A 247,365-nucleotide genomic window follows, 5' to 3' on the forward strand; every position below is an offset into this window, starting at 1 on the left:
CAGTAAATATAACTTTCTTCCAAAAATCCATTCCTTTCTGTAAATGTGCCTTAGCAAAATCCAGGTGAAGTTGACGATTCTTGGCTGAAATAAATGGCTTTTTGCGTGCTGTTCTACTTTTAAAGCCGCTATCATGCAAAACGTTTATTACTGTTCTTGATGAAACAGTAATATTCGAACATCTTGCAAGGTATTCGGCTAGTTTTGGGGCACTTATTTTTGGATCTTTGTGGACTTCTTTAAGGACACTACTGACATCGCATCTTGAAAGCTTCTTCGGCCTTCCAGATCTTGGCTTGTTTTCGGTACTGTTGGTTTTTTTATAGTTTTTGACAATAGTTTGCACTGTAGAGCGACTTAATTTTCCTATTTCAGCAATTTTCCCGTAAGATTTGTTTTCTTTTCGAAGAATAACCACCAAATTTCGAACTGATTGCTGAATTTCTTTTCTACTTGCCATTTTTAAAGTTAAAACGTGTTTTACAAATCGCTTTCTGAATTTAAATAATTGTAATGTTTGACAGATAAAGCAAATCAAGAAAACTAACGGGTTTTTTCCCTTTAAGTTCTTCATTTTCCAATGTATTTTAAGAGTTGCTAAAGCTGTATGTAGATTTTTTTCCCACCGATTTTTATGTTTATCGCCAATAGTTTATAAGTTACCACTATTTTCAAACTTTTTTTCTTCCAACATTCTTAACTATTAATGTCGTAAACATTCACATCAAAATTGTGTTGAATATTATCACTAGTTCTCTAGAAGTTGAAAATAGTCGGGTATATGTAGAGTTTTTTCCTTAGCTGTACATTTTACTCTGCTATCGTTTTTTTTTTGAAAATCAATTACTCCACTTCAGTTTCGCCTTTTCAACCACTTGCCCAAAAGTGATATTATTTCGAAATGTCATAAAATCATAGACAATTTTTTTGCGTTTCATTATTCCTAAATATATATTTGATGGATTAAAATAGTTTGAATTGTTTTATAATACTTAATTTGGAAATAAACGTTAATTAAACTGCAATACCATATATGGGTCCATATGTGGTAAAGGGTTAAAAAAGCGTGCGATCATTATTTCTCAGCATTTCAAAAAACATTCTCAAGCAAGAATTAAATTTCCAAATTTCGTATGTCACGTTTTCATATTTCAATTGTCATCAAGTCATTTACGCTGATCAAAATAGAAATAAATCGAATTACCAGCCATTACATGCGCATAAAAAATTTTCGCACTCTAAAGATACTCCGAAGAGTAAGAAAGTGGGAATGCATAATTAAATCAATTAAACAAAAAGGTGCGGCAAGTACAAGGGCGCACTGGCGTTATTTGCATACAAATACGTGAAATTACATTTGCATATCCATGTTCAACACGCACATACACGCAGACCAACAATTCCACATAAGTAGTTGGGATAAACCCGAAAATAGTGCATTTGACGCGGCGCATGCGCAAACATTCAGGAGCGCATATGTGTATGTGTAAGTTCATACATATGTCTATATATGTAAATATAGTATGCAAATATTCGATGAACTAAATTAGCATAACAGTGGCACAAGTCAAAAATGTGCCATTTTCAAAATACTTACACCGTACAACCACTGAGTATCCCAAATCGACAGGCGTCACAATGACGTCGAAACTCGATCAAATAAAGGTCAGATGCGAATATTATGCAAATTAGTTGAGAGCTCGTTCAGTTTTTGCTTTGCTGTTTATGAGTACACTCGTACACTCGCACATGGCACACACCTACCCACCTGGGGAGTCTTCTCTGGCTTACGCTCACAAAAATGGCGTCGAGTCGTGTAAGATTAACGATTTACGCGCTTTGCGAAACATTTTGTAACGTATTTTTTGCATTGTTTATAATTATTTGGTGCATTCGACGTCGTTTTGTGACAGTTGGCGAATTTCGCTTCACTTCTGAATGATTTATGATCATTTACGAATTTTAGAGATTTTGTTTGTAATTATAATTTTTTTTTTCCTTTTGCAAAGTAAATGGCGTGAAAGTTCAGCTTTATTTGTGCCGAAAATCATTAATTTCATACAAAATTTCTTCATGATGATGTGGGATATGTGTTAAAGGAAGCATCTTTTTCTTGTCGATCGATTGGTGTGATGACGATTTTTAGTGGCGCCCCAAGCGTGATGTGTTGACAGAGGTTGGCGAAAATGATTAATCGATTGCAATGCCAAGAAGTTGAAGTGGTTGAGACGTGAGAAAATGTAGTTGCATAGTTTTGAAAGTAAAAAATAAAAATTAAGTGCAAAACAAGAACGTAATCAGAGAATTGGAAGACTTTCAGAGTGAAGCGAAAATATGGTGTAGGTTTTAGGGGAATTTATCAGTGATTGATACATACATATATACATTTAGAAACACGTTTGCGCATACCTACGTACGGTATGTTAAAGTGAAAAGTGGGTCATTGTCTGGTTCCCTATTAAATCACATATAATTTTGAGACTGCAAGCTATTTCGCGCTCATCACATCCCCGCAAAAAGCCACGATTCGCTTTGCGCTTTTACAATGTTGGGAAATATGATATTACAAACTTGAATTATTATTTACGCGGTATGCCCGGATATATTCCATGTCAATTTGGTTTTTGCTCCTAACCACATTTACTCAAAATTTCTAAAGCAACCCAGTGTTTTGCTAATAGAGCCAATTTGTCAAGAGGGAACCATAATGGAAAGCTGCTTACTAAGCAAACCTTTTATCATTGAATCATGGATAAGTCTGAACTATTAAATCTATGGCAATATCCAGAGACGCTCTCCGATGTAAACTCGCCGCTTATAGCGCACCAATTGAACAGGTCCTTTAAATTAAACTAAACGCTAATAACCAGCAACGAAGACATAAAAAAAGAATCGAAAACCCAAGTTACTAAAGCGGCTGCCATATCAGGAGATTTAAAAGATATAGTCTGGCGTAATAAATATTGGGTTGGCAACTAAGTAATTGCGGATTTTTTTAGAAAATCAAAGACAATTTTTGCATGGAACTAAATAACTTTATTCCGTAATGTATTTCCCATTTTGATCAATGACCTTTTGCCATCTTTCAGGCAGCATCATAATCCCACGCTCATAAAATTTTGATTTTTATTAGCAAAAAACTGAATCAGATACGATTTGACATCGTCATCATTATTGCAATTTTTACCATTCAAGAAGCTTTGTAAAGATCGAAACCAAAAGTAATCAGATGGTGCAAGGTCAGCACTGTAATGGTGGATGTGGCAAAACATCTCAATCAAGCTCCAATAATTTTTGACGAGTGGCCAAAGATGTGTGTGGCCAATACTTTTTCGATTTGTCAATTCGGGTCGCTTTTCTTCAACTGCATTGTTTAATTTCGTTAGTTGTTCGATGTAGACATCAGAATTGATCGTTCGGTTGGGTGATAAAAGTTCAAAGTAGATAATTCCTTTGTAGTCCCACCAAACTAAAAAAAAATCTTCTTTTAATGAATATCATTACGTTTCTTTATCAAATTGCAGCTATTAATGCGATGCGTTAAATGCGTTTCTTTCAATAAGGAACCCATGCATCGAGTTTCTGAACATAGCCAAGTTGTTTTAAGTGATTTTCAATGCATGTATGTGATACATGAAGCTTCTCTGCAATCTCACGTGTTGTACTGTGATGATCCGAATCGATTATTCCTTTGATTAGTACGTCAACTTCAACTCGACGACCAGAGTGTTTTTCATCTTTGAGTGAAAAATCTCCAGAACGAAATTTGGCAAACCAATTTTAACACTGCCGTTCTTTTAAGGCTTCGTCACCATAAACAGCATATAACTTTTTATGAACTTGCGATGCGGTTTTCCTTTGCGGAAGTAAAAAAGCAAAATATGACGAAAATGTTCCTTTGGATTTTCCATTTTTCAACAAACGCCAAACGAAAACTAGGCAACCGATCAAAAAACCTTTTTTACCGATTGGCAGCTGAATTGCCAACTATCAAATAACAAAATGTGTTTTACATTTGTACTATGTACGTCTGCAAACCTAAAAATGCCATCTATGAGTGAAATCCTCAATTACTTAGTTGCCAACCCAATATATGCGTACAAAAAAGTAAAACGTAAAGCACACGTATCTATAAAACGTGCGTGCAACCAATACTAGCCTTTGCTTCAGAAGCGAGAGCTGATACAACAGCAACACAACAACAAGCAACAACTGTTGAAATGCATACACCTAGAGGCTTCGCCGAGCAAACTCTGTATAATAGGAAAACGAATGCCGAGATGCATGAGGTTTGTCAAATCGAGGATATCAACAAATTCACCAAAAAAAAAAGAAAACAATGGCTAAATCATGTTGAAAGGATGCACTCTTACAGAATAGCCAAAGTTATGAAAGCTAAACTAAATGTTGTAAGGTCACAAGGACGACCACCCAGTAGGTCGAACGAATGCGGGACATCGAGCTCGAAAGATGATTTCACCTAACAGAAAACGCAGCAAAAAATCAATTTTTAAACTACTTTTAGTAAAAAAAATCTTTTTAAAACCTACTTTTAGTAAAAAAAATAAAAAAAAATTTTAATTTGCTCCGATTTGTATCGGGTGTTTTTAGCTGCATGGACTATCGATAACTAGGGTTTGACTGCTGAGAATGACAAACAATGACAGTAAGGTTTAGCAAGTCATTATGAATCGTTTAACGCCAAAACAATGCTTCCAAACTAAGAAAATTTATTAAAAAAAAAATAAATCTGTTCGCGAAGTTCATAGAGCGAAGTGTTGAAAAAGGCGCTGAAATGTCGATTCGTTGTCGTTTCCATAATTGTCGTTCCGTGGTCGTTCGTTCTTATGTACCTATAAAATACAGCTCGTGCAAGCATTGAAGCCAAATGACCATCGCTTGCGTCGCATTTTTGCTGGTTGAGCTCATTTAGATTTATTTTCAGATTTACTATAAAAAGGAGTCAAAATTAGACTACTCACGAAATTATATATCAGATTATAATAAAGAAATGCATTCCAACAATTTTTCTGTTCTATGTTATCATTTTCAATCCTCAAGCTCTTAAAAAACACCCTTCATAAATTTAAATTTTGTTTTGAAAACGTTATGTCAATTCTGTAAATAATTTATCAAACTTTAAAATAGTTTTCCTTTATTTGTTTCAAAATTTTCATAATTTTACTTCACTTGTTTAAAAGTTGCGCTGTACTATATACCACGCCCACAATAAGGGAGTATCTGCCAAATGTTAATTTTTTTGTAATCCTATACATGCGTATATTTGCCTTTCGAAGTTCGTCACAGGTACTCGTACTAAGTGCAAATAAATGTGAAAAAGTTCTACGCCTAAAACTTACTCAAAAAAAAAAAAGAATTTTAAGCATCTAATTTTAATACCGTCATCGCATCGGTCTTTCCTTTTAATAACATTTTATCCAACTTTACTTTTAGATTGCTCAATACTTGTAATGTAAATAGATGGCTGTCTAAGACTTATTTGCTCCACGAAAATTTATTTTTACAAAACTATTTACATGCATATACATATACATACATACATATTTTTCAACATTTCATTCCATAAAACTCCACAGCGCTCATAACAAAACCAAGTTCCAATTCATACTTCTTCCAGCCATTTCTTTATTATGAATCATATTCTCAACTCAAAATCAATACTAAGAAATCTGCATTCGTTTCTACAATTTCGAGTGCCGCTCTCTAAGGGTTGATTGCGAAAATTCGTGTGCTCAAATGTCCAAAACTGCTATTCTTTCAACGTACAAGATACCGTCCGCCAGCTGATCATCGACACTGACTACCCCTTTTTTCGCATACTCATACGCTACGAAACTGTTTATAAATATACCCAAAAAATCAACAAAAAGATAAAATAAAATTAATGATCGCCCAAAAAATCGTTAAAGAGGATCTCTAGCTTGCACCAAAGAGTAGAAAACGAAACACTTATTACCTGTGCTGGCAAGCAGCTAAAGGATTACGTACGTACGGATGCGAGTTGCGTATTCAAGGTGGTAGGAGCGACGGCTGCTGCAGCTAACCTTTTGCGCAAAAGGCAATGACATTCGGCAGCAGAAATGTTCAGTATCAGCGAAAAAAAGCCTCTAAACAAAGATAAAAGAAATTGTGCAAGACATGAATGACATCGGCGAGAAAGAGGAAAAGGGGTGTAGCGACGAGTATCTAATATCACTGCAGGGCGTCATTAATTTTAATATTGTCATTAGTTAAGAAAATATTCGGATGTGCAAGGATGAAAAAGGATTGAAAAGTACCCAAAAAGCGCGTGAGAAAATATGCTCTTTAATGACAAAAAAATTTGAAATTCGAGAATTCTAAATGCTGCGCATTATTTTGCAAAAATGTTGAGGAAAGTAGAAGTTTAAGCAGACTCGCGTTGGCATATCAAATGATTTGGACGATCATCATCAATCACGGGAGGGCTGATGGCAAGGAGATAGACGAAGAAGTGAATGTTTTGGAGCCTAATGTATTTTTGCTCAGAAATATGATAAATTATTGAATATGTTTTTTATGAAATGCACAGATAATTACCTAAGCAAAGTTAATGGATGCCTGATAAATTCTTGAAGGCCGTAAAAATGTCCACAATATTTTTCAAAAATAGAATACAAGGGAACTAACAAAAAAATTTAGTGCATTAAAAATCTAAGAAGTATTTTGTGATTTCCTACCTGATATTAATTTTTGAAAGTACTTTTTTGTAGATAACTAAGGGAATTCAGTAATTTTCTCTGCACGTATGTTCGATTACAAAAATTTACGAAGATTAAATTTGCACTCATAATAAGCTGAACTGGATAAAAGTAAGGTATTGTAATAGTTATAAAAACTTGAAATAAATATTTGTGACGAAAATTATATAGGGTGTTTTTAAGCTTGCATGAGAACTGTTGATATCGATAACTATGGCTTGACTGCTGAGAATGACAAAAACTGTTGACATTTCTGTTCAGTAAGGTTTGGCGAGTCATTATGAATCGTTTAACGCCAAAACAACGCTTCCAAACTGGGAAAATTTAAATTAAATCTGTTTGCGAAGTTCATAGAGCGAAGTGTCAAAGAAGGCGCCAAAATGTCGTTTCGACGTAGTTCTCAACTTGTTGGCCTTTGTCCTTCGACTATGTGGAAAATTTTAAGATTCTTGACTAACGTGTCTATAAAATACAGCTCGTGAAAGAATTAAAGCCAAATGACCATCGTTTGTGTCGCAATTTTGATGATTGGGCTCATCTAGATTTATTATTCAGCTTTATTGAAAAAAGTAATAGAAAAATATTGGACTGATCAAATGGACCATGTAACTCGCGGTGGTGTAGCCGCGGTGGACGTATAACGGATTACATATTTAAAAACTAAATGACAAGAAATTATCGGGTTGGTGTCGAAATTCTGTATGTACAAAATTTTAAAAACAAAATTCTGCTTTTTAAAATTCTGTATTACAAAATTCTGTATTAAAATATAATGTTAACAATGTTAAAGAGGTAATGTAATTATTTAATTTATTATTATTATTATTTTTTATTACAATATTATTCCAGATATTAAATAAAAAATAATAATAATAATAATTTTTTCTTCAGTTTCGATAGAATCCACAGTATTTTTGCGTAGAACTCCTTTTTTCCTTTCATATGTATATTTATGGAATAAATGTTTATTTTGTTACTTCTTGTATGACGAAAATCACAAAACTTGAATAAAGCAGAATGTTTCGCATTAAACATGCAGAATTTTGAAAAAGCAGAATTTTAGAAAGCAGAATTTTAAAAAGCAGAATTTTAAAAAAGCAGAATTTTTTTTGCAATTTACAGAATTTTGTCACCCAGAATTTTGTAATACAGAATAATGACACGCTCCCGAAATTATCTACCGGATTATAAAAAATTAATTTTAACCACATTTCTGTTTTGTGCTTACATTATCATTTTACGTTATCAAGCGCTTAAAAAAATACCCTATGCAAAAGTATTTAATATGAAGAATAATATATTTAACAAAATAGGAATTTTTTACTCAAACTGAATAGCAAAAATTAATTCCAAAGTGTTTAAAAAATACAATAACAATTGGGAAAAGTATTTGTCAATTAAGGAGCAACTAAACTATTGTAATTTAAATATCAAACCAAATGTTCATAACAAGACTTAAAAAGACAAGGATGCCACTTATTTAAAATATGGAAAATAAATAAATCTCTGAGGCTGCTAGCGAACAGTACCGAATGCTTTCAAATGTATAAAAAATTGGTAATAATTTACAAAAAAATAGACTTCAACTAAATATTGAGAAATGTTCGCATGTGCCATTTTGTCAGTCTAAGCTTTCCATCTCTTCCTCATATTTTATAAAGAACTCGCGTCTAAATACCCTTAATGCAGTTTTTGATTTGGAAGTAGTCTTTGTTTCCACTTATTAGTTGCTTAGTTATTTGAATTTTGTCATCGCTTGCCTTCATTCGGCGTTTTGTTTCCGATTTTATGGATCCATACACTTTAAAGTTACTGTTCACCTCGCTCGTACGGTCTAAACATTTCATCAGTGCCACATCAATAGACTTGAATGCGTTCAAAAGAAAGTTCTTTGTTTTGCACTCACATCATTGAACTTCACTGATCGGATTACTTCATACAACGCAAGGTGTGTCTTATTAAATTTCAGATCGTTGTAAAGTATCGTTGCTTTGTTTTCGATATTATAAATAGGACAGTTGACTCTCTTTTACTCTTGAAGTGCATTAATTTTCACAGCATCATCATCATTAGGCAGCGCTCAGATCGGGGTGAGCTTTAGCTTCATCAACTAGTCTTCTCCAAGTTACGCAGTTCAAGGCAGCAGACCACCAGTATTTCATTTTCTTATACCTCAAAAATCTTCGTCCTAACTGTTTATGCCTCGAATGCTCTTTTGATCAAAATATTGAAAGAGTTTAATCAGATTTCAAGTTCTTTGGCTTTGGCTTTCGATATACCGCTATCTAAATATAATTTAAAATTATGACTCAATAAATTTTTCTAATAGTTGCGAAATATGTACAGATTGTTGTTAAAATTCTGTTAATTCTATGTAGTCTGTAAGAAACCTTGTATTTGTAGATTTATTAAATGAATAAATAAATTTATAAATAAGATTTGTTCCGAAATCTCTACCTCTGCCAGACAACTCCAAAACGATTCGTTTTCAGATTTCAAATTAGCGAATTCCGTTTTTGTCTACATTTGCTAAGCTTATGAATAAACGACTTCAATGGATCATTAGTGAAATCAAGTGGAATTGAACGGACTCCAAGTCCAGTTCTTTGGGTGTTGCGACTATTTTGTCTTCCTGTGCTGGTTCAGTTACTTATTTTCCTATGGATATTTTATTAAAAGTACGCCGACTATTGCTTTCGCCACCAACTTTTTTTCAAATGAATTTTTTATTGAAAATAATAGACTTCCCCTTTAAATATTGTTCGCAAAATAGTTTAAAAGACTTCCACAGTAGCCAATTCTGGCGACCTAATGTTTCAAAACATTTTCACGAGTTCCAATACTATCTATCAATATCTCACCAATGGCAACTTCAATTTAATTTTCAAAGTCTTAAATTTTGCCTGGATGGTTGACGTGACATTTACCTTCAACGGTCATGCAAGCATAAGAGTCAAATGGAGTCAAATCGGAGCCTCTAGCCAGCCGAATCACTTCATCGTTTATTCCATTTATTTGATTTTTGAGGATTTTCAATATTTTCAAACTTTTTTCAAGTTAAAAGCGAGCCATTTTGTAAATATATAAGCATAAACTTAGAACTGCCAAATTAAAAAAATCGATAGTTCAAATTCCAAACCCTATATGGGCCACCCTTTGAGAAAATATTTAATTCGTCAATTAAATAATTTTATGTTGATTTAAATCCCAGGGAATGCAATAGTTCTAATAATTCTTATGTCTTCTTCTTCCAGTTGAACACACCAATTGAAGCCAAGTTTTTCTCCACCTGATATTTCCAACGCAGGGGAGGCCTTCCTCTTCTTCTGCTACCATCAGCTGGTACCGCATCGAATACTTTCAGAACCGGAGCGTTTGTATCCATTTGGGCGACATTACCAGCCAACGAAGCCGCTGGATCATTATTCACTGCGCTATGTGTATGTAGTCGTAAAGCTCATACAACTCATTATTCCACCGCCTACGATACTCGCCGTTATCAATGTGCAAAAGGTTCAAACATCTTCCGCAGAATCTTTCTCTCAAACACTTGAAGGAACACTTGACGAGGCGCCTCATAGCTTCTTATTGTTTTGTTTAATATATTCTTGTTAATACACAGATATTTTCAATATATTTATTTCCTTAAACCATCGCTGCATAATACGAATGCAACATTAAAAACAAAAAAATTAAAAATATGTACAGTCGCCGCACACAAGTTTTTTCTGTTCACATTTTCTAACGACTTTAAGCCGATTCTCGATTAGCATAATTTTTGGCGAACTACCTTATCCTCCCCGCAAGCTCACCTTACAGTCAGCGCAACCACCGCATAGACGCGGCTATGAAGTATGCACCACTTTCATATCAACGCGCACAGTGTTATGCAAATGAGACCTGCCATGAAAAACGGCTACGAAATCAGCTACCAGGCATGCGCACAGCTTCAGAGTGCTGCAACGCGCAACGCACGCAGTTTATGCTAATTTATGCAAATTCGAGAATAAAATCGATTTGATGGCACACAGTTCGATTTGACTTACACTTTGATTTCATTGATTTTTATTTTTGTTTTTATTTTTCATTTTTTTTTTCATTTCAAACATGCCTTATACATGTCCTTCCTGTGCTTGTTTGTCATTTTCTCTTGTCGTGTTCGTTCTCTTTTCCTTCATATATGCCTTTTCCAGTGAAATGAGCGGCACAAATTTATCGAATGAAACAGTTTTGAAGTGGGGTTTCCAATTGTACTACTAATTGAGTTACAAGCGAACGGGCGCATCAAGCTCAGGACTCACTATTGTTAGTACTTAACGAATATGACATTCGTACGCGGTGGAGTCACTTTCATTTAGTTAACATCGTCGACCTTTGAGGAAGTATTGATTTCACAGCGAAACATTTCACTGCATTCCAACTTTTCATTTGCATTTCAGTCTTCATTTTTGATTTCCTTTTTACTGGCATTTTGAATTGAACATAATCGCAATAAAGCCTGAAATCAGCATAAAAATAGCGAAATACAAAGGCCATTGTGCCGTCTATGACAGTTGAGAGTTTTGATTTGTCGAATCAAGTTCCCAGCTACGAGCAGAAGCAAATATTTTCAAATGCATTACTTCAAATTTCCATATTTATCGCAGAGAAAGGCGGAAAGTACAAGCACACGTACAAATACTGATTTTCGCTTTATACAATAGAATTTTATATCTATGGACATTCTCGTATTATTCCACAAACTCACAAGACTAACTATGCGAAATATCTCTGTCGAAGAGTAGGTCCGCCGTAGGCGCGTATGCGGTTTAATGGCTACCCAGCAAAACCTGCGTGACCGAAACTCTAACACAATTACACTTTTTTGTATGCTACAAACACATATGCACTCATATTTGTTTGAAAATCGACTTTTTTTTTTTGATTCTCCGTCACCTTTGGAAAATGTGTAAGCAGTAAGCAAACTACATTCATATATTTTTTCTCATTTTTGCATCAATAGAAAAAAAAAACAAAAAAAAAAAACGGCAAGTGGCTGGCAAAGCAATAAGTCGAAAAGATATCTTTTCTCTCTTTTTGATATCAAAGTAGGCCGAGAATCAAATTGTCAACCTTTGGCAAATGTGTAAGCAGTAAGCAAACTTCATTCATATATTTTTCCTCATTTTTGCATCAGTCAAAGTAAACAAACGCCGTAGCCGAATGGGTTGGTGCGTGACTACTATTCAGAATTCACAGAGAGATCGTCAGTTCGAATCTCGGTGAAAGCGAAATTATTAAAATCATTTTTCTAATAGCGGTCGCCCATCAGCAGGCAATGGCAAAACACCGAGTGTATTTCTGCCATGAAAAAAATCTCCTTATAAACATATCATAAAACAAAATAAAATAAGTGTGTGAAAAAAAATTTTTTTTTTTGTGATTCGAACCAAGGATTTTGGATCGGAAGCCCACATTGCTAGCCGCTCGGCTATCGCGCTATGCTGCCGGCGCTGGCCTAAAAGTTATTTTGTTCGTCGCTACGTTTATATGAAACTGGCACTGGCAAACGAATCCATATGTATGAAAGGGATAGAAAATCAAACGTACACAAAGTTTTTGGCACGATTTTCCCAACGCTTTTAACAACGTGATTGTAAAGAGGCGTGGTTAGTGACCGTTTAACGGCCACGCGTGGCGGTTATGTGATCGGTAACGTGACCGCCCCTCTTCTTGCTGGATAGTCATTCGGGAAACGTGCGTTCAATTTCAATGTCACTCATAAAGCATACAATAGGAAAAACAAAAACTAACCGCTACTCTACAGGGAGTAGCATATGTCTTCCAATGCTTAACTCGGAAACTCCCTATGGATATATAATACATGCACGAGAAATGAGTCGTCTCTATGACAGGCTGGGAGCGAACCCATCAAAGGAGAAAAAAAGCTACAGAGCGTCTTCAATCCATGTAAGAATTGCAAGAAAGATGGGATCTATCAGTCAACGGGCGTTGGACCCATAGGCTTATACCTGAAATTGCATCATGGGTGGCCAGGAAACACGGCGGCGTTGATTTTTATTCAACGCAGCTAATTAGCGGACACGGATGTTTTCGGCTGTCAGACAACCCCTACTGTCCGAACTGCTCCAACACGATCGAAGATGCAGAGCAAGTTATTTTTCAATGTACCTATTTTCGAGATGAGAGTCAAACGCTGGAGGGGCTACTTGAACACCTGTTGCAGGTGAACAATCTAATACCAGCTATGTGTGCATCAAACAATAACCGGAATGCTGTAAAGACATATGCAGCCTCCGATACGCGGAGTGTACGGCTGAAAAGTAGGATCTCATAGTAAGGAGAACGATATCAGACGGAAAAGCGGAGCAATGGGAGAGGACCCTGGACACAGGAACCAATTATGGTCAATAGACATAAACGCGACATAGATACCGACATAAGAAGACGACCCTGTAGCGTGAAGCTGGCTACAAATATCATTGACCCAGACGTGGTGAATAGAACTGGTCTACTTCATGGATGCCGTTCTAGGTCCTCCCGAAGCAATACAGAAATTAGTTCTAAAGAAAGGAGTCTCCCCAGAAAAGGAGGAGGGATTGTTTTAGTGGCCACACCACTCAACGCAGTAGACGACGGCCGCTGTAAGTGCAAAGGTATTTTGAACACTACCTCTCCCACCAACAAAAAAAGTGTTGAACAAAAAAGTATAATTCCTAGTCTATAAGGATCCCATATCCCAGTCTATGAGGATCCCAGTCTACGAGGTATAGATATTAAAAAGGAGACAAGCGCTGCTAAAGAAGAAATACACATGCGACAAAAGCTAACACCGCCGCTTTTGTAAGCAAATCAATGCAGCATTAAAGGCGCTATAGGCAGATTGATTTATCGTTCAACCAGCTTTTCAACCAAAGCTGCTTTACAGGAAGACTTGAATGCTCTGAATGATTGGGCTCTGCAAAACAAACCATATCTTAATACTATCTACTAGGCTTCCGTATGGGTTGGTGTGTGACTATCAATCCAGAGTGCGTAGGTTCGAGTCTCGGTGCATGAAACATGAAACAGCAAAACGATAGAAAAAGTTGTTTCTAGTAGCGATCGCCCCTCGGCAGGCAATGGCAAACAACGCGCCAATTATTTTGTTTTTTTTTTCTGAATACCTTTTTTTGTTAAGTCCATGAGCCACCTTTCCTTAACTTATTATGCTTCAGTCGTGGTCTTGGTCTTAATTTTGACTTATATTTACCGTTCGTTATCCATATTAACACTATTATTCCAAAAGCATATGCTAACCTAGCTTTTTTACGACGCTGTGCTGGTGATTTTAAAATTTTAATTCTTTTGCTCAAAATGTTTACGGTAAACATTTTTTTTGCATTTTTTTTTAAAACAACCCTCTCTCAGATTTGTTTTTTGTTTTAATAATTCTTAAGTAAATTATCTTTGGTTAGTTTCAACATTTACTTTCTTGTTCTTATATTTCTTAGGATAAAATATTCTTAAAAAAAATTTATTTGGAAAAAGATTTTATTTTTTTATGAGAAAATTTTTATGGAACTTTTTTCCTAAAAAAAAATTCTCTCAGGTTCCTTTCTTATTTTTTTTCATTATTAGCTCAGACTATGCACAGTATTTCTTCACAATTTCACGGTGGGAATATTCATAGTTACATATATTCAAATACGTACAGCGGCGAAGCAGTGAAAAATCAGTGAAAAATACTGCTCTAGCGTAGGCCCATTTACAAATCGATTGAAGCGTCGCTACGTACATTAGTGAGCAGAAAAAGGCCTATGAGAGACTTATTTTTTCTACTCAATCCTTTATTTGTTACATTTTTTATATTTATTTTTATATTTATTATCATATTATTGCATATACTTATCACACGCCTGTACTATCCATTAACCCAAATAAATACATACATACATTACTATTACTATGTACGTACATGCACCGTAACTTAAGCGTAAAAAATATTCATTACATTACCCTAATGAAGCACCTTTGCAAGCACTTTCCCAGGCTACTTAATTTGCAGTATCGCATATCACGACCAAATTTGAAAATTGCAAATTCCAAAACATTAATAAAAGTGCATGGTAGCGAATGCATTTATCAACACTCCTGCACTTGGGCGCTTGATCTGCACAAGAATGGCCAGCGATGCGGATTAATATGCCTAACCTAATGAATTTTCCGCAAACGTATAACCACCAAAACTGGCGGCCTGCTAATGAAATCACAAAAAAATTCGCATACCGTTAAAATATATGCAAGAAAAAAATTCCCAGCAATTGTAATGCAGAATTTTTTTTGCATTACAAAGATTTTCAATTAAATTTTTGAGCAAGGCAGCAAAAAAAGTAGTAAAAGACGATCGTGAAAGGGTGAAAGAAAAGGGTTAAGGGACGATGAAGCATGCGAAAGGATGCAATTTTATTTTGCATGAGTGAAAAACCCTTTTCCGCTGCAAGACGTTGCACACATACATACATAACACATTGCGTGCTTTACTTTTCTTATTGCTTCAAATGCATCTTACAACCCCAGTCGCGCAATTTCCTTTTCATTTCACAAACAACAACTTTTGCTAAGCAACAACTACTTCTGCTTGCCGATTTTGTCAACCTCTTTCCCTGCACTTTCACCTTATTTTGGTTATTCTTTTCAATGTGTTTTTTTTTCCTGTCTCTGGAGAAACTCAATGCGTTTTCCACGTGCAACAATTGCAAGTTTGCAATTGTATCAAATTTCGCGCCAATACAGTATTTATAAAATCATTTTTTTGTACTGAACTTTAAAGGCAAAAAAAAAACAATTTTTTAAGTTTCCATTTACATTTTTTTATAGCCGATTTTTCAATCAATTATTGTACTATTAGAAATATACGCCGGCTTCCGCTTAGTTGTCGGAAGAAAGGATTTCCTTCGTAAAAGAAAAGTAATAGTTTATTTTAAAAATTTCATTTTTCATGCCACGCATTTTCTCCCTATCTGAAATTTGAGAAGTTGCTAATGAATATTGGTTGTTACACTTGCAATTTTGGCGCCTCACCACTCGCACTATTGAAGCCACAATTAGGTTGAAAATTTGGTGAAGGAAATGCGAAATGTTCACATGGTTACGATGCTGGCGAATATGTATCGTTTTCACGTTCTTGGCCTTGAAGGCTTTATTAAAATCAGGCAGTGAAAATGATAAAATTGGGCATTTAATGGGCGCTCCCATCCAACAGATTGAGTAATTAATATACCAGTACTCCCAGGTTGGTATTAAGCTACCTCACTAAGGTTGGACATCTACACTAGGATGGGCGGTCTTTCAAAATATTTTTATATTATTCAGAGCACTTTTTAGATATGTAGCTTCTGCTCAAATATGAACGAGACTGATTTAATAAAACACAAACGGTTAATTATTGTTCAATTTTTATTTTATCTCCTTCAAAGTAATCACCATTGGAGGCGATACACATATGCCAACGTTTTTTCCAATCATCATAGCATTTTTGGAAGGCCGATTTCTGTATGGATTTCAGTTCCTTCTTCGAATTCTCTTTTATGACTTCAATTGTCTCAAAATGTTTTCCACGGAGCGGCAACTTGAGCTTGAGAAACAGGAAAAAGTCACATGGAGCCATATCAGGCGAATACGGTGCTTGCGGAACGATATTAACATTATTTTTGTTCAAATAATCGCGAACAAGACGTGATGTGTGAGCTGGTGCATTATCGTGATGCAAGAACCATGACTTGTTGTCCCACAATTTCTTCCTTTTAAGACAAATGTTCTCTCGCAAATGCTTTAAAACGTCTAAATAATATTCAGCGTTAACCGATCGACCTCGCGGAAGCAACTCCGAGTGCACCACACCTTCGTAATCGAAAAAAACTGTCAGCATAACCTTAATTTTTAAGCGACTTTGGCGTGGTTTTTTGGGTTGATGTACGGCCCTCTTTGAACGATTTGTACCACTGGAAAACACGTGCACGCGATAGAGCAGAGTCCCCATAGGTTGTCTGCAACATTTTTAAGGCGTCTGAAGCCGAAATTTTGTTGGAATAACAAAATTTCAAACAAATTCTTTGTTCAACTTGAATTTCCATCGTTAAATTCGAAAAACACACTCGAGCTTGACTCGTTTACAGTAGCACAGAAAACAAACTATGTGACATATCACGCTGAAATTTGCCATGTAAGCTTATAACAGTCCTACCATCCAACAAAAAATTTATTTTTGCCATATGTCATCCGCGGACCGTTTTATTGATACCGTCTCGTTCATATTTGAGCAGAAGCTATGTGAGGTTACTCAAAAAACTACAAAATATAGAATATTCAGCCAAACGAATGGTTGGAAAATCAAACTCGTACTTTTAGATACCACACAGAGTAAAACAGAGAGGAAATAAGAAAGGGTGATATGATGACCGAACGATGATGGAATTACATTAGCGTTAACCGCTTCAGACCCAGACGGCCGCCGACCCGCTTGGGGTGGTGCGGACTAGCATTCGGAGGTGCACGGGCTCGAATCTGCGTGCATGAAACCCCAAATAATAGAAAAAGCAGCAGCGGTTGCCCCTCGGCCAGCAATAGCAAACCTTGCTACCCGTATTTGTCCCATGAAAAAGCTCCTCATAAAAAATATCGACCATTCGGAGTCGCCTTAAAACTGTACGTCCCTTCATTTGTGGAAAAACGTCAAGACACACACCAAAAGGAGAAGGAGTTCGGGCAAACACCTAATAAAGGGTGTACGCGCCAATTATATTTACAAATATATGTAAACGCTTCAAGCTACTGATGAATTTCATCATGTTGTGATATCTGAACATGTTATATCGGCAAGTGTAGCCAAAAAGTGAGAGCCAAGATGCCTGATTCTCAGACCGGTTCGAGTAAGACAGCCGAATACAACGTGATGAAATGATTCCAACTCATTCTCCAAATAGCTGTTGCCGAAGCAACTCGAGGCAATCCATGTCTCACCATATAGATACCTAACGGAGAGTATCCGATACGGACACCTACAAAATTTCGCGGAGAATCCAGCTCAAGGGTTTCCTGTCTAGCTAGCTCAATCGGCCAACAGTTTTTCGCTATGTATTGTGACCAGTAATGTGATGTCTGACAATTCTCAAAAGCAGTTAGATAGGAAAATCTTCTTACTTTAAGAAGGACCGAAACAATTAACCCAATTTCACACTTCTCTTGTGAGATCTCTTTATAAAGCTTTGAAATTTGACCACTAATAACTTTGAAATTAATATTCAGATATTTCTTCCAACGACCAACGAGCAACCACATATCTGCTCTATTTAACTATGACTTATTGAGTTTAAGCTGTCAATAATTGCAACTCTGGAGGATGACCAGCTATGGTCAGAGAATGATTCTGGTCCAATAAACTCGTTTGCCAATCCTCTTCTTGCATTCTATCTCTTAGTAGTCGGGTACCCAGCACAGAATACTCGTAGTATCAAACCAAAAACTGAAGAGTTTCAAAGTACTCTTTAACGAGCTGGAAGTAAACGTCCAATTGGAGAAGCTTTGGCTGGCCCCTTGGTTATCTAAAAATTCAACTATAAATGCGCCCTTTTAACATTTATCGAAATAGATAAAGGAACACTGTGCATTTATTATTTATTTATTTGTTGAACTGAATAAAAAGGAATAGGATAGAAAAAGTATGTATGTGAAGTATAAAGCATCAGAAGGGTCAAAAGGCAATCTCTCGAAAATATTGAGGTATAGTCCCATTTTCAGTATATAATCACTAACCCATATCCGGAGCGTGTTTCTCTCGAAATTCAGATTGGTATAGAAATTCCTTCGACTGCCATACCCGGATGGGCTTGTGCGTGAGTACCATTCGGAATTCAAGTTCAAATCCTGGTGGAAAACCAAAGTGAAGAAAAAGTTTTTTCTAATAGCGGCCGCCCCTCGGCAGGCAATGGCGAACCTCCGAGTGTAGTTCTGTCATGATAAAAGCTACTAATAAAAACCATCTGTGGTTCGAAGTCGACTTGAAACTGTAGGCCCCTCCATTTGTGGAACAACATCAAGACGGATGGCACAAATAGGAGAAGGAGCTCGGCCAAACACCCAAAAAGGGTGTACGCGCCAATTATATACTATATATTATATATATTAGGCCGGGTCGATTTATGGGGAGGCAAAAAAATCGCCCATTTGCTCTGTGAAAATCATATTCTAGGGATCAAAATAAGAAACTTTGCCGAAGGAACCATACCTCTAAAACGAATTCTGATGTCCTCCAATTTGGGTCGAACTTTTTAGTTTCTTTTCTCATGTAAAGGCCAAAAATGGTGATATTTTGAAATGATTGTATGGGGAACGCCCCAGGGGAGTTTCAGGGGGTGTGCCACTGGCATGGGTGGATCGGCCGTCCAAAGTTAGTGGGGGTCGGTCATACATTTGGACTCGATTGGAGCACTCTAAATGGGTCAAAGTGGGATTTTTCGTTCGACCCAAATTGGGGGACATCAGAATTCGTTTTAGAGGTATGGTTCCTTCGGCAAAGTTTCTTATTTTGATCCCTAGAATACGATTTTCACAGAGCAATGAGCGATTTTTAAATCGACCCGCCCTAATATATATATATATATATATATATATATATATATATATAATTATATAGAAACTTCGTGTAAAGAGGCGATCAATCTTAGCATTTAATCTTCACCAAGTGGATCAAAAAGACTTTCTCGTCAATTCTGGAGTTAATATCGTGCAGAGGGAGACCGGGTTCGCGTGCCTGCGCCAAGTTCCCATTGGATCTACCTTGTTCGCTTTTCCTTTCTCTCGCGAAGTCGAATAAAACTAAAGGTAATAAGCAGCCGGGCTGCTCGTCTGTTCGTACGTAGTTTAAGGGTTAGTATAGGGTGCGTCCCACCACGAATTTTTCACTAATTTGGATGGCAGCTGTAGTAATTATCTGCTCTTGGCTCATCAACCACATGATTTGGCTGAAGCCATCTAGCCACATCACTACTTTTGGTCTCAGTTTTATTTATTTCTAAGCGTAGCGAGCATTTGAGATGATCTCATTTCAATTCATTTTTATAATCTTAAAAATGTGTTGTCCAAATAATTTTATCTCAAATTCATCTTAAAAAAGAATATCTGTTGTGACACAATCAAAAGAAAGAATTGCCAACTCTTCTATTTACATTCATAAATTCACATAACCAGCTGCTTTTTCGTTGAAAAATTGCGCACCGGCCGGAGATACGCACGCATTTGTCCCAAATCACATTTATAGAGAAAAAACCACGATGCGAAAATAAAAGCAGTTCACGTAACTACACCAACAAAACGGAAAGAAAAATATTAACAAGAATCCTTTAAGCAGCAAGCACGTCGTTGTCGTTTACAACGCCAACCTGAAAAGGATTACGTAATGGCATTTCCAATTGAAGAATAGAATGAATGCAATAGAAAAAACTTTGTAAATTAAATGAAAAAAGTATATAAAATGAGGATCTTGTTATTTTTACAAGCCAGTACGTGCGCATCCAACAATAAAAAGGAACACAACACAAAGCGAGTAAAATCAAAAACGTAGTATTTTCCTAACAGAACGCAATACTGCTCCTATTGTAATAACCCCAAAAACGAGGGTGGAAAAAAAGATATAGAAATAATGGCATAGTTTTTTTTTTGTTTTGAGATTTTCAACAGCAAAAATTTCTTAAGCGCCAATACTCATGAACTCAACTGCGCAATGGCAGTAAAGGCAGCAGCAGCCAAAATCGAAGTGGTATTAAATGTAGCAGCGAGATTTGCTTCAAGGGCTGTTTTCATTGCTGGTAAATCAAGCGTACAACGCCAACGCCATTATTAGGAAACGATCATTGTGACCTGATTAAGCATATATGTACTTACATTCATCAGTGCATACATATGGAGTCCCATAGTGATTTTTATTTTTTATTTCGAAAACAATCTTGAGGTTTTTTTCAATGAAGGATATCATACACAGCTATTTTAAAAAGTAAAAATGAGTGGGTTAATATTTTGGGTTAAATTTGAGAGAGAAATTTAAGTCATAAATTGTGTAAAGTTAAACAAAACCCTTGGCTGCTTGTGTTAGATGATGTGGGATTTATTGTTAGGAGAAACTTTTTAGAACTCTGAGCTAGCAAATAAAGAGAGTACTTAGGGTGCCTTCATATGAATCAGTGGCTCAAGCTATCCATAGTCATGCATGCGGCCGCCTAAACTGCGATTAGACTAAAAGGTGCGAGCTTTAGACTTAGTATAACTTACGGGCACTCCAAAATTCTTAGAAACTGAATCCTCCTTTATCGACATATCCTTAAGGAAGGAATGGACATGGCATAACATCCGAAAGTAGGATCTAGTAAGGAAATAAAATTGCCGATGAATTGGCCTAATGCGGATCAGTGGTTACCCCTCAGGGACTAGAACCAATTATCGGAATCAGTTCTACGGGTATCATGCAATTTACATAAAGAACGATAGTCCAGTCTAGAGCATTGCAGAACTGCAACATGTTTTGTGACAAGCCCGTACAGAAAGCTGTCGAACTTTCTTCTAAAACTTGGAAGAAAAGACGTTCGATTGATGGTCAGTATTATTACATTGAAATCATTGAGGACCCGATTAACCTGTCTTGCTTAGAGGAGCCGGATAACACTGAACATTTTCTTTGTGAGTGTCCTGCATTCGCTAAAGCAAAGCCACGAATTTGGGTTCCGATGTCATGAGAATGAGTAAAATTCGTTCTCTCGAATTGGAGGATATTTTCAGATTTGCCAAAGAATCCATAAAATTCTTACAGGACTAGCTATCTCTATTCTATCATATCTCTTTCACTCTGTCACTTCCCTCCTTGACTACCAACCCTTTTACTTTCCAAAGTTTCGAATATAAGTACAATGGGCTTTTTAGTCTGAGTGTTTTAGGAGTTACCATTCCCTCGGAGCTTCTTGGTTCACATTTTTCAAATTTCTAGGTAAACTGGACAACTTTTTTGGCAATACCTAACTAGCAGGCGCTTGAAGCCTGTTGAAAGCACCAGTTGCTATATTGGGTAGGGACAGTGCTAATCTTCCCTGTATAATTATAATTTTAGTACATATAATATTTTCTTTCAAAGGTGTGACTTTTTTCATGCGCTTCAAATATTTGGAACCAAGTATCAGTGAAACTACTCCTGGAGGGTTGAAATTTGCATGAAAACATTAGTAGTCGAGTCATCTGCGAGGATCTTCCCGTTAAATTTAAATTTAGGCTTCCGTATCACTGCAATGTTTTTTTAATGAAAGTAGTTGTTATTAGGGAAGCATTCTAATATTTGCCTAGTCTTGTACCCTTTGAGGAGAAAAACTGAAACTGCGGTAATTAAGTCCCTATTCTCACAGATGATGAAATTGAAATTAGGCGATCGCATCTGAATTCTACGTTATTTATCCTATATGAATATCAAGCCACAAGCACATTTCAGGATAAAAAACTGGTAAAGCAGAAAACCGGTAAGGTGGTTTCTGCATGCAAAGGGAATGTAGGGATCCCATTAGACCACCTGTGGTCTGCTTTGTATAGGTTGACCTCAAATCAACTCAGGAAGCGATAACAATGGCTTGCACGGTCGTAAGATTCATTTATACGCACGTGGGTCAGAGTCGCTTGTGGAAACTTCTAATGCTAACAAATCTGTAAATCTCGATAACAGTGAGTATTTTAACCCAACATTATTAGATAGGTTTCCATGCGTTAACATCCAACATAACTCCAAACCCACTTCGAGTTAGCTTACTGGAGCTCTCAGGTTGAGATATTAGAAATTTTTCATTATTTTCATTTGTTTCATTCCAGTTCCATTATTATTATTTGATTTCTAATTCGTAATCGCTGACTTTTAAATAACTCTCTAACGCTTTTACTCACATTTAGTTTAATGTTAACCCAATGAAAGGTTCAAAGTCACCGCTTAGTTCAGTCTTACTCGCATTCTTCAGAAAGACCATCTAACCTAACTTAACTAAACCTATCTGGCGAAGCAATAAAGCGGGCCGCCGCTTGCCTGCGAAGTTCCATAAACCTTATACAGCACTTGCCTCTCGAGCCCCACAAGTATTGGTTCAATCTATTGTTTCTTAGTCATTCAAGGTATTCACAATATAATAAACCTTTTAAAACTATCAGCGATTTTTCTCGTCGGGACCAGACTTTGATGCTTTCGCTGTGAAACGCTATTCTATCTTAGATTTCAACGCGAATATTAAAGGAAATCGCAACTTTAATATGACGAGTTAGGCGTTAAAAGTAGACAATTCGCAATCTCGAAAAACCCTTAAAATCAACAAAGAATATAGTGTGTTATAATACTCTTTTCACAAATAGTTTCAGAGCTCTTGAGTTAAGCAACTAAGTAGCTGTTTTCTAACACATTTGCTTTACGTAATCAAAAATAGTTGAATATCCAGGTAAAGCAGTTCTCGCCGGTGCCACTTTTTGGATTATCAAGAAAATCATCTAATTTATACTTACCCATTTACCAAATCACCATTCGTCACATTCGTATAAATTTCCATCTCAATTCCCATATTGACCCCATATGACCTCCAGCTCCCTAAGACTGTCAACACAAACGATCGTCCACACACCTCAGCACTTTGGTTTTCTGAATAAATAATCGTATTAATTGCATTATTAGTGCAATTTTGAAGACAACACAGAGCAGAGAATAGAAAATAAAGCCAACCGAAAATGGTAGTAACAAAAGAAAGATAGAAGAATAGCCGAAATGTGGAAAAAATAACAACTCAATAAAGGAAGAAAAAATTTAAATGTGAGAAAAAGATAATTTTCATACGATAAGGCAGACTATCCTCAAATGCCCGTTGGGCGAATCGACGCTGCAATTTCAACTCCCCTTAAAAATTATATAAAAAATTGGTTTTTTTCTACTTAAATGCACCAAAAAAATTTGTATTTGACCCGCTCAAGCGACCCAAACGAGGCTGCTCAGGTAAATACCATAATAAATTTTACTTTAAGTCGTCGCTTCACACATCTCATCTGATGCGCTGTGTCTGTGTTTTTTCGCCTCACTCAATCTTCACGATTCGCACGATCAGCATTTAACCTAAATGGATTTTGACCTCTGCACATTCGCACACAATTCGCATGCACACGCACACACACATATTTACTTCTTACTACTTCGAATGTCTTGCAGGGAGGATTGTAAGGACGACTGGCTTCGTTAAGCTGTGGCAAAAGTGTCTTCACGGTTGATTTGCTTCGATTTCACTTAAGGAGAATTTTTTTGGCTCTGATACCAAGAGATTGGCCCTACAACATTATCATTTCAATAAATGCTTGCTTTTAGGCAGGGGGTTCGTCGGCAAAAATTTAATTATCTTTCTGTGTGTCAGTTGATCATCGTCGCTCTTGCTGATTTTGATAGCAATCATTTTGCAAAATCTGTCCAAACAAATATTCATCAAATACATTCTTTTGTCACTATTTATTTAGGCCATAAAGTAAACTTTTCACTGCGAAATGCATAGATGAGAAAAGTTTTGCGAGATATTTTGTTGTAATTACTCTTCGATGATCGTAGATGAAATTAAAATTGGCATTTCAAATGTGTAGATTGTTTTAGGATTTTTTTAGGCCGTTAAGAACATAAGTACAATGACATTTTGATGGTACGAGTGTATGAATTAGAAGTATTTTTATATAGTTTTAAATGGTAAAATATTTAAAGTTATATCTATATTAAAGTAAATGGTGATCATTTTGAATTTCTAAAATGTTGTGTTTTCTAGAAACATCACTAATTAATAAGAAAAAACTCGTTACATAAATTTTAATACTAATTTGAATTTGTAACTTATGGTACGACCAACTACACAATAGCACTTTATTTTTCTGTGAGAATCTATGGTCCAAACCTAGTGCATTTTAGGCTGAAATTTAATCTGTGCGAGAATAAATCATATGAGAAGCAACAAGATTGCGTACATAGCTACATACTCGGACAGTCAGACTGCAGATGTTCTGAAATTTGTCCGCAAGAAAAATTCTTATCCTGAGGCAGGAAACATCGAGGTTAAATAGAAACTGATGTTCATTATTTAAGGTAGCAGTACCAGTCAATAGAACTAGTACTAACTACCTCTAAAGCAGGTAGTAGGACACAAAAGATCTTTTAGGTCGAAGTGTCGGCCATTGGTTACGGTTGGTCGATTGGTTGGTTTAAATGGTGATTAATCCAGAATCCAACCAGCGCTTCCGCACCATTTTGTTGCCCCATCCTCGCTACCAACATGTTTAACGGTTATTTACAACATGACTATATCCAGTCTGTGCGGTTTAAAACCCTCATTAAGTTGTTGACGTCTAACCCCGACAGTTGTTTGAGACTCTCGAACAGTGGTTTTCCCATGGAGACATTCTCTCCTTCCATAAGGCAGAGCATTCGTAGAAGAAATGGGAAATTGTTTTTTCTTTAGCTGGGTGTTTACAACTGTGACAGCGTAAGTTGTGAGGGATGCCCATTTTGGCTGTTTGTTCTAAAAGCCAGTTATGACTGCCGTGAGCCTCCAAGCGTCCCAGTCCTTTCATGTTTATCAATAACTAGCAAACCCGGCCCCCTTCGCTGGGCACACTAAAATATAATAGATATGGTTTAGAACAGAAAATATATGATTTTCATATTATTTATTTCTTTATTCTTTATTCAAGCGCTTTGGCATAAACAATATTTTTTGTTTTTCTATTTGTTTTTGAGTAAATATAAAATATAAATTGAAAATCAGGAAAAAAGAAGATTGTTTTTAAATTTCAAATCAACGCCTATGAATAAACAATCGTCTTTTTTCCTGATCATCCATGAATTTTTCGTTTCAATTTATATGTTTTAATAAGCATTGGAGCTTTTTTAACCATTATCCATTTATATTTTTCAAAAAAAAAAACGAAAAAAAATTTTTTTTCCACGAACACATAATTTCATTCGGATTTCACATTAAATTCTCAAATTTCGTAAGAAATTATTCACTGTTCCAAAATCCACTCCAAAAAAATTCACAAACAATTTTTACATGTTGCACTTACGTTTTTTCCTTATGACATCCAAATCAGAAAGAAATATTGACACATTGTAACTCACACTGTCAATTTGACAGTTCAGTTCTGCCCCAAGCGTTAAAAAAGTAAGCGACATTATGGCTGGTTCAAAAGAACGCTGTACCCGTTGCCAGTGCTCCGAATTACAACTAAACTTTACGAAACCCATTTTCAATACTTACTTAACATTGTGCATAAGTTTGGTTTAATTCGGTGCAAAGACACGGCGGGTCCACGTTTTGGCATATATTTCGAGACCCTAGTCATCAATAGGTATGAAAATTACCCCGTATTAAAGCACTTATCAACAGCTTTCATTTGATATCCATATTGTACAAACACATTCTAGGGTCCACGTTTTGGTCTCTATCTCGAGACCCTAGTCACGGAGCGGATGGAAATACTCTGAACTAAAGCATTCACCAACAGCTTCCATTTGATACCCATATTGTACATACACATCCGAAGGTTACCCGGGTCCACGTTTTGACCTATATCTCGAGCCCTATTTCCAAAATAAAATATAATCCATGTTACTCGCGGATGATGTAGCTTTCGAATAGTGAAAGAATTTTTAAAATCGGTCCAGTAGTTTTTGAGCCTATTCATTACAACCAAACAAACAAACAAACAAAGTTTTCCTCTTTATAATATTAGTATAGATAACGTTTGTTTGAAGTTGTAGGTATACCATAACGTTCTGCTAAGTTTTCATGACATCTGGTCTCGCCATCTGCCATCCGCGATTCGTAGTTATTTTGGGGATTTTGACTGCAGCCAGTAGTGGGCCATTGGGTAAACTGCAGATACAAATTATTATTATTTTATTTCGCCAGAAATATGGTATTTCGGACATTTCATAATGCAAAATCTACTCGAACCTTTCCAAATTAATATAAACATTTTTTTTTTTCAAATTTCATTCGTCCCTCTATCGATATTTTAGTTTTCTGTATTAATTAAAAAAAAATTGTCTAATAATTGATAAAAGAATACTACATTACTGAGATGAAAAATACGGTTTCAGCCCATTTTTTCACAGCATTTTTAACAACATGCGCAATGGGTTCAAATTTCATACTATTACAAAGCCACCAAATAACTACAGAACGCGTGAGTGGATGACTTTAAAATTTAAGTAAATTGAGCGGCCATATCAGTGTGAACTATTAATTTTTGTGATGAAGGGGTGGTGATATCACAAAACAACCAAACTCGCAAAACAGCAGCAACGCTTGCGAAAAAAGGCGTGCAAAATTTGAAGGCAGCTGAACACTGCTGAAATAAATGCCAAAGTGTGTGCGAGTGTGCGTAAGTGAAGTGTGCATTGGACGAGGCTGGACGTGCACACAAATTGCACAATTTATTTACTAAGCAACATATTTTTCCAATATCATTTTTTGATACACGAATTGTCTATAGCGCTTATCATGACATGACACTCAACCCTTTTAGACACGCCGCCGCCACCTCATGGCACTATAAATGTATCTCATCCAGCCGCGCGGTCAACCCCTTTGCTGCCATTATCACTATTCACTGCTATTCTCTCACAAAAGAAACTAAATTTCTGTTGTAGTTATTTTTGTTCAAATTTAAAATAAAATTGTACTTTTTAAACAACTGTTATTGCTGTTTTCATTGGCAAAAATAAGCGAGTGCCTGAGTGAATGAATGATTGAATGCATGAGGGATGCTGCAAGACAATGGCAACCAAACAGAATAGGAAGAGTTGAGAGCGGTAAGCGGAAGCATTATATACATATATGTATGTATATGTATGCACATACATACATAGATAGGTGGGCTATGAAAAAAACGTTACGTTCCAAGCGCTGAACTGGACCTGATGCCATGGCGATGATCGCGCGCTCTAACAGATGGGAGTTAACGCGATTTTCTGCCAACTCACTGTGTGGCGCATAGCATCGGCAGAGAGGTGTTACGGAAGTAGCGATAAATTTGTACAAACGTTTGCTAGCAGCTGGGCAAAGAAAGACTTAAAGAAGAGTTTGTATGTCGAAAGGATTAGGAAGGCAATATTGCTATATAGTTAAGGCAGTAAAGATGCTGTTAAATGTGACGTGAAATATTGATTGAAAAAGCGGTAGAAGGATACTGGCGATTCACAAAAAAATGATTTCTAATCACCGAGAAATTAAAAAGAAAAAATCTTTAAAAACTCATTTGAAAGAAACCAAAGTCGAATTTGGCTTCATAAAAATCAACCCCCAAATAAAATGAGGATGCAACAATAGATATTGCAACGCAAAATAGCAGCAGCAGCAACAGAAACAACTACAACCACAACTACAACTACAACTCATACTAAAGCCACTCACGACAATAGCACAGTCAAAACAATAAGTGACAGAAAAAATAAAAACAGTGACCACTCGGCCAAGCACGTTCCACTGGCATAGGAAACGTGCCAGCGTTGGCTCTGAATTGCGGTCATCCAAAAGTGAATTCAAGGCAAAGCAAAGCCAAAATGTCTACACACAAATATCAGTACAGAACAAAAGGATGTCCATACTACTCGCACAACAAAAGCAACCAGTCAATGCACCTCGCCGAAGTTGCGCCCAACAACTGGTCAGTTTACTTTGCTGTGGTCAATTTAATGCATTCATACAAACTTACATACATACAATGGATAGTTTGCCGCACACTATGCGCGCATGCTCGTTTATCCTTGCACTTACTTTCGTATGCCCTCGTGAATGTATTTTGAAAGGATGTGCGCGCGTGCCAAACTGGCCGAACGTGTTTGCTCCACTTAAATTATCAGCTTTGTTTTGGTTGTGATTTTTGGGAATTTACTATGCAATTTCAGGTTTTGAGCTGATTTAGATTTAAGGTGCTTTGTGTCTTTTAGGTGCAATAATTGTCCAAATATCCGGGTTTTAATCTGTTAGAATGCGGATATTGCGGTGGTGGATTTGCGAGTGTGCAATCAATTAATTGATTTTAGTCTTCATACCAATTCTGAGAGGCCAGTAATCACCTTATTTAAATATATCTAAGCGCTTCAGTTCTGCAGCTATCCTCCCACATATTAGATCGAAGAAATCACATGATTTAGTATCAATGGGCCCCGAATATTTGCTGGTGTTCTAAATTCACGCAGATGAACTACTTTTTTGACAACCAAAACGACAAAGAAATAGTATGAACTGGTCTTCATTTATTTCGCTTCCAGCAAAACATAAAAGGTACTGTATAGCAAAATAGCGTTAAATCAAACTGTGGGGAATTTATATACACACGCCGAAAAAAGTATTGGCACAGTACTACCTAAAACATTTAAAAGATTATAACAGTAAATAGCTTTGATAAAAACAAAACATACTTTCATCTTTAACTTTCAAGTAACTCGTTTAAGTAAAAAAAAAAATCTTAAACTCGTAATATATTTTTCAGCGAAAAAAGTATTGGCACAGAGTCTATTTGGTAATGAAGAAACCAGTTTTTGGGTAATATTCGATTCAATTTTCAGCCTTCTTCCTTTATATTATTATTGCTTTCAGTTGTTCTTTGTTGGAAACACGTTTTTCGTATACGTTTTTCCAGCCCATAGATGCTCGATGATGTCTGTTTAGTGCATGCGGAGTATTGTACAAGATCCATTCCTTCACAATATGAGCTGTATGTTTCGGATCACTGTCCTGTTGGAAGTAAGGTCCAACCTTTAAGCGCTGCATTTTAAATTTTGCTTCAAATATTCAAGTACACTATTTTGTCCATTACTCCATCAATGAACCCCACCGTCACCGCGTTACACTGTTGCTTTCATGTTATTTTTTTAAACTCCGTATTTGGTTTTCGCCATACTAGAATACAACCATCACTTCAATATATGTTAAATTTGCTTTCATCAGAAGAAAACGTATCATTCCAGAAATCAGGATTTTTATGGATATATGGTTTTATGAAATCAAATCTTCTCTGCTGGTTTATTTTGCTTATGTATGGCTTTTTCCTCGGAACTCTTGCGCTGTATCCAGCTCTTCCCAAAGTATTATATTTTGCACTGTTCTGGGGGCTACCTCGACGACAAAGCATTCCTTAAGCTCGGCTGCAATATCAGATAAAGAAGTTTTCGGTGATTTTTGAAAATTTTTATTGCGTGGGGCTCTGCTTTTCCCGTCAATTTTCTAGGTCGACCCGATCTCTTGCGCTTTTCCGAATTTTGTTTGCCTTTAAGTAATTTTAAAACACTTCTCAAAGTATACCTCTTTTATTAACAATTTTTCCGATTTCGGAGAGTAATTTTCCATCAGAACAGAGTTTAATGGGTAGACCATTTTCATGCGCATGTTAAAATAACTAATGAAGCAAACTGGCAACTGTCAATTAATGTGAAATGGTTTGACAATTGATACATGGCGCTATCTTGTTACTTCGAAAATGATAGCACGGTTGTTTTTAAAGCCACTATCGCAAAATCACATATAGTATGTCAACACTTTTTTCCCAAAATATCGGATTTTTTTAATAAATGAAATAACGATAAGTTGTTTCGGTGAGTGTAGCTTAGAAGCATGAAATCATCTGACGATGCTGATTTCCCAATGTACCGAAACATGTTCACTGGACGATTTATGAATCTTAGAAATGATGAGCACCTTCAACAAAAATGGGAGGCCTCCTAATGTGATGGAAAGACGAATACGAAAGAGACTTGTGTTCATTTAGTATCTCTAGCCAGCGTGAGAAAGCTAGAGAGAAAAATCACTTGCTGGTTGCGGTCGCCCCTCGGCAGGCAATGGCAAAGCCTCCGGGTGTATTTTTGCCATGAAAAAGCTCCTCATAAAAATATCTGCCGTTCGGAGTCGGCTTGAAACTGTAGGTTCCTCCATTTATGGAACAACATCAAGACGCACGCCACATACAGGAGGGAGAGCTCGGCCAAACACCCAAAAAGGGTGTACGCGCCAATTATATATATAATATATATATATATATATAATATAATATAATAAAATATATATATATAATCTGGTTAGAAAAAGCGTATGAAAGCAGAAATCAATTTACAAAGGTAGGAAAAAGTTGAATCAATCATTTAGGCGTACTCGTATTAAGAGGTCTATCTCTGGAGTCGATAATTTTAGAAAAACCGCCAAGCTTTAGGAAACTAGCAAAGGGCCAAGCCGGTCGCCAGACAAGCAGGCTTACTATGGAGGAAAACTTTAGCTCCAGACATAACTCAACGAAAGAACTGAGGGACGTTGTGTCATGCCACAAGCTTTAAAACAGGATTAGTAGTTTGCGGTGGAGTGAAAAGTCGCCAGATTTGTTATTTTGGGGCAGGCAGATTCTTCAGCATCCGATTTGCTGACGAATACAGATTCTAAGATAAGAATGGAGATGAGTAGTATTTTCGGACGAGATAGTTCACTCCGAGTTTGAATGGGCAGAGAATGAATACAAGTAAGTTTTGGTTACCTCTAGGAAGAAAAGTGCAGTTGTTTATTGCCCAGTAGAATAGCGCAGAGGACTGTAATAGAGAATAATTTTAAAACCGAGGCAAATTCGTACTTAGTAAAGAATATTTTGGGTTATACTATTGTCCTAAGTTCAAATATTTTTTTATTCTAGCGCCTTAGGATGCACTATATTTTTGTTTACCATTTTTGGTAAAAATAAACACATTTTTTGGACTTCCCACTCGAGTGCAGACGACAGTAAACTGGCCATGAAAGTAAAGTAGTTTTCATAAAAGAAATAATCTGGCTTTCTTATATGCAATATAAACCTTATACCAATTTATTACATTTTACCCTTTTTTCCTAGGTACCCAACTCAAATCCCGAATTAAATCGGGTCATAAATACAATTTTTAGGAATATCTTTACTACTGCGCCACTTAGCGGGACTATGCTTTTACAGCAATGTATCCAGGAGTGTTTACCGGACCAGCAATCGGACAAACAAGCATAAGGAACTTTTTCGTGGCAGAAATACACTCGGAGGTTTGCCTTTCGCTTCCAAGGGCGACCGCTATTAGAAAACCGTTTTCTTTCATTTCAGTGTTTCATACCCACAACGCATTTCGAACCAAGGACTACCAAATGGTAGTTATACGCTACTCATTCGGCTCCAACGCACGCAATTCTTAGTCAGTTTACTTTACTTTTAGGTCATCTTAGAACGATGTAGCGATTTCCCTATACGCCGCTTTTATTCAATAGGTAAAAATTATTCCTCAATATTTTTAACAATGAAAAGTTTTTTTGTATCAACACAGAGCAGTTTTTGTGTATTAGCCTAACAAATGATCCATATTTCGGTATTGTAAATAATTCAGGGCACAATGAATATTGCACAATGAAACTTGTGAGCTTCTTACTAAATATTGCCTCTTTAACTACTGGCATATACCGAAATAATAGTGGTTTTCTATATAATAAAAATTCAAGTTTTTTTGTAAGAAAATTTATTTCAAAGCCATAAAATTATGCTATTAAAACATATTCTATAGTTGCTATTATTCTGAACCCTTTAAGCTACTACAAGTACATATGTAAGGATGCGCATCCATACATATGTATATGAAAAATAAAGCAAAAAATTCAATGCTAAGAAAGGAACTGAAATAAATGCACCAAGAAAAAGTAACAGAAAACGCCTCAACAACCGATCAACAATCAGCATTCGATCAGTGGAAGCTGTTAGAAGAGACAGTGTGCGGCAGTTGCGAATCAATCAATAGCTAAAGCCGCAGCAGCGTCATTACGCTATTCGAGGTGGAACCCTTTCGCACAAGAAAAATGTGTAGAAGCTTGCTTTTCTGTTTTTTGTTTTGTTTTTTTTTTTTGCTGTGTGCGCGTAACCCAATCTTTCCATCGATCACTTTTGCGCAAACATAACATATAACACTTACATAAACACATATACATACATACATACATATGTAATATGCGCCTGCAAGTACGTACGGGAAGAAGCGCACCTTGACGTAAAATTGAAGAAAAAATTCCCACAGCTTCGCGCTAATCACGATATTTATCGCAAAATGCTTTGTGTGTCCCTCTCAATTCCTGCTTCTTCATCCTTTGCCAAAAAATGCAACTGCAAAAGCAAAAGTACTCGTATGCATACACACGCATGCACTGTTGCGACATAAGCAACACATTTTCGCATTTTATTTATTCGCTTGAAATTTAAGAGCCGATCAAATATCGACGAGCGCAAAGACAGCGAGCCAGACAGACGCTCGGTCGGTTGGTTTAAAAGGACGCAGTGCGCGATCAACACACATACTTATATATTTATTTTATAAGTGTGTATGTGCGTACAGGTATCAAAGGGTGCAAAAGTCGGCAAACAATGCAGAAATGCATGCTGAAATAAAATACAACACAAAACATTTCATAATCAGGGAGCAAAAAAAAAATAGAAAAACAAAAACGTTTGTAAACTCTGTGCTTTTGCAGAGATACGAGCGATTGTTATAAATAGTGAAGCGGGCAAAAAGGATCAATTCAGATCAGTTCAATATGTCACGTCTTATGATGTCATTTGCCAAAGGATTCCATATACAATTTCTTCTTATCCTTTTGCAAGAAAAAATCCGCAAAATAATTTGGAAAAAACTTCCTTGCCCTTCAGCTCTCTGCACTCTGAACCCTCATGCACACACACACACACACACACAAATGCGAATAGCCCAGCATTCGTCTGGATTTTCACTACGATCAATCGAAGATACTCATCGCATTTTTTTCTGCTTCTTCACAGTAAATTTCATTCAAAGGTGAAATGCAAACAAATGCCGTGCAGAAAGGTTATTTTCTTTTTTTTCTAGTTGTTTTATTATTTCAGCCCGCTGGTCTAAAAAAGGGATCACAACCCTTACACAACCCCCTGCGTGAACTTTTCATTTCGTTTCTAATGATTTTTACCTCAAAATGTTTTGTATTTTTGCGCAAGGAAATCAGAAACGCTGCAAAAGCTGCAACAACATTCGCAGAAAAAGCAATAAACTGAAAAGATTATCAAATGGAGGATCAAAGATCGGGCCATTGGTTGCGTTTATGTACCATGCATTTCTTGTAGCTTTTCTTCTGTTTTCTATGCTATGCAATTTCATAATAGGTGCTCAATTCACCCGTAAAGACATCTTTGCCACAAATCAAAATTGCCATGGAGGACCTCTAAACCAAACAGCCAGAGGTCGAGAAAGAAAAAGGAGTTTTGAGCAGTGTGATTTTTTGTAGATTTTCAAATGAGCTCACGACTTTTGGAACGAAGTGTCTAAGAATAAATAAAATGCATTGACTTGGCGTAATTGGGAATTGCCTCAAGTAAAAACATTTCTCTCCATTCATATGGAATCTTAGTTAAAGTCGAGCGTGGTGAATTTCACTTGTATCTTATTGATTGGGTTGATTACGGTTTTAGCGACGTTTTTCAGACTTCAATATACATAAGTCTTTTTAACTTTATCTTTAAAATGCAGGATAGAAAGTGATCGTTGGCCGTGTATGAGTGAAGGTAGCTCTCATTTGCAAATTTCTGGTACCTACAGTTCAATTAGGCGGACATGGCCGCCGAAATTGAATATATTTTCATAGTAGTTCAACTGTAATCCTAATTTGCGTTATGCGATTACATTGAGGAAGCTTTTAGAAATGATTTTCGGTCGCGTTGTTTTTCTCCACTTACAGAGGTGCCTAGACCACTTCCGAAGTTCTATGTCAGCATTTGAGTTTTAGAAGTTGTCAGTGAAATGTATGAAACTTTGACAGTATCCTCACCATCTTCTCAAAAAAAATTCTATTCTCTTTGGAAATTTGCCTTTTAATTGAGAACAAAATTAGATTAATGGATTAAAAAATAAGTGGCAACGCCATTGAAGAAATAATTTATATTGAAATGTTCCCCATCTTAATTTGCGCGTTACCCACATCCAAATACTTAATGCATCTGTACTATTATTTACCTTTTGCGCTTTAACAGTTAAGTCTGAATGTCATACTCAAATAAGTTTAATTAAAGCTTTATTCTTTGATTTGAGCTCATACCCCAACCGCTAATTAAATTTTGTTATCAATTAAAATTTTGCTTTAAAATGGGATGGCAACATTTTTTATAAATATTATTGGATTTTTTATTAATGCTTGTTTAAGAACCTTTCATTTGATATCTATACTTCTATACTAATATTATAAAGAGGAAAACTTTGTTTGTTTGTTTGTTTGTTTGGTTGTAATGAATAGGCTCAAAAACTACTGGACCGATTTTAAAAATTCTTTCACCATTCGAAAGCTACATCATCCAGGAGTAACATGGATTCTATTTTATTTTGGAAATAGGGTTTGAGATATAGGTCAAAACGTGGACCCGGGTAACCTTCGGATGTGTATGTACAATTTGGGTATCAAATGAAAGCTGTTGGTGAATGCTTTAGTCCAGAGTATTTTTCATGCCACTCCGCGACTAGGGTCTCGAGATAGAGACCAAAACGTGGACCCTAGAATGTGTTTGTACAATATGGATATCAAATGAAAGCTGTTGATAAGTGCTTTAATACGGTGTAATTTTCATACCTATTGATGACTAGGGTCTCGAAATATATGCCAAAACGTGGACCCGCCGTGTCTTTGAACCGAATTAAACCAAACTTACACACATTGTTAAGTAGGTATTGGAGATGATTTCCGTATAATTTGAATACCTATTGGTAGATAGGGTTTCGAGATATAGGTCAAAACGTGGACCCGGGTAACCTTCGGATGTGTATGTACAATATGGGTATTAAATGAAAGCTGTTGGTGAATGCTTTATTACAGAGTATTTTTCATGCCGCTCCGTGACTGGGGTCTCGAGATATAGGTCAAAACGTGGACCCGTGTAACCTTTGGTTGTGTATGTACAATATGGGTATCAAATGAAAGCTGTTGATAAGTGCTTTAATACGGGGTAATTTTCATACCTATTGATGAATAGGGTCTCGAAATATATGCCAAAACGTGGACCCGCCGTGTCTTTGCACCGAATTAAACCAAACTTACGCACATTGTTAAGTAAATATTGAAAATGGGTTTCGTAAAGTTTGGTTGTAATTCGGAGCACTGGCAACGGGTACAGCGTTCTTTTGAACCAGCCATAATGTCGCTTACTTTTTTAACGCTTGGGGCGGAACTGAACTGTCAAATTGACAGTGTGAGTTACAATGTGTCAATATTTCTTTCTGATTTGGATGCCATAAGGAAAAAACGTAAGTGCAACATGTAAAAATTGTTTGTGAATTTTTTTGGAGTGGATTTTGGAACATATCTATTCTATTTTAGTGTGCCCAGCGAAGGGGGCCGGGTTTGCTAGTCTATAAATATATCATAATATTCAACTAGAATGTGTGATGTAGTGCTTTGTTTACCATTAAATACGGGTGGCAACGCTATCACAAAAATTGGTTTTGGAATTTCCTTAAAAATATTTGCCTTGATACCCATGTTGTAATATTTGTCTATTTTTATAAACTACTTTTTTAATATAAAAAGGTGGCAACACCCAGCTAAAAATATTAGTTCAATAAAGCTTGCTAAAGCACCCTTCATTTGATACCTATATCATAATATTCAACTGGAATGCGTGACTAATTGCTTGTTTTGCAATCAAATACGGGTGGCAACGCTATCACAAAATTGGTTTTGGGGTAGAATTTGCTTAAAAATACTTGCCTTGATACCCATGCTGTAATATTTGTCTATTTTTATAAACAACTTTTTTTAATATAAAAAGGTGGCAACACCCAGCTAAAAATATTAGTTTAATAAAGCTTGCTTCACCTTTCATATAATAATATTCAACTGGTATGCGTGACTAATTGCTTGTTTTGCAATAAAATTCAGGTGGCAACGCTAGCAGATTTTTCTTAAAAATATTTGCCTAATACCCATCCTGTAATATCGGGCGTTTTTTAAAAGCTTGAGAACTTTAAATGATTACACAAAACAGAAATATTGTTGTATTGATTTTTTTTATTATCTACATATATTCTGGAAGATAATTTCATGGCGTTTAATACTTGTCTAATTATTAGTCTTTTCGGAAACCTTCCGACGGTGTAAAAAAATGTTAAAAAGTTGATTGACGCTCTTTCGAAGAAACTCCCTACGCTTTAAAATATTCTGATATGTAGAGATTACTTTATTTGTATAAAGTAAAAAGAATGTCACTAGACATACTTTTCGCTGTTATTATTTTAAAAAGTTCTTTTTACATTCAAACAGGTTTAGATTATATTAGGGGCGAGCGTTTAAACCATTAAATCTGCAACCGATTATCTTTTTCTAAATCTAGCTTCTTTAACCAACACATCTGATATATGAGCTTTGCTCAGCGATGCTATTTTATGAACTTTAAAGATGTGATCATAAATTTGTTTGAAACACACAAATTAAATATATGTATGTAAATAACCAAAATTTAACTCTAAAAGCGTAAAGGGTTAATTGGATAAAAATGTGCACATATGTAAATATAGAAAAAATAGAAATGCGCTTACTTTTGTCAGTGTTTCACTATAAAACCACACGGCATTTTCTAATTATAAATAAGAAGAAAAAAATACTTTTCACATTGTTGTTGCTGTCGCATCGCGTTAAACACCTTTCACTCCACTAATACGATAGAGAAAAATTAAAAATTCAATGCACGACATATGAGGGTTAATTTCTCTATTTCACTGACATGTTAGTAAGCATGTATGTGTGTGTGAAAGGCAATCTTAGAATGACCTAATCACCTAGCAAATCATTCAACCAACAAACCAGTCACTCACTCACTTACCAAACCAACAAGCAGGGCAACCAAGCAACTAACCAACCATACGCGGATGTTGCAACAACAACAACAGCACAATGATACCACGGATAACAACAATGCCGCCCGTGACAGCAACTAAAACAAATGCTATGACCAAAGTTCAGAATAATTTCGAGCTGCATTTGAAAATGTGCGAAGTTGACCTTAGAATAACGCAACCCTGCAAGAGCAATCACAATAACAAAAACAAATATGTATAGCAAGAGTACATACACAAAAAGTTGTAACAATTTGAGAGGCAGCGTCCAGGCCAACTGTGCTTGTCCTTAATGCATGCAAATTTACAACGCAGCAACTACATAGAGACCAAACGAAAAACAAAAAACAAGAAAAGGTGCTTTTGGGTTCAACCCTTTTGCGCTGGACTGCACAGCCCGCTTCATTTAGAAGCATCCTTTCGACCATCCATATTTCCAGCCGTCCATTTATCCATCCCCCTGGGTAGTTTATCATTATTGTCGGGAAAATTGCAATCATTGCCCATGGCAGAGGCATAAACGTACACACAGCCGCAGTAGTGGAGCAAAATATCTGCAAGGTAGCGGAAGCAGCGGAAGTTACGCAGGCGCAATGCTTCATTTATTCATTCGGTGACCAAATCAAAATTTTAATCTGGACCGCGTCACGTCAACATCCAAGCTTTATTATTTTTCCACTTTTATTATTTTGTGCCTATTTTGGTTGTTGCTTGCCTTTGTTCCTTCGCTAATGCATAGTTAGATGGTATACTCGTAGGAAGGTCTGTTAAAGTCCGGCAGCACAAAACTGGTTTTTAATTTCCACCTTTTATGTTTATTTTTTTTCTTTTGTGATGTTGTTGCATTTATTAAATCGGAAGCTAAAATTTGTGCAGTGAATGCACGGCGAGAAAAAATGTTGGAAAAATTGGCGCTACACTGAGGACAGTTATTTACATGGAATCTTATCCTCTCTTAAATAGTGATGTGAGAGATCTGGAGCTATGAAGGAAGGGTTTTAGCACTGCAACTTGAAAGATCAGTTCTGCATCCTTCATGGGCTCTGAGCTCAACTTTCTCAATAAATTTTAGCACTTGTCCTATTTTATTGAGTTTTAATTCACCCTCTGAGAAAATATGTGTACTGAGATGTTTGTCCCGCTTTTGCATCAGTGCTGGGCACGTCAGCAGATGTGTGGCGGTTGCATCTTCCTACCTACAGAACCTGTCATTTCCATTGAATTATATTCCCAGGTTCTAAAATTATTCTTATTTAATTCCATACAATCTTTAAATCGGTTTAGACTAAAGCTACCTCTGATTGATCGATAAGTCCGATAGATTGTCCCAGTACGAACTTCTTTGTCTTTCATCTACTTCCTGAATGAGAGACGAAAAGTTACCTTTTCCTACACCATAAAATGGATCCAAGCCTATAAATGGGGAGGTCGTCAAATTCCTGGCTAATTTATCTTCCATTTCCCTCCCGGTAATTCCTATATGCCTTGGAATGCTTAGGATACGAACCTGGTTTTTCTGACCTCCGAAGATTATAAAGCGTTCCAGCGCCACTTTTCATGGAATCTGGGAAAAGTTGAAAACCTTGTTTGCTGTCTGAGTTTTCTACTCCATGTTTATACCTCCTGACTTGATCTCTTCTGACATCACTTGAAAGATTAAAAAACACTATTTATAAGTACCACTGCTATGTCAGGAAGAGCTGGTAGTATGATTTGGAATATGAGTCAAATTAAGCTTATATTCAATGTTAAAACAAATTCTATTCACCCACGTCTGGGTTCATCGCATTTTTACCCAGCTTTCAAAGCTCGCCTTCTTGTGTCTCTGTCTGTGAGGCTTCGCTTTGACTCGACTGACTTCACTGTCTCGAGGTATATCTTTTTTCCGTAGTGCATCCTTGATGTAAGTCTTTCTGCGTTCCAGCTATCCTCGCGTTCGAGCATTTTGCTGATTATGTAGATCAGCGCGATGTCGCCAATCTGCTTCCTCAGAGCATCTCTTTCCGCGAGCCATATATCACAACTAAAAAACGTGTGTTCAGCGTCATCGCTCGGCGCTTCGCAGTATATACACCTGGAATCGCTTACCTTGCCCATGCGGTGTAGGTATCTCCTAAATACTTGAATACTAAAACTCTTTTTAAGTATGACAATTTGAGCTTGATGACTATAGAGAATCTGTATATTAGCGACCGACTGCTAATCTTTGTTGAAATCATCACTGATTACATTTCGTAGAGACTACATCTAATTCTGTTTTTACACGGTAGATTGGTTCCAGAAAATACCGTGTAAAAAAGACATTTATCGTATGCAAAAATAGGTGATTGGTTCCTAATCTCTAAAACCTATTAAAATTAGTGAAAAACAAGGAATTTTTAAGAACACGTATTCATGTTTATTTAATCAAATCACATATAAAATATTTATTTTCACAAGCATAGCTATTAAAGATAAAAAAGATATGCACTCTAATCTTAAAAATAATATGAATGAAATTTATGGCAAGTTCAAGAACTAAAAATAATTATGTTAAACAGCTATGTTGTTAACCAAAAGAATAGGTTATTTAATTTTTAAGGTAAAAAAATCAAAAAAAAAAAGTGATAATCATAAATACAGGAACATAAATTTAATTGCTGTCATCATCAGTTACTCGCATTCACTTGCTTCGAACGCTTATACAATCACTACATCGCTGGAATAATTTTGAACTGGACTTTCGCTTGCTCGTTCAGCATCTACATTTTTAACAATGAACTCTGTTATGAGCCGTTGGTCGCCAATTCCTGCTACCTCTTTGGATAATTTCTTGTAACGAGCCATACATACAAGAATTCAGCTTACGTTGAAATTGTGCAGCTCTTTCGACATTCGGATCATTTGTGATGAAATGGTGTCCTAATTTATTTGCAAGTTGAAGTCCTTCTTGAATTAAATTTGCAGTAATTTTACAGGTTCTTCACTATCACTGCTTTCTATAGAATCAGCATTCTGTGAGGCAAAATCTAATATGTTTTCGCGAAGAACTTTATCAATCATCAGTTTATCAATGTCATCGAATACCAAGTCGTCAGAACCCTCCCCACCAACTGCGTATGCCAAATCAATTATATTGGGATATTCTTTTGTATTTGGATCCACAGGATTTTTACCTTTTACACATTCTGGCCAAACTGCTCTCCAACATCCGTTTAAGGTTGATGGTCGTAATTCTGGCAATGCTAAAGCAGCATGTTTAACGCAATCTTTAATAGAAAACTTTTTCCAAGCATCAATTACTGTAAGAGTTTTATCCTTATCCAAAGTGTCCAAAATGTACTGAAATGTTCTTTTGATGTAGTAAGTTTTAAATGCTGCGATAATTCCTTGGTCCAGTGGTTGTATTAGGGATGTGGTATTCGGTGGCAGGAACAAAACTTGCCATTTTCGTGTTCGAACCGAGGATGCCCGGGTGCATTATCTACCAACAGAAGAACTTTAAATTCTAAGCCTTTTTTATTTATATATTTTCTAGTTTCTGGTACAAAATATTTAATGAACCATTCTGTAACTTAACTGTAGTTGTCACCCATGCTTTTTTATTGCCCATCCAATGAACCGGCATTGTACCAAAATCGATACCTTTCATTGCTCGAGGCTAAAGTGCACGATTGATAAGCAGGGGCTTTAACATCCGATCTCCAGAGGCGTTACTGCAAAATAAAAATGTAACTTGATATCTTTCAACTTTAAAAACATCAGCGCTTTTTTGCGATTTGGCCACATAGGCATGTTCTTCTCGGCTTTTTTTCCAAAAAAGATCAGTTTCGTCGGCATTAAAAACCTGATCTGGACTGTATGCACTATCGGTTATTATTTTTTAAAGTTTTAGTGGAAACTCTTTGGCGGCTTCTGATCTCCAGAAGCAATCTCGCCCTTGATTTTTATGTTATGAAGCGCAAGCCTTTGGAGAAATCCCGTTAACCATCCTGTGCTTGCAGAAAATACGTAGCTTTTCTCATGAGTTCATTGTATGGATGTGGACGGTTGTTCGTCTTTTATCATTTTATAAAACCTCAATGCTTGCTGTTTGATATAGTGTCCGTCTACGGTCTAATTGAAGTTTCTTTTTTTTTATAGTTCTTATTGTGGCTTCATTTAAACCGAACATTTTGCCAAGAAATATTCAGCCTTCTCCATTTCGAAGGCAATCTAAAATTTCAAATTCGATTTAGTTTTGTATTTGACATTTTCTTTTAGGGACACATAAAATATTTAACAAAATTAAAAAATATAAATAACTGAATAAACATAAAATAGTTTTTGGCTTACCTTTTATCTTAATGCGTTAAATTTAATGTAACGTTGGAAAAACAAATTTGCCAATAAAAAATTTATTTACCAAACATCTAAATGCATTGATAATTCACAAAATATTAACACATTTCAATTGCTCTGACCAGTAAATTTGCTTGTATGCAAAAAGGGGGAGTCCCCCTAAATTTGTGATATGAACATATTTCACAAAAATTAAATTTGACACAAAAAAATGTAAGCACAAAAAATTTTAAATCGTCCTAAATGGAATAAAATCCTGTAAAAAATTTACAAATATTTTATTTGCAAACCGTGTAAAAACAGAATTAGGCGTATACTAAACTTTCCTTCCTATAAACTTAGTTCCAATATTCGAACATATTCTGCCGAGCTGGAATTTTAATTACGGGCTATCCAATCTTCGATTTCATTTTTACTGGAGCAGACAATGTACTCCTACATCTCTTTAAAAAAGGATTTTGCAAACTGTAAGATTTGGAGTAAATCTATTCACGATTTGTTTGAAGTTAGGTAAAATATTTTTGGTGGATGAATCTTGAGAAAAAAACCCTGATCTACTACAGGTGAGCTCGAAATTATTGCTTAAAATTTTCTTTTTACCCTTAAGAAATACTGTACTAAGGGTGGTTTAAAAAATATAATTAATTCCACTGGTTTTTAGTAATTCTGTATGTTAATCGTTGAAACGAGTTTTCTCTTTTGTTTGCATTTTGCAAGCGTTTGCAAAAAATTAGGTATATCAAATTCCAAGCCGTTATCCCAATACTATCACTGGCGCGTGCCAAAAATTTACACCAACACGATCTTATAAATAGAAATTAGCGATTACGAACAACCCTTTCGCGTGCCTAGGGAAAAAAAACTGGCCAAAGCCAATACTGACCACTCGACTGACCGCTCAACTGGCGGATTATGTATTGTTCCACCCTTCGAACATGGAATCCTCTCATTGTTTACCTTGTCTGTGCTATTTAACGGTTACGCGTGGAATTGTTTACATTACTTACATACATACATGCATATGTACACAGGCGCGAGGGTCCTTCAACAAGTCCTCAGAAAAATATAGAAAAAAAAATATTTTTAATAAATTTTTATTATTACTTAACATTATCTCGTTTTAGCTTTTTTCACTTTTCCCCACTCTTTCAAACCGTCTAAAATGAAAGATTTCGAGAAGTCTTCAAAATAGATTCTTCTCCACAGCCATTTTTTAAGTTTGGAAATAAAAAGTCACAAGTATGAGCCCAGATAAAGGACAAACCCCTGAAACTTTCTACAGATTTTGGAATTTCTTTCAACAATTCTAAAAAAAAATACTTGGCCCGTGCACTTCTGTTAGGTTTTTGGCCAAGCTCTTCCTCCTTTATGTAGCTTCGTGAGTCCTGATGTTATTCCACAAATGGAGGGAGCTACAAGACCTACAAACTTCGATTTTATTTATTCAAAATGGTTCCCTCTTTCCTCGACTCACTGTTTTGCGCGATCTAAACGCTTTTCAAAAGAGTGTTTCAGCTCATTGACCGGATGTCGGTACAAGCCTTTTGGATGGCCTCTACAAACAAAAAACGTTTTCCTTTCATGGTCAAATGCAATTTTCCAAACAGGTAGAGTCACAGGGAGCCATACGGTAAGTGAATACGGTAAGTGATTGATGGTTAAAATACGTTTTCTAGTCAAAAATCAGTCACAAGAGTGGATCGATGAGATGGTGCGTTATCATGCAATAAGCGCCAGGCTCTTCCGTCGCGGTATTCAGCGCGAATCCGAGGAATGCGATGTAACAAACCCTTCAAAATGCCAAGATAGAAGATTGCATTGACGGTTTGGCCCGTTTGAACGAACTCCTTTGAAATCGTAAAAACAAATAAGCATCGACTTAATGTTTTACTTCTCCAAATGCGATTTTTTGGGTGGTGCTGGTATGGGCCTTCCATTCGGCACTTTGACGCTTAGTTTCAGATTTATATTGGAAACAATACGTCTCATCACCAGCTACAATGTTGTAAAGGAAGTTTTCGTCTTTTCTCGCCTCTTTAATGAGTTAATTGTTGAATGTTGAATTCTGAGCAATTTTTGGTCGTCAGTTAACTTGTGCGGAATGAAACCTGCACAGACCTTTCGTAAGCCCAAATGATCAGTGAAAATGTGACATTGGGACATACGGGACGTTCATTGTGATTTATATCCTCACAACCATCTCTGAAACGTGAAAACCAGTCATGAACTCTGGCACAAGATAGACAATCAGCGCCATACATTTTTTTCATCAATTCAAATGTTTCGGTAAACGTTTTACCGATTTTGAAACAAAATTGAATATTAGCTCTTTATTCGAAACTCATTTTTGTACCGATGGCACAAAATGTTAAAACTAACTAGTTAACCTAAAATTGTTTTCAGAAATGCACCGAGGCATTATATTAAAAAAAACCAACTAGGCAAATGAAGGTACTTCATATACGAAAACCTGAAAACCAGTGATAAAACTATTTTCTTTTTCAATTCATACACTTTTTCGAGACATTTCTCTTAATCATTTTATTAACAAAGTATACTCGTATGGCTATGTAAATATACTCGTCCTATCTGCTCTGTTAAAATTGCAAAGAACCTCTTTGAATCGTTCGAATCCAAGCAGAGTTTTAGGCAAAGCGATCCGTTCGCCTGTCTTCCATCTGCAGCTAGAAAGCGTAATGGGTACTGCACACATATAACAAAAAATATGGTTGGCTTCTATCAGGGCTGTCAATGCAGCTTTTATCAATTCAGAGAAAGCGGTAAAAGCGATAGTTCTAGCAGGCAAAATTCTATACCTCCTTGTAACACAGAACAAGTCAAAATCCACGTTGTAGCCAACCTGAAGATCAAACGAAAATCAAAAAATAATATTATAAAGGGTGTTTTTTTTAGAGGTTAGGTTTTCAAGATGAAATAAAACGTATATAATTTAATGTTATGGCCAAGAATTTAGCTTTATTATAAAGATAAGGGTTTGCCATTATGTTTTAAAAATGATTTCGGGCAAGTGGCCGCCGCGGCTGCCTCGAATAAATTCCAGCCGAGAGGCCCAATTTTCGACCACTTTTTGCAGCAATTGGGGCCGTATATCAACAATAACGCGCCGAATATTCTCTTCCAAGACGTCAATCGTCTCGGGCTTATCTGCGTAGACAAGCGACTTCACATAGCCCCACAAGAAATAGTCCAGCGGTGTTATATCGCACGATCTTGGAGGCCACGCCACAGGTCCACGGCGCGAGATAATGCGCTCACCAAAAGTTTCCTTCAATAAATCGATTGTTGCATTGGCTGTATGGCATGTAGCGCCGTCTTGTTGGAACCAAAGGTCGTCCACATCAACATCGTCCAATTCAGGCACGAAAAAGTCATTAATCATGGCTCTATAGCGCTCTCCATTGACTGTAACATTATGGCCGGCTCCATTTTTAAAGAAATATGGACCAATGATTCCCTCTGCCCATAGAGCACACCAAACAGTGTCTTTTTGAGGATGTAACGGCGTCTCAGCAATGGCTTGTGGATTATGTTCACTCCAAATGCGACAATTTTGCTTATTGACATACCCATTCAACCAAAAGTGAGCTTCATCGCTGAACAAAATTTTCTTCGATGCGTCGCGCGAACCGAACCATTATTTTCGAAATAAATTTGCACGATTTGCAAACGTTGTTCAGGTGTAAGTATATTCATTATGAAATGGCAAACCAAACTGAGCATAAATCAAGTGACAGCTGTCAAAAAGACCATCTACGAAAAAAGTAGTGCCAACTTGAAAACCTAACCTCTAAAAAAAACAATTTCGATAGGCAATTGAAAAGCAAAATCCTCTCTCGGCGAACAAAATATTGCTCTATACGTCTTCCAAACCAAACTCTATGGCTCTGTCTGAATGCTTGACAGCTACCGAAGACAGATAGAATAATGAACTACGAGTTTTAAATGTAAATTGTGAAATTCATAAAAAATACGACTACTGGTATGGAAAAGCAAAGGAGCCTCAAGATATTGGAAGGGCCAAAGAAATATTTAGAGTAATTTGCAAAGGAGAGACTAAGAGGAGGACCAAAGCAAAGCCTTGTGGCTCGGTGGCTGATAGGCTCTTATTCGAAAAGTTTGATACGATGCCGTGACGCAGTTATCATGCTTTACTTGAGCTGCGCGACGAGCTGTGAGTAGGTGGATTCATTGCGCTTGTTAGCTCACACTGGTGTGCCGCTAATCAACTTCTGATGAAAGGGAACTCTTGGAAAGAGTCGCTCTTGCTGAGAAGAGGTTGTTGATCCGATATGGTGGAGCAGTCGTGGTACATTGTGCAAACTTATTTTCACGACACATACATAGCAAGTATAAATAAATAAATAGAAAAGGCAGTTGCGCCCTTCTGTCACCATTCTCGACGCGGTCAAAAGCTACTAGGCTCTAGCAGCAATGGAATGGACAAACCTGGGTTTTCTTCAACACTTTCGGCTATAACAGGAATATATATATATATATAATATATAAAAATCAATTTTTTTTTTTTGCATGTTATTGTACTAAAACATTTCAAAAATACCGTGTTAAAATTTTAAGCCAATCCGAGCAAAACTTTTTAAGTTATAGAGCATAAAGCCGAGCCGCCTCAAACATTTGCCGAGACGCAGCAGTTGCGCGCGTAGTCCGTTACAAACTTTAAACGCGGTTATCTCGAACCTTTTTTTTTAAGTGCGTAGTCATTGGCATTTGAAAACTACTCAACCGATCCTTTTGAAATTTTGCACACATATTTTACATATAAAAAACCTCCCCCCAACGTTTTTTTTCGCCATTTTTTTTTATATTAAGGTGGTTTTACACCTACAAAATGGCGGCATTTTTTCGTCAAAAATCACTTTTTACTTCAAACGACTACCAAATGGCTGAAAATGAAAATAAATCGTCAAAATAAACGTTGGGGGGAAGTTTAACTCATACTTTAACTAAATTATTCGATTTTTTTGATTTCAGATGATTCTACGCTGAGATATGCTGACTACTGCAAACTGTATTTTTGAAAAGACGTCTACGTAAATGTGCTCTCATTCGCTTATTTTGCAATATTTTTACATGAAAATTTTATCAAATATTCTTGAAATGTTACTTTATAATATGCAACTTTTAATAAACTGACTTGAACCGTTTCGCTACAATAAATTCATGAAAAAAGTGTTTTTTTTTTAGCGTTTATCCCTTACCACCCTCTGTGTGATGGTGTTAGAGACCAGCCATGTTTCGCTTCCGTACAACAAGACGGACTTCACACATGAGCCGAATATTCGTAGTTTAATGCGCCTGGAGATTTGTGAACTCCCCCATACTGTATGCATTCGCCTGAATGCCGCCCTTGTTATTTGATTTGTAACAACATAAAACCATAAGAAGCGAGATAAACACACATTCATACATAAGTATCCATATGTAATTGTATACCTATATGTATACCTATACCTACAAGTATACGTATGCCTATATACAAATAATTAAATATACCAAAGAAGTGAAACAAATTGAAAAACCCCTAAATCCAAAATTTCTCGATCGATTAAATGAATTGGTTGCGAATGCGATTGATCGCCTTAGATGTAAAAATCAGCCTCCATACTCGCATTTTGTTACGCCGACGGTAACGGTGATTTGCATATTTTTTATCGTTTAACGGGATTACTCTGCTCGCGTGTGCCATGCCGAAAGAAAGGTAGTGTAACCTTTTAGAGAAGGCGTGGCAGAATTGTGGGAAATTTGCATAACATTTTTTTCCAAGCGTTAATAAAATTCGATAATGTGCATAAATAACTGCTTGCGGTAAGTTTTTCAATAATCTATCAGCATGCATGTATTACCGGACGACAGTAAAAGTTATCAAGGAATAATTTCATATGAACATGAAACTATTTCATATAGTAATGCTGCATACTCAATTCCTCAATTCCTTATCAATTAAAATTTTTAAAGGGATTTAGTTTCAATGGATTAAGTTTTCGAAAAATGTTCGGAACACTTATAGGTACTGATTTTATGGCATTAGTATGGATATCAAACGAAAGAGGATACACCCAGCTATTAAGAAAAATGGTTCTCTATGTTTCGCCAGGACAAATGTGGTCCTTTGAAATCCACGATACACCCAATGATATACATTTTTTTTCTAATAGCAGTCGCTTTTTGGCAGGCAATGGCAAGCCGCCAAGAATTTTTTTGGCATGAAAAAGCCCCTCATAAAAACCAACTGCCGTTTGGATGTGGCATAAAATTGTTGATACCTCCTTCCTTGTGGAAAAATGTCAAGGAGGAGGAGCTCGGCCCAACACCCGATAAAGGGTATAAGGACAATTTTATATATGTATATTAGTTTTGGGAAAAATAAGTCCATTATTTTTATTTATTATTTTGAGTAAATAATTTAAAACTGTTTTATGATCGATGTTTAACATTCCGGTCAACTTCGATTATTTCTATGATTTTCTCGGCATTTTCTTTAACATCAAAAATACCTGAACGGAATCGACGACGTAATTACCTGTTAAAAAATCGGCACCATAAACACCAATTCTCAATTTCAGCGGCCTGACTTGCATTTTCGCCTTTATCAAAGAAAAACTGTAAAGTGTACCGATTTCTGTATTTCTTTTTCCTGGATAACAAAAAAGTTTATTTTCATCGCACGGTGTGATATTATTGCACATTTTTTAACTGAGATACTTTTGCAAATTGTTTCTATAGTATTTGCTTTAATGGGGCGTAAAACAGTTGATGTAATTACTGATGATGTGATGTCAAGTCACATGCTAAGATATTATATGCTAATGGGTTAAGCCATATGCCGGCGGTTTGCACTTAGCTATCAAGCCTAAAATATTATATACCTATATACAGTACAATCGTGATAGTCCGACATTTCTTAATCCGACACGTTCGGTAATCCGACAACCTCATAACGTCTATGGATGCAATTGGCATTATTTTATTTTGATCAGTCGTAGCAGAGCAGCAGTGTTTTGTTTCCCGGTCATTAAATTTGAACGACGCCAGTTCTCTCGCGATTTCTGACGGTGTTGATGTGATTTTTTTCTGTCTTTTCGTGTCGTTATTTTCTGATTTGGTTTTACTTAGTGATGGCATCGACGTCAAATAAACGTAAACATAAATACAACACTTACGCTGAATGATAAATGGGCCATAATTCAGCGATACGAGCGTGGTGAAACACCTCTTTACCTAAGTGGGATCTACGGAGTCGGGCGAGCTACTATATATGACATAGTGAAGCGCAAAGATAAAATTGAAAAGTTCATCAAATCTGTCGTAAGTCAATCGGGAAACCGAAAAACTTTAAAAAGTGGTGAATTCCCAGAAGTTGAAGAAGCATTACATGTCTGGTTTCAACAACAAAGTAATAGGAACACACCAATATCAGGTGAAATTTTAAAAGAAAAGGCGAAATTTTTTTATGATAAAAAAAATTATAAAATTTTTAAGAAGGATGATTCCCGTGCTAGTGACGGCTGGCTTGACAATTTTAAACCCCGTTTCGGCATACGATTTCTCCAAGTGAGTGGTGAAAAGCTTTCTGTGGACGAATCACAAATCGAAAATTTTAAAGCCAAACTCAGAGAAAAAATTTTAGAAGTTGGCCTTACTCCTGACCAGGTCTATAATGCAGATGAGACAGGTTTAAATTGGCGTCAACTGCCGACCAAAACCTTTGTTACACATGGTGAAGTCGGCGCATCCTGTCGAAAGCTCAGAAAAGAACGCTTAACTTTAATGCCCTGCACAAATGCCTCAGGCAGGCATAAATTGAAACTTTTAGCTGTAGGGAAATTCAAAAGGCCGCGTTCTTTTAAAAATTTTAAATTAAAAACCCTCCCTGTTGTTTACAAATCTCTAAGCCGAGCATGGGTTTCAGGTGAAGTTTTTAAAGAGTGGTACACCGAAAATTTTGTTCCTGCAGTTAAAGAATTTTGACGTGATAAAATCTTATAATTCGATTTAACAGGCTGCACTCACGAAAAAATGTGTCGTTACCTTGCTCATTAGTGTTACCTTGCTCATTGCCGTTACCTTGGAACGAACGACAAAGCAAACAAAGCAAACGAACGGCAACGTTCGACATCTTGCTCTCTCCTACTTAAGTGAGCGTAATGTGTATGTATATGCGCATATGTACATATATAAATTCACGTATTTGTATTTGCATATGCCTTCTTATTGATTATTATTAATTTGATTTACTTGAAGAATTTAAAATAAAACCAAGTTTGTTAATAGTACCTGTTGTTTTAATGTTATTATTATTTTTGGACGTGATAACGTCTTATAATTCTATGTAGCCGGCTGCACGCACTAAAAAATGCATCGTTATCTTGCTCATGCGTCGTTACCTTGCTTGAACAGCATGTTATGTTATGTTATGTTATGTTATGTTATGTTATGTTATGTTATGTTATGTTATGTTATGTTATGTTATGATATGTTATGTTATGTTATGTTATGTTATGTTATGTTATGTTATGTTATGTTATGTTATGTTATGTTATGTTATGTTATGTTATGTTATGTTATGTTATGTTATGTTATGTTATGTTATGTTATGTTATGTTATGTTATGTTATGTTATGTTATGTTATGTTATGTTATGTTATGTTATGTTATGTTATGTTATGTTATGTTATGTTATGTTATGTTATGTTATGTTATGTTATGTTATGTTATGTTATGTTATGTTATGTTATGTTATGTTATGTTATGTTATGTTATGTTATGTTATGTTATGTTATGTTATGTTATGTAACATATGTTATGTTATGTTATGTTATGTAACATATGTTATGTTATGTTATGTAACATATGTTATGTTATGTTATGTTATGTTATGTTATGTTATGTTATGTTATGTAACATATGTTATGTTATGTTATGTAACATATGTTATGTTATGTTATGTTATGTTATGTTATGTTATGTTATGTTATGTTATGTTATGTTATGTTATGTTATGTTATGTTATGTTATGTTATGTTATGTTATGTTATGTTATGTTATGTTATGTTATGTTATGTTATGTTATGTTATGTTATGTTATGTTATGTTATGTTATGTTATGCTCTGCTTTTATTGGATAATGCACCAGGGCACCCGATCGATGATGAAGAAAACGTGAAAGTAAAAAATCGAGATGGGTACATCGAGATCGTGTTTCTACCAAAAAACACTACTGCCTTGATACAGCCCCTCGATCAGAATGTAATAAAAGCCATGAAAATGCACTATAAAAAACGATTATTAATGGATATAGTGAGTGACGCATAAAGTGACATTTCAGAGGCTTTGAAAAGGTTTTATATTAAAAATGCAGCGCTAAATTCAGCCTATGCTTGGGATCAAGTATCAACTTCCAACATTGTTAAATCGTGGAAAAACGTTTGGCCAGACAATCCTTTATTAGAACAGTTACCAGATAATCAGGATGAAACTGACGAACAGTTTTTAGATTCTCTGTCTATGGTTTGTTCCTAACAAAATGTCAAGTTTAGTTCGAATGAGGGACTACCGCGTGAAGACTTAGAAAAATGGTTGTTGGAGGCAGATCTTAATGCCGATTTCACCGATGACGAGATAATTGAAGAATTCACGGCAGCTCAAAATGACCCGGAAGATGCAGGCCGCACAAATGACGAGGTTGAAGTGTCTTCGACGCAATTCACTGTCAGCAGTGACGAGGCCACTTTGGCTGCTACGCTGGTCACAAGAGCATGGTGTTGATATGGAAACTGTACTCCAGCTTAAGAAGGTCCAAGAAAAAGTGATTGCTGAGTCTTAATATATAAAAGAAAAAAACAAAAAAGTATTCTCGATTACATATGTTAAGTAGCTCATTTCGCTTTCGTAATTCATATTTTGTGTTTCAACGTAAGCTGGTTTTTCCATATCGTCCCCTTAGTATTAAAATAGCCTATAAATTTTTTGATGTTTTGAGAAAATGAATTTCAAACTTTTTGTCGAAAGTAGCTCGCACTCAAATCTCGTTAAGTCTGTAAATATTTATTATTTTTTGACTGACGTTTTGACCCACTTTGTGGAACTAGAATTTGACAAAATTTTGACCACATATAAAATCGACGATGGAGAATCCAAAAATTCAATAAAAAAATAATAGCCTCTGAGCACATAGGCTATTGTTATACTAAGGGGAAGATATGTATTTACAATAATGTATATACTTACGTTCATGTTTTATATTAACTGCATATGTATTAAAAAACTAAAAATTTTGCCTGTAATTATTTTCTTAAAGTTTAGTAGTTACGTTTTTTGTTCCCCCACTAAAAGAGATATTAATAAAAAGATTATTTTTGCATTATGCATTTTGATCATAATTTTCGAATTAACATTGATTAAATGGAACCTTCGGTAGTCCGGAATATTTGGTAATCCGACAACGAGTCGGCAGAAATACACTCGGAGGTTTGCCATTACCTGCCGAGGGGCGACCGCTATTAGAAAAATGTTTTTCTTAATTTTGGTGCTTCACCGAGATTCGAACCTACGTTCTCTCTGTGAATTCCGAATGGTAGTCACGCACCAACCCATTTGGCTAGGATGACCCAAGTGGGGAGGATGAATTTTCATGGGTTAATCACCAAAACCGAAAGTGAGCAGTCTTTGATGAATTGCAATTGCAGACAACTCGGATAAGCGAAATGGAAAATCAGAACACGGTAGCATGGCATTAAGTAAAATAATAACACTAATGAGATATTAGGGATATGAGATAAAGGAGAATATCTAAAAGATCGATTCATGTTTTCAAAATCTTACCGTTCTCTAAACTTAGTCCCGATGGAATATAGTTTTCTGGTGACTAAACGACAAAACTTTGTGTTTTCTGTCCGTCTTTGAAATAATACACCTCTAAAAATTAAATGTATAAAAAAGAACTTGCACTTCAGAAATTAATTGCTTCGTTGCTTTGCCGAATATTGCTGAATGTACTCAAATAATTTCTCATTCTTTAACTCCAATTAATCTCTGCCTCTATTACTACCATAACTTTTTTATATTTCCTGCTACAACTTCAACTTCATTACTACTACTGCTTTTTTATTACTATATATTAATAGCGATATTTTAGATGGCTTGTTAACTGTTTATTGAATGTGGGAGTCTCCCTTATTTGCATGACAATTTTCACAGAGGCTCACTTAATATTAAACCTGAAAGGCTTTGGCATTATTTAAACGAACTAAAGAACACTAAATAATATTTAGTGAATACCTTTTATTAATTTAAAGCACTTTATTGCGTATTTTTTACAATTTTTGCTCAATCTTCAACAGGACAGAAAAAGTAAAAATGTAAGCTACGAATGTCGTCACAGCTATCAGCTGCTGTTTGTTTACAAATAACTGTCGCAAAGTGACGTGATCTTCAATAAATCGTGCATGATTTAAATCCTATTAAGCAAAGTGTTTAATATTTTAGGAAAGTAATGTTTACTCGCAGCAAAGACGTCATCGCCTGTCAAAATCGCGAAAAATAAAGTAATGGTTTTTGAAAGGCGTCACCTTCTATATTTTGTGTACTGTGAAATTACGTCTAGTGTTGCAAAGTAAAAAAACGAAATCCTTGTGAATGCGGCTCTCGAAAGTACTCGAGAATTTAAAAAAAAAATCAAACCGCTGAAAAACAAATAAAACAAAGCAATATATATAATAAATATATTTCTCAATGATTTTTCATTGTTGCTTCTTTGCTTTCGTTTTTCGTACGTACATGTCACAAATAGGCGACATATTTTGGCAGATGGCACTGCAGCTGTGGGAATAACTACAATACAAGGTGGCGCAAAATTAATCAACTTTTTTTTGAATAACTTTTTTAATAAATAAAATATAATATTAAAAAAAATAATATAAACTAAAAACTATTTTGAATGATGGAAATCTTTCTTTAGAATTATATTGCTTGTATGTTTGTATACTGCAGCTGCCTAATTCACAAGTGTCTAATATTTTTGACATACGACACCATTTGCAAAAATTATAAATCTCCCGATAAGGAATAACTTTTCGCTATACGCGTGTTCGAATGTTATTTTGCAGGCGAATCTACTAAAAGTGGTATCGGAAAATGAGCGGATTTGTTTTTTTTTTCCTTCGCCGTCTCCATGTAACTGTCAGAACAGAAAGAAACAAGGCGAATTCATTCATTGTATTCTACTTTGCCAATACTCTGACATCACAATCAAATGCACACAACATTGTTGTTGGTCTAGGGTCAGCACCTTTAATGAATGCGCCTTGGTTGCAACAGAATATAGCTATATAAAATAATCGATTTAAGGCAATCTTCAAATGTCGCCTAATATTTTAGTAATTCCAGAAAAGCTATTGAATCTATTGATTGCAATTTCTGTAGTAGTTTTAAACGTTCCACTATTTGTACTGAGTATAGCTGTAAAAACATTGAAATGCAACACTCTTTTGCTTTTGTGCATCTATTGTGAACGATCATTACAAAAAGAAGAGGTTATTTAAAAACATGTTTATTTCAACCAATTCATTAAATGGATATATCTCTCGAAGTTACACAAAGAAACCATTTCGAGGCACAAAAAATTGCCAAAAAGAAAAAACTTACGAATGACATCGATGACAATGGAAGTGAAATCAAAAAATCAAAATTACAGATTGAGCAGAGCGCCCCTGAAAAAAACGCAGTAACAGCTGGAAGTGGTTGCAGTAAAACGTTGACAAACGTGCGTGATTGCGAAGCGGGAACAAAAGTAAAACCAACCAAACCATTCGCTCATCAAAGTCCTAAGAAACGGTTGCAATTAAACACTGTTTCCCCGAGCGGTTCTCCACAAAAGCAAGCAAAAGAGAAATTTATTTACGGCAACTATAATCAGTATTATGGGTATCGAAATAAGGGCCGCGAATGTCGTGATATACGTCTGGAAATGTTCATGTCACGGTCAGAGCTTTTCCAAGACAAAAGAGTAATTGATATTGGTTGTAATAGCGGACTTATAACTATGGAAGTGGCAAAGCGACTTGCGGTTAAAAGCATTGTTGGCTTAGACATAGATCGCGCGCTTATCAGTCAGGCGAACAAGACGTTAGTACGGCAAAAGAAAGCGCTACCTTTAGAAAATGAGGCACGTCGTCTACATAAGTTTCCCTACAATGTAAGCTTTGTGCATGGCAACTATGTGTTGCGAGATGATGTTTTGCTTGAGATTGAACATGAACAATTTGACGTGATACTCTGCCTGTCGATAACAAAGTGGATACATTTGAATTTTGGAGATGCAGGCTTGAAACAAGCATTTCGGCGCATGTACTTGCAACTTCGAAGTGGCGGCAAACTTGTACTAGAAGCGCAACCTTACGATAACTATGGGCGTCGGAAGAAAATGAATGTGAGTAATGTGAAAGATAAAATGAGCTTTAAAAATCTACATGGAATTCTATTTTTCAGGATACCATAAATGCTCATTATAAGGCAATGACGTTCTTTCCCAAACATTTCACTGATTATCTACTTTCTGCAGAAGTGGGTTTTGAAGGCGTCGAATTGATGGGTGTACCTGAAAACTGTGAGGAGGGCTTTAAACGGCCAATACAGTTATTTCATAAAAAATAACGGTCATCTCACCAGTTACTGTGATAATGTTACTATAACTATAATATTTGAGTTTAATAGGCATGAATGATAAATATTATATTTGCTTACAAAAAATTATAAGCAGTACAAATATTTCGATAGATAAAAAAAGTTGATTTGAAATCCAATTTCCACAGACTAACGACTAATTTGTAGTAGATAAATCTTCATAAAATATATTGTTTTCAGTAATGGCATTATTTCAATTTGAAGTTTATTGCGATTTACGTTTCTTGTTCGGCGTATTAGGCGGGGATTCTATCTTTTCTAGCACTTTTGGTAGGTGTTGCCCTAACAATTCTTCACCACTTGTTGAAAAATTACTTTCGATCCATATTGAGCGGAGCATTGTCATGATGACACCCATACGTTTGTCTGCTGGTAAGCCGCGTTCCTTGAGCATGCTGCCACTGAGTGGAAAGCGTGGTGTTTGCCATGCCTTTAGATTCTTGTAAAGTTCTGTCTGGTTTGTATATTTCAGCAACTCTTCAACAAACTCACGTTTAGCATATGGTTGCAAGCAAAGTCGTTGATAATCACGCAGCGTAATAAAATCCACTCCCACCTATAGAATTTAATAAGTAAATATTATATGTACATATCATTTGTTTCCGTAATTACCTTTTTCCGATTCTGTGTGATGAATAGCGCCAAATCACGTTCATGTGCTGACAATTTGAGTCGCTGATGCAACTGCATAGCATCCTCAGGCGTATGCAGCAATGCACACATATATAATATCGGTAATTGAGCGGAAGAATAATTTGCCAAATCAGAGTAGAGCCGTTTAAACTCATCAATGTTAGGCTCAGCTGGCAACCCGCAATAGGGCGCAAAACCACATGCAATCATTTCTTGTACCAACTCACAACCGAAATTTCCTATCACAATCTTTTGCAATTCCGCCCATATACGCTCGCCGCTAATGCGCGCCAACCCATCAACATTTTCACGGATTGCTTTTAAAGTTTCAACATCATGTTTAGAGGGTTCGCGTGCTATACGACCATAGAAACGAAAGTAACGTAAAATACGCAAATAATCTTCTTTAATGCGCACATCTGCATCGCCAACAAATACGACGCGCCGCTGTTGCAAATCATCATAACCATAAAAGTAGTCGTATAGTGTGCCATCAAAGCCGAGAAACATGGAATTTATAGTAAGATCGCGCCTATTCGCATCCAACTGCCAGTCGGTTGTAAATTGTACCTAAATAATAAGATAATATAAAAAACAAAATATTAGCATATACTCTTTAATTAAATACACATCACTTACTTCAGCATGTCGGCCATCGGTGCGTACATCAATACGTAATGTGGTCACCTCGAAATTCTCCTTATTGTTTATGCGAGGTGTTATCGTGCCATGTTTCTCACCCTTCGCGTTAATCATGCGCACCTCTTCTTTGGTAAACATTTCTTTCATCTGATCTGGTGTTGCTGTAGTGGCTAAATCGATGTCTTTTGGTTTTATTCCCATTACAATATCGCGCACTGCACCGCCTGCAATGCGTAGCTCATAATTATACCGCTTGAAAATGTCGATCAATGCTCGCAGTTCATCTGTGAAAATGCTGTGGAATTCACTAGTATCTATTTTTTTAAAAGCTGGATTGGAGCGCATTTTAGATGGAACCCCAAGCTGTTTCAAAATTGGCTGCGATGCAGATGAATGGAGTGATGGTTTTTGTGAAGTTTCTGCTGTATGATTCACTGACGTCATATGCCTTGCTATGTTTATACTGAAAGTTCTAGTCAAATTCCTTTTATCCGTTATATGCGTTTGACAAACTCTAGCAAAAATACTCAACGTCTTTCTCATTACTTCTAATATAAAGAAAATATTGTTTGAACTGCATGAGGAAGTAAAATGTTTTGATATGCAATTTTGTTGTTGCAAGCTGAGAAAACAGCTGTTTTGTCAGCGCCGTAACTTTTATAAATATGTAAATCAGCCATGAGTTATAAAGGGATTACTAGTCACGTCGTAAAAACGTAACAGAGCTACCTAATCCTATCTACATACATACCCGTACGCACGGCAGTCGGTTCTATGTAACTTGTCACTTGGGCATTATTCCTCGTATATGTATGTATGGGGAATTTTTATGCTGTTACAACAAGAACATCTATATACTTCGTAGCTGAAAAATCATCACTAATTTGTGCGATTATTTTTTTAAATTAATTTTAAACACTTTTGGAAGATTACAAATTTGCAATTCCTATTATAAATTCTAACTGACTTCGGATTATTACCTGTCGTTACATGCAATTCCGCCGGTTTAATAACATTTGAATAGATTTTGATAAGTACGTAGTACATATAAGCAAAGTGAATAATCATGTATGAGGAATTTTATGCACGTTTCCACGATAGTGGGTTCTACGTTACCGAAACGACCCGGATTTATATCCGGCCAAGGACTGCCACTCCAGCAGCATTCACCGTATGTAAGTATGGGGAATGTTTATGCTGCTACAACACCAACAACAACAGGAATTTTATGTAAATATGTGTTAATGGAACAACTTCCAGACGCACACCACAAATAGGAGGAGGGGCTCAGCCAAACACCTAACAGAAATTATTTATTTTATTTATTTATTTATATTATGGAATCAATTATAAGTACTTGTGCATGTCGGCAACATATGTATGTATGTTAATAATTTTAATATGTAATTTTATCCGCTTTAACACGAGGACCATACACTATGTAAATACTAACTCAACAACCCAGACGCGTCCCGTAATAGTGCAGTTACTCCCAAATGCAAAATTCGTACAAAAATGAAGAACACAATTTATAAGTTTTCCGACTGCCCTTGATTTGTATGCCTATGGATCTTGTCTATGAAACAATTTTAAGTTGATGAACTTGGTTGTCCAGTTCGACATGTAGGTGTGTTGTTGTTGTTGTAGCAGCATAAACATTCCCCATTCTTACATACGGGGAATGCTGTTGGAGTGGCAATCCTTGGCCGGATATGAATCCGTGTCGTTTCGGTAACGTAGAACCGACTGCCGTGGAAACGACATGTAGGTGTGTGAACTAGCATGGATAGGCGCTAACCCCTCTGACTAACTGCACTATTTGGTGTATTTTGTTTCTTAACTTTTTTAGTTGATTTGGAAAACCAAACTGACGCACAGCTGATTCGTCCAACAGCTGCTGAAGTCGACAGCAACAAAAATAAACCGCAACTGCTGCAATGACACTAATTCCACTATTGACACGTTCCAGCAACCTTTCTCTGCGTTTGCTGTGTACGTTATCGCCCACATTCCTAATCTCCGGACCTTCACAAATACACAAATTGGTGCCAAGCTCGTTGCAATACTCGAATATGACTAGTGAACGCAAAAGTGTGTATGTTACACGTCCCGATGTTGCGCCAGTAGGCTTAGAATTGTTGAAGGCGGAGTAAGTAAGATTCTGCATAAAATATTAGCAAAATATAATGAATTGTTAGCCTATAAATAATAATAATAACAAAATAATTTGGTAACAGGTGTAACGTTAGCAATTGGTCACAACCGCTACCGGTGCCACGCCAAGAACTACTGCGCCAAGTGGTTGGCAAGGACGCAATCTACTGTGCTTTAACTGATAAAATAGATGCAGAAGTCATTGAAAGTGCTGGCCCACAGTTGAAGTGTATAGCCACGATATCGGTGGGTTATGAGCATATCGATTTGGGTGAGTGCAAAAAACGCGGCATACGCGTCGGCTATACACCAGATGTGCTCACTGACGCAACAGCCGAGTTAACTGTAGCCCTATTGCTAGCCACCAGTCGACGTTTGTTCGAAGCCAACAAAGAAGTCTACAATGGCGGCTGGAAATCGTGGGCGCCCAACTGGATGTGTGGTCAGGGGCTTAAAGGCGCGCGGGTAGGTCTATACGGATTCGGGCGCATCGGTCAGGAGATTGCGGCGCGCTTGGTACCATTCAAACCCAGCTTGCTGACATACACAACGCGCACTGAACGAGTAGCTGAAGCAGCCAAAGTAAATGCACAACGCGTTAGCTTCGACGAAATGTTATGCGAATCTGATTTTATAGTTGTATGTTGCGCGTTCACACCGGAGACGAAAGAAATTTTTAACGCGGCTGCATTCGGTAAAATGAAACCAAATGCGATTTTCATCAACACTGCACGCGGTGGCGTGGTGGATCAGCTTGCGTTATATGCTGCACTAAAAGAACGCCGCATACTGGCCGCAGGTTTAGACGTAACTACGCCGGAGCCGCTACCGCTGGATGATCCACTACTTAAATTGGAAAACGTTGTCATATTACCACACATTGGAAGCGCTGATGTAAATACGCGCATGGAAATGTCACGTATAACTGCCTTAAACATTTTGGCCGGTTTGAAAAGTGAGAAGATGGTAGCCGAGGTGTCAATGTGAAAGACCAAACACTTTTATTAAGGAGTTAAGAATTGTTACAGTTGAAACAAGTTATAAGCGGTTCTAAATATTTATAAGACGTTTAGAAACTTCGAATTAAAAAAAACGCAATAATATAAATATATGTATGTGTATTTATGTATATTGAGGGTGTCTAATCTTCGCCTGGTGGCAGCGGTTGTGCAGTAGTGGAGAGAATAGGTGTACCAATGCCGCCAAGTGTAGGGATAGGAGCTGGAACTGGCGCTGGAACCGGTGCAATAGGTATCGTTGCAATAACACCAATTTCTGATGGGTCTTCAATTTCCTTTTTAATTTGATCTACGCTAATGTAACCGCCACTCTCATCCTAGAATAAAATGAGATAATTAAGAAAAACTAATATCAGACTTAACTTGAAACTAAACGCAAACAAATTATGAATTCGGATGAGAAATTCTTTTGCATGCGTAAGCAACTTTTTAACATTCAAATTACAGTAATTGACAGCAATTTTTAGGCAGTCATATAAATAATAGGTATGTTCATGAATTCATATAAATAATAGGTCTGTTCATGAAGCTAATTATTTGTAAAAATTGTTACAATTACAAATTGGTGTTCAGGTATCAAAAAAACTTGGAGGGGAAAGTGACAGAGCAAAACGACATTTCTTTTTGAGGGGAAGTTTCAAGTTTTTACTGGATACATTTTTACTTGTAGGAATTTGCAAAGTAAATATGAACACGAATTCAAATTTGCGAATTGAGTCAATGTTCTAAATTTAAATAAAAATTCTGATTATAGTGGCGAATGTAAGTAAATATATCTTAGATAAAATTTATAGTTTATTTGAAGTCATAAGTTAAATAGGAATCGGCCAGTGATATAGAAATTCTGAACCACAACCTCCAGTCACCGCTGCTACAGTTCGCGAAATACAAATCGAAAACATTGAAGGTATATTTGAGATTTATGCTTATACTTCTTGGTTATTAACTAATTTGGAGTTATATGTATGTATATACTCATACACACATGCACAGACGGAAGCAAGAAAAATATGAAGAAAGGTGTGTTTTTCACAACAACATAATTGCTAATGAAATGTTCCTCATCTGACAGCGATGATGAAATGGAACAATTTATAGTGGACAAAATTAAATCTTGTGATGCTAAGCTCGTTGCTTTGTATTTTATTTGCGTTATTTCTTTTTAAACTTAACACGAGGTAGTTCAACTAAAAAAATTTACTTTTTGTTGCTGGACATGAACGCAACATGTACTTTTTTGATATTTTTCTTTTAGAGAGCGGATATTTGGAAATAAAGTTACTGGATTATTTTTACATAAACAGACCTACCTAAAATTCAAATGATTATATTATATTTGAATTTTATACTCTTGTTCAGTTTAAAATTTACTAATAAAACTTAAAATAAAATACTGAAATCATGTAATTCCAACCACTACTCACCGTTATAAATACGTCGACTGTCTTGCCAGAAATTATATCCAGCAATTGAGGTGTTATGCCACTCATTGGTTCTTCCTGAATACTCTGCGCATATTCAAACAATGGTTGCCTTAAATCGGGGCACTGCTCCAAAGCACCTACAAGTTGCTGATTTGGTAAATGCAGCAATACAGGCAGTGACTGCGGCTTTAAGCGTTGACAGCATTTGAGAAAACCTTCCCAAATCACTTTTTGCCGCCATACTTGCTTCAATATGAGGCGTTGCAGCAGATTTAGTACGAAATTCGTTAAGCGTGGATAAAGTGTTATACTTTGGATTATGGTACGCATGAGTAGTGTAGGTATAGGTACTACTTCGACCAGCTGCTGCAATACACCAATTAGCACTTCTTGTGTGAAAACGTCTTTCTCAGCCAAACATATTGAAGTGGCTTTAACTACAGCTTTTAAATCGCAAACATTCGTATCCATGGTATGTAAAGCGACGAGTATATCGGTAGGTGTGGCAGCCATCGTTTGATTAGCGAATTCAGCGCCAATGCCAAGCAAGCGATTGAACACCTCCTTAACGACGATTTGATTTAGTTTCAGTAGCTTTGGTAGAGAATTCAAAACTTCCTGGCGCGTGAGACCGCTGAGTACAGGTATTAACACACGAACGTCTCTGATTTTATTCGCATAGAGCTCACGTACACGTTGTACCAATTCTGGATTGGGGGTGGCCACACGCTCGGTAAGCAGATGAATAATGCGTATGACGAGCGTTTCGGTGCCTTTGGGGCAGTCTTCTATAAATTTAAGCAATGTGGGATCTTCGGCGCCCATTTTCTTTATTGTTGGATCGATGGAGCGTAGTATAGTTCGTTTCAGGTCGGCTCCAGTGCAAGTGTAAATATTGCAAAGTTTATCAAGGAAAGCTGAAATAAAGGAGGAATCATTAAACAAATAAGACGCCCGAATCAAGATTAATACCAAATAAATAAATGATGCATTATCAACAACTAGTTGGTAGTAAGTAAACTTTCAATTACTTAATTCATTAATAAATCAATTCAGTGCTTTGCCACAGTACATAAAAAATTGAAATCACATCGTCAAATCTCTACTCACTTTTTGGCTTATAAGGTAATAGTGTCAGCATCGGTGTCATGCACGTCTTGACCGTTTCCTCTTTCCAGCCCGCTTCGGCCTCTGGTCGCCCATACTCTTCTGTGAAAATGCCGGGAGGTGGCACTTCTTTTTCCAGATGCGAGGCCCATTCCAAAGCGAATTCTTCAATTCGATTCGGCAACACTTTGTGTACATGATACAGAGTAACGATATGATCCAGTGCTCGCTCTCGCAAATCGGTACGTTCATGTACAGAAAACATTATAAGCACTCTTATCAGTTTATTCTTTCGCGGTGGCCGCATAACAGCCAAATCTTTTAACAAATCCATTCCAGGATTAACAAACTCCTCGGAGAAGCACATTTCCACAAGCTGATTAAGCGCATCGTCCGGCAGCAATGGTGCTTCCAGAAAGATACGGCGCATTAATATAATTTTATCCTTCAATTCGCATGTTTCGCGCACTCCTCTAATCAGTTGGCTCAAGAGCTCGTTGTAAGCATAGTCGGGTCGATTTTCCGACTTTACGTAGGAGTGTCGGGTGAAACCCTGCAGTAGACAATACTCTTCATATAACCACGAAAAGGCCAAATCAATGCGCTGTTTCACATCGAGCATAATAAAATCGAAAATGAAGTAGCGCACTTTGTCAGGAAATGTTGCAGCCATAACGGTTAGTATTTTACGGCGCTTTGCAGACACTCCGCCCACAATGCACTGCCGTTCCGATTGTAAAACGTGCTTTACAGCCTCCAAAAGAAACTTCTCTTTAACTGGACGTGAAAATTGTTTGGTTACCTCTTGTAACTTGAGTGTCTTGGCGCGCAACTTCATACGCTCTATCAGCTCTTGTTCTCCTTTCACACGTTCCATGTTTTCACGCAATTTCTTCGTTGCTTCGTCTTTTCTCATTTGATCTTCGTCAATTGGTTGTTCACTTAATAATAAAAGTATATTTACTTGAAAATATTCATAATCGTTATCTTGTAGGTCATTACCTTTCTTTGGTGTCCATGGTTTCCATCCGTCGTGGTCGCAGTGGAGTCTCCTTGCTAAAGGCTGCGGCACCTGGGCCAATTTTTTGCGTTGTCATCTGCTCGCCGAGAAATTTTGCTATCTTTGTTACTTGCTGCTGTATGGACATATCGCGAATGGGTGCATATTCATTTAAGAAATGAGCTGGCACTTCGTCGGGCAACTTTGGTAAAAACTCAACTACTAAATTGACTACCACATCAGTAGCTCGCAATTGTTCAGCCAAGAACTTTTCATTTACACGCAGGCAGCGCTGACGCTGTTTCTCTAACTCTTCTTCGTCAACTTCCATCTCAATCTCTTTTGCAATTTCATCGTCTACACCGGATTTAGCTCTGCGCTCCTGTTGCCTATTTATGGAATCAAGACGCATTTTCTTATTAAGACTACTTGTGGCGCCCTCTAATATGCGTTTTTGTCGTCGCGTTTGCTCCTGCTTATCCATCTTCGGTACCGCGCGTTGTATTTCACCCTGTGATGCACCCAAATCTAGTAACATATGGCGTATCGATGCCTGATATTCGTATGAGCCACGATTTTTAAGCAGCGCCATTAATTGCATTTTCAAACTTTTACGTACGGAACTAGCCTGCGAATCAGTGAGCGTAGGGGGTAGATTTGAATTGAGTTGCTTGAAGGCATCCACAACAGGGCCCATAAGACTTGGACGCAATTTTGCTATTGTGCAAAGACTGCCAGTGCAAGTGATAAGATTCACAGAAGAAATGTGTGTAGCCGCGTGAAATTTCAACAAAATATCGAAAATATTCAGCGCTTCCTCCTCCAACTTCTGCCGTTTCACTAATCTAAAATTTATAGGTACATCTTCGAGCGAAAAATCATTATCTTTCTTTTGACTGTCTTCATCTGGATAGCTTTGCAGCACTACAACGCCTTCCAGAAATTTAATGGCATTGGTACGAATGCCATCGTTCTCGTTGTCAATTAGATCCAAGATTTGAGCCTTTACCAAACTTAGTACACTCCAAGCTTGTTCAGCGCTGTCCGATATTTCTCCTGTGGCACAAATCCACTGTAGGCCATTTTTATATATGCTGCCGCATGCTTGTATGACGCGCTTAATCACTTGAGGCGACCGGTCGCGTAGAAGCATTGAAATAACGCTTATCACTTGTGGTAACAACTCCACCTTGACTTTACTGAAATAAATATTCTCAATCTCATTTTTGTTTAACTTTAGGCACCAGAAAACTCACCATATTTGCTCAATGAAGCACACGACTTGCTTTCGCACATCTGCATTTGCATCATGCGCTAGCGAGAGTATATGTTCCGAAAATTCTTCCAACAGCTCCACACATGAGCCCAGAATAGTTTCCTGCACCTTAACCAACAAATCGCATTTGGTCATAGATTCAGCGGTGGGCACCTCATTTAGCCATTCGATTACCTGAGAGATAAAAAACTAAACTTTCGACAACATTCCTCTTTAGCCATACTAGCTTACCTTGCTGCGTGCATTCGCAGTTTTTTCATCTGTGAAAAGGTTTACTGCTTCGCCTAGAAATTGGCTGCGTCCTAAAAGCCCCTCCATATATTCTATTTGTTTCAGAAACACAAATACTTATGCGAATTCTGCCGAAAATTTTAAGCAGACGTACAAATCAAAAACTTTTAACAAATAGACTGAATGCCATAAATAATTGAATGCTGTGCACACTCACCGACATAAACTCAGTCCGCTGTGAGTGTGTTTGTGTTTAGTTGTATCTACACAATGTTGCCATTCCTATTTTTGCTTACACACTTTTTCACACATCCGCGTTATCAGTTTGAATTTTTCATTATTTAATAAACCAAAGCCAAAATCCAACAAATCCAAATAGTCTATTTATCTTTAATTAACATTATTCAACATTATTTTTAAGTTATTTTAACAAAAATTAAAATTTTTCTAAGTTTATTTTGTAAATGATTTCGAAATGTACTGTCTGGCAACACTGTATGGTGAGAGAGCAATCAGCTGCACGGTTCTACGGGAATTTCCCATACTTTTTGGAATACAGGGTTGCAGATACAAACCGAAAGTAATTTAGTGCAGTGGTTCTCAAGTCCTTTGTGTGTCTTTACCTAATTCTATATCTACAATGACAAACGTTTATAACTTGTAACTTATGTTAAAGGTATTTATATAAATCCTTAAATATCCCACAAACTACGTTAATCTCGCAAACTGATTACTGTCTTTATTTGCTTGAACATCTTGCTTGCGTTCTGCTGTCAATTAATCAAGTAATAATATGTTCACATATAAATAGGTGAACTACTTTTTCGCGCTTAACTCAAAATCCGTAATTTAAAAAGCGCGATTTCCCATACAAAATTTCTCTCCCAAAATCTGAGATTATAAAATAATCCCAGATAATAACGATACTTATTGACATACAACCCAGTGTTTTATGTGTTATCGATAATTATTATTACGAATGTAAGGAAAAACATCAACATAAAAACTAAATGAAATGAATGCCGGCAAAGAAAACAGGTCTGTTAACATAATTCTAATAACATTTTTGTTAAATATTATTAATTATGGATTCATTTTACAGAGAAAAGCGTGTATCCAAAAACGTTTTGTCCTCTTGTTACTAATTATGAAATGTAACATAGAATATCCCATGCGCGTTGCTGCCATAAATGTTTGCAACCTTAGTAAATGTCGCATACGGATTTCCTCGAACTGTTTATTATTAGCAGCCAATTGCGCAATTAAATTAGCTATTCCTTCTCCTTGTATTTTCTTCATTTCGTTAATAATAAATAATAAATAAGAAACCAAAAACACCGAAGTATTCCACCAAAATAATTTCTATGAAGAAAACCCTCTCAAAGCAGTATTGACAGTTGATTGTCAATTTTGCAGGTAATCTGCCCTATGTGAACGGGTAAATTAATTTTTGGTGGATTTATAGGTGATTAATGCATATGTGAACGTATTATAAGCCAGGGCTTCAAGCAGGTGAAGGCCGGCAGTAAGAATAGACAGAAAACAAATTTATAATAGGCTTTCATATAACCATATTATCTTTTTTTTCTAACTTAATTATAGATTCACACATAATTAGATTATCTACTTCTTCGAGCTTATCTCCCAATCCACAATTAAAAAGCGAGATTACCCATTCAAAATTTTTCTCCCGAAATTCGAGATTATAAAATAATCACGGCTATTATAAAATAATAATGATTATAAATATATATATATTATTTTGCTACAACAATAACTGTATGCAGATGATTTAAAACTGTTTAATAATTGCTGTCAATACAACAAGATTTAAAGACAGACTATCAATCAAACAATCTAGTCAAAATCTCAGAATGTTCTATGTTATATATAAAGAGGAACTCTTCATTTACTTTATCAAATGTTATTTCTAATCTTAAAGAGTGATGGTATTTGACATTGGATATTCGGCATTGACATTGGCATTATAAGAAATATTTAAGATACCCTTTACAAGAAAAATGTTGTATAATTCCCTAGATAATTCTAAGGTCGAATACGCATATCCGATTTCTAATTTACGCTTTCATTCAATTGAATTTGGTTTTTTGTTTTTTGCAAATCGAATATTATTTATAGTATATATATATTATTTATAGTAGTATAGGGTTATTCAATAGGTGCGCTTCAACTTTTTTCCGATAGGGAGGGCGAACGACGCAATATTTTTTATTTTTCGCTTGTCATTTGTAAACTTCATTAGTATACATTTCATCATGGAACGCTACACACTTGAGCAACGATTGCAAATCGTCCAAATTTTTTATGAAAATAATCGTTCTGTTGCTGCTACTTTAAGAGCATTACGGCCATTTTACGGTTCATTTAACAAGCCGTCCCGTTTTGGGGTTATGTGAAGTCATTGGTCTACAGTAACAAGCCGGCGACGATTTGTGAGTTCATAGCCAATATTGAACGCGAAATTGCTGGAATTTCGGCCGATTTATGCAAAAGAGTGGTCGAAAATTGGGTTCAACGATTGGATTTCGTAAAACGTGCACGCGGTGGTCATGCAAAAGAAATCGAATTTTATACTTAAATGTATATGTTCAAACTCGATAATAAAAAAAAAATTAGTTAAAAAAGTCAAACCGTTTGTGTTTTATTCAAAAAAGTTCAAAAGTTGAAGCGCTCTTACTGAAAAACTCTATATTTTGTTATTTGCATGCTGTTACTTGTAAAGAAACCATCAGTTGATTTTTTAATTATTCTTGTTCATATAACACAATCCACATTATCAAAATCCACAAATTCAAATGGTAAACAATTAAAATCCAGACAAAGTAGTTAATTACCGTAAATTTATAAATTGATATATATTTCAAACTATTTTCGAAAATATTTAGTTTAAAAAATTACTCTAATATGCGGCCAACTATCTGCCCTTATATTAAACTCACAAGTGTTGGCCACACTGATTGTCACTGTCAGTCATCGATTGCTGTCAATGTATCCAGAAAAAAACTCGGTGCCGTGAAGAAAGAATTCTATGTGCAAATTGCTTGGAACTGGCAGAATTTGCACAAGAATTTGCAAGTAACAATTATTACCGCAAGCCGGTTGCATTTATATGGGAAAGCTAGTCAAATTGGCTTGAGAAGCACATATTGTGCACAAGAAATCGAGTGGAAACGACATATATCGTGAGACAGAAGGTGAAAAACGTTCCAAAGGAGGGCACCACAAAAGGAAGGCAAAAGAAAAAATCAACGAGAAACGATTTAAAAGCGAACACAAATAAAAGATACGCCTTAAAACAACAAGGAAACTAATCAACTGACTAACCGACCAATCTATTAAACAACCAAACGACCGAACGAGAGTAAAAGATAAAATACGAGTAAAACGATTGAACGTGAAATAAGAACAAATACAAATAAAAGTCATTTTAGACAAACAGCGGCAGCAACCGCAATAACAACAGCAGACGCTGAAGCAGCACTCGCGCCCTGCACACACGCGCTCCAATGTCAAGCGGCCAAGCAAACTTCGGTGGCGACAGCAATGGGGCAGGCGGCGGCAGTGGTGGCGGTGGTGGAGTGGGGAATACAGCAGCACAAGCGGCGTCACAACCGCAACAACAACAACAATCGCAACAGCAACAACAGCCACCACCACAAATTATGGGCGCTTCATCGACTACCGTCGTCGCAGATACAGTCAATATGGCAGCAGATTCGTCACCGCGTGAGTCAGGTGACGATTCAGAGGACGAAAGTGAAATCCTTGAGGAGTCACCATGTGGGCGATGGTTGAAAAGACGCGAAGAAGTTGATCAACGTGATGTGCCCGGTATCGATTGTGTTCATCTGGCTATGGACACCGAAGAGGGCGTGGAAGTTGTTTGGAATGAGGTGCAATATGCCAACTTGCAGGAGCTTAAGTCGCAGGAAGAAAAAATGCGTCAAGTGTTCGATAATCTAATGCAATTAGATCATCAGAACATTGTCAAGTTCCATCGCTATTGGACAGATACGCAGAATACAGAAAGACCACGCGTCATATTCATTACGGAATACATGTCGTCGGGGTCACTGAAACAGTTCCTCAAACGCACTAAACGTAATGCCAAACGGTTACCATTGGAAGCGTGGCGCCGCTGGTGCACACAGATTCTGTCCGCGCTTAGCTACTTGCATTCCTGCACACCGCCTGTCATACACGGCAATCTCACCTGTGATAGCATTTTCATACAGCATAATGGTCTGGTGAAAATCGGTGCCGTTGTGCCCGATGCGGTACACTACAATATGCGCCTGCATCATCGCAGCGATCAAAACGAAACGCATCACTTCATGGCACCCGAATATGGTGCTGCCGAGCAGTTGACTGCCGCCGTCGACCTTTATGCTTTCGGCATGTGCGCACTGGAAATGGCTGCATTAGAAATCCAACCCAGCGGCAGTGAAACGACGACCATCAATGAGGAGACGATATTGCGCACCATTAATAGTCTGGAGCATGATTTACAGCGCGATCTAATATTTAAATGCTTACGCCGGAATCCAGCAGAGCGCCCAAGCGCAAATGATTTGCTATTTCACCCATTACTATTTGAGGTAAATTACTGGCTTAAGGGTAGTATACTATACATATATATTTAAGTAGACGAGATTAACGCGTGTTAAATTAGCGCCATAGTTAAATCAGTGCAATTTAATGCAGGCTGTTGTAGCAATAAAAAAATTATTAAATGCTGCTAGAATGTCTACTCTGGGCCTTATAGAAATCTATCTAATATTAGATTATAAACATCATTTTTGAACGAAGCAAAAAAAAACGTAAAATTTGTCCAGGTTCTTTGTGTGTGTTTCTTCTCGAGCAAGGCCAATCAAATAGTGCATCGATATTTAACACCTGTGTACACCATACTCTATCTTTATCATTTTATTACCAATTATATCTCTCAATTATTGACTAACACTAAAAAACCCCTTAAGGAAAATTTAAAATTTCAATATTAATCGAAAAATACTTTTCGTGTTCGCTTTCATTTTTGTATCTCGGTTGCAGGTGCACTCACTGAAACTGCTGGCCGCTCACTGTCTGGTGTTCGCACCCAAAAATCGGATAATGTTTTCGGAAACTGTCATAGACGCCATGATGCAGCGCTATAACCGGCCCGAAGTGATCATGGCCCGGGTGTCATGTGGAGGGGAGGAGAAGGACTATCGCCTCTCAGACGTGCCTACAGCAGATAAGCTGGAGAAATTCGTGGAGGACGTCAAATATGGTGTGTATCCGTTGACCGCACTGGGTGGCAAGAAACCGCCACACTTTCGTTCACGTGCAGCATCCCCAGAACGTGCCGACTCAGTTAAGTCTGCTACGCCTGAACCAGTTGACATCGAGTCACGTCGCATTGTGAATATGATGTGTAGTGTTAAGAAATTGAAAGATGACAGTAGTGATATTGCCATGACGATACTGTTACGTATGGACGACAAGATGAACAGGCAATTGACATGTCAGGTGACGGAAGCGGATTCGGCCTCCGATCTCACCAATGAACTGGTGCGCCTGGGTTTCGTGCATATCGATGACCAAGACAAAATACAAACGCTGTTAGAGGAGACGCTTCGGGGCAGCTTTGCTGCGAACACCGGCGGCGTCTGCCCTTTCGAGCAGGGTGCACAAGCGCTGACATTTAGTGCCACTGTCAACGAGCATATGCCGGGCGGTATCGGTGTGAGTATTTGTGCCGGTGGTGCAGGTGGGGCCGCCGCCGCTGGTAGCTTTGGTACAATTGGAATGGCTAGTGGCGCCATTTCCAATACTGAAGGCCTCAATATGAACGTGAATTCCAATGTGCCTGGAAATGTTGGCGTAAAGCCGGCAACGGCAGCGACTTTGGCGGCACTCAATCAGATGGAGCGCAATTGGTCTGTAGCTGATACGGATCCTAATGCCGTATTAGGAAACGCAAATTTGCAAGCGACAAATATGGGTGCACAAATGGCTGCCACAATGTACAATATGCAACAACAGCAACAACAATTGCAAGAGCAACAACAATTGCAAGCGCAGCATCAAGTACAGTCGATGCCACCTCAGCCGCAAATGCAGATACCCTTACAGCAGCAGCAGCAGCAGGTGCTACCCACATCGCCACCAACAGCTGTCACACTGCCACCATTTCCAGTGCATACACCACAACAAATATTGCAAGAGCAATTGCAGCAGCAAATCGATGGGCCGGCAGTGTCTTTAACTGGCACGATAAATAGCATAAGTACACCCCAACAACACTATTCAAACGCCCAACATCAAATTATTCACTCTTCCAATCCAACCGAACTAACTGAAATTATGACAGCTGCCACGTCACCATCTACTGTAACCGCCACAAACGCCTCGAACTCCTCAGCCTCCTCTACTATTAATTAATAGTATTTATGCTATATTGATATTCATAAAACTGAAGTTGTAGAAGAAAAAATAGAGTTATGGAAGATAGCGAGAAATTTATATTTTTAAATTGCAAACTAGAGCTTGGGCACCACTCAGTTGTGACGGTTAGCCCTTTGCGTTATCAAGTCAGTCAGACAATTTTTTTTTTATTTTACGAGTATAATGATTATGAATATTTTTTATATAGTCTACAAAAAAAAATAATGTTTTTAATTATATTTCGAAAAGAGATAAAATAAAATTCAAAAACTAAAATTTAAAAATGCTAAAGATATAAGCAAAAAGTAAAGACAAAGTGCAACATGTGCAAAAAATAAAGTTTTTAAATAGAGTTTAGCTATAAATTGTATAAGAAGGCTTCCAGCAGCGTTGGTGCATGCGTAGCGACTATTTGAGCAGATATTTCGGCACAGGTGGCCCGAGAAAAAGTATTTAACGAAAAAGTTGTTTGTATCTTATGCTTAGCAGCAGCAGCGCGAAGTATAACAGATTAGCAATAGCAAATGATATACGTACACAGGTGTTCTTGTAAAGGGCCAACAACACACCATGCATTAGTGGACATTGGTGAAAGAAAATGCATTGCTCGCGTTCAATGCTGCTTGACGCAGTATAATGGCAACCGCGATGTAGACGTGTGTTTGTTGGGCGTTGAATGTGGCCACAATGGCGTTGAAAGGTCTTGTGTTCCAACTATTCAATGCAATTAATATGCAAAGGAGACGTGCAGGCGATAGCTTAATAAATGTATTTATTATATTTGAACTTTTAAATACACTGCAAAAATAAAAACAGCATGAAGAATAATGTTTACTACTTACAAACACAAAAAAATTACATGCATGCATACAAGACAACATACAAGACTCGCATACTACATTCATATATATTTACATACGTACATAAACACAAACAATATTGCAAAAACTCGTACATGCAACACAGTATCCAAATATAATTGTGCATTAAAATGCCCGCGCAAGCGAACTTAAATAAATCAATAATAATCAATGAAATGCTTCATCCATAATACAATATAATGAAAAAAAAAACAAACAAACAGAGCAAGTAAATAAACGAATGCAATTTTCATTTAATGAAAATCAATGCATCAGAAAAAAGCATTTTTGAAGTGTTTTTATTTACTGACAACCGTGTTTAGGAAAATCGCAGTTAATTTGAATGACATGCAAATTTACGTACTGTTGTGCGAGCATTTTTTATGCTGTTGTTGTAGCAGTATAAACATCCCCATACATGTACGGGGAATGGGCAGATATAAATCCGGGTCGTTCCGGTTACGCAAAACCGACTGTCGTGGGAACGAGCTTTTTATTTTTAATTCAGTTATCTAATTCAGTGCTTTAATTAACATGCCAATTAAAAAGCAAGTACAATAAAAAAACAGCGCCATTTGCACAACTATTTTTAACCTCAACGTTTTAAAGCAAATCCAGAGTTGCTTTCCAAATAACTTCTAAACTAAAACATATTGTCTATATGAACAACATAATGGAATGTATAACAAATATTTGATTGTTTAATTAGTTGCAGCGGACTTTTCATTTATTTTTCGATTATACCAATGGAGTATTTGCTTCAACCAAATACAATACACAGCAACAGTAAACAGCTGCTACATACGTATGCTTATTTTTATTTTATTATTTTTACTTTTAACTTTTTTCTATACTTTAATTAAAAACAATATATTTGTCTGCATTTTTCCTCTCTAAAGCACATTTATGAAATACAATTAATGCATCACATTAGTAATTTTTTTTTTTCTTTTTTTTTAAATAACTTTGGAATATATGCATGTGTGGAAAAAAAATTATTTTCATTTATTCTGCTGCGGCCTTTAGAAATTCAGGCGGCTGTTCAACATCCGCTGCCAATTTAGTTTTCTTTACAGGTGGCTCTTCTGTCTCCGTTCCAGATTCTGGTAATTCGATTTTTTCCAACTCGTCAGCCAATACATTATTTTTTTTAACTTGTTCTCCCTCTTTTATTTCAAGCTCTTCCGCCACAGTTTTAATATGCTTTCGCACAGCTTTTCGTTCGTCATATTCATCTAGTAACTTACTTCCCTCGAACAAAACAAAAGGCAATGTCACTCGCTGATAATAGTCCGGCATTAATTCTATATTACTGATAACCGTATCTAACATATGCGATTTTTCACACCAAATACCTGGCGCATCTCCACGCACCGGATTAATATGTAAGTGTAGATGATAGAATGATGGTTGATAGTGGAAATATATACGCAATTGTGAATCACACAATCCGTAACGTTTCTCCATAGTTCTAGCTATACCATCACGCAGATTGTACAAAAGTGGCAGATGAGTGCTATTGAGATCACGTAAAGATTTGATGTCATGCTTGTGAACAATGGCTAGCAAATAAAGTGTCTCCAAAGTTTTGCCATCCCACTTCAAATCGGGTAAAAGCACGAACCCTGTTTCGGGATCTGAATCTTCATATACTATGCGTTCAGTTTCTTGACGATGTTCCAGTATGTTATATACCCACTAAGAAAATATAATCGAAATCAATTAAAATGCAAGAGTATATATTAATCATGATACCATATTTTAAATAAACGCTTACGTCTAAACTAAAATGGCTGCTCGTGATATAAGGCAACGTTAGTTGCTCATATAATTCTGGAGTTTCAGTAATCAAGTATTTTTGAGTTATTGAGTATTTCTCAATATGTTTCTCCGTGGCTGGATATACCACAGTCGTTTTTATTGCTGCAAGTAAGAGAGAAAAGCGATATAAAATGGGAAGAAGATTGGATTTGAACTTTTACCATTCAATTCGGCATTGGGCACGCATTGAAAGCTGCCATAAATATTATTAATGAATTCTGTCTGCACCTGCAATGCATCACTAAATATTCTAGGAGCTTCATCCGCAATCTGTTCACGCGCTGTTTGTACATCACGTTCTTTGAACGCTTGTTTCTCAAGCAGCACAACGGCTACGTCAGTAGCGGAGACGTCGGGAAACGTGCCAAGCAGCTGCATGGAATTCAAAGCTTTTTAGTCGCAAGTATTTATTAAATATTTAATTTTTCAAGTTACCGCTATTGTTTTCCGCAACGTGTTATTTTGCAATATTCGTGTTAGCTTAAATGTTGATAATTCATAGGTTGGAAGTGACACCTCTTTCTTTGGTGTATTCTCTGCGGGATCTTCAACGGCAGCAGCGCTATTTTGGACCTTAGTTGATTTTTCAACACCTTTAACCGATAATTCTTCAACGGTTGCTTTTGCAGTATTCAATTCTGTATTTTCTGACATTGTTTAATAATTTTTATAGTGCAATTTAGGAACAACAAAAATATTGAAGATTACCGGCAAAATAGGCAAAAGTGTGTGAATACTTTTCCTTCAAATTGTTTTTATTCACGATAGTGTCGAGTGGTAGGGTTGCATGCAGCATCAATTTCATTTGGAGTTAAGGCAATAAGCAAGCATTTCATGCATTCGCATAAAAATATAACCAAACATTTATTAAAAATTAGTTTTTTGATCCCAGTTGAACTTGTTAAGCTTTCTACAGGAATATGCAACAAAATTTATAAAATTTATCGCTAATTATGGTTTTATCTAAGTTTGAAATGCACCTCGTTAAATCTGTCTTTATCATCCACATACATTGTGGCATAAAAGTCATCACCCTATCGGAAAACGCTGTAATGCTATGTACTGTTCATGCATTTCTGGAGTAAACATATACAAAATAAAGGTCAAGCCAGGTATTGCTGTGCTCTTTAGGAGCTTGGAATAATTGTTTCGATTTTATATTTGTTGTTGTTGTTGTAGCAGCATAAACATTCTCCATACAATTACGTGGGCTGCCACTGGAGCGACAGTCCTTGGGCGGATATAAATTCGGGTCGTTCCGATAATGTAGATCCGACTGCCGTGGAAACGGAGAATAATTGTTTATGCCCCTTTTGTTGGCGCATATTTCCCGGCCGTCCTTCACGAATTGGGCATACACTACAACGTTTAGCCTTTTAACTTGAAGAATGTAGAACAACATGGACCGGAAAAATTGTCCGGTGTAACCATTCCATACTTTTTAATGGGGTTTTTTGAAGTCATGAGTCTATGCTAACAAGCCTCAGACTTTTGAAGTAATAAAAGTGAATACTCGTTAAAAAGGGCTCGTATGGTCATCAATTCTGACGGTGGTGAATTGGCCGATATCATTCTTTCGCCTTGATGACAAACAACTAAGACATTAATACCCATAATCCAAAATGCGGACCAAAGCTTTTCATTTATAAAAAATATCACAACCAAGAAATATCACATAACAACTTTTGCGCCACCTTGTACATTAAAAACACATTTAGGTTTGTATATATATATATGTGTATTGTAATTTATAATTTCCACTTTATAATAGTATCAATATTTTATATGTATAGTAGGTATGATAATAATAATAAACCGAACTGTTAGGCAAATCACCGATGAGTTAGAGCGTGCACTCATTTCAATGCTTTTAGCTTTCAACTTTATTTGTATGTAGCGCTGTGTATGAATACTTTTTGTGTTAATAATGTACTTATATACTTCATGTAAAAAAAAAAAAAAAAATAAAGTGACATAAGCTTTCAACTTTTGTAATATTTTAGTGCATTTCGGTAAGCGAAACGAACAGTCTTAATTGCTAGAGTAAGAGCGTCACTAAAGTAACTAGTTTATCTGTTGTTTTCTTTTTTGCTCAGAGGCAAAACAATTCTAAACAACAATGCCAGTGGAGGGTTTTGCACCCAAAATATCCGACAACTTTTGTTGATACGACGCCAAAGCGTTCGCGTCGGTTATACCACGCGCCTTGCACGATAATTGCAGTGCATTCAGGTATTGCATTTCGGTGAACTGAGCGCCTTTCTCAACAATGTTGGTAAGAATGTCCTGTGTATGAAAGAGGCGGCGTTAATAATATATAAGAGTTAAAGGAGAGTGGTAAACTTACATCCGGTTCCATGCACAGTAGCTCGTAAAAATTCTTCGCTTGATCCAGCGCCACTTCACGTGATGCAGTAATATTACTTAGCGTTTGCTGTAATGCCAGCGAATTCCGACACATGCGTGTTACCGTGGCTTGGTCGATGTGTTCCAGATAGTTGGAGGCTTGTATGAGTATGCGGGCGGCCAAGTGTGCTAAACCTTCGAAAATGTACTAAACATGGCAAAAAGAAATTAGTCATTTTTCGAAATATTTTATCTGCTTTTCAAAACATACTCTCGTCTTTCGTGGATGCAATGTTGCACTGAATGCCTCATCCATCTCTGCTAAACGTTTTGTTAGCATCTGTACCTGACGATCGGGTTCTAGAATGTCATCGTCCTTGACACTCATGAAATTGTTGACTTTGGTGGCGGATTTAGTGCGCAAGTAGTGGAAGCATTGAACCCGCACCTATAAACATGTTGAAATATTTTAAATTAACAATTACAGTTTATGTATGCAGATTAAATTAGTTTAGGCGGTCTGCTCTTAAAGTGTTTACTCTGTGGACACAGATGGCCAGAAAAAATGTCCCTAATCCTATCGCTACATGTCATTCTCCCTAACAAGGCTGTTGTCTCTGAAGAAGTGCGCCCTCAGAAAGGTGGAAACATTTACGGGCTCCTCCAGAAAACAGAGTGCCGAACCTAACGAACCCCGGTCATGTGAACAATGGGCATGAAATGTTAGATTAGATTTTCTACGAGGTTTGCCGTACGACCTCATGGTCTTTTGCACCCTCTACCCATCATATATATACCTCATCCAGATCTAGTTACCTTATTAAAATCATGTGCCTTTCTTCTAGTTGCAGTTGGCCGAGATGTCTCAACCTTCTCCCCGCTTTAGCGCTACATTTAGGGGAAGATGCATTGGATTCTCCAGAGATTGGTTGCAGAAACGACAAGAATCAGTGAACCATATCCCGATCATGTGCAGATGATTATTTGCAGGGACTTGTGAGAATGCCCGTGAGCATTCTCAGTTTATCTTTGGGGAGGGCTATGAGTATTTTAATCCACTTTTGGTTGTACCCTCCCAATAAGGATTACGCTTGGCGTAGCCCAATAGTTTGGTGCCAGCAAACTTCCCTTAGCCCTAGCTCTTCACTCCTAAGCTTCTCCTGGTTGGTGTGTTGTGCCATGGCAAGGAAAGTTTCGGGACCGCAGCCTCTCTCGCCAATGCATCCGCTATTTCGTTCCCAGTTATAGCACTGTATCCTCGGACCCAAATTAAACGGATTATGTGTTCCTAGTAAATTCAGTTTCTCGATACACTTCAGAACCAGTGAGGACTTAATCTCACAGCATGACAGAGCCTTGAGTGGACAGTTAATTTCGAGTTTTCTTTAAAAAAAACCGGAGTGATTTGAATGTGTGTAAGCTTTCCTCTTGTGATTTTCTAGATGTCTTAAATTCTGATTTTTGTATTAGATCGATGCTTTTAACCAACCTCTAAATGTAACACCAGCAGACATGTATTGGCCAGTTCATCGAACTCCAGCGCTAAATTTGTCAACACTTTAATGGTGCCATCCTTGATTGCGGCCGCATGTGTAGCGGTACACTCAGACGTAATGACATTAAGACCATTCACCAACGGTTTCCGCAGCTCATTGGCAAACTCTGACACGCGTCCAGAGAACCATTCCATGCTCTCCTGCAGCACAGCCAGCTCTTTCAGCACACTAATATCCGCTAAAATTTCCTGCTGGGTAATGCCACCTTCACCCAAGTTACTGGTAAGCATTTCAGCTTCACGTATATTACGTTGCTGCACTTGCAGTGGACTCTCTTCTTCCGATGGTTCGAAGTTGTTACGTTGAAGCTTTTTGCCATGCTTTCCACGCTGACTGGAGGACTTTAGATCGGTCCAATTAGGAAGTGTTCTGTGAAGTAAATGTAAAACATAACTCAAATGCAACTGAAAAGTAAAATAAATATTACGAGTACTAACTTTAAAAATCTACTTATGTCGTCATCCTTCAGCCAAGCTACACTGTAGATGCGCTTGTCTTCCGAATCAGGCTGCACAACACCTCTATATGCGGACTGTGATATCTCGCGGTATGTCTTTAGCAGCGCGCACACCATTTTCAACAACTCATCCGAATAGCACGGCAGTTCCTGTATAAGTGTTTTGGTCTCTTGCAGACGCCGTTCTACCATGGCTGTGGACTGTAGCAGAGGGCGTGATAGACCCATGACCTTCATCTCTTCTGGCGTGATAATCGTCCGCCAAGCATCCTGATTTTTCGATAATGATTCGATGGTTAATTGTAAATTACGATTGTGGCCTTTCGATAGGAACGTATCCTTAATATAATTATCAATGAAATCGTGTAGACTACAGGGTTGACTATGGAAAAGAAAAAGGTAAAATAATTGATGTGCTTACATTTAAAATACCAATTAGTTTACCCCGGCTTGCACTTCATGAACCCTTCAATTTCTTGTATGTAAACCATAAGTGGCAAATAGATTTTTGTTATCACATTCTGGTCGGCTTTACATATCAGCACCTTTTCGCGCTGTGGTTTGGGATGCGCAAAATAACCACTACCATTGCCGCTGCCACCGCCTCCAATTGCAGTAACGGTCAGATTATCATCTGCCGAGACGTCAGAGGCGTTACGTCGATGCTCCTTGACTGAGGCATTACCAACGGAAACTGTGGGTGCGACGCTCTCTTGCGGTGGTATATGCGCTGATTTGTCGAATTTGAAGAGCGACTTTTTGTTGCTGTAAAAATTAATTGCCTTTAATAAAATATAGAGTGCTATGCCTGGAAAGGAGTTTTATATACTACATACAATTTTTTGGGCTTATTTACTACTAATTAGCGATATTTGGACTTCGGTTAAATGTATAAGACTATTGAATACTAACCAACGCACAGCAATATGAATGCGGTGCCTTCGAATATTTAAATATTTGACAGTTACACATAAATTAAATTAGATTAAGAAAGATAATTAAAATACAAATAGTGAAAACATATAAATTAATTAATTAATACATTTCAGCTAAAGAATCTTTGGCATGAAATCCACGCGAATTGAAACATTTGCAGTATGTGCATACATATTTATTTAAGAAAAATTTGTTTTGGAAAGTTTTGAAGAATTTTTTAAATTAAACTTATAAACTTTGAATTATGTATATTAAATTTTATTGTCAATATTTGTAAAATTTTGTAACTCAATGTTTATTTTCACGTTACCTGGGAACTTTTCGACGCAGAAAATACGAATTTATATTGTTAGTGGGCTCAGCAAACGCCGACTGTGTTGCGTCGTCGCCGGAAGCATTTTGTATATCCAAATAATCGGTTAACAGCAATTGTAGCTATAGAGATATTAATATCGAATTAGTATGAAACAATTGCACAGATGCTGTAATTCAGTTCCGAGTGAATTTCTTTGCAATTGCCAGAAAATTTCACTCGGCAGTGAATTACAGAACATTTAACAATCCCATCCAACTTACCACCGACTGTGCTTGCGCCCAAAAATCCGTTAAATCATATGGCTGTGGTCCAACTACCGCATACTTTTGTCCCACCGCCAAATAGTTTTTTAACAGCAGTGCGTGAGTCTTAGCTATCGCCTTGAACTGTTTAAATATAACTTCGAGCAGCGTTAGCAACGGATTGTCGCGTTCATTGGTACTGAAATTCAGCGTCATTAACTGATACGTTGTCTGCCGCACCACTTCAAGCAATTGGGTTTGTATTTGTACGCGTAATACCTCCAATGAGTCGGGCACTTTACCCAGCATGCCGAAACATTCGACGATAATTGAAATAAAGTAAGTCATACTTAATTCGGGATCTACTAAATCTGCGTCATCGATTACTTCGGACTTCTCAAGATCAAAACCTTGCGCCATTTCTATAAGCGCTTTACGCACACGCGTATTTGCTTCGATGCGATCAGTGGAGCGTCGTGCACCAATGCCACGAGTGAAACTTGCATTCAGACGGCTGGAATTATTACGTTGAAATATGGAGAATGCCTCTGCGGCGGAGTTTTTGTAGATTTGTGTTACTAGCTCTTCATGTAGTCGTTGATAGAGTTGTTGTCGTCGTGATTGTAAATCGACACGCAAGTCGGCCAATCCTTCGACGCCACTAAGCGGGCCTTGTATAGTTGCTAGCGCATCGGTGAGTGATTTACTTGCATGCAAATATTGGCGTTTGGCCGTATAGCTGACAACACGTTGAGGCACTTTGCGCAATTCGTTGCTGGAAAGCAGTAACAATAAATAATTGAGTTTATGTGCCAAAGAATTTTTGGAAGACTTACATTTGTTCTAACATTTCTAGCACATATTTATGCTGCACCGCATCTGTCCACATCTTCTTCAACTCTTCACGACGGCATTGTAGCAAATGCTTGCAGGCACCTAGATTTTCCTTTACCCCATGTATGCGTTCACGACTCGCTGTAATCTCCGTTGACACTTGGCTGAATAGGGGCAAAACTTGTGTCAATTGCTGATCATGGCGTGATACCAACTCGTTCAGACGCTGATCGGAACGTTTGAATTCCTTTTCAATCTTAAGCTTTTCTTGTTGTCGCTCTTCTGTTGTCTCGCTAAAGCCCAGCGATTTGATGACGTTGACAAGGAAACCACAGCCGGACTATGTTAGCAAAGGAAAAAATAGGATAAGAAATGCTAAGATTAAAAGAAAACGCCCTTTATTTTATTGAAAGCGGCTTGCGAATTCAACAAGAAAATTATCTTTTGACAACTGTGATGATGACAACAGTCAGCCACCTTCTCTCCCCTAACGTGAATTTGTAACTTTCACAGTCCTCTCTGGCATAATTAGCAAGATGGAAATTTTCTTAGTTTCATTTGTAACACTTCTTTAATCTTTCATTTGATATTTTTTAATAATTATATGTAAGTTTTATCAATAATTACCTCATCTTTTCCATATTTAACTCCGCGCGGAGGTTTTGTAGGTGGTAGTTCGTTCATTTTTCATTTCACTACTGCTGTCATTTTGTGGTTGTTGTTGCTACGACGACAGCATGTCGCATTTATACGTTGCCATTGTGGTCAAATTTTTAGAAATCTTATATTCACGGTATAAGAAAGAACGGCATATCACGGTACAGAGCTAAAATTTACAGGATGAATATTTTTTGTTTACGAACCTTTCATTATCATTATTTTTAAGTACAATAAACTACATTTTTGTTTAAATATTTTTCCGGTGTAATTTTGTTTTTTTGTGTCTGCCATTATTTCTAGTAAGGTGCCCCAATTAATTTTATATTTATTAATTAAGAAAAAGATTCATACAAATTTTAGTAAGTAGGAAATTAAGCGTTCGTATGGTCAAGAAATATTGTACCTTATAACACTAAAGCGCGTTTGCAAATTGATATGTTTTAAATTCAAATTCAAGAATAAGATAAAATGGCATATAAAGACAAAAAACTTTAAGCTACCCTTCTATAGAAACCCCGTCTTCTATCATAACTCGGCTAGGAAAACGAAAAAAAGATCTAATTTTTGTGTGGTGAAATTCTTAGCGAAAAAGGCCGGGAAATTTATCTTCGTGTTCTTTAACCAGAACATAAATGGGTTTGGAAGTTTTCGGCACTCAAAAAAGGATTCAAAAGATCGTTTTTTAGTGGTAGTTTAACTGTGCTGAATTTGTTAAACTTTCTTCAAGTCTGCAAAATTTGGCGTTTTAACTTATTTACCTTCAAAGCATATTTAAAATAAAACCGTCCCAATTGGCCGAATTGGTTACAGTTTCTTGTATGACGGAATCAAATTGGAACCTAATTTAGCGCATATCTTATGAGTCTAAATAATGGAATGCGCCGGGGACTACCTTACTTTCTTATCTTCGTACGATCCAGTATATTTAATTTAGATCTCATTAATTTATTTACGATGAAATTTTCTCACCCGAGATTTGTCAAGGGAGTAGATCCGAATTACAACTTCTTGTATTTAAAAAAAGAAATGCATCCCAGTCCATAAATACTTTTACCGCTTCATCTTATGCCGTTGCCAAAAATGAAAATATGTACATACTTCCAACGTTTTAGATGTACGGACGCTTGAAACTACTAACATCGACCGGGATTAGTACAAATCTTTTTGCACCGAAAGTTTTTCTTCTTTTATGGAAAAGTAAAGAGAGCAGAAACGTGTTCGTTTGTAGACCTGGAAATGCCTTTCTTCTTCTTAATTGGCGCGATAACCGCTTACGCGACTTTGGCTGAGATTAACAAAGCGCGCCAGTCGTTTCTTTTTCGTGCTAACCGGCGCCAATTGGACACACCAAGTGAAGCCAAGTCCTTCTCCACCTGATCTTTCCAACGCAGAGGAGGCCTTCCTCTTCCTCTGCTACCACCAGCTGGTACCGGATCGAATACTTTCAAAGCCGGAGCGTTTGTATCCATTCGGACGACATGACCCAGCCAACGAAGCCGCTGGATCTTTATTTGCTGCGCTATGTCTATGTCGTCGTAAAGCTCATACAGCTCATCGTTCCATCGTCTGCGATATTCGCCGTTGCCAACGTGCAAAGGTCCAAAAATCTTACGCAGAATCTTTCTCTCGAACACTCCAAGCGTCGCTTCATCGGATGTTGTCATCGTCCAAGCTTCTGCGCCATACGTTAGGATGGACATGATGAGAGTCTTGCCGAGTGTTTGTTCGTCGAGAGAGGACTTTACTGCTCAATTGCCTACTTAGTCCAAAGTAGCACTTGTTGGCAAGAGAGATTCGAAATGCCTTTAGATAATATATATTATGAAAAATATCGACGGCTCTGTTCCGAATTAATATCTCAAAATAATGAGCTTGGATTGGAATTATGCTGAGTCTATAACCTATATAGCTGAGCTGGGAGAGATTGAACAAGTAAAGAGAGAGAGAGATTAAACAATTTAGAGGCATCGGATTTTCAATTGAAATAAAACAACGAAAATTCAAATTGATTGGGCAATCTTTATTATTCTTTTGTAGACCCATTCATCACATTTAAATGACTCGCTGGAGGACTTTGGTCGGTATCTCGTGAATAACTTTAGAAATGTTGGCTTCCAATGCCTCAATCGAAAGTCCAAATAAAAGTCCAAAGGTGTGATATCACACGATCTTGGTAGCTAATCCACTAATCCGAGACGAGAGATAATTTGCTCAGCGAAACTACGACGCAGCCGTCTTGTTGGAACCAAATGTTGTAGAAATCACGAGCTTCAATTTCCGGCATCCAAAAGTCGTTTATCATGGCGCGATAGTGTTCGCCATTCACTGTTTAATTGGCGCCAGCCTCGTCTTTGAAGAAATATGGGCGATGTGGACTCTTTCAGTGTTCATGTTATGGCTGTTTTTCAAAGGCTTCGAGTTGCTCTGCAGCCCAAATATGGCAATTTTGCTAAAAGACGTAGCCAGTAAAGCAAAAATGGGCCTCCTCGCTGCGCAAAGTTGGTTTGAGCGCGCGATGAACACTTTTCACAGAGTGCCGATTTTCGTAATACAATTTTACGATTTGTAAACATTGTTGAGGCGTAAATCTTTCCATAACGAAATGTCAATGAATACCGAAAAAAATGTATTTACTTTGACGGTAGCCCCATGTGATCTGTCAAATAACCTTATTGGAAAAAGTACCTCCAATCTGATCACCCTTTGCTACTGGTACCCGAGGCTGACCTCAAGACGAAGTACTAGCAATATCCCTCTGCTTTGGACGCTGGTAATAAAAGAACTTCTGTAAAAAGTATATGCTTCAAGATTTAATGAATTTGCCTACATTAGCGGCCTAATTCATGATATGTTATTGACGCTAAATCTAATTGTCAACTAAAAGGCTCCACTAAAATTCATAGCTTACAGTGGTTACTAACAACACTACAAAGGCTTTACATGCTTCCTAGAGACGTCTGAGTAAAACACGGGGAATATTACCCAGACTGAGATATGGTCCATACAATACGCTGATAAAATCGGTGATTGCATGCGCGGCACTGATGGGGAGGGTCCAGGGCTAAACAAATAGGCTTTGGTGCCATTTTTGGTAATTTTCATAGTTTGATTTGTATGGGAGTACTAGAGCAGTAATATTTGGACTAGGATTCCAAGAAATTGCTACACATTCAAAAATATTTCAGTCGATATTTTCGCAATTGCAATTTGCGTCCGCGTACGTCTGCGTAGAAGAAAATGTGAAATGAGAATAAATATGATATTGGATATTCAAGCTTCGCCTTAGACTCAGGCAAACAAATTTCGAGAATTATCGGAATTTTTTTTTGTTTGGAATTGGGAACCTATAAGCACGTAATGTTGAAATGGATTCAGGGAGAGAAGGGTGGAAGGCAATGAATGGGTTGGTTGCCTCGCAAAACGTTAGCCCCTTTTTTCGTAGTATCCAAGCGATAAACAGCAGAACATTTTAGAAAATGGCAAAAATAACATCTTTGCGCACACTGTCGTAGTCCAAGGCTCATATCTCCTTTCTAGGAAGGTATCGGAACTACTTCTAAAACTCAACAGGGAGAGGAACTCTTTTAGCGACCCGCCAAGGTTTTGTAGGTTAAGAAAACATCTTTTTAAGATGGGAATTTACAAACTTTCGGACTGACTGATACTTTTGTGAGCTATCTACGTATTAGAAGTCAGAGGCTCATGCAAATATTTGAAGCTAATGCTTAAGGGGTTAGATACAGTTGGAATTTTCAAAAAATCGTTTTTCTTCGACTTCGTCGCTAAGTACTGTCGTTCACTCCGGTGGACGAGCGTCTCGCAATAAATCGCATCAAAGCCCGTTTTTTTTAAATTTCGTTAATTAGCGCCTACTCCCCGACGGAAGAGAAGGACGATGCGGCCAAAGATTCTTTCTATGAGCGCTTGGAACGTTCCTATGGGCGCTGCTCCCGCCACGACATAAAAATCGTGCTTGGCGACTTCAACGCCAGGTTGGACAAGGAGGGAATTTTTGGTCCCACAGTCGGAAAATTCAGCCTGCACAATGAAACATCTGGTAACGGACAGAGGCTGATCAACTTCGCCGGGGCCCGAAACATGGTAGTCTGCAGCACCAGATTCCAGCATAAGAAAATACACCAAGCAACGTGGCTGTCTCCTGATCGCGAAACCAAATCGATCATGTTGTGATAGATGGACGACACGCTTCCAGTATTTTAGATGTACGTACGATCCGAGGACCCAACATCGACTCGGATCATTACCTTGTTGCAGCCAGACTACGTACACGCCTCTGTGCAGCGAAAAGCGTACATCTAACTACGTAAAGAATGTTCGACATCGAAAAGCTGCAATCACAACATACAGCCAGAAGATTCGCCACTCGACTCTAACTCCTGCTCTCAAAGAGTACTGCCCAAAAAACCGGCATGCACTGGCAATGGAGCAACATTTCTCGTTCTTTACGTACCGCCGCCGAAGAAGAAATCGGATTCCGGCGAGCCCGAAAAAACAGTTGGTACGACGAGGAGTGTCATGCTGCCGTCGAAAGAAAAGATGCTGCCTATAGAGCCACGTTGCGATCGGGTGCAACGCGAGCCATGTGGAATCGCTACAGAGAGGCCGAAATACTTGAGTGCGAGGAGCTTGAGATGCTGGCCAATAGGAACAACGCCCGAAAATTCTACCAGAAAGTTCGGCGGGTTACAGAAGGTTTCAAGACCGGGGCGTTTTCCTGTAAGAACAAAGACGGTGATCTGGTGACCAACATCCAGAGCATTCTTCAATTATGGAGGGAACACTTTTCGAACCTACTAAATAGTGACAGCTACGCATGTCACAGAGAATGTGAAGATCCCGATACCCCAATCGTTAACGACGGAATTGATGTTCCGCTACCCGACCATGACGAGGTGAGAATAGCGATAACGCGTCTAAAGAACAATAAAGCCGCGGGCACCGACGGACTGCCGGCTGAGCTATTCAAACATGGCGGCGAGGAGCTAGTAAGGGGCATGCATCAGCTTTTATGCAAAATATGGTCGGATGAAAGCATGCCTGCCGATTGGAATTTAAGGGTGCTCTGCCCAATCCATAAGAAGGGGGATCCTGCAATTTGTGCCAATTACCGCGGGACTAGTCTTCTAAATATCGCCTATACGGTTCTAGCGAGCATATTGTGTGAAAGGCTGAAGCCCACCGTCAACCAACTAATTGGACCTTATCAATGTGGCTTTAGACCTGGAAAGTCTACCATCGACCAAATATTCACAATACACCAAATCTTGGAAAAGACCCATGAAAGGAGAATCGACACACACCATCTTTTCGTCGACTTCAAAGCTGCATTCAACAGTACGCAAAGGAGTTACTTGTATGCCACGATGTCTGAATTTGGTATCCCCGCAAAACTAATACGGCTATGCAAGATGACGTTGCTTAACACCAGCAGCGCCGTCAGAATTGGGAAGGACCTCTCCGAGCCGTTTGAAACAAAACGAGGTTTCAGACAGGGTGACTCGCTGTCATGTGACTTCTTTTACATGATGTTGGAGAGCATCGTACGAGCCACAGAACTTAATCGCTCAGGCACAATTTTTTTTAAGAGCGTACAATTGAACCTCCTGTCATCAAACAAACAGTCGGCGCACTCGCGTATCTGCACCCACGTCATAGTTATGATTTAGAGGTTGTAAAGGACTTGGTATACTTAGGAATCAGCATTTACACCGATAACAATGCCAGCCTTGAAATCCAACGTAGAATCTCTCTTGCCAACAAGTGTTACTTTGGACTGAGTAGCCAATTTGTAGTAAAGTCCTCTCTCGACGAACAAAACTAACACTCTACAAGACTTGCATCATGTCCGTCCTAACGTATGGCGCACAAGCGTGGACGATGACAACATCCGATGAAGCGACACTTGGAGTGTTTTCGAGAAAGATTCTGCGTAAGATTTTTGGACCTTTGCACGTTGGCAACGGCGAATATCGCAGGCCAGCTGGTGGTAGTAGAGGAAGAGGAAGGCCTCCTCTGCGTTGGATAGATCAGGTGGAGAAGGACTTGGCTTTACTTGGTGTGTTCAATCGGCGCCGGTTAGCACGAGAAAGAAACGACTGGCGCGCTTTGTTGAACTCGGCCAAAATCGCGTAAGCGGTTATCGCGTCAATTAAGAAGAAGAAGACATATATGTAAGAATACACACAGAACATTTAATAACGTTCCGGTGAATATTTTCGAAGTTACACGAAAAATTTGAAAAGGTGTTTCAGAGTGCTGGAAAGTACAAGGCCGGAGCGGCAGCACGTTTTTCTCAAAATGGTGTTTTCAAAGTCGGTGACCAACATTACTCGAAAACGGCTAAACCGATTAGTCTCAAATTTTAAGGCGAGCTTCCTTGATATATTTTTTAGTAATTAATCCAAGATTTTTTCTCACCTATAAATATTTTTTTTTAAACAATTTAAGGGGTTAGGGGTAGTCAGAATTTTCAAAAAATCGATTTTTTTTTGCATTTTCTTAAAGTATAATGTTTTAAAAATATTGTGTAAAAATTTGAAGTGAATCCGACAAATACTTTTCAAGTTATTCAACAATTAACAAAGGGCGCTCGGCCGCTCCGGAGCCGATAGCAAAACTTTAAATGCGTTTTTCTCAAAACTATGTTTTTCAAACTGGTGAACACTGTAACTTAAAAACCGCTACGTAGATTTCAATAAAATTTATACAGCTTTTGAAAAACATAAAAAACTTGTGCCTGATCGAAGGATTTTTTTTTTTCAAAAATTTCGATTTTTTTTTAACATTTAACTGTTGGTTTTTTCTTCTAAAATCTGGAAAAAATTTTCTGAGGCCGCCATTTTGTTCATTTTGAATTCGATCAGGCACAAGATTATCTATTAATAAAACTAATTTTTCTTGTCCGATTGGTTTTAGATGAATCTGCAAGGACTTGTGATGTTCACCGCAAGGGACTTCTGGAGAAACGGGCTTCACACAAACAGCGATAACTTTTGCAATTATTAATTTTTTTTTTTGAAATTTTGGTGAAGTCAAGTTAAAACATGGTGTTTTTATGCTATGTTTTTATTTTTGTTAAATAAATTAATTAAGTAGCAAAAAAAAATTCGTGAAAATCATCATTTTTTCGGGCCTCTGACTACCCCTAACCCCTTAAGGCCGAAATTTTGGTCAAAAATCGATTTTTTTGTTTTGAGAAACGACCATTTCGTTAAAAAAATTTATTTTGCTTATTCCTTCGATTAATTACTAGATTTAACATTTCTTTAACGAAATCTGTGTGATTTTTTAATTTCAGAGGATCCAGTTCAGGGACATGGTGGTCACCGCAAAACGTCTTTTTTAAGATGAGCTCCCGGAGATCAACTGTAGCTTCTTTTCAAATAAATATTTTTACTAAATTAAGTCTTAAAATACAGTTAAAAGTTAACATAATATGCATACAAATTTTTGGATAAAAAAATTTAAAAGTTTTCTCAGAAAGAATTCGCTTTTTTCGGTTTTCTAACTGTATATAACCCCTTAATAAAGTATTCAATTTTCTAAAGAGCGGAAGGCTAGAAATATCTTTTTGTAAAGCTCAGCTAAACATACCCAGTATAATAAAACGCAATGATTTAAGGTTTCTTATAAACTTCATCTAAACAATTTAATTTTTACTTTTGCTAGTTTTTCATTACACAATTTGATTTTGCATTTTACTCTTTTAACAGTTATAGTTGACTTTGCAATATTGTTTTAAAGTAATATAATTTCGTGACATTGCGTGAATATATATGATTATATTCTTAACTTGATCATAAGCGCTAATAAAACTTTGCTAAATAATGTTGACATTACAATACATACATCCATGATAAAATTACTTTTGGAAGGTAGTTCCATCACATATTCTCAGCCGCTTTATTAATTATTTGAAGGAAACTATGTTTCGTGTTACCACTTACTCATAAGAAAACTCGTCATTTTGACGTTTCAATATAAATAAACGGAAGTAGAACAATTAAAATCGCGAGAAAAGCTTCCCATACAAAAACAATAGCGACTAAAAATCTTAAGTCTGATTATTCATATCGAAAATTTCGAAGTTAGTTCTTCAAAAGTGGTTCAATATTTTAGCTTAACGAACTTGGCTCAAAATCTAAGCACGGTCGCAAAGTGGCTCTTCAATAGTAAGGTCGTGTAGACCGATTCATTAGATCAAAATGCACAAAAAGAAATATAGTGAAGTTCTTGTTTTAATGAAACTGCAGTAAGTATAAAAAAAGTCACTAAATAAAATAAAGTTCGATGAATAAATGTAAAAGGAATCACATTCAAGTCATACTGAAAGAAAATATAAAAAAAAAGTTGAAAAGATAAAAAGAATAAAAAAAAAACGAATATCACAAATGGAACTTCTTGACAAAATAATCGATTTAAATAAAGAAAAGTTAACATAATTCAACAACTAATTATGTGTATATACAAAAAGAATAAGACTAAAATAAGCATAAAAACCATTAAAAGTTATCGTACGGCCTAGTTCAGTGCCTTGGGAAAACTGAAATAACTCACAGTTAAATTAAGTTAAAAAAACTTGAAAACTAAATAAAAATATGTTAACAAATAAAAGAAAGTTTAATAAATAAATGACAACTCTGCGCTTGACTCATCAAATGCTTGAAGGTTTTAGGCAGGCCTTGCGCCACGTCGCATCGCGTTTTACTATACCTCCAAATTCAATAAACGAGCTTAGGAAGAAATAAGCAAGATAAATCTTACTACGAATTTCGATATAACTTGACGTTATAGGTATGTAGCTTTGTTGTGCCGACCATCTTAGTCAAAACCCAACATCTAAGTCTCATAAGCAAATGATGAAATAACTAAACATTCATTTATAATAAATGTTGTTATATAATCTTCTTTTTTTTTGTTTGCCGCGATAACTGCTGAAGTGATTTTGGGCAAGGTTTTTTTCTTTGGTCTGTTATATAATAACGTCGGAGTCACAAAATGGCTCACCGATTAGAAAGCCGCGTAGACCTATCGGCTACAATAACAATAAACAACTGCATAAACATACAAGCCAATCTGTCTAAAGAAACAGCAACGAATTAAAAAATTCTAATAATAACAAAAAAATTCCGCGGAAATTACTTCCAAGGTAACATAAAAACATACGCAAAATCAAACGACATAATTTAAAAAGAAGACGATAGATATCATAAAAAAGCTTGAAGTTGCCTTAATAACGGTAATCTGTACAGTATAATTTTACGTCAAAATACAATTTGATTTCACAAACGGTGGAATACCCTGGCGTTTTGTGGATTTTCATCGCGTCATTTTATTTAACATTCAAAAAAAAAAAAAAAAATAATAATATAATATCCTCGGAAATTTAATATATTTTTATCTAATTCTTGAAAAATAATTACCCCAATATTTTACATTGCAACTTCCATTAGTAATTTTCTACTGGCATTGGGCAATAAGAATGCAGTGTATTTTTGGTAATAGTTAATTTACGAAAATCTCGTCATTTACTAACGAAACTTCAGTAATCTGTGTATTTTTGCCATATATACAAATTGGCCATTATACAAATTTACATTTCTGGCTTTAAAAAAAAAGGGCTTTCAAAAATTAACGTTCACAAACTTAACCGTTTTGAGTTTTTGGCTTAGCTCCTCCTCCCCTTTGTGGCGTGCGTCTTGATGTTTTTCACAAATTTTACAGTTTTAAGTCGACTCCGAACGGCAGATACTTTTTAAGGAGCTTTGTAATGGCAGCAATACACTCGGAGGTTTGCCATTGCTTGCGAGGGGCGACCGCTATTAGAAAAAAACTGTTTGGTATTTCGTGCCCGGGGCTTCGAGCCTGGTAGTTAAGCATCAATTCATTCGACTACGGCTGCCGAAGCAATAGCTTATTTAAGGATAATGGAACTACCTTTAAAAAAAAAATTTAAATAATTTTTTTCGTTTGCTTGCATGTAATTGTATTTAATAAAAATGTGGAGTAAACTTTTATATGATTCAAATTGCGTTCGAAATTATACTCATAAAAATATTTATTTGTTTTTAAGTTGCTGCTAACTCCTGAATTTTCGCTTAATAATTTTTTTTTATAAAAGTGAAAATTCTTTATAATTTGCAATGTGTGGTTGGACTTTGTTTAAGCTTTTAATGTAAATTTTCAAGGTTATATTTTCATTTGTGTTTTACTGCGTTTTTGACTACATTTAAGCATACAACGATTTGTGTTTTAGAACATTTTGCCACTACATTTTTAAGGCTACTGAAATTGCTAAATAACGTCCTCGTGCATATACATGTGTTTATATGTTTTTATGTAAGTATTTTTAGCTAAACATTTTTTTTGTGTTATAGTAAATCTTCTTTTTACTTAATTCTGTTTGAAACTACGCACTATTTGAATTTGGTGTTCATTTAAAAATTCTCCAAAGTATTCAAGTAAAATATGTCTGTGCATGTAAATGCTTTTAAAAGTTCTGGATATAATTTGAACTAAAAAGAGTTCCTTAGATAATTTCGGTGTACGAATACTTGATTTGGCAATTTGAAGGTACTGCTTTACGTTAACCGATTCGGAGGTATTTCATAGTTGATACTTTCTAAGTTCTTCGTTTGATTCTTTTTGGAAGATATGTTAGTTTTTTTCGTTGTAGGTGGGTTTGGTTATGCTTGGAGTGCGAGAAACGAAAAATTCTTCTTTCAAATACTTTATTTCAATCATATTTATGTTTGTATGTTCAATGCCATTTGATGATGCGATTTATGTATTCATGACAGTTGTGTGTTGAGTGCAAAAACTCGATTTGGTTTTCTTCTTTGTTGTCATCCAGCTTTTCAAATGATGTCTCGCAGCACTTTTTACTACTCGCGCTTGAAACTGAGTATACGTACTGGCTTACTGGTGTGCAGTTCTTCCAAGTCATTCAAATATTTTCACTATTTTTAAGCATTTTCGAAGAAATTGTACATGACTGACACATATTTTGTATGTAAATATGCGTTCTTATGCATACATACATATGTATGGGTAAATGTATATATGTATGTATAAATTGTAAGCAATCTTTTTGTAATTTTGAGACTTAAATTTGGCAATATTTAATTTCATATTAGCTTATTAAGAGTATTTCATTTTTAAATTACCGTTAGTATTTATGAAACAAATTTATCGTTGATTTTTTCATTATTTAATAAGAATAATTAGTTTTCAAGCAAAAATTGTATTTTCGGACGCTTTTATATTTACTCACACATAACAAGCTTACCAAAAAATTTGTAACTATAACTAGCATGCTCAAAAATGTTTCATATATGTATGTAGTATAGCTATATATTTAAATATCAATTTATCATTAATTTGTTGCATATTTGCCCGGTTTAGCAAAAAATAATAATATTAATAGTTTTTCTATTTGCTTTTTTTTTAATTTTTAGATTTATTTCTTTGGTGACTCGTTGTTGATAATACTCAATCGGCGTATATTCGGCTTGTCGTAATCCTCCATTGATACTCCTCGTGAAAGCTTTCGCGAGCCATTTTGTCCATCTGCAGAGCCGCCCGAACTGCTGGAGTAAGCACGTCCGCGATCAACGCCAGGCATAACGACAGAAGTTAAAATGCCTTGACCTTTGCAGAAGAGCAAAATCGATTGAGCCACTTTGGCGGGCTGCAAATGAAAAAAAGGAAATATAGACATTAATTTAAATTTTAAAATAAAATAGTTTATTTAAATATTAGTTTGGGAAAAAAGAAATCCACTATTTTTGTTTAAACATTTTGTGTAAATAGTTTAAAATTGTTTTAATGTCGATCTTTAGCTCCTGGGCGGTATTACGACTACTAACATACCGGTCAACTTCGATTATTTCAGTGATTTTGTCGACATCATTGACATTTTCTTTAACATAAAAACCAAAATTGCACGTAATTAGCTGTTACAGTATCGGCACCATAAACACTATTTACAATTTCTGCGGCCTGGCTTGCATTTTCGCCTTTATCAAAGAAAAACTGTAAAATGTACCGAATACCGAATTTTCTCTTTGTTGACTTCCATTATTGGCACCCTGTAACTCACAACTGAATGGAACAAACAAAAAACAGCAAAAGAATTTTTTTAGAATTTAGAAGAATTTAGCATAAACTTTTAATCGATTGATTCATACTTTACGAAATATCGATCACTGCAGCTATCCACCGGGAAAATGGATTTCTTTTCCCCCAAACTAATATTTCTCTATTAATTATGAAACATGAAATGGAATGAGAACACAGGTCGACATTGTTTTTATGCGAAACAAGATTATGATGTATTTTTTTGCGTTGAACACCATTATTGTGCCTCAACTGGATGCTCACCACCCCACGGCTTTTAAAAAAATCGGGGGAAAATCCATGGAATCGTGTTTTTGGGTATTTTTACTCCTACTTTTCTCATAAACATGACAGTTCTAGAAAATTTAATCTAGGATTAATTTGAATCTTACATTATTTGTGGGTAATGCAAGTTCCAAAAACAAACAAAAAAAAAAAAAAACAGGTTTGTATTAACCCTTTACCTTTTTATGTCGCGTATACTCGGCAAAGCGAAACGAAAATTTTTCGAGTATACGTGTCGTGAAGATAAAAAAATCCCATTCGTATTATTATTCAACGAATCAACTGTAATTTTTCCCCCGAAGAAGTTTGTATTAAGCTGAAATAACAATTGCTGGGGATGTACCGTTACAAAACAGTTTTATCAAATAAAACAACATTTCGTGTGCATTTTTCAATTAATTTGCGATGAATAAATATATATTTTTTCTAAAAATCAATACGCAACGTTTGATTTAACATTTACTCTGTTATATTCTCGTCTGTTTGTACTCGTCATCGCTGGAAAATAATTAAGCAGGCAGAAAAAGTGTTTCCAAACAAAATTAAACAGTTAAAAGGTTAAACAGTTAAAAGGTTAAGTGAGGTTAACCCTGTAAGGTCCAGAAATTACGATTTAATTCCAAACTTTTAAACTAAGTTGAGCTAAGCTCTCTCTCTCTCTCTCTCTCTATGCTCCGACTAGGAGCGATAATATATGCAGAGAGATATTTTTTTATAATAGCTATTTAGTTCTTCTTAAAAATTTCATCTAAAATTATATATTTTATTGTCAAATAATAAAAATTAAACAAAAGCTCTCAAAAATTAGTTCTCGTAGGTTTTTCGGGCCGCTATTGGTTTTTTAAAATTCATAATGACGGTAACCAGTGACTCCGAAACTCTCAGAGAGTTCAATGTGATGACCGCCATCTTTTTTCATACTCACCGCATCAGCTAAGACATCGCCCGCTCGTTCTATTTTTAAAATGGTGACTTTCTCCTTTTCAACATCTTTGTGCAACTAAAAATTTAATAGAACCAATAAAAGCACAAAACTTAAAATTATTAGCTGTGCATTTTTTTCATTTCTAGTTTACCTTCTCAACCATAGAGGCATAGGGGCTTAGCATGCCTGTAATTAAAATTACATCAATCTTGCAACCCTTCAATGTGAGATCCTTGCGGCTGTAGCATGCACATTTTATGAATATTGTAGAAAATGTAAAAAGAAGAATCCGTCGATTATTATTATGTTTATTGTAAAATTGTTTATTTAGTGTAAATTAACCAAAATGCATTACCTCATAAAAGCCTTTACGTAGAGTCCCACATTTTTGCTATTCAAAGTGCTGTGCAAACGTTTTTGATATTCGGTGACAATTTTTTCCTTATCCGGATTATCACCAAGCAATTGCTATATGCGTACGTATGTACAGTTTTAAGCAAAGTTTTTTACGGCAAAGTATTTGTTTTTGTGGTGTATGAGATAGATCAGAGATACGAGTAGGCAATGTGATGAAATATTCCAATCATTGGCGATGGAGAATGTGTGAAAATGATATAAATGTAGAATTTTATGTTTAAAAATTTTGAAACGTACGAGTTTATGTGTACATGTGTGGGTGAGAAGATTTTGACTATAAAAAGGTAATGGTTTCAATAACAAAATAAGGGAACTGGTAGCATATTTTTATATGTATATGTATGTGAGCGCAAATGTGAGATACATTTCAAGAACAATGAAATAGGAAATAATTATTTCTAAGTTCGTGGGAAATTGTAGAATTAAAGTTTTTATACTCAATGCGTCAGCATAGTTTGCACTCTGTTCTTTGAGTTTTGCTGAAACCAAAATCGTGGATACCGAGATAAGGGTCAGAGAACGTAAATTCGCGTTCTCTGTAAGGGTTTATACAGAGTGCCACACATACTCAAAAATATAATATTTTTTTATTGCTTTGTCTGTTTTTTGTTATTACGCCAATATTAAAGCATCGCTGAACGAAATGAGAGTCTTAATGTTGCGAATTCAAGGTGGCATAAAATTAATCAATTAATCGAAAAATGTATAAAATAAAAAATAAATAATTGGCGCATACACTTCTGTTAGGTGTTTGGCCGAGCTCCTCCTCCTATTTGTGGTGTGCGTCTTGATGTTGTTCGACAAATGGAGGGACCTACAGTTTCAAGCCGACTCCGAACGGCAGATATTTTTATGAGGAGCTTTTTCATGGCAGAAATACACTCGGAGGTTTGCCATTGCCTGCCGAGGGGCGACCGCTATTAGAAAAATTTTTTTATTAATTTTGCTTTCACCGAGATTCGAACCAACGACCTCTCTGTGAATCCCGAATGGTAATCACGCACCAACCCATTCGGCTACGGCGGTCGGCGGTATACTTTTTGCAAATAGCTTCGTATGTAAATCATATTTGACAAATGGGAACTAGACAGCTGGAGCATACAAATGGACAAGCAACGGAGCGTGTAAAAGTCAAAATAAAGATTTCCATCACTCAATATAAATTTTTTTTTTAATTTAGAAAAAATTTTATTCAAAATCAAAATTAGATGATTAATTTTCTGCCACTTTTTATTATCCTTTGCAAAAATGGAGAATTCTACTGTTGTCTACCGTCTTCGAACTACAGATGATCTTTAAGGAACATTTCATGGCAGAAAAACACTAGAAGGTTTGTTATTATCTACCTGCCATTAGAAAAAAATGTATATCATTTGATATTTGATGGATCCATACATTCTATATGAAATTGAAGAAAAAAAAAGTCCGATATTTATTTATACTTTTGTTGGGGTGTGGTGAACTCTCTCACTGCGAAAACCTCTAAAAAAGTTGGTGACACTCGCAGCCTGTATCAAAACTTGCGAAGAGCATTCAACTCACAATAAACCAATTGGTATAAAAACAAATCAAACTGGTAAGATTTTTGTTTTGTGAGGTAAATTTACTTTGTGCGCTTGGGTAGATGCCAGAAGAATCCGTTTTCGATTTAAATGTTTTTTGGGAATCGCCAACATTACGGCTTTGTACAAAATTTCGGATGCAATTTAATAAATTTGTATTTATGCATTGAGTACAAAGTCTTCAATTAAGCACAAAATAGAAAATGTTTCAAGAATAAAACTAAATTGGGCGCTATGAAAGCAAGAATTTTAATGAAAGAATTATGAATGAAGTTTTGGAGATTTTATATTTTGTTTCAAATATCATAATTTGGACTGTGAGGGTTCATTAAAATGTGAGTGAACCAAACACACGAAGTTTAACAAATTTTGAATTTAATGGATTGTGAAAGTCATTAATATACATAGGTAAATATGTTTGTATAAGTCATAAGTGAATTTAAAAAAATGAAAGATGTGCCATACAACAATTACTTATACAAGCACGATAATGAATAATCGATAAGTTAGGAATCCAAATGGAAGAAAATAAATTTGTAAAATTGTAAAATGCAAGTTGTGTGGATTCACTCCATATTGCTGTGTGTTAAGCCAAAATTTTTGATAAATACCTGGAACTGAAGCAAAATGTAAAAGAAAATAAATTGCAAAATTTATCAACATTTTCAAACACTACACGAAACATTTTTACAAACAAAACATCATTTTGTAACTGGGTTATAATAGGGTTACAATTCGACTAACAAAATTGAGCGTTGCACTACGCTAAATATAACAAAAAATATATATATGTATTTACAATATATATCATAACTAAATTACAAAGTAAAAGCACGACTACAAGCAACAAAGCTAATCAGGCAAGTGCAAGTACATAGTAAAGCAAATTTGAAACCTTACTTTAGGGGTGTCCTAATTTTTTATTTCTCACTTTTAATTCTTAAAATATTTATTACCTTCCTTAACCCTTTCAAAGGCTAGACAAGAAGTAATATTGAATAACTTTTGTTTCAGCGGCTCGGTTAGTAAAGCTGATTTTACTGGTTAGACGAGAAAACTGCTGTAATTGTCTAAATTCGTGCCAAACTTTACAATATACATAGTCTTTATAAAAGGTGATCAATTTAGAGATATCGGATTTTAAATTGAAATAAAATAACGAAAATTTAAATTGATTGGGCAATCTTTATTACTTTCGTGTAGAACCAGTCATGACACTTATTTTTTTAAAAACTGTAAACACCAATTTTGAATGACTCGCTGGAGGACTTCAGTCGGTATCTCGTCAATAACTTTAGTAATCTTGGCTTCCAATGCTTCAAACGAAGCTGGTTTATCTACAAAGCTTTCAGACTTTACATACCCCCACAAATAAAAGTCCAAAGGTGTGATATCACCCGATCTTGGTGGCCAATCCACTGGTCCGAGACGAGAAATAAATTGCTTACCGAAACGACGACGCAGTAAATCCATTATTTCATGGGCTGTATGGCAAGTAGCGTCGTTTTTTTTGGAACCAAATGTTGTGGAAATCACGGCTTTAATTTCGGGTATCAAAAAGTCGTTTGTCGCCAGTCTCGCCTTTGAAGAAATATGGGCCGATGATTCCCTCAGCCCATAAGGCGTGCCAACGGTCGCTTTCAATGGATGTAATGGCTTCGGGTTGCTTTTGTTGAGGCGTAAGTCTTTCCATGATGAAATGTCAATGAATACTGGAAATGCCAACAATGCAATTCCATCGCTATATCTTTTACCACAATCTACCTACAACTTTAAAATTATTTGTAATTTTGTTATTCGTCATAGACTCGTAGTATCAACTAGAAATTCCAAGTAAAGTATTTCTTTCAACGAAGAGGAAGCAAAACTTTAAAGTCCTCGTCTTTATACCCTGTGATACACATTCAGGCGCATGAGTTTGGCCGATCACAATATCGCGATGGCGTGGGTTTTAGACTCTTTAAGAGAAATATTTTGATCAAGATCTACAGATTTGATTATTAGTGATAGGTTAGGTGAGTGAAGTGGTTGTCCTTCGACGCACCAAGGTTAATTAGAGGTCTCTTGTTATACTACCGGAACTATCCTTAGTCTACTTCTTTAGTCTACGTCTTTAAAAAGCTGGATATACTAGCTAGTTTAAGATTCGCAACATCCGCAATGTTAGGCATGTCTTCCTATTAGACAAAATGTTCCATTGTTCCATGTTCCATTTGGGCCACGCTTGCCTACTGATAGCGCAGGTGTTTAACTGTTTCCAATTGGAATTTGGAATTTATAAGCGATGGTGAGTACCGAACATGATGAAATGATGAGTTAATTATGAGTTATTAATTTTCTTGTGAGAAATAGAAATAGAGAAATATTTACTCCGACAACGAAGCAGCAATAAGAGCCCTCGGGTCAGTAACCGTACATTCGAAACTGGTCAGGGAATGCCTGGCCTCACTTTTAACTGCGTCCGAATTCTTTGACATAAGCCTCATCTGGATTTTTGGTCACAGCGACATTACGGGAAACTGTGAGGCTGATGAGCTGGCCAGACAACGGACATGTTAGGTGGTTTCCCCGCGAAGGGAGAGAATTGGGATCCCCCTGACTACCTGCTAAAAATGTAAGGTCGCGAAATCCTTCTGGCCACGTGTGGATCGGGGGCGCTCGGGCAAGCCTCTGAGGTTGACAAAATATCAGCTCTCGAATCTCGTGGGTTTTCTCACAGGGCCCTATGCGCGAGGAATGTATGCTGTGAGACTTGGAATTACCTCGAGCCCTTTTTGCGTTGGATGTATGGAGGATGAGATAGAATTATCTCAACGCCTTCTTAGCTGCCGTGCTCTGGGGTGTTAAGTTCCAGGCATCTTGGATCTTACTTCTTTGCCACGCCTGCTGGTATAGTTGGCGTTGACAATAAAAATCTGATGAATTTCATCAGCAGTACTAAGCGGTTGACGCAAACTCAGCAGAGTCATCGTTCATAATCCACACACTCTAAACCCATCCTCCTAACCATCCCATCACCACATCTCCCCGTCCTCTCCTTTCATTCCATCGGTTTTCTCTTTCATCTCACCTCCTTCAAAGGGCGAATCCGTTTATCTTCGTCCAAGTGTGCTCATTCCTTGGGCAACCATTCCAACCTAACCTAACAAGGTTAGTTGTGAGCAGGCCCGACGAGAGGGGGGGATCGGGTACTTTTCCCCCGGGCCCGGAGTTTTCAGAGGGGCCCGGACTCGAGGGTAATTCCAAGAAATTTCCTGCTTGAAAAAATATAGTAAATAATACTTCTACCAGAGTTCCGTCACAGACTTTTTTTGGTGTCACCATATCGAATGTTATGGAAAAATCAGAACTTCAGACAGTGTCGGAAGAAATCTCAATTGAGATGTGTCACTTGAAGAGTGTGTACAAGGCGAATTTTACTGGAAATTCGGAATGTTGTATGCCTCCGTTCGATCGACATGTTGAATGCCATCACAGTTAAAAACTTGGATACTCTGTTCCCGAACATCTGCATTGCTTTGCGAATATTCTGCACCCTGCCAGTATCGGTTGCCGGAGCCGAAAGATCGTTCAGCGCTTTATCAAGGATCAAAGACTATCATCGCTCTTGTTCAACTCAGAGTCGAGTAACAGGATTGGCAACTTTGTATTTGGAATCTGAGTTAGCAAGGAAACTCGACTTCGATGATATTATAAGAGCTTTTGCCTCAGCTAAAGCAAGAAAAGCAAAATTCTAAGCATCGAGGCAGTCAATTTCAAATATTTGTAAGGCTCACTAAATGATTAAAAAATTTTAACTTTTTTCAGCTGCGTTTTTTATTTCAGATCTGCTGAAGAGTTTTCTAAAATTCATTTTAATCAATATTTCATAATTAATTCTATCACAAATTTTATCAATGAGTTTTTCAATGTTTAAATGTTATATCACTATAACATAATACGCATTTTGATAAATAAAAAAAAATTGAAGGGGCCCGCATCTCAAGTTTCCCCCGGGGCCCGAATACTCTCTCCACGGCCCTGGTTGTGAGAAATCGACGTTACTCAGTTCATGCCACTCTAGCACCCTCCTCTGCATTGAAATGGCCAAATAAAGTCTTGGACTTGTTGCACCAACGACTTATCATTAGCATTTCATTAAGTTTCCCATAAACCAACAAATTATCACCAACTTGATAAGTGAAAGTGAATGAACTGAGTATTGATAAGTGATAAATCACTGGAAGTCATTTATAAGCACTGTGTAAAAAAAATTGGAAATGCCAAGCAAGCGTATAAACGATAAGTTATGCAAATTATCAAAATTTATTAGCTTTTCGTAAAGTATCAATCTACACAGAAAACAAAATTATTAAAGCTCAACTAAATAAGTTGCCTCTGAGTGGACTTACATATACTCCCTATTAGCAGAAGATAAACTGAGTGATTGTGCCGTCTTCAGGACTTCAGCCATCAGTACAAAAAAAAAAATTGAAAATGAAGTTGCTTATAAAAATGCATATGGCACATTCTTAGCCTTCCCTTTCCATTGATAAACGCTAATCAATTTGGATAAGGACATTACTGGAAAAGTTTTTACTTGCAAAGCAAAAAAATTGTCGGTGCACTGTTTATGAAAGCAACTTATCCAAATTGCTTGTTAAATGTTAATTTTTTTTATAAGTTTGTTTTTGATAAGTGTATAATGCAACAGTTATCAACTTTACGTTTCGAAAAAAATATAAAATATACCTATCCAAAAATTATAAAGTTATGATAGTGATGTATCGTTTGCGTCATAGTGTCCTTGTCTCTTTTGGTGTTATACCTGTTAAGCGTTAGTTTTTATGCGATATAGCTGGTGTTGTGACTAAATTTCTACTCTGATGCGCCTTCATTGAATAGAAGTAAAAAATGTTAAAGGTATTGTTGAGTGGCGAAGGAAAACAGCGATTTGCGTGCAGTATCTTTAAACGTTTACTCAAATGTTTCTGCTAAATCTTCACTTCTCAAATGTTAATTAGAAAATATACAAAATTCAATTTATTGGTTTACTTAAACTTGTGTTTGCGCTTGCAGGGTTGTGAGACCTTCGCCGTCAACGGCCCAGGTGAAGAGAAATCTCTTGAAGTGTGCAAGAGCGCACCGAACTGTAAAAGCAAATGGCGTTTAGCAAAGACAAAGACCTGCCTACAAAAATGATTCACAAATAGTAATTTTGAATTAAGAAAACCCTCTTGCCTTAAGAGGTAGATAAAAGGACACCCCTACTAGATTTATACGAGTAATACATATAACTTTAGTTAATAAATAAATGAATCTACATATATATTATATTTATAGAAAACTAAGCTGTTAATTTAATATGATTTTTTAAGACCATTTGCCAGTTTTTGCACTTAAATGTTTTTTTAAAAAATTCAGAAAAAATTCTTGTAAAAAGAGAATTAGGTGAAAACTGAAAACAATATTAAAAAAGTCTTTTTAAAGTTCATTTAAGAATTTATTTCGTGCTTACACAATTTAATTCATTAAATATATTATAAGAAATAAATTATTAAACGGCGAGAGCAAAATCTACCGAGTCTCAGAGACTTTTCCTGAGACTAATTTAAACGGAAAAATCTCACTCTATTTGCTCTATGCGATTCAAGGAAAATTCATAAAATATTGAAATCGTGTGAAAACAAAACAGTTCGTGTAAAAATATTTTTTCTTTTTAACTCGTATTAAATCAATTACGTGTAAAAAATTTCGTGAAAAAAGAGATTAGGTGTAATTTAATTGCCAAGATTTTCTAACAAAGGTGGTATATTTCACCGTGTGACAGTAAACGTTATCTAGGTAAAATTTTATGTGAACGTGAAACTATGGATTTTAATTAGTAATGCTGCATATTCAGTTTTTAATTTTTTCAGCAATTTGATTTTTTAAAGAACTTTAAAGCTTCAAAGGATATTATTACACCATATTTGTCCTGGAAAAAAGTGTATAAATATTACGTAACATCATGGAGTGTATATAAATATTTAAAACACTTTTTTTATTTAATATTAAATTGATTAGAATGAAAAACAAAATTTTTCAGTAGTTTCACCTGCATTCGAACTTTTACCTGAATAACACAAAACAAAAATAATTGTATCGCATGGTGTTAGAGGATTTTACGTTATGTAGAAGGAGCTGCATGGTTTTATAGCAAAGCATGAAATTGGAAACTTTAACATTAAAGCGTCTTCAAAGTAAAAATGTGTTGTGCTTCATAGACAAACTTGGTTATAGCAACAATCGATGACTGGTTTATGTTGAAAGGATAATAATACTATTTTGATATTATTTATATGCTTTTGCTATACCTCCATAACCTGTTGGATGTCGCATAATATTAATAAATCAATGCATGATTATTATATTTCAATATTCATTACGTTGACCGCAGGCATAGTTTTTGTTTTTATATATTATTTATATTTCATTTGTGAAAAAGAAAAAAGTTAAAAAAAGTTACTTGACCATTATAAACAATGTTTTGTTACTATACAAATTTACACACATTACTAGCACACAATTTAGTTCAGTTCTGATGGCTTTCCTATTTCAAAACCAAAAATACAAAAAAAACCTCACACCAAAACAATTTTTCAAATAATTTAGCGATCAGGTATCTTGAAAACACACACTAAGAAGTGCATTACTCAAAAACAATTACACATACACACACACAGAAATATAAAAATGCATACTAAAGTTGCATTGCATACTTACATGTCCAAATTTATGATACATTAAAAAGCTCTCAGCCGATTGTGCGATGTCATCGCTTTTCCATTGAATAAGCTACGATTTAAAAAAATTATAATATAAAAAAATATAAACTTTACCCGTTATAGATTGCTTCAGTGTACTCAACTATGCACTCACCTTGGTTTTGAATGATTGCAAAACACTGGCTGCGCTTCCGGTGGCATTAATCAACACCAAGCCGAGCACTCGTGACGGATGGGCCAAGCCGAAACGAGCCAAAACATTGGCTCCAGCACCTTCACCCAGACCAATTACATACTTGACGTGTAGAAAATCCAAAACGGTTATTAGATCCTCGCCAAGTGTTTGCAATGAAGGGAATTGGAAGCTTTAAAAAAATATATATTTTGGTGTTAGATTTTTTCGTTATGTGAATGCGAAAGATATTGTGTTTTTTAATATGCATACAAATTCAATTTGTAAATATGTATTAGGGTCCACATTTCAATGTCGTTAGTCGTTTGAACTACCATTGATCTCGTTTTTGCCCGCTACTATTGTTTGTTCTCTCTTCTTAAATATACACATATATTGTATACGGAGCTTCAACTTGGTGATTTGTATATAATTACATAACTAATATTGCATATAAATAAACAGTATACTAAAGCGAGAAGTGAACATCTTGCCCACTATGAATAACATGATGACCCGGAAAAGAGCAGAGAAGTTATAGTCCGGGAGCCAGCGGTCGATTTTGGAGTTCGTTTTTATACCGTTAAATTCTTGACTATACTTGTGATTTAGCTTTCATGAATAACGAAAGTGAACGTCAGCTGGCGCACCCACGGTGGGTGTGATTGTGGGAGGGTACAAAACGTGTCGAAAAAAAATTTCTACCAATTCATTTCATACCGGCTGAAATTTTGTTCATGTATTGTTCACATTTAATATAGTAGAATAAAAAAAATAATCAGCTGCGCGGTAGAGGGGGGGAAGCACGTCAGCTGAACAGGTGAACTTGTAAAAAAAATAGTAAAACTACTTTATACCGATTGAAATTTGTTTACATAATTTTGGACACATATGAAAATATAATAGCGATGGTCAGCTGCGTTTATAGCGGTGGGAAGACCGTCAGCGAAGCATTGAAAATTCCGCGCGCCGCCGAGATGTATGAACGCAATGATACATTCTTGCTGCGGCTGACGGTTTTCCCACCGCTATGAACGCAGCTGACCATCATTATTTTATTTTCATATGTGTCCAAAATTATGTAAAAAAATTTCAATCCGCGTAAAGTAGTTTTACTTTTTAATTTATTTTACAAGTTCGCCTGTTCAGTTAATGTATTTTGCCCCCTCTACGGCGCAGCTGATTATTTTTTCATTCTACTAAGTGTCATCAATCAAAAAAAAAAATTTCAGCCGGTATTAAATGAGTTGTTAAAATTTTTTTTTCGACACGTTTCGCAGCATCACACGCACGTACCCACCGCTACTGGACCAGCTGACGGTTGGTTTAGTCATCCATTGGATGGCGTCTGCCTTCAGTATTAAAATCAGTCGGCATGAAATGGTGAGGTCAAAGTGACCCCTGGCGCCCGGACTATTAACACCATGCCGACTATGAATAACATGAAGTTAATATCTCGTCAACGTGAATAACATGGTAAAGGTGTTAATCGAAGTTTCACTATAGCAGCTCGGCTTATTCGGATGATGTATTTCCACATATGTATATAAGGCGTTTTTCAATAGGTGCGCTTCAATTTTTTTCCGATAGGGAGGGCGAACGATGCAATATTTTTTATTTTTCGCTTGTCATTTGTAAACTTCATTAGCATACATTTAATCATGGAACGCTACACACTTGAGCAACGATTGCAAATCGTGCAAATTTTTTATGAAAATAATCGTGCAAATTTTTTATGAAAATTTAAAAATTTTCCAAAAAATCATCTTCAGTGATGAAGCTCACTTTTGGCTCAATGGCTTTGTGAACAAGCAAAATATGCGTTACTGGGCAGAAAGCAATCCACACGTGATTCATGAGGCACCGTTGCATCCCGAAAAAATCACTGTTTGGTGCGGTTTACATGCCGGCGGCGTAATTGGCCCATATTTTTTCGTTGACGACAACGATCGCCACTTTACTGTGAATGGAAATCGATACCGCGACATGATAAACGATTATTTTTGGCCGCAATTGAATGGTATGGACTTAGACGACATGTGGTTTCAACAGGACGGGTCCACAATCGACACAGCACACGCTACAATTGATTTGTTGAAGAGTAAGTTCGATGAGCGCATTATTTCCAGAAATGGACCGGTCGAATGGCCGCCGCGCTCGTGTGATTTGACGCCTCTAGACTATTTTCTTTGGGGTTATGTGAAGTCATTGGTCTACAGTAACAAGCCGGCGACGATTTGTGAGCTCAGAGCCAATATTGAACGCGAAATTGCTGGAATTTCGGCCGATTTATGCAAAAGAGTGGTCGAAAATTGGGTTCAACGATTGGACTTCGTAAAACGCGCATGCGGTGGTCATGTAAAAGAAATCGAATTTCATACTTAAATGTATATGTTCAAACTCGATAATAAAAAAAAAATTAGTTAAAAAAGTCAAACCGTTTGTGTTTTATTAAAAAAAAAGTTGAAGCGCTCATACTGAAAAACGCTTTATATGCGGCCAGCGTGTACAAAATTTCATTGGTTATGTAGAAGTAAGACGACCCGATATTTATGTTTGAACGATGGTAATTATACCAACTTTTCATAGTGACAAAAGATGCGGCTTTAACAGTAGTACTAGAATCTAGTTTATGGATGCACTTTTGTAGCGATATTCTACACCGAAAATCGTGGGTTGGTTATAAACACTTTGTTGCAACTCTAAGCAAATCATGTTCAAATGGTAAAAAATAGTGTAATGATATAAAATGTGCCAGGTAGCAGTGACATTCGTTTTTAGTATGCAGATTGGTAGTTATATAGCCATTATTATTATTTTTTTATCAAAAATGCAAATAAGGAAATTTCCGAGGCGGATGCATACATATCGATTCTTCCATCAAGGATGAAGAGGAAAAGACAAGAATAACAGATTACCAGTTGTGTTATTCAGCTACAGTATAAATAAAATTGTGAAGCAAACTTTGTTGGTTTGTGTGGTTTGTGTGTTTGTGTTAATTTTTTGACGTATGTATATCACTAACACAGTCTTAGTTTTTTCGTAAGCGAACCGATTCATTACCCTGCTACGTCAGCCCAGCAACTGATTTTACCAAATTCGCTGAGAGTCGGCTAACGGGCTGCCGTTGTTGTTGTTTAGATGACTTTTCGCTTACTCTCACTTTGATAATTAGGTACCAATCAGCTGATGAGTTAGCATAACTGTATGAGTAGATTCGCTTTGGAAGCTTCAAATGTGCGTACATAAAATAGGTTGGCACAATCTGTATCATTACACTATAGCCAAAAAAATTACACTTCTCAGCCAAAATATTATAAATGTATTAAAATTATTTAAATTTACCTATCAGGTAAGGGGTCAGCATTATCAGCATGCCCCGGTACATCGATGTGTATGAAACAGGAACGCTCCTTGATTTCGGTCATGCATGGACTGCTGACAAATTCCTGGAATGAGTTGTCTGGTAACGAAGAAATAAATACACATAAAGATTAGTGATGCATGAATTGAAGGAAAATGTATATTTAAAAAACTTTTCTCAGACACAAGACTCGCAAAGTAAAACGAGAACTGTATATGAATTTCTTTTTCTGTGTGTCATCATTTTTTTATCTCTTCGATTTAGTATCTTTTCTCAATATCTAATGACGTTTCATGGTTCATAAATCATTTCGCATGGACTAATTTGTCATAGACGTTGGCAGTAACCATTTGATAAAATCGCTTATAGTGAAAATATTGATTTTACTCTATTGCTTTAACTCTATTTTTGTGTATGTATGTGTATGTACATGTATACTCGCATTACCTTTATTTGCATCCCATGAATTTACTTGTAATGCTGTATTTCCATTTGTTACTTTATGTATGTTGCCGTTCACATAAATTTACTTAATTTATGATGACGCTTGTTGCTGTGGAAAAAAATTGTAAATGAATTTCAATAACTTACGATTGCATCCCAGATCGTGGACTGTGATAAATACGGCACGTTTCTCTTGTTGCGTCAGGTCACCCTAAAGGAAAATCAAGTGAAAATTTACATATGCAATTATTTCTTTCCGTTTCATCTTTTGTTGCATTTATTATAAGAGGATTCAGCTATTTTGAAATAAGCTATAGCACATAACTTTAAAATGTATATTTTGATTTAAAATGTGGATGTATACCTGCACTGTGACAGTCAGTTCGCCACTTTTGTCCGTGTTGACAAGATATTTCTGTAAGAGATTGAGAAATAAATTAATTTGAAATAAATTTAATATTATTTATTTCATCTTGAGACTGGGTAAGATTTTCATTTCGCAAAAGCAATTACTTATAAGCAAGGAATTTCAAGCATTTAATAGGCATGAGATGACCAGCATGAGATTTGGGATTGATTTGATATTTAAGTGAAATATTTTTGCAAAACAAAAAAGTGATATAAAATTAATAAATACTTATGTACGTATTATGTAAAGAAAATACACTTTTTTAACTTTCTAGGAGTCGCATTGTTAACTTTAAAACCATTTTTATGCTATTATTCTTATATAGGGTATTTTTTTAGCTGCATGAGTATTATCGATATCGATAACTATCTATGGTTTGATAGCTGAGAATGTCTAACAGCGTTTACATTTCACTGTTCAGTAAAGTTTAGAATCGTTTAATAATATGAATCGTTTAACAGTAAAACAACCATTCCAAATTGTGGACATTTACTTTGAAAAAAAAAAAATTAATCTGTTCGTGAAGTTCATGGAGCGAAGTGTTGAAGAAGTCGCCGAAATGTCGATTCGTCGGCTTTCTCAACTTGTTGCCCTTATTGTCCTTCAACTACGTGGAAAATTGTACGTAGGGTCTAGGCTTAGGGGCATGTAAAATACAGTTCGTGAAAGAATTGAAGCCAAATGGTCGTCGTTTGCCTAGTAAATTTGTTGATTGGGCTCATTTGGATTTACCATTCATATTTAGTGGGAAAAGTAGTTAAAAATTGGACTGATCGAAAAGGCCGTGCAACTCGTAGTCGTGGCGGACATATGCCGCATATGATATTCAAAAAATAAATGCCACGAAGTTATCTACCAGATTATAATAAAAAAAATTAATTCTATTCATGCATCCACCTGCGACACAAAGGAGGCATAAAACTATAGACTGTAAGCATCAAAACCCATATCACAGATGGTGGGAGAAGCTGAGCTAAACACGCAAAAAGGTTTTTTGTATATGAATAAAGTGAGTTAACTTTTTGATAACTTAAGAGTAATTTCTTTTTCAAATTAATTTGAATTTTCTTTTTTTATATAATTTATTATATAGCAAAAACCACATAAACCCAAGTTCGCGAACTTGTGCAAAACTTTTAAGCATTCTTACAATTTTCATCAAAATTTTACAATTTGCATTCAAAATTTTTAGAAATTTTTTGTGAAAAAATGATAAGAAATCAATCACCATTTTGAGTCGTTCTAACTTTTTTTTTTATACTAAAATTATTTAATTTGGCATACAATTTTTTAATTCTGATTAAAATGTCTGATGAAAATTTGTTGAATTTTTATATAATACATTTTGTACAAAGCATGGAACTGGGATGAAGATGACATTTGCTATAAAACTTCATCCCATTATATATATAATATACATAACTACATTTTTATAAAAACATGATTTAAATTAAAAATCCTATTAATAAATAGTCGAAGCATGCCAATAGGCTTTGCTTTTACAATATTTTCTATATCTGTATATTTTCAAGTATCTCCCAACGTTTGGCTAATATAGTTATATATGAGGGTCGTTTGAAAAGTCCGTGCAAAAATAAAAACTATTTAATTGTTTGGGCTAAGCCTTTTTTTATTTTTCGATGCAGTCTACTTTTAGGCTTATACACCTTGTCCCATGCCATGTTGATCCCTTCTGTATAATAAAATTGCTCCAAGTCTGAAAAATAGCTATTCGTTTCTCGAACTCGAGATCTTACGTAATTCCCTAAATGCATTTACGTAATACATTTATTTATTATAAAATTTATAAACAAATTATTAAATTGCTATCTATAACCAATTAATCAAAGACGCAGAAAACCCCCGTCTCAAGCACTCCGGCGTATTTTGTCATTAAACAGCCGGGTTGGTGGGATCGGACAATCCAATGCAGCCTGGCTTGCATTTGCGCCTTTATCAAAGGAAAACTGTAAAATATATCGACTTTTCTCTTTGTCGACCTCCATTATTAAGACCCTGTAACTAACAACTGAATGGAATAAACAAACAATAGTGGAAGAATTTTGTTAGTGAGAAATGTCCCCTTGACAACGATCATAAACTTTGAATTGTTCGAGCGATACTTTACAAAATATCGATCACTGCAGCCATCTAACGAGAAAGTAATGGATTTCTTTTTCCCCAAAATAATATTAATCTTCATATTAACTTCGTATTAACTAAAGATAGCTTCTTTTAGAATTTAGGGGGCTCGAAATCGACATGGCGCTATACTCTTATGGACTTTTTTTCTAAAAATTTACTGTACAATACCTATCTGCTGGAAACAATTTCGAAAAAAAAATTGACCCACCCTAATGTACTCATAGTACATATATGTATTTATAAATGTGCGGAATCTAAGTGTCATTTTAAACTCAGCCTTGTTCCAACATCAATTTCTATTGTGTACTGATTTTCCATAATTTCTTTCAGTACTAATTACTTCTTTTGTATTTTCGCCTTTGTTTTTGCTTATAATTACCCCGGCTTCATTCATTACTCGCATTCGTTAGTTGATATCGTGTTTTAGCTCATTCGAACAGCGTGCATTTTATGCTAATGGGTGACCTTTAATGTCCTTTGTGTATAAATGAATATTTCGCACATAGTTTTATGCCGGTATTTATGTAAGAGAAATTTTAATACGTATGTTTTAATGTGCATTTATGTCACAATAAGAAGGATATAAAATCAGTGATTCAAAGAATAATTGCGTGGTGACTCTTTTGCTTGATTTCAGTGGGGAGCTGCATTTTCACCCCACCACAGCACAAACGTAGGCTAATGCAAATGTTATACATAAATACATATCTTTACTATTTACCAGTTGCCGGAACAGCAAATAGGTATATCCCTATTTTTAAAGTTAGATGTTAGTATACCTGTCATTTAAGTGTATTTTATTTGATTATTTTACTTGTCTTATTTTCTTCTTTTCAATTTCTGGTCATTCTATTTCGGGAATCGTCGTTTTTGGCTTTCAATTTTTTTCGAACTGAAAACACACACCCATCTGATTTAGCTTTGCTGAAAATAACTTTTATAGAAGCCATAAACGTGACAGAGTTTGGAAACCATGCTAATATACGTGACTTGGTGTACATTTACTCGTGCAAACCAGGATGCCCATGAGTACTAATGGCGATTGCGTACGTGCAGCGAAACTTTTCAATGAACTAAAATTGTACTTGGGATATGAAAAATAGAAAAGGAAATATGTAGTTATTTATATACATAAAATAGCTTATACTTATAAGTGATACTTGGCTGTGCAAGTTTTATTTATTAGTAGCTGCAACAAAATTAGTAGGGGATACGAGTTCTCTGCGCAAATAAAACTATTCAAACCCAAACTTCTGTCAAGAAACCAAAAACTATGTGCGTATCATTCTCTCTTACGCCCAATCGTAACATATGGTTGTGAAGTGTGGACGATGAAGATGAATGGCGTGAACCAAATAGTAGCATCCGCAAGGAAAATACTTAGAAAAATATATGACCCAATCAGGCTGGAAGATGGCACATATCATATTACATACAACTCTGAACTTGACCAACTCATGCAAAGGTAAAACATATTAAAATACATAAAAGCCCAACGAATACGCCGACTTGGACAAGTAGAAAGAATATCAGAACAAAGAGCACCAAAACGAGCCTTCAAGAATCAATCGCATGGGAAGCCAATTAGGTACAGACCAAAGAAAAGATGGGTAGATGCACTTATCGACGAGTGCAAACGTATGAAATCAAATCAAGAAGTCGCGAAGAAGATAGTTACGGAAGCAGTGGTCCATCCAGGAGTATCATGCTAAGGAGTTCTGATAGAACTACAAGCTCTGCAAAATTCGGTAAAACTTATTCCTATGGATGCATTTAAGAACAATGACTGACATATATACATATATATATATATATTTGGCGCCTTTATTGGGTATTTGGCCAAGCCCTTCCTCCTATTTGTGGGGTACGTTTTGATGTTGTTCTACAAATGGAGGGACCTATAGTTTTAAGCCGACTGCGAACGGCAAATAATTTTTATGAGGTAGCTTTTTCATGACAGAAATACACTCGGAGGTTTGCCATAGCCTGCCGAGAGGCGATCGCTACTAGAAAAAACTGTTTCTATAAATTGGTGTTTGGTGCACGGAGATTCGAGCCTGTGTACTTCCGAATGGTAGCCATGCAGCAATCCATTGGGCTACGGCAGCCGAAACTGATATTACAAACTTTAATTTTAGTCAACTAAAAACGTGTGAATACAAAAAATTATTACTCATACGCTGTGTTGATCAACAAAAAAATTCTTAATACGCTTTTACAGCCAGAGACTTTTAATATGAAGTAATCCATGTCTTAAAAAAGCCTGAAAATAACACAGTTATATATGTATTTTTTCGAATGAGCTGAAATCTAATTGCTGAACCCTAATCTGGCATAAAGGGAACAATGAGCTGTATGACCTCTGGTTTTGAAACTGTTTGAAGCGGTATCAGCTGGAGGTAGCGGAGGAAAAAGAAAATCTCCCCTGCGTTGAAAAGATCAGGCGGAGAAGAACTTGGCTTTATTTGGTGCGTCAAACTAGCGCCGGTTAGCATGAGAAAAAAAATGACTCGGCCAAAATCGCGTAAGCGGCTACCGTGCCAATAAAGAAGCAGAAAAATATGGGGCAAAATATCATTTTTGTAAGGAAGTGCTAGGTTCGGGCAACACTGAATTTTATATACCCGCGCACATTTTCGTAAAATTTAATTTGGACTGGGAACAAACTCATAGACAATCATCATCAGACAGATCCGCAGTGGGAGATTTCATAGATCTAGCTGGAATTTTTTTGTAGAAGTTATTAACTATACAGCAGTGATTCTAACGGTAAACAAAAATTTGTTTTCCAACCGCTTCCCTCTTGACTATGTGGTCTGAAGCGTAGGATGCTCTTAAACAAATATCATGAAACATTTTTTTGGTTGCTTTAGACGGCTGCCGTAGCCAAATGGGTTGCTGCATGGCCACCATTCGGGAGTACGTAGGTTCGGATCAGCGTGCATCAAACAGCAAAATAAAAAACAATTCTAATGGCGGTCACCCATCGGCAGGCAATTCCAAAGCTCCCAGTGTATTTCTGCCATAAAAAAACTCTTCATAAAAACTTATTTGCCGTTCGGAGTAGGCTTAAGATTGTAGGTCCCTTCATTTGTGGAACAATATCAAGACGTTCGCCACAAATAGGAGCAGAAGCTCTGCCAAACATCTAACAGAAACGTACGCGCAAATTATTTATTTATTTTTTATTTATTTGTTCCATCTAAAGCTACTTAATTTTCTAAAAAAAAACGTAGGCAACAGAAAGCGTTTAAATTTAAAACAAATGAGCTCCTGTCAATAAGATTTTTTGGAAAAAGCAACCTTTAAAGGCAATTGCTTCAAACGTTCGATCTGCAATCTACGCAATACTGGAAACAGCCATTTAATTTAGATATTTGATTCCTTTTAAACAACAGAAATCTCTATTCACTTTCCAGTAGTAACGAAATTTGTGTTACGTCAGTGTTAAGCTCTAAATTCTTTTATTTCAAAAAGGAGGTGGAACCTATTTTTGTGCCCTCAAATTTTTACAGCATCTGAACTCAACTTACGATTTGTTATAAATTTTTTTTTTTTACATTTTCTAAACATGGTTTAAATTTTAGCAACTGTAACATTTTTACAATGGCAACCAAATTTTTTCATAATTAGAACAATTTTATATAAATAACGACACATTTTTTCGTGCGTGCAGCCGGCTAAATCGAATTATAAGTCGTTATCACGTCAAAAAGGGCATATGCTTCTAAGAGGTCCATCGATAGAGGAATCACAGTGAGAAAATTATGAACTTGAGCTGGAATTCGAGTACTCATTTTTTATTGAATCGAATGGAATGAAATTTTTTGATAGCTGGAAATGTTCCAAGCAGCGCGTAGAGAGCGAATTTAAAGGATAGGGAGACACAGGCAGGATAAGAATTTATTGCTCCTTTACAAAGTTCTGAGGGGTTTTTACGAATCTTAGTAGTGTTCCAAGAGAAGCACAGCGATCATTTTTTGTTTTTAATTTTTTGCTATATGGACTGCTATCCCAATCCTCCAAAAAAGATGTACTCAATGTGTCACCGATAATGCATTTTGGGATTATATATCATTCTCTCGTCATTAGTTCTAACAGGGCTTGTAGTTCTCTCTCTGAGAACTAATTTTGCTCCCACCCTATCAGACCTTTTCAGAAAACACTTGATTTCTTTTCAGGCGTCAGAACTACACCAATGGCGCTCATGAGCTTTATTAATGAAAGCCTTAATGTACCCGATTAGCCCCGCTATGCTTAGCGCTAAAATACCGGTCCAATTGCACGATCCAAACAGCGTTGAGAGTTCTCTAATTCATCAGCCAGTGCCTTGCCTTGAACATCACAGTGTTCCGCCTTCCACATAAGCTCAAGCTTCACCTTGCAAGGGCATTAAGTCTGAACTCATATTCTTAGACTATTTTTTAAGATGTGCAAATGATTTCTAAGGCACTTAGAGTAGTTTTGCTGCTACTGTAGAACATAAAAGTTTCAGTTCTCGCCTTCTTTCGCTAATTATTCAGCCTGCTTCTTTAGGTACAGCAAAGACCTCCGATTGAAAGTCAGTGTCATGATAGCTAAAGTAATAAAGCATCTGAAGTTATTGCTAAACTCCGTCCTACTCTAATACCACTTTGAGTCTTGAAGCCGTCTCGATACTGTAGAAAATCGTTTTTCATCACTTTTCATTCCAATTGAGACAATTACAGTGCGTTTTCGAACAAGGACATATGCAAGAAAAATATTCAATTTGCTACATATATAATATTTATTTGTGAAAATATTTAGTGAAAATATTCATGCTTTCAAATTGCTTTCAAATGTAAGTTTTTGTCATAAAGAGTGTTTGGCTTTAAACAATGCTTCTCTGTATTCTGTAATTCTAATGGTGCTAGGAGCTTACAAAGTGGTTTGTATGTCGTTTGTATAACTGTTTATTTATTTGTAGTTACAAATCCTACATGTTGCCGCTGCTTACTACACCTCTATTTTGTGTTTGATTGTCGGATTTATTTCGAGTGCTTTTCATAACCTGCAAGACAAGTAAGTTGACACTAAGCTGCCAAAAGTGGGCAAGAAAAAAAGTGTTTTGTTAAAAGGTCACTCTCTGTGTAGCGTCAGCAAACTTAGTATGTGGGTGCTTGTGTGTGACTTATCGGCTGTCAGTGCGAAATTTTCGAGTTCGTTTTACACATCTTGGCAAAAAAGTACTTTTTAATAGGATTCTCTCAGCGAATGGAGGTACGAATACACCGCTGAGTACATTTTCAATTAAGGAGCGCAACGTTTACTGTTCGGAGATGGCATAGAAAAGTTGCAGGGCCGCTCTCATTGTAGCAAGGGAGAGAGGAAAGGGAAGTTTTGAAGAGAGAGAGGAAAGCATAATTAATTGAATGATAACTTGGGCCTACATTTTATAAGCGCTACACAACATGTATTATAAATTATTTTATTATTTATGTTTTATTATTGAGTTTTACGTCTTATTTAACAATTCAAGAGTGGAATGCTGGTTGCGTTTTGAGTGGTCTTTTATGAAGAAGGGATATGTATTTTATGAAATTTTGAGTGGAAATTGTGGAGGTTAACTGAAGAAACTATGGCTGAATGAAGTGATTTGACATTTTATAAGTAACTTAGTGAAAACGCCACAAAGCCACTTTTAAGAAATGAGAAATCTTTGCAATATAAATGGATGAGTGCTTTTTCTATTCTGTTCTACTTTGCTTTGTTTCTTTCTTTCAATTCAAGTTAACAATATGTGACAAATATACCAAGTGTCATTTACAGATAAATGTTACACGTATTGTCCTTGCCTCTCAGATCATTTCAATTTACTGACTGTGGTCGCCAAGTGTTTAGATATCTTAATAGAATAGCTGTGGATGTGAAGTGTCTGTTTACTTTTCTTTACGGTCAATTGCCTCTTAAATAGCCATTGTCACAATGGTTGAAAATTAACAAAGGCAGCTTCTGCGCAACTGAACCCATTTAAGGTGTGTAGGAATGCACTAAACATTCAAGCCGATTAAGCGAATATCTAAATTTAAATATTTACTTACTTATAAGTTCGTAAAATCAATACCAAAATTATTTAAACATATATTTTGATTAAATTTGGAGCGAAAATGGATGAAGGTGGAAAATTATACATGAAAGATGGTGTGATGGAGAAGAAGGTGTGAAAGAATTCATTCATGTGTAATTTTCGGTTAAAAACTTAAACACATTTGAACATCTAATAACGCCTTGGAATGAAATGAATAGGATCTTGAGGTATCTCCGTAATCCGGAGACTGCAACAAAGCGTATAATTTCACATTTACCCCAATAATTCAGACCAGCTGATTTGTTTTTTTTTTCGTTCTTTCACCGCGTACATTCGGATATCAATCAAACTACATAGTAGTAAGAAATTCAGCCGAAAGACCTGCTCTAAGACTGAAGATGTGAGGACGATTCTCACAGAGGCTTTTTGGTCACAGCAATATTTTGGATTCAAATGGAAGGGCCAGACTCCGTGATTCCACAAGTTAAATTTGGCAAAAATCCAAGCGTCTTTGTAGAGCAAGATGGATGATATAAAGGTCTAGAATGCAAATACCATTCATGCAATTTCTTTACAGATGCGTCAGAAATGGCGAAAGGAGTAGGAACGGCTGTCTTTTGTCCACAATTTGATCATCAGCAGACTTTCAGACTCCCAAATTACTGTATTATATTTTAAGCTCAAATCTATGCCGCAACGAAATCAGCTGAATTAGCTCCGGAATAAATTCCTCTTAATACTCGGACAAACATTTTTATTGAAAGCCAAATGGCTACTTAAGCAATTATGGTTCCTTGGACTAACTCGAAATGTGTTCAACAATGCAGATCCAAAATTGATGAACTCTGCAGAATTTGGCAGGTCACTATTTATTGGATACCAGGACACAAAGGAATAGAAGGAAATGAGAGGAGAGACATTCATTCTTTTTTTTATATTTTGCGATCACAAATAAATCATTTTTTTGTTTTCTCCATTTTAATGTACAAAATGTTGTTGTTGGTCTAGTGCAATCACCTTTAATGAATTTGCCAAGAATTGTCAATTTTTTTATTTATCGGCATTTCTTTAGTTTTCTAACGATATTAGTATCATATATTTAAGCTGATGGCCTAGCCGCTAATGCTTTTTAATTCATTGTGATTGTAATTCATTACTTTTCCAATTTTTAAATAAAAAAAAATAAAAATTAGCATCGTATCTATATAAATAACTTGTGAAGCTTAAGGGGTTAGGTGGGTTTGAAAATTTCAAAAAATCGATTTTTTTTTGTCTTATTAAATAGACAGGCCATGTCAGTGCAGCGTTTCGCAGGTATACGCGTTTATCTCAAAACTCGATTTTTTAAGTCGGTGGACACGATTTCTCGAAAAGTTATGAAGCGATTTTCTTCAAATTTTGCACACATCTTTGGAATAATATTATCAACTTATTGAACGAAGGATTTTTTTTTATTTTTATTACAACTAATTTTTTCGAGCCAACACATGACGAAAATTTGACCAAAAAATGTGTTTTTTTGTTCAAAGTCTGTCTAAAATTCAAATTAAATTTTATTTTTTTTTTCCTTCGTCCAGTAACGAGATTTATCCATGTACTAACGAAATATTTTTGGTTTTTTGATTTTAAATGAACCAATAATGAGTTATGCTGTCCACGGCAAGAGCATTTTTTTGTGAGACGTTAAGGGAGATGAGGTACCAACGGCTGAGTTTTCGGAATTTTTAAATAAAAATTTCACATAATACTGTTTAAATATGTATCATTGATATGCTGAATTGTTTAAATAAAATATATGATTGTATATATTAAAAAAAAAAATAGTAAAAATACCCTTTTTTTGAACCTCTGTAACCCACTTAACCCCTTAAACAAAGTTCTGAGAAAAAAGTCAAAATTATCAAGCTCAAATGACTCCAAATATACAGGCTCACGCATTGTTATCGTTGCTCACTTGCTCGGGCTGTTCGAAAATGTGCCAACAAAATCCTCTCAATTTTCTGTAATTCATAGTAATATTTTGTTGTTGTCATTGTATTATAGTTGTCATGAAAGGCACGTGCAAGGCGAATTTATTACAGGTGACAGCAAACACATATAAGTAAAACCCTACATGTATTTGTTGTTGCGTTTGGTGAAACCATCACGTCAAAATCAGCAAGCAAATGTAAACATACGAATGTAAACATACCAATACATACAAACAAAGCATATCATTTTGACGTAAGCCATACCTACGGTGAAAAATTCAGCTGGGTGAATGCTGTCACCTTAATAAATCCACCTTGGGCACGTGAAATTATTATTGGAGTAGCAAAATGACAAAATGAACTCATAAAACACTAACAATTAAAAGTGAAATGCTAGCCCGCTCTGAGATGTGTATTAAATAGTTGAAGTTTGAAGCTCATCTCATTGAAATATAAATAAAAAACAAATTTTTGAAGTATACTCCTTGATAGGATTTTCTTTAATATTATGGCCAGAGCTCTTCATATGTAGTTCGGAGATTTTCCATTTTAGTCCCTCAAAATCTCTTCATCCTCGAAATGCTCATATTACTAGAGTCTTAATGGAGTTTAATAATATCTCTAAATTTTTTGAGATAGATTATTCATTTTCAAAGATCGCCTTTTGAAATGTTTGAATATTTATTATGAATATATAGTTTAATTTTACTTTCTTTTATGCCTAATTTACTTGCTACTTAGCCTATAAGGATCTATTTATTGGCTTAATAAATATGTAAATAAATAAATAATATATGTAGTAAGCTTTAACAAAAAACTGAAAATTTATTCAGCATTTTAATTTGTTTCTAAATTGTATGAAGGCAAAATTTCTGGAATAAAATTGAATTCTTAAAATTATGTTCTTAATTTTCATACTGCCAAAATTAGAAATTGCTGCAGCTATACTATCTTAAATCTAAAATTTTATTTCCATGTTAGTGCACATTGTTTTATCTGAGTACGTTCTAAAAACAACTACAATTTTGCACCACTTCCATATCGAAGATATTTTTATTTGCACCTATCCGACATTCTTTGACTTAAGTGAAAATGTATACAAGTATTTTAATAATCTAAGATGTGTTTCTAATATTTTAGTAACCAATAAGAAAAGCGGCGTTCGCCCCTTGGCTAGTAATGGCAAACCTCCAAGTGTATGTATTTTTGCCAAATAAAACACCTTCTCATAAAAACATCTGCCGTTTGGAGTCGGTTTAAATCTTCGATTTCCTTCATTTGAGAAACAACACAAGCTCAGCACAAATAAAATGAAGATCATGGCCAAACACCCGATAAGAGTGTACACGTGAATTGTGTATGGATATGTAAGAGTTTACTTAAGCAAAATGCTTATATTTTCCCCTAAAGAATAAATTCAATGCCGTAGAACAAACAAGCAGAATTTTCGAATAGGCAAAATATTTTCGTGAATTACCTCTGTGAATTGCATTGACATAAATTAGCAATTAAAAGAATTTATTGCGATTTCATGAAATATACATTTCAGTACGCAATAAAAAGAAATATAGCAATTTCAAGGCAACAATGTGAACCATTCCTCCAGAGAAGTGATTTTTCACGAGACGGCACTCGTAAAAAAAGGAGCATAGCATAGCAGCAACATATAAATATATATAAGCATTTAAATTTCACGGGGGTGTGCTTTATTAGGCGTGCATAGGTTGTTTTTTGGAGTGTTGGAATTTCCCATAGTTATTGTCAAAGTTATGTAACCATTTTTTTATTGATCCTGTGCGACTAATTAATGCCAGAGGTTGTTGCGCTAATCGAGAAGTAGCAATTTTCAAGTCCTAACATAGTTGGTGGCCTCGGTAGTCTAGCGTAAGTGTACTAGCCTACCATCCCAGAGGTTGTGGGTTCGAAACCCACGTAAAGTACAGTCCTCACACTTTTCCAAACTTACCTATTTTCCTAGTTTCTAAAAAAAACAAAAAAAAAATTTGTTCTTCAACCCTAAAAACCTTATCCTTCCAATCCTTACTCCCGCACAAAAAAGTCAACGCATTACTTGCATTCTCGCTGTTAAAACAAGCAAAAAACAAAGAAAAAGACACAGTTACATAGTGCATCAGTGACGCTAGCAAGAGGAAGTGATCAATCACGGTAATATCGCATAATTTTTTTTTAATTACTCATAACTTAGTCAAAAATAAGCCGGTTTGAATGATTCTGGGTTCAAAATAATCGTAATTACTTACACAAGTGACTTCATGCAGAAACAATTGCAAAAAAGAAGTTGAAAATGTTTTATTTTGCAAAAAACAAAAAGTGCGAAACAGGGTTTTTACTCAAAAATTCATTACTCAAAAACAACTCATTTTAGCTACTAGGCATTCAGCTCATTTAAAGTTTGAGATGTCCTTTTGATTTGGAAAAAGTCATAAAAAAAAATACACTTTTTGAAATATTGAATTTCGAAAAAATCTCAATTTTTTTTCTTTTTTGCTAAATAAAAAATTTTCAACTACCTTTTTGCAATTTTTTCTACATTAAGTCGCTCCTGTAAGTAATGACGATCATTTTGAACCCAGAATTATTAAAATCGGTTCATTTTTGACTAAGTTATGGGTATTTAAAAAAAAAAAAATCTTATATAATTAAAAAAAATCGAGTTTGAGCCGAAAAACAAAATTACCGATAACTCTTGAAGAAAATTTTTTTCGGGCGAACAAAAAAATAGGTGTCTCATTATTTTGACTAGAGAGCAACATATTTCAGTTACATCGAAATCGAAGAACATGACCCGAATAGCCCGGTTGAATTGAAATGGAAAGCATCTATGGCAATTCTGAATATTTGGTGGGGTTGGTTACATAACCACAATTGGCGAGCTGCATCGAATACAGTTCATGTGTTTAAATTAACGCAAATAAAAAGGGGGCGAATAAACAAATTAATTTTTTGTGCCAAATAAAATTCGTCTTGCGAATTAAAATTTATGTGGATTACTTGTATGAGGATTTGAGAAAGGGAGTTATTGCTTAGCCAAGCTATTTACTAGATCTCTCTGACGCCACTCTGACACTCTGACGCCTTTAGGTTTGATTATCAAAAAATGGTTCCGTAGGTACGAGGTTTGTTAAAAAAATAAGGTGAATTTTCAAATTTCATGGGCTACGTACATTCGGCTTTCGAATATTATTTTTTTATGTTGGTACACTCGTCTCGAAGATGTGTTCATGATTTTAGCAATGAAGCAAAAAATAAAGATAAGACAACATAATAAAAGCACCATATTTTGACGGGTTTTAAATATTTATTTATTTTTTATTCAATTAAATTTTTTTATACAAGGTGGCGCAAAACTAATCACCATTTTTTTAATTACATTTCACTGAATAAAATAATTAGTTTGAGTGATTAAAATCTTCATTTTAACCTTTACGCGCTCCATTGCTTGTCTGTTTGTATACTTCATAAGTGTCATATATGATTGGCATACGCCACCATTTACAAAAATTATAAATCTTCCGATAGTCCATTCTATAGTAAAAGCTATAGTAGTCCAAGTTTCAAAATTTTGTACAATATTTCTAAAAATTCGACAAATTTTCATCAAAATTTCCAACTTTTTAATCAGAATTTCCAAAAAGCAGTTTGGGTGCGCAGTTTTATAGCGCATTCAGGCCATGGTGGCCACACGAGGATGATAGAGTTCAAGGTTTGCTTGATAGCTATGGTGAAAAAAAAATTTTGGGGGGAACTTTGGTTGTCACTTGCGGTACGAAAAAAATCTACACAACCAATTAGCATGCCATGGTATTCGCATATCATAACGGAATGCTTCATAACACAAACTAAATTTTATTAAACACATCCCAACTGACGTCGGCCATCAGCCGTTTCCGTCAAATTCACTCAGAGCCGAATAACGGACTGCTTCATAGATCACCTCTAAAAGTCATGGGAGCCATAGTTATAAAGTCTATTCTTTTATATCGTTAACTGTAAATGCAATTGTCGTACCAAAAAAAAAATAAAAATAAAAATAAGTTAAATTAAATTGTATTGTGATAAAGGGTTAATTTTAATAATAATATTCTCGTTGATTTTCGCAAAAAAAAAGTGTGGTGCATTCGTTATTTAGAGAAAATGCGCAACACCGTCAAGTAAAAAAATCATCAATCGACAATCAAAATCAAGTTACTCGTTATTATAATATAATTAAATAGACTAGAAAACTGCATACCCAAAAGTTTTCAAAAAATTCTGTGTGTAAAAAGTGTAAAACTTTGACGGAAATTGCATGAAAATTCAAAAATGTTGCACAAATTTTAAAACTTGAATGCATGTGGTTTTTGTTTCATACGTAATTGAACCATACCATACTATCATAATAAAGAGAAATGACAATGATTTGCTAAAAAAAATTGTATTTTAATTATTCAAAATCAACACCGGCCCTTGAAACTTAACCACCCTTTACAAAGACCGCCAAATTAATTATTAATCAATTTTGTTTCTGAATCATTTTTTTAATAAATACTATACAGCTGCAGTATACGACCAGAATAAAGATATTTATTTTTTTATATGAAAATAATTTGTTTAATAAATAAATAAAATAAATTATTTTCATATAAAATAAAAATCTTTATTTTGACCTTTACGCGCTCCATTACTTGGCTGTTTGTATACTGCAGGTGTATAGTTCAAAAATACTGATTTGAAAAAATTATAAATCTTCCGATAGGGTGACTAATTTTGCGCCACTTTGTGGAATAAAATGTATTTTTATAAAAAAAAAATAATACCCTTTTTTGGGTGTTTGGCCGAGCTCCTCCTCCTGGCGTGCGTGGTGTTGTTCCACAAATGGAGGGACTTACAGTTTCAAGCCGACTTCGAACGGCAGAAATTTTTATGAGGAGCTTTTTCATGGCAGAAATACACTCGGAGGTTTGCCATTGCCTGCCGAGAAGCGACTGCTATTAGAAAAATGTTTTTCTTGATTTTGGTGTTTTACCCAGATTCGAAACTACGTTCGTAGTTAAAGTAATTTACAAAAATATATATAAAATATAGCCAACTCATTATGTCACTCACTTCAGTTTTTGAATTAAATTTTGAATATTTGGCTTAAAATTTCGAGTTTTCTTCAGAAAGCAAACACCAGTATGAAGCATGGAACGTAAATATGTAAATATATATAAACTGACATTCGTTTTATTACATTGTTACTTCGTATTTTATTTACCAAAGTTAAATAAATCAAATGCGCAGTTGGAAATTTTCCTACAAACAAACTAGAAATCAATTTACTTGAGCCAAACAGTGGTTCCAGAAAAAGAAAATCCATTTTGTAACACACCGGAGAATACCTGATTTATGTATTTATAGACGAGTATATGTATGTATGTTCTTGCATAAATAAATATAAAATATAAAAAAATGTATCTCCTTAAAAGTAAAGCAATAGCCAGCATTCTTTCTTTACCAGATCCTTCGAAGCATCCTACTCAAATGTGCGCTTGAACGGCAGCGGCAATGGCAGTGTGCGTATTTGAGGTTTGTGTAAATTTTACTGCCCTTAAGTTTCTCTTAAAGTCTCATTGATTCTAAATGCAGCATGAAGTTTTAAGTACTTATGTACGTATGTATTTAATAAGTGGTACTTGTGAACTTTTTACCTTTCACTTTTTACCTATGCACGTTTCGGCTTTCTCAATCGACACCGAACCACAAAATGTATTCAATCGGTCGCAGTTGCAGTTCAAAACGGAAGGCAAGTAATGAATGAATGAGCAATTAAAACCACACTGATTCTAAAGTTACCTTGACAGTGAAATGAGCGCACCACCGACCGACCGATTGCTTGCGTGCCTAATGAAAGTGAATCGAAGGTTGTTATGTAAATCGATATGCGAATTAAAGATGGCATGTTTTTCTGTACGAACAAGGGTATGCATTTTAATTTGGCTTGAAATGATGGTGGGTGGAAAGAATTAAAAAAATATAAAGCAAAAAGTAAAACAAAGTCTCAGAAAAGTATAAATGTTTTAATTTATACCATTTCGTTATTTTCTTGTGCCAAGGCGAGAGGTAGAGAATTTGCAGATGGTTATATTAGGTGCAGCACTAAGTTTCTGGGACTTTTATAATCAAAAAAAAAAAAATTAAATAAAAATATTAAAAAAGATTGAAAACGAGTTTCACATCAATAATAAAAACATTAGCAAGGTTTAACATTCCCGATAACATTTTAATTTCCAATTGGTCAACTGTGGAGCAGCAGTTACCCCACAGGGACCAAGGACAATAATCGGAATCAGTTCTCAGGTCTCATTAATTGGAGCAGCGATTATGTGTGCAATTTATAAGTAGGTATATACCGAAGCGATGGTCGAGTAAAACGCTGTAGAATTGCAAAGCGACTTGTGACAAGTCCGAACAGAAAACTGTTAAATTTTCTTCTAAAAGTAAGTAGAAAAGGCGTTCAGTTGATGATTGGTATTATTACAGGACACAACCCGCGGGAGCAGCATATTACAACTATTAGAATCATTAAGGACCCGTTTTGCCAGTCTTGCTTAGAGAAGCCGGAAAGCATTGAGCATTTTCTCTGTGAGTGTCCTGCATTTGCCAGAGCAACGCTGCGAATTTTGGGTTCCGATGTCATGAAAGCGAGTAAATTCGTTCTCTCAACCTGGAGCATATTTTCAGATTTACCAAAGAATCTGGAAAACTCTCACAGGGATGGGCATCTCGTCTCGTCTTTCTCTCTCTCAATTCTATCCCATTTTTTTCCTTCTGTAACTTCTCCCTTTTCCGCCAGAGCTTTGAATACAGTAGCCTTTTTTGCCTGAGTGTTTTAGTTGTTACCAACCTCTCGGTGATTCTTCGCTCGACTTTTTCAAATAAAATAAAGTTTGGTAGTGTGTTACCGCACCGGCCAGTTGCTCTTACATTTCTTGTGCTTCACCCTATAGCCTCGAAAATGTCCTACGATCTTAACTTATTTCCCAAAATGAAGTGGTACCTAAAGCCTATTCGCAATTATCAAGGACGGTGCTGAGCAGGTTAACTGTGGAGGATTACCAAGGGTGCTTCAATATAATAATAATAAAAAGTAGAGTTAGAAGAATACTTTTTGATGGTCGATAATAAAATTTAGCTCACAAATTAACTTCCTTTTGTTTTGTTGTTGTTTTGACAAAATCTTTTAGTTTAATTGCCAAGTTTAGTTGTTACCTGATTTCGAGTGCATCCAAATTATTTATTTATTTTGGATGGAAAAAGAAGAAAAATGTAAAGTATTCCAAAAGTATGTAACTTTGATTTATCAACATAGTTAAGCACTCTGGGGGTTCACTGGTATATCTACTATAAAAATTTGTATTAACAAAAAATCAATAGCATTGGACAACGGCGAGAAAAAATGTAAAAATGTGTATATGCGCTCGAAAGAATTCTGGTGTTTGTCAGTGACCACCAACCACCAACCACCAAGCGCCAAAGTTAACTCTGCGCTGATACTTTCAGTTGTTATTTCACTTTAATTAGCAGTGGTCTGTATGTACGGATCGATTTCAATTGCACTTTCTGAGTGCCCTGCATGCTTTTAGAATTTTCATTTTATTCTTTTTTTTCAAACACACGTTTTCTCTTACGCCATCGAGTGCATTTTGTGAGTGATTGACACTCTGACGTTTACAAGCGTGCTCGGTTCGTAATTTATTTGTTGCGTTTTGCCGCTGCAACTGACACTTTTATTGAAAATCAATTGAACGGAGCCAAGGCAACAAAGAAACGGAAAAATGTAACAACAAGAATAACAATGATAATAAATAACAATAAAACAATTGCTCACGCACACAAACATAATCACTATTTATAAACCCCGATGGAAAATGAAACTGTGCAACAAGACATTAATTAAATATTCTTTTCATACAATCAATGCTGATTCTTTCTGCATGAATATTCTCCTATGTTGGCTAGCTATTCTTAGCTATCGGAAAATTACTACATTAGTCAAATATGATTGCCCAAGCAAAATACTTCGGCTATAGTCTGGGCTGAAAAGTCCCGGGCCTTAACACATAGATGGCACAAGTTTTATTGCATTCACCCCCCGCGGCTCAGGGGGTTAGAATTTGCCCGAGGTAACGGATGCTCGTCGTAAGAGGCGACTAAAAACCACACCTCAGCCTGTTATTTATGAGTTAACTCAACGATAGGAGGCTGATCGAAACAGAAACGGCTTGATGACGATGGGAACACTGTCGTTATTGGAGCATTCAACCACCTAACAGTGCATAATTTTACATTTGCTTCTCGTGCTTGTGTGTCATTCCGCATTTGGGGTTTCCGTGCATACTCGTGGGACCAAAATTTAGATAAATAAAAAATAAAACAAAAAAACGCTACGGAAACAACAAAAACTGTTGCTGGCTTCTAGCCAGGACACAGTGCTCGGACCCAGCACGTCGAGTGCTCACCATAGCACTCCACTGCTGAAACCCAGCCGTCTACAGCCAATAACTCAACAAACAAAATCCTCTTCTCCGGCGGTAGGGATGCAAAAAAAAAAAATAAAAAATGCTCTGGGTCGCTGCTTAAAGTTCGCTACCTGCGAGCCAAATTCATTCTGGCTAAGACAGCTGTGAATGAATTGGCCGGAATACCACGTGATCGCGATGCAGGAGACAAGGTCAGATATGAGACCGTAGTTTCCGAGTACGAAAGCATGGCAGTCAGGAAAACTTCCGATCTCCAATCACATAAAAATCCTCAGAACCAACCAGCGGCTAAGCGTAACCGATCACAAGATTGAGCGGGCGCGCTGCCAAGAAAATAACAAATTTCCCGACTCAGAGAGTTGAGGGCCCTACAACAAGAGCGGTGGTTGCGGCAGCGAGGGTTGCTTATAGAGAGGTGACCAGGGTTCACCTCCAAGTTACCCTCGTAGACGCAAGATCCCATAGTGGTAGGGTGGTGCTGGCCAATTGGGGTGCTATTGAGGGATGGCTGACAGAAATGATCGTTGAATACCTGCCGTGGCTTTAGAATGGTCAAGTGTGCCGATGAGATCTCCAGGGGTTTTCTGGAGAAGTGCGTTGCTGAGGTCAGAAATGCGTGGGAGGGGCTCTCATTTAAGCTCATCCCAGCTTCGTAGATCCCAAGAAGACCCAGAGCCCGCAGTTGGCTACCGAAAATGAATCTGGAGGGTCCCAAGATCCTCCAAGGCCTAAAGCTTCAAAACCCTGAGATTCAAGACCCGATGATGCAAAACGCAGTGGACATCCAAATGAGGTAACACCAGAAAACGTAAAAAAAACACACAAAATCATTTTGAATGATCGAAAAGTAAAGTTGCGTGAGTTAGCTGACATCGAAAATATATCAAAAGAACCTGTTGGCCTTATATTGCATGAGCATTTGACTATGAGAAAAACGTCTCTTCAAATTGGGAGTCGCGTTCGCTCACTTTCAAGACAACACACCGTGTCACAAGTCAATCAAAACAATGGCAAAACTACTTGAATTGAACTTCGAATTTCTACCACATCCATGGTATTCGCCAGATTGGCTCTCAGCGATTACCGCCGGTAAGAAATTTCGCTCGAATGAAGAGGTTATCGCTGAAACTGAGGTCTATTTTGAGGCAAGAGATAAATCGTTCCACAAAAGTGGTAATGAAATGTTAGAGCGTCGCTGGAACGATTGCGTTGTTCTTGATGGAAATTACGTGGGTGAATAAAGCTAATTTTGAACAAAAAAAAACGTGCTTTCTTTGTTAAGGCCGGGACTTTTTTGCCTATGTGCTAATTGCTCACCCGCAAGTCCTCCCAAAATTATGCAGTTGAAGGGCAAAAACTTTCGCTTATACATAATTATGAATAACTTCTTGTTACATATTGATATTTTATGATATACTTTACAATTATATGGGTTTTAGTAAGCAATTGAGCAATAAGGCCCTCTCTCGATGGACAAAAGAACGCTTTTCAAAAGTACTTCACCGGGTCGATCCTGTTTTATGGCGAAGAAACATGGATAATGACAACTCCTTATGAAACGACGCTTGCAAGGGGCCCAGCGCACAACTAGCTATCTTGGGTTGATTCGCTTTCCCACAGTATGTTTTCCTCGCTCTCGAACGGGTATTCGGAAGCTACGCAGAGGATACTTGGGCGAAGCCCCGAAGTTGTGAGCTGCTTGGACCATATCCAGAAAAATCGTCTTGGGTATGCCAAGTGAATGGCGATCAGAGACTTTCCCCACTTGCGTGAACTTCTACATTGGCTGGGTCATGTCGTTCGAACGGAAACGAACCCTCCGGCTGTGAAAGCATTCGATGCGGTACCAGCTGGTGGTAGCAGAGGAAGATGAGGGCGTTCTCTGCATTAGAAAGATCAGATGGAGAAGAATTTGGCTTCACTTGGTGCGCGCTTTATTAATCTCTGCCGAAATCGCGTAAGTGGTTAGCGCGCCAATCAAGAAGAAATATAACCAAGGACTAGTTTTCTAAACCTAAATCTAAGTTAATTGAATGCTCTTTTAAGATCCCACTTGGGCGAAAGTTCAAATATGTCGTTATTTTTTTTTAATTTGATTTTTCGCCGAAGTGGAGTCTTGCAAGAACAGCTAATTAACCTAACTTAAAGAAATTTTTTTAATCATTTTCTTTTATATTTCTTGCAATACATATCGTGAATATTCGTATTTTTACAAAAACAAAAAAAAACTTTTTTTCTCAGCTTTTTAAATGGGTTGAAAGCTTTTAATTTTAGTGGAAAATACCGAATTATTTTTAATCTGATATATCGCTTTTTTTGATCGTTTAACGGATTGTGTTGATATTATAAATTTTCAGAATCCACCTATTTTTTAATCCAAAGCCGTTAATTGGTGATATCTTGAAAATTGCATGACAAAAACAAAAAATTGTGTGAATTTTGGACTTAGTGAACGACTTTAACCGCTTTAAAATTTAATAGTTTGATTATTGGATTTTTTTGTCTGCAATTGAATTTAAATTATCACATTTTTAGTGAAAGTTTAGTAACTGAAATAGTAGGTCTGTTCATGTAAAAATTATCCAGTAACTTACCAGTAGCTTAGTATTAAATTATTAAATAGTATTAAATTTTGATAAAATCAAGCAAATATGTAAGATACAAAACAACGAGCTTAGCATCACAAGATTTTATTTTGTCCACAATAATTTATTCCATTTCATCAACTCTGTCAGATGAAGAATATTTAATTAGCATAAAACACAAAATCAATGCTTTCGATTTGTATTTCGGAAATTGCAGCAACGGTGATTGGAGGCTGTGGTTCAGAAGTACATACCTGTACTTATAAAATATATTTCTATACATTGTTATATATTTTGTGAAATATATTGACATGCCATTTCCATTTTAATCCATTTTAATGAAAGGTTGTACGAGGGGTGCCTTTTATATGTCGGGATTTGGCAACCCTGGTGTTGCAATCTGGCAACTGACAGCTGTATCGCAAAGTTTGACATTTTTTGGCTTTTACGTACTCAGAACGTTTTAAAATACCAGCGCTATTTGTGTTGTTTACAGTAACTTAAAAGATTCATCTCGGTCCAAAATTGGAATTAAATCGTGAACATTTTCGTGCGATTATTTTTTACAACTTTCGACGTGGATTAACGCAGCAACATTGCATGGATGAACTTAATTCATTTTTTGGCGATGAAGCTCCATCAAGGACCAGTGTTTATCGATGGTATAGTGAATTCAATCGTGGTCGTAGTTCACTCCAAGACGAATTTCGTGAAGGTCGTCCAAAATCAGTTGTTGTTCCGAAAACCATTGATGCTGTGCGCGAACTGATATTGCAAGATCGTCATGTGACCTATCGTGAGATTGAGACAATCTTAGGCATTAGTGGGACCAGCATACATTCAATATTGCATAAACATTTGGCTGTCAAAAAAATTTGTTCGCGTTGGATCCCACACAATTTGTCAATCGCTCAAAAAAAGGCTGGTGTCGATTGGTCGAAGGAAATGCTCAAAAAATACGATCGCGAAGCTTCGAAACACGTCTATGACATCGCGACAGGTGATGAATCATGGATTTACGCGTATGAACCCGAAAGTAAACTGCAGTCGACTGTATGGCTGTTTCAAGATGAGCCAAATCCAACAAAAGTTGTTTGCGCACGAAGCACTTCCAAGCAAATGGTTGCCTGTTTTTTTCGGAAAAACTGGACATGTCACTACCGTACCACTAGAACAACGCAGAACAGTAAATTCTGAGTGGTACACAACCATTTGTTTACCCGTTGTCTTCCAAGAAATTAGGAAAACCAATCGCGAAAGACGGATCACTCTTCACCAGGACAATGCGAGCTCTCACACATCGGCTCAAACAACTGTATTTTTGAGCACCCAAAACATCGAATTAATGGGTCATCCGCCGTATAGTCCTGACTTGGTACCGAATGACTTCTTTGTATTCCCGTACGTAAAAAACAAACTGAGAGATCAACGTTTTTCGACACCTGAAGAAGCGGTTGCGGCATTCAGAATGCATGTTTTGGAGGTACCTCATTCAGAGTGGCAAAAGTGCTTCGACAATTGGTTCAAACGCATGCAAAAGTGTATAGATCTTCATGGAGAATATTTTGAAAAACAATAAAGTGATTTTCGATGATTAAAATTTGTTTTTGTTCTCTAATCCCGACATATAAAAGGCACCCCTCGTAGTTAAGGTCATGTATAGCCAAGCCACATTTTGATAGTTTTGTTTTTTTCGCAACCGATTTTCGTGGTTTTTTACACTCAGAAAGCCTTACGCTTTTGCAATTAAACATCAAAATTTCAGACCAATCGGGGCAAAATTGAGGGAGTTCTAGCAATTTTACGGAAAGCTTGTAGTCAAGGTCATGCATAGCCGGGCATATACTTGTATATTTATATATATTTTCTAAAATATATTGACATGCATTTTCCATTGTAATCATAACTTTTATTTAAATTTAGAACCTTGACTGAATTCAAATTTGCGAATTCGTGTATATTTTTAATTTGCGATCAGCTGTTTTTCTCACTTGCAAATTCTTACAATTAAAAATGTATCCAGTAAAAAGTTGCAACTTCCCCTTAAAATTAAATGCCATTTTGCTCTCTCACTTTCCCCTCCTTTGCAATTTTTTTGGATACATGAACACCATTTGCATCATGAACAGGCCTATTGTAACATAACCGAAACCTTTATTTAACCAATCAAATTTACTCTGTGTGAAGTTTGTTGTACTTTCGAAACAATTTTGTGTGTGCTTTAACAATTTGTAATATTTAAATTCAGTTAATTACAATTTATTATGTTTACTCATCAGTTTACAAACTTTTGACTGCGACTGCGGCTTCATGGCCCGCACCTAATTTACTACCCTTTGGCGTTTGGTTCAGCAAAACAAATACTTATAAATATAGTATGCGCATATAAATACACCTATATATAGTATATAGATATATAACATACAAAAGAGTAGCCGCATGTATATGTAGGTACGTTCAGTTCGTTGCTAATCCAAATACTCATACATACAAATACCTGCAAGTGCTCGGTTTCATCCATAAAGTATTTACGCTTGAGTTGCTAAAATTGCACTGAAAAATGTAAATCTACGTCAGATTCCAACAGCTTTTAGCCATTCAACAAAATCAAGCACGAATACATTCATACACATATGCACATACATATGTACGTACATAAATTTATTCTCACAAAACGTTTGATCCTCATGGGACTGTACGCATCCGTAGCGGTGCAGCAGCATAGCGGTATTCATGAACGTAACAGATGTTGATTAGGGATTTTCCCAACATTTGTTGAATTCGTATGTATGTGTGCGCTCTTTTATATGTATGTATATATGAATGAGTAATGCCAAGCTAAATCCCCATGCGAGTCCATACATGCAAGAAAGTACAATTGAAAAAATATGTCTACATATCTAAGCATACACATAAATTACGAACACATAGACAAATGCCGGTACGTACAAGCTTAGTGGCTTTAAATAAAACATATCTAATGCAACCTAGTCTGGAGTTAGTGAATTCAGGAACAGCATCAGTTTGCGTTCAATTCTCAAATGTCTTATTTTACGTGGCAATGCGAATCATGCGATTAACCAAAATACATAGAAAAGTTTTAAGCCGGTCCTGACTAAGAACTCGAAATTAAATGTTTTAACAGAATTAAAGTATGTATTAGAAATAATCCCACACATTGAGAAAAATGTGTATCAAGTAAAGTTTTAGCTATTAAGTTAAATATGTATTCAGTTAAACGAAGGAATTCTATGAATATATATTAGTTGAATAATTTTTTATTATCATCTGTGACTATTTGCAGAATATTATGAAATAAATTTCAAAGGATAGGCGCTTTCACTTACAGGAGCATTCGACGGAAAATGTAATTTTGTTAATATAAACGTGTTCCAAGTATAAGTACATTAACCTCTTGCTCTGAAAATAAATTTCGAAAAGCCGGTGACTGTATCGTGTAAACCAATTTATAACGGGCTCCTGCTTAGAACAATTTCTACTAAAGCTTTTAGCAGAGTGTCTTTAACAAATGCATATAGTCACAATTAATGATATTATATTTTAAATAATTTTATTAATAATTTTATAAATATAGAGTTTTATTAATATTTTTGTTTAATTAATAATTTGTGTACATTTTTTAAAACCATCAAGAATGTGCAGTGCAAGAAGCCATTTTATTACATTCCCATACAGTTTCACTGCTTTTATGCTATTTCACGCATACCTGAAATCTTTGTTGAGGCTTTTGTTTACTTTGTGTGGGAGAAATTTTTCTTGGGAAATGTCTCCACTTTTTCGCCTGCAAACGCAATGATGTGTTATCCAAAGAGATCCTTGGGTATACAAGAATATTAGCATTTTGTAGAATTTCTTCTGCAATCCCTAGACGATTTTTTGAATTTTAGAATTTGAAACTGGTTTCGCTTTTTGAAATTAAAAATATGCTTTTTTACAGTTAATTTAGCGGGCGTAGATTGCACGACATTGCCAGTCTGGGGCAGATAATAAGTCAAAGTGCATTGCACGCCTTTCCAGTGCAAGAGGCTAAAACCTAATGTATGATAGAAAGGAACTCTTCGTTAGTGAATAAATCCAATTGTATCGACTCATAATTTTGGTTATCGATTTTTCAATCGACTATTTAAAATTCGAAAGATTTTCAGACATTAATATCCACTTTAGCTCTTTCAACAGCCGTTATTTGTATTTCGTAATTTAAAACAACTGGATAAGATCAACATTTTCAACTATAGCTCAAGAATATACAAAACTTTACTAAATATTTTGCTAGTATAAGGCGTATGCTGCGACGCTTCAATAGATTTGCTTACGAACGTATGTTAATATACGAGTTAGCGCTTCGCTAGAGCAGTACGAGTACTTTGCACTGATTTTCCATTGGTTTGCTGTACGTATTCGAATATAACTCGAAAAGTTATGCGAATCCCTCTATGAAAATGTCGGAGATTGCTGAAGATAGTCTCGGTTAATAACCCAAAAATAAAAATAAAAATTAAAAAAAAGGTAGATTAAAAATAAAAAAAATAAATTTATTTTACCAAAAATATTTCGACAAAAAAATTGCAAATTTTTTTCTAAAAAACCTTTTTTTAAGTATGTATATTTTCCTAAAGAAAAAAAACAATAAAAAATGCTAAAAAATAGTGTTATGATACAAAATGTGTCAAGTAGCAATTCTTTCGTCTTCAGTAGCCAAGTAGCAATACTTTCAGTTTCAAAAATAGAAAAACTACATTAATTTTAGCAAAAATATTTCCACAAAAAATTTTTTTTTGCAAATTTTAAGCTTACTTTTTATTATATTCAACCCTACAAATAAACCAATTTTTTCAAAAATTTATGACAATGTCTAAAATACTTGGATCGTTCGGCATAAAATCACACGAGTATGTAATTTGAAAGCTAAAAGGTCTCGCTTTTCGAATAAGTAGGAGCAGGTATAGCGCAGTATCGTTATCAAATGAAAGGAGCTTGAATCAAAGTTTTTATATTATTAGCACATTTATGAACAATTAATAAGAGGAGAGGCCTTGAATGCTACGCCTGCGTTTAAAAACTGAATATCGCTTATGGTATGAAGTTCAATGCAATAGCCAATGGCAAAATTCTATGCATTTGAATATTTTAGCGTTTTAGAATCCTTACTGACATCTCCAACACTGGTTTTGAGTGGAGATATCCCTTAAAATCAACAAATCAAGCGGAACTTAACAAGAAAGTCTTCGTTTCGAAAGTCACTCATACGCCATGGTGTCAACACACATTTTTATAGAACGCGTAGAGTATCTGGGCCTGGAAGAAGTAGGATGGGAAAGACCTTTTTAAATTTTTGGTGTACCAGATATATTCTTCGTGTTTTTACACTAGCTAAAAAGCATATAACTTTCGTTCTTACCTATTTTTTTCTCATGTGTGACATAAAAATATTCGCGCTTGTATTTTATATGGAAGAAAAAGCGTGACATCGCAGCGAGAAAAATGGTTAAAAATCAACGGTATATTATAATTAAATGAAATTTGCACTTTGTTGGACTAAAATTCAGTGGGCTATAAAACTGCAAGCCCAAATTTAATAAATTCTGCTTAAAAAGTTGAAAGTTTTGATGAAAGTTTTAAAACTTTTTTACAATATTTGAAACTTTGCGTTATATAGCTTTTGTTGTAATATGAACTATAAAACTATAAAAAGAATAGTGGTATGCTTATGAATTTACGGGATCTATAAGATTACAAATCTTAGGAGCACGAATTATTAGCAATTAGGGAAGTATATGAAAGGAAGGATTTTTTTAAAACAAAATCTAAAAAAATCCAGATTCTTTCAGTTTTCACTATTTTTATTCAAAATATGCCTCTTAGCGGTTATATGTTTAAAATTAGTCGATTCATGAATGCCTACTGGTTGAGAATGATTATTTTAAAAGATGTTCATTAATGCGCTACAGCAGCAATGTTCTCAACAGAACGTCCAGTTTTCGGTCTGCCAGTGCTTTTTCTACCCTCAACAGAACCAGTTTCTTAAAATTTTGTCATACAACTTTGAATTGTCGACTCTTTCGGATGATTATTTCGAACAAAAAGTTACGAATTTTACGATATATTGTTTTTAAAGACCATTTTTATTATAAGTTTTAATAATAATTTAAACGATTTATTCTATCGTGCAAAATTGTGCATCTGTCTACTTAACAAACATCAAAGATGGCATAAAAAAGATTCCGTTTAGGAATTATTGACTACTGACATCTAAGCGTCACTTTTAAAATGCCCTTACTTTGAAATTTTGATAAATTATGAAACCACTAATGCTTCCAAATTCAACAGACAATCAACCAGTTCATAAAAACTGCAGCGTATTTATTGTTGCAATTCGTGCCTGTTATTGTAATGAATGAAATGTAGTACGTAATGAAAAACCACATGCACAGTTTGGAAATAAATTGAAATGGCCAAATTTACTAAATTTACATGACCACTTGTACAGGTCGGCTTTTGCGGTAAATTTACGTGCCAGTCATTTGAAAGCCCTCAGCTTATAAGCCCCCAAATACTTGCATAATTTAAACACACACATGCAGTTATGCTGATTTACATACATACAAGCAGTGAAACTTTTTATTTCAATACGTATTCTGTGTATGGGTACAAAATTTATCGAAGCCGTGAAATTTTTTTACAATTTCGTATTTATTAAAAAATTCTGCGCCAGTATAAGGGCAATGATATAGGAGCTTATAATTTAAAACATACAAAAAAAAAACAAATATTTCAGTTCCTAATTTATCTTATGTTTTAAAGAAAAATAATAAAATACTCAAATTATTTGAGAAATTCTAATTGCTTCGTATTTACGTAGGGACTTCAATAATTTATGCACACCGATGTTACTTATACGCCATGCCACCGAGTTAATTATTGAGCAACTGAGCTCACAATTGGCCTATTTTGTTACGTGTATTGCTCATCTGCATAAGAATATGTATACAGCTACTTATGTGTATGTCTGTATTGGTATGCATGTTTTGTTATTCTAAAAATTAAGTGTCAGAATTAAGCTTATTATACGAGCATATTCACTTTTCTCGCATTAGTGCGAGCTTTTGAATCATATCCTAGAACTCATTAGGTCGGTTGTGCGAAAATTTAGTGCTAACGTAGCAAAGTTTTCGGAAATGAATCGTTATGAGGATTAATTCGAAACGTGTTCCACCTTAATTATCAGCAGAATGAATGAGAAAAAATTTAGAAGTTACTTTTATTAATCATTTTAATACGTAATACTTTAGTCTTAGGGTGCGTGCATGTCAGAGATGCGATAAGCGATAAGAGCGTCGATAAGAGCGAAGCGTAGAAAATTATTGCATGTATTTTAATAGAAGTGTGCATGTCGGAGCAGCGCGCTAACTCATTCTTCGCTCGCTATCATCGATAAGAGCGTAGAAATTGTAGGTTAGTAATTTCTTCGCTATTATCGATGATGGACACAGAAGATTTTATAAGTGCAGTATTTTTAAAACCTGCAATTTGGGATCAAAAAGACCCAAATCACCACAGCAAGTTCAATTTGGATAAATTGTGGCAAGAGATATCCAAACAATTCAATACAACAAGTAAGTGCAATAATATGTTGTCATGTTTTTTATTGTAAAATTGTTGTTATGCAGTAAGCAAATGCACTTAATTATAACGTCAGCTAAGGTTGGGTTGGTTTGAATGGCTGTAGCTAAAATTCTAAATTCTAAACTATTATAGAGATGGTGAAATTCTCCGAGTTCTAGTCTTGCTTGGTTTATAGGATGCGCCGAAAACTGACGTTTTTCCCTTACAGTATTATGTAGATGATAATATGCAGCAGTAGGCGTCAACAACAACATACTTTCTTCCTCTGAATCACTCATTATTATAAATATTATAGCTCTTCACTTTTCAAAACTTAAATTGCAAATGCAACTAACGCTCTTATCGCAGCTCTGTTTTATACACCACACAAAACTAAAGCTCGACGCTATGCTTTTGTTGCTGCTCTTATCGACGCTCTTATCGCTTATCGCATCTCTGACATGCACGCACCCTTAGTTTTTTGCAATTGTAACAAACAATTTCATGACACGAGTAACGTATGAGCTGTAAAAAATTGAATTTATTTTACGTAATAGAAATTATGAGATCTCTAAGGACCTTAAGGGAGCCTTCTTTAGAGACTTAAAAAAATTGATTTTTTTGTGGAGTTTTTTGGGAAGGAAAGAAATATTCGATTGAAACGAAACTTTCAGGTGTTACTGGTATATACAGGGTTGGCCATATTAAACTGACCCATGTGATTATTAAAAAAATATGGAAAAAGAAACATTTTTTTGTGTTTCATTGTGAAAAACATTTAATTTAGTTCAAAGAGATTCGTTTACATCACTTTTTGAATATGATATCGCGCAAGTGGTCGCCCTTAGCTCGTATAGCGTAATGTGCCCGTTTTTCGGCGTTTTCCATAGTTTTGGCCAGCGTCTCGGCCGATATGGCGGCTATTTCCCGTCGGATATTGGCCTTAAGTGCGCCTAGTGTCTTTGGCTTGTTGACGTAAACCTTAGATTTCAAATTACAGTAAAAAGTTATAGGGTTACTCAATGGGTCAGTTTAATATGGCCAACCCTGTATTTCAGCAGTCTCGAGCAGCCGAGGCGCCTCGAGTGTGCATGTGTCGTACAGCGGGAAAGATGCAGGTCGTAATTTTCATCTGAAACCAAAAGCCCAAAATTTTTTTTATTTTAGTTAGTTTAGCTTCTAGTTAAACCAAGAAAAATAAACAAAAAGTGAGAAATTCAACAATTTTTCGCTAATTACAAAAAAAAATTAATTTTTTTTTCGAAAAACAAATTCGCTTTAGATTGTTTTAAAAGTGGGTTAATCATAACTTTCTTAAGGTTTTTTAGGTTCAACTAGAAGAAAATTTAATTCCGAATACAATCAATGTTATCTCGTTTCAATAGGACGATTAACTTTTTCCCTATCTTTTCCGCCGATTAGGAAAAATCGTAAAAATAAAAAACCGAAAAATCGCGCGTCAAAGTTTTTGTATAATATATAAAAAATCCGCTCGTACTATATACCTGCTCGACGCTTGCTCACAATTTCTTCTGTAACTGCGAAAATATTTTGAATTTGCTTCTGAAATTTTGAGGACACATTCTTGGATAGTTTGGGAAGACATTTATGCAAAAAAAATTGTTTTTTTGAAGCCTCTAAAGCAGGCTCCCCCCTTAAAGCGAACTTCAAAAAAAGGATTTGCCACGAAAGTTTCTTATGCGCCACGTTGTCAAGAAAGTAGTGCTGCATGCAACTCGCTTATTCAGGAACAAGACTTCGAATGCCGCAGCTTAACCTTGTTTGACTAAGTTAAGGCAGCTTATGCCTCGAATATGATGCCGAAAGTCATACTTAGACCCTGCGACCCTTTGTGATGTCACAGAGAGGAGTTAATTATTATTTTCTTAAAGAAATACTGAACACCTATTGAGCCTAAGTTTGCTAGATACTAAAAGAACTGCTTAAAAGTAGTTATGACCCATTTTAGCCAAATTAGGGCAGTGGTAAAAACAATAAGCGACGTTTTCCAGCTTCTCTTCTTCTTTGGAGCTGTGACAAAAATTATTCGCGGCAAAACCCATTCACTTTCCTTGTGTTCCCATTAAGCAGTGCTCTGTAATTACACTTACCATTAAACCTGTGGCGAGGTGAGTCGGGTTAGATGCAATTTTTTGACTTTTTCTCATTGATTCTCTATTATTTATCTCTTTAAAAGTGATAACATTTTCTGCAAGTGTCTCATAATCTAAAATATTAAAATGTCGAAAAAACGGCTTGAAAATTTTCAATTTACTATGCGTCCATAAGTAGCCTATAAAAGCCGATCTAAGCTGAAACATGGATAATAATAGGAGTGCATACATTAAGGGCAGAGTTAACTAATTGTAAGTGATGAGAATTTTATTATCCGGTTGCATACTTCTGCTTAAGACTTTGAAGAGGTATTTTCTCGTATTGCCAGATTATATTATATGAGACTGTATATAATTCCAAAGAGTAGACCCATTCATTACTGATGCAGCTTGAAAGATGCTACAGTAACCAAAAAGTGAAGATTTAGCTTCAGCGAGAACTCTTCTTAGTAAATCCCAATGCTAACCTTCTTGATTTGCTTAAAGCTTTCGGTAAAGATGGCAATAGACTATAGATGTAGGTCCGCCAAGTTTTTCCATTCATATTTGGAGCAAACAGCACCCGACTATGTAGAAATGACTTACCAGGCTAACCGCAGAATACTAGGGAAAGTTACTTAAAAAAAAAGCATCAATTAGCAAATGCTGAAAAAAGAATACTAGATTAAGATTTGAAAACTTATTGTTAGCCTTTAAGTAATAAAGGTGATTCAATACAGAGCCCTCATGCTCAAACACAAATCGGGCTTCACAACCTTAATTTCAAGAAAGATTTGACGGTAGCTTTTCTACCGAGAGACGAATGGAAGAAAGGGAAGGTGATTGGTAGATTCGACAATCGTCGCTAATAAGGATTGTTTCAATAGAAATACTCAACTACTTCAACAACAACAACAAGGGCTCTCTTATCTCAAATCGGAAAAGTCTGGTAGGCTAGGCCAATTCACCGAAATTAAAGTTTATTGTAATAGCAGCAAGGTTTTTAGTGTGCCCGAATAAGAGAGCTCTCCAGCCATGAATTACACTTAATTGGCACTTTTGAAGATTTTTGCAAATTTGTTGTCACTTTTGATGCTTTTGAAATATGTCGATACTTTCGCTAATTTACTTTTTATATAAAATTATGATGAAAACACATTAGTACTTTACAATTCTGTTAAATCGAATAATATGCCTAATGAGAAATAAAAATATTATATTAAATTATATTTTTATTTTTTTATTGTGTCTAAAAATATATTTTTGATAAAAAAAGTTTCATTCTGAATAAGCAAACACGCATAACTGCTCATAATATTCTGTATAGAAATATAAAATACTTACTGCTATGTCACTTAACATTTTCTTTTGAAAGTAATCTCCCTTTCGTAGTTATTTAAAACCTCAGACAAAATTATGTCCATATTTTATTTTTCTCACACTTCATCTAAAATACAGCGTCTGTAAGCATGCACATCAACGTCTTATAAGTACACACATATGTACAAATATAGGCAAAGTAGCAAACAAACAACAGCGGCAGTGGCGACAAAGCCTAAAACGTCGTTCCACGCATTTTGTTCTTCTCCTTCATTTTCTCTCAAAATGAGCAGCAACACAACAACACAACAAGACAAGATGACAAATGACTACGCCAGGATTTGTGTTTGAGAAACATACTTTTGGGGGTTCAAATGAAAGGCTCATTTGCATAGGGTAGTGTATTTGCTTAGACGGAGGATGCTTGTGCTGTTGTTGTTTTTTCACTTAAAATACATTTTCTTTGCTGCTACTGCTAATGTTGTGACTACCAGTGCGGTTTGTTGCTATTACTGCCAGCGGGTGTATACTTCATTTACAGCAATGAGACACGTATGTATGTATTTATGTATGTACGCTAGGCATATATGCGCATTACAGCACATATTTATATAAATATATATATATATTTATGTACATGTACATATTTGTACTCTGGTAATCCTTGTTTAGTGCTACCCTTATGTAAAGAATACATAGTTGCATGCATGCATACATAGCATGAATGGAATGTATGCAGTTGACTTATCCCATTTCGACATAGCGAATTTTTTCCACACATTTGCTCATTGACCTCAATGAAAAATGTTCTCATCCTCTCTCGCAACACACCCCTTCGTATTATGGCTTAGAATTTAATGGTGCGCATTTCACAGCCGATTTTTAGTGCAGGGTGTTTCAAGTTCGAGGTTATTATTATTATTATTATTATTATTATTTATTAGAGCAATGTGAAATATAAAGGTTCGAGGTTATTTTCTAGCATTGTTTGTTTTGTTAGCTTTATGACGTCTCTTATAACATAAATATGTAAAGTAGGTATATTAAGTAGAAAATCTATAACTTACTGAAATGAGCTCGTTATCGTTCGAGAATGGGGTAAAAGTAATAGAAACTCCATTCGCACATATTTAAACATTGCAAAGCTAACATTTGTAATATTGTGAATATTTCTGGTCGTTGTATTTGTCGTTCTCTGAGTATATTTCTGTCATTTAAACGCTTCTGAAACAAAATTAAAAGGCTGTTTGGAGGCGGCATAAAATTGTAGATCCCACCATTTGCTCCAAAAACATTTAACAAAGAATGCTCCCACCAATTTTATATACTATATATGCATAATCGTGCATTAAGCCGGCAATAAAAAAGTTAATTAAAAATTGTAGTCGACTGCTTCAATGCAAAACACGAAAATAGAGTTCACGTTTACCCCTGGCATGCAATTGAAAATATCGTCGCTGTTAGGCAAAAAATTCAAAAATATCAAAATTTGCTAATTAGATAACGCTCAGAACAACTGAAGTTTTGTTAACAAAATTAGTTTGCATCCGAGGAACGTGCGAGCCGAACAAACTTATGCTAGTGCTTTGATATAAAAAAAACATTGACATACCAAACTCATACACCAACAGCAACTTACAGGAGGTACTCAACAATAATGTCCATTTCTCTAACACATTTTAACATAATTCGCGTTGTTATCTTTTCTTAACCACAATTTTAACGATTCTATGCTATTCGGTAACCGATTTCGTAACGAAAATTTATAAGACAAAATCAGCTGGTTTGGTTAACAAGTCGATTATCGCAAACGGAACGACAACAATTTTATTGTGGTTAAATTAAACGATAAAATAAAAAATTGGGATTTTCATTAAAACGGTGAATTACATTATCAGAAGGGTATTAATTATTTGACTTATGATTTATCGCGTGGACAGGAGGCAGTGAGACATCCAACAGTCAATCGACCTTTGCTTTAAGATATAGATAATTTGTTCCATTTGGTTGCAGGGAAATTCAAAAAACTAACTCCATACTTGGCTGAGACCTAATTTGGCAGTCAACTTAGAGGTTCTAGAATAACAGCGATTTCGACTTAAAAATAATTAAATTTGATATCTTCTAGCTTAATCAATTCTAAATTCTGCGTTTATGTTACTAGGTTCTAGCTGCATTGCGTGCTCGTTATCAACGACCCGTAGGTGAGCAATGAAGAATATCCATGAGACAGTGGTCCGTTAGCCATAGTGTAATAGATGCAATCAGCCGTTCCATATTTTGCGACAAGGTGAGGTTTCCTATGACCTAAGTGGAGCGGTAAGCTGCAAAAGAAATCCTCGGCTTATTTTACTTACTTTGTGCAAATATATTAAAAAAAAACAAAAAATTGCATTTAACAGCTTGACTAGTTTGCCCTTTGATATGTGGCTGCAACAAGATAGAACGGGCATGGAACATAACTAACAAAGTAATCAATAGTAATTTTACGCTATTCTGCAGCGCTTGGACCGGTAGGATGGCAATTTAGCGTCTGTGGACTGTAGGACCAAATGAAATTGAAGCTTTGAAAGAGATGTAACACGAGAAGATAAATTGCTGACATAGAGTCCCACTTGTGCCTAGGAACGTAGGCAAGACTGGTGACTGCCAAAATGACACACTTAGACCTGTCGTAAGACCGTTGTTACCACTGGAACTTCTCCCTTATACTATGGGATTACTTTAAAACAACCTACGGTGTTTATAAACGAGCCTAATTTCGTTAGTTTAAGATGCGATGTGTCCACTTCATCTGTTAAAAATGCACTTCTGTATTATATCACTTTCTACAATAATCGTAGTATAGAACTCCCAGCCTTCTGGCATGGTTACCTATTAGGCAATGCCTGGTTAATACACCTATCAAAGTTATTGTGTCTTCTCTGTTGAGTTTTAGCAGGCATTTTGAACAACCACTGTTGAGTTTCGGCCATGCTAATTTGCTTAATTCATATATTGTTAGGTTTTGCCATTTTGAATTTACCTTTTTTAATACATAGTTTCTCTGTCTATCAGTAACTTACAAGTGGCTATGTGCATGGTTATCAACGTTTAATCCGATTGAGTAGTTTGGGTTGTACCTTTTCTGGAAAGTTCATCTGCTATACAGTTTCCTGCTATATTTCTATGACCTGGCACCCAAGTGATGTGACTTTCGCTTGAAATTCACTACGGTGCTCTTATAGGCGGAATAATTGTTTTGTGTTCAGTTCTTCGGAATAGACCCTCCCATCTACTTTATTATCGAGTTCTGAGCCACCTGTATAGATAGTTGCCTAAATTTCATTGGATATTTCACTGACATCTGCAATCGTGCACACGGGCAGCAATTGGAAAATTTCAATATTATATACGTTAAATAGCAGATAATGAAGCTTCATTGAAATATTCGTTTAATTTGAATTTAAAGGGCAAACTCGATCTTCAAAGACCCTCTAGAATTTCATTTTTTGATGTTGCTTCATTTTCGTGGGTTGTTCGGATTGTTTTGTTCTGTACTACTAAGGGTTTGGTTGTTTAACGTTGTCTGACTTTTGTGTTGTACTCTTTAGAACCTTTTTATTTTTCACTGTATTGATTACATAGTCGTACTTTTCTTTCTCCGTTATTGACATTGATTAGAAAAATATTTAATCATTTCCCAATAAGGACCGCAAATAAATGGGGATATTTTTCTTACCCATTTTATTTCAGATTTCTTTCAGGTTTTTATACCCAAGTAATTACATTATGGTACAAATTTTATTAAGTGGTGTAACTTAGGATGCTAATGGCACATTTTGTGGAAAACACCTTCAGAATTTGAGTTTATACTCAAAAACCGCCTTATAGGCGACCTCATATGGTTTTTTTTTTATAATTTTAACACTTCTTGGCGTCTAGAATTTTCTAATTATTATTCTTTATAGTTTTAGGCGTATTTCTGTGGTAGTCGATTGTAAAAATTCCTTATAGATACAAAGTTATGGTAGAAAATGTAACTACCCGACGAGAGTGTGATGCGTACAGGTAGCTGTTCTTCGTGTGAGGCACTTCAGAGTTTAAACTCATTTTTCTCGAAATTACTTTTCCGGCACGGTCTGCATGATAACTCATACAGTTTTTAATATTTTTCGATGCGGGTTTTTTTAAATATTCGGAAGAGTTTTCTCTATAGTCTGTGGAGCAGGATTTTTGATATTTTTATTAAAAAGTTTTATAAACATAATTGAAAAGTGACATTTATGACGTATTACGCATACTTTTTTTAAAATGCGTATATTGCAAAATTCTTCGAAATTCAAATATCCGGCTCGACAGACTATAACTACAACTTTATTTTACAAGAATTGTTTTACGTTTTACAGATCTATCAACATTTCAAGGAGAAATTATGCAGACCGTGGAGCAACTTTTTTTCATTGTTCTTTGGCTCTCGTGATTTTTTAAAAAAAATAAATAATAATAATTTTAATATAAATAAAATAATTTTTTTTTTTATAAATTTTATGTACTAATAAACAATGTATACAGCTTTTTTATATTTATTTCTATTGTTATCCTTTCTAAAAACTGTTTTCCTATTAGCGCATTTTTGGCGCTGCTGGACGTACCTTCTACTGAAATATGAACGAGACGGTATCAATAAAACGGTCCGCGGATGACATATGGCAAAAATAATTTTTTTATTTTTTGGCAGGACTGTTATAAGCTTACATGGCGAATTTCAGCGTGATATGTGACATAGTTTGTTTTCTGTGCTACTGTAAACAAGTCATATTTGCTACTGTAAACAAGTCATATTTGAGTAGAAGGTATGTAACCCCTTACGAAAAAATTATTTAACTAAATTTGTTTCTATTTTAAATTCAATGTGAACTTGCTGTTCCTAATTATTATACCGTCATATTTTGTTATAAGATATTAGTACTACGTTTAACTGAAAATTGAGTACGATGTGCCTTAGAGTACGATTGAGGGCTTCAAAGTTTACCTCTCCTTAGGATGAAACGGCATGCGAAATCACATTTATAGCTGACAAGCTTTTTCTTTTAACTGGAAAGAGGTGTTATTTAATTCAGGATCGGCGCAGAAATTTGGAGCACGAATCTTGCAGATATTCGAGCAGATATTCGAGCATAAAGTATTGGCCTAATACGCAAAGAAGATACGAGTGCAAAATCTGGCACAATAAGGAGCTGCTAAGTCTCTGCAATGAAAAAAAGATATGGTTAGATTTTTCAAGCCCAAACGCATCAGATCCGCAGGCCACATCGACCGCATGGATGACGGTAGGTCACAGAGACTTCAGCTGGACTATAATTCTTCTTTCTCAAGACCCCAGTGCCAGACGAAAAACAACTTGGCTACATAACGCCACCGAGGGCCTGAAAAAATTAGAAATCTCTAGCGCTGGATCGTGTTGAATAGAGGAAGATTGCTGAGGCAGCCGAACCTCACCCCGGGCTTTAACGCTAAAAGATGATGGAGGTGATATTTATTTCAATTATATTTCTGGTCTAACAATGCAAAAAATAAACATTGGTAACTGAAAATGTTTTTTTCTTGTTCTTCAAAATATTCTCCATGAAGATTAAAACAATTTTGCAATCATTTGGTACCTATTTTTGAAGCGCTCTTTCCAGTCTCCCAAATCTTATTGATGCTCTTCTACTAGTGCCCAAGGATGCCTCAATCTCACGGTATATGAGATGACGATGTTGCACAATTTTCGTGCAAAACATCAATATTTTCGGGCAGATCAACAGATTTCAGACGAACTTCCCGAAACTCGACGGTTAGCGAACAGCGACGACGTGAAAATGCATTGTATCAGTTTTTACAGAGCTAAAAATTATCGTCATATTTTAGAAAACTTAATTGAAAAAATTAGGGGGTAACCTTATTTTAGAACTCACATGTATAGAAAGAAGTGTTACACCTTTCATTTGATGTCCATAAAAAATAATAGAACGCCATCACAGCACCTCCAAAACCATCCAGGGATCCCCTCAAATGCACACAAAAAATTTCAACGAAATCGGTCCCGCCGTACTAAAGTTTTATTTCTTGCATATGCACATATGTACATACATATATAGATATGTAAATAGATTTCAATTTCATCTATATTTGAGTTAATAATACCGTCACGTTTTGTATTGCGACACCACAGCTCGATATTATTAAAACAAGACAAGCATCCCGAATGCGTAAGTGTGCCAGAAATAGTATTTTTACTATTTTTTTGCTTCAACTCACTAATATACTTATACACACCTACATACACACATATGCATCTACAAGTAAAATTTAACTTTTTACATCTTCAAAATATTCTTTTTTGCACATTCACAATACCAAGAACTATTTTTACTATTTATGAAGGAGACAGATGTGTATCGACATTTTCGATTCTCTCTATTCCCTTGACATACATGCACACATACACACATGCGATTTTTGTGGAAATGTAACCTATTTAAACGTCAAAGAAAATGATTTTGGCAGCACAGCGCTGGTGCTCAAATAACACAAAACTTTGGTCATTGGACACCGATGATAAAGCAGAAACACAAATACCAGTAGAAAAAGTAAATTAATGAGAGGTTGGAACAGATGATGGATGCGTGTTATATTAAGTGACACTGAAGACTTAATTAGGTGTTTGATTTGTGACGCTGACCACCGCAATATCAACAGTTTTTTTTTGTTGAAATATAGAAGTTGGAATTAATTTGAATTTAGAAATTAATTTGCAATATTGTGGAAATATTAGGCTACCAGAGTCCTCCACGGACCACACTCCATTGGTATTTTATGAACTATAAACACCTATGCTGTATAATTTTGGGTATGAAGTTGGTCTGGCGTCCAAAATGTTATATCGTTATAAGAGTGCCTTTGGTGCGCACTATCTGCGACTCTTAGATATAATCCACACTGGCGCTAAAATCGATAATGATGATTGCATGTGGGCTGCTTCCTAATTAAGGAACCCATCCTTCTTCTTCTTAATTGGCGCGATAACCGCTTACGCGATTTTGGCCGAGTTTAACAAAGCGCGCCAGTCGTTTCTTTCTCGTGCTAACCGGCGCCAATTGGACACACCAAGTGAAGGCAAGTCCTTCTCCACCTGATCTTTCCAACGCAGAGGAGGCCTTCCTCTTCCTCTGCTACCACCAGCTGGTACCGCATCGAATACTTTCAAAGCCGGAGCGTTTGAATCCATTCGGATGACATAACCCAGCCAACGTAGCCGCTGGATCTTTATTCGCTGCGCTATGTCTATGTCGTCGTAAAGCTCATACAGCTCATCGTTCCATCGTCTACGATATTCACCGTTGCCAACGTGCAAAGGTCCAAAAATCTTACGCAGAATCTTTCTCTCGAACACCCCAAGCGTCGCTTCATCGGATGTTGTCATCGTCCAAGCTTCTGCGCCATACGTTAGGACGGGCATGATGAGAGTCTTGTAGAGTGTTAGTTTTGTTCGTCGAGAGAGGACTTTACTGCTCAATTGCCTACTTAGTCCAAAGTAGCACTTGTTGGCAAGAGAGATTCTATGTTGGATTTCAAGGCTGACATTGTTATCGGTGTTAATGCTGGTTCCTAAATAAACGAAGTCTTTTACAACCTCAAAATTATAACTGTCACCCAAACCCATCCTTAGGCAAATCAAATGTAGAAAGTGGCAATGGATAGATCACATTTAGAAAACCACCAGATAGCATCACGAGAATGGTTTTGAACTTGAACCCGCAAGGGAGCAGAGGTCGCGGTCGACCAAAAAACACTTGGAGAAGGTCGATGCTGCGCGACCTAGCAAATGCCGACACCTCATGGGACGGTGCAAAAACAACAGCACCGAAAATGTACGATGGAAGAGTCTTGTCGAGGCCCTATGCTTCCGAAAGAAGTAAACAAGGAAAAAAAGTTAAAAGCAGCTAAATATGGTGCAAGGAATTCGCCTTAATGGATTCGGCCAGACTCTTTGATTCAGTGAGACTCTACTTTAGCGCTGAATATAAAGTTGATTTTATTAAACCTGGCATAAATGCTGCAGGCAAGAGGATAACAAAATAATCCTAGCTAGACTAACTAGGGTAATGACTATGGATTTAAGATAAAATAAAATATTGAGTATCATAGAAATGAAGCGACACTGGGACCCACAAGTTTTTTTGAATCACAATATCACGTCGCTGACCCCCTATTTAGGAGACATCTTCAGACTCTCTAATGAAGCTTAAGAGGGTATTGGAAGCCGCGTTCTTAAGGGGTAACACCAGTGTAGAAATTTCAAAAAATTGATTTTTTTTTATAAGCTTAAAAAATTCTTTGAACCTTTTAAAATACAGAACAAAAAGTTTTGTACGTTACCAAAGTCTATTTCATAAATATTTTAAGCTTTTAAACAAGCGTTAGTGACTGCTACCTAACGACTTCTCCAAATTTCCAAACTTTAAACGCGTTTTTCTCAAAACACGTTTTCTGAAATTGGCACGCAGCATAACTCAAACAATTTTAAATATTTTTAATCAGGTTTTTCACTACGTCTGTATAATAACCTTCTTAAGAGAAGAGCGTAGGGGATTTTCGATAGATTAATTTAAACGATTGTTATAATTATTTAAGTGCCATTTTTTTAGTCCAAAATAGAGTTTTTCCCTTCAAATGCTTGCTAATTCCACAAAAATAAATATTTTTTAAATCCATTACGTGTTTCTCTAGCTATTCTTATCTAGATTAAGAAAAAAAAATGTTTCTTTGTTCCAGATTAAAATTTGCACCCTCTGTGCTGCGTGCCGCGGAGCTCCTTCAAGAGAAACCACATTACAAAAATGTCTCCTATGCCGCCATTTTGTAAAATTTTTCGATCAAACTTTGTAGTTTTGTATTTTAGTATATAAGTAATAACTTCCCAAATCAGAGTGATTGTTTCCCCTTTCCTTCTATACAAAAAAATTCTTTAAAAATCGTGTTTATTTTACGCGTGTACAGTGGTGTTACCCCTTAAGCGGTCCCGGTGGTTCAGAACTTTCAAAAATTCGATTTTTTTTGATATTTGGAAAGTATAGACTCTTAAGAATATACGTCAATTTTTTGGAAGGAAATTCTTAGTATTTTCAATTTTACAACCGTTTTAGCAGGTAGAATCAGATTCGTCGCCCCGAAATAAAATAAAATGGAAAACATCCACTCTCAAAACCTTAAAATCAACTATCTCAAAACTACTTTTTTCGGCCTGGTAAGGTCAAAAAAAAGAGGTTGTCTGTAAAATCAGTTTACCGACGATAGTTGAACGTGACATAAGAAAATACTGATGGAATGGTTGCATTTTTCAAAAGAAAATTTTAATTGTATTTGTTTGATAGATATTTTGTATGGATATAGAGAAGGAGGTAAATGGAATCGCAATGGAATTGATCAAGTCACATTTATTTGTACGCATAAATACCACTATGTCAATTTTTTTACAATGTACATAGCGGCTCTGCAAAATGAGTCGTCGTTCGAAACAATTTAGAAAAATTTTTCTTAAAATTCTTCGTTCAGAAAATCATTTTAAATTTACAAAATACTTGAATAAAATTTATTGTTTCAATTTCTACTCGACTGTTAAAATTTGGCCGATTTCTCGAAGCGAATTTGTTTCGAAGCCAAAAAGCCAGATTCATACCACTCTTTAGCCTCATCTTTTGATTTAGCGTCATGGTGATCGACTCAAGTCTTATCTACAGTGATGAATCCACGCTCAAAATCTATTTTATGCTTCCAAAAACGCCCTAAATGTTGCTGTGAAAGTCGCATTCGAATGTGTTTTTGTTCCATTATTAGCGAACGCGATACCCATTGGGCACATAGTTTTCTGAAACCCAATACTTCTGTCAAAATATTGCTCACACTGCCCAATGAGATGCCTAGGGCTTCTACTAAATCTCTTTTAGTCACTCGACGATTTTCCAATATACTTTTTCTACGAATGTCGTCAATTCTTTGTATGTACACTGTCCGATCCAGTAATTCTCGGACTGCTTCGTCCTGGATCTCGTGCGCGTAGTTAAGGAGGTGCTTCCTAACATGCCTGGGAGGTGGCTCAGGCTCAAGCAGGCGTTTGCATGGATGGGACCTGCGGTAACACCCTAGCCCTAGTAAACTAGCCCTGTATAGTGTACCGTGCCCCGAAGTTTGTGAGTTTTGGCGTTAACTTAGTCTTGCCGCCTGTTGAGTGTCAAAACATTGGGATGAGTCGAGTGTATCGAGCCTAATCTCAATCGAAACTACTTGTGAGTATCGGACTTCATATTCCGTTATTATATTTTTTATTAAGGTTATCTTGGAATCGACGACTTCACAAGTCAGGATAATTTTAAGGGTAGAAATATTGGGTGGAGGTTACTGGGGTTCAATATGTGCCTATTTGGCCTTTATTTCATTTGTTCTTCTAACTAAAAAATTAGCCGAAAGTAGTCAGAGAAGCTCCGACGATTTTTAATTCAGAGAAAATTTCATAAAATTTTTTTTTTGTTTTGAAAATTATAATTTTTGTGATACGCAAAATAAATTCAATACGCATCCTGTGTCTTTAAAGAAGCAATAATAAATGATAGCAATAAATGGATGTATAACTTGCAGATAAATTATGCAACTCAAGCTATTTAGTTATTTCTAAGTCATTTGAGCGGTTGGCGCTTAATTGATGGCATCTATTATTTGACTGTGGACAAAAATAAGCGACACATATTTACATATACATATGTATATGTGAGCATACAGATATACGCATGTATACAAAATAGAGAATAAAATGTAATGCCCTTTGGACTAATAGATTCGAATAAAACCAAACTTGCATGCATACACATCTACATATACCATTTGGCTAAACATGAATCCATGAATACGTATGTATGTATGTATTTATTTTTGTAATGTCTATCTTTCTATGCTTAGACAAATGATTTCGAACATTTGTGGTCGTTGTAAATACGATATTGATTTCAATTATTTTTATAGGAGTTTACATATGCACTTATACATAGAAATACCATATATGTATGTTGGTGGTGGTATACAAGTACATACATGCTGATGGAAGAGGAAAGCCCTCTTTGTTTGGTAAAGATCAAGTGGGGATGAACTGGGCTCATTTTGTGTGTCAAATTGGCGCCAGTCAGCAGGAAGGGGAAACAACTGCCGAGCTCTGTTGAAGTAGACCGAAAAATGCTTAGGTGGTTATCGGGACAGTCGAGAAGAAGAATACAGTGAGTGAAATAATGATTACGGTCCACCAAATATTGATAAGTTTTGAGAAAAAAAAATTTGTTTTTTAACTAATTTTTAATATTAAAAAAAAAAATAATAATTTTGTTTTCAAAGTAATTTTAAATATATTTTTTATAAGCCTTGACAAAAAAATAATAAATTGTTTTTAAGTTAATTTTTAATATATTTAAAAAAAAAAAGTGTAATTTAATTTTTAATTTTTTTAAGTAATTTTCAATATTTCTTTATAAAAATATATTTCTTTCTCTAACATGTTGATAAGTTTTGACAAAAGTGTTTGGTTTTTTTTAATTTTTTTTAAAAACTGTGACGAATTAATTTTAAATAAAATTTGTTTTTTTTTTATTTTAAATATAGTTTTTTATATTACATATTTGAAAGTTTTGACAAAAAAAATTTTTTTAATTAATTTAAAATATTTTTTTTTGTTTTTGTTCTCTAACATATTGATAAGTTTTGACAAATTTTTTTAATATAATTCCAGAAAAATTACTTAAATCCGAGTTTAGAACTTTGTGTGAATTTTGTAAGCATTCCTCCAATTTCCATTAAGTTCACAGATTTTTAGCAAATTTTTGGGTTTGCAGTTTGATATTTTTTTATTTTGATTTATTTAATATTTTATCGTTATGTCGCGGGCTTCATAGATAGCTGAGGTTAGGTTTAGGTTGAAATGCTGCCCATAGAGAGGGCACACTTGGACAAAAATCAAAAATTTGCCCTTTGTGAAGCCATTGTAAAGGAGATAAGACTGGGAATAAAAAAAGGAGGAGAGGAGGATATGTATTTGTTGAAGACGACCGAACGATGACTGACTTATGGTGGCGTTAACCGCTTCATACTGCTGATGAAATTCACCAGGTTTTTAATAACAATGCCTGCTGTATCAGTAGATGTAGCAAAGATACTTACTCCTTAGCCCTGGGAAGGCAGGACAGCTAAAGAGAAGGTACTGAGCTGATTCCACCTCATCCTCCTTAAAACTGACGCAAAAAGAACTCGAAGTGATGCCGAGTCTCACAGCATGTATACGTCGCGGCCAATGTCTGGTAAGGGCACCCACGAAATTCGAGAGCTGAGATTTAGTTAAATTCAGCAGATCTCTCGAGCCCCTCCGATCCACTCGTGGCCAGAAAGATTTCGCTACTTTACAAGTTGGTGTACTTGTCCAGCGCTGACTGAGTTGACGCGCAGGCCACCTCTCCAAGAGCAGACCGCAGGTTGTTAACGGGATTCCAATCGCCTCGTCAGACATTTCAGACATGCTTCAACCAGTTTCTAGTGCATCATCATCGAGCTCAGGGCTCTGATTGGGTTTTATTTTTATATATTTGGAGCTTTTATATTTTGTTTTTCAGTAGTAATCATACTTTGACTTTTCTAAGAAAATACCTGAACCTTCATAGAACTTTTTAATTAAACTCTCATTTTATATATAACTTACCTAAAGAACCAACCAATGAAAAAAAATCTGGCTGCGACTTCTGATCGCAACGGACTCTGAAACTATTGTAAGGATTTAGTTAAATAGTCAAAGTTGTTGCATAAAAAAACGGATCGAAAGAACCTTTGAATTGATTTCCATCAGAGGTATTAAAAATGGCGCAAAATTAATCATCCAGAACAACTTTTTTATCAAATAAATAAAATTGATTTTGAGTGATGAAAATATTTATTTTTACTTTTACGCCCCCCTTTGCTTGTCTGTTTTTATACTGAAACTGCTTGCTTCACAACTATCAAATATGATTGACGTGGAACGCCATTTGCAAAAATTATAAATCTTCCAATGATTCGATTAATTTTGCGCCAATTTGTATACCATATATATGTAAGTATACTACATATGTTTGTATGCAATATCCCTACTAATATTATAAATCGTCCCCTTAGTATAACAATAGCTTATGTGCTCATAGGCTATTATTTTTTTATTGAATTTTTGGATTCTCCATCGTCGATTTCATATGTGGTCAAAATTTTGTCAAATTCTAGTTCCACAAAGTGGGTCAAAACGTCAGTCAAAAAATAATAAATATTTACAGACATAACGAGATTTGAGTGAGAGCTACTTTCGACAAAAAGTTTGAAATTCATTTTCTCAAAACATCAAAAAATTTATCGGCTATTTTAATACTAAGGGGACGAAATGTGAATGTAAGTTTGTTTGTTACGCTTTCACGCCAAAACTACTTAACCAATTATTATGAAACTTTGTACACATGTTTTTGAAGGTGTTAGAAGTAGCATAGGATACTTCTTATTAAAAAAAAAATTATTTTTTTATTTTTTTTTAATGATAAAAAAATTGTTTGTCAAAAAATCTCAAAATTTCAGCTGTTTGAAATTTTTCTATATTTATTGTTTTTTTATTAAACAGTTTTATTTAGCTTGCACAGTTTATTTATTTGTTTGTTTGGGTCAAATTTAGTCATTGGAGTTTTACCCTTTTCTTGATGATCTGATATTTGGTATTCTTCTGTTATTTTTATATTTTTATATAAAATATTATATATACAATTTTGATTTTTTAGGTTTTTTGTCATTTTTGTGGTTGTCACTTGATTATTTTAAATCTTACCACTGATTTTTATTCTTACTCTGTTCTTCTTTAAAAATGCCTCGGAAACGGAAATCTGATCTATCTAGAGAGGATTTTATCTCCTCCTAAGACCACGCTGACTGCCTTTTTCCACCTTTGTCAGAATGATACTTTTGCAAGGGCATTATTGTACTCTGAGGTTCCCCGTTATTATACATGGAACACCTCATCGTCGTGTTCAAGGTACACCTGTTGAAAATCAACCTGGGGTTAAAGCATCGGATGCTCTTGGTCGTGTCTATACTGTACATGTTACAAATTTCGAATGCTTTTGACTGCGTATGTTATTGCATCATGTTAGAGGTCCAACTAGCTTTACAGAACTTAAAATTGTCAATGGTCAGGAATTCAAACATACAGAGAAGCATGTGAATCTCGGCGATTGTTAGAAAATGATAATCATTGGGACGAAACTATGGAGGAAGCGGTACAATGTCGATCATCAGATAAAATCAGGCAACTTTACGCTACGCTTTTATCTTCTTGCGGTCTTTCTAATCCTCAAACTCTTTGGGATAAGTACAAGAATACATAGATACATGGCCGAAGATATTTTACATCAACTGCAGCGAGTACATACAGATATGACTTTCAATGAAGATATATACAACGAAACGCTAATTATAATCGAAAATAAGGTTTTTACAATGGTTGGAAAAAAATTAAATGATTTTGGAATGCAAAGCCCTCGACGAAACAATACAGATGACTTTAATAATGAAATAGCTCGAGAGCTAGATTATGATTTTATAGCACTGCAACATCAAGTAACAGAATTAGTCCCTCGATTAATTCCAGAGCAATATCATGTTTTCCACCAAGTTTTACGTAAAATATACTCCGGCAATGGTGAACTCTTCTTTCTCGACGCACCAAGAGGAACCGGAAAGACGTTCTTGCCTAACCTATTATTAAGGTCCGTCAGAAAAGACAAACAAATAGCAGTTGCTGTAGCTTCTTCAGGTATTGCCGCGACGCTATTAAACGGCGGCCGTACAGCACATTCTGTTTTAAAATTACCATTAAATCTGACCCAGGAAGATCTGTAATTTCAGTAAAAATAGTTCGCGAGGTAGGATGCTGCGAGAATGTAAGCTTTTAGTGTGGGATGAAAGTACAATGTCTCACAAGAAGGCTATAGAAGCTTTAAACTGGACTCTCCAGGACATGCGAGATAGTTCAGATATAATGGGAGGAATGGTAGTTTTATTGGCTGGTGATTTCCGACAAGCCCTTCATTCAGAGAGGGACACCAGCAGATGAAATTCAAGCATGTATTAAATCATCATGCTTATGATCGAAAGTTGAAAAACTCAGCCTGAAAACGAATATGAGAGTTCATCTTCATAATGACGTGGACTCGGGACTTTATGCAGAAATGTTGTTGAAAATTGGTGATGGTTGTTTAGACGTTGACAAAGAAGGTTATATATCACTATCAAGAGAATTTTGCAATTTAGTAGAAAATGATGTGGATCTCATCGCTCCTGTTTTTCCGGAATTGCAACAAAATTTGAGTTGTGCGCAAGAACAATATTAAATGAAATAGTTTTTATTGAATTAATTGAAGTTGTTTCTAGGATCAACACTGACATTTTTAAAGAGGTGCAAAGAGAAATGGAGGAATATTTGTCAATGGATACAATTATGGATACGGAACTAAGTACTTCATATCCTATGGAATTTTTAAACTCACTTGAACTGTCGGGTATACCGTCACATAAGATTCAATTAAAATTGAATGTACCAGTGATGCTCATGCGAAATCTAAATGCTCCTCTGTAATGGAACAAGACTTCGGATAACAAAATTGGAGCAAAATATACTTGGTGCTACTATTTGAACAGGTATGGGTAAGGGAAAAAGTGTCGCATTCCAATTATTCCCACTGACCTTCCATTCGAATTCAAAAGGGTCCAGTTTCCCGTCAAGCTTAGCTTTGCTGTTACCATAAACAAAGCGCAAGGGCAGACATTGCAGGTAGCGGGAGTGCATTTAGAAAAGCCATGCTTCTCTCACGGTCAACTATATAATATGTAGCATGTTCGCGAGTGTCTAATGCCCGGAGTTTACACATATTTGCAAAATACGGAAAAACTTATAATATAGTCTACAAAAATATCCTAGATTAATACTCTCCATTCTTTTCGAATTATAAGAATTTAAAATTATTTATTTTTGTTACAGTGAAATATATTTTAACATTTGTTGTTGGAATTAAATAAAGCATATTTTAAGTTTTTGAAACTGATTGTATGTAGTAATTTTTAAATACTAAATCACACTGATTCAGTCCTATTGAAATGTAATGATCTTTGATATTTATTTAAGGGCTTCAACGCGAGCGAAGCCGCGGGTAACAGCTAGTATTTGTATAAGTTAACCCAAACTAAGTTAACAAACTCTTTGCTTCTTATATTTTTCATTTATTCTTTTTAATTAAATTGCTTATTCAAATTTCATACTGATTTCTGCAATAAGCTTATAATGCAAGTATTATAAAATTGCTTATTTAAGTTCCTAGAATTAAGTCACGCCACTATTTTTATTAATATAAATTAAGTAAAGGGTGTTTTTTTTAGAGGTTAGGTTTTCAAGATGAAATAAAACGTATATAATTTTATGTTATGGCCAAAAATTCTTCTTCTTCTTAGCCTCACAGTCCGTGGTGGACCATAGCTTCATCAACAATTTTTCTCCACTTTATTCTATCCATGGCTACATCTCTCCAGTTGTGTACGTTCATTTGCTTAAGATCTTATTCGACGTCATCTAACCATCGCTTTCGTGGGCGTCCTCTTTTTCTTCCTCCAATTGGTGTTAAAATAAAAGCTTTCCTAGCATTTCGCTCTTTCGGCATGCGCAGTACGTGCCCAATCCATCTAATTCGTTGGGCTTTGATAAAACGTATTATATTTTGTCCTTGAACGATTTCTTCGATTTCATTATTGTAGCGAATGCGGTAGCTGCCATCTATTGTTGCAACCGGACCATATATTTTCCTTATGATACGTCTTTCGAAGCACATCAGCTGATGAATGTCATTTGTTTTCAGCGTCCATATTTCTGCACCATATGTAAGGACGGGTCGTATCAGTACTTTGTACATTCTTATTTTCTGTGCTCTGGACAAATCTTTTGATTTAAATAGTTTTATGTTAACGTAGTAGGCGTTATTTGCAGCTTGGATTCTGTCGTTAATAGCTATCGCCGAATCTTTATCTGCTGATAGTTTAAAACCCAAGTATTTAAATTCAGTGATATTTTCGAAAGCAAAGTTGTTAATACTTAGGTCATCGCATGTCATGTTGTTGACTGACCGAATCATGTATTTGGTTTTCTCGGTATTTACGTGTAGTCCCAGAGCTTTTGCATCTTTATCAATACATTTAAAGACGCGTATAAGAGTGTTTCTATCTTTAGCCATAATAAGAATATCATCTGCGTAGGCACATATCTGAAAATCATTATTAAATAATGTTCCATTCGTGTTTATTTCTTTAACAGTCGTGTGTAGCATTAAATTGAATACTACACATGACAATGCGTCTCCTTGTTTTACTCCGGATATGATTTCGAATGGGTCTGACAGGCTTCCTTGCACCAGTACTTTACTTGTTGTGTTCGACAATGTACAGAGAATCAAATTAATTAACTTCAGAGGTATTCCAATTTTCTGAAAGCAGTATTTTATCCGTTTTCTATTTATACTGTCAAATGCCTGTTTGAAGTCAACAAAGAGGCAAAATATATCAATTTTATATTCGTAAAACTTTTCGAATATCTGGTGGACAGTAAAACCTTGATCAATCGTTGAGCGGTTGTTTCTAAAACCACATTGGTAATCGTCTAGGATGTTCTCAGCATAAATATTCAGCCTTTCAAATAGAATGTTTGTAAATACTTTATAACCTGTATTAAGTAAAGATATGCCTCTGTAATTTTGGCATTCAGTTTTATGTCCTTTTTTGTGTATAGGTACTATTATGCTTGATGCCCATCCAGTGGGTATTTCATTTGAATGCCATATTTGGCTTACTAAGGTAAATATTTGTTTATGTAGTTCATGTCCGCCATATTTCAGAAGTTCTGCCAAGAATTTAGCTTTATTATAAAGATAAGGGTTTGCCATTATGTTTTAAAAATGATTTTGGGCAAGTGGCCGCCGCGGCTGGCTCGAATAAATTCCAGCCGAGAGGCCCAATTTTCGACCACTTTTTGCAGCAATTGGGGCCGTATGTCAGCAATAACGCGCCGAATATTCTCTTCCAAGACGTCAATCGTCTCGGGCTTATCTGCGTAGACAAGCGACTTCACATAGCCCCACAAGAAATAGTCCAGCGGTGTTATATCGCACGATCTTGGAGGCCACGCCACAGGTCCACGGCGCGAGATAATGCGCTCACCAAAAGTTTCCTTCAATAAATCGATTGTTGCGTTGGCTGTATGTCATGTAGCGAAGTCTTGTTGGAACCAAAGGTCGTCCACATCAACATCGTCCAATTCAGGCACGAAAAAGTCATTAATCATGGCTCTATAGCGCTCTCCATTGACTGTAACATTATGGCCGTCTTCATTTTTAAAGAAATATGGACCAATGATTCCCTCTGCCCATAGAGCACACCAAACAGTGACTTTTTGAGGATGTAACGGCGTCTCAGCAAAGGCTTGTGGATTATGTTCACTCCAAATGCGACAATTTTGCTTATTGACATACCCATTCAACCAAAAGTGAGCTTCATCGCTGAACAAAAACCATTATTTTCGAACCGCGCAAACCGAACCATTATTTTCATAATAAATTTACACGATTTGCAAACGTTGTTCAGGTGTAAGTCTATTCATTATGAAATGGCAAACCAAACTGAGCATAAATCAAGTGACAGCTTTCAAAAAGACCATCTACGAAAAAAGTAGTGCCAACTTGAAAACCTAACCTTTAAAAACACACCCTTTAGTTTACTTGTTTAAGCGGCTTTTTGGTTTAAGAACTGTGAGTGAATAAAGTGCGGTCAGTTGGACCGATAACAAAAATTTTTTTAGAACTTGTATTTTTTCAAGTTCTTAACTTATATACTTTTACATACTCATGTAAGTACAATATTATTGTGTCAAAATGTTAAATCAATCAAAGTACTTTACTCTAATGCCTTCCGTAGGCCATAAAATGTGATCAAATTAACAAACAAAACCAATAAAAGCTAAGTAACAACAACTTTTTACTCAATAATAATCACTTACTAAGTATACAAACATATAGAAGGGAAAGAAAGGAAGCCAAATGCATAGCCTTTAGATATTTGGAATAAAATCATCTGAAACAAAAAGCTGTTGCTTAAACGAATAAACAATTGCTCGGATAGAGAAAGGCAAGACTTCCGAATACAAAATGAGGGCGAAGAAACCCTGCGGTGTTGTTGATTGTTTTAGAAGGGGCACTGCCATGCTCTTGCCGAACAATTACAAAGTATAACGGTATAACGTTAGTTAAGAGTAAAGTATATTAGAATTTTTGGGAAATGCTTGCGGAGAAGGAGGAGTGAATGGTGGGAAAATTTAAGGGAACTGAAGCAGACAAACTAAATTTAAAAGTAGCTCTGAGCAAAAAACAGGTGGGCTTTTGTGTGTTGTTACTTTTCACAGCCTTAATTGAAATGGATGCCAAAATTGTGGAGCGTAACGGACACTTTTGTAAATAAAGTTAATTGAAACCAGTGTAATGAAAAGAATTTATTTCGATTGACGAAATCAATGACGGGAAATAAATTGAAATTCAAATCAAGAGGAAGTAATGTTTTTTTTTCCATGGTAATGCATGCGAGCACATACGCATAAGTGTATTAGTATGCAGCTATTAGCAGCTGCGTCTAAGGTAATGGGCGATGAAATATCGGTCCTATCTAAAGTATTTAGGTAACTGCCTAAAACATAATTATACACCTTTATACCCATTTCAATTGATCTCTTCTTTTTGTAGTACTTTTATTATTAATTAGTCCTATTTTATTTGCTTTTATTATTTTTCTAATATACAAATTCTTAGAATCGAAAACTTTCTTCAGCAACTTTCTAAATTAATTTTCACTTCTGTTTATTAAAGCTGCCAGGCACGTTTGGAAATTTTATCTGCAGGTGAAAATGGTTTTCTTATTTTCTGTCTGTTTCTCTGTGAATATTCCAAACTCAATTCAATGACGAGCTAACCCGACCAAAGTGAAACCGATGGATAACTCAGATCAACACACAAAATATTTTACACATAAAAAATAACAAATTGATAAACGCGTTAGAGCTTGACAGCAAATGATAAATGATGATGGATGAAAATAAGGCGAAGAAAATATTTATAAGAAATATGTACATAAGGATATCTGCTGCAGAGAGTGTGAGCGCTAGTCACGTACTTCTGTAAGAAATTTTTAGAAAATAATTGCCAAACCGCCTACTTATGCATTCAGGTATTTCATTTATAATAAGATTCAGATGGCAACCAGCGTATCGTAGTGGGTTTGGGTGTAACTAAACTATTTGGTTGATCCCGCAGATATGGGACATCAAGTGATGGGAAAAGGGTTTTCTTATAAGGGTCAACCTTCAGAAGGCAGTGGTGAGTCGCCGAGTAGAGTATTACAACAAAAAAGCTGCTTTAAAGTTATCAGCTTTATCAGTTAACCTAAAAGGCAGTTTACAACTATACAAGTCCTTGCAGGATAACAATTAGACGCATAAAACAAAATGGACGCGAAACTCACGGAAACATTTAACGAAAGAATGTGGGCACTAACTGTATACAATTTATTATTATTATTACTGCTTATGAATTAATAATAATTTAAATCATAGCACCAGCTACCAGGGCTATCGGATTTTTTATTTTTTTTGTTGGGACAGACTAGCAAGTATAGCACTCAGACACAATTAATTCCATTGTACTGCACTCGCATTCCCTTTTTAATTTTCTTTAAATCTACTCGTTCTCCGAAGAAATCTGAGTAGAATTTGTGGTGCCAAGGAGCCAAGATGGTCGCTTCTTAACACATCAGTGCCAAAGACCTCAAGCCTGATTCGAGCGAAGGCAGGGCAGACGCACAGAAAGTGGTCCGCCGTCTCATCCTCCTCTCCACATGCTGAGCAGAGTGCACTGTCTGAGATGCCCACCTTTTTCGTGTGTTTTCCCCATAGAAAGTGGCCCGTCATCAGTCCAACCATCTGCCAACAGTCCCCTCTGCTTAGTGACAGGAGGAACTGCGACAGTAGGTCGGACATGACAGGTAACATCAGCTTTGTCCATCCGCAGCCTCTCTCAGCCTGCCAAGCTCGCTTGTGGATTAGAGTAACCCGCTTGCTAACCGTGGCTTTAATGGCTGCACAAGGAGTGGCAGAACGGGCTCCGGGCCAAAAAAGGTTGACCTCAGAGCCCATTCTGGCTAAAGAGTCAGAGATCTTGTTACCGCTATACCCACGTGTCCCGGGACCCATGTTAGCATCAGGCTATTATGTCTACCTACATAGTTCAGCCTGGATTTACAGCACTCGACTACCCTTGAAGTGGTTTGGGACTGTCTAAGGCCATGAGCGCAGCTTGGCTGTCTCTGCAGCCACATATAGATCTGCCTCTCCATCTGTTTTCCACAACAAAATTAATCGCTTCTTGAACAACATACCCCCCCGCTTCAAACACAGATGCATGCATTCCAAGAGCAAAGTGCAGTTTTGTCCCGCTGGATTCCACGTAGACCCCAGAGCCGAAGCCGTGCTCGGTCCTGGAGCCATCCGTGAAAATGCGAAAACAGTGTTTGCCGGGCTTATTTTCTGAGTTTGACCACAGTTGAGCCTCTGGCAGCACCACACTGTATCTCTTGTCAAGCATGACTCTAGATGGCATGGAGTAAAGGGCATGGCGAGGATCGTTGGATCGAAGTCCATGCCTAATCCGTTATCCAATGCCAGACAGGGGCCATACAAATTCCCATTGTGTTTCAGCCTACAGATGGGCTTCAAGCACTCTCTTTGGATAGAAACATGGTGGTAGATTAATAAGAGCATTTAATGCCGGGCCTGAAGTAGTCGGAAAAGCGGCGACGCAACAGATGGCCACAGTGCGTTGTAGTCACGATAACGTCCTCCTGAGTCCCACGAGAGGAAGTCTACTCATCCAGACCACTGATGCATAGGTGATAATAGGCCGTGTAGATGCATAGGAACTTGCTAGGAGAAAGACCTCACATTTTCCCAAATACACTCTGGCACTGCCAGAAGGCATTTTTCATGTTAAATTAAGATGTTAAAGATGTTTAACGCTTTAAGAAAGTTTAATATTAATTTTTGTTCCAGATGAGGTAGAGAGCGTTGGACTGGTTATGCGTCCTCGAATGTATTTGTGCACATATCGGCGAGAGCTGTGAAATTATTCATCCAATTTTGTTTTTCAACCATTTTTTCACTGAATAAAAAAATAATAATTTTTAGTGATGGGAATCTTTATTTGACCTTTACGCGCTCCATTACTAGTTTGGTTGTAAGCTGCAGCAGTCCAGTTCACGAGTGTGAAATATGATTGAAGGCCTCCATTTGAAAAAAAGTGATTTTCCTATGGGGTGATTAATTTTGCGCCACCTGGTAGTAAGCTTAAGTGGAAGTTGTTGCAGAAGTTGCAGGTGGGTTCCGATCTATTTATCAGACGGTGTTCTTGTGTAAGGTGGGTCTAGACTAGTCTTAGACGAACAAAAGCGACCAAGGGTTCGCTTCTGTATATTCATTTTGAAAATGTTGCCAGTTCAAATGCAGGTTGAAACCTCACCAAACATCAGAGTAGAGTTGGTCTAACTGGGGTGTGACCGGAAAAATTCAAACTTAGGGTTAAATAGACGTATCCTTTTACACTTCGCGTTGTGCTATTTGTTAGCTTTGTGAGGAATTTAAAAAGCGTAGGCTATTTCTACACTCCCTAAAGTTCCAAAAATGTCACGTGCCTGAAGTCGGCCACTAAAAAAGGGCAGTAATACTTTTCAGTATTGCTTCGGGTTAATGGACTTGAGGTGTTCAAAGGTTGTTGTTGCAGCAGTTCATCAAGCTCTGTCAGTAAGGTGTCGTGACCAGTCGTCATCGTCTATCTCATGAAATGGTAGCCCTAGGAAGGATGCTGTTTCGACGGTTGGCTCCAAAGGAGTTCAAAAGTAACTTAACGATGGCAGCCTCTTTTACATACCGGAATGACTCGGGTTTTTGCCGATTAAGGGCTGCGGCTAAAGTAGTCCATTCTAGCGCGCTGAACCTGACAGCTTCTGAATGATCGAAATGTCAGGTGGACATATTTTATCTATATGGGGCCATCTTTTGGCATTTAAATTCAATCTAATCTAATCCAGATATCTCCACCTGATCCACTTTATCACCACCCACTTACTAGTAGTAATGTAAATTTCTATTATAAATAAGTTTACAATCCTTGGAAAGACTCTAGAAGACTTTTTATGAGAATAAGTCCAATAGAGAATAAGTCCAATATCATGACAGTTTTGACATTTGAGTGTTGGCATATACACAGTAGTAGCTATGCAAATTGTTGCAGTGAACTCAATTTCAATCAAAATTGTCATTAAAATAACAAAATTCCGCTATGAAGCTGGTGGATCTGTAAAAGTTACATTTCGTAAAATTCGTGATCCTTTGGTCGATGATCGGCTCTAAGCATTTGATCGATAGACTTGACTCGACTCGATTGGAGCATTATGTGTCAACAACACGCTTGTTCGATCCGCTCGCTCAAATGAAAATATAACAGCCGTGAGCCAAAGTTTTGCAGAAGTGTTTTTTGGAAAATTCGATTAGAAATGCGGTTATGTTCCATGGCTTACGCTAGCAAGTGGTGTTAAGGGGGTTAAGGGTAGTCAGAATTTTCAAAAAATTGGATTTGTTTTTTTTTCATTTTCTTAAATTATAATATCTTAAAAATATTGCGTGAAAATTTGATGTGAATCCGGCAAACACTTGTCGAGTTATTCAATAATTAACAAAGGGCGCTCGGGCACTCCGGAGTGTTCGTATGCTGAAAAAATGAACGCTGCAGGTATGAAAGTGGCAGATAAGCGCGCTAACGATAACACTCAAGAAGGTAGTATGCTACGTAGGAAACAGCAAAGCGGAAGCTGCTTTGACGGAATAGATGGCGCAGTGTAAGTAATTAAATAATTCGTATTACTCTACATAAATCGATAGCAAAACTTTAAATGCGTTTTTCTCAAAACAATGTTTTTTGAACTGGTGATCACTGTAACGTAAAAACCGCTTGGTAGATTTCAATAAAATTTATACCTCTTTTGAAAAACGTAAAAAACTCGTGCCTGATAGAATGATTTTTTTTTCAAAAATTTAATTTTTTTTTTAATTAATTGTCGGTTTGTTTCTGAAATCTGAGAAATATTTCCTGAGGCCGTCATATTGTTAATTTTGAAAAAAAGCTTCGATTAGGCACAATATTCTCTATTAATAAAACTAATTTCTCTTCTCCGATTGATTATAGATAAAAAGGATTTGTGGTGATCATCGCAAGAGACTTCTAGAGAAGCGAGCTCAACACAAACAGCGATAACTTTAACAATTATTATATTTTTTTTGTAATTTTGCTAAAGTCAAGTCGAAATATGATGTATTAATGCTATGTTTTTATTTTTGTAAAATAAAGCAATTGACAAGCCAAAAAAAATTTTTTCAAATTCATGATTTTTTCGGGCCTCTGACTACCCTAACCCCTTAAAAGTTTCATTATTTTTCATTCACAATAGATATTAACTGTCATTTTTGGGCAATGTTGTTATTGAAAATTCCCCTAATCCGCTTAAACTAAAAGAATTAAGTCCAGTTGTCTATTAAGCTATTAGATAGCCACCGAAACAAAAAATTCCTCGCAAAAAAAATTCGCGTTCCCAAAATTTTACGAAATTCAGTTGTTAATTGGGCGCCCTTGCACTTCAACAGAATTGGCTTATTTTTTAAGACTAGAGTCCATACGGAGCCAATTGATTCGGTTTCAGCCTTAAATCTTAAATTAACGAAGAAGAAAGAACATTTTTATCAAAGAATCAACGTTTCTAACCGTGGTGAACATCTGTCCTTTATCATTTTTCATTCATAATTGTCAAACCTTATTATTTCTTATACAAAAAAATTTTAATAAATTTCATCTAATTCTTCTTTGTTTTATTTTGTTTTGAAAACAAGATTCTTGCTGAAAAACTTTTAGCTGCAGAGTTTTTTTGTTTCATTCCTTTATTATTCCACTTGGGAATATTTAAATCTTTTTCTGTTAACCGCTGTTTTCTTTCTCAACTAATGTTTGCTGTTATTCAAAATATGCCTCTGTGGCCTTATCCTTGGGAAAGGATACATCTCAAGTCTCATTTTCTAATTTTTTTCTTTTCTTCAAGCCTTTTGTCCACCTTATTTAGCAAAAGTCAAAGCAAGATCTGCAGAAAATGTTTCCTTGGTGAGATCTATGACAGCTTAATATTTTATGCGAAAGTATCGCCTCTGATATCTCCATGACAAAAGAAGCTTTTCATCTACCGAGAAAATAATGCACTTCTTTTACCCCAAACTACTTTATAATGAAAATATCTACATATATATTAGCTCTACTACTCCTCTACTAGTCTGTAAGAATTATTGTCCATATACTGAAATAAATACATAAATAAAATATACTAAAAAATTAAAGCTATAAATGTTTTTCAATGTCTTGGCCAAATCAAATTTGAATTTCTCATATTGGGAGCTGCAGTATTAGCAGACTGTGATATAAATGTATGTGAATAAATTATCTATTAAATCTTTTCATAACTTTAATGAGCATCGCAGGCACTTAAAACATCGAACAAAATAATAAATGCCGCACATATAAAAATGGAAATTCGTTTGAGCCCTTCCTCAAAATGCTCGCAGTTATCTGCCTAGGCATCTACTCAGGGTGATTGTAAGAACATATTTTTGGCTCGATACCCAAGTAAAAAATCTGATTTAAAAAAACTAAATAATTTTTTTTTTTGCTTAAAAACCTTAAAAAGCTGAAAAATTAAACCATTTCGTTATTTAAGAAGGTAATCAAGGCAGAAGAGAAAAAATTTGCTAAAGCAGCAGAAACACACAGATTCAGATTCATAAATGCGCGCATTAAGCAAAGACGCAGGCAAACTGTGATCAGATTGCTTATAAGCTGTGTATGTATTCACTAATTTGAGCGGAAAAGTTCATGTATGCATTTGTGTGTGTACATAAGCAATGGAGCGTTAAAGTAGCCACATGACCGTAAGTCCTTTCATTGTGCCCACAGCTAGGCATAAATAACGGTATGCAGGTTATTGAGCGCGATGAGCGGTATGAGAAAAGGTAAGCAAAGAGGTGTCTAAGCGAACGGAAGCTGCTCAGGCGAGGCGATGGTAAATAATTTTGGCTTGTTGTTTAAGTAGTTGCAAGCTAACTGCTGGGCGAAGCTATGGTGTGCGGGTACGTAGGCAGACAGGTAAGCTAATAGCCTTATTTTCAGGATGTTTACTGCTTAATAGCACCAGCAATTTGTATATGGCAGGTACATTTCGCCTATGACTTACGCTTATCTTGTCCGGTTGATGGGCGTGTTGATGATGATGGTGATGCACGGCGGCAGCATTATTTGATGTTACGTGTTTTTCCATAGCTGCGAGTGATTTTCCTTTTTGAGAAATCGAGATTTTGTAAATCGCAGTAAAACTACGCAATTAAAATGGAAAGTTTGCCGATTGCGTGTTGAATGTAATAATTTAATTGGAAATTAATTGCTTTTATTGGGTATTATATAAGTTTTCACTTTTTACGAGTATTTTACAGTGCAAAGTTTTTTAGCTGGTATTTTTTAGAAAAATTAGTAAATATTTGAAATTAATAAAGATTTGAAGCCTTCAATAAAGCTTGCGCTAATAGCGCCATGAATTTCTGTAATTGCGTTTTAGAAAACTTCGATTCACTTCGCTGCGATTCTGCACACAACTGTGTGGCAAGCGTAGATCTCAAAAGTATGTTGGTTTTTCAAACAACACTTTTAAAATTATTTTGAGCTATAAAAATATAATTTTTGACAATAGTTTTGAATTTCGGTTATCGTTATCCGGAAAAATTTCCTTTAATTACATGCATACATATGTAGCTAACACAAATCCAACAACAAAATACACCATTTATGGTGGAAATTTTTATTGCTTTTTCTATATTTTCGATGATAATTACAACTTTTTTTTGGTTTTGAAATTTCACTTTTAAGCTATTTTGCTGTCAATAGTATGCAATTTGGAATTTAAATTATCAATTCAACGATTTCTAAGATTGGTTTCAAAGATTGCTAAGCGCGTCAACATGCACATCTAACGAATGCTCAAAAACAACTGACGGTAGTCGCTTATCAGGCGTTACATTTCAGAGCGCCATCAGAACTAAGCCAGGCAGTCAACCGTATATGTCTGTTTGTATGTATATATATACATGTATACAAGTATGTAAGTAATTGCACAGCTCCCCAGCTCTCAGACTCTTCAATGTCTGCACAACTGTTCTGGCTCTCAACCATGGGGAAAAAGGAGCAAACAAGCAGATATTTTGCGTTGTTAAATTGTGATGCAGGGAAACAGGAGTAGAGCAGAAGTGGAAGAAAAAAAGTGTAGCGCAATTTATAAATAGTGCTGGAGACCTCAGGGAATGAATGGGATGACAAACAGTAACAGTGACAGCAAAAGCAACAGCAACAAAAGTAAAAACAGAAACAGAAACCCAAAAACTTTCAGTGTCAGTGTCAGCTCGATTATTAAAACGAAATGCGATTATTGAAACGACATAAAATGCTTTAGAATACAACTAATGCAGATGTTAGTATATTCCTGAGCTCTTTTAATTTGTCAGCTTCCCTAATTCCTTCACTCATCGTCTTTCCAAACCTTGCTTTGCCATCTGAATATGTATTTTATTTACTCAACCTGCTCGCTCACAAGCTTCTAATAGCACATAGATACCGTAAACTTTCGAGCTTCTAAACAAATTCCGATACTTTTGTTTTGTACGCATTAGTGGTGTGGCGCTAAAATGTATGCTACAAAAATGTGAGATGCATTTAAACCCAACGGGAAATATTTGAACTGGAAGCATTTTTTTGTATTTTTTGATTATTAGTTTATTAGCAGTGTATGTGTGCACTTATTAGAGCGGAAAAGCTTGTGTGTGTGTGTATATATATGCAATGGAGCGTTAAAGTAGTCACATGACCTGTAAGTCCTTTCAATGTGCACACAACTAGGCACAAATATTTTTATGCAGGTTATTGAGCGCAATGAGCGGGGTGAAGACTGAATTTTAAAAATTCAATTTTCGGTAAGACAGTGAATAAAAAAAAAAAATTTAATTAAGAAACAAGAATACCCAAAAAAAGAGTGAAATGAATGCTACATGCGTAGGTAAGCGGTAAATGGCAACAAGTAGTTTTTGTCTAAATTATATTACATATTCTGCCTTTTTTATGCTTTGAATGAAGATTTCTTGATTTTTAAAACCTGACTTGAATTAAAAATCAATTGAACATCGTAGAAATGTGTGAAATAAATTTTGAGAAAAACTATATTAAACTTTCGCTGTTCTTCGTTAAAATAACTCTTTCAAAAATATGTATACAGTGCACTCGCGATAACGTGAACTAATTAAAACCAAAAGAGTTAACATTTACGAAAATGTTCACACATTAACCGCAACCAACGCAAATGTATTTCATTCGCTTTCTGTTATTCTGAATTTTGTAATTGCAAGATATTTAATCATTACGGTCAATGGAAAATCAGTGACGCAAAGAAAATATTTATATCTCCCTAGCATTACCAAAACAATTATGTATACTACTTGTACAATAAGTTTTTTTTTTTGGGCAATATTCCATATATTAACATTAAGGTGAATCGATAATATATGGAAATTAATTTTTTATAAAAATTAAATAATAATGCCGCCTTTATAAGAATTAATTGGAATCCCAAAATAATACCTTCTTAGAATAATGTTTCGAGGTGCCACCAGCCTAGTCAAATTTTGGAAAAATAAGATAAATTTTACACAGTTTATTACACACAACCCAAGCTTGTTATTGAAAGTCATTTGATATTGACGCATCACTGAAAAGCGTTATAAGTTACTTAAGAAAGACAGAAAATGCTTTGTAATCAATCTAAATACTTCTTCTTGATTGGCGCGATAACCGCTTAAGCGATTTTTGCCGAGTTTAACAAAGCGCGCCAGCCATTTCTTTCTCGTACTAACTGGTGCAAGCTGGACATACCAAGTGAAATCAACTCCTTCTCCACCTGATCTTTCCAACGTAGAGAAGGCCTTCCTCTTCCTCTGCTACCATCAGCTGGTACCGCATCGAACACTTTCAGAGCCTTCCAAACCAATCAGTGAATTAAATCAAGCTAAAGTGAATATAATTGGCGCTATTGGCCCTTTTTTGGCCGATCTCCTCCTCCTATTTGTGTTATGCATCTTGATTTTTCTACCAATGAAAATGCCTAGAGTTTTATATCGCCTGCAAATGGCAGATGGCTCTTTTTGAGGAGCTTTTTCATGGTAGAAATATACTTGAAAGTTTGCCAATGTTTGCGGTGCAACTGCTATTGGAAAAACTTCTCTATCGTTTGGTGTTCCATGCTCGGAGTATGGAACCCGTGCACTACCGAAAGGTATTCACTCACCAAGCTAGTCGGCTACGGTGACCATTGATGTAGGTATATAATTTTGGAAAGTGAAAATGAAACGGTAGAATTTAACGTATTCTCAAAAATTAATATACTCGGGAACACCTCTTAACATACGGTGAGACAAATAATATTTTACATCCCTATTTCTGGGATAAAAATAAAGCTATCAGTTCTGAGGAAAGCTATTAAATAATTTCACTCCAACCTAATACATATACCACTACACATATTATATTACATATGTATATAAAACATATTTTCATATGTATTGGGGACAAAACAAATATCTTGCTAGCCTTGCAAATATCAATGCGAAATAAAATGGGCTCACTTAATGCAATGTTTACGTTATAGAGAGTGCACTGTACTATTTAACTACTACTACTACTTACTATTTCTAAGTATTGCCTTTCACTAGCCATTGATTTAACTTTTCCTTTTCATTAATTTCAGTCGCTTTCGAGGTTATAAATTTCTTTATTTCAAACTGCCAAGCTCACCACATCAAATAACAGACGGAGACAGAGCGAGAGCCAACTGCTTTATTACGTATTTCTATTCGTGACGTATGGACGTTCCGTCATCAAACCCTATACGATTTGAGCAACTTTTCCACTCAAGGAAGTAAGACGTAGAAACCATCGTTAAAAATTCACTAAAATCTCACCAGCTCGGGATGCATAAATTTTCCTACAGGTCCGCATATTGCCTGTTGAAAAAATAAAAATTAACTACGAAATCGTATACATCTGCCTGCCTGCCTTCTGCTACTTACTATATTCTTCCTCTCACTACTTTGTAATATGTGTCAGTGTCACGCCTAATGGCATACTTTTATGCGTAATACTACTCCAGCTACTTACGCTCACACGCACCTGTAAACTTATTTCATATACACGCATTTGTTTTTGATGTTTTGTTTTTACTCCATTTTATTCATTTCCTTCTGTTTCCGTTTCGTAGTGCGTGGGAAGCGTCTCACTACCCCCGGCGAAATGCGTACGAGCAAAAAGCTAAAAGCTCTCGTATTGTGTAGAGTTTTAAAGTTTGAGGTGAAGTATATTTTTGAGGGTAACATACGCCCACATATCAAGTGAAAAGCACCTAGTAGGAATTTTTTCACACATGTCGGTGTACAAATAAATTATGCAGAGATCAAAGTAAATACATTGTATTTTATCTTATATTAGATAGAGTGTTTCACAAAAATGTCGCACTGAAGCTGCACAGCGTTTTGTAATGCCTGAAACTTTCTATTTTTCAAAGCCAAGAACGTCAACAATAAAACCAAGCTCATTGATAGACCTGGAGAGCTAAACGTTTTTTTAAGTCTCAATTTTAAAAATTTTTTCCTCACATTGCACTGAAAATAATTATAATTTTATAAAATCTGCAATAATAGAAGTTAGGGTATAAAATTTTATAATGATAAAATCACTGCTCATAGGGGCAACACAAAAACCCGAAATTTTGCATCTCACCTTACTTTACAAAATTTATAATAAAAAAAAACTGCGCAAAATTTTGGCAGTAAAATTCTAGGTATTATTACTATAACGGTATATTTTTTGAGCATCGAGAGCAACAACCACTAGTTATACAATATTTCAGCGCTGAATTTTACATAGTCTGTTCTCAGCATTCATCATAAGAAAAGGTACCAAAAAACTAATTGTGACATAAGGCAATTAAGTTGAGAGTAGAGGGGTGACACTTCTGAAAAAAAACTTGTCGTTTTAGCAGCAATAAACATTCACCACGCATACTCGTATCCGAGTCGTTCCGATTACGTAGAACCGACTGTCGTGGCAACGTATTCTGGTATCACTTGAAACTTGCACTAAAATTGAAAGGGAAAACTGCTTACCCAAAAAAATTCTAATAAAAAAGTTGAAAGTTGTGATGAACGTTTTAAATATTTTGTACAAAAATGACAGTTGGCGTTATATGGTTTTTGCTGTATTATATACTACATTTTATTAAAAAAGAGTGGTGTCCTTATAATTTTCTAACGGGATGTATATGGCAAGAAATCGTAGAGGTGCGAATTAGTAGTGGTTAGGGCAAGTAAAGTGCGTTAAATAACTGTGACACCAGGGCTTATTAACAGGGTTTGATAATTTATTTGTTTTTATGTGTCAATAATTTTTTAATGAAAATATAGTTAATTTTCCTACAAAGACCATCTAAATCCAGATTTCGAACTTTGTGCAAATTAAAAAAAAAAAATTATAAATTTTCTTTAACAATTTTTAATCAGAATTTCTAAAAACATGTCGAGTACGCAGTTTTATAGTGCACTGAATATTGAATAAAGTACAAGTTTAAAGTGTCTCAAAAATTGCATTGATTTGTGTGTGTGTGGTTGTTTTCTTCCTGTTTACATGAGATTAAAATTTAAGGACTAAAATCTAAATATTATCATGTTTTATCTGAATTTTACACGACTTTAAGGCATAGAATAATTAAATAAACAAAACACTATTATTGAACGGTGCATAAAAAAAAATAAATAATTGGCGCGTACACTTCTGTTAGGTGCTTGGCCGAGCTCCTCCTCCTATTTACGGTGTGCGTGTTGATGTTGTTCCACGCACTATGGACGATGCATAGAATAATTAAATAAGCAAAAACATATTTTTGATATTTAATTAAAAAAAAACAGTAGAAGAGTGGGACTAACAGTTTATTCAATATACCGGGTGCTTCAAAAAAATGTATACACACTTTGAACTTCCATAGAAAATGTATTTACCGGTCTACAAAGTTAAATTTCAGGAAAATAGAAAGCTGAAAGTCCAATGTAAATGAAACATAAATAACAAATGTTAATACTGTTCAAATTGGTGACCTGCAGCATCAATACATTTTTGCTTACCTGGATCAAAATTTGGCGGGCCAGTGGATAGGACGCAGGGGGCCAATCGAGTTTCCAGCACGCTCTCCAGACCTTTCACCACTGGATTTCTTCTTGTGGGGCACAGTAAAAGATGAGGTGTACAAACGTAAACCACGTAACCTAGACATTCTTTGGAATGAGATTCAAGCAGTGTGTAGAGAAATCTCATTGGACGTTTTGATACGATGTACAGAATCTGTAGTGACTCGTACTCAAAAATGTATTGATGCTGCAGGTCACCAATTTGAACAGTATTAACATTTGTTATTTATGTTTCATTTACATTGGACTTTCAGCTTTCTATTTTCCTGAAATTTAACTTTGTAGACCGGTAAATAAATTTTCTATGGAAGTTCAAAGTGTGTATACATTTTTTTGAAGCACCCGGTACTTACATGTATGTACTTATATTTATTGTCAGAAATCAATAAACAATTGCATTACTGACTACTTACTATGTATAAAAGGATATTTAACAAAGAAACAAAAAATTAGGTTTACAAAAGTCAAAACTGCTAAAAGTGCCTCCAAACTGTTCTACCTTACTTTTTTGAATCTTGATTTTTGTACTCCTACAGGGCACTGTAGTGCTTATTTGAGCAAACCTTTTCATTTAACATCTACAACCTATACACAAGTCCCATATTATACACTCTTATATAAGTATATGTATGTATATGTATATCACAAGCATAGGCATGCCAACCAGCCACTTGAAATCAACCTTTAAAACTTGGGTTTATTTTTATCTCTCATTTCCTTCCCCTTGAACTTGAAAAGCTTTCGCACACTCATATCTCTCTCTCTCTCTCTCTCTCTGCCACCGCTTTCTTTTTGTATCTCTGTTTACATATTTTCTTGTATACGCTCAAAGCTGTTTCAGACGAGCTCAGAATTCCATGCTCACTGATTTGACCCCAGCCGACACATTGCAGGTGGTTGCTAATGTCACTAAAGGCCATAGTTGCAGAGACTAGTTACAGTAATTTGCGCTGATAATGGATGCATGTTTTTTAAAAAATAAAAGATATGAAAAAATTTAAGTAGTATATAAAGTAAAGTTTATGATTGACTAATGCAAAAATGTCGATGTATAAAGCCTAGTAAAACTCATTGCTTTCTATTTTATTAGTACATTTATAAATTACACTGATCGACAAGGTTTTTGTCTCATGGATTCTGTTTGCTAATTATTATTTAACATAAACTCATTATAAAACCGAAATTATTATTTTTTATTTTATTATAAGGAACCTTTTCATGGCAGAAATACACTCGGAGGTTTGCCATTGCCTGCCGAGTGGCGATCGCTATTACAAAAAACTTTTTCTTCATTTTGGTGTTTCTCTCTGAATTCCGAATGCTAGTCAGGCACCAACTCATTCGACTACGGCGGACTTAACTACGGTTCTCTTAACTTTGTGTAAAAAAAAACAAAAATAAAATAATTGGCGCGTACACTTCTGTTAGGTGTTTGGCCGAGCTCCTCCTCCTATTTGTGGTGTGCGTCTTGATGTTGTCCCACAAATGGAGGGACCTACAGTTTCAAGCCGACTCCGAACGGCAGATATTTTTATGAGGAGCTTTTTCATGGCAGAAATACACTCGGAGGTTTGCCATTGCCTGCCGAGGGGCGACGCTATTAGAAAAATGTTTTTATTGATTTTGCTTTCACCGAGATTCGAACCAACGACCTCTCTGTGAATTCCGAATGGTAATCACGCACCATATTTCATGTTTCATGTTTCGCAATATTTTTCATGTTAAACTCGTTTTCGTTAATTTTTTATAAAAACATAGCAAATTGTGTAACGAAATTATTATAAATCAAAGCTCCAAACTTTGTATAAAATTCACAACAATTTAAGAAATTTTAAAAATTGTCATCAAAATGTTCAAACTTTTAATCAGAAATTTAATTCTAGGAAATTTTGAGGTATGCAGTTTTATTGCACATTCAATTTTAGTGTAATAAAAGTGTAAGTTGATTTTTAGCACTTTTTTCCTTACAATGCTGAGAATTTTCTTCCATATAATATAAGTATTCGAAAGTCTCTCAGCATGTAAAGGAAGTGTTTCAATCATCCTTACAGTTATCTACGTTTTTGGTGAACGGACTTTCAAAAGTCAGCGGTGAAATTTCACTGAATTGGTGAAGCAATGTTATGAGGATTATTTTGTGCACTCTGTGGCTCATTAATATAGAAATTGGGGACTTCATATTTGTTGTAAAGGACGAAGTATGGCTTTGAGAAAACCCGTGATTTAAATTGAACCTGTAGACCACGTATCTGATTGCTTCTTTTTTTTGCCATATATAAATGGAATGAATATGACCTCACAACATACTGTGAAATATACAATGTATATTCAAGTGATGGTGTTACTTCCTTATAGTGGTGATTTACCCACATATGCCAGCAGTGCCAAGTCAGACAAATGGCGCAGCAAACGGCATCGATTTACCTTCATGTAGCGCAAGTAAAGATAAAATCCATGATCCAACCTGTATTTTTGGTGTTAAGCAACCGCATTTTAAACCTCAAATTAAATACAGTTGTTAAAAAAAACATATTTCTTCAGAATCAAAATATATTAGTCAAACGATAAAAAATAGGCAAAAAATCTATAGAATAGGGTAAAATCGAGGCTCGATCTTCGAGCTTAGGATTTTTGTACTCTCCACTGTTCACAACAACTTAACCAGTGCCAGTTTCCTTAATAAATGTACACTAGAGTTGGTTGTGATACCACTGGTTTGGACTCAAGCTCTCACTCTAACTCCTAATGTGGTGAAACTACTTAATCTTTCGGATAAACGATTAAATACCGTGGCTGAATGCACATTCCAAGTCTGCCTTAGTATCTAAAGAATTAAGAGTTTAAGCAACGATAAGGCAGTAGCAGAGGAAGTGTTCAACGTTATCCACCTGCACTTCCACCTGGTTCCTGCATCGGCGACAGAGCTCATTTCTCATGTGTTCCCATTAGGCAGTGCCCGGTGTTTAAACCAACCCCCGTTTTAATGGAAGACCAGTGCATATTAATGAGGAATCCGCGCACGACTATTAATTTCGCAACAATTGGGAAGCCACACTCCAAGATGTTGAAATCAAACGAACTTTTAGAAAGGCCGAACAATTTTAAAGCGACTTTTTGAATATTATTTTAAGAAAGCATAACAGTTGCTGACAATTCAAACAACGTACCTCGTAAATGCAGTATGGAATGCAAAAGCAGACACTTTATGCTACGTAAAAAAATCACACTCTGCGCGCTTTTCCGAAAAAGTTTCTAACGGGTGATTTTTTAGCTATTATCTTTTTAAACAGTTGGTTTAAACAGCTGACGCACGTTTCGTGTTTTGTTTCACTATCAAACATCTTCAGATTGGTCTATAATTTAACCTTGAATCGTCTTACAAACGAACAACACTTGCAAATCATTGAATTTTATTATAAAAATGCGTGTTCTGTTAAGAAAGTTTATCGCGCGCTTCTTCCATTTTATGGTCAGTTTAATAGACCTACAGAAGCGGCTATTCAAGCTATTGTGACTAAATTTAGAACCAAATATACATTATTGGACATCAAACCACCAACACGCTTACGTATAGTGTGAACTGAAGGAAATATCGCAGCTACATCGGCCAGTGTTAAGGATGACCATCAATTATCGATTCGTCGCCGTTCGCGGCAATTGGGCCTCTGTTACTCAACAAGCCCTGTGAAGCCTTTCAAAATACAGCTGGTGCAAGAATTGAAGCCGAACGACCTACCGCAACGCAGAATTTTTGATGAATGGGCTCTTGGAAAGTTGGTCGAAGATCCACTTTTTGACGTGATAACGTCTTATAATTCGATTTAACAGGCTGCACGCACGAAAAAATGTGTCGTTACCTTGCTCATATGTCGTTACCTTCCTCATTGCCGTTACCTTGAATGAACTGCAAGCGAAAGCGCGGAACGAACGACAAAGCAAACAAAGCAAACGAACGGCAACGTTCTACATCTTGCTCTCTCCTACTTAAGTGAGCGTATATGTGTATGTATATGCGCATATGTACACATATAAATTCACTTATTTGTATTTGCATATGCCTTCTTATTGATTATTATTAATTTGATTTACTTGAAGAATTTAAAATAAAACCAAGTTTGTTAATAATACCTGTTGTTTTAATGTTATTATTATTTTTTGACGTGATAACGTCTTATATAATAATTCTATGTAGCCAGCTGCACGCACCAAAAAATGCGTCGTTATCTTGCTCATGCGTCGTTACCTTGCTTGAACAGCATGTTATGTTATGTTATGATATGTTATGTTATGTTAATATATGTTATGTTATGTTATGTTGAACATTTTATTTCACGTTCGGGACCTGTCAATTGGCCACCCAGATCGTGCGATATAACGTCTTTAGATTGTTTTTTGTGGGCCTATGTTAAAGCTCACGTCTGTTAAGACAAGCCTGCTTCAATTAACGCATTGGAAGACAACATTCAAGCATTTATATGTGAGATACCGGCCGAAACATTGGAAAGAGTATGCCAAAATTGGACTAAGCGGTTGGACCATTTGAAACGCAATCGCGGTCAACGTTTGCATGAAATAATCTTCAAACATAAAATTATATGGACTGTACTATCGATTTAAATAAAAATTTCATACATTTTTCTGAATAGCTCCTATAGCTCTCAAAAAATCACCCTTTATATCAAAAAATTCTAAAAAATTTTATAGCCACTCCCATGTATAATCCGAAATTGTTTTCTCTCACCGTAGTGGGCGCTCTATTAAAAAAAGGCTCAGTTGCTTTTATATTATACATATTACTTTGATAAAAGTAAATAAATAAAATGAAATAATAATAATAATAAATTATATAGTTTATGATATGCAACCTTTTTCATAATTTTGATTTAATTGATTGTTCCGCTAAAAAAATTTCCCAAGATCAATGCTATAGTGGCCGGCCTAACCTCTTAAAGCCAAACCATTAACCGTCGTGAAATAAATATCGACCAGATCAGCGCTAAAGTCAGATATCAGTGCTATATATAAAATTTGATTATAAAATTTGTTACCGAAGTACAAAACGTAAAATTAAAAAAAAAAAAAAATAACTACAAAATAACAAAGGAGGAGAAATCTTAGCTTAAGTGTGCTGCAAAATGTTACGTATACGCCATGCCTAACTTTTGGGTAAATGTAAGCAAACTTTTACATGCCACCGCATTTTCATGCATTGTTGATTTATTTTAAATAATAAAATAAAAACTTCTGTATGTATATAATTTATATCACTCATTTTATTGGACACATTTGCGTTATTACAATGTATTTTACCGGCGCAATTAAGAGAGGTGAAAAGCAAAATTAAATTATAATTTTTGCTCTAGAGTATCATAAAGCAATGCTGAAATTTTAAGAAACAAACGTTGTAATGCTCAAGGCAATTTTATTGTATGACAATATAATTTAGTCTAACAAATGCAAGTGGTGTTGAGATTTCCTAAATTAATATCATATTTTTTCTTCTATTTATGTGAGGCTTTGCAATGCCTGCTTCCCGTTATTGCAGCTAAAAGTGACGGCGCTGCTTTTCATCCAATTTTGTTCATGCTTTTAATGCCTTGCTTTTCGATTATTTACCTGAAGTGTACTATATGTGGCACTCAGCGTTCACGAAACAGGTCAACAATCACCACCTGCTATTATTTACTTCCTTTCGCTCTCACTCTTTTTTAGTTCTCCCACAATAGCCATACGATATATATGGCGTTGTGTTGTGTATTATTCCTCTGTAATTTAAATTATTTGTCGTTTTGCTTTTGAATATCTTGCCATACAATGGCTATTATTGACCAAGTGTAACAGAAACTGAATTTTGGCAGCATCGATATGACCACAATTTTCACAACCCACTTGATCTTTTTATTTTCATGTGGACCTATTTTTTGCTTTATTTATTTATTTATTCTTTCTCCCATGTATTTCTTTTACTAAAGGCTGTTCTTTTTATACTTTTTATTGCTTTAAACAGAATAAATGTAGGGGAAATGTTAAAATCATTTTGCTGTTGTTCAATTCCATCTACTTAGTTGAGGGGGCAGATACCTATAAACGGCTATATTTTCCCTGAATTTCATTAAAATTATTTAAAATGAAGAAGTCAATATATATATTTTTTCAAAATTGGCATACAGTTTGTTTATATTTACATTAAAATAATATACATTTTTTTTATTATTTTAATCATTCAAATTGGCGGATATACACTCAATTCTTCCAGGAATACTTATTCTTCCTGAATACAAAAAACTAAAAAAAATTGTTTTTATTATTGTCATAATTTCTATATGAATTAAACGAAAATGAAAAAAAAATCGCGGAATAAAATGCTTAAAAAAATGAATTTTTGGGCGAATTTTCCTAAAATTTTTGCTTCGAAAAAAATTTTCGAATTGTAAATTCACATAGAAAGTAATATTATAATAAAAAAGATGTGTGCAAAATTTAAGGGAGACCGGTCAATAACTTTGCGAGTTATCGTGTACGCCAACTTTGAGAAAAAACGTGTCTAAAATTTGAGTACAACGAAACTATACCTCTCCCAGCGCTCGAACGCAAAGAATAGAGTCGTCACGGTTGACGATCTATAATATAAGAAATATTTAAATTTGCGTTCTAAAAATTTTTTGACATATTCTTAAAGGATTATATTAACATTTTATGAAAAAAAATTTATTTTTTTTCGAAATTTTACAAGTATCTGTTGGTGATGCCGTTATGTCACATTACACTATGAATGAAAACAAAAATTTCTTTTTTTCGAAATTTTACAGGTTTCTGTCCCTTTAAGTGGTCATACATATGCAGATCCGCACACTTATGATACCGCTATGTCACATTACACTATGTATGAATGTGTATTACAATTGTATAAGCGAATGAGTTTGCTTTTGTAGTATTACTTTATTATTCAGGTGCTAATTATTATGCGTTACGAGTTCCAAAGGACAAGTGGCCTATTTGTGAGTGGACGCAAAAGCAGAATAAGAATTTTAAGTGAAGCTGATAAACAAAAAGTTTTTTACTTGTTTAAGAGCTGAATTCGTTAGAGTGTGTTGAGCAATTTGTTATGGTAAAATTACAATAAAACTCACGCCATAAATTTTTCACTTGGACTTTTTTCTGCTGTTTAACTTGAATTGTGTGCTTTGGCGCTTTAAGCGGCTTATAGTAGAATTTTATGAAAAATATTTTTGTAGAACATTTTAACCTGTTGTATCACTTGGTTCTGAGTAGTTTTGCCCTTTCCCCAAAAAGAGATTCAAAATGAGTGCCAATTAAAGAGTTAGAGGGTTAAAATCTTGTAGAACCCACCACTAAAAACATAGGCCACTATGCAACCAGATGAACTCGAATTGAAAATAGGTGTTTTGTAAATTCAAGTATTACACTGAGCGACAAATTTTAACTTCTTTTCGCACATAAGGCACAATGGCAGTAAATCTGTAATTTAAGTTTTTCTTCATCAGGAATCTGAAAGTTGCAGTTAGGGCTCAGCATTAAAAAAAATTTTAATGAAAGAAGAATGTCAAGAGAATTCAAAATTTTTGTTTGTTTCATAACACTCCTTGCCAAAAAATGTTTTTTTTTTAATTTTCGTCATTCTTATATTCGGATCAAATGAAAGAAGAATGTCAAGATATTTCCAAAAATAATAATAACATCTTGATTTCATAACAATCCATGCCAAAAATGTGGCCTCCAGCGGGTCGCCATGTCGTATGAGGCGACTAAAATCCGTTAGGAGAAAAAGGGGCTCGACTTGAAAGGCCTCACATAAAGCTCATCTGGATCGAGACCAGTAAGATCTTAATTACGGTATACTGGAAAATATTTCAAATGAGACAGTCTATGGGCTGGTGAAAGTAGTATTCTATCACCTCAGTACAGGTACAGTACAAGAGGGTGACACTTCACCGAAATGGCTGATATTCTAATGCTACAATCGCCTCCGTCCCGTTAAAACTCTGGCTAGCCTTCGGGTACGTTCCTCAGATGTTACCATTAAGTTGGTGGTGCAGACTCAATTGAGAAATTCCGACTCGGTCCTGTACTAGCTCTGAACTCTATTCGCCATGAAGCATAGAGTCAACCCTCGCATGACTTATCTGCTTGCATAGATAACCATGAAGACACCTAGAAAAACTGCACTATCAAGTAAGGATAGCGGCCTGAAGTCGGGCCTCTAAAAAGCCTGTGTAACGAACAGTGGTACTCAGAGTTGTCTCAGCCTACCGCACTGTTTCTGGCGCTGCAGTGTTTGCGATCAGCGGGGAGATAACCGTCGATCTCATGGCCCAGAAACGAATGAATGCGTGGGACTCCAAGAAGAAACACGTAATCACCAGCATCGTGGTATGGATATGCCAAACCGTGATGCACTGGCAAAGCCGATGGGACATTGATTCGAGTGAAAGATGGACGGGGAAGTTGATTACTACATATAATAGCTCATGTACCTGAAAGGAACTTCGAAAATTACTTCTTAACTCAGTTCCTCTCAGGCCACGGATACTTTTGGAGATACCTATATTGCATGGGATAGGTAAGCGATTCCAAGTGAATTTACTGCGAAGCACAGAGCGATGATGCCGAACACACGTTTTTTTGTTGCGACAGATGATTCATGGAAAGAGATGCTCTGAGGAAGCAGATTGGCGACATGGCGCTGACCAGTAAGATGCTTGAACGCGAGGATAACTGACACGCGGGTAACGAGATATATCGAGGGCGTGCTACAGAGAAAAAAGGTAGACCTCGACGCAGTACAACAAAGCGAAACCTCACCGCCAGAGACACAAGAAGACGCGCCTTTAGCTTGAAAGCTAGCTACAAATACGGTGGACCCAGGCGTGGGTGAATAAATTTTTTTTTATGAACATCGCTCTGTGCGCTTCTTCCGAGAAGGAAAGGAGGGATTGCTTTAGTGGCCACACCACTCAACGCAGTAGACAACGGTCACTGTAATTGTGAAAGCATTTTGAACCCTATCTCACCGACCAAAAAAATTTCCACAAATGTGGGAATTTCTTTTTTTATTTTTAATTTTCGTCTTTCAATATCCAGCTGTTTTTAACTATGTGTTGATTGATGGATGTAAATTCATTAACTGCAATAAAATGATTGGTTAAAAAATCTATGGCTGTGAAAACGGTCCATGATAGTTTGCATAACATTTTTGGTTGGAAAAATTTCATTTCATTTTCATATTTTTTGGCAAGGATTGTTATGAAAAATTTTAGTTTTGAATTTTCTTGAAACGCATTTCTTCTTCTTTCATTCGATACCCATATGACTATATATATTTTTTCCCACAGTTCCTAGGGGGAGCATAGAACCGCAATAAATAAATTGTAGTTCGATTTACTTAGAGTTAGGAATTTAATTTGACTCCAGGAATGGCCTATTTTTTCACTTCAGATCCAACTTGCTGTCTCCATAAGTTGGCTGGTATTCCGCGCCAGTAACTCCCGCCAGTCCAGTTCCAGTCTAGTGCAGTTTTTGTGATGACCTCTTGGGGTTTACGCAACGTATGCCCGATTCATTTTTTTAATGCAGGACTTTGGAGTATTTTGAAGAGGATCCTGACGTGATGGTGAAAAAACTTAAAACGCAGAGTTACTACCATTTCTTATGCGTGAAAAGTGCTGTTGCACGGTGTTATTTAAGGCATATGTTTTGCACATTGAATTTTTGGAATACCTTTTTATCCAAAAAATTCTAAAAGTGTATACTTTTAGTTCTTATAAGACTGATAGCAGTTATAGAATTTAAGTAATAAGAATTACTTTTATGAAACTTTATTTTTTTTCTATGGAAATCAGATAAAATAAACACCTTTGGGATCGTGCAATTGTATGAGCCACTGAAGACAATTAACACGAAAAAAAACCGAAAAAAGTGACAAAAAATGGCACAGTGTCAGAGAAATTATAAAAAAATGTTTAATAGCTGTAATTTTTGGCTCCAGCTGGTCATTATGCGGTCACACAATGCTTTGCAAGAGATTGCTCTTACGTAAAGTGCTATGAACACTAGCAATTTCTTAAACAAAAGTACGTATATATGTATGTGTGTATACACATTGTGCTATGTAATAAGTACATATGTATGTACAAATATAAACAACACCAGATGGGTATTATTGTGATGCAACATTTTGGGCACGCCCGAACCTACATACATACTTACATACTTATTTGAAACATCTGTTAACTTTCTCATCTTTTTCTCAACTCTCTGGGTATCGGTATGATCTGAATGGTAAAGTTATGTTTGTGTGGCCAAACAAGCACACATTGCTAGCATATGATGCACGAACAGTAAATTCAAGTAAACATATACGCGTGTATATATATGTACAAGAGAACGTATGAATGAATACAACTATGTATGTGCATACATATGTCTGCTAAATATGTTTCGGATGTTTGCACAATAGATTGTTGGTAATGGCAGTCAGATCAAACAAAATTAAAGAGAAATATGAGCAAAGAAAAGGTGTAGCAATAAAATTGATTGCTTTTGTTCGAGTAACGGAAGAGAGTATGAGAGAGGTAAGCAACATGGGCGAACTATTTAAGAACATATCACAGAGTGTGGGATATTTTGAAATTTACAAAAACATAAGAAAATGTGTACAGAAAATATTTTCGGAGAAAAAAAATGCTTTAATTCAGTTATCTTTCAGTTATTGGTTTATCAAACTAAAAATTCTTTAAAATCTATAATTTCTGAAAATTTCAGTAAAATTTACAGGTTTTTATGCTTTAAATTTGGAATTCAAAACAAATATACTTGAAATGTTTGAAAATTACTTTAGAATATACAAAACAAAAAACATGAAAATTTAAAATTTATTACACTTATTTAATTAACACTAATTTAATCAAAAGCGTACAAATACAACAATATTAATATTATAACTTAAAAAAAATATTATACATGCCGCAAACAGTTTTTGAGTATACAAAAAGAAGATTTTATATAAATAAAAAATATTTTTTATAAAAGCAATATAATAATGAAGAATACCCCAAATACCGAAAATTACTTTGAAGGATATAAAAATAAACATTTTTTTTCTAATAGAAATTAGTTTTATTTAATTCAACTTTAAAATTTATTAAGCTTAAAGTTTAATATAAGTTTAATAAACTTAAAAACAGAAAAATGAATAACTTTTTTACTACATAAAATAAATTAAAATCTTTATTTTGGCTTTACGTGCTCCATTGCTTGTCTGTTTGTAAACTGTAGCTGTCTAGTTCCCAAGTGTCAAATATGATTGATGTACGATGCCACTTGCAACAATTATAAATCTTGCAATAGGATCATTAATTTTGCGCCACCTTGTACGTAATTGACTCTTATACCCTTTTTGGGTAGATGGGGGATTCTTTATATTTAATTCAAATTTAAGATTGAATACGCTTAAAACTTGATATAAAAAAATAAAAATATTCCAATACAGAAGATGACTTTTAAGGATATCAAAACACATTTTTTTTATACAAATTTATTTGATTTAATTAAAGTTTTAAAGTTTTGGCTGGCTGAAAGCCATTACATGGACCTATTGGTCCTTAATGGTACCAGATGGAGCTTGACCCTTACGTTTCCTTGTAGAAGGCTTCTAATTAAGCACTGAATCTCAAACCCGAGAGACATTGTAACCTCTCGTATTGTAGGTAATGCAAGGTAAGAACATAGAAGATGTTCTAGAATTCCCCTCTCTTCTAATTCAATGCAAAATCTGCAGCTATCAATGTTTGTAATTCCCATCTTGTATGCGCTAACAAATTGTGGCTGGGCAGTATACCTACGATAGTTCTGCTGCCCTTCCTAGACAGGGCTAGTACGAATCTGGTGGATTTATTTTTTAATATAAGACTATTCCAAGCTCCGAAAATGACTTTTGAGTAACAAAAAAAACGACTCTACTCTTTGCGTTCGAGCGCTGGGAGAGATATAATTGCGTTGTATTCAAACTTTAGACGCGTTTTTCTTAAAACTATATTTTTCGAATTGGCGCACACGATAACTCGACCAATCTCTCTGAAATTTTGCACACATATTTTTTATGATATTACTTTTTATGTGAATTTACAAGTTTTCGAAAATTTTTCGAAAGAACAATTTTTTCGAAGCAAAAATAGTAGGAGTTCTCGCCCCAAAATTCATTTTTTTTTTTTAGCATTTTATTCGCTAATTTTTTTTTCTTCCATTTTCTTTTAATTCATATAGAAGTTATGACATTGAGAAGCCGATTGAGAAGCCCCGCTGCGACCTTCCTGGAAGAATTGAGTATACATCCGCCTTTTTAAATGAATAAAATAAAAAAAATATTTATATTATTTTAATGTATAAAGAAACTGTATGCCAATTTTGAAAAAAATATATTGACCTCTTCATTTTAAATAATTTTAATGAAAATCAGGGAAAATATGGTCGTTTACAGGTATCTGTCCCCTTAAATGTATTATGCTTATAACTGTGGAAATGAAACTTGTCTATAGTTGTTGGTATCCAATTTCGAAACAAAATAATTTTAATACATTTTTTATGCTATGGTGACAAAAAGCTATGATTACGCTGTCCGAAACTTTTCTAAAAATGGGTTTCAAATTACTGTATATATATACGGAATACTTATAATGTAAAATCAGAACATAATTATATTTGCCAAAATTATTCATAAACCGAATTGAAGGGATTATAAGGAAATACATTACTTTTGGGCGATGCTACGACTACCGATCAACTTCGATGCCGATCAACTTCGATTAATTTTGTGATTTTATAGACATTTTCTTTAACATCAAAAATTCCTGAACGGGCTTGACGAAACCAAAATTGCATAAAAGCTGGCACCATAAACACCATTCACAATTTCATTTCATGTATTTTCGCCTTTATCAAAGAAAAACTCTAAGATGTATTGAATTTTCTCTTTGTTGACTTCCACTGATAACACCTTGTTACTCACCACTGAATGGAACAAACAAAAAACAGCAGACAAAATTTTTTAGTGTGAAATGTCACCTCGACAACGAGCGTAAACTTGAAATTGTTTGATTGATATTTTATGAAATATCGATCACTACAGCCATATATCGAGAAAATAATGGATTTCTCTTACCCCAAACTAATATTTGCATTAAAAAAAATCTCTTCAGCTGTTCACCTGTTCATCTCCGCTGCTTTCATTTTAATTATTTCTAAGTACTTTTGTTTCATAGTCTGTGAGAACTTGAATAGTTGACTGAAAAACAAATAAATAAATAAACCTCTAAGCATCTAAAAACCATTTCAACATGGTTGCCTTCTCTCCACTAAAACTATTTTTGATTTGGATTTTTGCCTACATGGCGCCACATGAAAGATAACGGGACAATCAATCATGCCGATCAACTAATGCTGGTCTTAGAATATACTACGAACTTCTTTTTACAACTATTGGAAATATTTCGGCAATCAATTATATTTATGGACAAAACGGAACTTTCTTGATTCACCGTGTATATGTATTTATATGCATGTATATAGTATATGGTATATGTATGTATCGCTAGCTGAAAACAATAAAAAAATAATGGGGGCAGGAATGTAATGTAGATATGTATACATACATATGTCTGAGAAAATGTTGTAACTTTTATTTATCATTTGCTTACTTCCTTTTTCTTCTTTCTTTGTACTTTGGTTTTCGTTCACTTACAGTATTCATATTATATTTTGAGCAATAAAAAAATTTAATTTGTTTTTACCAATATTTAATTTAAAAAGTTGCTTAGGATAGTTATGATAGCTGACCCCTATAATTCATATGATACATATAAACAAAAATGAAATGGCAACAAAAATCAAAAGTAATATTCACTTTATGTAGGATATTTGTTCAAAACAGGGTAACTTAAAATAAATAAATAAAATTAAACCCTCCAATTTTGTTTTTGAATAACATTTTACTAAATCAAAAACAAAAAAACATGATTTTGTTTTATGGAAATCTTTATTGCGACCTATACACGCTTCATTGCTTGTCTGTTTGCATACTGCAGCTGTATACTTCACAAATGTCAAATAGCTTTGATTGAGGTACGACGCCACTTGCAAAATTATATTAGTTTGGGGAAAAATAAATACTTTATTTTCTCGGTAGATGCCTGTAGTAATCGATATCTCGTAAAGTATCGATCAAACAATTTAAAAATTATGATCGTTGTCGAGGTGACATTTCGCACTAAAACAATTCTTTTGCTGTTTCAGTTGTGAGTTACAGGGTGTGAACGGTACATTTTACAGTTTTTCTTGATAAAAGCGAAAAAGCAAGCCAGGCCGCTGAAATTGTGAATGGTGTTTATGGTGACAATACTGTAACAATTAATTATATGAAATTTTGGTTTCGCGAATCCGTTCAGGCGTTTTTGATGTTAAAGAAAAAATTTATAAAATTACAGAAAGAATCAAAGTTGACCAACATGTAGTAGTCGTCCAGGAGCTAAAGATTGACCATTAAACAGTTTTAAACTACTTGCGTTAAAGTTTGACTCATGATGAATGAATTTCTTTTTCCCCAAACTAATATTGCCGACAGAGTAATTCCGCCTCCGAAGGGCTGGTGATTTTTGTTAGATTGGCAGAAATGCACTCGCACCAGGGCAGCCTAAAATATTCAATTAAAAACGTATTTAAGTGCTTAAGGTATACGCTCCAAAAATGCTTTTAAGATCCCTATTAATCTTAAGGCTTTTAAGATATGCTTCTAAATTTCATATAGAGCGCATTCAATAACTTTAACACAAAGTCTTATTGACAAGTTTTAAATAATTTATTTCTCTTTTATTTACCTTTAGTAATTTTTTTTATTAAAATATAGTCCATTCTAATACAAAAAACCATATAAATACAAGTTCAGCTCTGCTTAAATTCAAAGAACAAAAAAATTTTACAAATTTTCATCAAAATTTCAAATCTTTTAATAAGATTTTGTTTTAACATTTCGAGTGGGCCGAATGATAGCTAATTAAAGTTTGGTTTTGAGTGTAAATTTGAAGCAAAAATCGTGTTGATTTTTGAGGATTTTTGGATTTTCTTTTGTCTTTTGTTCTTACGCGTAAAATAAAGTATATAAATACGTTGTGATGTGCACTTAATAATCATTTCATACAGTGTTACTGTACTGTTATCATTACAGAAATGTTTATTACCAGTTCTAGACTTAACAAAGTATGCTAAAATATGCTCTAAGAAAATAACCTAAAATTTCATTTTTTTTGTTTTGTAAAAGGTGTACCCATTTCATCAGCTTCTTACTTGCATGAAGGAACAAAAAACATTTGGTTTGCCTGGTGATCATTCTTATAAAAATGATTTCAGTAGGCATGGATTCCTGTAGCCACACACAAAACCACCGTCAACTACGCAGTAGAAATAAAAATGCGATTGAGTTGCGTGTGTGGGCAAGCTTTCGATAGTAACAACTTATCTCCTAATTGCGTTATTATAAATTAAAATTTATATTTTATTATTCATTAAGAAAGCTATTAATTTATTTTGTTCTGCCCTCTTGTTCTTCCCCCTTGACTGTGGCAATTAAGTTCTTGAAATAAATTTAATAGAACTTTTTAAAAGCTCGTCAGAGAGGCTTAAATTGCGCAAAATCTTGACTCATTTTTTGAAACCGAAATAATTGCTACTGTGTGAGTGGAATAAAAATACAGACATTAAAGCTTTGCCATGCCCCCAAAAAGTTTTTAAGGCACGCATACACAACGTACATAAGTTGCTAAGGAAATGTGTACGAGTATGTGTGTCGGGTGAAATAACATTTGGTATACCGTTGTGTATGTACTTATACATAATATGTGTGTATGTATGTGCATGCGCTCTTTCAAGAAACCACATACCAACAACATCACAAGCATCGCGCTGATACGCATGATTTTATTCTCTTTGTTTTTTTTTACTTCTGCTGACGCCGTTTACTCGTTTTTTATTACGTTTTATTTTATCGTTCATTTATTTTGCTCGTAATATTCGCGTGCTTTCTAGACAATTTTGTGCTGCAAGGGCACATATTTACTACTACAAGTAAAGAGTTTGAACATACATACATATGTACGTATATATTTAAGTATATGCTTGTGTATGAGAACAAAAATTGATACATAAAATGTTTTTGTATTACATACATATTTATATTCAATTATAATTTGGAAATAAAATAAATGTAGTTTTAAAATAAAATAAATCAAAAAAAAAATATAGTTAAAAAAAATTTTGACAAATATGAAAAAGAGGATCAAGAATAATTCATATGCTTTATATTTAATTTTTTTTTTGTAACTTAACGTCAAAATTTGCTTTTTCTGTAGCCTTTCGGGTCAGAAATGGTTATTAGCAACTAAGTAAAGGCCTTTATATATTTACGCTACTCATAAAAAAGGGTATTTTAAAAGTGGGGCATAGGAATATTGTGTACAGAGAAGCGCATCACTTATAATGAATGAATGAACATACATTAGGGTGGAACGATTTTTGTGGGAGGATTTCGTGGACAGCATTTCTAGTAGATTCGAAGGCCACATAAAAAATCTGTAATCAAAATAATTGTGTACTCGCTTCCAATTGTAAAAAAAATCTGATAAAACACAAAATTTTACACGACCAAAAATTGTCACATTTTAAATTTACAAAAAATAGAAAAATTGTCACTTTTCCAATTATAATATTAAAAAAAAATACATATAACTTGCTTTATAGCGTTTTTTTGTATAAACTTTTCCCATCGAAAATCCACCTAACACCAGTCTGTATTAAAAAGATAAAACAAAATTCATATTAACTTGATATTAACTAAACATAGAATCTTTTAAAATTTGGTGAACTCAAAATTGAACTTAAAGCTATGCTCTAGCGGACTTTATTTTTCTTAGAATTTAATGCAGAGTCCTAATCTACTAGGCAATTGACGATCCCTAACATAGACGGGAAAATTTTTATGAAATAGAACATATTTTCTTTTACGACAAATATCTTTAATAAACTTCTGTTTCTTCATAGCGGCCAATCTCGTTGCTGCCTCAAAGTGGTAAACTGTTTGAAAAGCTCATTCTCAATCGAGTGACGCCAATTATTCAGCCTAAAAGTTCAGTCTATATAGTCTAAGCACTAACCATCGACCAGGTGCACAGAATCTCAGCTGAAATAGAAAACTATTTTGAACAGAATAATCCGTGTTCAAAAATATTCTTGGCCTTCGCACAAGTTTTCGACAAGGTTTCGAATGACGGTTTAAATACTGAAGACCTGCCTTCCAAATGATTTTTGCGCCCTCCAAACATCGTATCTGACCGAACGCTACTTTTGAGTTAAACAAGGAAATAAATAATCTAACCTTGGAGAAATAAATGGTGATGTGCCGCAAGGAAGTACTCTTGATCCGCTCTTGTACCTTTTATACCTCAGAGTCTTACCGATACCCCCGAGTGCATTGCTCGTCACTCTCTCCTACGGTACTGCCATCCGAGCAACTAGAAAAAATGCTGAAGAAGCTGCAGCCAAACTTCAAATTGTAACAAACGCTATTGAAGAATGGACGAAGACTTAGCGCATAAAATTAAACAATACCAAATCAGTTCACGTACATTTCACCAACAAAGTGAATCATTATCCAATAATACTGCTAGGTGCCGCTAAGCCACATGCAAACACTGCAAGATAACTTGGTATAGCGCTCAATGCTAAGCTTCGATAGAGGAGCATATACAACTTTGACGGCATGAACTCCATCTGAAGGTAATAAAAATGAAATAGTCAATTGGACCAAGATCAAAGCTTCCCATATATAACAAATTAGCTATATATAAGCAAATTATAAAACCTGTGTGGTCCTACAGTTTACGCTAGTCAAAGTAACATAAATATTCTTGAACGACTCCAGAATAAACTCCTTCAAGATATTCTCAACTAAACTTTGCTCATTCGCAATAAGGATATTCATCGTGACCTCAAGATCTCTACGGTCGCTGAAGAAATGAGAAAACGAGCAGAAGCCTAAGGCTTCAAAGGCTAGCAAACTCATCACCTCATGCCTAACCCAAAGACTCCATCGAATTAAACCACATGTTCTGACCTGATGGCTGTTAACTTAAGGAATGGACTAAGAAAAACTCTTCACAAAATTGTCTTTATGTTACCAAAATTGTACTACTCCTTAGTTTATTTATTAAACATTATTAGGTACTTCATATTGTATTTATGTTTGTAATAGAAACAAACAACAATATAAATTCTGTTGTCTAGAAAAAATCATCTGCTTCCCTCATACAATCATCCCTTTTCTCATACAAAAGGTAATAAAAAAATGAATCATTAGCATTCAGGCTTCGGGCAGAGAATGGCAGCTGATGCTTTCCATTTCAATTCAACCGGGCTATTCGGGTCATGTTCTTCGATTTCGATGTAACTCAAATATGTTGCTCTCTGGTCAAAATAATGAGACACGTATTTTTTTGTTCGCCCGAAAAAAATCTTTTTCAAGCTTTATCGGCAATTTTGTTTTTCGGCTCAAAATCGATTTTTTTTTTATAATATAAGAAATTTTTTTTTTAAATGCTCATAACTTAGTCAAAAATGAACCGATTTTAATAATTTTGGATTCAAAATGATCGTCATTACTTATACGAGCGATTTCATGTAGAAACAGTTGCATAAAGGTAGTTGAAAATTTTTTATTTTGCAAAAAACAAAAAGTGCGAAACAGGTTTTTTACTCAAAAATTCATTACTCAAAAACAACGCATTTTAGCTAATAGGCATTCAGTTCAGTTAAAGTTTGAGATGTCCTTTTGATTTGGAAAAAGTTAATATATAAAAAAAAACAAAAATACACTTTTTGAAATATTGAATTTCGAAAAAATTTAAATTTTTTTTCTTTTTTGCTAAATAAAAAGTTTTCAACTACTTTTTTGCAATTATTTCTACATGAAGTCGCTCATGTAAGTAATTACGATCATTTTGAACCCAGAATTATTGAAATCGGTTCAATTTTGACTAAGTTATGGGCATTTAAAAAACAATTTTTCTTATATAATTAAAAAAAATCGAGTTTGAGCCGAAAAACAAAATTGCCGATAACTCTTGAAAAAATTTTTTTTCGGGCGAACAAAAAAATACGTGTCTCATAATTTTGACCAGAGAGCAACATATTTGAGTTACATCGAAATCGAAGAACATGTCCCGAATAGGCCTTTTGAATTGAAATGGAAAGCATCAGCTGTCATATCCTATAAAAATCGGAATTCTCTATGAGTTTGCTATGAGCATCTAGGTATTGGTATCACTTGGTATCACTATGGATAAATGTCTAGTCCATCAACTTTCTTTTTTCCAAAAATTTGGAGCGCTCACATTTTTATGTCTCCCCCGAACGTTCAATATGCAAGCAGTAATTATCATATTTAGATATTAGTTTGCATGAAGAGATATATAAATAAATAATAAATATATATACATATATATAAATAAACAAATAACCAAACACTGCATTTCACCACGATTATTAATTATTATTAATTAATCGAAGACTACTATAAAATTACGCACATAAAAGGCATGACCGTTTGTGTATATTTAAGTTTATGTGTAGGCTTTTGATCAGCGTTAATTGAGCAAAGGTCTTCGCACAAAAATTAATTTTCAAACAATTTATAAAGTTAGCGCAAGAAGCATTTGGGCATTCAGCCCGCAACTCACTATTTTTTACTATTCCCTTTTCTGTTTTGGATCTTCATGTTTTTTTTTTAATTGCAAATCATTGTCTAACAGAAACCATATTAATACAGTTTTAAAATTTTATACAAAATTGTATTATCATCATCATCAAAATCAGCACTATAGTCTTGTGGAGATCCATTTTCTGCAAGTCGGCTGTGACCTCATCAAACTAGCGTTTCTTTGGTCTCACTCGACCTCTCCGTCCAACCACTTGGGGGGCGTCCATAAATTACGTGAGATATTTAAGGGAGGAGGGGGTCGAGTCAAATCTCATCTAATCTTACGTTGGAGAGAGGGGGCGGTCTCGGCAAATATCACGCAATTTTTTTTCTGATTGAAACAAAAAAAGTATACTATTTTGGTCCATTATCCAGATTGTACATGCTTAAGATTTAATCTTAAGCGTAATCGTAGTATGATTAAGATCATTCACTAATTCGTTCGAAAGAAAATAATTTCATTCATACTTCGACGTTATACATTACTGCTGTCAAACCACCATATTTGTTTTATACCAAATAGCTCAATTTTATCTGAATTTACGGTACAGTGTAGCCCGTCGTTTGTTTTCGCGCCACTATCAGCCGAACGTGCGACTCGATGAACAAGAGCGTACGAGCTGAGTGGCAGCGACACACGGACAGGTTCCAACCTTCTTTGTTTAGAGAGAGCCAATATTTACTCCAGGTACATTGCAGTTGATTCATATCAAATTTTTATGCGTGCCAATTTTTTTTTTTTAGTTTTTTAACGAGCGCGAATGTCAACAAATTTTTATTAAGGGTTACAAAGGAAAATTCTTTTTAATTTTTTTTTTAGGTTGTGAAATGCGATGATCAGAACTGCTGCAGCCCACGCCGGAGTGATCTGCACATGATTCTTCACGACCGTTTTCTTCCACCTCCATACCCCATCACTTAGGTTGATTGACTTTTGATAATTCCGGACTTTAGAGAACATGACGGAAAGTAATTTGCTCCATTTCTAATACGCCTACCGACTCAACCGCTGAATGCTTTTATCAGCACGCCTTATGATCTCTATTGCCCAAGTATACGTGATGATTTAGAGTAAATATGCTGCAGTACATGCGGTATTTACTTCGCATCTATCACAAGAGTTGCAGAGCACAGACGAGCAGCTCACATTGCACCAGCTAAGCAAGCGCGTATGTACCGCAAAGTGCGACCCTCACGGATTGTCACAAGACGAGCTAATAGTTACTGTGCGCAAGCGTCAACGGCTTAGAGTGGCTAGATCAGAACGAAGTTGAAGGAGCAGATGATTTTACTGAAAATCATATGGACATATTGGTCCCAATAGTCTCTCTTGAAACCGCGCATGATTCTCCATGGACTGAATTAGAGTAGATATTCTTTTTTGAACCGCAGTAGTTACGATTTAAGTCTTCTACGAGTATTGTTAAATTTTTATTACACTTATAACTCACAGCAATATTGATTACTAGTCTTAACTAGTCGTAAATAAAAGCACGAAGCAATTTTTTTTCTTTTTACAATAACAGTCTAACGCGTTTACATAAGAAACCCACATTTTGAAAAATCTCACGTGAGATTGGGGGATGGGGAGGGCGTTGAATAAAATCTCACGACATCTCATCAGGGGGGGAGGGAGGTACAGAAAATTGGAAAAAAACACCTCACGTAATTTATGGACGCCCCCTTGCCTATGGAACGCTATACTGACAGCTCTCCATTTGGCCATTCTCTAAATGTGCCCCAGCCACCTGATTCGTTGACTTTTTATAGAGCGTATGGCGTTTCCATTTTAAATCGATGCATCTAGTTCGTGATAGTATTTTATCCGATATGTTCCATCACCTCGGCGGAAGCGACCATATATTTTTGGCCCCAGCTTTCTTTCAAACCTCAGTATTTGGTCGATGTCTGTTCTTTTAAGTACCCAATCTCGCTGCTGTATGTTAGCATGGGTCGTACCAGCGATTTATACATTGCTATCTTTTGAGCTTTATTTCACGCGCGCACTCGGTAATTTATTGCCACAGAAGTGTGAGAATTAGTGGTGATGAAGAGACCTAAGAATTTAAATTTCCCAACCATTTATTACATTCACCATCGATTCACCATCGCCGTTTTATTATACAAAATATTATTATTTTAGACAAAAAATGAGAAAAATTCCACATTCTTTTCATCCCAATTTCACGATTTTTAATTAGTACTTATAGAAAAACTTACGGTATCCAATTTGTTTAGTGTAATTTTTGTATAATGCATTTTAGTACAATATAATAAACTGTTAATCTGAAGTTACTAAAAATCCTTTTTTATATTTCCCATGGAGGGCAAATGAGCTCTGTAAGTGCATGCTGAAAACGTATGGAACGGTTCATTCAAGTCATATACAATTCCTCGATACTTTATATAGAAAACAGATAATTTGAATCCACTACAAATGGTTTTGCTCAAAAGGCCAGATTCTTTTGCTCTGTGACCATTAAAAGGATACATCGATTCCATATGAATAGACCAGAAGCAATCGCAGCTTTGAAACAAAATAATCGACTAAAAATTGCCGATATAGAATCCCAATTATAACGAAATTTTTTCGGAGATTTCACCAAATGCACAAATCAATAAAAAAATGATGCATTCCCATTCAAAATGTACGTTTACTTGGGTTGGGTTGGGTAATGGTGGTAGTCGGTCTGAACGACCAACTCACTTAGACCTTACAGGCCCGTTGTGATACTACTGTGCGACACGGGATCCACATTTATTTTTCTTCGTGGAACCATTTTATGGCCCACGCTACACAGTTCCGTAAGAAAGTTGAAAAAATATTTACCTCGAAAACCTGCGTTGGTTTTAGTTAAGTCTTAGCTGAGGCTCATTGCAACGGAAGTGCTCAACTGTTTCTTACTCTTGCTCAACTCTGCAGCTCTTACAATATTCATGGGAGAGAACTCTTAGTCTCAAGCAATGACTGCCAAATAGCCAATGATCGGTTATATGTACATACAAGTCATGACCTTTGAGATATCCTCCTTTGAAAGACTAAGCAGTAACTTTGTCTTTTTCTTATTTATTTGCGGTCATAGTAGCCTAGCTGTTATGTATGTATGTGTCTTCATTTCTCCGTGCCCAATTGGCCTCTTGGCCTCTTGAATAATGTTATTCTTAATTATTAATTTGCTCGTGGCCATAAATATCCCAATGGCACTTCTAACACTGAGCAATTTAAGCGTAGTACCTTTCCTGGCTAGCTCATCAACCTTACAATTTCCTTCAATGTCTCTGTACGCCGGAACCCAAATGAGGCTGACCCTGAATACGACACTAATATCATTTAAGGTTTTCCGGCATTCCTATGCAGCCTTTGATCTTAGTATAGCTGCATTAATTGATTTAATGACCGTCTGGCTATCCGAGAATATATTTATAGTCGTTTTTTTACGGCATACGTATTTAGATACGTAGCCACTTCCTTTATAGCTCCAGCTTTTGCCTGTTACACGCTGCAGTAGTCTGGTAGTCGAACGGTAAGTTCAAGTCCTTTCCTTCAAAAATACTCCGAAGCCAACTTTATCGTCTAGCTTGGAACCATCTGTATAAAGATTTATTCCCCCTTTCGCCATAGCCTTGGTGTCTGCTACTCTCTTCTCGACGGTATGCTCATCTAGAAGAGACTGTTGGAGGTGAACCTAAGAAGACTGTTGGAGGTGAATAGAATAGTATAGTTATTGCTTGTGACTATTCATAGTGTGCAAAATAGAGGCGTGGCCAGACCACCGGTCTCTCGATAGCACCATACTGGCTCTGAGGCTTCAGCTAAGTGTTTCCATAAAAGATTTAGTGCAGGCAAGTTGAGTACCACTTCCAGCGCCTTATTTGGGATAGTCTTGAAAGCATCAGAGATGTATAAAAAAGCTGTTCTTTGGACCTTACTCATAGTTTTAGCGTAACTTTAACTAAAAAAAATTTTCCTTGAAAGACCCTGTAGCTTCTCGGAATTTATATTCGGTCCTGCACAAGTAACTCTATTTGCACAAATTGTAAATGCGCATAATACATAAATATGTACTTATATCTTACTTTGCATTTGAGTGACTGCACATACTGTACACATGCACATACATACACATGCTAATATTTTAATTAGAAGTTATTAGAATTTAGCGAGTGATAAAAAAATAGCGCATCAATTAATTAAGTTCACAAAGCGACTAGAATTTACCATTCTCAATTGAGCAGTTCACTTAGTAGTCACATTTACAACTACATATGTACAGGGCCGTAAAGAGCATATCCGGGCTCCGGGGGAAAATTGCAAATGCGGGCCCTTTCCAAATATGTCTAACTCATATAAATGCGTATAATCTCGAGTCCGGGCCCCTCTGAGAACTCCGGGCCCGGGGGAAAAGGTCCTTCCCCCCTTCACGTCGGGCCTACATATGTATATTTATTTGTAAGTAAAGGCTCCTTCAAAAGTGACGCCTAGATGTCAGTAACGAATATCTCTTAGACGGCACCTTCTTTCATGTCATTTTGCCACCTGCAATTAGAAGCTGTAGTGGTAGACACCGACCGTATTCTAACCATTGATCATCTTGATGATGCAGTGCTTCAATTCAAGTAAATAATTCAAAATGCAGCATGGAACAGTATGCCCCAGCAAGATGTCACATCAAACAATAAAAAACACCCACCATATATCAAAACGCTGATAAATAAAAAACATAAACTTAGACGTCATTAGCGGCAAACCATATATCCTGAGGCAAATTGAAACTCAACCAAACAACAAAACAACTACATGTTCAAATTCTGACGTTCAAAAATTATAACTTCAATCGATTTCTTAATGACCTCACATCTGATAAATCCACTGGCTTCTCCTTATGGAAGCAGCGAAGTCATTCAGTGAAGTCCGATAAAACACAACAGCACCCATCAAAATAAACGATACCCAAAAACCCATGAGCGAAAATCAAATTTATTTGCTGAGAATCTTCGTAAAACCTTCTCTGCCAATGATGGATCTAAAGACATCGCGTCAAATAGGAGTGAAAGTAATGTCAGCATCGAGCCTGTTAGTAGCTAAGAAGTAATGATAGAAATTAAAGCCAAAAAATCACCTGGTTTCGACCTCATAACTGCAGAAAATCTTCATAGATTACCCAATAATTGTGTTACTTGTCTGTCTCAATTGATCAATTTGTGTTTTTTGTTGAAATACGTTTTTGTGCTCTGGAAGGCAGCACAAGTAATTATGATTCTGAAATCCCGAAAATCGCCTGATGATATCTCTTTATACCCATCTATTTCTCTGCTTCAAATGCTGTCCAAACTCTTTGAACGACTGTTACTGACTCGAATGTTGTCGATTAGAGAAAACAAGAGTGTTATTCCAATGCACCAATTTGGTTTTCGCAAAAATCAAGAATCGACTAAGTTCACAGGGTTGTTAGAACCACCTGAGTATGTTAGGGTGAAACTTAACAGAAATGGCTGGTGGGCTAATGCCGTAACCGCCCCCGTCCCGTTAAAACCCTGGCAGGCCTCGGAGTACGTTCCAAACCCGTCGTCATTTGGTTGGCGGTGTAGGTGCGGTTGAGAGGACTCCCGTCTTTGCGTCCGGTCTGGCTCTGAACGCATGCCTCATGAGGGCATGCGTCAACCCTCGCATGGCCTCCCTGCTGCGGCATAGACAACCATGGGACCTCTAAGGGACGACTACACTTCTACGGGCTTTGGATAGCGGCTTCGAGTGGGGACCCAATTAACATAAACATGAACACCAACGCAACAAACACAACAAAACAAACAACAAAACAAACGTCAAAAACCTTGGATGGCAGCGGGAACTCGGAACCGAGCCCCAAAACCATCTCTCGTAGGACAGGAGGGGCGAAATCGCCTCCCCGTAAATTCTCCCGGGGTCTTACCCTGAGGGCTGAAGTTCCCAGTGGCAGCAAAATGTCGGAAGCGACTAGCAGAGCAGAACAAGAGGGGGACCCTGAGGGGAAGTCGGAACCGACTTCCAGCAAGAATGTGGGGGTCACAAGCGGGAACCCGCTTACGGTAGGTAGGAGGCTGCAGGCGGAACCGACTGCATCTCCTAATCTAGCAGTACTGGACGGGGTACCAGCAAGGGGCCCTCCATCAGTTTTCCGGGGGCTTCGGGGTTGCCTCTTCGGGGACCCCCTGTTAAGCCTACACGGCAGAGAGGGCAAAGCAAGCGGTCCTTCTCCGACCTCCGTCTCGCGACCAAAATCCTGGAGCGCTACGGCGACCAAAATGCTTCTCAGCTATCTGAGAAACATTCCCAGACGCTTGAGTGGGCCAGGAAGGTTCTACGGAGGGCGGAAGAGGACAGAGGAAAGGGTGTGAGTGCGCCACAAGGGGATTCGGGGGTAAAAAGACAACGATCCCAGGAGGAGGATGTCTCCCTCGAAAAGAGACCCAGGACTGACGGCGGCATACCCAAATCATTTAGCGAAGTCGCTAAACAGGCAGGCCGTATCACTCTTGGAGTCATGGACAGCGCTAGAGAGGACGGCGCCATCTCAAGGGAGGAGTGGAAGAGAGTAGCGTCCGCCATCTCCGCTGTCTTTATGAGGGTAGTAAGGGAAAACCCTGGACCCCCCCCCTGCTGTGAGAGTGCCGGATGGCACTACGGCATGTTCAAAAGAATTCTTTGCGCTGACGAACGGTCGGCTAATATGTACAGGGCGGCAGTGGCCTTGGTGGGAGAGGTATGGAAGGGAGCTAAGCTGAAAGCGGTGGATAAAAAGGATCTACCCATGCGTCCGCGAGCACGTGTCTGGCTTCCTTCCGAACCCTCCACCACCGAGGGAATGGAGGAAATCCTCCGCTACTGCAACCCGAAACTCCCCACGCACAACTGGAAGGTGGTTATGGTGGAGAAGACCGAGAGATCATATCGGCAAGCGCTGATTCTGCTGAATGCAGAATCTCTCGGCCCTCTCGCTGAAACAAAAGGGGTTATAAGCTATGGTTTCGAAAAGGTAGTCCTTAAGGTCTACCAAAGCGATGCCAGAGCGGATGCCTCTGCTCTTCCGGAGGTGCGGGAGGAAGAAGGGCCCACAGTTGAGGAAGCTCCTGTGGACATGGAGATAGACTCCGTCACGTCGGAGGTTGACAGTGCTGGTGACGCTCCCTCACGACCAGGGTCTGTTATTAGCATAGGGTCATTCTTCGACAGGGCGGAGGAGGAGAGGCTTCTGGCCTCGGAAAGTGAGGACACTGACCTTGGGATGCTGGAGAGGATTATCGAAGATGATTATTCTTCAGATAAATCTTCAGCATTCTAAGGCGGCGTCCGCCAATCTACTGCTCCATCTTGAACAAGGTGGAGTTGACATAGTTCTGATCCAGGAACCGTGGCTGAGCAGCAGCGGCATTTCTGGACTCAGGACGAGAAGATATAAACTGGTGGCGCATAGCGGGTTAGGTAAACCAAGATCTTGTATGCTCATCAGGAAGGAACTTAATGCATTTATTTTGCCTAATTTTAGCAATGAAGACATTGTGACTGTGAGCCTAGAGGGCCCTGCGGGGAAGCTATGGCTGATGTCGGCCTATATGCCGCATGAGGACGAGGTGGAGCCACCTCCGATGATGCTGAGGGAAGCCGTGGCAGAAGCGAGACGCAGGAAAACCGGCGTTATTGTAGGGACGGATGCAAACTCCCACCATACCTGTTGGGGAAGTTCCAACATAAATGCAAGAGGTGAGTCACTTTTTGATTTTATTTTAAACGAAGACTTGTTTATTTGCAACAGGGGTAAGGACCCCACTTTCATTACCGCAACCAGGGAGGAGGTGCTAGATCTTACTCTGGCCTCCTCCTCACTGTTAAACCGAATTTCCGACTGGAGGGTGCTTAACACCCACTCCTTCTCGGATCACAGGTATATTCAATTCTCTCTCACTGATAATCGTCCAAAAAGACCCTCCTACAGGAATCTGAGGAGAACGGACTGGGATACTTACGGCAGGAATCTGCTAAACCTTCCCCCGAAGCACCCAGGGAAAACTTAGATCTCTCGGAGGGAGCGATCGATGATCTGGTGGAGATCTTCACCTCAGCTTGTAATAAGGCTCTTGAAAGCTCATGTCCACTTAGAACGCTCCCTAAGAAGGAGAAACCACCTTGGTGGACAGCAGAGCTCTCTGAGCTTAGGGCCTCATGCAGGCGCCTCTTTAATAGGGCTAAAAGAATCAAGTCTCCCTCAGGATGGGAACTGTATAAAGTAGGACTCGGAATCTACAAGTCCGAAATTAGGAGGGCCAAGAGGGACTCTTGGAGGAACTTCTGTGGAAGCGTGGAGGGCTGTCATGAGTCTTCAAGATTCAGACGAATACTCACGAGGAACTCGGCTCCCTTGGGATACCTGAGGGATGAATCGGGACGATGGGCGATGAGCGGCGAGGAATCACTAAAAATGCTTCTCGACGCTCATTTTCCGACGAATCCGGTATCCAGCAGCACCAGCTTAGGAAGTACACCAATGTGTCTTCAGAACCGGGGCTGGCTGCTGGATGAGCACCGCTTGGCTTGGGCCATTGGATCCTTCGGGCCCTTCAAGTCACCTGGTCCTGATGGCATCATACCTGCCCAACTACAGAAATCTGTAGGGGTATCATGCCGCTGGCTGAGCCCTATCTATGCGAGCTGCATAGCCAGGGGCTATATACCGGGATCTTGGAGGGCTGTGAGGGTTGTGTTCATACCCAAGGCTGGCAAGAGCTCACATGTCTCCCCTAAGGACTTTAGGCCAATCAGTCTCTCATCTTTCTTGCTGAAAACCCTTGAGAGGTTGATTGACCTACACATAAGAAGCGGAATTCCTCGGGGGCGTTTGTCGCACACCCAACATGCTTACTGTAAGGGCAGATCAGTGGAATCTGCTCTGCACACAATTGTTAAAGATATTGAGGAATCTCTATATCAGAAAGAACTCGCAGTTGGCGCCTTCCTCGACATCGAGGGGGCTTTTAATAACGTCCTCCCGGAGGCAATCACGAAAGCTCTGGGTAGGCTGGGGGTCGGAGCCGACCTTTCCAGATTTATCTACAGAATGCTCAGCGACAGAACGGTCGTGGCAGAGTGGGGCGGCGTCTCTCTCCGCCGGCAGGTGAGCAGAGGCACGCCGCAAGGCGGGGTTCTCTCACCATTCCTCTGGATCATTGTTATCAATGACTTGCTGGAGGAGCTGGTGAGGAGGGGCTGTAGGGTGATTGCCTACGCGGATGATGTGGCATTAATTGTTAGAGGAAAGTTTATAGATACCCTGTATGATTTAATGCAGGGATATCTGAACGTAGTTGTTCGATGGGCAGCAGATTGCGGCTTATCAGTGAATCCTCGTAAGACGGAGCTCGTCCTTTTCACGAGGAAATACAAAATACCCAGAGCTCAGCTCCCCTCGATGGGGGGCGCTCCGCTGGTGCTTTCTGACAAGGTGAAGTACCTAGGTCTAATCCTTGACAGTAAGCTGACGTGGAAGCCCAACATTGAGGAGAGAGTAAGGAAGGCAACAATCGCCTTGTATGGGTGCAAAGGCGCAATTGGCAAAAGGTGGGGCCTCTCGCCCAGAGTTGTATTCTGGCTCTATAACACCATAATAAAGCCAATTCTGTTATATGGAGTCACTGTCTGGTGGAACTCACTAGAGAGAACGACATCAGTCAAAAAGCTAGAGAGAGTCCAGAGGTCTGCACTCATTGGAATCAGTGGGGCGCTTCGAACTACTCCTACTCTGGCGCTTAACGTAATGTTAAACGTGGTACCTATAGACATCGCAGGCAGAACTGCCGCTGCTCGTACCGCAATCAGACTGAGGGGCTTGGGCTATAAGCTCAACCTCACATATGGGCACTCAAGCATCCTCAGAAACTTTGAGTTCATCCCCTCGTCGACGGACCAGTGTGTGCCTTCGCTAAGTCCAAGTGGAAGTTTCTCCACCCATATTCCACCAAGGGAGGAGTGGACCGGGGGCAACACCTGGGGACAGGGCCTCGTTAACCTGTTCACGGATGGCTCGAAGTTGGACGGTAGGGTTGGAGGAGGAGTATTCTGCAAAGAGCTCCCCATCAAACTCAAATTCAGGCTACCGGATCACTGCAGTGTGTTCCAAGCAGAGGTGGCCGCAATTAAAGAAGCAGCTGACTGGCTACTTACTTGCGTAACAACTGTTAAGAGGGTAAATATTTACTCCGATAGCCAAGCGGCCATCAAGGCCCTAGGCTCTATTATGGTGCATTCGAAGCTGGTCAGGGAATGCCTGGTCTCACTCTCGATTGCATCAGAATTCTTCGACATAAAGATAATTTGGGTACCTGGTCACAGTGACATTGCAGGAAACTGCGAAGCCGACGAGCTGGCCAGACAGAGGACCTGTGAGGCAATGTGCCCGCGAAAGGAGAGGATCGGGATCCCCTTGACAACCTGCGCTCTATTCCTGGAAGGCTGGGCTATGCACCAACTCAGCGAACGCTGGGCAAGTACACGAACGTGTAGGGTCGCGAAGTCCTTCTGGCCACGTTTGGATAGGAGGCGTTCGAGGGATATCCTGGGAATGACAAAATGTCATCTCTCAAATTTCGTGGGCATCATCACGGGGCACTGTCCGCGAGGTACACATGCCGTGAGACTCGGAATCACTTCGAGTCCTTTTTGCGACAGCTGCATGGAGGATGAGGTGGAATCATCTCAGCATATGCTCCTTAGCTGCCCTGCCTTTGCGGGACTAAGATTCAAGTATCTTGGTTCTCATTTCTTTTCTGCGCCTGCTGATATAGCAGGTGTTAATAACAAAAACCTGATAAACTACATCAGCAGCATAATGAGGTTAACACAACCGCGGACTAGTCACCGTTCGTAGTCCACAATCACTCACCACTCCCCCCCATCCCTTCCCTTCCTCCCCCTTCTCTGTCCTCAAATGGTATCACAAAGGACGAACCAAACTATTTCGTCCAAGTGGGCCCTACTCCCTGGGCAACCATTATAACCTAACCTAACCTAGAACCATAGTGTATGATAGAGGAAAATAAAGTTTGCGCAGCGGTACGGACTTACTTCACAAACTGAAATTGATTTTGCCCAGGAATTATTGCGAAATCCTTTCTTCCTACCTTGATCGTAGACACTTTCGTGTCAGACTTGACATCGCCTATTCTCCATTACATAAAGCAAGTGCAGAGGTACCTCAAGTAAGCGTCCTAGGTCCTCTCCTATACCTCTTGACCTACCGGTTCACGAGCAACACGTTACCGCAACTTTTGCAGATGACACGGTTATCCTAGCAGTTGGAGAATTAATCGAGACTACAACGACGAAAGTAAAATCAGCAGTGAATTCGATTGCAACATGGGCCAAAAAATGGCGTATCAATCTAAATAATTCAAAATAAGTGCACATTGTATTCGGCCTAAAAAATAATTTACAAGCCAGTCTACACAAACAGACTAAATATACCGTACGTCAACGAGGCAAAATGTCTTGGAATAACTCTTGATGCTAAACTGCGTTGGAAGGCGCACGTCAAGAAAAAGCGTGAAGAGCTGCAAACTACTGCTATATAACCAAATTCGCAAACCGAAGACGATTCCAAAATAAAATGTTGCGCAACATCATCAATGCTCCATACTATGTGAGAAATCTTAACCTTCATCGTGATCTTGGTATGCTGCTCCTCTCTGACGTGGCGAGAAGTGTGCCATGGCTCACAGACAACGTCTAAGTACACATGTCAACGCTGAAGCATTGACTTTGCTCCAGCCAAGTAGTACTTATCGTCAGTGGCTCAAGCGTAAAACAGTTTCATACCAGATGGGTATCCAGTAGCAGCTTGACCCTATATATGTATTTATACATTCATAATGAATTTATACATATTAAGGAAGGAAAACTATTCCTTCTTTTAATATATACATATGTTCAATAAAAATTGTTCGTTAGTATCTTTATTTAGTTGTACTAGTTGTAATATCTGAACGTTATTCTGTTTATACTTTTAAATGCGTTAATAAAAAAAAATCTTCGAGGAAGAAGAATCCTCTAGTAATTTCAGAAAAATGATTAAATCCACTAAAATGTATTGCTTGGTGTGGATTTTGGACTATTGGAATAATTGGCTCGTTTTTCTTCGAAGAGTTGTTACTGTGAACGGACATCGCTATCGACAACTTATTTTTAACATTATGGAGCCACAAGTCGCACAACTCGAGGAAACATTGCATTATTGCGATTTAAGTTTCCCGGTCGATAAATTTCACGGTGTGTTGACATAAACTGGCTGCCTAGATCATGCAATCTAACTCCACTAGACTACTTTTTGTTTGTGTTTTTGTGAAAGGTAAAGTCTATGTGAATAATCCAATAATCATTCCAGAGCTGAAACACAACATACGGATGGAGATTGCTGAACTCAATGCGATAATAAGACGGTGTTACAGTGAATCAGAACTTTTGAAGTGACATGATGAGCACTGTAGATCTAGCCGAGAACGACGCGGAACCGTGTTCAAAAAATTTTTTTGACACCCTCACATTTTTTATTTATCGTTAAAAAACCAATTTTTGGTGTTTTCCGACACTTAAAAATTCGTAGCTCGTCTGCATTGAAACAGTTTTGTTGAGGTAAATGTTAGTCCTTCTGACGTATGTCTTCTATTTTTCACGCTAAGCAAAAATAACCACTGATTTTTCAACACAAAACTTAAATTGTAGTCAATTTTTCCAATCTTTGCGAGTTTAACGAGATGTTGTCGATAATATAGAAATGAAAGGTTTATTTATCAGTAAAAAGTCTTATAACTGTGTCTATTTCGAATGTAAAAAGCATTTAATTTCAAAAATCGATTAAAACGTATCGAAGTAACGAATTTTGACGTGATAACGTCTTATAATTCGATTTAGCCGGCTGCGCGCACGAAAAAATGTGTCGTTACCTTGCTCATTAGTGTTACCTTGCTCATTTTTCGTTACCTTGCTCCTTTGTCGTTACCTTGCTCATTTGTCGTTACCTTGAATGAACTGCAAGCGAAAGCGCGGAACGAACGACAAAGCAAACAAAGCAAACGAACGGCAACGTTCGACATCTTGCTCTCTCCTACTTAAGTGAGCGTATATATGTATGTATATGCGCATATGTGCATATATAAATTCACGTATTTGTACTTGCATATGCCTTCTTATTGATTATTATTAATTTGATTTACTTGAAGAATTTAAAATAAAACCAAGTTTGTTAAAAATACCTGTTGTTTTAATGTTACAATATTATTATTAATTTTTTTATTATATATGAAGGAAAAAATGTATGGTAATATTTACCATATACCTTATAAGATATGTTGTATACTAATATATGTATATAAACATGCATATACATATACAATTTCGCGCAATTTTCAAAAAGAACAAATCTATATGTAAAGATGCATAAAGTCGTATGGACATATCAAATATACGAATCTATTCCGTACGCAAGCAAATGTAAGCTAATGTGCTTGAACTGCAAGCGAGAGCGCGGAACCAACGACAAAGAGGCACAATCGGCCCCCGCGTTCGGCAACGTTCGACATCTGGCTCTCTCCTACTTGAGTGAGCATATATATGTATGTATATGTATGTATATGCGCATTTGTATATAAATTCACATACTTGAATTTGCATATGCCTTCTTGCTGTGTGCATGGTAATGAACCATTTCTCTGTTGAGAATAGGACGATGATAGAAAAAGTAGGAAATGAAAGGGAGTGTTTCGAGTATAAAGTGTCTTGAAAAAGGCAAATCGATGATGGTGCCTCTTAGTGTTGTTGACTTATTAACGTCTGATGCACAATCGAAATTGAACATGAATTTGACAAATGTTTCGTCATTTTGCACGTTTGTGTAAATGTAACTTGACCTATTCCATTGCAATTCCATTTACGTCCTCCTCTATATCCATACAAAATATCTATCAAACAAATAAAATTAAAATTTTGTTTTGAAAATTGCAACCATTCCATCAATATTTTCTTATGACGTTGTCACGTTAAACTATCGTCAGTAAACTGACTTTACAGACAACCTCTTTTTTTTGTAAAACAAAAAAATCAGTAAACTGAAAGTTTTGTTCACAACTTTCATATTTGCAAATTTAATGCGGTTCTCCGTTATTATGTGCGAAACACGTGTATAATTAAGTATATTTACTCATAACTGTGTGCATTCCGAATATAGCAAGCATTATTTCATCAAAATTAATAAGAAATTTTCCAAGTGAAGAACGTTTTTGTAGAAATAAAATAAAAACAGAACATTCTCGAGTTGAACAGAGACCGTAGAAGAATATTTTAACGTCAAAAAGAAAAAATAATAATGCAAAAAGTAACGCAATTTGCTGACTTACCTGGACGTAGTATTACCTTACTAAACCTCACCTAACCTAACGTTATCGAAATCCATCTAATCGGTCATGCGGTATTCTCTCGCAGTCTCGGTTCAGCTGGATTTTTAAAAATGTGGAAAAAAACTTAAAAAAAAAAATCGTAACTTTTACAGTTTTCAATGTATGAAGATGAAAAATAGCTTACTTCAAGCACATTTTATTGGAGTTTAAAAATATGTATATATTTGTGGTGCCCGTTGGAGAATAGTGGCCAAAAAATCGCATCACATTGAAAAAAACGTGGAAAAATTGCACAAATCAGAGCTTGTTATCGAAAATTTCTTTTGAACGTTAATCGCTCAATCTTAGAATTATGTACATTCATAACGCACATACCCTCCCCTTCCCAAGACCATATTGAAATAAAACATCGGTTGAAAAATGGGTTAGTTATGTATTTTTACTTCATCACAAAACCATAACAATAAATAAAAAATTTGAGGGTGTTTTGAATTTTCTAAACAGAGTTTTGTGTTATACTGGTCTTGATCTAAAACGTGCACTATATCACTTGAAGAGTTCTATCGATTTTTTTTATTTTGTAGCACCGTGTAATGTGTGAGCGAGTACTTGAAAATTTTAATTCTCGTAAGACAGCCTCTCTAATCAGCCAATTTATCCTTAAAATTTCCGAATACTGTTTTTCAGGCAGAATTTTTTGCATGCAAAATGCTTAAGGAACGTGAGAGCGAGAGAGCTATTAACATTTTTCTGATAGTCAAGCCGCGATCACCTGTAAGGAGGAGAACAAATCTCTTGGGTGTGCAGGTAACATTTCTCTGACCTTTGTTCCAGGATATAGGAACATAAAAGGAAATGAAATTTCTCATGAGCTTGCAAGGAAGCGGACTGAATTGGCCTCAGAGACCTCCTAACCGGTCATCGGCATCCCCTTGACAGTTGTTAAAGGGGAACGGCACAAATTATTTCTTAGGAAAGCGCAGAAAAGATGGAGCTCCATTTCTTCATGTGCTATTTTGAAAGACCTTTGGCCCCAGTGCAATAGACGCAGAAAGTCTAGGAGACTTCACGCCATTCAATTTCCAAACGCGGAGCTGTGTTTACCGGTTCTTGGGCGCTCGGCCCACACGCAGAAAAGTTAAGTTTACCATTTAACCCCCATTGCAGAAGCTGTGGAGACCTTTCAGAGAAGGAGACGGTTAAGTACTTTCTCTGTAAATGTCCGACCTTGGCAACTAGACGATAGTCTAAATTTTTATATTTTAAAACAACTTCTAAGCGCGTCTTTTGAAAGACCCTTTATATGCGTTGATGAGTGAGAGTTTGTGTTCACATTTAAGTACTTGAAATTTTATTGCCCTGAGAATACAAGTAAATAAATTCCAAAAATAGCTCACTTAAATTTGTTTACATTTTGTGAGCAAAAATAACCAGCTGATTGATGAAAATAAATGTCTAAGAACAACGCAGAGGCAAATGTGTTGTACGCATAAAAACAGGGTGGCCACCAAGCGTTTGGTATTTAATTTCGCCTATAAATAGAAGATGAATATTTTCAATGCATTTCATTTTACTGGAAAGAATAAACCTTGCCTTTAAGCATGGAATACAATTTCATTCAAATGGCTTCAACATTGACTCTGCAATACGAGATTTTTTCTAGATTTTTGCATATTTCGTCACTTATCTCATCAGTGGTAACTTTTATTTCATTTTTCAACTTCTGCGTTGTCTCTAAATTCTTGGCGTAGCATTTGTTATGAATGACGTCTCAAAAAAACAAATAGTCCAATGGCGTTAAATAACGCCAATTTTAATATTTCTCAACTTTGTTCAAGCGAAGAAAAGCAAAATATATATTTTTAAATTTATAACCATAAACTAAATTTCCCATAAAGTCAAAAAAATGTACAGTGCTTCGAGTGCTAGATGAACCACCCTGTTAATGCACACACGTTCATTGAAATGTGTTTATCTTTTTTTTATTTTTGGGTTCAACATACCTAATTTTAATAATTTAATAAAAGTTTCTGAACGCTGATAAATAAAGGAAAAGAAGTAAATTGGTGTGTGTACTCGTATTATTGAATAAAGTAGCGGCGCAGCAGAAATCGCATTATTTGTCAAACGGTACAATATATGTAAGCGTTAAAACAACTTTTCAAGGTGCTGATTAAACATTCATAGCTATCGCTCGATTGAGGGAAGAGCGGCATAACTTAAAAAAAAACTCATGAGAAATGGCTGCAGAGTTTTCAATTTACTATGCCTCCCTAAGTAAAAGTAAAGACCCTCTAATAATTTGCTGCTAATAGACTCAGCTGATTTATTGACGTAACCGGGGTTGTGACAGCGATTTGTATACGAAAAAACTGAGAATGTAATCGTGATTTATGAAAACAAAACCAACCGTCTGAATAACGACTCGAGAATGATAGAATACCACAAGGCGCATTCATTAAAGGTGGTGACACTAGACCAACAACAACGTTGTGTACGTTTGATTGTCACGGCAAAGTAGAAAACAAAGAATAAACTCGCCTTGTTTTATTATGTGCTGACAGCCACATGGACACGGCGAAAGAAAAAAAAACAACTCAGCTGATTTACCGATCCCACCCGAGGTGAATTGAGTACTATAGGTGGAGCCTTTCCAATACAGTTACTTTATTTTGCGCTATTTTGACAAGTCTGATGTTAGTTCCCTTTCCAATACAAAACAAAAAAAAAGAGGAGTAATTACATGTTTTTCTGGAATTTCAGTGAATGGCTTGGTTATATTATAATTTGTGAGATTTAAATTAAAAAAACTAATGAAAACGAAGTGTCGTGTGTTAAATTGTGAAAGCACAAATACCTTCTTTCATCATTGGATACCACCTTTTATAGATTCGCCTTGGAATACCAAAAATGATAGAAGGCAAGACTTCGCCTTCCTTATTCATGCCCCGAGAATATTCGCCTACGGAAGAGTAGGCGAAAGCAATAGAAGGAGTCGATCACTAGAAATTATACACATACTTTCTTTTTACGGCATCATCCGATAAAAATGCAAAAAAAAGCAACACTTGGAGGTATTTTTTACATTCCGTGCTTTCACAATTTAACATGTGGCACTTCATTTTTATTAGTTTGTTTCATTTAAAAATCACAAATCTTAGCCATTCATTGAATATTTACGAACAAGTAATTTCTCTTGCTTTTATTTGCTTTGTTTATTTGTTTTGTTTTATTTCTAGTGATAACATCAGCCGCTTGTCAAAATCGCTAAAAATAAAGTAGCGGCTTTAGGAAGGCGCCACCTTTAGTATTCTGTACGCCGAACAATGACCGATTGTACGAGTGTGTGTGGAGACGAAGCTACTGTCACAATTGTCTTCGGAAAACCAAACCTTGTCACCTATCATCCTCGTAAATAGATATTACCATGCATTTTTTACGCAATATAAAAGAAGGGCTTATTGATGGTACTTATACTAATACCCCAGAATGCCTCAATCTAATGGCATGTGAGTTGACGATCTCGTGCAATCATAACACTCACAGCATCGAAATTTTCTCGCAGGAAAACTAATTTTGGACGAACTTTCTGAAATTCCACGGTAAGCGAACAGTGACCATGAAAAATTTCATCATGTCAATTTTTTACGGTGATAATGACATTGGTAGCCATGTTAGCCATTTGACTTCTACTGGTATTGCGATATCTGCATCGAAATATAGGTATCAGATTCAAGATTGTAATTTTTTTAGGTACGCGTAGGATAATGATTTTAGTTCATCGACGCATCACGTCGAAAATCATGAAAAATATTCGCACGAAAATGTGCGTGGACTAGTTCCATTTTTTTTTTGTTTGTCGAGGTGATGTAAAAAGGTTTAAAGCCACTGTAAACAACATTAACGTGGCTCACACATCAAAAAGTTTTGAGTGCTCTTTTGTCAAAATATCTCAGATGGCGCCTGACAACTCTGGAAATGCCAAGACCAGAAATATAAATAGCAGCCCTCGTATACGAGTTTATCAAACGTAAGGGGTTTAGAAATCCGTATATTAATTTTTGTACCCCAATAAAATTTTACTTTTCTTGTACCTGCTATGATTTGTACGCAGACTTTTGTATATTCCATTATTGAGGCAATTTTTGTGTTGTTATTGTTTTCCCCTAATGTTGTTTTTGTCACATAATTTTGAACCAAAATACAGGGTGGGCCATATAGCGTTTGCTTTTTGAACCACCTATTTTTTGAGAATGGTAACATAAATGACTTGCCAAATGTGTTCATAATTTACTTAAAGGTTTGGCATTTACGAAATGGGACGCTATACGCTTGAACAAAATTGGGAAATATTGAAAACCTATTTCCAAAGTGGTGAGTCTTCTTCTTCTTCCGCGGTTACAGTAAATGGCGAGCGTTACCGTGACATGCTCAACGAGTTTTTGTTTCCAAAAATTGAAGAGGATGACATGGACGACATTTGGTTTCAACAGGACGGTGCAACTTGTCACACTCCCAAAGTTACACTCGAACTTTTGGCTACCGTTTTTGAATTCCGATATCAATTGGCCGCCTCGGAGCTGTGATTTAAGCCCGTTGGACTATTTTTTGTGGGGCGCCGTTAAGGACAAATGCTATGCGAACCATCATGAGACGATTGATGCTTTAAAACACGAAATCGAAGTTGCCATTCATGAAATTGGAGCCCAAACAATCGAAAATGTGCTTAAAAATTGGGTTGATCGAATGGCCTACTGTAAAGCCAGTCGTGGCAGTCATTTGAACGATATTATTTTTCATAATTGACAATGTTCAATCTTCAAAAGAAAAAAAAAGTTTGAAAAAATATTGATTAGTTTGTTTTTTTATAGCCGATTCAAAAAGCAAATTTTACATGGCCCACCCTATATGTGTATATGCATACTATATAATACGAATGATCGAAAAAAATTACAAAGTCCTTGTACTTTGCTTCTAAGTGTAGAAGAGCCTGATATTTTGCTTTCCACTAAAATCTTCGTAATTGTTTTAATTAATTATTAATTTTATTTTATTAAAATCTTACAGATAAGCCCCAATACCCAGTGCGGTGATGTTCTGGTCGACAATACATAGCAGTTTCGTCCTAATAAACAGAAAGAAAAAATGTAAATTTTCTGCACGAAACCGCAAACAAAAGCGAAAATCCGAATAAAATATTCAACTAATTTTTAAATAGCTCCAGTGGTAAATTATTATGATATTAAAAGGAAAAATATGTTTTTTGGGGGGTTTTCTCAAGCTTAAAGCAATAAATGGTTGATCGCTTTTATAAAGCAGTTATATGTACATTAGGGTGCATCACCCTTCATACAAAACAAAAAAAAGGAAATCAGCCGGAAATATAAAATTTATTATATTTTAAGACTTTCTCCAAAATATTTCGGAAAAATATTAAGATAAGCTGCATAGGTTTGAAAGTGCCCTCGAAAATCTCATTTTTCCACTCTTTAAGCTTAAATTCTTCTGCCATCTAGTATATTTCGGAAAAAATAAATATTGGACAAAATAAATATTCAAAAAGATAATCATTTTATTTATAAAAATCTCGACTTTTGGAGGTATTTTCAAATCGGTCGAACTCACGTAAATCTAAATGCATTTCGGAACTATTGTGGGGAAAGTCTGAAAATATAATACATTTTATAATTTCGTTGAGCAACCTGCAACGTAATACTTTAACGTAAGCGTAGTGAGTGACTCATACTTTAGGTTGGCAGTGGCTCGGGCTAACTGCCGAGACTTCGGCTAATGTGATTAGGAAATTATGTTAAGTAAAAGCATTGTTAACTTGAAATTATGCGAAAACTGGAAAATGGAATGAAGAAAATGGTAGTTAATACATTTATTTACATATGTACAGTATCGGGCAAAGCATTTGCAACTGGCATAACGTTATAACCATTGGTTATGCAGATGACATATCTGTTACAATAATAGGCAACCATGAAAGGACACTAACAGACTTAATGCAAAATGCCTTGAACGCAACATGGGAATGGTGTAAAAAGGAGGGGCTGTCGATCAACCCTAACAAAACCACAATAATCCCCTTCACAAGGAAAAGAAAGTTAGAGTTTCCTGCATTGAAAATAAATGAAACAGTGATAGAACTAAAGGAAGAGGTCAAATATCTAGGTTTAACCTTAAATAAAAAACTCACTTGGGAATCACATATAAATAATATAACAAAAAAAACCACGAAATCCTTGTGGACAACCAAACAATTACTAGGGAGATCCTGGGGCCTCAGCCCTAGTATGGCCCTCTGGATAGACACCCAAATGGTTAGACCAATCATACTGTATGGGGCACTAGTATGGTGGAGCAAATCTATCCAACAAACAGCGATAACCAAACTGGGAAAAGTACAAAGGCTTGCTTGCCTATGCATCACAGGGGCTATGAGAACTACCCCAACAGCTGGCATGGAAGCACTCCTTAATCTCCCACCACTTCATATAGCAATCCAAGAGGAAGCAGCTACGCAAGCACTCATGCTACACATGAAAGAAAATTTCAAATTGGGCAACCTCACCGGTCACCTAAATATCCTAAATAAAATCAAAAACACCATAAGCATGGCTCAAGTTTCAGACCACATTGACCCAACCCTCTGTTTCACAAAAGGATACACAGTTACCTTTCCTGAGAGGATCGAGTGGAAAACAAACCCGAAATGGATGAATGATGATTCACAAAAATGGTACACTGATGGATCAAAAACACCTTATGGTGTAGGAGCAGGAGTAGTGGGGCCCAGAATCCACAAATCATACACTCTCACCAGGGACACCACTATCTTTCAAGCGGAACTATACGCAATAATGGAAGCAGTAAACATCATGCAACGTAGAAACCACAAGAGAGTAAAGATCAAAATACTCTCGGACAGCCAATCAGTTCTAAAAGCTTTAGATAGCTATACCTACAACTCAAAAACCCTCTTAGAATGCCACAAGGCACTCAATAATCTGGCATCCAAAAACAATGTTTCATTAATTTGGGTACCGGGACATGAGGGATATGACGGCAACGAAAAGGCAGACTTTCAAGCCAAAAAAGGGGCAGATGAAAACTTCATCGGACCTAGTCCTATGTTCGGATTCAACAAAAACAACCTAAAACAAAAAGTAAAATACTGGGCCAAAACTCTATTAAACCAGCATTGGAACAATGTAGAGGGTCTTAGACACTCCAAAAAGTTCCTAAGTTTCAAAGCTAAAAGAGCTAACATGGCCCTCACGTTAAACAAAAAGAGCATTCGCACTCTCACAGGCGCCCTCACGGGGCACTTCACCTGCAACAAACACTTACATAAATTAGGCATAACTAACACCAGCACCTGCAGATTCTGCTGCGAAGATGAGGAGTCTATAGAACATCTCATTATTGAATGTCCGGGGTTGACGCATAGAAGGAAAAGGTTTTTAAACAAGTTCATGCTTACAGATGAAGACCTTCAATCACTCCCTCAGAAGGAGCTGGTACAATTCATAAGCATACTTAACAGTCAATAGACAGCATAGGGTGCACAATAGATCAATATGGTCGCAGTGCTAAAGGGCCACACCTTAACCCTTTACAACCATTAACCATTAACGTGTTAAGATTTATTTAACTTTTAACTTTTCTTTTAAATAAAATAGTTAATAATTCTGCCTTTCCAGGCATTTTCGCAAGGACCCACTGACCCACTCTTAGTAGCCATATTAACTCTTTGTGAGTATATATGTAACTTATTGCAGACCTAGAAAGCATTCAATTTATTTCCACAGTTGCACTTTCCCCTTCACTATTTTATTGTATTCAGACTTTTTAATAGTCCTCCATAATATTAAGTGAAATTAATCTCACTTTTACAATCTCTGATCCATTCGTCAAAATATTTATTGACTGCATTTGCGTTTGCACTTCGCATTCCTAGACGTAAATTTTCAATAAAATTACAATAACACTTTCAACAAAAGTCATTACAATAATCATTAGGGCGGGTCGATTTGAAAATCGCTCATTGTTCTGTGAAAATCGTATTCTAGGGATCAAAGTAATAAACTTTGCCGAAGGAACCATACCTCTAAAACGAATTTTGATGTCCCCCAATTTGGGTCGAACTTTTGGGTAGGGGCAAATTTTGAAAAATCGCACTTTGACCCATTTAGAGTGCTCCAATCGCGTCCAAATGTATGACCGACCCCCACTAACTTTGGACGGCCGATCCACCCATGCCAGTGGCACACCCTCTGGAACTCCCCTGGGGGGTTCCCCATGCAATCATTTCAAAATATCACCATTTTTGGCCTTTACATGAAAAAATCAGCTAAACGACTATGTTTTTTATTTATTTTTATTTATTTATAATAATATTTATTATATTATTTATTTATAATAATAATATCTATTTTTTCTCTTAAGAAATTTATTTAGTCAGAACATATGTAAATGAAAAAATTAATTTAAGTGAGTTATAAAAAAGAAACTAAAAAGTTCGACCCAAATTGGGGGACATCAGAATTCGTTTTAGAGGTATGGTTCCTTCGGCAAAGTTTCTTATTTTGATCCCTAGAATATGATTTTCACAGAGCAATGGGGGATTTTTTGCCTCCCCACAAATCGACCCGGCCTAATAAACATATTTTACATTTTTGCTAGAACTACATACATAAACGTATAATGAAATATAAAAATGCATGTGTCATTTATTTTTAGTTTTCAAACGTGATTTTAGAGTTTATCGACTGTTGATTTGCTTATTGTTTATGGATTTGAGTGGGCTTTGCAAAGTTTAAATTTCAGACACAACACAAAAAATTTCATGCAATTAGTTTCGGAATGAGCACAAATCGAAAGTTTGCTATTATTTGGTTATAATGCGTTTACAAAATAGGTAAGCAAAAGTTATAGTTTTTTTGCAGTTTTCCCTAGGACTGACAGCCGGTATAACGAAGAACAAATAGATTTTTGTGATACTTTGATTTCCTTCACAATTTTATTCAACGCATTTTTGTTTCCCAATAACTTTGTGTACTTAAAAAAATACACATAAAATATATATTAACAAAACAACAACTGTTTATATGCAAGCAAAAAAAGTTTATAAAGGGTATTTTTTTTAGAGGTTGGGTTTTCAAGATGAAATAAAACGTATATAATTTAATGTTATGGCCAAGAATTTAGCTTTATTATAAAGATAAGGGTTTGCCATTATGTTTTAAAAATGATTTCGGGCAACTGGCCGCCGCGGCTGGCTCGAATAAATTCCAGCCGAGAGGCCCAATTTTCGACCACTTTTTGCAGCAATTGGGGCCGTATGTCAGCAATAACGCGCCGAATATTCTCTTCCAAGACGTCAATCGTCTCGGGCTTATCTGCGTAGACAAGCGACTTCACATAGCCCCACAAGAAATAGTCCAGCGGTGTTATATCGCACGATCTTGGAGGCCACGCCACAGGTCCACGGCGCGAGATAATGCGCTCACCAAAAGTTTCCTTCAATAAATCGATTGTTGCGTTGGCTGTATGGCATGTAGCGCCGTCTTGTTGGAACCAAAAGTCGTCCACATCAACATCGTCCAATTCAGGCACGAAAAAGTCATTAATCATGGCTCTATAGCGCTCTCCATTGACTGTAACATTATGGCCGGCTTCATTTTTAAAGAAATATGGACCAATGATTCCCTCTGCCCATAGAGCACACCAAACAGTGACTTTTTGAGGATGTAACGGCGTCTCAGCAATGGCTTGTGGATTATGTTCACTCCAAATGCGACAATTTTGCTTATTGGCATACCCATTCAACCAAAAGTGAGCTTCATCGCTGAACAAAATTTTCTTCGATGCGTCGCGCGAACCGAACCATTATTTTCGAACCGCGCAAACCGAACCATTATTTTCGTCATAAATTTACACGATTTGCAAACGTTGTTCAGGTGTAAGTCTATTCATTATGAAATGGCAAACCAAACTGAGCATAAATCAAGTGACAGCTGTCAAAAAGACCATTTACGAAAAAAGTAGTGCCAACTTGAAAACCTAACCTCTAAAAAAAACACCCTTTATAATATGACGCATCCTTTGCTCGCAGTAGCTTAGCATACGGTGCGACGTCGCTTGACCGTTCGCTGTAATCTGGGAATCCACTTCTAAACAGATCATCCGATTGCGATTTCTAGAGTTCGGATTTTGTTCGGATCTGCTAAATGGCGCTGGAGTCCAGATCTCTATTATTATTTTATTACTACTTTGATTTATTGCACCTCCAAAAAGGATTCATTTGAATTAATTGCCGGCAGCTTAGCTTCAAACCAAAAAAAATATTACAATTAAAAATGTAAAATAATTAACAACTTTACAAAAAATAAAACGTTTACTGTAAACAATTATTACTCTTATTATTATTATTAGTATTAAATAGTATTGTTAGGAGATTCATCCCTGTAACCCAAAAGATCTACATATTTTGCCACCTTCATGCATTCACAGTATTTCTCTGAGTCGAACTTTCTCAAGATTTTGCTAACAATTTTATTTTCAGTTTCATTTAGCTCATTTCGGAGATATTCGTAGCATGTAGCGTGGGGCATAAAAATAATAATTTAATTAGTTTTTAAATAACAAAATGATTTTAAGTAATGGAAATCTTTATTTTAACCTCGACTCACTCCATTGTTTGTCTTTTTGTATACTGTAGTTGTCTACAAGTGTCAAATACGATTGACGTACGACGCCACTTGCATAAATTATAAGTCTTCCGATAGTGTAATTAATTTTGCATTATGATGTAATGCTTTTGAAAAGGGTGTGATCATTAAAAGGGCTGCAAGGTTCAAATACTCGCACCTGTTCTCATAGTCTCTCAACCGCACCATCGAAAGCATTATATTCGACACTAAACTTCTTTCCAGTAGACCTGAAGGCAAAATATATCGCTAGTAGTGCGGCAATAAGATTGAACCCTCAAAGTAAGGTGGTCAAACATTGGTTACGGCCACTTTAATGTTCTATTTGGAATTTTGCAGCCTCTCGGACTGGTGGACTATGCACCGCCGCCTACAACTGTCTTCACAGCGTTCATTGCCTTCCTACCCTCAAGGAAAGAGTGGAAACGGTGCGATTTAAGACTGACCAAGCCGATGTATATGTACACAGATGGATCAAAGCTCGAGAGTAGGGTGAGTGGAGGTATATATTCCGAACATCTAGGGATCTCCTTCAGTTTTCGGCTTCCTGGCTCTCTTAACGAGACGACTAAATCATTTAACACAAAGGTAACATGGGTTCCTGGCCATTGCGACATCGAAGGGCACTGCAAGGTCGATAAAATAGGGAGACTTGGCCCCATGTTGAGTGATGAGCACATATTGAGTGTCATAGGCAAAGCCTTACAGGCATGTAGGCGTAACGAACCTACCCGCGCAGAATCGCCCAACAATTGTAAACGGACAGAATCTCTGCTAAGCCAAAATAAGCAAAGCATAGTCTTAGCACACTGATTTCTGTTAAACTGCGGCACTGCCTAATAGGCAGACACGCCCAGAGGATGGGCATGCAGACATATGACTTCTGCAGAAGCTGTCTAAATGCGGAAAAGGAAGAACCGATTTTGTATCTTCTATGCCGCTGTCCCGTCCGATGGGCGGAATTAGGAATGTTCCGCAAATGCCAAGTTGAAGGCAACCGGAAGAGGCACAGGTTGCGGATAGTGAAAGGCCTTTAGATATGAAGGTTAGCAGTGAATACCCAATAAGAAGTTCTGGACAGTACGGAGCGGCTAAGAGGGGGAGTCTCAGCGAGGTTTTTGGGTTGCACTGAACTCCTTGCAAATCCTGAGTACCTATGATTCCCCTAGTGTCATGGCAAACGTTTTGGTGCCATTCAATTACCAGTCATGCTAATAATCTATGTTTTTATGCATAGTTAGTCTCTACATGGGTGAGTAGGCTCATGTTGTAGACACAGTAGTGGAGGAGCTCCTAGTGAGCCAACGGTAGCGTCCGGGAAGTTTACTGCCAATATCTGTTTAGTCATTAAAGGACGATAGGTGCTACTAAGATGCCGCTTTGCATTTATAACTGTTGCTGGAAATCTATCAAGTAGGATAAGAGTTAATTTGAGCATGGATCAAAACCCCGAGATTGGAAAACATCCAAGAGGTAATCGTGCATCGAGAAATCTCCTTGCTTCGGGAGCCTGCACATCGAATTTGGAGGTGCGAAATTCATACAACATTAACACGAGACCTTTTGCTCCAATGGAAGATAAAGGAAATGATGATGATAGCACAGATTTATCATTTTAAGTAACTAATTTTTTAAGGGGGGGGGTAGAGTCACAAAATCGAAATTTTTTTTCTTCACTCATCTTATAGTAAATCATTTCAAGAATGTTGTGTCAAAATTTTAAGTGGATCGGAGCAGAACTCTCAAAGTTATAGCCTTTGTAGGCACTCTACCTCGAATGCGGAGCATCGATAATTTTTCAGAGTCATTTTTTCAAACGCGTTTTTCCCGAAACGACTTCTTAAAAGTCGGTGCCAATCACAACTCCGAAACTATTCAACCGATTCTTTTCAAATTTGGCACACGTTTTCTAAATCAAAAATACCTCCCCCCCACACTGTTTTTTTTATTTTTATTTTTTAAGGTTGTTTTTCACTTACAAATATAGCGAAATTTTTCGCCAAAATTGCTCGTTTTACGTTTTTTTGCCACCAAAACTACAAAAATGAAAAAAAAAAAATTTATTAATGGGGGGGGGGGGGGGGGAGCATTACGTCATACTTTAACTGAAAAATTCGACTTTTTTAGTTTCAGATGATTCTACGACGAATGCCGATTGGCACCGCAGAGCACCTCTCGAAAAACATATCTCCAAAAAAACTCTGTCATGGGCTTATTTGTCAATATTTTATTATTAATATTTTTTAAAAACTTATTGAAAAGATGTATAATAACATGCAACTGATTTTATTAAAGTATCTTAAGCCATATTTCTGTAAAAAATTCAAAAAAAAAGTGTTTTTTTTTAGCGCTAAACCCTACCACCCCCTTAATGAATTAGAAGATCTCAGCTAGGTGGAAATCATTGACTTTCTAAAGTTTGTGATCGGTTCACTTTGGTTTTAGGAGTGATAAATGCAAGTTATCCTCATGGTATCATAATGGACTATGAGCCTGAGGGGGCAACCGCTACAACCTAACCTAATCTTTTGTTAGTGGAACTGTATTGAGACTCTGTCGAAAAATAAAACTAATCGGGTGTGCCTTATTTGAACATTCAGAGATTTTGTTTTACCCACTCTCCTATTGTTAAATCTGTAATTTAATTTCAGGCTCAAAGAGTATCAGCGTAGATTTTTTCACGAGTCATTCTATATGCCTAACTCTGCTATTTTCAATTTTCGAATTTCACTGCATGTTACACACATGAGTACACATATACACTCATATATATGTACATATCTGAATATATAAGAGTAAAGAATTTAATTATGAATGAATTAATTTTTACTGCTCACAACTGAGCTAAATGCCATAATTCTTACATGCGCACCTACCCGAAGAATAGCAAAAGTAAATATTGCAAATTAATGAAGAAAAGCGAACGATTATGACTATAAAAATGTTTGCATTCAATAAATAAATTTCACTATACAGGCAATTATTCAACCACGAACGTTCATCAGAACAATGCAATCTAAGCAACCCATAGCACACCCACCGCCAGCAAATACGCAATACAAATATATGTATGTACATATGTATATATAAGTATATGCATTCAATCTAACCATTCGTAATGAAATGGAAAATCATGGGTGAGGGTTTGGAAATATGCGCGCAGGCTGGAAATTCTAATAATTCTATTCTAATTCATCTCTTAATTTCCTTAAACGCTATGCCCTTGACTTACGACACAAGGCAAGCCAAACCGTAGTTAGATGCAGAGAGGGGTAACCCCAAGATAGGCTGATGTTTATCAACGTTGTAAGTACAATATAAGCACACATGCATACATACATATGCGCAACATAGTTGAAGACATACGAGCACGTATGGGCATTCCTTCATGTTATTTATATCAACGTCTATGAAATATGTTCAATTTCGTTTAATTAAACCTACCACACATATACATACATATGTATGTATTTATACGTATGCGTATGCGTGTGTACCTTAACAATGTCAAGTACGCAAGCACTCATACTTATTCCGACGAGTAGTGAACCTCTCTTACTGAACCAATTAAATACAAAAAAATAAAACAAATGACAATATTGGAGTAGATTTATTTTTGTGGCGCAAAAGCAACGCCAAAGCTTTTATCTACCAACATATAAATAATTAAATACTGACTTATAATTAGTTTCTGCGTAAGCCAATTGCATCAATTTTCATTTTCCAAAGTAGTTACTGTGATTTGAATAATTGATAAGACTCTCAATTGAGTGAAAATCCACTCAATAGTCAAATCGGGTCGGGTTTTCTTTAGTTTTAGAATTGCGGCACGCTTAAGTATGTAACTACTTCCTCTATTTAGGCAAAGCAGGTGGTTTCGCGTATGCTAATTTTTTAATGTATCTACTTTTGTATACGTCTAAATGTGGGGTTGTATGTAATGTTTATGTGGCTTATTCGAATGTGGGTGTGTGGGTGGGTCGTTGTGCGCAATAAACTGAAATTTGATGGATTATTAAATTGAGTTTTGTTTGGCATACCCTTACGGGCAAAATAATGGAATCACGATATTTAAAATAGATTTTCCTACTTTTTAACTTTCTATAAAAATACAAGTCATTCTACAACGAATAACTTATCAATCACAATTTCGAGCTTCGCACAAGATGAATAAAAATTCGAAAAATTTAATTTAAATGAAATTTATTGTAAAATGAGTTATAATTTTATAAAAAATTTATGAAAATTAAAAGCACAAAAAAATAATCAATATAACGCTACACTATAAATTTGTCTGTAAGCGTATGCGTATTGGGATAACCCAAAAAAATATTTTTTATTCTGTATGTTACCCCTCAAATTTGTTATATGACGAAAAATATTACAAACCTATTTTTAATTTTTTTTGTTAATATTTATCTGGTGCAAGGCAGTTTGAAAAAAAATGATACCAAAAATAAAAATAAAAATGATAAATATTTTTTTTTTACTTTTTACTTGTTAACCTTTATTGAAACTTTGAAGGGTTTGCAGGATCACTAACTAAAACAATTATTATTTTTAAATAATATATAGGGTGACATTTCTTAGATATTTCTGCAGGAAAATTAAAAAAATAGATTAAAAAATATCGGGAATTCAATGAACATAATAAAGTCCATAGATACTTTTTACGGTAGTGGTGGTGATAGCGGTCTAGTTGTTGCCTGATTTCCTTAGTTCAGGCCCAATTAGCACAAAAGATGCCATTTTGATATCCCACTCGTAGACCACTACTTTTTATTAATCGAACCAACTTGATTTAACTATGCATTTGCCCATGTCGTCAATTTTCTTTTCTGCAATTTCTTTCAAATTGACCAACGAGAATCCAGAAGTGGCACTCACCCAGATAGTGAAAAACTGTTTCTTTAGATTCTTCTTGATTGCAGCTTCTACTTACATCTATTGTTGTACGGCCACCCCATCTTCCTGACATTGGTCTCCCAAATGCCCGTGGCAGGTTATTATTGACGTAATTCTGAATGTGTCTGCTCGTGGCTTTTTGGTCAATTGGGCTACGTTTGTTTAGTTATTTTGCGGGTATCTGTGTAGTCCATCCGTCTTCTGAAATAGCAAGAAGATCTCCCTTTTGCGCACGCCTTGGGACAGCCTATTTCTACGGCTTCGGATTCGTTATAGAATGCCCCCTATCTTGCCAGTTCATCAGTTTTCTCATTTCCTTCTATGTTCCTATCGCCAGTTACCCAGGTGAGAGTGATGTCTGACGCGTATGTTGAAGTACTAAGTTCTTCTTTGCATTATCTGATGGTTTTCCAATTGGTTGTAAGGGACTTTAAAGCTAAGATGACTGTTTGACTATCTGAAAAAGTACAAACTTCCGACAGTTGTTGTAGATTATCCTGCAAGATTCTCTTATACAAGGAACTACTGCTTGGAAAATACTATTCCAATTGTCTAGGTGTGAAAAGACTTGGAAGTTTCGAGGTCTTTCAAATATATACCGACGCGGACTCCGCAATCCATCTTGGATACGTCAGTGTAAAGTCCAGTTGTATTCTCTTTGAGTCAAATTCCATTCCTTTCGCGTGGGGAACGGGGATCAGTTTTTCACACATTGTGGTAAAATTATAATAATAAAAATTTAATATATAAAATAGCCATAGAAAGCCCCAGGATATATTCAGAACATATAGCAATATTCCAAAATTTACTACTTTAATTACAAAATACTTTTTCGAAAAATAATTAAAAAAAAATTATACATAAAAACTTATTTTGTGTTTTCCATTTGTAACGAAAGTGTGTTGCACAGTGGTATGAGGAATGAGTGCCGATTTTTGAGATACAGTAGTGGTCAAGATAATAGAAGTAGAAATATTGCCAAGTTTTCACTTTTTTTATTTCACAAAAAAATTGCCATAAAGCTTGAATTTTTAATGATTTTTTTGTGAAATTTGCAACTTTGAATTATATGATTTTTGTTGTATTTGAAAAAAATTAAAAACAAAATTGATTAAAAAATTAAATTTAAAAAAATTATTTAATAATAGTAATCAAGCTAATTATATTACAAAAAAAATCAAAAAAACATTGTACAAAATTTATAGCTAATTATAATTCAAAGGTTATTGCTGTGTTACAAACATTAAATATATATTTTTTTTTAATTCAGAAAATTGTTTGCAAAGTTTGAAACCTCGAATTTTATGGCCATTGTTGTAAATTATATACAAAATTTAAAATTTTGAATTATTGTTGTATATAAAAAAATATTAAAATTTCCAAAAAAATTTTAAAGTTTGCATTTTTGAATTATATGGTTATTGTTGTATTAAAAAAATTAAATAAAAAAATCATTAAAAAAAGAATAAAAACAAAAATTTCTAAAATTTCCAAAACATTATGTATAAGGTTTGAAATTTTGAATTATATGGATATTGTTGTATTTAGAACAAAAACAAGTTTATTTAAAAACATGTATAAGACTTGAATTTTTCAATTACATGGAAATTAAAAACAATTCATTTATGATTACAGTAACCACAAAGAAAATTAAATTAATACAACCATATTAAAAAAAATTAAAAAATTAAATGAATTTTTAATGATTTTTTTGTATTATAATTTTGTACAAAACTTGCAACTTTTAATTATATGGTTATGTTTAAAAAAAATATTATTAAATTAAAAAAATAACTCAAAAATAATAACATTTATTTTACAAAAAAATCAAAAAAAAGTGTAAAAACATTTGTACAATTAAAAAAAATAGTTTATGAAGAAAATAAAAAAAAAAATTTCAAAAAAAAAGACTTAAAGCTTTGAATTATTTAGTTTTTTTTTCGTATTAAAAAAAATCAAACAAAAATGTAAAAAAATGTGTACAATTAAAAAATAATAATTTATGAAGAAATTAAAAAAACAAATTTCAAAAAAAAAGACTTAAAGCTTTGAATTATTTAGTTTTTTTTCTTACTAAAAAAAATAAAGATAAAAAAAAAATATAAAAAAATATTAAATATATATCGCGCTGTTATTAGTTTGACCGGCACAACATTTTTGAAAACTTTCTTCACATTTTGTTTTCGGTCAAAAGTGCAATATACTATAATTTTTCAAAATTTGCTTTTACTAAATTCACTAAATTTGTTTGTAAATAATGTAAATTAGAAAAATAGAATCACGTGAATATATACATATGTTTACAATAAGGTATTAAAAGCACACTTGAAAACGTGCCAACGGTCAAATCTAGAAAAAATAGTCAAAAGTACAAATGCAAAAATAAAAACGAAATAAATCGAAAGTAAAAACCTATAAAAATAAATATTTGAATATTTGCTGACAGAGAGCCAAGATTACCTTGGCACACTTACAGTTACATACGTATATACAAGTAGCTTACAGTCATGTTTCTTTACCGGGGAAATGTTATGAAGGCTGCTGCGATTACATAGTTTCTAGCTCTGTAGCAAGGACTTGGATTTTACTGGGTAAAAAATATAAAATTTCTTTACAATTTGTAGGGTATGAATGCACTTCTCAGCATCAAAATAGGGCAATTAGGGAAATAGAGAATGTTCGTTTTTTAATATTCAAATAAATCTCACGCTTGGTCACTTGATACCTCAAATATTTGATTCAATACTCTCACCCGCTCCACCAAACTTTCAGCGCGACGCGCAAAGCTTGCACGCCGATCGGCCGTTGTTTGTGGTGCGCCACGATTTATCACCGCAATGGGGATCGGTTGTGGAGGTAGATGTGATGGGTGGGACATGGCGGAGCTGAAAAAAATAAATAGAAAAACATTTATAGTTTAATTTAATATGAAAAAATATGTATTTACTTAAAAAAACTGGTAAACAGGCTGCAATCAGGTTTTTCTTAGAAACCTCTACAAATTCTTTAACAGAGACTTCAAGTATAGGGTGAATGAAGAGTTTTACTACATTAAGAAGTTTAAATAATTTTTTTATTTTGTTAATTCTGGTATTTTTATAATTTGTTTCTTTTTAATTAATTTAAGGGATAATTAAATTTCTCTTATTTTTTTTTTAGAATTTATGTGCCATAATAGGCCTGGTTATGCGTGAACTTCTTTAGTCTCTTTCAAATCCTATTGAGTTGAATGAACTCATTTTTCGACGGAGTTATAAAAGAAAAATGTTTTCAACATTTTTAACCTGCAATCTTCAATACGGTTTGTAATATAAAGGGTGATCAACTTAAAGATATTGGATTTCAAATTGAAATAAAACAACGAAAATTCAAATTGATTGGGCAATCTTCATTATTCTTGTATACATCCATTTATAAAATTTATTTCTTAAAGATAATCCCTTTCAAATGTTGATCGTAACTGCGCCGTAATTCGGTTATCCGTAAATACCAATTTTGAATGGCCCGCGGGAGGAATTCGGTTCGTATCTCGTGAATAATTTCAGTAATGGCTTCCAATGCCTTAATCGAAGCTTGTTTTTCCACAAAGCATTTTGACTTCACATATCACCAAAAATAAAAGTCCTAATTGAGATATAGCACGATCGTAGGGCAAGTAGCTCCGTCTCGTTGGAACCAAATGTTGTAGATATCACGGCCTTCAATCAAAAGGCATCAAAGTCGTTTATCATGGCGCCATAGCGTTCGCCATTCACTTTTGCATTGACGGCAGCCTCGTCTTTGAAGAAATATGGACCGATGATCCCTCCAGCACAAAACGGTTGTTTTCAATGGATGTAATGGCTGTTCTTGAATGGCTTCGGGTTGCTCTTGAGCCCACAAATGGCAATTTTGCTTATTGACGTAGCCATCAAGCCTAAAATGGGCCTCATCACTGAGCCTTCATAGTTAGCTTGAGCCCGCGATGAAAACTTTTCACTTTATAAACGTTGTTGAAGCGTAAGTCTTTCCATGATGAATGAATACTGAAAAAAATTAGGTATTTACTTTGACAGTAGTCACGTGTGATCTGACAAATAACCCCTATTGGAAAAAAGTACCTCCAATCTGATCACCCTTTATTTTCTTTAAAAAAGTAAGGCACTGCATGATGAAACTATGGCAGGAGCTGGGTACAATTCCCCCTGAAAAAGAATCGGAATTTAAATCCTTTTTCGAAATTTTGTTAACTTATGCCTAAATGGGATTCATCCGGTTTATACTACAAATGGAGTTGTAAGTGCTTAAGTCTGCAAAGTGTACATCGCGTTCAATTTCCTTATAAGGAAACAAATTCAAACAGAACTGTCCATTAATACGCATTTGTGCATAAGTTAAGTGGCCTGTTTGGCAGCAACTAAACCAGAAATTTCGTTCTCCGTCCTCATTCCGGAACTGCTGAGGTAAGGCCTTCGGCAACTATATCACCCTAGGCAAAAGAATTCGCTATGATCCATCAGACGCCGGTGCTTTCTGGCGGCGAGCAACCCAAGTACGTATGTATCTCATCATGCCATTTTTGCCATTATTAAAATCATTAGTCACCCTGTGCATTAATACAAGTTCTCATTAATTTATTCAGTTATATCAGTTCGATCTGTGGTCGGAAAAGTCAAGTGAAAAAGTTTTCCCATTAAAAGGGAACTCAGATAAACAAATCGTTCATATCTACTCTAATACAACCCCCATTTTACACTCGTTCCTACGCACGTAAATCAAAGGAATAAGTAATGAAGTAAACGAATACTATCGAGGCGTTTACATTATATATTTAGAAATGTAACATATAGCTAAGCTTAAAGAGAATTTTAAAATGTCCCCAAAATTTTCATTTTGATAAGCTGTTACTGCTATTCACCGGCGAGTGTACGAGTTTACGAGTACATTAATTATACAATTTACATGAGCGGCATTTTTTAAAAAAAGAAAATTATGTTTAAGTTTCCTGAAATTTATTCCCATAACATTAGCGTGGTGCTTCCTTCCTTTAAACAGCTCAAGTTATCAAATACCAATGCAAACAACAGATAGTCGCGTGCAGGTATGTATGCCTATGTAGGTAGATAAAGAACTTTGGTGCACCACTGGCAGTCGTTGACATATTATTAATTCATATCAGCATACGTATGTACACTTCCGTGTAATATGTATTCATTAATATGTATAAATTATTATGTATGTGTATCTGTCAGAAATTTTCAATTTCAATTTCAATGTCAAGTGCGTGGAAAACATAATTAAATGAATTTATTATTTACGATCTAGCCCCCGTTACCAGAATTTCGGTCATATAAACTTTGTAAGTGATTAAAAATAATTGAATCAAATAAAAGGAGTTGATAAAGAAATATGCAATGTGCAATGTATAGGCGACCGCCGTAGCCGAATGGCTGGTGCGTGACTACTATTCGGTACTGCACAGGTTCGAAACCTCCACGAACCACCAAATTATAGAATAAGTTTTTTTCGAATAGCAGCGGTGCTCGACTGATAAAGCTCCTCCTAAAACCTCCGAGTGAATTTCTGCCATAAAAAAACTCCTCATAAAAAAACCATCTGGCCGCATCTGAAAATAGTGAGTTATACCAGTTTTATAAGGTAAAACCTTACTCACTAGCGGCGAATCCTGCTCGATAACTTTGTTGTTGTTTTTACAAGCAAATTTTTCGTGAAGTGAGTAGAGCCCAGAGATAGCGAGCAGAGATGTGTTAAATCGAAGGGGCCTATTATAAATTATTCGCCTAGTACAAATATTCGTATAACTGCAATGAGAAATATGTGTCAGTTATATATACATAGCTCGGTTGCGTTTTGAATTAGGCACTTATTTACTTGTAAATATATAAATATTTTTCCTTTTTCACATAGTGAACACCCTGATATCCCATGTGATTACGTTCTAAAATGCGTAGGACGATACCCAAAACACACTGCGCTATAATTTGAAAAATCAACTTTCAAGAGTATCACACGAATCATGAATTTTTAACGGTTCATGCATACTCGTATACACTCGTATGTGCCCATTTACACAGGGAAACATTTGGAAGGGAAATATTTTGTTCGGCTGTGAAGTACGGCCGCGGGAGAGAGAGGGGATTTGAAGCTATTTTTGACGTTTTCTTCTTTTGTGGGAGAAAGCTCTGAGTTCTGTGTTGGTTTCCAATCAAACGGCGGAAATCAACGGTGACAAACATCAGAACGCTGCGTGGGAAATGCAGGATTATTTTTGCTTGTATAATATTATACCTACTAATTTAAAAAGCTTATGGAAGCCCCATGTTTATGTTAAATTCTATTAATTTTACCCCCATTTCTAGATAATTTGAAGTAAATTATTTTTATATGAAGTCTTTTTAATATACTTTTTTTTATTCAAGTACACAAATTTATATATACTATTTTACATGTAAATACAAAAAATTATTTATGTATATTTAACCAGTTTGCATTTTTCATTGAAATATTTAAGAAACTGTTGACGAACGTTCCCCGCTTTACTTGTTGCCGGTTTCTCATTGGATTAAGAGGTTACATACGTCCAGAATTATAGTCTTAGGCGTATTTCTGTGTAAGTCGATTGTAAAAATTTCCCATAGACACAAAGTTATGATAGAAAATGTAACTGCCCGACAAGAGTTTGATGCGCACAGGTATCTGTCGAGCGAAATACACTTGAAAGTTTAAACTCATTTTTCTCGAAACTACGGTCTGCATGATAACTCATACAGTTTTTAATATTTTTTGATTTTTTTTTTAATATTCAAAAGTGTTTTCTCTATAGTCTGTGGAACGGGATTTTTGATCTTTTTATATAAAAAATTTATAAATTCAAATGTAGAATTACGTCATAAATGTAGAATTCATTCTTTTTATTAAAATACCGTAAATTGCAAAATTTTTCGAAACTCATAAGTCCGGCTCGATAGACTATAACTACAACTTTATTTTACAAGAATTTTTTTACTTTTTGCAGATCCATCAACATTTCAAGGAGAATGATGCAGACCGTGGAGCAACTTTTTTTCATTGTTCTTTGGGTCATGTGATTTTTATACTATTTTTTGTAAAGAAAAATTAAAATAAATTTTTTTATAAAGTTTAATTACTAATAAACAATGTATAACTAACTGCTGTTATTCTTGTGAACATTTGATTAACTTTATATATCCTTGCGTGGAAAGTATTTCTGAGAACGCTCATTTTTGGGATGACAATGATTACGCCCTCTTTCCAGACGCCAGGCATGGTAGCGTGTACGTATGTATTATAGCTCGATGTAGTAAAGCAGATTGTGATCCACAGAAGTACCTACACGTTTAAGTACAAATTTCTTCTTCTTTATTCCCTGATTATACAATTTAAAAATAATACAATTTTTTTATAATATTTTTTTTAACAATTTTTTTTTTTTTATTAAATTTTGAACTATATTTTAAAACAAATCACGGTCTCTAGCTACTTCCAAGAGGGAATCCACACGTTGTATACTGGGAAGTTCGAATATTAATGGAAATGCAAATACGATGATTTACGCAATTCGAATACAAGAAATAGTCTCCGGATTTGAAGAAATTAAAAAGTGGTTCAAGTTTCCATAGGGTTTCACATCAGAGCTTCAGTGCCAAGCACACAAATACTTGACTTGTTTTTATTCTAATACTCGTTGTATTATGATTAATGGCATATTTAAACTAAGGAAGTCATACGTATTTCAAAATTAGTTAATATTATAGAATTAATTTTTAAAACTTCACTCGAAAACGGCTAAACGGATTAGTCTCAAATTTTAACACGAGCTTCTTAAAATATATTTTTTAGTAATTAATTGAAGATTTTTTTCAACGATAAATATTTTTTTATAACCAATTTAAATCCGAAATTTTAGTCAAAAATCGATTTTTTTTTTTTTTTGAGAAACCGCCATTTTGTCAAAAAACAAATTATTTTGCTTATTCCTTCGATTAATTACTAGATTTAACATTACTTTAACGAAACCTATTTGGTTTTTCACTATCAGAGGATCCAGTTCAGAGATATAGTGGTCACCGCAAAACGTCTTTTTTGAGAGGAGCTCCCAGAGATTAGCTGTAGCTCCTTTCCTAATAAATATTTTTACTAATACTATGTCTTTAAATACAGGTACACCCTTTTGCGTGTTTGGCCGAGCTCCTCCTCATATTTGTGGTGTGCGTCTTGACGTTGTTCCACAAATGGAGGGGCCTTCAGTTTCAAGCCGACTCCGAACGGCAGATATTTTTATGAGGAGATTTTTCATGGCAGTCGGAGGTTGGCCATTGCCAGCCGAGGGGCTGTTCTCAGAAAAAATTCGGGAAAATTCGCTTTTTTCGGTCTTCTACCTGTATATAACCTCTTAATATAATATTAAGACATGTTAAAAGTATTTAATACTTGTGTTTCATCTGCGAAGTAAAAAACAGCTCTGTACTTTTGTAAATGTGTTTGAATAATTATGTAGCCACCACTGTAATCTTAAAATATATTAACAAAATATGAAAATTTCATTGCCTTGCCTTCTCTATAGAGGTGTGGAGGAGTAACTTAAATATAAATAAAAACACCATTAACAGAATTCTGTAGACGAAACTGAAGCATGCGTATGTATATGTGCCTTGTAAATAGTATTCATTTTCATAAATACATACATATGTGTGTAAATCTATACATCGTTTGCGTACATGTAAATAAAATTTTAAGGTATGCTTGCGATCTTCTATTTAGAGCAGAATTCTTGTAATATTATATTTAGAGTATCTAAGAATAACATAGTATCGATACCCTTGAAATCTAACAGAGTGCCACTATGGTTTGAGTAAGTTATGGAGAATTTTGCTGCTTTTTACATAAGCAAAAACCACATGGTGAAAAGATGTTTAGAGATGTTTAGCAGACCGTTATTCGGCTCTGAGCGAATTCGACAGATATGCCGACGTCATTCGTTTTGTGTCTCACAAAATTTAGCTTTAGTTTAATGAAACACAAAACGAATGACGTAGAATCCAAAGTTCCCCTCAAAAAATGTTTTTCACCATACCTAACGAGCAAACCTGGTATCTATCATCCTTGCAAAAACCACACTGCTTATAATTATATATACTCTCAAAAGTCTCACGATACTTCGTGGCAATGGACTGACTTCTGTGGCAATGGACTAATTGCGCCGCCCGCAAGAGTGCACAGTCAGCTATTCCCTAAATACTACGATGTAATCAGACACCCAAATTTTAATTATTCCATTATGTTTAATAACGGTACTTGAATTATCGAACTACATTTATGCAAAATAATCGCCCTATCGGAAGATTTATAATTTGCAAAATTGCAAATGGCGTTGTACGTCAATCATATTGAGACACTTGTCTAGTTTACTGCAGTGTAAAGGTCAAAATAAAGACTTTCATCACTAGAAATCATTTTTATTTGGTGAACAAGTAATTCAAAAGCAAAACTGGATGATTACTTTTGAGCCACCTTAAATGTATGTAGTTAAGATGTTGTGAAAATACTACCAAAATCAATTAATCTAACTGTAAAGACACTACCTCCTTCACACCGAAACTTCTGCCTCCCTATCTCTACTTCACTACGAAATTTGTGTCTATGTGGGCCCTTCATCACACGACACAATAAGTTTTGAACTGACAATCAAGGAAATTATGTAACTTCGGACTCGTTATTCAAATTAAGGGGTTATATACAGTTAGAAGGCGGAGAAAAAGCGAATTTTCCAGAACTTTTTGTGAGAATACTTTTAAATTTATTAATGTAATGTAATGAAAAATGTATACACATATTATGTTATTTTTTAGCTGTATTTTAAGACTTAGTATTAGTAAAAATAATTATTTGGAAAGGAGCTACAGCTGATCTCCGAGAGCTCCTCTCAAAAAAGACCTTTTACGGTGACCACTATATCTCTGAAATGGATCCTCTGAACCAAGCAAAATTCGTTAAAGTAATGTTAAATCTAGTAATTAATCGAAGAAATAAGAAAAATACATTTTTTTGACAAAATGGCGATTTCTCAAAAAAAAAAACTCGATTTTTGTCCAATATTTCGGCCTTACATTGTTTATATAAAAAAATATTTATCGGTGAGAAAAATTCTTCGATTGATTAATAAAAAATTGATTGAAGAAGCTCGTGTTAAAATTTGAGGCTAATCGGCTTAACCGTTCTCGAATAATGTTGATCCCCGACTTTGAAAACACCATTTTGAGAAAAACCCGTTTAAAGTTTAAAGAGCACTTTCAAGCAGTCTGAAACGCCTTTTCAAGTTTTCTATGAGTATTCTTAAATATACGTACATTAAGAAAAAATAAAAAAAGTAGATTTTTTGAAAATTCTAACTGTATATAGCCCCTTAAGCCAACTCTCAGGGATCTCAAAAAGTGGGCATAGTAATGGCCAAATCGTCCAATATATGTATATATGCATATACAAATAGTATGTATGTACATATGACAAAACCTCAGGCGACCGGCATCAGTAGGTATGTACGAGTATATATGATTAAATATGTTTGTACGCATATATTTACCACCAAGAAAGGGCTTGACTAAAAAATGATCATAATACATACATGCATACATACACATATACGAGTTTATATATGCATATATAAGTATATACAAGTAAAATGGGGCATTCTTCAATCCAAAAATTTTTACAAGGCCTCACGCCATCTCCAATGGTTCTATGTACCCGAGTAGACACAAAAAGCTTACAAACCATAACAAATCTAACTTTAAATAAGCAACCGAGAAAATGGAAAATATTTACATACATATTTATATATATATTCATATGCCCATTTGTAAATACTCAAATAAACGAATATGAAAGATATGCGCTGGGGTGTAGGTATGTACATACATATGTATGTACTTATATACTTAAATACGATGATAAAATATTTTTTTCAAGGTAGTTCCACTTTGAAATGTTTGACAGAAAATAAATCCACTGATAGGCCAGCAATATTGCCATTGTTAAGGAGACAAACTTGTGGACTTTTAGTTTTTGGATGTATTTTCTTTGAAAGCAGAAATTTTATTTTTTTTATTTAGAGCTTACTGATTGATTACCAAAGTGCATTATTGATTTAATTACACATTAACAAAACTGCGTTGTACGCATACTTTCTAATGTCAATGTGAATTGATTTGATTTGACTTTTTTTTAATTATTATTATTATTATTCTCAACATATAATTAAATTATTTATTATTTCCAATATATATATAACAAAAATACTATAAAATCTGAAATCCATGAGTTTGACCATTTAGACTGCAAACTTTCAAGCCACATACAAACATGTAAGTTAGGTTAGGTTAGACTTGGTTGATCCTGTAGATCGCACATAGGCCAGACATTTATCCATAGTGATACCAAGTGTTTTTATGAAGAGTTTAAGAACTTTATATTTTGTCTTTTATACAATTGATTGATAATTTAAGTAGGCTCCTGAGTTCATGACCTGCCACCCGTTCTAAGGTTGAAAATGATGCAGTTTATTGTTTTGCTAAGTGCAGAGTAGTGGCAGAGTAGGTTTTCAAGAGCTCCTCTATTGAAACATGTATTTCAAGCCAACATATTCTAAAAGTCTACGAATCAATTGGTTCGGGGTTCCCAATTCGTCGAGAGCATGAAACATGAAAGAATAGAATTTTTTTCTATTTCAACCGCCTCTATGCAGGTGATAGTCATCAAACCCATAAATTGCAACTCGGACTAGTAGCTTAGCGCGAGTGACCTGCATATTTTGTTTTTATTGCGCCTTAGAACAATTGCGCCTTTCAACAATCAATCACTGCTTATCAAAGAAATGCAGTGATTTGTATAAGCTGCAAAATTTTGAATTACACTGTGAATACACGCTCGTGTTCGATTTGACAAGAGGGGCGATTGACTCCCCATCGCCGCTTAAGAAAATTAATTTCAATAATCCTCAGCGAAGCTTACGAAATCATGATATTTTCTGGTTAGAACTAACTGTGCTTCCAATGCTTCGATTTCTAGAACTTGAACTTCTTGAGAAAATTGAATTTGCTTTCAAATCTTATTGGCTTCGATTCTTCTTCAATAAAGTACCACTTCAAAGTGTTACTTTTAGACTTGAAATAAACGAAATAAATGAATTGTTTTACTAAATTCTAAGTGTACTCTAATATTCTTAATAATTATAGGAAGGGTTACATTTTCCTTCATTCATTACAATGAAATAAGTAAATTATAAGTTTAATATATTTTTGATTGAATTATTTAGCCTTAATCTGTTTTTCATAGTCTGTAAGAAATATTGCATTTTTAGATTATTAAATTAATAAATAAATACAGTAGCTATTTTTTTTTTTTTGTGATTAAATTTGTTTGAAATTTTTCTTTTTTTGTTAATTTTAATATATAACAAAGTTTGATTTTTTACTAGGAAGGGCTAGCATGAAAAATTCAACACATAATTTCCAGTAAACGGTTAATATGCCAAATAAGACAACGAAAGGGGAAATGAAATTACCTTGCAGAAGTCATTTTATATTGGTAAACGCATGCTTTGTATTGTAAGCATATTAGATGTACATACATGCACGCACGAACATAAATAAATATATAAAGATGTATGGAAAGCAAAAGTTATTCGTAAAAGTACAATATATGTATGTATATGCACATATGTACAAATATATTTAATTCCCCCACCTCGACTAGACTACATAATGTCCGAACACTACTGTTGCTTGTGAAAGGAAGAAGAGAAAATCCCTGCATGTTTCGCTTCCGACTTTTGTTTTTGTTCAAAATTGTTCTTTTACAGCAGCAACAAAAATAGACCTCAGAAGCAATCTATGCAGCCATATGTTAATGTGTCAGTCGCAGCGGTGGCAATGCTCACCAACCAGGCTGGCAGACGGGATAACATAATGCTGCAACGAGGAGCAGAGAAGACGATGTACATTACATACCCAGACATACATATGTACAATGGGAGTGAAAGAAAGTGCATTTTAGCGTAAGAAAAATGTCTGTTTACCACCGCGACTTTCGTTGGCGGCAAAATTAATTTTATATATTTACATATACAAAACTAATTTTATATACATATACATATGTATTTGACTTATATATGCACATGTGTATATTATGTATGCCAATTCACTGAAAAACGCATTGGACATAAACTTAAGTGTCAAGCGAACGAGTAAAATAATGAAATCAAATAAAAACAAAAGAAAGTAAAAGGCAAAGCCAACGAAAGTGCACAAAACACACAACTTGTAAATAAATAACAATATTTTTAGAAATATTTTAGTGTCAACAAAGCGTCGCTTAGAAAACTTAATTAATTTCCGCGTACCACAGAAAAAGCATTATATAGCAAAAGCACAAATTGATTTTATTTTGTTTTATTTATTTATTTTTTATTTTTATTTAGTCTTTTTTGTATTTCTTTTTTTTTTAGCAAAATATTACCACCTTAGAGCGCATAATAGCAAAAAGGCTGCATGTAATTTGCACAAATTACAAAAGTTTTGTAAATATTTTGCTTGCGAAATGTAGTTTTTCTAATTAAACATAGCTGTTTTTCGAATTTGTGGCCCTGTTTACAAATGTTTTCATATTTGTTAAGAATTATTAAAAATAATTTTAAATTTAATCATATTACCTAATTTCCACAGGACGGATGAAAAAATTTGTTGAACGCGCCTTTTTCAATAAAATGCACACCTTAATATTTGTGGTTGATGTTATAATTAGTATTTTTTTATACTTTAAAATAATTTTTGAAAACACTTTTTCATATACAAATATATGTATAGTATATTATGTAGTTATATATAAAATTTCAACTTTCTCGCAACTTCACTAAATTTTGTTGAATTATTTATTTCCTTTCTTGTTTTGCACGTTCAAAATTCACAATTCAGCTGGAGCGCTGCCGGTTAGAGTTCTCATTTAACCTATGTATATTTCGCAAAATCATGGAAGTAAATATTTTAAAACATTCAGATGTTAATTAAAATTTATTATATTTTTTCAAATTTACTTGATGTAAGTGTAGATATAAATGTTACAACTTCGCACGATCAACACTTCTTCGAGAGCGATCAGTTCACGACGCCGCAAAGTATTCAAAAGTACTGAATGTTAAACTTTGTGAACATAGTCCGACAACGACAACGACAACGACGATGATATTATTTGTCTTTGCGCCCAAACGCTCAGCGCGTTGCCCAGTGTGTACAGCAAGCAAAGCACATTGCAGCTCTTCTGTAGCAGCGGCGAGTTAGCAGATGCAGGCGAGCGATTAGACGGCTGATTGGGTGCGCAGAACAACAAAGTGTCGAAAAGACGGACTGACAGCATGTAGCTAGCAAAGGGCAAATAATGCTGTTGTTTGTAAATATGTATGTATACATATATATACATCTGTACATAGGTGAATATGTGTACTAAGCACAGGAATAGGTCTATGTATATTATTTACGAATATGCAATATGTAATACGAATGCCAGCCAAGCATTGATCCGTTACAAATTCCCACTCATTAACAAATTCTTTGTTAAAATTTTAACTCATAAATATACTTGTATTATTTTGTGTCCTTTCAGTGGAGCATATTGTTTTTTCAAATTCCATTCCCAAAACTACTCTCTTTTGCATTGCAACAATATCTGTCATTGTCAGAAATAAGTTAAGATTATGAATTAGTTAAAAATTGCATTTGAAACTCGATATTATTTTATATAAATTGAAATTTTCCATTTTAAATACAAATTTAACATTCCACTCGAGCTTAAACGCTTATTGCCGAAATATAATCACTGTGGTTACCGACCGTTAAAAAGAAACGGTTTGGAGTAGAACGGAAACAGAAACTATCATACAAGCAGAGAAATACAAGTCATAGTTAGTGCTGCAACATATAGTTAGTGCTGCAACATATCGGTATTAAGATTACAATTAAAACTGCCATCCACTAAATATCGGAAACGAATATTAATATAGCATTTTCCAATATTATTAATTACATTTAATTTAAACATTGAAATATATACATACATATAATAAAAAACATTTATTTTACGAATATCTTAATAAAAACGCAAGATAAAAAGAATATTTAATTGACCACCTTTGTCTCTTTCCAACACTAGAAATTCGCAGTACACCCTGTACTTCGCATTTTCTTCTACTTTCAGAGTGCAGCAGTAACGTTGTTATTACGCTCCGATGGTGAATTTTTCTTTTATTTTTCCTACGACGGTGATATTTTTTTCTTTTCCCATTAAACAAGGTATATTTTAATCATATACCTTGCATTAAATACTACCGATTTTTATACGATTTATAGCTAACAAAATAAATTGCTACTTGTAATAGTTTAAAGTGAAATGTTAAAAGTGTAAATTACGGCAGCAGCAGTGTAGCGAACAGAACAAGGCGACAACATAGCTAAAAGTTCCAAAGGAAATCGTGGAGACCCCGGACATCCTAGTGCTAGAGCACAGTGAAAATGGCATCTCGTGGTGGACCGATGGTGGCTGGCTCTGATGGAGCTGACTACGAATACAGGCAGCGCGTGGCAGCACCACATCATATTAGGTTAATATAAATAATACATATAAATGGCTTAGTTATTACCATTTTAAGAAAGTTATATGAAGTTGCATACGTTTAAAGCTGTTGGTTAACAAACGCTTTGCATAATTCACCAACCTGCAATGAAAAGCAAGTGTTTGGTAATTAGGACGTATGAACGGTTTGCGGGCACGAAAACGGCAGCACTTGTGCAGTGAAAGCGGTCGCGGGCGAATTCTTTTACAGGGCGCTGCTCTTATTGTCTGTGATTACTGTGTTCATTATTGGCTAATTGCCAGATTTTGTTTACATTTCGTTTTTATGGACAAGCCACAGTTGAAAACTGTCGATAGCGTCTCCGCTGCTCGCCCGCACAAACGATGACGTGGATTCACAACATGGCAAAGTGCCGAGGTAAACGTGTTCCAAAAGCATGCGAGTGCGTTCGAGTTTGCTGCTGTTACGCGGCTATGAATGAACAGCTGGGAAGTGGTTAAATTTTTATTATGTGACATTGCTTTTAAACTATTATTTATGCATTAGTCTACACTTAGATGCTGATATAGGCTTTGTTGTGGTGAATGCGTGCCGGCTCAGATTTTTGTTGGCAATGTTAGTGTAATGTAACGTAACGTCTGGCTTCAAAGTGTGATTTTCATTTTTTTTTTTTTTGTTATATTATATATTTTGCATAGAGATATATTTTATTTCATATTATTTAGGTTAGTTAAATATGCTCCCTTTAAAATTTACCTAGAAATTCCTTCTTCTTGAGGAAGCGCTATTTTGAGTTACACGACAAATTTTAGGTGGTTAAGTAACCAACGTAAAATTCTCACTACGTCTACCAAAAGGGCGCTATAACACGCCAGCAATGATTGGAAAATGTTGTATGCTATTGCAACAACAATATGATTGAATAAGCAGTATTATTTATTTCTAAACCATTTTAACCCTAAAACTCAAATGTAAACAACTAAACTGCAGTTGAACACACAGCCTTATTTACGCACCTTTAACTTTATTACATACTACCGCTTAGAAATTCAACAAATGCTGCTTCTTCAATAATGGATTTATAATCCCACTCTTTCCTTGGCCAAATATGAACTCAAGTTATATAATCTTTTTTTCTTTTTTGCAGTTTGCTGAATAAATCACGCCTGAGATGTTGTATCTTCTTTCATGCACTACTTTCTTTCGTAATGATGGCCAAGCTGACTTCCGATATATTGGATCGTCTGGATATTTTTGTTCTAGAAATCGAAGAGCTTGAAGTGCCAACACCGCTGTGGTGGGAATACATTTGGTTATCGTCTCTATTGACGTCCTTCATTGGCTTGACGGCGGCGCGGGGCAATAAAGTGCGCGAAATGCAGAAATATATGATAGCCATTGTCGTTTTTGGCGTTCTACCGCTTATCTACTGCATGGCCTATTATTTTAGCGATGTGTTGGACTACATTAGGCTCGATGAGAAAACCGATATTGACGAAACGGATATTTTCTTATGGCGTGTAAGTATTAAACAATTTGGAATAAACTAATATAAGATATAACGGTTTTTTGCTTATTTTTAGGGTCTCCCTTACGGTTTATTATGGTATGCCTTCTGCCTTGTTGCTTCGCAAGTTCATGGATTCACATTGTTCTTTGCTTATAATTGCATCCAAGCATGGCGTGCCCGCAGCGCTGCCAGGAAGTATCAGTGATTCGAAGCACGCGAAAGCAAATTTTATTTGCCATGAGGAAGCTGCGACCAGCGTCAGCTTATGCAGACGGTCAAATGATGTCTGATCACTAAAAGTTTATGCCATCGAATTCATGTCCTTCTCATTCTGAGGTTAAAAACAAATTCCTGCAGCATTTTTAATCATCCCTGGTTATTGGTATTTTTTTTTAATTTTCGGTGCAATATTTTAGTATTTGCGGTTATTTCAATAAAGTCCATCCCATAGGTTTGGTGCCTAAATGTGTTATAACGCTTCATGAAAGATGGTAAAAATATATGAACTTCATCAGTTACTACACCACTGGAGCCCAACATATGTCGTATTTTATTTATTTTATTATAGTACCCCGAAGTAATTTTGATCAGCTCTCGATCATCTGCACCACATGCAAATCCATCGAAAAACCAAAACAAAAAAACTTATTTACTGTTGGCAAGCACTAAAAAATCGAATCAAGAAAATTACATTATCGATTTATGTACTTGAAAATGATTGTGCATTCACATAGCGTATACAATATGCATGTGGGTGGCAATTAGAGCAGTCGACCACCAAAACTGCGCCAAAATTGGCATGTTTAAATACTTGTATTTACATGCATTACTTAATTGCATAGCGATGTATGTATGTGCAAATTTGTAAAAAGAATTACTTTAAAGAGACTTTTAGCGGCAAATAAATACCACATAAAACTTAAGAACAAATGATTTTAGGGAGTTTCAATTGATATCAAAATTAAAGCTGGCAGGAATTTGTTTCTGCATTGAAAGTCTCTTCTAAAAGAAAATTAGACTAGGACTGTTAAATATTTGTAAACGTTAGCATACGAATCTTAAAGAATTTTAACTAAACACAAACTTCTAACAAATGACTGCTCTCTAAAAACCAATTAAATTTGATTTAAATAGTGCTATTAAATTATAAATGCATAATGTAATATTATTGGAGCACAATTCAAGCACGCGCGTTGTTTCAATGTGTCTCTTGATTTGTGAATTGATTTCTGTTTGTACAACGAAAAGATACTGGTCATTAAACAAACAAAAAACACGAAAAATACTCGCAACACTACGTTTTAATTTATATTTTTTAGTGTTTAATAGTTCCTTTGCGAAGCACATGTACGCAATTTGGCACACACATGCATTATTATTTTCTATGTATAAAACACTGAACTGCCTACCATCATATGTTCCAATCAATGGGCATTAAGTATTTTTTGTACTATATATTTGTGGTCTAAGATACCAACTGTTCATTTAGGGAATAGGTACGCTTGTACTTACAAAAAAAACAAATATAGTAGAAACTTGAGAAATGAAGAAAAAGAAATGGAAAAAGAAAAAGGAAAGTGTGCTGAAATTGTTTATAAAGAAAAGTTGTATAATAGAAATGGAAAGTTCTTAGTTGCATTGCCTATTTTTGTAAGAAACTGTTGTAATGCCATTTAAATTAATATTAAAACCAAACATTTTTTAATAAAAATACTACGTTCTGAGTGGGTTAAAGGCATTTCTTCTGACTGATTATTATTTGATAAATTTTTTTACCTGAAGGTGGAAGTAAGTGAAGTATTCCAAGTATATCCGATGGTGAATTTTTCTAAAGTATTTTATAATATTGAAAATAATTGTTACTTATGTTCAAATCGAGCTTTAACGCGTTTTTCTCGTAATGGTGTTTTCAAAGTCGGTGACCAACATCACTCGAAAACCGCTAACCGATTAGTCTCAAACTTTAACACGAACTTCTTAAAATATATTTTTAGTAATTAATCGAAGATTCTTTCTCACCGATATATATTTTTTTTATTTTATAAACAATTTTGTCAAAAAAAATTATTTTTCTTATTTCTTCGATGATGACTTTAAGACTTCGTTTGGTTTTTTAATTTCAGAGGATCCAGTTCAGGGATATAGTGGTCACCGCAAAACGTCTTTTTTGAGAGGAGCTTCCGGAGATCAGCTGTAGCTCCTTATCCTAAATATTTTGACTAATACTTAGTCTTAAAATATAGCTAAAAGATAACATAATATGAGTACAAATTTTTAGATCAATAAATTGAAAAGTTTTCTCAAGAAAACATCTGGAAAGTTCGCTTTTTTCGGCCTTCTAACTGTATATAACCCATTAAGTTCGTTAAAATAGTTGAAATTGTAAAAATAGCAAAAATACTTCGGATAGTTGAAGCTCGGTCCTCTTCTTCCTTTAATAGTGGGAAATCTGCAAAACACAAGTAATTTCAGCACCTAACGCAGGCACAATGTGGTTGTTGTTGTTGTTGTTGGTGGTGTAGCAGCATAATCATTCCACATCCATGTCCCCGGAATAGTGCTGGAGTGACCAGCCTTGGACCGGATCATTCCGGTAACGTAGAACCAACTGTTGTTGTTGTAGCAGTAATACAAGCCCTGTCAGTGTAGTGTATATCACCGGTGGTCTTCGTCTAACTCATCAAAGGTAGGCCCAGGAAACGTGCTGTTTCGACAAGTTGGGTCCAGAGGGAGAGGGGTGTTAGATAATTGGTAGAACCAACTGTCGTGACGTTTGCTCAGCTATAAACCATAATTGATCTTCTAGTGATATATTTGCGATATATTAAGGTCTGAAACCTGCTGTGGTCCAATGGATATACACAGCACTTATCAGACCAATCATCACTTAGGCCGCAGTGGTCTGGTGGCGACAGACCATGGTTAAGTACACACTCCGGGAACTAAACAGCCTGCAATGCAGTGTATGTTTATGCGTTACGTGTGCCATGAGTACAACCTCCGGTGACGCTCTAAATGCTATGCTTGATTTGCTTCCCTTGGATCTTAAGATACGACAGGAAGCAATAAAAGCGATGTGTAGACTCCATAAATATGGTTTCTGACACGAGGACGGAACTTCGGGACACAGAGAAATCTTTAAGATACTATCGGAGCAGTATCCATTATTTTTGGCACCTAAAGGCGACCTAATACCCTCAGTTTCATTTCTAAAGAAATTGCAATGGAGTAATCCAGAATGCATTCAGGGAGGTCTGACGGATATTTTCTTTACCGATGAGTACAAGCATGGGTCCTGAAAGTAGCCGAATGATTAATCGACAGAAGATGGAGCGGGAAACAGATTGGAGTTTTCAGTGACAAACTGCACTGAAGGCCCTGTTCAAGTATGTAAGAAGAAGCTTAATTCTGTCACAAGACAGAACACGCTTGTACTTATGGTATATGGGTTCCAGGACACTCCGGTGTTCTAAGAATCGAAATTGCCGATGAATTGGCCAACTGTGCATCAGCGGTTCTCCCACAGAGACCAAAGCCAATAATCGGAATCAGTTCCGCAGGAATCATGAATTGGATCAGCGATTATGTATGCAATTGTATGAACGGTGCAGAACTGCAAGGTGTTTTGTGACAAGCCCGAACAGAAAACTTTCAAACTTTCTATATTACTAAAACTTGGAAGCAAGGACGTTCGGTTGATGGCCGGTATTATAACACCACACATCCCATTGGGTAAGCATATGACCACCATTGGAATCATTGAGGACCCGATGTGCCTGTCTGGCTTGGTGGAGGCGGATAGCACTGAGCACTTTCTCTGTGAGTGTCCTGTCTTTGCAAGAGCAAATCTACAAATTTTGGGTTCCGATGTCGTGAGAATGAGTAATATTCGTTCTCTAAGACTGGAGGATATTAACAGATTTGCTAAAGAATATGGAAAATTCTCACAGGACTAACTACCTTTGTCTCTGTCTCTACTATTTCCTATCTCTTTCTCTAATCCGTTCCTCCTTGATTATCTACCCTCTTTCCAGAGCTCTAAATACAATGGGCTTTTTATCCTGAGTGTTTGAGGAGCCACCAAATCTCTTGGTGCTCCTTGGCTCGACCTATCCAAATTTCAAAATTTCGATATATTTGCAATAATAAAAATTACCTAAATCTTGAGACTAAAGTGTGAAGATTTCGATTTTTGTAAATTAAATGTGAAAGCATATAAAATTATTGTATATAAAGCGTGATCAGACTGGAGGTATTTTTTCCAATAGAGTATTTTATTTTTGTTTTGAGAGACCACGCGTGACTACTGTTAAACTAAATACACAATTTTTGACGTGATAACGTCTTATAATTCGATGTAGCCGGCTGCACGCACCAAAAAATGCGTCGTTATCTTACTCATGCGTCGTTACCTTGCTTGAACTGCAAGCGAGAGCGCGGAACCAACGACAAAGAGGCACAATCGGCCCCCGCGTTCGGCAACGTTCGACATCTGGCGCTCTCCTAGTTGAGTGAGCATATAATATATATGTATGCATATGCGCATATGTAGGTATATAAATTCACATACTTGTATTTGCATATGCCTTCTTTCTGTGTGCATGGTTATGAACCATTTCTCTGTTGAGAATAGGACGATCATAGGAAAAGTAGGAAATGAAAGGGAGTGTTTCGAGTGTAATGTGTCTTGAAAAAGTCAAATCGATGATGGTGCCTCTTAGTGTTGTTGACTTATTAACGTCTGATGTACAATCGAAATTGAAGATATCTTTCATGAATTTGATAAATGTTTCGTAAATGTAACTTGATCAATTCCATTGCGATTCCATTTACCTCCTTCTCTATATCCATACAAAATATCTATCAAACAAATAAAATTAAAATTTTCTCTTGATAAATGCAACCATTCCACCAGTATTTTCTTATGACGTTGTCACGCTAAACTATCGTCAGTAAACCGACTTTACAGACAATTACAGACAAGTATTCATTGACATTTCATCATAGAAAGGCTCCTCAACAACGTTTACAAATCGTCCAATTATATTACGAAAATCGACGCTCTGTGACAAGTGTTCATCGCGCGCTCAGGCCAACTTATGGTGTTCAGCGATGAAGCCCATTTTTGACTTGATGGCTATGTCAATAAGCAAAATTGCTGAAGAGCAACCCGAAGCTATTCAAGAACAACCAATACATCCATTGACAACAACCGTTTGGTGCGGCCTATGGGTTAAAGGAACCATCGGCCCATATTTCTTCAAAAAAGAGGCTAGCGAAAATGTAACAGTAAATGACGAACGCTATCTCGCCATGATAAGCAACTTTTTGATATCGGAAATTAAAGCCGTGATCTCCACAACGTTTTGTTCCAAGAAGATGGCGTCGTCGTTTCGGTGAACAATTTATCTCTTGTCTCGGACCATTGGATTAACCTTAAGACCGTAGGATAGCACACCTTTTGACTAAACTAGCTTCGATTGAGGAAGCCAACATTACTAAAGTTATTCACGAGATAGGTAGGTAGGTGAAAAGAGTTGAAGTACCGGTCTGGCACCCCTCAAGTACCACAAAAGCCGTTTCGATACCATTATGAGACTTCCAACAGGCCGATACCTACAGCCAGCCAGAGCTGTTGATATAATGGAGGAGATTGATTGAATTTAGGTTGGCGCACTGCCCCAGTTCGTCGAAGGAAGGAGCGCCCAGTGACCTCAGTCGTCTATCTGCCAAACCCGGACAGTTACAGAAAAAGTGCTCTACAGTCGCCTTCTCTGAAAGGTCTCCACAGCTTCAGCAATGGGGGTTAAATGGTAAACTTAACTTTTCCGCGTGTGGGCCGAGCTCCCAATTACCGGTAAACACAGCTCCGCGTTTGGAAATTGAATGGCGTGAAGTCTCCTAGACTTTCTGCGTCTATTCCACTGGGGCCAAAGCGTTTTCGAAATAGCACATGAAGAAATGGAGCTCCATCTTTTCTGCGCTTTCCTAAGAAATAATTTGTACAGTTCCCCTTTAACAACTGTCACGGGGATGCCGATGACCGGATAGGAGGTCTCTGAGGCCAATTCAATCTCCTTCCTGGCAAGCTCATCAGCAATTTAATTTCCCTCTATGTTCCTATGTCCTGGAACCCAGAACAGAGAAATGTTACCTGCACACCCAAGAGATTTAATCACCTCCTTACAGAAGTTTACTAATTTCGATCTGCACCATGGCGTCGTCAGATCCTTAATCGCGGCTTGACTATCGGAGAAAATGTTAATATCTCCCTCTCTCCAGAGGCCAATCTCCTTTAACCTGATTGCTCTTTCAACTGCGATGGAAATATATATTTACAATATATATATTTATTTATATATTTATAACAGAGAGATCACGTTTTTGGCAAATTACCGTTTTATTCATATTCCCTCTGAGCATTTTGGTATGTATAAGTACATGTATACTAGGTGGCACAAAATTAATCCCCCTATCGGAAGATTTAAAATTTTTGCAAATGACATCGGTTTCCAATTATATTTGACACTTGTGTACTAGATTCCTGCAGTATACAAAAAGACAAATAATGGAATGCGTAAAGGTCATAATAAAGATTTGTACCACTGAAAATATTTTTTTTTTTATTTAGTAGAAAAGTATTTAATTTTTTATTTTATTTTAATTTTGCGCCACCTTGTATCTGTTCCAGCTGTTACATACAACCTTTCGGTGAACAAAATTATAATACCCTTGGGCATAAATATGCGCGGGTGTACTAAAAACCATTTTTAATGGTCAAAGAACAAATTTAGGGACCAGCTAGCATCAAGAAAACAAAATTTTGGTTTCAGCCTGGCTAGTATGTAACTCCTGCGTAATTGAAAAAATGCAAATTCCGTTACGTACTGTATTCACCACCAAGAGCTGTTGGTGTTATACAAAGGTTTATCAAAAAACAACACCGCAACATCACCGCTAAATGACATAATGCACCAAACTGACGATTGCACAGGTGACCAACACAAACAAACGAACCCACCCCGCTTCAGCGCTTTCCCCACACTTCACCGTTAACTGACCGGTGAGTGGCCAGTGGCCAGTGGGCAAATTAAGCGAGAGACAATAACAAAGCGTACGAAGTAATATTTTGCAACCCTAAACGATAGCCGCCACATACATATAAATTAACAGTTTCGCCTATTCGACTGTTTGGGAGTACGAAATCCTTGAATTAGTCGCCATCGACACGTGCCGTGGTATAACAAAGCAAAGTGCATAACGAAAAAAATATTAAATTTGGT

At 35.9% G+C, this 247,365-nt stretch overlaps 9 protein-coding genes and 1 long non-coding RNA gene across 16 annotated transcripts; 4 read left to right on the forward strand and 6 right to left on the reverse strand.

The window, feature by feature from the left end:
* Positions 1–54,581: 54,581 nt before the first annotated feature.
* Positions 54,582–55,917, forward strand: LOC129252864 (probable RNA methyltransferase CG1239). Its single transcript, XM_054890997.1, has 2 exons — positions 54,582–55,480; positions 55,540–55,917. The coding sequence occupies exons 1-2, from the start codon at positions 54,623–54,625 to the stop codon at positions 55,702–55,704; spliced, it is 1,023 nt and encodes a 340-aa protein (XP_054746972.1). The 5' UTR covers positions 54,582–54,622; the 3' UTR covers positions 55,705–55,917.
* On the reverse strand, positions 55,901–57,690 carry LOC129252863 (CCA tRNA nucleotidyltransferase 1, mitochondrial). Its single transcript, XM_054890996.1, has 3 exons — positions 57,007–57,690; positions 56,347–56,937; positions 55,901–56,290 (listed from the first exon to the last, which is right to left on the reverse strand). Exons 1-3 carry the CDS (start codon positions 57,550–57,552, stop codon positions 55,940–55,942), a joined length of 1,488 nt encoding a protein of 495 aa, XP_054746971.1. The 5' UTR covers positions 57,553–57,690; the 3' UTR covers positions 55,901–55,939.
* A 1,190-nt stretch (positions 57,691–58,880) lies between these two features.
* LOC129235483 (glyoxylate reductase/hydroxypyruvate reductase) lies at positions 58,881–60,274 on the forward strand. The gene is made up of 2 exons (XM_054869350.1): positions 58,881–59,158; positions 59,247–60,274. Exons 1-2 carry the CDS (start codon positions 58,947–58,949, stop codon positions 60,148–60,150), a joined length of 1,116 nt encoding a protein of 371 aa, XP_054725325.1. The 5' UTR covers positions 58,881–58,946; the 3' UTR covers positions 60,151–60,274.
* LOC129235482 (symplekin) lies at positions 60,142–65,451 on the reverse strand. The gene is made up of 6 exons (XM_054869349.1): positions 65,221–65,451; positions 64,970–65,163; positions 63,716–64,912; positions 62,717–63,654; positions 61,607–62,523; positions 60,142–60,499 (listed from the first exon to the last, which is right to left on the reverse strand). Exons 1-6 carry the CDS (start codon positions 65,305–65,307, stop codon positions 60,305–60,307), a joined length of 3,528 nt encoding a protein of 1,175 aa, XP_054725324.1. The 5' UTR covers positions 65,308–65,451; the 3' UTR covers positions 60,142–60,304.
* A 2,771-nt stretch (positions 65,452–68,222) lies between these two features.
* Positions 68,223–72,898, forward strand: LOC129235484 (nuclear receptor-binding protein homolog). The gene is made up of 3 exons (XM_054869351.1): positions 68,223–68,620; positions 68,673–69,839; positions 70,294–72,898. Exons 2-3 carry the CDS (start codon positions 68,748–68,750, stop codon positions 71,665–71,667), a joined length of 2,466 nt encoding a protein of 821 aa, XP_054725326.1. The 5' UTR covers positions 68,223–68,620; positions 68,673–68,747; the 3' UTR covers positions 71,668–72,898.
* A 324-nt stretch (positions 72,899–73,222) lies between these two features.
* Positions 73,223–75,081, reverse strand: LOC129235485 (m7GpppX diphosphatase). Its single transcript, XM_054869352.1, has 4 exons — positions 74,787–75,081; positions 74,513–74,723; positions 74,308–74,453; positions 73,223–74,228 (listed from the first exon to the last, which is right to left on the reverse strand). Exons 1-4 carry the CDS (start codon positions 75,003–75,005, stop codon positions 73,536–73,538), a joined length of 1,269 nt encoding a protein of 422 aa, XP_054725327.1. The 5' UTR covers positions 75,006–75,081; the 3' UTR covers positions 73,223–73,535.
* Positions 75,082–76,072: 991 nt separating this feature from the next.
* On the reverse strand, positions 76,073–81,760 carry LOC129252896 (exocyst complex component 4). Its single transcript, XM_054891050.1, has 10 exons — positions 81,666–81,760; positions 81,041–81,378; positions 80,223–80,979; positions 79,957–80,081; positions 79,155–79,475; positions 78,691–79,092; positions 78,187–78,622; positions 76,969–77,145; positions 76,699–76,905; positions 76,073–76,637 (listed from the first exon to the last, which is right to left on the reverse strand). The coding sequence occupies exons 1-10, from the start codon at positions 81,720–81,722 to the stop codon at positions 76,461–76,463; spliced, it is 2,997 nt and encodes a 998-aa protein (XP_054747025.1). The 5' UTR covers positions 81,723–81,760; the 3' UTR covers positions 76,073–76,460.
* A 10,153-nt stretch (positions 81,761–91,913) lies between these two features.
* LOC129244149 (uncharacterized protein ZK1073.1) lies at positions 91,914–167,769 on the reverse strand. Of its 5 annotated transcripts, none has more exons than XM_054881777.1 (11): positions 167,549–167,769; positions 166,985–167,255; positions 108,116–108,166; positions 107,899–107,962; positions 107,289–107,406; positions 103,926–104,136; positions 103,770–103,841; positions 95,402–95,514; positions 95,198–95,285; positions 95,047–95,121; positions 91,914–93,408 (listed from the first exon to the last, which is right to left on the reverse strand). In XM_054881777.1, exons 2-11 carry the CDS (start codon positions 167,066–167,068, stop codon positions 93,178–93,180), a joined length of 1,107 nt encoding a protein of 368 aa, XP_054737752.1. In that variant the 5' UTR covers positions 167,069–167,255; positions 167,549–167,769; the 3' UTR covers positions 91,914–93,177. The 5 variants fall into 5 exon arrangements, with proteins under 5 accessions (XP_054737752.1, XP_054737748.1, XP_054737741.1 ...); XM_054881773.1 differs by having other exon boundaries at positions 167,541–167,769; XM_054881766.1 differs by having other exon boundaries at positions 166,985–167,769.
* Positions 167,770–225,663: 57,894 nt separating this feature from the next.
* LOC129244178 (uncharacterized) lies at positions 225,664–237,192 on the reverse strand. The gene is made up of 3 exons (XR_008582365.1): positions 237,040–237,192; positions 236,659–236,953; positions 225,664–225,817 (listed from the first exon to the last, which is right to left on the reverse strand). It is a non-coding gene; the product is annotated as an uncharacterized LOC129244178 (long non-coding RNA).
* Positions 237,193–238,196: 1,004 nt separating this feature from the next.
* LOC129252910 (protein jagunal) lies at positions 238,197–241,820 on the forward strand. 3 transcript variants are annotated; one of them, XR_008583681.1, is made up of 4 exons: positions 238,197–238,599; positions 239,720–240,092; positions 240,156–240,464; positions 240,534–241,820. XR_008583681.1 is itself a non-coding variant. In XM_054891068.1 (4 exons), exons 2-4 carry the CDS (start codon positions 238,511–238,513, stop codon positions 240,285–240,287), a joined length of 594 nt encoding a protein of 197 aa, XP_054747043.1. In that variant the 5' UTR covers positions 238,197–238,291; positions 238,378–238,510; the 3' UTR covers positions 240,288–241,820. The 3 variants fall into 3 exon arrangements, 2 of the variants coding, with proteins under 2 accessions (XP_054747043.1, XP_054747042.1); XM_054891068.1 differs by having other exon boundaries at positions 238,197–238,291; positions 238,378–238,599; positions 240,156–241,820; XM_054891067.1 differs by having other exon boundaries at positions 240,156–241,820.
* Positions 241,821–247,365: the final 5,545 nt, after the last annotated feature.

The sequence above is a fragment of the Anastrepha obliqua genome, chromosome 1 (assembly GCF_027943255.1).
Source record: "Anastrepha obliqua isolate idAnaObli1 chromosome 1, idAnaObli1_1.0, whole genome shotgun sequence".
NCBI classification, from domain to species: Eukaryota; Metazoa; Arthropoda; class Insecta; order Diptera; family Tephritidae; genus Anastrepha; species Anastrepha obliqua.

What these genes read in the sequence shown, in the direction of transcription:
- LOC129252864 (XM_054890997.1), top strand. Translation starts at nt 54,623, where the DNA reads ATGGATATATCTCTCGAAGTTACACAAAGAAACCATTTCGAGGCACAA. An exon ending in GGCGTCGGAAGAAAATGAAT is followed by an intron (nt 55,481 to 55,539) that starts GTGAGTAATGTG and finishes TCTATTTTTCAG; the next exon opens with GATACCATAAATGCTCATTA.
- LOC129252863 (XM_054890996.1), bottom strand. Translation starts at nt 57,552, where the DNA reads ATGAGAAAGACGTTGAGTATTTTTGCTAGAGTTTGTCAAACGCATATA. An exon ending in CCGATGGCCGACATGCTGAA is followed by an intron (nt 56,938 to 57,006) that starts GTAAGTGATGTG and finishes CTTATTATTTAG; the next exon opens with GTACAATTTACAACCGACTG. An exon ending in TCACACAGAATCGGAAAAAG is followed by an intron (nt 56,291 to 56,346) that starts GTAATTACGGAA and finishes TAAATTCTATAG; the next exon opens with GTGGGAGTGGATTTTATTAC.
- LOC129235483 (XM_054869350.1), top strand. Translation starts at nt 58,947, where the DNA reads ATGACACTAATTCCACTATTGACACGTTCCAGCAACCTTTCTCTGCGT. An exon ending in TTAGAATTGTTGAAGGCGGA is followed by an intron (nt 59,159 to 59,246) that starts GTAAGTAAGATT and finishes ATTTGGTAACAG; the next exon opens with GTGTAACGTTAGCAATTGGT.
- LOC129235482 (XM_054869349.1), bottom strand. Translation starts at nt 65,307, where the DNA reads ATGGAGGGGCTTTTAGGACGCAGCCAATTTCTAGGCGAAGCAGTAAAC. An exon ending in ATTACCTTATAAGCCAAAAA is followed by an intron (nt 62,524 to 62,716) that starts GTGAGTAGAGAT and finishes CCTTTATTTCAG; the next exon opens with CTTTCCTTGATAAACTTTGC. An exon ending in CAGTCGACGTATTTATAACG is followed by an intron (nt 60,500 to 61,606) that starts GTGAGTAGTGGT and finishes ATTTTATTCTAG; the next exon opens with GATGAGAGTGGCGGTTACAT.
- LOC129235484 (XM_054869351.1), top strand. Translation starts at nt 68,748, where the DNA reads ATGTCAAGCGGCCAAGCAAACTTCGGTGGCGACAGCAATGGGGCAGGC. An exon ending in TTCACCCATTACTATTTGAG is followed by an intron (nt 69,840 to 70,293) that starts GTAAATTACTGG and finishes TCTCGGTTGCAG; the next exon opens with GTGCACTCACTGAAACTGCT.
- LOC129235485 (XM_054869352.1), bottom strand. Translation starts at nt 75,005, where the DNA reads ATGTCAGAAAATACAGAATTGAATACTGCAAAAGCAACCGTTGAAGAA. An exon ending in CGTTGCGGAAAACAATAGCG is followed by an intron (nt 74,724 to 74,786) that starts GTAACTTGAAAA and finishes AATTCCATGCAG; the next exon opens with CTGCTTGGCACGTTTCCCGA. An exon ending in GCAGCCATTTTAGTTTAGAC is followed by an intron (nt 74,229 to 74,307) that starts GTAAGCGTTTAT and finishes ATATTTTCTTAG; the next exon opens with TGGGTATATAACATACTGGA.
- LOC129252896 (XM_054891050.1), bottom strand. Translation starts at nt 81,722, where the DNA reads ATGAACGAACTACCACCTACAAAACCTCCGCGCGGAGTTAAATATGGA. An exon ending in GGGCGCAAGCACAGTCGGTG is followed by an intron (nt 80,082 to 80,222) that starts GTAAGTTGGATG and finishes ATATCTCTATAG; the next exon opens with CTACAATTGCTGTTAACCGA. An exon ending in TACTGTGCATGGAACCGGAT is followed by an intron (nt 76,638 to 76,698) that starts GTAAGTTTACCA and finishes TTTCATACACAG; the next exon opens with GACATTCTTACCAACATTGT.
- LOC129244149 (XM_054881777.1), bottom strand. Translation starts at nt 167,068, where the DNA reads ATGGAAAAACACGTAACATCAAATAATGCTGCCGCCGTGCATCACCAT. An exon ending in AACTGACTGTCACAGTGCAG is followed by an intron (nt 107,963 to 108,115) that starts GTATACATCCAC and finishes ATTTTCCTTTAG; the next exon opens with GGTGACCTGACGCAACAAGA. An exon ending in TGTATCATAAATTTGGACAT is followed by an intron (nt 95,515 to 103,769) that starts GTAAGTATGCAA and finishes GTACGCATATAG; the next exon opens with CAATTGCTTGGTGATAATCC.
- LOC129252910 (XM_054891067.1), top strand. Translation starts at nt 238,511, where the DNA reads ATGGCATCTCGTGGTGGACCGATGGTGGCTGGCTCTGATGGAGCTGAC. An exon ending in GCAGCACCACATCATATTAG is followed by an intron (nt 238,600 to 239,719) that starts GTTAATATAAAT and finishes TCTTTTTTGCAG; the next exon opens with TTTGCTGAATAAATCACGCC. An exon ending in CGGATATTTTCTTATGGCGT is followed by an intron (nt 240,093 to 240,155) that starts GTAAGTATTAAA and finishes GCTTATTTTTAG; the next exon opens with GGTCTCCCTTACGGTTTATT.